The sequence below is a fragment of the Gopherus evgoodei genome, chromosome 8 (genome assembly GCF_007399415.2).
Source record: "Gopherus evgoodei ecotype Sinaloan lineage chromosome 8, rGopEvg1_v1.p, whole genome shotgun sequence".
NCBI lineage: Eukaryota > Metazoa > Chordata > Testudines > Testudinidae > Gopherus > Gopherus evgoodei.
Window position 1 is genome coordinate 46,283,938 of NC_044329.1, and position 282,684 is coordinate 46,566,621.

Below are 282,684 nucleotides of genomic sequence, written 5' to 3' on the forward strand. Positions count from 1 at the left end.
ATCCTTTCTATTTTCACAATATAATTCATTCTACTTTCACACTTACATGTGTAAAGTTACTCACATGCATAAGGCATTTGCAGGATCAGAGCCTGTGGCTTTGTTCACTGGGAAGTGACACTTTAGGAGTGGGGCCGGGGGAGCATCTGTAGGTTATTGATGGCTTTTAAAGTGAGCTCAAATCTGTCCACTGAATGGCTGCAATGTGTGTTTTTTACCCCATACAACTTCTAACAATCAGATCTGGACCCAACTTGTAAAACCCTCACTGTGTGTCTTTTTTTTAATGTATATTAATTGAAACATATTTAGATGGGATGCTCTGTGTTACCGACTTGTGAATCTGACTGCAAGTTTCACACAATAATTTGTGTTTGTCTTAAAGCTCACAGCCACGCGAGTGAATCTTGGCTTTTGTGTTTCAAAAAAGTTGCTGGCCCTGCTGGTTGCAGAGAGAAGCTTGAAAATTTGATGCCAGAGGCTCAAACATCAGAGGGCCAATATAGAAAGAACTCTAAATAGCTTTACTTTCAAATCTCATGATTTTCTAAGCCAATCTCATGATTCTTTTGAGCCTGGCTCACAATTTATTGACTGTTTGGGGTTGGCAACTCTGCTGCCCCATTTCCTTGTTGTAGGGTGAAGGAGGGTGAAGGGTTCCTATACTGCTGTTGTCACCATTTGTTTAGAGCAAACTGTGGCCCAGCTACAACCCCGTTCCCATCCTCTGTTTTCTTGCCATCAGCAGCTTGTGCATCTGTGCAAAGAATTTGCAATCTAACTTTTCATGCGGCTGCCAGGTACACAGGGACAACCCCTTGCCTCCAGTGGGGGTGTAGCTGTGTAACTGGAGGCAGGATTTGATGACAATGGGGTCACATAAGTGGCCTGAGTTAACAATTCTGTTGCTGATACAGGCCCTGTGAGGGGTCCTGTTTGCTCTCCCCGAGCTGTATAGGACTGCAGGGCTGACAGGAGTGCAAAACAAAGCCAGCATTGCCAGATGCAGGCGCCTAAAGCTCAGCTCATGAGTATTTGGGCACGTGGATGGGATTCCAGAAATGCTGAGTGCCGCATTTCTGCTTCTGTCACTGGCAGCCCCATGGAAGTTAGGCCACTAAGCCAGGTGTCTGCACATGGACTGACGAGCTGGACTTTGGATCGTTGAGTTTGGAAATGCTGGCCTGTCTCGGACACTGGTGTAACAGCGCTGCCCTGGAATGCTGCGAGGAGCAGAGCTGCCAAGCAAAGGGCAGGGTAGAATGGGCCAGCCACCCTCCACTGATCCCCGGGAACTAACCTGCCCACTGAGCAGGGGTGCTGTGCACTGGAGGAGATGGCTTCCCAGGCAAGCCCAGTAAATGTCTTGCTACCCTTTCAGCTCCACCTTCCCTTCCCAGAAAATGTGTCTTTACAACTACAGTTGCAGAATCGGCCTGGTCCATGTGTTGCTGACCAAAGACCCCATGGGATCCTACTGCTGTACTTGCCCTGCGCCCCCCTCCCTTCCCATGCTGTGTAACTACCTGCAAGCCTGGTGTGAGCTAGCCTTTAGTGCCTGCTAGAAAGTATGTAAAGGCAGGACCACGGCAGGGCTAGTCCTAAAGGGGTAATCCCTGGGGGCAGACTGACCTGCTTCTGCAGTGAGGGGTAATTGCTGAGTCTCCGCGGCTGTTAGGTCAGCTTTGGATAAAGACTCTTGCAGTGGCATTCTTCACCCAGCTATGGAGTGGGGCTGGTGAGCTACATGTGTTGTTGAGCAATGCCTGGTAGTTTATACACTTGGGCCATTATGGCAGAGGCCAAACAGGTCCCCCTGTCAGATTGTCAATGTAGCAGCCACTCCCAGTGACTAAATACATGAGGCCTGCCCGTGCTGCCTGAGAACTCACTGCAGGTTTCTCTTGTGACACCAACAGAAGCAGGATTGGACCTGGGATTATCTGGCTGTATCTTAGAATCATAGAAATGTTGGGCTGGAAGGGACCTCGAGAGATCATCAAGTCCAGCCCTCTGCGCTGAGGCAGGGCTGAGTAAACCTAGTTGTAGACCATCTCTGGCATCTGTTTGTTCTTAACTCCTCCCCATGATGGGGATTCCACAATCTCCTTTGGGAGCCTAGTCCAGAGTTTAACCATCCTGTGACGGGGTGAGGAATGGAATTGGGCAAGATGGGCCCAGCAGCTAATTAGGCTGTAAACAGGGGAGCTTTTGGCTGGAGGCAGCTACTTAGAGAACAGGCTCAGGTGTGCAGGGACAGGCAGGGTGTATAAAGCCAGGTAGTGGGCTGTAGAGAAAGGGCAGTCACTCCCTGGGAGGAGGGTTCTTGGAGCTGGTACACCCAGAGAGAAGGAGAACCAGTGTGGTAGGAAGCAGTCCAGGGGAGGAGCAGAGAGGGCAGAGCCCAGAACTGCTGAGCTGAGGGTCCCAGGGCCAGAACCTGGAAGGGGCAGGCCAGCCATGGAGGGAGTGGCACTGGGGCAGTGAATGGGCTGACTGCCTAGGACTGCTGATGGACTGAAACCTGGAAGGGGGAACCCTGACTGACCTAGCGAGAGGGCTAAATCACGAAGAGGATGCTGAGGGTTCTAAAGTGAGAGGAGCAACAGACCCAAGTCGGAGTGACAATGTGCAAACCACAGACAGGGGCGTCTGCCTCAAGAGCTAATCCCCAGAGCAACCAGGAGGAGGCACCAGACCAGCAGTGAGTGGAGCACCCCATGATGCATCCTTTAAGTCAGGAGTTTTTTCCTGATATCTATCCTGAAACTCCCTGGCTGCAGATTAAGCCCATCACTTCTTGTCCTTCCTTCAGTGGGCATGGAGAGCAGCTGATCACTGTCTTTTATAACATGTCGGCAGACTGTTATCAGGTCCCTCCACAGCCTTCTCTTGGATATGGTGCAGCGGTACAATTTGGGGCTGGACTGTCTCCCAGCTGGGAAGGAGAACAGGCTGAATGCAGAATGAATGGGATGAAGAATAATACTGAGACTAGAACAATGCCATTATATAAATCAATGGGACGTGCTCTCCTGGACACAAGTACAGTACAGTACTCCACTCCTGTTGTCCAAAAGAAGAGAGCAGAAATAGAGGGCTTCATAGGCAACTGGCAAAATGGTCAGAGGCCTGGAATGACTTCTGTGTGGAGAGTTGGAAAAGGCTAGCCCTGTGCAGTTTCCAGAGGAGATGGATGAGGGGGCCTCTGGAAAGGCTAGCCCTGTGCAGTTTCCAGAGGAGATGGATGAGGGGGCCTCTGGAAAGGCTAGCCCTGTGCAGTTTCCAGAGGAGATGGATGAGGGGGCCATGCTAGAGGTATGCTGAGCAACTCAGAGAAGATAAATGACATGCTCCTGATCACCCACTCTCACAATCCAGGAACTAGAAGAAAGTCAAAGAAATTGAAAGGCAACTGATACAAGGAAATACATTTTACATTGTCTGCGGAACTCATTGCCACTAGATCTCATTGAACCCAAGCGCTTAGGAGTATTCAAAATAGATGTAGACTTTTATAGGGCTAATGAGAACATCCACCGCTATGCTGACCAGGGGACAAAACCATCAGGGCCACAGACCCTCCCATGCAGGCTATAAACCAATCACTAGGTGATAGGGGTCAGGAGGAAACTGGCCCTTCGGGCAGGTTATTTCCTCCCTGACCTTGGAAGCAGCTGGGGCTGGCCACCCTCAGCTAGAGGAGGCTGGACCCCTGGGCTGATCCTACGTGAGGGAGGAAACTGCTCCTGAGGGAGGAGGAAACCAAACTAAACTGCTTGTGTCCGGCAATGATCAGAGATGGGGGAAGGGTGTTGAGGCCCAAGCCTCACCTGATCTATGTGGAAAGCAGGGCCTCTAACCCCAAAACCTGCCATGCCAGGGCAACGGGCACCAGGCATTAGATCTTTTCACTAGGTGGTGCAGGTTGATCCTATTGGCTCCCAACAACCCTGCCATGGGTCTGGCTAACTCTGAGTTCCAGTCCCTAGATCACTAGTCTCCTGGATGGGAGGCTCCACGTTTGTAAGACCTGCTAAAAGATGGTTTCCCCAAGGGATGGGCAAACTGCAGGGTCCCTTTCCCAGAGACATGCAGGCAGAGTGATCTGCTAAGGAAATCTTTGCCATTGTCAGGGCTAGCTGCGCTGACGTCAGAGAAGGGAGAAAGTCCAGGACAGCTGGAACCGAACAAGAAACCAGGTCAAGGACTCTATCTTGAGCAACCCTTTTCAACAGGTTCCATCTGGCAGCACATCTCCCCCTAGGGCAGGACTCTTTGGACTCTAGATCCCCTCAGACATACACCCTGTGGCCTGGTCCTACAACTGTGCTGTCAGATGGAGTGATCTGAGGCTCTGACTGCCCACTGTGCTGCTCCACTGGGGCAGGAAGTCCATGTGGGCCAGCTCAGAAACTCTGGGAAGCAGCTGGGCTGAGACTTGCATGACTGAAATTGCCCCAGCTCTGTCTTGCTGAATTCCCCCTGCCTTCCAGCCACGGGAGGGGAGGGAGCAAAGGGGCGAAGGAGCCTTTCCCTTGGTGCAATGGGCACGGCTCAGATGCACGCCCTGGCCTGCAGAACTCCAGACATGTTCCTTACACAGGTCCGAGCCTGAGTGACCCCACAGCTAGCACACAGCAGGTGACGCCTGAGGCCAGGAACTCAGACCCCTGGTGAGTTTGTACCTGGCATGTGCAGAGGGGACTCTCAGACTCTGCCGGCAGGGCCGGCTTTAGGAAGTGCGGGGCCCAATTCGAACAGTTTTGATGGGGCTCCGGCAGGGATGACCCAAAAAAAAAAAAAAAGTGAAAAAAACACATGGGGCTTGTGCTCACCGGGCAGTGCTCCGAGTCTTTGGTGGCACTTCGGGGGCGGGTCCTTCACTTGCACCAGGTCTTCCGAGGCACTGAAGGACCCACCGCCGAAGTGCCACCGAAGACCCAGAGCAAGCGAAGGACCCCCCCCCCCGCACCGAAGTGCTGCCAAAGACCCGGAGTGCTGCCAGGTGAGTAAAAATTAAAAAGGTTTCTCTAGCCAGGGAAGAGATTCTCACTGGGTGCGGGGCCCTCTTAGGCGCAGGGCCCGATTCAGGGGAATTGTGGAATTGGCCTAAAGCTGGCTCTGTCTGCCGTGGTCTTCGGTGTTATTGTTGCAAGCTGGCTGATGCTGGGCTCTAGCGAGGGGGCTGAATGGGGACTGAGGGAGGAATGGTGAGCTGGGGGGGTGAGAGCAGTGCTTGGGGAAGGGGCTTGTCACCTGGACAAGTCAGGAGTGCAGCTCCTTCTCTGCTGGCCTGGCTGGGTGGTTGTTTCTCGGTGTGGCAAAACGCCCGGAGTGGCTCACTTGGCAATGCCGGCCACTTGGTCACTGACATGTTTGTTGTGAAAGTGGATGGTCCCCAGTCCTACCCCTATCCACTCATCTGCTTCAGCTACCTGTAGGGCCCTGTCAGATAAACACGTGGTGAGCTCCGGTGGGCAGGGAGAGTCTGTGTGGTGCCTAGCCTAGGGGAGCTCTGAACCTTGGCTGGACTTCTGGGACCCTACAGTGTACAGATTCCAAATGAAGTCATCAAACCTTAGGTCCTGCTTTATGTACAGGATCCAATTATAGATTGTTTATAAAGGATTAATAAATGATGCCTAGTAGAGGTGCTAAGCCTGCCCCAGACACGAGCAGTGTATGTTACAGCTGGTGCTGTGCACATCAGTGGAAGGGGTTAGATAGGATAATCCACCCCCACAGTAGTTAGAGATCTGCCTAAGCCCTGACACAGGAGGTCTGAAGCAACCTAGTGATCTCCTGGGCTCCTTAATGGTACATAAGCAGGGATTCAATCATTTATTAAAACCATCAACCAATGCTTTATGTGAAAGCCCCATTGAGACATTGGTTATCAAGTGTGACCAATATGTTATTTTTCCTTATCACCCTGCAGGTGCATTTTAACTCCTAACATTGCTGCTTTTAAATGTCTTCTGTCCTAGCCCTTTCCCTGGGAACGCTGAAGACACAACAAGGAAGTACTCCTTTATCCAGGGAAGGTTTCACTTTAAAGCCCAAATGCAGATATCTTGCTGAGGAGACCCATCCCAGATTTGCCTGAAATCACCACAGTTCCTGCTCCAATCTATTGGCTGAGGGGTGGCCGGGGGCCGGGGGCCGGGGGGGAGGAGATGTGAAAATTGTGCTCTCCTGATGGTAGAAATCAGAGGAGTAACTGAAAGGAGAGTTTGGCACTTGTCTGTTGACTCCAAAGTTCAGTCACTTAGTGAAGAAAGGCTCCAGGAGTTTTAATCAACCACTGGAAGTGACTAGGTATAAAAAGACCATGCCAGCCACAGTTAGAACTGCAGAGCAGTTCCAGTGATAAATGCCTGTTTCCCCACATTTGTGCCATCCAAGAAATTCACCGTTTGAGGTGCAATTTCCCATGCTAGGACTCTGCCCCTAGAGGCTGGTTTTTAGAGTTTGACCAACTTTTGACGTAAGGAAGAGTGTAGGGGGTGGCAGGGGACAGGAATCTACTTTTATAAAGGTAAAAACAATTCTAACCAGCCCCTTTTCAACAGGACTCCTGCAAAAAGTGAAACTGTGTCTGGAATCCTTGCCTGGGCACAGACCTCACTAAAGACTATAGACCTGATCCAACTCCTGTTGAAGGCCGTGGGTGTCCTATAGGCTGAAGCAGGATGCTGGAGGTGCACATGCCTAATGTGATGTTTGCCTTTCTGATTTGGGTGCATTTTGCTCCAGTGCAGGTCATGGCACATGTCGTTCCTTTATCTGTCAATGTTTTTTAAGCAAAAGCAAGCAAAGTATGTTTAAAAAAGACTCTGTTAGGAGCATCCAGGTTGCGCACGGGGGGGGGGGGCTGCCAAGCCCGGAAATGCTGCAGTTAAGGTGGCACTTGCAGCTTTCACTCTGCCCCTTTCTTATAGGCATTAGGATCCAGTGCCCAGTTGGAGGGTCTCATGCCGTTGCTTCCACAGGTGCCTGCCTCCAGGGTGCCTTCCAGGGTGCAGGGTGCCTTCCAGGGTGCAGGCAGGACAGTGCTCAGTGAGTGGCCCAAGGGTCTGTAGTGAGAAAGCAGGGGCTGCAGTTCTATGCTTCCTGCTGGGTTCGATGCTGTTTGCAGTGCTCCAGGCTTGTGAATTCAGAGAAAACTTGCTGCAGGAGACAGCCTTGCACTGAATTCACACTGGTGCACCAGTGAGGCGAGCCAGCCCAGCTGTGCAAAGCATGGGCAGTGCATAGAGGGTGTGACTCTTGCCTCCTTCATGGGAAGGGGCCTTCCACATGGGATCCTCCCCCCTACTTGTCACCTACCTCCAGGGACCACTTTCCCCATCCCACAGGTAATAGCCCTGAGGGCTATGCATCTCCCTACCGTCTCCCCTTCTGCAGAGGGCACCCTGCAGGGCTGTGAGCTGAGGGTGGGGTGAGGGGGCCAGTATGCATGTTACCCTGCTCTGCTACCAGCCCCAGGATGGGGAAGTGAATGCCCCTTTAACAGGGCCATCCCTGGGGGCAGCAGCAGCAAGGGGGGACTCCAGGGAGCCTCTGTGCAAATGGCCCTGGTGATCCACACAGGGTTTGGGTGCTACCCTCTGGCCTGATCAATGGAGCAAGGGGGGGTCTGCTCCCCTCCCTTGCTGGAATGCCAGCAGCTGTGGGTCTCTAAATAGAATCTGTTGCTGCAGGAGATTCAGGTGGATCTGGTAGCACTGAGGCTGTAGTGACCTCACTGCTTTATGTTGTCTAGCCACTAGAGGGGGGCACAGACCAGGTTAACATGGGTTACAGCTCCCCGGGCGAGGGCATCTCAGCCTGAGTACCAGGATGTGCCTTCACATCATGGCCCAGGGACAGGGGAGTCTGTCTGCAGGATTGAACCCAAGACCACTGCTCTGTCTTAGGTATTTATCTGGCCTGCATCACCATAGTATCTGATTAGTATCTGTATTTATCCTTAACACAACCCCTCTGTGAGGCAGGGCAGTGGTATTAGCCCCATTGTACAGAGGGCAAACTGAAGCACAGACAGGCTAATTGACTTGCCCAAGGTCACCCGGAGAGTCTATGCCAGAGTCTACCCAGCACTCCAGTGTCCCAGGCTCATGTCCTAACCACTGGCCCGTGCTTCTCAAGCTAGCAGCTCCCTCTTGCCCAACCTTTGAACGAATACCCCAGCCTAACTACACAGCTCCTTGGACGCTCCTGCAGGAGCTGGCTGCAGTGGTTAATATTAACCTGCTCTTGTTGATTCTTCTGCTCAGCCCACAGGGGAATGTGTTTAGTGCAGGACTTTGAGACCAGCAGTCTCATGGGTGGGAGTTAGCAGGGTAAATAACTGGTTTAACCTTACGGCTGTAAAACCACTTTATTGTTACAGGTACCTCCTGGGCAGTTCCTGCTTTGGCCCTGCATGGCTGCCCAGACCCCTGGCTGCATTCACAGTCTAGTGCTTGTGGATTAAATGTCTGTCTATACCTCTGTCTGTCTGCCACGACATCCCTGCCCCCTATAGTAATGGACACTGCTCAAGCCTTGTAAACCAGAAATAACAATAGCAATCTCTTTCTGTGCCTTCCCCACCTCTAGCAGAAATAGCTAGATTCTTTTCATGGGCTTGTGTGTGTGTGTATTTGTGGTGCAGTGTGTGGAGAGCTAAGTCTCAGAGCTGACTGTTGCATTTAGTTCTGTATGCACTGAGGCATGTGGTCTCTTCTCTCTTGTGGCCGTGAGTTCCACAGTCCATGGCCAGCTCCTGTGACTGCTCTGTGTCCCACATGCGCCAGACTCTCCCACTGGCCATTAGTGGTATTGTTCTGGTGGAAGATTGCATTTGGGGGAGGTAATGCTCATGCAGGGAGAGTAGGGTGACCAGATGTCCTGATTTTATGAGGACAGTCCTGTTATTTGGGGCTTTTTTAATATATAGGCTCCTATTACCCCCACCCCCATCCTGATTTTTCACACTTTCTATCTGGTCACCCTAAGGGAGAGCAGTGCAACACTGGGGGGACCTCTGTGTAGCTAGGCAGATTGGCTGGGGGCATGTGGCTTCATTTCTAGGGCAGCTGAGTTGCCATAATGGGTGCCCAGAGTTCAGGTACGCAGTCATGGGTCACTGAGGCCAGGTCTGTGTCTGCTAACTGGGCACCATCTTCTGGCAGGTAGCAGAGGGACCTGGGGCCCTTGTTGCCATAGCTATGTGGGCAGTGGCACTGAAAAGCTTAGAAGGGAGATCGAGGGGCTGAGCTGAAGGCAGGTGCCCTCAATAGTGGGGCACATTATAGAGCAGGCACCTTCTTCCTCACTCTTCATTCCCTGTGCAGGGAGCGCTGGTGGGAGAGCTTCCCTCACTCTGGGGGACATGCGCGCTACTCAGTCCTGTTCCCTCCCCAGCTGCATCTGTGTTGGGTGCAAGGGAAAAGGCGGAAGAGGGGGGATACAGCTGAGAGTGGGTGGAGCTGGGTTTTCCTGGCCCTTGGGTTGTCTGGAGAACTCTCTCTGGCCAGGAATGTCAGATGTGCTGCAATCTAGCCTTAGATGTTACTGACAGGGCCGGCTCCAGGGGTTTTGCCGCCCCAAGCAGCCAGAAAAAAAAAAAAAAAGAAGCCGCGATCGCGATCTGTGGCAATTCAGCGGGAGGTCCTTTGCTCCGAGCGGGAGTGAGGGACCCTCCGCCAGCCAAATCTCTGAAAGTGCCGCCCCACTCCCGAGTTGCCGCCCCAAGCACCTGCTTGATAAGCTGGTGCCTGAAGCCGGCCCTGGTTACTGACCAGGGACTCATCAACTTGAGCGCTAGTCCCTGCTCTGTCACTGGCCTGCTGCATGGCCCTGGGCCAGCCACTGTCTGTAAAATGGAGTTAATGGTACTCCCCTACTCTGGGAAATGCTTGGAGATCTATGGCTGAAACGAGCGAGGGGATGTTATTATTAGAAGGATCTCCCTCAGACTCTGTGGGAATTAGCTGAAGTTTTACTGTCAAAATGTAACTGCAATGTACATTGGCGTTTCTCTGGAAATGTATCTTTTTTTGCAATAAAATTTCATTTTTATTATATTCTGTTTTTATTGATTTTTTTCAAATTGTAAGAAAATCATTTTCAACCCCCCCCCCCATTTTTCCTTTTTCATGGGAAATGTAGATTAACATGAATTTCCCATGGAAAAGGTTTGGCATTTCTTGACCAGGGCTAGATTCTAACCAGCGTTGGATGTTGGGGTCATGCTCCTAGAGCAAAAGATCAGCTCACTTTCACAGCAGTTAATGTCAATGTGGCTACAGCACCATAACCCTGCAGTCTGCTTTGCAGACCCATTACAGGCACAGGGCTCAGTCCCCAGCTGCGTCTGTCGCTGCATGATCGTCTGCCTGTCGCTACCAGGAGAAATGGCGCATCCCCACTCATCTCCTGCTGGAAGAACAGATGGGCTTTTAGGGGTAGCGGATAGTACTGGATTGATGGATGTGTGTTCTGAGTGGGGATTGTTATGTCACTGTGGGGTAGACTTCGTGCTGGGGAGCCACAGACTGAAATTGTGGCCGCATGGCACTGAGTAGGTACTAGCAAGTGGTCAGAGATTTATAGCTTGCTATGCTGTGTCTCTGTTGTTTAAATGCTGGGTTGGTCTGAAATGTCTTTGGCCCCTATAACAATGTACAATTCTCTTGGCATTTGGCCACGTTTGCGTCGTGTTAGGCTGCTGCTCTTAACCCAGCGTTAACAAAACACAATCGCATCCCTTATGCTTCAGCAAGCCTCCCCTCTCATTGTGAAGAAAAGGGTGCTCTCTCCATGTGGCGACCCTCTCCCTCAGGGCAGCCCTTGGCTGGACGGCAGGGAGCATGGCCAGACCCTCAGTCACCTCCGTGCAATTCAGCTGGAAGGCCAGTGCTCACAACAGAGGCCTCTAGGTGTGTGTGATTCTGTGCGGGACAGAAGAGGGGCAGTCAGAACTGCTGGAAAGTGGCCCTCAGGGAACTTGCACTAGGCACTCCAAAACCAGAGAACACATCTGAAAATGTTGTTTAATTGTCTGCTTTGCCAGGCTTTGGAGGCTGGGGGCTTGGATTTCAGTCCAGTAGATGGTAGAACCCAGAGGCCCTGGAAATATCAGAGAGAGAGAGAGAGAGAGAGAGAGAGAGAGAGAGAGAGAGAGAGAGAGAGAGAGATCACTAACACGCAGGGTGGGAATGCCATCACTGCTGCTTGTCCTGCTGCTGGGGATGGAAATCTCTGCTGGGATGGCCTGCGAGCAAAGGCCCTGACTCCACACCACCCTCCGTGGGCTGAGGGAATAGCAGGCCACTCTGGATGTCATCCCGATTCGCACTGCTGCAGAGCCTCTCCCCTTTCTGGCTTGGGGTGGAAAAGCATGAAGATCACAGAATTTGACTTCCCTTCACAGGAGAGGATGGGGATGGTGAGTCCGCAAACCTCTGCCCTTCCTGTTGCACAGCCTTCTGGGAGCATCTTGTCCAGGAGAAAGTGATGTGAGAGGATGAGGCCTCCCCATCCAGAGCATCCTCAGCATCCCTGAGCAAGGATCCTCGCTCTATAGCCAGGAGTTGACAGATGGCTGGGTTACTAGCAGCACTGTGGTTCCTGCAGGCTCAGCACTGCCCTTGGCTGGGCTGCCTGGGATGCATCACGGTGCAGACACCGCAGGACCCTGGGCAGCTTCCCATGCCCCTAGGGCATCTGGTGCCAGAAAGCCAGGTGTTCCCCTGAGCTGTCTCTTGTCATCCCTTCCAAGCCGTAAGACCAGGGAAGTGGTGTCCTCTGTGTGCCACAGTGCAGGGGCCTATAATGGTCTGGCCTGGGCCACGCATGGCCTAGTGTGCCTGGGAAGTGAGAGCCCAATGGGATGGGGACGGAGGATGGTAGGGAGAGGTATACTGGGCATGAGATGGAATGGGTGGAAGACATATTAGGAAGGGGGATGCTGTGGGAGCAGGATGTTCTGGGGGACTGGTAGAGTGGAATGCTGGATGGGGGTGGTAAGAGAAATGAGGATGCGGTGGGGGATGGTGGGGGAAGCCAGTAGGGACAGGATGATGGGGGAGGGAAAGGGGGTGGGAGGATGTTGGGACAGGGTGGGGGAAGGGAGTGAGGGGATGTAGGATGCCAAGGGAGGAAGGGGCATGTGCGCAGGCTGCTGGGGAGGGGAGGGGTGGGTGATGCCAGGGGAATGCGGGATTCTGGGGACGCCAGGGGAAGTGGGGATGTGAGATGCCTGGGTGCAGAGGAGAGGAGTGGGTGAAGGGGAGATGCTGGACTGGGGCAGGGAGAAGACTGGAGAAGATGCTGGGGACCGTGGGAGGGGGGATGTGGGGCTGGGGTGAGGGGAGGAGGGATGCTAGGTGGGAGGAGGGATGCTAGGTGGGAGGAGGGGATGCTGAGCCAGGGCAGGGGGATGTGGGATGCTGGGGGAAGGAACAAGGGGCTGCTGGAGAGTAGGAGGGATGCTGGGGGGGCAAGAGGGGGTGGGGGATGCTGGGTCAGGGTGGGGGATGCTGGAGGCTGGGAGGAGGGGGCAGAGGGATGCTTGGCCAGAGTGGGAAATGTGGGATGCTGTGAGGGCGGGGGAAGGGCTGAGGGATGCTGGGTGAGGGGAGAGGTGGGGGATGCTGGAGGCTGGGAGGAGGGATGCTGAGGAGTAGGAGGGATGTGGGTGGGATGCTGGGCCAGGGCGGGGGATGTGGGATGCTGTGGGGGGTGGGGGAAGGGCTGAGGGATGCTGGGGGGGTGAGGGGAGGGGTGGGGGATGCTGGGTCGGGGTGGGGGATGCGAGAGGCTAGGAGGAGGGGGTGGAGGGATGCTGAGGAGTAGGAAGGATGCATGGGGAGGGATGTTGGGCTGGGGCGGGGGATGCGGGACGCTGTGGGGGTGGGGGTAGGGCTGAGCGATGCTGGCGGAGGGGTGGGGGGGGATGTTGGGCCAGAGCGGGGGGATGCGGGATGCTGGGGCGGTGGGGGTAGGGCTGAGGGATGCTGGGGGAGGAGTTGGGAGGGGGGGTGCTGGGCCGGGGTGGGGGATGCGGGATGCTGGAGAGTAGGAGGGATGCTGTGGGGGCGGGGGAAGGGCTGAGGGATGGGGAGGGGGTGATGTTGGGCCGGGGTGGGGGATGCGGGATGCTGTGGGGTGGGGGAAGGGCTGAGGGATGCTGGGGGAGGGGTGGGGAGGGGGGGATGTTGGGCCGGGGTGAGGGATGCGGGATGCTGGGGGGGTGGGGGTAGGGCTGAGGGATGCTGGGGGAGGTGTGGGGAGGGGGGATGCTGGGCTGGGGTGGGGGAAGCGGGATGCTGTGGGGGCAGGGAAGGGCTGAGGGATGCTGGGGGAGAGGTGGGGAGGGGGGGATGATGGGCAGGGGTGGGGGATGCGGGATGCTGGAGAGTAGGAGGGATGCTGGGGGGTGGGGGTAGGGCTGAGGGATGAGGGATGCTGGGCCGGGGTGGGGGATGTGGGATGCTGTGGGAACGGGGAAGGGCTGAGGGATGCTGGGGGAGCGATGGGGAGGGGGGGATGCTGGGCCGGGGTGGGGGATGCGGGATGCTGTGGGGGTGGGGAAGGGCTGAGGGATGCTGGGGGAGGGGTGAGGAGGGGGGGATGCTGGGCCGGGGTGGGGGATGCGGGATGCTGTGGGGGCGGGGAAGGGCTGAGGGATGCTGGGGGAGGGATGGGGAGGGGGAGATGCTGGGCCAGGGCGGGGGATGCGGGATGCTGTGGGGGCGGGGAAGGGCTGAGGGATGCTGGGGGAGAGGTGGGGAGGGGGGGATGCTGGGCCGGGGTGGGGGATGCGGGATGCTGTGGGGGGGGGGGGAAGGGCTGAGGGATGCTGGGCCAGGGCGGGGGATGCGGGATGCTGTGGGGGCGGGGAAGGGCTGAGGGATGCTGGGGGAGGGGTGGGAGGGGGGATGCTGGGCCGGGGTGGGGGATGTGGGATGCTGTGGAGACAGGGAAGGGCTGAGGGATGCTGGGGGAGGGATGGGGAGGGGGGGATGCTGGGCCGGGGCGGGGGATGCGGGATGCTGTGGGGGCGGGGAAGGGCTGAGGGATGCTGGGCCAGGGTGGGGGATGCGGGATGCTGGAGAGTAGGAGGGATGCTGGGGGGGGTGGGGGTAGGGCTGAGGGTAGGGGAGGGGGGATGCTGGGCCAGGGCGGGGGATGCGGGATGCTGTGGGGGCGGGGGAAGGGCTGAGGGATGCTGGGGGAGAGGTGTGGAGGGGGGGATGCTGGGCCGGGGTGGGGGATGCGGGATGCTGTGGGGACGGGGAAGGGCTGAGGGATGCTGGGGGAGGGGTGGGAGGGGGGATGCTGGGCCGGGGCGGGGGATGCGGGATGCTGTGGGGACGGGGAAGGGCTGAGGGATGCTGGGGGAGGGGTGGGAGGGGGGATGCTGGGCCGGGGTGGGGGATGTGGGATGCTGTGGGGATAGGGAAGGGCTGAGGGATGCTGGGGGAGGGATGGGGAGGGGGGGATGCTGGGCCAGGGCGGGGGATGCGGGATGCTGTGGGGGCGGGGAAGGGCTGAGGGATGCTGGGGGAGAGGTGTGGAGAGGGGGATGCTGGGCTGGGGCGGGGGATGCGGGATGCTGTGGGGACGGGGAAGGGCTGAGGGATGCTGGGGGAGGGGTGAGGAGGGGGGGATGGTGGGCCGGGGCGGGGGATGCGGGATGCTGTGGGGGCGGGGAAGGGCTGAGGGATGCTGGGCCAGGGCGGGGGATGCGGGATGCTGTGGGGGCGGGGAAGGGCTGAGGGATGCTGGGGGAGGGATGGGGAGGGGGGGATGCGGGATGCTGTGGGGGCGGGGAAGGGCTGAGGGATGCTGGGAGAGGGATGGGGAGGGGGGGGATGCTGGGCCGGGGTGGGGGAAGCGGGATGCTGGAGAGTAGGAGGGATGCTGGGGGGGTGGGGGTAGGGCTGAGGGATGGGGAGGGGGGATGCTGGACCGGGGCGGGGGATGCGGGATGCTGTGGGGGCGGGGAAGGGCTGAGGGATGCTGGGGGAGGGGTGGGGAGGGGGGGATGCTGGGCCGGGGTGGGGGAAGCGGGATGCTGTGGGGGCGGGGAAGGGCTGAGGGATGCTGGGGGAGGGGTGGGAAGGGGGGATGTTGGGCCAGGGTGGGGGATGCGGGATGCTGTGGGGGCGGGGAAGGGCTGAGGGATGCTGGGCCGGGGCGGGGAAGGGCTGAGGGATGCGGGGGGAGGGGTGAGGAGGGGGGGATGCTGGGCCGGGGTGGGGGAAGCGGGATGCTGTGGGGGCGGGGAAGGGCTGAGGGATGCTGGGGGAGGAGTGGGGAGGGGGGGGATGCTGGGCCGGGGTGGGGGAAGCGGGATGCTGTGGGGGCGGGGGAAGGGCTGAGGGATGCTGGGGGAGGGGTGAGGAGGGGGGATGCTGGGCCAGGGTGGGGGATGCGGGATGCTGTGGGGGCGGGGAAGGGCTGAGGGATGCTGGGGGAGGGGTGGGGAGGGGGGGATGCTGGGCCGGGGTGGGGGAAGCGGGATGCTGTGGGGGCGGGGAAGGGCTGAGGGATGCTGGGGGAGGGGTGGGGAAGGGATGCTGGGCCGGGGTGCGGGAAGCGGGATGCTGTGGGGGCGGGGAAGGGCTGAGGGAGCTGGGGGAGGGGTGGGGAAGGGATGCTGGGCCGGGGCGGGGGATGCGGGATGCTGTGGGGGCGGGGAAGGGCTGAGGGATGCTGGGGGAGGGGTGGGGAAGGGGGGATGCTGGGCCGGGGTGGGGGAAGCGGGATGCTGTGGGGGCGGGGAAGGGCTGAGGGATGCTGGGGGAGGGGTGGGGAAGGGATGCTGGGCCGGGGTGGGGGAAGTGGGATGCTGTGGGGGCGGGGAAGGGCTGAGGGATGCAGGGGGAGGGGTGGGGAGGAGGGATGCTGGGCCGGGGCGGGGGATGCGGGATGCTGTGGGGGCGGGGAAGGGCTGAGGGATGCTGGGGGAGGGGGGGGGGGGGGGGGGTATGCTGGGCCGGGGTGGGGGAAGCGGGATGCTGTGGGGGCGGGGAAGGGCTGAGGGATGCTGGGGGAGGGGTGGGGAGGGGGGGATGCTGGGCCGGGGCGGGGGATGCGGGATGCTGTGGGGGCGGGGAAGGGCTGAGGGATGCTGGGGGAGAGGTGGGGAGGGGGGGGATGCTGGGCCGGGGTGGGGGAAGCGGGATGCTGGAGAGTAGGAGGGATGCTGGGGGGTGGGGGTAGGGCTGAGGGATGGGGAGGGGGGGATGCTGGCCCGGGGTGGGGGATGCGGGATGCTGGAGAGTAGGAGGGATGCTGTGGGGGCGGGGGAAGGGCTGAGGGATGGGGAGGGGGGGGATGTTGGGCCGGGGTGGGGAGGCGGGATGCTGTGGGGGCGGGGAAGGGCTGAGGGATGCTGGGGGAGGGGTGGGGAGGGGGGGATGCTGGGCCGGGGCGGGGGATGCGGGATGCTGTGGGGGCGAGGAAGGGCTGAGGGATGCTGGGGGAGGGGTGGGGAGGGGGGGATGCTGGGCCGGGGTGGGGGAAGCGGGATGCTGTGGGGGTGGGGAAGGGCTGAGGGATGCTGGGGGAGGGGTGAGGAGGGGGGGATGCTGGGCCGGGGTGGGGGAAGCGGGATGCTGTGGGGGCGGGGAAGGGCTGAGGGATGCTGGGGGAGGGGTGGGGAGGGGGGGATGCGGGGCGGGGGGGGGGATGCGGGATGCTGTGGGGGCGGGGTAAGGGCTGAGGGATGCTGGGGGAGAGGTGGGGAGGGGGGGATGCTGGGCCGGGGTGGGGGAAGCGGGATGCTGGAGAGTAGGAGGGATGCTGGGGGGGTGGGGGTAGGGCTGAGGGATGGGGAGGGGGGATGCTGGCCCGGGGTGGGGGATGCGGGATGCTGTGGGGGCGGGGAAGGGCTGAGGGATGCTGGGGGAGGGGTGCGGAGGGGGGGATGCTGGGCCGGGGTGGGGGAGGGGATGCCGGCGGAGGATGCCGGGCCGGGCCGGGGGGATGCTGGCGGATGCCGGGCTGGAGGATGCTGGGCCGAGCCGAGGTCGCTGGCTGCGGAGCCGCCTTCCCCGCCGACGCACAAGCGGAGCCCGGCTCCCGGAGCAGCCCATGAGGAGCCCAGTCGGGGCCGGCACAGTCCAGGCTCCTGCCTCGCATGGCCCCGGCTGCTGCTGCTGCTGCTGCTCCCGGGAAGCGCCTGGGCTGGATCCAGCGGAGATGTGCACTCCGGCCCGGGGGTGAGCGATGGGCTCGGGGAAGGAGCTGGGCAGGAGGGTGATCTGGATTGGGGATCAGTCAGTGTGATGGGGGCAGAGTGATCCAGTTTAGGGGGCAGTCAGTATGATGGGGGGCAAGTGATCCGGATTAGGGGGTAGTCAGTGTGATGGGGGGCAGAGTAATCTGGATTGGGGTGCAGCCAGTGCGATGGAGGCAGGGTGATCCAGATTGGGGGGGGGAGTCAATATGATGGGGGCAGGTGATCCGGATTAGGGGAGCAGTCAGTGTGATGGGGTGCAGTCACTGTGATGGGGCAGGGTGATCTGGATGGGGGGGGCAGTCAGTGGGATGGAGGCAGGTGATCCGGATTAGGGGAGCAGTCAGTGTGATGGGGTGCAGTCACTGTGATGGGGCAGGGTGATCTGGATGGGGGGGGCAGTCAGTGTGATGGAGGCAGGTGATCCAGATTAGGGCGGCAGTCAGTGTGATGGGGTGCAGTTAATGTGATGGGGCAGGGTGATCTGGATGGGGGGGCCGTCAGTGGGATGGAGGCAGGTGATCCAGATTAGGGCGGCAGTCAGTGTGATGGGGTGCAGTTAATGTGATGGGCGCAGAGTGATCTGGACTGGTGAGCAGTGTGATGGGGTGCAGTCAGTGTGATGGGGGGGTAGGCTGATCCAGATGGGGGGTGTCAGTATGATGGGGGGGCAGGTGATCCAGATTAGGGTGGCAGTCAGTGCGATGGGTGGCAGTGTGATGGAGTGCGTTTAGTGTGATGGGGGCAGAGTGATCTGGACTGGGGGGCAGTGTGATGGGGTGCAGTCAGTGTGATGGGGGCAGGGTATTCCGGATTGGGGGGAAGTCAGTGTGATGAGGGGCAGGGTGATCTGGATGGGGGCAGATGGGCAATTGGGAGCGCATTATCAGGATGATGTCTAGTTTGCAGGTGTCTGCTCCCCCCTACTCTCCCTATTAATAGGGGTGGGGCACTGCCCTCCAGGAGCTGGGGTGGGGGTAGTTCAGCAGGGGCATGAAGGCTGCCCCACACCAGCTAGGAGCAGGAAGGGTGGCCCAAGATGGGATGGTGACCAAGAGGCTGGCATCACTGGTGGGGGAGCAGGGCAGTGAGGCCCAGGGTCCAGAAATGAGGATGGGGCTGCGATGGGCCATAGTTTAAGGAGGGCTAGAGGGAACCAGCGGAGGGCCTGGTGAGCGGAAATTGGGGCCAAGGCCGGGGGTGACTGGGGCAGACAGGTGTCGCAGCAGACAGGAGAGTGCTGATGTGCTGGAGGAAACTGCAGCAGGACTGTTGGCTCCAAGTTGGGGTGTGATCTGAGGGGTGGAGGTGTTGTGGGAATCCCATGCTGCTGTAGCTCCTCCTGGGACAGCCCCTGAAGGCAGAGCCAGCCAGCCTTTCTGCATGTTGGCCCTTTCCTAGGCAGCTATGCTGGGAGGCTAGAGTCCCTGTGTCAGCTCTTACTGTCAGGGATGTGCTCTGTGCTGGGGGTGCACAAACTGGGTCCTCTGCTGCTGCCCTGCAAGCTGGGATGAGAGCAAAGTCCCTTTTTCCACGACTGAGGCTTCCTGCCCTGCAGGAGGCTAGTTCCTGCCGCAGCTGCTGACCCTTTACTCCTTGGGATCCCAACTCTGTCCTCGGCAGGGCTGGCGCCATGCTGACTCTAGCACAGCCTCTCTGCTCCCCTCTCGGTGCTAGCCCATGTCACTCCATTGGGCTGCAGCCTGCAAAGGCATGGGGACAGGGCTTGGTCTCAGCGGCACGGGCCAGACTGAGCCATGCGGCTGAGCAGGAAGGGACTGCTGGGTTGTAACCAAGTGCCCCAACATAGTGCCACTGTGGCACATCTCAGACCTCCCCACAGCTGGCCCCTGGAGCTCAGGAGCCGACCTCATTGATGCATGGTGTGCAGGCAGAGAAGCAAGCCCTTTGCTGCTGGGACCCACTGGTTGATTCTCCTCTCGGCCAGCTAGGGCAGCATGTTGTTCAGAGCACCCCATCTCCCTCCCTCATTGCTGCACCACCTCAGAGCCCTGCTCCACCTCACCCAGCTCCCAGGACTCCTCCACCTACCCTCCAGGAACTGCCAGCTGCATCTTCCTGATCCCAGTGGCCCACTGCCACTCACAGGGACCCTCCTCCTGCCTCCCTCCTTGTCAGTGCTGTCTCTGCTGTCGAGTCCCTCCTTCACCCTCTGGATGGGCTTTGGCTCAGACACTGTAAGGTTTTGCCAAGGAAGCAATATTGAAGAGTGTGTCTTCAAGTTCCTCAGACCGCTCTGCTTGTGAATGTGCCATGGGCATCTGCTCCAGTCCCCGGTGTGTTGGCTAGTTGAATGTGTGCAGGTATATTGAGGAAAGCATGAAGGCATCTGAAGGCCTGTGATGTGGTGTGCAAAGCTTGCTGTTGGGTTTAACAGGATGTAATGTGCCACTGGCAAGTTATGCTAGCCCAGAGCATCAGATCCTGCCTTTTGATTTGTGTATCAGTAGTATTTTGAAATGCCTTTGTCCTCTAAAAGGCAGCAGATTGCACCTGGCCTCTCAAAATGTTGCAGGGGAGAACACCGCAGCTCCCCATGATCTAGCTGATTGTCTCCTGTCCCCCCAGCACAGTTTCCATACTTGCTTGTCTAGCTATAATCCCACAAGGGACTACGGTAATGTAAGAGGAAGAATGAGCATTTCCACTGCACTCAGAGTCAGGAGGTGACAAACAGATAGCTCTGATTTCAGAGAGTGCTCAGTGGCCTTCGCTATAGCTAAGGCTGCAGAAGAGTTTTTGCTCTGTTTGATTCTTCCTGCTGTTACACGCTTTGTTTTTGGAGACATTCACCTTTTGGGCTGAAAATGATCATGCTCAATTTCTCACGAGAAGTGCTTCTTCTTTTCTTCCTGGACAGTTTGAGCAAAATTCCCCTTCAGCTGTTTTTAAGTTGACTGAGGAGGAGAATAAAACTTCTCTGTTTCAAAATAGTCTAGCCACACTTTAGGGAGGGGCACACTGAAAACAGCTGACATGTGATACTTTGTTGAAGACTAGCTTGGTTTAAAAAACATTGACTGAAGGTCTGCGTAACAGGGTGGCCTCCCCAGGGGCTGGAGAGCTTGAGGCTGAGCCAGCCTTGACAATGAGGATGAGCCCCATGTGGGGGGAATCAGGGATTCCAATGCAAAAGCAGCTAGAACTTGCACTGAAGGGGAAAAAGCTCCTGGCAGCTGTGGCAGAGCCTGTGCAGAGGGAGATATCTCTCTAGGCACAGTGGCCTGGGAGAGACCCTGACCAAGCAGAGCGGTGGCTGCACAAAGTCCTGGGAAGAGGAAGAGAAATCTTAAGTTGTGTGGATCTATGTGTGGACTTGGTTTTGGTGTTTTGAGTTTCAGAAGCCCAGTCCCTAAGGAAAGGTATTTTTTGACCAGGAAAAAGCCTCAGTTGAAGTTTATTTGAACAGTCCAAGAGGTGAAACTGTAGCATGACCCAGGGCCACAAGGAGGCGCACGGGAGATAGCTGGCCTGATTACAATCTGAAAGTTACTTATTGAGCATGAGGTGTACATTTTTCAATGTCAGTAGGTGTGTGCCTACAGAGAGGTCTGCAGTGTTTTCCTGGCCAGCATGACAACTGGCATGTCAATGTCAACCACTGCTGGCTTCAAAACTCCTGAGATCATTTCCTTCAGGCTTTGCGTGTTTTGTGACTGTCTCTCTGACAGCAGAGTCAAGCCCAGACTGAAGAAAATAGTTTCAGAGATTCATGGATGTTTAAAATCAACGTGTTGAAACGTCACTGGAATAAGGGAAACAAGCAGAGTACCTCACTCAGTGTTAGCAGTATAGCGTCTTTCTGTGACTCTCTGCTGTTGACACATGACGGAGCTGAGCCTAGAGAGGAGAGATCTATCTCTAGGAGTGGTGGGGTGAGCTTCTCAAAGCCTGGCTGTGTAGAATATCCATCTGGCTGCATTGCTTTATGGTTTGCTAGTGGATTTGATCTCTGACACGCACCCAGTTCCATGTCGCTGGCTTTTACCTGCACCTAGAAAGGCTGAAGCAGCCGCTGCAGCTCTGAGGCCGTTGGCAGATCACTCTCCCCGGCTGGGAAGCAGGGAGAGTGCTGGCACTAGGTCCTTGTTCTGTGGTGGACTGTTTCCTATGCACAGCTCGATGCATTAGCTGCCCCTTGCGGGGGTCAGAGTGGGAGTCCCCTCCCCCAGCACCCATGTACAGCACTGCAGGCAGGATACCAGGTAAGCTGGGCCAATAGCTGGAGCCGGTGCTGCGAGCCCGGTGTTCTTTCTGTACCGCTCCTGACTAAACTGCCTGCTTGATTACATGCCTCCTTGGCCAAGGTGCTCTCCTGGCGTGTGTGAAGGGTGAGTGAGCTCAGGCTGGGACTGGCAAGGTTTTCTCGTTCTGCCCTTGAGAACTCACCTCTGCAGTGGTTGATCTCCTTGGTCAGAGTTGTGCAGGCAGGTGGGGTTCCTTTCACAGCCTGCCTTTTCTTTCTCTGCTCCCACAGCTGCGCATGTGGCTTGATCCTTTGGCATGGAAGGCAATGGGAGCAGGACAGTGGTGAGTGCCAGTGTTCCTTACAGGCTCGGTGACGGTGACACCCCTGGCCTCATGGCGTAAGCTGCTCTCAGTGCTGTGATGTACACTCCCCTCTGGGAACCACCTCTGGGTACATGGTTCCTGCCACAGCTGGCATGATAACTAGGCAAGCCCTTGTACCAGTACCCATGCTCTTACAATGCAGGTGCCTTTCTTAGGGCAGGCTGCTAGGACAGTCTCTGAAAGTCTCTGGGTAAGGATAAAAGGGGTAAAAACAAGGGTGATGTCATGGTCAGGTGTCTGCTACAGACCACCTAACCAGGAAGAGAAGGTAGATGAGGCTCTTTTTAAACAACTAAAAATCATCCAAAGCACCGGACTTGGTGGAGATGGGGGACTTCAGCTACCCAGCCATCTCTTGGGGAAAATAATACAGCAAGGCACAGATTATCCAACAAGTTCTTGGAATGTGTTGGAGTCAATTTTTTAGTTCAGAAGATGTAGAAAGCAACTAGGGGAGAGGCTGTTCTAGACCTGATTTTGACAAACAGGGAGGAACTGGCTGAGAATTTGGAAGTGGAAGGTAGCTTGGGTGAAAGTGATCATGAAATGATTGAGTTCATGATTCTAAGGAATGGTAGAAGGGAGAACAGCACAATAAAGATAATGGATTTCAAGAAGGCAGACTTCTGCAAACTCAGGGGGTTGGTAGGTAAGATTCCATGGGAAGCAAGTCAAAGGGGAAAAAGAGCTCAAGAGAGTTGGCAGCTTTTCAAAGAGACTTTATTAAGGGCACAAGAGCAAACTAGCCCACTGTGTAGGAAAGATAGGAAGTATGGCAAGAGACCACCCTGACTTAACTAGGAGATCTCCAGTGATCTGAAACTCAAAAGAGATTTTTTTATAAGAAGTGGGAACTAGAGCAAATTTTTAAGGATGACAATAAACAAACAACACAATCATGTAGGAACAAAATTAGAACGCCTAAACACAACACGAGATTAAACTAGCTAGAGACATAAAGAGTAAGTCTATAAATACATTAGGAGCAAGAGGAAGACAAAGATCAGGGTAGGCCCATTATTCAATGAGGGGGGAAAGACATTAACAGAAAATGTGGAAATGGCAGAAGTGCTAAATGACTTTTTTTTTGTTTCAGTTTTCACCAAAAAGGTTAGAAGTGATTAACATAGTGAACATCAGTGAAAATTAGATATGATCTGAGGCTAAAATAGGGAAAGAACATGTTAAAAATTACTTAGATCAATTAGATGTTTTCAAGTCAGCAGGGCCTGATTAAATGCATCCTAGAATACTCAAGGATCTGACTGAGGAGATATCTGAGCCATTAGTGATTATCTTTGAAAAATCACAGAAAACGGGAGAGATTCCAGAGGACTGGGAGAGGGCAAATATAGTGCCCAAATATAAAAAAGGAAATAAGGACAACCTGGAGAATTACAGACCAGTCAGCTTAACTGCAATACCCGGAAAGATAATGGAGCAAATAATCAAGCAATCAGTTTGCAAACACCTAGAAGATAATAAGATAAGTAACAGTCTGCATGGATTAATCAAGAACAAATCATGTCAAACCAACCTAATGGCTTTCTTTGACATGGTAACAAGCCTTGTGGATGGAGGGGAAAGTTGTAGATATGGTATATCTTGACTTTTGATACTGTCTCATAAGAACATAAGAATGGCCGTACTGGGTCAGACCAAAGGTCCATCCAGCCAAGTAGCCTGTCTACTGACAGTGGCCAATGCCAGTTGCCCCAGAAGGAGTGAACCTAACAGGTAATGATCAAATGATCTCTCTCCTGCCATCCATCACCGCCCTCTGACAAACAGAGGCTAGGGACATCATTCCTTACCCATCCTGGCTAATAGCCACGAATGGACTTAACCTCTATAAATTTATCCAGTTCTCTTTTAAACCTTGTTATAGTCCTAGCCTTCACAACCTCCTCAGGCAAGGAGTTCCACGGGTTGACTGTGGAATGTGTGAAGAACTTCCTTTTATTTGTTTTAAACCTGGTGCCCATTAATTTAATTTGGTGGCCCCTAATTCTTATACTATGGGAACAAGTAAATAACTTTTCCTTATTCCTTACTCCACATCACTTATGATTTTATGTACCTCTATCATCTCCCCCCTTAGTCTCCTCTTTTCCAAGCTGAAAAGTCCTAGCCTCTTTAATCTCTCCTCATATGGGACCTGTTCCAAACCCCTAATCATTTTAGTTGCTCTTCTTCGAACCTTTTCTAATGCCAGTATATCTTTTTTGAGATGAGGAGACCACATCTGTACGCAGTATTCAAGATGGGGGCGTACCATGGATTTATATAAGGGCAATAAGATATTTTCCGTCTTATTCTCTATCTCCTTTTTAATAATTCCTAACATCCTGTTTGCTTTTTTGCCCGCCGCTGCACACTGCGTGGACATCTTCAGAGAACTATCCACGATGACTCCAAGATCTTTTTCCTGATTGGTTGTAGCTAAATTAGCCCCCATCATATTATATGTGTAGTTGGGGGTTATTTTTCTCAATGTACATTACTTTGCGTTTATCCACATTAAATTTCATCTGCCATTTTGTTGCCAAGTCACTTAGTTTTGTGAGATCTTTCTGAAGTTCTTCACAGTCTGCTTTGGTCTTAACTATCTTGAGCAGTTTAGTATCATCTGCAAACTTTTCCCCCTCACTTTTTACCCGTTTCTCCAGATCATTTATGAATTGGATTGGTCCTAGGACTGACCCTTGGGGAACACCACTAGTTACCCTTCTCCATTCTGAAAATTTACCATTTATTCTTACTCTTTGTTCCCTGTCTTTTAACCAGTTCTCAGTCCATGAAAGGATCTTCTTTCTTATCCCATGACAACTCTTGCATGACCTTCTCATGAACAAACTAGGGAATACAACCTAGATGGAGCTACTATGTGGTGGGTGCATAGCAGGTCTGAAAACCATTCCCAAAGAGTAGTTATCAGGAATTCAGTCAAACTGGAATGGCATAATGAGTGGGGTCTCACAGGGATCATTCCTGGGTGTGGTTCTGTTCAATATTTTCATAAATGATTTAAATAATGGCATAGAGAGGACACTTACAATAGAGCCCTACCACATTCATAGCTGTGAAAAATGCATCTTGGATTGTGAAATCTGGTCTCCCTGATGAAATCTGGCTATTGTAGGGAGGGCGAAATATTGCCACCCTTACTTCTGCCGGCAATGGCGCTACTTTCAGGGCCAGATGCCTGGCCAGCATCTGCTGCTCTCTAGCTGCCCAGCTCTGAAGGCAATGCAGAAGTAAGGATGGCAATGCCGCTCTCCACCCACCCCCCCCCACACACAATAGCCTTGCTACCTCCTTTTGGGTCGGGACCCCCCAGATTGAGAAGCACTGACTTAAGGGCTTCACATGTTTATATGTTTAACATATACATGCTTTGTGACAACACCATGAAATTTAAGATTTAAATATCTGAAGCCATGAAATTCAAGATTTTAAAAATGCTATGACCGTGAAAGATACCAAAATGGATCATGAATTTGGTCAGGCCCTACTTATAAAGCTGGGAGGGCTTGCAAGTGCCTTGGACGATAGGGTTAAAATTCAAAGTGATCAGGATAAACTGGAGAAATGGACTGATGTAAATAGGATGAATTTCAATAAGGACAAATGCAAAGTACTTCACTCAGGAAGGAACAATCAGTTGCACACATACAAAATGGGAAATGACTGCCTAGGAAGGAGTACTGTGGAAAGTGATCTAGGGGTCATAGTGGATCACAAGCTAAATATGAATCAACAGAGTAACACTATTGCAAAAAAAGCAAACATCATTCTGGAATGTATCAGTGGGAGCATTGTAAGCAAGACATGAGAAATAATTCTTTTGCTCTACTCCATGCTGATTAGGCCTCAGCTGGAGTATTGTGTCCAGATCTGCGTGCCACATTTTGGGAAAGATGTGGACAAATTGGAGAAAGTCTAGAGAAGAGCAACAAAAATTACTAAAGGCCTAGAAAACATGATCTGTGAGGGAAGATTGAAAAATATGGGTTTGTTTAGTCTGGAAAAGAGAAGACTGAGAGGGGGCACAATAACAGTTTTCAAGTACACAAAAGGTTGTTAAAAGGAGGAGGGAGAAAAATTGTTCTCCTTAACCTCTGAGGACAGGACAAGAAACAATGGGCTTACCTTGCAGCAAGGGTAGTTTAGGTTGGAGATTAGGAAAAACTTCCTAGCAGTCAGGGTGGTTAAGCACTGGAATAAATTGCCTAGAGAGGTTGTGGAATCTCCATCACTGGAGATTTTTAAGAACAGGTAGGACAAACACCTGTCAGAGATGGTCTAGAATGTGCTAATACTTAGTCCTGCCTTGAGTGCAAGGGACTGGGCTAGATGACCTCTCCAGGTCCCTTCCAGTCCTACACTTCTATGATTCTCTGACAACTATAACTGGCTCTGAACCAGAGTCACACACATGCCAGTCCGGTTAATGAGTAGAGGTTCAATGGTGGGTATAAGGCTGAACTTTCCCTACAGGCTGGCACTGTGCTGCCCCTATACAGACAGCATGGGCCTCTCTCTGAGGGCAGAAATCTTTTGGCTTGTGGGGCTAGTAGGGTTGTCTGGTATCCTGGACAGGTGGAGCTCAGCAGCTTGTCTGGCAGCCGTAAGTGATGATATCTGGCTTGTCCAGATGGGACTCTGGCTACCCTGGCCTGTTAGATGGGTTCTTCCAAGCTGCACTGACTCCATGACCAGCTCCTCTTATCCCTTCCCACCTTGAGGACATGAACCCAATTCTTCTTCTGGCCCCCACTGCTGCCCTCCCCCTGTGAAAAACTCAGACCAGCTGCACTGGGAATTTGATTGAAACTTGGCCCCTCAGTAGCTGCTCAGCTCCTTCTTCTGCTTCCCCCAAGGGTCCCCCTGCAGCTGCTAATGGCAGAGGCCACTGCTACCCTACCACTGACCTGACTCCTCCCCTGATTCTCCCAGAGGGGTCTGGGGGACCAGACTTCTCCTGCTGCAGCAGCTGGGCTGCTGCCTCCCTCAAGTCCTGCCCCTCCTGGTGATTTCTCCTGATTCCCTGAGCTACCACCCCATGGCTGCCCAGCTGCCTGCTGTGACCCATGTCTGGAGCTGCCCCTCAGAACCTGGGTGCTGCCCTTGGCCTGTCACAGAATAGCACGGTTCCCTGGTAGCCCCTCCCTGGGTTCCCTGCAGCTGTGACTCATCCACCCCTCCCGCTGCTTCCATTGCCAGACTGCCCTGCATTCCCACCTCCCGCCTGGACCTGAGTCTACCCCACACAGCTGCTGGCTGGGGTCCCCCAGCCTGGCCACTCTGCCTCCCTTCAGCAACATTGTTATGCCTCTCTGCTTGGCTCCCTGTTGGCGTTTGGCCTCTCTTGCCACCTCCTCAGGCCCAGCTGTGCTGGGGGAAGGGAGGTTAGTTTCTCCCCGGTCAGGGCCGGCTCCAGCTTTTTTGCTGCCCCAACTGGAGAAGCGAAAAAAAAAGATAAAGCTGATCGGCGGCACTTCGGCGGCACCTCGGCTCAACCATGCTGCTTCATTCTTTGGAGGCAATTCAGCAACGGGTCCTTTGCTCCCTCTCTTCCTCTTGAGCAGCACTTTGGCAGCAGCTCTAAGAGGAAGAGGGGGATTGAGGGATCTGCTGCTGAATTGTCGCCGAAGACCTGGACGTGCCGCCCCTTTCCATTGGCTGCCCTAAGCACCTACTTCCTTCGCTGGTGCCTGGAGCTGGCCCTGTCTCTGGCCATGATGCTCCAGGTGAGTGCAACTCTCTTGGGCCAGACCATGTTCAAAGGGTCCCAGGGTGCCTGCTCCCCAGGCCTCTATCTGGGCTCAGTCAGCCCTGTGGTTTCCTACACTTAGGTAAGCCAAGTCCAGGCCCTCGGGGTTTGCACCCAGTGACAGGCTGGTGGGATCAGTAGTGCAGGGGCACAGCGCTGTGTGGCCTGCCCCTGCCTCCTGGAGACAGCTTGGTGCTCTTGGGGCTGGAGGCCAGGAACCTGGGGGGGGGGAGGCTCCTCTGCCCTCTGATAGTGACCTAAGACAAGTCACTTCCCCCAGACCTTTTAAATGTGGGGGCTAAGCCTAGGCCCTTTGCCCTTCATTTAGGCACCAGAACAGAAGCAACCTGATCTCCGAGGTGCTGGGACCCACAGCTTCTGTCTGAGCCTGGGGAACTGCAGCTGCCTGCATCTCTGCCCACGAGCCCCTGATGCTGAGGTGCCAAACTCTGGAAACCCGAGTGTGCGGGCGTAGGCCTGCATCTCTCCCATGTGTACCACTTGTGGAGTTGGACTTGGTAGCCCTGGGCTAGGAACGTGCAGCTGCCACAGCCTGCTGATCAGTCCGGCTGACATGAAGTGTGAGATGCATTCGTTCAGGGGTGATGGCATCAGACAGACGCCTCTGTTGTTTGCAGCTAGTGACACACCAGCAGGGAGGCTGGGGATGCAGAGAAAGCGGCTGTGTAACAAAGGCAACGTCTGGCTGTCTTGCTCTCTGCGTCTCCACTGTTTGGAGTGCGTTTGCACTGTCCCTCCTCTGTGGGCGGCAGGATTTGTGGCCGTTCTTTGGATAATTCCAGACTCTGCTGCAGACCCAGTTTCTGTCCAGACCACAGGCTGAGACCAGACCAAGAATAGCCTGCCCGGAGTGCTGGAATGTGCAACATGGGGGTGGGGGGGTGGAGCCCACTTTGAGACACTGTGCTGCTGAGACGTGACCCCCCCCCCCACTGGAGACTGTTTCCATGGAGCTTTGACACAGGTATAATAATCAACTGGGCTTCTCCGGGTAATGCTGTCCATTTACCCCTGGAACCCAGTGTGCGCATGTCACAGGTGCATGGCATCTTCGGACAGGATCCTGCACGGGAAGGGGGGAACAAAGGCTGGGAGGGTGGCGGATCAAGCAGGAACCCACTGTGGGACCCAGAATTCTCCTTTCTGGGCATCTGATGTGTGTGGGCAGGGGGCTTAGAAAGCAGGCTGGCTATCTCGTTCGTCAGCATGGCAACATTCGCAGCTCTGCACTTGCAGAGCTGGAGGCTGTGCTTTCCACCCCAGGAGCTTGCATAATGGGTCCTGCTCCCCTTCAGTGGAATCCTTGTTGCTCTGCAGTGGTTGGGGGGTGGCTGTGTACAGCACACAGCATGCTAGTGCGATTGTTTGATGACTGTCCCGGGCTCCACCTCCAGCAGGGCTGACAGCTCAGCTAGTGCTGAGAAACCCGTGCCAGCCAGTCATCTGGGATTCTCTGTGAGTCCTCTGTGCTCAGCTGCTCTCCCGGCCTGCCTGCTCCAAGGTGTGCTGCGTTGGGACAGCCTGTGCTCTGTGATTTGGATAGAGACTCTCTGTGCCAAACAAAGCAGGAAGGAGGCTGGTTCCTCTGCAAGGAGACGTTGTGCTTTTAGCTAGAAACACCAGGGCCCTTCTCCTTCTCCCTACGCAGTTTCTGAGCATCAGTGAGGTGCTGTCCCCAGGAGCAAGCAGAGGGGCCTCAAGATGGAAGGGGCTGCAACAAGGAAAAGGTAAGTGCTGGGTCTGTGGGACCCAGGACCCTTCCAGTGATTGATCCCTCTCTGCCTCACCCTGCCATCCCAGGCTTTGCTGTCCTCCTGCAGCATGCCGTGTGGGAGGGAGCCCCATTGCTGGCTGCGGGAAGGCTGGGCACACACTCCTCGTGGCACCTCACATCCACCTTAGCTCCAGTCCATGTGCACTGGACAGAGGCTAGCACAGCAGGCCAGATAGAACCATTCGTATCACCAGCAAAGCTCTTCTGGCCATAACGCAGCATTTCTCCCCCAGGCCACTCCATAGACAAGTCAGATAAGGTGGTGCTTGGTGTCCTGAAGCCATACTTCAAGCTGTGAGGTTGCCAGATCTCACTGGCTACCTGGGTTGATTGGGATCAGTAGCTGGAAGGGGGCGCTGCTCAGATGGTGGATGGGTGACCGAAGGAACACCTAGATGCTTTGGGAAGTGCTGGGCTGGCCGACATCTGGCAGGTTCCATTTCAGAGCCTTGGCTGACAGGTGTAGCCGTCCTTATATAAAGTTTGTGGATCAGTTTCTAAGCACTGGCATACACTTGAGCATTGACTGGAATCATTGTTTCATTGTAAACCCTGTGTGGGTTTACCCTTATTCCAGCATAGCTATTTTGGGACCAGGGCCGTCTTTAGCCATAGGCAGAATAGGCAGCTGCCTAGGGCACCACTAGGTCTGGGGGCACCGCTCTGCCGGGAGCCTGGACAGATAGGAAGCAGCGGAGCATGTAAGAGCAGGACTGCTGGGTCCTAAAGAGAGCTGAATGCAGCACAGTCTGAGGTGGGGGATTGGCTGCTGGGGTCTCTGGGAAGGGATGGGGGAAGGAACTCACCTATAGGGTGACCAGATGTCCCAATTTTATAGGGCCAGTCCTGATATTTGGGTCTTTTTCTTATATAGGCTCCTATTCCCACCCACCCCGTCCCAATTTTTCACACTTAATGTATGGTCACTCTAGGTGGGGGTAATTGGTACCTATATAAGACAAAACCCCAAATATCGGGACTGGCCCTATAAAATCAGGACATCTGGATCTGGTCAGCCTAGCTGGGGAGCGCGTCTCTACCCCGGACTGGCAGTGATCCATCTCATCCGGGGGGAGCTACACAGGGCCAGATGAGCTGCTGTGGCTCCATGGGTGCCCCGTCCCTGAGATCAGATGCTGTGCTAACTTCACCATGGTCCGTTGGGCTGGCGGCTGTTGGACCAGCAGGCTAGGGGGTGAGCTAAGCATGGAAGCAGTACTGTGTTGCCATTTAGATTGTCAATTAACAAATGTGTTCGCCAAAAATGCTTGCTAACAATCTTGAATTCAATTTCAATATTAAAAAAAAACAGAAAAAACAAAATTAAGTTGTTGACAATTATTTGTGACAGGTTTAGTATTGGGAAGAGAGTGGTCTAGTTTTCATCAGAGAAACAAAAAGTGTTGACTGACTTTCCTATAGCCCTGTTACTGCTAAATAGAGCCCTCCAGCAACTGTAATATGCTCCTCTCCTTACTAGTGTATAGAGCAGGGGTCGGCAACCTACGACACACGTGCCAAAGGTGGCACGCAAGTTGATTTTTGATGGCATGTGGCGGTGGGCTGAGCGGCTCAGCCCGCCGCTGCTCTGAGGTTCTGGCTGCTGCCCCATTGCCACCTGGGGTCCCGGCCGCCAGCCCTCCTCAGCACCCGCTGCTGGCCTGGGGATCCCCAAGGAACCCCAGGCTGGCAGCGGGATGAGCAGGCTGGCGGCTGATACCCTGGCTGAGCCACTCAACCCGCTGTCGGCCTGGGGTTCCATTCACTCAGCTGGTAGCGGGCTGAGCAGGACTAAATTCAACGAAATAGGAAAACAAGAGCAACTAATGACAAAGTGCAAGAACACAGAGCAGTGGTCCCCAACCTTTTTCGTCTGGCAGGCACCAGACAAAGGACCGTGGTAGTGGACAAGCATCTACTGAAATGCCGCCGAAATTCGGCAGCATTTCAGTGGCGACGCCTCTGGATGACACTGCTTATCAGCAGCAAGCAGTGTCATCCAGAGGTGTCGCCGCCAAAATGCTGCCGAATTTCAATGCATTTCGGCGGATGCTTATCCGCCAGCCAGTACGCAGGTGCACTGAGAGGCCCCTGTGGGCGCCATGGCACCCTCGGGCACCGCATTGGGGACCCCTGATCTAGAGAGCCTCCTGAAGCACGGCGATCATTTTGATTTAAATGGACTTGAACTGTACGAAGAATTGAGTACACTGTCATCAATGTTGCCACATGCAAAATCAGTGATGGACATTGTACAGTTTACTCATACCAGCAAACTTGTTGACATATATCCTAATGTGTACATTGCCACTCGTATTCTACTGACAATTCCTGTAACAGCAGCATCAGGAGAATGGAGTTTCTCAAAACTAAAGCTCATTAAAATCTATCTCTGCTCTACAAGGAGTCAGGGACACTTGACTGGTCTTGGTATTCTTGCAATCAAACAAGACATCACTTTGTCTTTGTCATATGATGACATTACTGATTTTGCAGCCAAACAAGCCAGAAAGATTGCTTTTAATTAAAAACAAATCCTTGTTTCAATACCTCTTCATAGAAATTTCCAATAAAATGTTGACAAATAAAAAAATTGTATTATTTGCATAATTCTGTCAAATCAGAATTTTTTCTATAGTGCTACTTCTTTAGTGCTTGTCCATCAGCATTACAGTGTGCTTCATTAAGTTAAACTGGTTTTAATAACATGCATGTGGCAAGTTTTCCAATAGTGTAAGCTTATGATTGTGTTACTAAGAGCAAGACAGGCACAGGGGCATCAGTTTAATAATCCCGCCTAGGGCACCATAAATACTAAGGATGGCCCTGTTTGGGATCTTTCCAAGGCAGACAAGGTGGGCACAGGAAAGTTCCCAGGAAAGCATTAACTCTCTGTTTCAGTGAGACCCGTAGCATTGCACTGATGTAGTGTCCAAGCTTGGCATGAATCCGTTATATGCTCCCAGGAGGAGTGGGAGCATGAGAGCAGGCGTGAAAGTGGCTGCAGGGCAGAGGGCTTTTAAGAAGGTGGATTTGCGGGAGTGAAGGCGATGTGAGGAAATGAGATGAGACATGTTATATTTGGCTCTGGTTGTGTCTCAGTTTGAGTGCCACAGACAATTGCACTGCCAGTAAGCTAAGGATCGCCCATTTAATCCCCTGGTGCAGGGCATTCTTAGGGAGGGGTGCATGGCTCTGAAATGGGCTTCCCACCTGGCCTGGTTGGAGCCTCAATTGTAACCTTGAGACCATGCTTGTCCCAGCCCCCTCGTCTGCTAGCCTTTGCATGGGATGGAGAATGGGGGAGGAGTTGGGCTGGAGGCTTGCTTGCTGGAGCACTGGGGATGGAGTGGGAGGAAGCTGTTTTTGTGTGTCTCTCAGCTGCATCCTCTGTGTGTCCAATGCTCGGTATTGCACCTAGAGTGGAAGACGGGTGGAGACACTCCAGCCACATCAGTTGTGCTGACTAGCCTCTGCCCTCCTGGCTCCCGTGCCATGTGGTGTTCTTGCACTGGGGGAATTCTCCCCTACCCTGGTTGGGAATCTCTCCCTACCTTGTCTGACCCTGCTCAAAGCAGGTCTCCACCCTCCAGCCTCTGTTGCCTTGTCACTGCTGGAGCTCTCGCGATTGCGCCATTGGAGGGAGCTGAGCCCAAGGCAGCAATGGTGGGAAATGTTTGACCATAAGGCCCCATGTAGCAAAGACTGTGAGCTGAATGGGATCCTTCCTTCCTTTAGCATAGTCTCAGGTGAAGTGTAGCTTGGCAGGGCCATGCCAGCCCCTCAGGGACATCTGTGCAACCTGCTGTCTTTGAATGAGGCCGTCAGTTCCGTGCGGAGACCCAGTGCCTTCAGTGGGTTTGTCTGATGGAGACGTGGTGAACAGTTTGGCCGGGGCGCTAGGCGAGCTGGAATCCAGCCTGCCCAGGCTATGGATATGTCCACAGACACTGATTTTTGTTTTTGCTGATGGGTGCTCGCTTCTCTCCACCACCTCACCTGCAGAGGGTGGGTGTAGCCTCAGGGGGAGAGGCCAAGCAGGGGTGGGGTCTCGGGGCAGAGTGGTGGTGGGGGTTTTGGGGGAAAGAGGATGAGTGGGGGCAGGGCCTTGGGGTAGAGCGCGAGGGGTGGGGCCCACAAAAGATTAATCCATTTCTTATCAGAGGGGTAGCCGTGTTAGTCTGGATCTGTAAAAGCAGCAAAGAGTCCTGTGGCACCTTATAGACTAACAGACGTATTGGAGCATAAGCTTTCGTGAGTGAATACCCACTTTGTCAGATGAATGTAGTGATGCATGTAATCCGTCTCTGCGGGTGCTGAGCACCCCCTATTTTTTTCAATGGGTGCTTGAGTCTTGGAGCACCCATGGAGTTGGCACCTATGGATATACACTGTATCTACCCTTGAAGCTGGGTAGGCGATGGCCAGCAAGGAGACAGAATCATGCTAGTTCTCCTGGAGATCAGGTGGTAAAAATAGACTGTAGCTGTGGAGCACGAGCGGTGGGATGGCAAGTGTGTGCCCATCGGAGACACTAGGTACGTCCTCAGGGTAGCTATCCGCTCCCACCGCTTGCGCTGCAGTGGCTGCTCTGTATCTTTAGCACACTAGCTTGATGAGGGCGAGCTGAGTATGTCTCCTTGAGCTGGAAACAGGACTCTGAACTTGCAGTGTTCATGTACCCTGTGTCTCCTCTGCACTAAAAAAACGAACTGGTTTTTTATGGCACTGATATTGCTTACTTTGACATAGCTAGTTGAGATAAATGCCGCATGGAGGAAGGAGTTAGGCTGAGCTCAGCTAGCTACACTGAGATAAGAACTACTGGTGCTTTGTCTCCAGTAGGATTTCACAGCAACTGAGCTCTCCTCAGCTCTACATATTGCACCTTTTTTTGCAACAAAGACAGACCCTCGGTCTTAGCTGCATTGGCTCTGCAGGGCTAATAGGAATAAAAAGTACCCAAAATGGAATATTGCTATCACAGCTTAACTGTTGTAGTCCCTTGACTTGTGTGCTTCATTTCTTCCTGATGTTTTAATGACATAGCTGGATGCTTTGGTGAATGCAGGAGTGATCTAGGTCTAGGAGGCTCCTAAAGTCTGGAGCTTCCCCGAGGAGCTTCCCCGAGTGAAGAGGAATGTAGCTTTGGAAACATGCAAATGTCAGCATTTTGCCTAGTTCCAGTTATCCTCCCTTACAATGGAAGAGAACTGGTCTCAGCTACATATGCTCTCTACATCTGTGTAGGTTCTTGTGTTACAGTTTGGAGCATGTGATAAAACATTTCAAAACATGTGGGGGGGATGTGGTATTAATTTCTTGGTTCATCTAATATAGGGTGACCAGACGTCCCGATTTTATAGGGACAGTCCTGATTTTTGGGTCTTCTTCTTATGTAGGCTCCTGTTACCTCCTACTCCCATCCCGAGTTTTCACACTTGCTATCTGGTCACCCTAGTCTAATAGTTCATTAAGGGTGCAGTTTGTGATGTATTGAGAATGGGGTTAAAATGACTAGCTCTCACTTTAAGAGTAAGGGATTTCCTACACCTGCTTGCAGGCTAAGGGGCTTTGTAGAGAAGCATGTGATCTGGGCCTTCAGTAGGCAGTCTGCAAAGAGCAAAGTTGGTGAGTTGTGCCACACTGCCTTAGGGAGCAGCCTGCTTTGTCTCTCTCTGTTTTTGGTTCTTGCATGTTAAGTTTCTGGATGCTAAGCAGTGAAGTCATGGAAACCTTCCTGAAAGATAAAAATATAAAATATGCTAACTTCTTTTCATGTGCAGTGAATGAAAGACAGTTCACCCCAATGCAGGGGCCCCACTGTGTCAGCCCTGGCTTGAGTGGAGGTGCATGGATCAGCTGCTTAGACATGAGGGTGAATTTCATCCTAGTTTCATTTTGAATTTCTTCCTTCTGCAGCTGCCAGGCAAAAAGTTTTGCTCTTTTATTCACCTACTAATGTGCTTTAGCTTAATAAACTGTAATGCTGTTCCTCCTTTTGGGGGCTCATTTCCTATGTACTTGTCTAGTGCTATGTAAAGTAATGACCATTCCCATCTCTCTGTTGGGGTGTGTGTGTGAATGTGTAAATAATAGATTACATTGATTTCCTGTATATACCCTCGCTGTGGGATTTATAAGAGTTGCGCATGTGCAGTACCTCTGGCATGGAGCTTTCTTCCTCAGCTATTGAATTGTACATGAACTGGGGAAGGTCACACTGCATATGTGTGTGTGTCTGGCAGGTGACGCAGTGCCCTGAGTGAGCTCCTGCCTCATAGCTCCTAATTTCTGCAAAAGAGCTCTCCTGTGACTCCTGGAAGTACACAGGGCAGCTCCTATTGGGCCTCATTGCCCTGCATCTTGCAGAGTCACTTACAACTGTGCAAAGGGAAGTTAAGACACTACCAAGTCAGAGCCATGTCCCTTGTTGGCTTTGCATACTCATGGATGGTGACCCAATGGAAGAGCCTGTGTAGGGAAGGGCGCTCTGGGAGTGGCTGGGCCAATGAGTCCACATCAGGGCCACCCAGAGGATTCAGGGGGCCTGGGGCAAAGCAATTTTGGGGGCCCCTTCCATAAAAAAAATTGCAATAGTATATTCTCGTGAGGGCCCCTGCAGGGCCCAGGCAAATTGCCCCACTTGCTCCCTGCCAGAGGCAGCCCTGGGAAAAATAAACCTTCCGCATCTCGGCACAAATCCAGCTTTGAGAAGACTTCTTTACAAGGTATCGCTGGTTCTCAGCATCAGCTAGTGCTAAAAGGCACTAAAGCTCATTAAAAGGGCTGGACAAATATTTTCTGTCAAAACTTTTTTTGGATCGAAAACTAGGGGTTTTTAAAAAGCAAAAAAAAATCACGGACAATGTCTGCTTTCCTTCAAAATTTGTTGTGTTTTTTTTTAATTAAAAAGCTGAAATTAGTCTACCAAAACCTGAATATGGTTTGGGGTTTCAGAAGTGTGCGGCCAAATGTTTGCTGCTTGCTGTGTTTGATTGTTTAAAGAAACACTAAAAAATTCTGCTTAAAAAGATCCAAAACTTTTGAACCACCTCAGCTTGTGACCAAACGCCTGAGCCCATCCAGTCAGAGATTTTTCCAGGTTTCTCATACTCTGCTGGCTTTCTTGACTCATATCTGTCTCCATAACTTTGGGTTCATTTAGATTAGAACATAAGAACAGCCATACTGGGTCAAACCAAAGGTCCATCCAGCCCAGTATCCTGTCTACCGACAATGGCCAATGCCAAGTGCCCCAGAGGGAGTGAACCTACAGGTAATGATCAAGTGATCTCTCCCCTGCTATCCATCTCCACCATCTGACAAACAGAGGCTAGGGACACCATTCGTTACCCATCCTGGCTAATAGCCATTAATGGACTTAGCCTCCATGCATTTATCTGTTTCCTAGAGATTGGCTCCATGGGGTCCCTCACAAACTGGAGACGGTTACTGTGGGTTTGTCTTTAGTATAGCTTATGTACATACTCCACGAACTGAGCATTTGAGCTTGTTCCAGAATCTGGGATGAGCCTATGTTGTGAAAACTGACATGCTCAAAATAGCACATGCATGTGAATGGACACAGGGTGCTAAAATTAAATTAACCAGGGGTTCTCAAACTGGGGGTCGGGACCCCTCAGGGGGTCACAAGGTTATTACTGGGGGTCGCGAGCTGTCAACCTCCACCTCAAACCCCGCTTTGCCTCCAGCATTTATAATAGTGTTAAATATACAAAAAAGTGTTTTCAGTGTATGGAGGGGGAGTCGCACTCAGAGGTTTGCTATGTGAATGGGGTCACCAGGACAAAAAAGTTTGAGAACCACTGAATTAAATCCTTGGAAGCCTCAGGGAATGCCTGGGAGGGGAGGGGGGCGGGGAAGGTGTCTCCCTTGGTAGGGTCAGGAAGGAGGTAGGTGGTGTAGGATATTGCTCTTCTCATGTGATCCTTCCCCCAGTGGCTAATTTTAAATGAAGCTACTCTCCCCTGACATGAATCTCCCTATAGCACTGAAATTAAATATGGACTATAATTTGGCATTTGAGAAGTAAAACGGATGGTAGCCCTAATGGAAAAGCTAACAGCTTGGCTCTTCTGCAAGCCTCAAACTGCTGAATGAGCTTTAGAGTAGGGAAGGCTGTGCCTCCCAAACAGCCTGGCCCTGCCCCCTATCTGACCCCCCTACTTCCTGCCCCCCAACTGCCCACCCCCCTCAGAATCCCCGACCTATCCTGTTCCTTGCCCCCTCACCATACCCAAGAGACCCACCACCACCACCCCGGGACCCCACCCCTGCTCCCTGTCCCCTGACTGCCCTGACCCCTATCCAGCCCCCCACTGCGTCTTGACAAACCCCCGGAACACCCACAATCCAACCCCCCCATTCCCTATCCTCTGACTGCCCCCCCCCCACCTCTGCCCCCTTCCTGTGCCCTGACTGTCCCCAGGACTTCCTGCCCCTTAGCCAACCCCCCCCCCGGCCCCCGCCCCTTACCCCGGCGCCCTGCTCACCTGGAACCTTAGCGCATTGTATCCAGCAGTGTCCCTGCACAGTGGTACGGCATGGCTCCGGCATGGCTCCTGAGCTCCGCCCTGCTCAGAACCACATGGTAAAGGGGCGGGGCTGGGAGCTCAGGAGTCCCGCCGGAGCCACAGTGCACTGCTGTTCAGGGACACTGCTGGATCCGTTGAGGCTCCGGGTGAGGGGCAGAGGCAGGGTCGGGCTAGGGCAGGAGCCTCGCCCGTTCTCTTGGGGGCCCCTGCGGAGCCCGGGGCCTGGGGCAAATTGCCCCACTTGCCCCCCTCTCTGGGCTGCCCTGGTCCACATCATGGAATTTCCTTTCTTATCTCCAAAATCAACCTAGCCTAAGAGATGTGGCGACGCTGTGTTAGGAGACTGTGAGGGCTGCAAAGTTAAACCAGTCAAAGGTAGGGATGAGCCAGGAGTGGGGTGTGTCTGTGGCTGCGTGCAGGCATGGGCACTCTTTGACATCCTGCCAACTGGGCAATAGCATGAAAGGACTCCTTGTTTCTGAAATGAAACTGGCTCTTTATCAAGAGACCTATTTACAGAGGTGCTGCAGCTGCAGTCGGCTGGCCAACCATGTGCACGTGGACTGCCGACTGCTTCCTCCTAACCCTTCCCTCCTGCAACTTGGGCTCCGCTCTCCCAGTTCCATGCAGGTTGCTGCTGTCTCTAGTGCTGGGTCTCAGCTACTGCTCTGGGTAGCAGTCTGTCTTTCTGCTGTGGAGATGCAGAGTGAGGCTCCATGAAGGGGTGTGCCCTGTTCCTGTGGGGAGGCCAGTGGCTTTAGATTTATCTGTCCTGCACCCTGCAGTCTCCAGGGGGAGCGGCAGCCCCACTTCCCCAGCATCTGCTGACCTCTCTCTCCATTGGGGAGTAGGGCATGGCTGGGGGATCTCCTCAGCTCTTTCCATGGAGGAGGCAGCAGCTCTGTGTGTCCCTCTCCACCCATAAATTGGGGATGGGGGGTTCCCCTGTGTCCCCAACTGTCCAATCCTCACTGCCCCCAAGTAATCCATCCCCCAAGTGTATTCATTCTTCCCATCTCAGTAACTTACTACTTATTGGTGCAGTGACTGGCCTGTCCGAGGCAGGAAATCTGAGTGCCAGCAGGAGCTGCTGCCCTTCCAGCCATAATAGACCCCATCGCCTTCCACTGCCCACTCAGTGACCCCACCTAGCCCCGGGGGCACAGAGCTTGTTAAAGGAATACACAGACAGATGGGAAGTTAGTGAATCCTGCGTGTCTCCCTGTCCTGGGAGGGACATCAGGTCACTGGTAGCTCCGCCTGGAGCCTGCCGTGTTTTCCTTGGAGGATTCCTCCTGCAGAAAGGTTTTTCTGGTGCAGCGTTTGGTTCTGTACCAAAGCCGGGCCACAAGCCCAGCCTCACGCTGCCAGGTGCATGGACTCTGCTCACCAGGGCACATAGACCTCCACTAGGCTCTACAGCCTTGGGCATGCTCCCCGCTGTGGGGTTGGGCCAGCACCATGCTCTGTGTTAGTGCTTGCATAGCATCTGAGCAGGGCCTCTCAAATGAGGAAGCAGAGCTCACCATGCAGGTCTGCCATAAGGCGTGCTGCCAGAAGGGGTTAATGCAGTGGTGCAGAAAAGGCAGAAGGCTGAGTCCCATTGGTAGCAGCAGTTTCTCCTCAGGAGCACCTCTGTGCCCCCCTCCCTCCCCTCCCAAGGGGGGCTTGGATTTCTCTTCTCTTTGCCAGCAGCTCAGACAGACCAACTCAAGTCTGAGTGGAGGGAATCTGAGCTGCTAATGGGTCTAGAGTGACTCTGACCTGAGGACACCTCCATTTCCATCCCGACCTTGCCATCAACCCGCAATGGCTTCGCTGTCCTTACACTTATCTTCTGGCACCAATCAGGCCCCCTCTGGGATTAGGGACCACACACACAAACACACTTTTCTGTGGCTTGTAATTTGGCCAGGTCTGGACAGATTTTCCTGGAGCAGCAAAAGGCCAGGTGGCTCTGATCCCAGACCTGTCCTCCTACCTCTGCCAGGTTTCTAGCTTCCTGCTCCAAATCCCTGAGCTGCAAGAGGTGTCTGAAGAAAGGCTGCAGATAACCTTTGTAAACACTGACAGTGCTGCTTCCCGCCTGCTCCTCTATCTCAGTTCTCAAACTGGCAGAACCACTGCAAAATCAGATGTATCAGCAATAAATGGAAAGCTGCATTGCAGCTGAAACATGGCAAATTTCAGCTCCTAAGGTTACGGTTTAGCAAAGTTATAAGCAACTGAAAACAGATGGTTCTTGTAGTGCACAGGGCTAGGCAGGCTCTGAACTCACAGTGCTGGGTGTTCAGCCGGCTCGTGGAGGAGGAGTCTCCGTGAATTGCAGCCAGTCTATAATGTGTGACTCAGCCCCATGCGCCAAGGCCCTCATTTTGCAGTGAACATGCATGGGCTCAAGGGTGTGCCCGCACAGCACTCAGTGTGGGATCAGGACCTGAATTTCTTTCTCCTGCATGACAGCCTCAACTGCATGTCTGTTCAGCTCTTACCTTAACTGTAGTGCCTGTCCCGGTTATGGGTGGACTGCACCTCTGAGCCCTCCCGGTGTCTCTGAGAGCACCCCTTGGGGGCTCTGGCTGTCATCTCTCAGGGTGGGGTCAGGCGATCCTGCCACTCTCAGAGCAGGAGCTGGTTCAGCCCTCTGTGAGTACCTCAGCAGGCCTGGTGTATGCCCAGATCCTGCAATTCTGTCCCTCCAGGGCATGCCAGTGAGAATTAATGACCCAACAGCTTCCTTTAATTGGCATTTGTTTAGAACAAAAGCATTTGAGAGAGAACAGATCTTAAAATAATGGAGCAGGCTCAATGCAATGGGTATTTTTCCCTGATGCTTGCCATTCCTGGACTGGGAAAGCACCATTCCATGGGGCCTGGGTACGTCCACACTGCAGGGTGACTCCAGCTCAGGTAAGCACACCCCCACTAGCTGGTATCTAGCTAGCATGGCTAAAAGCAGCAGTGAAAATGGGGGTCCAGCCCACCACCACATAGGGCAACGTGAGTACGTACCCGGAGTTCCAGGGAGGCTTGTGCAGCCTCCACTGGGATCCAGGCTGCCATGTTTTCACTGCCATTTTTTGCCATGCTAGCTAGAGCAAAGTTAGCACAAGTGTGCCTAGGCTGCAGTCACCCTTCTGACTGCTGTGCAGACAGAACCTCTATATCCCTCTATGCCAGCTCGAACCCCTAAACAGCTGCTGACAATGCCTTCTCTGCAGGAATCAGAGCACTTCTAAACTGTTGGTAGCCTTGTGGGCTGGCGGGTTCCAGCATTGCGAAACAGGGTTTACAGCAAGAAAAGGAATCTTGGAAGCAAATGGCTTGGCCAATCCTAGCATGTACCTAGGTGTCCTTATCTCAGAAGCCCTTGTGTTGCTTTTCCCACTGCCTTTATCGCCTTCAATCAATAGATGCACAGAAAGTCTTAGAACCCCTGGTCAGGTGATGCAGTCTCCAAGTGTAAATATTCTGAGATTTGTACATTGCAGCTCCTACTGTATCCACAACATTGTGTATCACTTCATTTCTGTCACAGCACCTAAACCCTTAGGAGATGTCAGGCTTCTCTCCCTGGGGAGCCATCCTATTTATGCCATATGCTGGAGCTTCCCCAAGCCCCACATGGGAACAGGCCTAGAGAAGGTGGCTGATAAGTCTGTTGTCAGTGAACCCAGCCAGAGCTCCCAGCGTCGGTGAGACACAAAACCAAAGTCAGAAATAAATAATGGGGGGCGTGTTTCTAGCTGGACTATTTGAACGTGACGTGAGCAACTCTAGAATGAGCTGTGGGCACAGAACTGCTCTAATAGTGCTGTGGGATGGGGAATGCATTGAGTGCTTGGAACTCCCCTATTGAGATATGTGGGGAGGATGGTGTTGGGGTCACTCTGAATGGTGATGCTGGGGTTTTCTGTCAGGAGCTCTCTGGATCTGTGGCAGGTGGAGTGGTTTCTATGGATACAGGACAGTGCCAGGGGTCAGTATCCGGGTCTCTGTCAGTAAAAGAAGGGAAGCTTTCTGCCTTGGGAACCCAGCCCCGGTGTGCAGTGTTGTCTATTGACATTGCCCCATGTGTCCTTTTTCTGCAGGGATTACTGCGATGGTGACGGGAAGGAGATGCTGCCTGGAGCCAGTCACGTGACAGGTAAAGAGCCCTGCCCTTTATTGAAGAGCTGGCCTGCACCCAGGTCAGGCTATCTATTTGGATGCCTCTGATCTGTGTTCTTCGCTCCTCCCATTCTCGAGACCCTTGTAAATGTCAGGAGCATGCTGTGTGTCCCCCATCCCAGTTAGCACTGGAGGCCTAGCAGCAAACTCTGGTGTACCCCATCGGTCACCTCTCTCCAGCACAATTCATGGCCAGTTATAATGACCCTTCCTCTGTGGTCGTTGGGCAGCAGCCACCCCATCTGACAGCACATGAATTCCAGCTAATTCATGTTATTCTTTCGAGTGCTCTGTAGCCTTGATCCACTAACTTTGTAATTCCCTCAGCAAAGCAATCCAGTTGGTCTGGGATAACTAGTTATTTATTGACCACAGCACGTTACTCATGCTTCCATTACCCTCCAGCTGTTTTTAGATCTCTTTTCCTCTTAATGTGTTGTCACGTGATTGTGCATAGTGACCAATCTTCCATTATAACCCTTATGAGATGGGAGAGCAAGGGTGGTTCAGTGGTTTAGGGTGCTAGCAGGAGGTGTGAGAGACCCTGCTCCACCAAAGACTTCCTGAGTGACTTGGCAAGTCATTTAGTGTTCCTGTGCCTCGGTTGCCATCTGCACAATGGAGATTTTCACCCTGCCCCCCAGGGAAATAAATCCGAGTGTAAGATGCTCCAGTACATAAGAGAATTCTTGCCCGCGTTCTCTTTCGTTGGCGTGGGAACGAATGCACTTCTAGACCAGTCTCACAACCATTTACCCTGCTTCCCAGATCCCTGGTCCAGAACCTGATTCCAGGCCCAGGCCCAGATTTCCTTCCCTGTGGACACCTGAAAATCCTCACGAGCTGGCAGGGACCCTAGTACTGTCTGTGTTGTGTGTATGGTTCCTGCTGGCCCACTGAGGCCTTCAGGGATGCTGCAGAGGCAGGGGCCAGAGTCAAGGTATGGTGCCTGAGGAAGCAGGGACGGGTAATAAGAAGCTGGCTGAGCACCATGACAACCCCTGACGCTTCTAGGTGTCCGTGCTTCCTGGCTGTCTGGTACTAGTGACTTGCAGAGCAGCCTGGCTCAGCCAGTCCCATTGGATGGCAGAGCTCAGGGGCTCCCCAAGCTGACCTGTTTCCGGTACATGTCAGACAATTCAAACTGCCAAGGACATAAGGATGACTTCAGACAAAACACTTGACGCTTTGGGTAAGGCTGAGGGTTCCTGTCAGTGAGCTCAGGATAAAAAACCCTAAAAGAATGCTGTAATGTAATCACATCAGAATGGCCATACTGGGTCTGACCAATGGTCCAACTAGCCCAGTATCCTGCCTTCTGACAATGACCGGTGCCAGATGCTTCTGAGGCAATTAACAGAACAAGGCAATTTATGGGGTGATCCGTCCCATTGTCCAGTCCCAGCTTCTGACAGTCATAGGTTTAGGGACACCCAGAGCATGGGGTTCCATCCCTGGCCATCCCGGCTAATAGCCATTGATGGACCCATGCTCCATGAACTTATCCAGTTCTTTTTTGAACAAGTTATAGTTTTGGCCTTCACAACATCCATGACAAGTTCCAAAGGTTAACTGTATGTTCTGTGAAGAAATACTTCCTTATGTATGTTTTTAATTTACTGACTATTAATTTAATCGAGTGACCCCTAGTTCCTGTGTTGTGTGATATGCTAAATAACACTTTCCTATTCATTTTCTCCATAACATTTGTGATTTTTATAGATCTCTATCGTATCTCTCCCTTAGGCATCTCTTTTTTTCTAAAATGAACAGTTCCAGTCTTTTTAATCTCTTCTTAGATGGAAGCTGTTCCATATGCCTAATCAAATTTGTTGCCCTTCTCTGTACCTTTTCCAGTTCTAATATATCTTTTTTGAAATGGAGCGACCAGAACTGCGGGCAGTATGCAAGTGTGGGCGTACCAGGGATTTCGGTTTTGGCATTACGAATTTTCTGTTTTATTATCTATCCCTTTCTTAATGATTTCCAAAATTCTGTTCACTTTTTTGATTGCTGTTGCACATTGAGTGGATGTTTTCTGATAATTATTCACAATGACTCCAAGATCTTTCTCTTGAGTGGTAACAGCTAACTTAGACCCCATCATTTTGTATGTGTAATTGGGATTATTTTTTCCAAAGTGCATTACTTTGTACTTTTCAACATTGAATTGCATCTGCCATTTTGTCACTCAGTTTTGTAAGATCCCTTAATAACTCTTTGCGGTCAGGTTTGAACTTAACTGTTCTGAATAATTTTGTATCGTCAGCAATTTTGCCACCTCACTGTTCACCCCCTTTTCCAAATTTGAACAGCACTGGTCACAGTACAGATCCTATTTACCTCTCTCCATTTATTTCTACTCTTTGTTTCCTATCTTTTGACCAGTTATTGATCCATTAATGGACCTTCCCTCTTATTCCATGATTGCTTACTTTGTTTAGGAGGCTTTGGTGAAGGACCTTGTCAAAGGCTTTCAGAAAGTCCAAGTACACTATATCCTCCTGATCACCCTTGTCCATGTGCCTGTTTGACTATCTCAAAGAATTCTGATAGATTGGTGAGGCATGATTTCCCTTTATAAAAGCCATGCTGTCTCTTCCCCAACATATCGTGTTTATCTATGTGTCTGATAATTCTGTTCTTTACTGTAGTTATAAACAAAACAAGCCCCTGACATCCAGAGAGGGTCAAGCAAATAGCCTTAACTGACCCCGATAGTGATACCCTGAGAAACCACCCAGGAACTCCGAGACAACCTTATCCATCCATCACAAAGCATTTCAACTCCTGGGTGAGCACAAAGGCTAGATAATATTATCCCGTTTAGCTTGAGTAGTTAGCCAATATATGGGGTCTTGTCGGGTTGTTTCCCTTAGGAGGAGAAACTGATGATACAAATCCAATGTTTCTTTGGTGCAATCCTGTTTATTTACAAAGAATGTATGGTAGGAACAACCAACAGCAGGGACTTACTGGCTGACAATACTAAGCCTGCTGCCAGCCAGCGCTTTGTGCCAAAGAAGCTCTTTTGGCTTCCTTTCAGGGCCACACGACCTCTGATTCTCTGACTTTCTCCTGGCTTTTCTGACTTCTTTCTGCTTCTCACACCCACCTCTGCTATTCAATTAATGTCCTAGCCCAGGAGCAGATTTACCATGAAACAGACTGTCCGGTGGCATGGGGCCCCCAATGATAGGAGTCCCCACCAAAATGCAGGACAAATATCTGACAACCTGCCTCCGAGTCCCGGCTGGTGGCAGCAGGGTGCAGGCAGGCAGGTGGCTGGTGGTCCCATGCCACTCCCGGAAGCGGCAGGCTGCTGGCACGTTGCTGTGTTCCCCTGGTGGGGGATGGCTCCACGCACTGCCCCCCCCACCCCCGGGCAGCACATGGAGACATGCTGCTCCCCTCCCACCCAAGAGGCACACAGAGACATGCCAGCAGCAGCACAGCAGGGTTAAGGCGGCTCCTTGCCCACTCTGCCTCCCTCCTTCCATGCTGCTTTGTTCCCAAAAGCGGCCGGCATGACCCTGTGGCCCCTGAGGGGGGGGTGTCTCTGCGCGCTGCCACCGCCCCAAGTGCTGACTCCACAGCTCCCATTGGCCGAGAACTGTGCCCAATGGGAGCTGCGTGTGTGGTGCCTGTGGGCAGCAGCACATGGAGACCCCTTGGCCCCCCCTGCTTAGGAGCTGCTGCTAGAGGGGGTGGTATGCTGGTCATTTTGGGAGCTGTGCTGCCCAAGGTAAGCACTGCCCCCCTGCCCACCTCCCGCACCCCAGCCCCAGCTCGGAGCTTGCACCCCACATCCAAACTTCCTTCTAGAGTGCACACCTCCTCCCAAACCCCTGCCCAGAGCCCGCACCTCGCACCCAAACTTCCTTCCAGAGCCCTCACCCCCTCCTGCACCCCAACCCCCTGCCCCAATCAAGGTACCTCACTTTATTTTCATTTTCTTTCCATTACTTATAATATACGAGGAGAATGAAGAAAAAAAGAATGAAAAACGGGGGGTGGGGGTGAAGATAAGAGAGAATGTTCTTTTTCTTGGCTGGGTCTTTGGGGGTGGGATGGGGGCAGGCGAAAATGAAGCTGCACACTGGGCCCCACTAACTCTAAATCCGCCGCTGCCCCAGCCCTTGGCATTTGCCATCAGTTCCCAAGGAAACTTCTCCTATATTCCCTGAGTTAGTTCTTGCTCATGTCTTCCATGTGGCCAGTGCTTTGCATGGTGGTGTCTATTAGTTCAGTTATCTTTCTCCATAAAGAAGCTTAAATGCTTGCTCCATTTAGGCAGAATGGAGGACAGCTAGCATCTCCACCAACTTCAGTGAGGTCTGTGACTGTCCATAGATCAAAGTCCTGCTTTTTGGCAGCTACCAACATCCTCCAGCGTAACAATAAATTACTCTTAATTGTACAGCTTGCAAAATCTGGGTGCAGAAAAAACTGGACTTTCTAAATTCCTGATTAATCCTGCAGGCTGTAATTCCCTGTTCCTCACTAAGGCACCAGTTATACTCGGTAAATACTGTATCTACAAAGAATGTACTCCCAGACTGCAATCATGACATTATAGCACTTGGTATGATGAGAATAAAGGGATTAGTCGTGTGACAAAGATTGGAGGTGCCAGGACAGGGGCTACTCTGAAACCTCTAAATTTTAGGTGATACAGGAATCCCAAGGTGAGGTTCTCTGGCCTGGGTGATGGAGGAGGTCAGAGTGGATGAGCGCAATGGTCCTTTCTAATCTTAAAAGCTGTGGCTCATTCCAGGGAAGAATTAAGGTTGTTTGGGTGCCTTACTGGTGCATTTCTATAATTTCATATAATAGCCTCGCTTTGTAATTTAACCTTGACTCTGAATTTCCTGAGTTTCCAATGATTGTTAAGTGGGAAAATGTCAGCATTCCTGAAGGCCATGTTACCCTCAGATGATGACTATTTAGTCTTAAATTACTGATAGGTGCTTTAACTCCAGCTTGATGCTGTTTTTATCTGGAGGTATGATCCAGTTTTGCTTGTCAAGCATGTATATGAAACAGACACTTCACGCACTTGAACTGCATTTCCTCTGTGCTTCCTTTCCAGCTGTTCTCTGTGATGCTCCAGAGCAGAGGAACCTAGACATCTCTGATGAGGACTCCCTGAGGCAGACACCCACGTCGGGACTCTTTGAGACAGCCCATCACCCAGTGCCGGCTCAGACTCTGCCAGGCCTTGAGCAGAGCCCTCTAATGCAGACCCATGTCCTCAGTGACCTGGAGATGGGCCCTGTAGTGCAGACCCAAACCCTGCGAGACTTTGAGAAGGTAAGTCCCACCCTGGGGCCAAACTTGTCCTGATGTCAATAGGAACTTTGCTGGCGCGAGGGTTGGATAACATGAGTGCCTGAAGACCCAGTCTGTTATTCCTAATGCAAATAGAACAGTTCACATGATGTTCTACCTTGCTCTTTTGTCTGCTGGCTCAGGTTATTTGTTTAGGACCTTGTGTTAGTTCTCTTGTCAAGGACTGTCCCAATTCCCTTGCGTCTCTGTGAGCTCCTGTTGCTTTCTGGCATCATCCATTGCTGGAAGCATATAATAGTGGTTCTGAGGAGTCCCAGCTATGCTGAGCCCAGGGCTGGCTCCAGGCACCAGCAGGTGCTTGGGGTGGCCAAGGGGAAAGGGCGGCAGATCCGGCTCGTTGGTGGCAATTCGGCGGTGGGTCCCTCTCGAAGGGAACGACCTGCCGCCGAAGTGCCGCCGAAGAAGAAAGTGGCATGGTGGAGCTGCCGCCAAAGTGTCACCAATTGCGATCATGGCTTTTTTTTTTCCCTCACTGCTTGGGGCGGCAAAAACCCTGGAGCCGGTCCTGGCTGAGCCTCATCTTCATAGCTCTGTGCAGCTTGTGTGTGCACTGTAGTGCCTCCTGGACCCACATGAAGCTTGCCAGGTAGTCCTGGGGTAGAGAGTGATTTGATGGGCTGGTTGGGACTGAGGCTTCAACTCTCACCGCTCTTTGATCTTCTCTAGAGTCTGTAGCCTTTTTTGCCTTTGGCCTATGCCAGTTCAATGAGCAGTGTTGTGGTTTCCAAGTAATCGGAAGAGACTGGGTTACAGGAGTGGGTTATTTCCTTACTAGGGGAGAAGTGAGTTGAAATGGACATACTCCTCTTGGACAGAGGACATTCTCTAGCTTGCAGAAAGAGCATCCCTTTCAGAACTCCTACAAAACTGCTCTGTGCCCCAATCCTACCTGGACTAAAGGGGAAGTTGATAGAGACAGATATAAATAATAAACTAGGAATAGTAGAAAACTGATAAGGGAAACAAAGGGACACAAGGAGACCTTTATGGCCAGCAGAGTTAAGGACAATAAGGAGTTTTGCAAGCATATTGGGAACAAAAAGAATCCTGACAATGGTATTGGTCTATTACTAGATGGAAATGGTAGAATGATCAATAATGCAGAAAAGGCTGAAGTGTTCAATAAATATTTCTGTTCTTTTTTTTTTGAATGGGGAGAAGATGTAGTCCTATCATATGGTGGTAACATACTTTCCATTCCACTGGTTTAACATCCTCCTGAGATACAACTGTTACTAAAGTTAGACATTTTTAAATCAGCAGATAACTTGCATCCAAGAGTTTTAAAAGAGCTGGCTGAGGAGCTTGTTGGACTGTTACTGTTGATTTCAATAAGCTGTGAAACACTGGTGAAATTCTAGAAGCATAGAAAAAAGCTGATGTTGTGCCAGCATTTAAAAAGGGTAAATTATAGGCCTGTCAGTCTCACATTGATTCTGAGAAAGATAATGGAACAACTGATATGGGACACATTTAATAAAGAATTAAAGGAGGATAATATAATTAATGCCAATCAACATGGGCTCATGGAAAACAGATCCCGTCAAACTAACTTGATTTTTTTATGAGATGACAAGGCTGGTTGATGAAGGTAATAGTGCTGGTGTAATAAAAGCCTTTCTGTAAGGCATTTGACTTGGTACTGCACGACATTTCGATTAAAAAAACTAGAACAATATAGAATTAACACGGCACTCATTAAAAGCATCAAACACTAGCTAATTGATAGGTCTCAAAATGTAATTGTAAATGGGGAATCATCATTGAGCAGATCTGGTTCTAGTAGGGTCCCGCAGGGCTTGGTTCTTGGCCCTGCGCTATTTAACATTTTTATCAATGACTTGTAAGAAAATGTCAAATCATCACTGATAAAGTTTGCAGATGACACAAAAAGTGGGGGAGTGGTAAGTAGTGAATAGGACAGGTCACTGTTACAAGGTGATGTGGACCAGTTGGTAAGCTGGGTGCTAACAATGTGCATTTTAATACAGCTAAAAGTAAATGTGTACATCTGGGAACAAAGCATGTAGGCCATTCTTACAGGATGGGGGACTCTATCCTGCAAAGCAGCGACTCTGAAAAAGATTTGGGGTTGGTGTTGGAAAGTCAGCTGAACGTGAGCTCCCAGTGCCATGTTGTGGCCAAAAGAGGTAATGTGATTCTTGGATGCATAATTGGGAATCTTGAATAAGAACAGAGAGGTTATTTTACCTCTATATTTGGCATTGTTGTGACCACTGCTAGAATACTGTATCCAGTTCTGGTCTCCACAATTCAGGAAGAAAATGGATAAACTGGAGAGGGATCAGAGAAGAGCCATGAGAATGACTAAAGGATTAGAAACCCTGTAGTGATAGACTCCAGGAGCTCAGTCTGCTTATCTTAACAAAGAGAAGGTTAAGGGGTGACTTGATCACAGTCTGTAAGTACCTACGTGGGGAACAAATATTTGATAATGGGCTCTTCAGTCTAGCACAGAACGTTTAAATTCAGACTGGAAATAAGGGTTAAATTTTGAACAGTGAGCGTAATTAACCAATGGAACAACTTACTAAGGGTTGTGGTGGATTCTCCATTGCTGACAATTTTAAAATCAAGACTGGATGTTTTTCTAACAAATCTGCTCTAGGAATTATTTGGAAGCAGTTCTCTGGTGTGTATTATACAGGGGGTCAGACTAGGTGATCACAGTTGTCCACTATCTATTGAGATAGCTTCTGCTCCCAAGATGTGGTGTCCTCTGCCCTATGCCGGCCTCTGCCCCACCACAAAGGGTTTATCTACATTCAGTGCACTAGAGTGTAGCCGCAGCAGCAGGCTCTGCGGGAGGGTCTAGGTGCCCTGAATATGTGCCTAGGGCCTTTGACAGATGTGCCCTTGGCATGGCTAGCTCCTCCTGCTGGTCTCGTTGCAATGGCTACGGTCTGTCTTGAGCGCACCAGCTCAGTGAGAGCTAGCTCAGATACTTCTCCTGAAGCCGGGAACCACTGCCCTCCCCCAGCTCCAGGCACACCCAAACACAGTTACATCCTTTAACATCAGGTGGCATGGGCACCATATGAGAACCCAGACAGACAGACATACCTGGGCTGGCTTGACAAGTGTGTTTCTGCTGTTGATGTCTCTTTCTCCTGACTCCCCTGCCCCTGGTGGCTATGCTCCTCGCTCTTCCTCCCTGGGGAGCCTCTGCTCCCTCACTTCCACCTTTTCTCTCCTCCTGTTATAGCAGCAATGACCCTGGCCTCTCCGCTCCCTGCCTCCCCCTCTGCTTTGCCTGGGGGAGACCCCCACACGTGGGTTCAAAGCTGTGGAATTGTTGTGTCACCTTCATGGGGCGCCTGTGCTGGAGCCAGGGAAAGTAAAGAGCTTTGATGGATGGATCTGTCGAATCCCACCCCTAAGGGCTGGGCTCAGGAGTCACCAAGGGGGTTAGCTGCTGGCGTGTGACATAAAAGCAGTGCAGCCTGAGGGTAGCTGCCCAGCGTTCGACACAGCCGTAGATCAACAAGGGGCATTACTGCGTGGAGTGGAGAGGATTCCCACGCTGGCCTGCTGTGCACTAAGTCTCTGTGTCCGCCAGCCCCCTGTGCAGAGCAGGTCCCGTGCATAAGCACGATCTCATGGCTGGAGCGAGGGCATAAACGCGGCTCCTCTCAGTGGGCATTGCAAGGAGACCAGGAACGCAGACTCACGGGGTGCTGGCAAGAGCTGGCCACATCATGGGGCCTGAGCAAAGCAACGCACCACAGGTGGCTTTTGCAGGCGTCGTACCCCTACTTGCTATAGCATTGCCAAGGATCCTAACCCAGGAGAGGCAGGGATGGTTCCAAGGAGCTAGGGCCAAGCCTGTGGGATATTGCAGGCTTATTTACCTGGATGGTTACCTGGATTCTTCTCACAGATTCAAGGGGGCAGTTAGCTACACTGGGGGTTGGGGGACTTGAGAGGGAGCCATTAGCCTGTTTGCTTACTGAGAGCAGTATTACCAGCCCCTCATGATCAAAACTCACGAGTGAGGCCCCCCAACATGATGCGATGGAGGTATGAACTACTGGGAGTCTGTCTTTAGCCCCCCAAATCTATATTTTCTGGACCATTACTCAGCATCATTGGTTGAAGTATGTGTGTGGATGTGGGGTGTGTTGCAGTCGAGTGCTGGGGCCCAATCACCTGCACACACAGTCAGTGTCTCCAATGTCATTTAAACTACTCTGTCTTTGACATCATTATAAATGTGTGTTCAAAGAGACCAGGGCCTCAGTGTGCAGGGTTTACACTCTAAAGATTTTGCTACTTATTGATCTTTGCCTTGGATCTTCTTTGATTGCGGGAAGGGGGTGGCAGTACCCTCGCTCGGGCCCTGCCAGGCTGAGGCTCCAAAGGCTGAAGGAGCGCATGAAAATAGGTTAGATCTAATGCAGAGCTGCCTCACCAATCCATTACCCTCTAGTTCCATTTGCTGGAATATAAGGTTAACTAATCCAGATGACTTTTATCCAGTGCAATGCTGGACTATTCCGGAGATGGGGGGGTGGGGGACCAATCAACAATCTAGCCATGTGCACTACAGTTTCTAGCTATGGCAGAGTGGTGCACCAGCAGGATGACTTGGCTCCATGCATGTTATTTTCATTCAGTGAGAGAAGGCAAATTAATGTAAGCTAATGTAACACCAATATATAAAAAGGGCCCTAGAGGTGATCCTGGTAATTACAGACCGGTAACGTCAGTACCAGGCAAATGAGTTGAAATAATAGTAAAGAATAAAATTGTCAGATACATAGAAAAACATAAACTGTTGAGCAATAGTCAACATGGTTTCTGTAAAGGGAAATCATGTCTTACTAATCTATTAGAGTTCTTTGAAGGGGTCAACAAACGTGGACAAGGGGGATCCAGTGGACTTAGTGTACTTAGATTACCAGAAAGCCTTTGACAAGGTCCCTCGCCAAAGGCTCTTATGTATGTTCAGTTGTCATGGGATAAGAGGGAATGTCCTTTCATGGACTGAGAATTGGTTAAAGACAAGGAACAAAGGGTAGGAATAAATGGTAAATTCTCAGAATGGAGAGGAGTAACTAGTGGTGTTCCCCAAGGGTCAGTCCTAGGACCAATCCTATTCAATTTATTCATAAATGATCCGGAGAAAGGGGTAAAAAGTGAGGTGGCAAAGTCTGCAGATGATACTAAACTGCTCAAGATAGTTAGGACCAAAGGAGGTTCCTAGTGGAGTTCCTCAGGGATCAGTTTTGGGACCAATCTTATTTAACCTTTTTATTACTCACCTTGGCACAAAAAGCGGGAATGTGCTAATAAAGTTTGTGGATGACAGAAAGCTGGGAGGTATTGCTAACACAGAGAAGGACCAGGATATCATACAGGAAGATCTGGATGACCTTGTAAACTGGAATAATAGTAATAGGATGAAATTTAATAGTGCAAAGTGCAAAGTTATGCATTTAGGGATTAATAACAAAAATTTTAGTTATAAATTGGGGACACGTCAGTTGGAAGTAACAGAGGAGGAGAAGGACCTCGGAGTATTGGTTGATCACAGGATGTCTATGAGCCGCCAATATGATATGGCTGTTAAAAAAGCTAATGCAATTTTAGGATGCATCAGGTGAGGTATTTCCAGCAAAGATAAGGAGCTGTTAGTACCATTATACAAGGCACTGGTGAGACCTCATCTGGAATACTGTGTGCAGTTCTGGTCTCCCATGTTTAAGAAGGATGAATTCAAACTGGAACAGGGTCAGAGACGGGCTACTAGGATGATCCGAGGAATGGAAAACCTGTCTTATGAAAGGAGACTCAAAGAACTTGGCTTGTTTAGCCTGATCAAAAGAAGGTTGAGGGGGGATATGATGGCTCTTTATAAATATATCAGAGGGATTAATATCAGAGAGGGAGAGGAATTATTTAAGCTTATTACCAGTGTGGACACAAGAACAAATGGATATAAACTGGACACTATGAAGTTTAGACTTGAAATTAGACGAAGGTTTCTAACCATTAGAGGAGTGAAGTTCTGGAACAGGCTTCCAAGGGGAGTAGTGGGGGCAAAAGACATATCTGGCTTTAAGACTAAGCTTGATAAGTTTATGGAGGGGATGGTATGATGGGGTAGCCTAATTTTGGCAATTAATTGAGCAATTGATCTTTGACTATCAGCAGGTAAGTATGCCCAGTGGTCTGTGATGGGATGTTAGATGGGTTGGGATCTGAGTTACTATAGAGAATTCTTTCCTGGGTGCTGGCTGGTGAGTCTTGCCCACATGATCAGGGTTTAACTGATTGCCATATTTGGGGTCGGGAAGGAATTTTCCTCCAGAGCAGATTGGCAGAGGCCCTGGAGGTTTTTCGCCTTCCTCTGCAGCATGGGGCATGGGTCACTTGCTGGGGGATTCTCTGCAGCTTGAGGTCTTCAAACCACAATTTGAGGACTTCAATAACTCAACCATAGGTTAGGGGTTTGTTACAGGAGTGGGTGGGTGAGATTCTGTGGCCTGCATTGTGCAGCAGGTCAGACTAGATGATCATAATGGTCCCTTCTGACCTTAAAGTCTGTGAGTCTATGAGACTGTGAAGAACTTCAAAAAGATCTCACAAAACTAAGTGATTTTGCAACAAAATGGCAAATGAAATATAATGTGGATAAATGCAAAGTAATGCACATTGGAAAAAATAACCCCAACTACACATACAATATGATGGGGGCTAGTTTAGCTACAACTAATCAGGAAAAAGGGCTGAGGGAGCACATGAAAATAGTCATCATGGACAGTTCTCTGAAGACGTCCATGCAGAGTGCAGCAGCAATCAAAAAAGCAAACAGGATGTTAGGAATCATTAAAAAAGGGGATACAGAATAAGACAGAGAATATCTTATTGCCCTTATATAAATCCATGGTACGCCTCCATCTTGAATAGTGTGTACAGATGTGGTCTCCTCATCTCAAAAAAGATATACAGGCATTAGAAAAGGTTCAGAGAAGGGCAACTAAAATGATTAGGGGTTTGGAATGAGTCCCATATGAGGAGAGATTAAAGAGGCTAGGACTTTTCAGCTTGGAAAAGAGGAGACTAAGGGAGGATATGACAGAGTGAGTGTGTGTCATGAGTGGTGTGGAGAAAGTGAATAAGGAAAATTTATTTACTTGTTCCCATAATATAAGAACTAGGGGCCACCAAATGAAATTAATGGGCATCAGATTTAAAACAAATAAAAGGAAGTTCTTCTTCACACATTGCACATTCAACCTATGGAACTCCTTGCCTGAGGAAGTTGTGAAGGCTAGGAATATAACGCGGTTTAAAAGAGAACTAGATAAATTCATAGTGGTTAAGTCCATTCATGGCTATTAGCCAGGATGGGTAAGGAATGGTGTCCTTAGCCTCTCTGTTTGTTATAGGGTGGATGGCAGGAGAGAGATCACTTGATCATTACCTGTTAGATTCACTCCCTCTGGGCCACCTGGCATTGGCCACTGTCAGTAGACAGGATACTGGGTTCAACAGACCTTTGGTCTGACCCAGTATGGCCGTTCTAATGTTCTTATGCAAAGCTGAGTCCTCAGCCACATGCTTTCCAGACCTGGGGATCGGAATCTGGTTTAGGAAGCTGGTCATTTTCCTCCTGGAACTGAGTTAGATTTGAGCAAACATGGGCACAGAGCGCTTCTTGGTGAAAGAAAAGCCAGATTCCAGTGTGTGAGTAACTTGGAGATAGTGGAGCAGGCACATGTCATATTAGTGCCAACCTCAACTGCTGAAAAATGGAGTCTGTCCCCACTTCTGGACTGAGACTGTTTTTAAAAATTTATAAAATTAAAAAGAAAATGGAGTTTTCTTTATTTGCCTTCTGGCTTCTGTGCCTTCAGGGAGTACTCAGCTCATGTTGTCTCTGCAACAAGGAGCACTGGAAACTTACATTTAAAAAAAAAAGACAGCTGAGCGTCTCACTAAGTCACTTGGGCTCTGGGAGCTGGGGCTTGAAGGGAAACCCCAAATATTGTGAGACTCGTGATACAATAACAAAAGTTGGCAACATTGCGCGTGTGTGAAAACAGTCATAGAACCTTCAAAGGAAGGCTGCTGTTAACACACGAGATGGATTGCATCAGCTGTGTCTTTCTGAGGGTGCTATCACACTTCCGTTGTGTTTAGGGGAAATGCCCAATTTGTCCCCAAGGCAGCAATAAAACAAATCACTCTCTTTGCCACCTGCATTGGAGAAATAACCCCCAAATCATCTGCCCTCTTGGGCCAGCTTTCGCTTTTCTCTGAATAAAATACCATTGTATATGCACAGCGATGTCTCTGGGAGAGGGAGGGGCAAAGCGCAGCCCTGTCAGGGAGCGGATTCTGATTCTGTTCGGTGCCCCAGTGTGCCCTTACACTTCTCTGCAGCCCTGCACAGGGGTTTTTGCTGCAGTGTGACTACGCATAGTTACTTCATATCAGTGTTTAGGGGCCATTACAGACTGTAATATCAAAGCTTCGAACTTTAAACTCCTGCATTCCTCACTGGAGGCTCAAAATAGGACCTTTGATCTTCTGCCTTTCAGCTACGGGGCAGGTGGGTGGGGGGTGCTAAGGAGTAGGATGTTTCAGTATTTCCACACTGGAGAAAGGCCTTTTCTTTTTGCCTTCCTTCCTCAAAAATAACAGAGACACACACAGGCTCGGTGTTTAGGGACACCCCTGGGCAGCAGTTTTGCCTAGCTTGGCTGCAGCTCTGTGGGAGCCCTTGGTGCCCTTTCAGTGCTGCACTGTGAGATCTGTGTCTGCACAGACAGAGCGCGGGGGAAGGCAGTTCCCTAGGGGCTCTCACCAAGTGGGAATTAGCCTTGCTGCTATCCAGCAGCTTCGAGAGCTCTCTCTTGGCCAGGCCTATCGCGTGCCACACATCGTGGGGCCTTCTGGATGGCTGTCATCCTGCCTCTCACTGGCCCAGGTCCTGCAGTCAGGGAAATGGCTCTTTTCTCTTTCCTCTCCAGTCCCTTCCTTGCTTTATGCACCTTGCACAAGAGAGATCAGCAGGACACCAATTAGAACCTGCCCTGGGCCTTTACCTGTGTCTCCCGTGGGATCGGTTGAGGCCAGGCTCTGGGAGGGGAAAGACCCTTGGGAGATTTAGCTGCAGGACACTGGGATGTTGAGGGATCGGTGGGGAATCCTCTCCCTTCTCCATTTCCTGCTGCGTCCTCATCACGTTTCCTAGCTGCCCTCTCCCCTCCCATGTGGGTCTCTGCTGGCCAGGCCCCAGACTCCCATTAATGGCTTGCAGTTGGCTGGGAGGTGGACGTAGAGTCGCTAGGGCCGCTGTCTGGATCGGGTTACACCACTTGTGTCTGTTCATGCAGGATGTTCCCCTGCCAGGGATTCCACAGATATCTCCTGGAGGTAAAAAAGGAAAGCGAGCTGCACTCCTGCACCCAGTGGGAGCTGCGGAGCTGCGGGGAGGCTCCGACCAGGAGCGCTCTAGGCTCTCCACCATGACTCCATAGGCTGCTGTGGGCTGGGGCAGCTTCCCATGGGCTTGGCTCGCTCCCTTCCCTTGGCAATGTCCCCTGAGTGAGGGGGGGTGCAGAGATGCCCCCCTCCATGGGTCACCCGCCATGTCTAACGGCTACCGTACTCTGTCCCAGCACCTCAATGACCTGAAGAAGGAGAACTTCAGCCTCAAGCTGCGCATTTATTTCCTGGAGGAGCGCATGCAGCAGAAGTATGAGGCCAGCCGGGAGGATGTCTACAAGCGGGTGAGTGCAGCAGGCTGGGATGGATGGTGCAGCCACGGCATCTTCGGCCCCACAGGGGTTGGGGCCGGTATTTGGGCTCCGCAGGGGCTTGGGTGCCCTGGGGGAGGCCTTGTTGGGGGTGGTCAGCAGGATCTGGGTGCTGGCCAGGAGTACCATGGAGGGACTGAGGCTCCAGGGCATTGTGAGTGGGATGGGGTCTCACTGGAAGGGATTTGGGGTGAGGGTGGAGGGGAGGCGTCGTAGGAGCTGGGGCGAGGGTGTGTCAGCAGTGTGCTATGGAAGGAAGGGAGGAGTTACAGGGTTCTTGGTTAACAGGATCCAGACCCAGAGGGTGAACTGGTGTCTCCAAGGGACTGGGACCCAGTGGAGGTGGAGACAGGACTTCTCCGGTAAACAGATTTTGGGCTGGGCTCGGGTGAATCAGTCAGAGAGGTTCAGTCACCTGTTGGGGCAGTGTGTCACTTACAGGGGTAGGAGTGCAGGGGCCATGTCTTTAAGAGGATCAGAGGCTGGGAGTGTAGTTTAGGGGGATTCAGCACCTGCATCCTGCGAGGCTTCTGGTGCTAAGCAGAGTGGTGGGGGTGGCGCTGGTTGAGGGGTTTATTCTGCCAGTCCCTCAGATTAGTGCCAGGGTATGGTGTGTGTGTGCGCTGGGAGGGTAGGAGGGTGGTGTCAGGCTGTGTCTTGGCCTGGGCACTAGGGTGAGAATCAGAGATGTCAGGGACTCAGCACTGACACCCCCATTGGCCCTTTCTCAGCTTCTGCAGAAATCCCCGTAAACTAGCGATGGAGGAGCCACCAAATACAGGGCACAAGGCTGAGGGTTCAGGGAGTTGGGTGCTTCTGTGAGCCAGTGGAGGACCTCCCCCCGCACACACAAGGGCCTTCTCTCTCCTCCCAACAGCCCCTCTCCTTAGCTCAATCCACAGCTGTCTCTGGTGGGAGCCTGATGGGAGGAAAGCAGGCACAGACACACCCTCCCTCAACCTCTATCCAGAGCCCCCTTATTCCTCTCACTATGATCTGTCCCCATTTAGCCTCCAGCCCCACCCCACAGATTCTCTGCTCCATGTCTATCACCAGCCCATGCTGCCCCCCATCCTGAGCCATCCTCCACTGCTCCTCCCATGCAGTTCATGTTGCCAGTATTGCCCATCCCAAGGGTTTCCATGTCATGAGCCAGGCCCTGCAAAAAACTACCAGTGGCTTAATCCTGATATTTTTTAAAAATTAGGAATTGGGATTTTTTTTAAATGTGCCAACTCTTTGGGGCCCGTGTTTTTCCACAAGCACCAGAGCTAGAGACTTATTTCTAAGAGTGAAAGTTCAGAGTCTCACCTATTCCCATAACTCCAGGAGCTGGGGCTTGAAGAAGGCCACATATTGTGAGAGTCGGTGTCTCTCTGCTGGGCACCAGACCCCTGCGCTGGCCAGCCCTACCTTTGTCACTGATACTGTCCTTGCCCAGGATGTCCCCTCACTGCTCTCTCTAACAAGCAAAAATAAGGACAGCTGTTTGTGTAATTAAGCAGGGGAGGGTCAGTGTAACAGGAGCTGTTGGTGCAGGGAAGAGAAGTCTTTTGACTCTGCTCTGGCCCCAGGGATCAGAGTGGTCGGGTAATTGGAGATAGGGTCCTCGCCAGTCGGGAGACTCCCTCTGGCTGCTCCGATGCCATGGGGAGAAGCGTAGTAAAAGCCAGAAGTTGGTTTCTCTCATCCCCGCAGTGACCCCAGCTTTTATCTGGGATAAACATTCCTCAACTTCTTTCACTGCAGCCTTGGCTAGGTCCTGGGACAACATGGGTGTGTGAGGCAGGTACACACCCATACCCCAGTATGACACAGGGACTTTCCCAACTCTGGGCTCCCTTCCCCTCCTCTGGTGGCCCCTTGCGGCACAAAGACAAATCCCTGACTCGAATGGGAAGATAACCCAGATCTGGGTGTTACAGTATGGGTGACCACCCACCTTGGTAACCCTTCTGCAGCCCTACCAAGCCAGCCTGCTGTTTCATACTTAGTCTAATCCCTTGCTGTGATCTCCCCTCCTCTACCCCCCCATCACTTTTAAGTGACAAGAGCAGAAGGAAAGAAGAAAATGGAGCTTAATCACTACAGTTGAAAAATCAAGCTCCCTGAAGCTAAGACATTTAGGAAAGGAAGTTTTCTGCAGCAGCATGAACTTGGCCATGTTGTTATATTGGGTATTTCCTGGCATTAGGGAAAGATGCTAGTTTCTCCATGGTGAAGGTTAGAACACACTTTCATTTCAGAAGGCCAGTGTTGGTCATTCCCACAACCCCCACTTTTCCCCAGATAAAGACGTCATGATTGGGCGTTGTATGCACAAGCTCAAAGCCAGGTATAGTGATCAGGGGGTCTGAGATGGGGAAGGGGGATGTGTGGCAACATTCAGCTCACACACACACACACACACACACACACACACACACACACACACACACACACACCCCTGCTAACATGCTTACCTGTTGTGCATGTGCATTTGAGTATGTGCAGATGCATAAGTACTTTCAGACACACACAGGGCTACCTTCACACATGCATCCACATACTCCTGCCTGTGTGTATGCAGCCACACCCTGTGCACACAAACACTGCCGTAAGTCTTTGCATACTTGCACTGAGGTGTGTCAATGCCATCATTCTCACACCCTTGCACACTTATTTTCATGTGCATGCACATACATCCCTGCACATGAGCGGGTATGCACTGCACTGTGGGAGACCTAGGCAAAGTGCTGACAGCTGTCCTCTGCCTCCAGTGTGTGAAAAGCACAGTGAAGGCAAAATGGGCCAGGCGCTGCCAGCCAATGGCGAGGGAGCCGCTTGCTGTTCCCAGGTAGCTGGAGTTTATAAATAGATCGGTTACTGGGAGGATGTGTGGAACTAACTGGCTGGAGCTTTACCCACAGCCTGCAGCATGGCAGCGGGTAGAACTTGGTGTGATCTGGACTTTGAGTGCCAGCGCATTGCTCTGCCCAGAGGACAGGAAGATGGGTCCAAGTTCTCCAGTGCACAGTAGCTCATCTGGTGTTTGGAGCGTGCAGAACCTCACTGCACATCCAGGCACCTGGATAAGCACTCTCCAGAAGCAGGCTGCGCCCTTGTTCAGGTGGGATCCTGCCAGGAAGTCTCTTGAGTTGCCTCCTGTGCAATTACATTTTCTGACCTTTATTGTGATGTAGCAAATGTGGGACATTTAACGCTGCCTGGGACACCTCCAGCAGCAGTGCCCCAAACCTGCGCTAAATAGGTTTGGTGTTAGCCCAGCTCAGCTAGAGTGAGTCAAGAATTTATTAATGATGTGTTAGAAAATGGCAATTTGTCAAAACCTAAACTGTCCACAGGAATATACCAGTTTTGAGAAAACGTTCATGCGGAAAGGTTTCCCAGGGCCAGGAGAGATGAGGTGAGGTTTTCTTTTTTTTCTTTTTTTTTTCTGGAGGGGCGAGGAATAATCACCTCCCCTGGAATAGACAGTAACCCAGAGCTCAAAGCACGAACATGAGAGACCTAAATTCACATCCCTGTTCTGCCTAACTTGGAACAGGGACTTGAACCTAGGCTGTTCTGGTTTTTTCATCAAAAAACTTCAAAAGGTCCCAGGTTTGTCCTGTTACAGGATAGGAACGCTTTTGAAATCAATTTCCCACCCAGCTCTGGTCAGCCCACCTAGGCCCCCTCCCAACAGACCCCACTCAGCAGGTAGAAAATTGGCCTATGTAGCCAAAAACCAGGAGGAGGCCAAGGCTGGGTAGGAGACACCGGCTTTGTGCAGGGAACAGCTGATCTCTGCTGTGGCGGGCAGGCAGCTGGAGTCATACATTCTGTTCCCAAGGCAGTAAGTGTTGCTGGGGTGCGCAGCCAGGCAGCCCAGAGTATGCGAACTGCCACTCCTGGGCTTCACATTTCATGTAGAGAACTAGACAGTGGCTATGGGGAAAGAACACACTGCTGTTGTCCCTACTACAGCAACCATCAGGGACTCAGTGCCAAGAGAGCTGGTTTGTAGTAACCACAGGGTCTGCACAGCCTAGGACTGGCTTATGGTGTGTTGGAATTGCAAACTATCACTCTGTATGTGTGTGTGTGTGCGCTCGCGCAGATGGGAGTTGGGGCAAATTTTCAGTCCTGCTTGCAGGTTTGGATGCTCTGTAGGAAAGCATGTGATCTGAGCCTAGCCGCAGTTAGTGTGAAGCGTCTACTCCTGAGGAAATTCTGCGCCAAAAAAAAAAAAAATTCTGTGCACAGTATTTTAGAATTCTGCATATTTTATGTCATTAAATAAATATGGAGGCTCTAGCATGGTGGTGGGGAGCACAGGAAGGTGGGAGAGCCTTCTGAAGCCCCCACCTCCCGGGACACAGACTCAGTGGTGAGGCAGCATCCAACCCTGATACAGTGAAAGGGCCAGACCTGCTGCATATACACCCCTGGGCCCTGCCCCTCTGTGCCAAGAGCACCAGGATAGTGAGTGAGAAGGACAGTCTTGCATGCATGCCCAGTCCTGGCCCCTGAAGCAGGTGTGGGACAGGCATGCTCAGCCTGGCAGGATCCAAGTGTGGAGTGGCTTAGTGTGTGGGGGATCCAGGCATGGGGTGAGAGGGTTCTGCGTGGGGCAATCTGGGTGTGGGCGGCTCAGTGGGGGTTCCTGGTATGTAGGGGATCTGGATGCACAGGAGCTTATTGGGGGGTTCCAGGTGCAGGGGCAGAAGGACTCTGCAGGGGGGTCTAGGTGAAGGTGGTAGGGGTTCAGTGGGGAGGTCTATGGGGGATGGGGCTTGGCAGTGGGAATCTGGGTGTGGAGGGCTCGGGGGGGATTTGGATGCTGGGGGAATGGATCTTGGTGGAATGGGGATTCAGATGCAGCTGGTTGGGGCTTAGTGAGGTGGGGGTCTGGGTGCGGGGGGGCTCATTGGGATGGTCCAGATGTGGGAGAGACTCACTGGGGTGGGGGTTTGAGTGGGGGGCTCAGAGTGGTGGTCTGGGAGCAGGGGTGGGGGATTCAGATGAGGGGGTGGAGCTTGGTGGGGTTCTGGATGTAGGGGGTGGTGAGACTGAGCAGGAGGATCTGTGTGCAGGGATTGAGGCTCGGTGTGGTAGGGGTTTGGGTGTTTGGGGCTCAGTACGGGGGTTCTGGGTATGTGGGGGAGAGGCTCAGTGAGGGGAATCTGGATATAGGGTGGGTTCAGATGCATGGGGGTTGGGCAGATTAGGAAGCAGCTGCCTGTACAGTGACCCCTCCCCCACAGCTCAGGAGTGATAGGAGCAGGAAGCAGCGGCAGTGGGGAGGGGAATGGCCTGTGGAACTTCCTGCACCCGAGGGAGGTTTCTGTGGATGACTCTGACCTGGACCCAGCTACTCCTCCTTATCCTCCTCAGCCCACCCGGGACTACCAGCTGAGCCCGATGCAGGGTAGGAGCCAGGGCTGGGGCAACACCAACCCCCTTTCTTCCCTGCAGTGATTTACCTATTTGCCAGCTGCTCTGACCACCTGAAACACTGTACTGCATTGCCGGGGAGGAGCACTTGACCACTCTTGCGGTGTCCTTTTTCTTCCCTGTCAAAAGTAATTTTTCTGCAGGAAGAAAAGAAATCTGCGGGGAAACATGAATTCTGTGCATGCACAGTGGTGCAGAATTTCCCCAGGCGTAAGCTTTGAGCAAGGTGGGGTGAGTTGTGCCTCTCTGCTGTAGGGATCAGCCTGCTTTGTTGCTCTATGTTTTTGGGTTCTTGTGTGTTCTTGTTCTGAATTCTAAGAAATAAGGTCGTGTTGCATCATGACTTTCCAGGAAGAGGATTTGATAGTTTTATCTAGCTTCTGTGTGTGTATGATCTGAACATAATCCCAACTATACATATAAAATGATGGGGTCTACGTTAGCTGTTACCACTCAAGAACGAGATCTTGGAGTCACTGTGGATAGTTCTCTGAAAACATCCACTCTATGTACAGCAGCAGTCAAAAAGCAAACAGAATGCTGGGAATAATAGGGCAGAAAATATCACGTTGCCTCTATATGAATCCATGGTACTCCCACATCTTGAATACTGTGTGCATATGTGGTCACCCTATCTCAAAAAAGATATACTGGAATTGGAAAAGGTTCAGAAAAAGGCAACAAAAATGATTAGGGATATGGAACGGCTTCCGTATGAGGAGAGATTAATAAAACTGGAACTTTTCAGCTCGAAAAATAGCTATGGGGAGATATGATTGAGGTCTATAAAATCATGACTGGAGTAAAGAAAGTAGATACGGAAGTGTTGTTGTTTAGTACTTCTCATAACACAAGAACTAGGGGTCACCAAATGAAATTAATAGGCAGCAGGTTTAAAACAAATAAAAGGAAGTATTTCTTCACACAACACACAGCCAACCTGTGGAACTCCTTGCCAGAGGATGCTGTGAAGGCCAAGACTATAACAGGGTTCAAAAAAGAACTAGATAAATTCATGGAGGATAGGTCCATCAATGGCTATTAGCCAGGATGGGCAGGAATGGTGTCCCTAGCCTCTGTTTGCCAGAGGCTGAGAATGGGTGACGGAATGGATTACTTGATGATTACCTGTTCTATTCATTCTCTCTGGGGCACCTGGCACTGGCCACTGTCAGAAGACTGGATACTGGACTAGATGGACCTTTGCTCTGACTCAGTAGGGCCATTCATATATGCTTCACATAACGTGGCTCAGTCTGAGCAGGAGGGAATCCAAATTGTGATGTTGTTGGCAAGGTTAACCACTGAACTCTCTAAAAGTGTCTCCCATTGGGAGAGGTGGGGATGTGAATTGGACATCCTCATGCTCAAACTACATATGACCCCCGTAGTGCTGAATGTGCAAGGGAACCAGTCACTTACTCTCCACGGAGCCAGGAGGAAATGTACAGAGAGGCTGCACTGGGTGAGCTCACACATTCTTGTCCCCTCCTGTTAGTTGCTTTTCTTGCTACATTCCTCTCTGCTGGTGCCTTGGCACGTGAGTCACTAACAGAGGCTCCAGGCTGCTGCTTTATACCCAGTGGGCTAAATCCAGCAGTGATGCGTCAGGGCAGAGTGTAGGTTACACCCTACGACGTTTATGAGTTTAAGTCCAAGTGAGTGTTTAGGGGCCTTACATTGGTGAGGGGGGGCAGGTGAAGACGTGACACCCATTTAGACTCAGGGGCCTGCTGGGTGTAGTTTACACCCCGTTCCCCGTCACCCTGCATGTGGCCGCAGGCATCTGTGACAGTGATCGCTAATCTGTGGGCAGCAGGCCTCACTTCTTCACGGTAACTGTTAAATGCACAAGCGTGGCTGAGATTGTGCCCCTGAGAGCTGTAACCAGAGGGAGGCTGTGGGTATGATTGCCCCTGGCCCAGGAGATGTTGGGGTGTCACCCCATCTCCCTCCCCTCACAGCCCCACTGGAGAGCTCTTCGGGGGTGGACTGGGTGGGCCGCAGGCAGGAAGCAGATTGAGGATAAAGTCTGGTGTCTCCCTCCCACTGCCCTGGAGATCTTTTGTGTTTCCTGTCTCAGTGCCTTGGGACACAACCGAGGCCTCACAGCCCAGAGTGGGCCCTTAAGTCATTAGTTTGAACAGCGGTGACTAAATTTAGACACTTATATCAGTGACCTGACTGAATGTGGGGGTGGCTGGCCTCCTCTGTTAAGTCAGCCACTTAGATGCCTAAATTTAGGCATCCAGCTTTGATAATGCTGGCATGAGTCCTGTTCATGCTAGGACAATTTGGGGAGCACCCAGAGCTGTTGGGGTCTGTGCCCGCCTGCCCTGTAACCCTGGGTGCCTTAATGCTGTGCTGCTCTGGCTCAGAGCCTGATACAAGTAACTGGCTGCCAGGCATGAGGGTCTCACCACCAGCTCTTCCAGCAGCCTAGTTCCCCAGTCCCCCCAAATCTATGCACCCTGAGTTCTTAACTAGCAGACACATGGCCTTTTCTCCTCTGGATAGTCACCCCAGCAGGAGTGAAACTGACCCCCAGTTATCAGCTCACTTTGGCACACACCACACAGTTTGCACAGCAGAGACCTGCTTGGGTAAAAATAAACACCAGGAGTATTTAATAGAACAGCCCTGGATTCAGAGCAGAAATAGACAGGGAACAAGAACACAGACAGGCTCCACAGGAAACAACTGAAGCTGCAGCCTCAGGTGTTACTCTTTCACAGTAGATAAAACAGGCTGAGGGAACTGGGATTGTTTAATCTGCAGAAGAGAAGAATGAGGCGGGATTTGATAGCTGCTTTCAACTACCTGAAAGGGGGTTCCAAAGAGGATGGATCTAGACTGTTCTCAGTGGTACCCAATGACAGAACAAGGAGTAATGGTCTCGAGTTGCAGTGGGGGAGGTTTAAGTTGGATATTAGGAAACACTTTTTCACTCAGAGAGTGATGAAACACTGGAATGGGTTACCTAGGGAGGTGGTGGAATCTCCAGCCTTAAAGGTTTTTAAGGTCAGGCTTGACAAAGCCCTGGCTGGGATGATTTAGTTGGGAATTAGTCCTACTTTGAGCAGGGGATTGGACTAGATGACCTTCTGAGGTCCCTTCCAACCCTGATATTCTATGAAACTCTCTTTTCTAATACAAGTTACCTTTGCTTAGCTTCCCAGCATGCCCCTGAGTCCTAAGCGGGGAACCCACTGTTCACAGACAGCTCCTGCCTTCGAGCCTGGCCCTCCGTGCTGGCTACCTTTCACTTCCACCCTTTTCCTTTCAATAGAGTTTGCATGTCCCTTTCCCCCTGCAACCCTCCCGCCCCAGCCTTTCTCACACACTGTGTGGTGATTCATGGTGGGGGCAATTCCCTCCTGTCTTAGCTTTCCAAGACTTTCAGTGTCAGGTTTTGTCAGCATTTTCCCATCAGTTTTAATGGGCCATTACTTGTCTTTTCTTGGGTCGTACAATTCTTAGTTGTGATAAATGAAGGTGGGGGGTAGCTCCCTTTTATGGACACCCAGCCAGCCAGTTAGTAGCTGTTCTCTAATTGCTCTACTTGTAAAGGGTTAAAAGTCTCACTGCTCTGCATAGGGAAAAGGAAGTGAGTGGGCACCTGGCCAAAAGAGCTAATGGAAAGGCTAGAACTTCTTTAAAAATTGAAACAAGACTCCCCTTTTGTGTGTCTGTGGTTGTTCTCCCGGAGAGGGGGAATAACCTTTTGTTTTGCTTGTAACCTTTACGCTGGACCCCAATAAAGTTATTCTTGGTGCTGAATCCTTGTAGGTTCTCTCTTTTTTTTTTTAAATGTAGCAATAGCCTGAGTTTCCAGATGTATTTTCATTCTTTCTAAATAAAATTGACCTTTTTTTAAAGTTTAACCCAATGGCCTCTGGTGACTCACCCCCTCTTGCCAGTAGCGTGACTAAGACACCTAGGGAGGGTGAGCTTGAGAAAGGGTCCTGCCCTACAACAGAGTCTGGGATTTATTCCCAGCCTTGCTACAGGGCTGTGACTGCGGGCAAGTCACCCATCTCTCTGCCTCCCATCTTTGGAGTGGGGATAATAACCCTTTCCTAGCCTCTGGAAGATTAGCTCACTAAGCCTGAGGTGGCTCGATACCATGCTGATGAGCATCCTAGATAAGCCAATAACTCATGGCAAGCATGAGTGGTTCCCTGCATTTGTCCCAAGCTGGATAACAAGGAGGTGCCAGACTGGCTCAGACCCAAGGCCCAGCTAGCTCTCTTTCTGACAGTGGCCAGCACCAGCTTTGGAGCATGGTGGGATGTGGTGAAATGCATCTGCCCCGATCTGTTTTGGGGCACATGGGGCCCAATCCTGCTCGGCTTCAGTGGCTCATGAGCCAGCTTTGCGTGTTACTATGCTCCCCTGACAGCATCTCAGATCCAGACTTTCCACATGGTCTGCTGATGTGTTTCACTGCTTTGTCAGACACCAGATGGCAGAAAGGAACCAAGGGCAGCCAGTCTCTTCTTAGCAAAATGGCAGTGGTGTCTAGGGGCCGGGCTCCTCATGTGCTGGCTTTGTACAAAGAGACAGGGCCACCCCAGAGAGCTCTCTGGTGGATGTGACAAACAGATTTGGGGGGGAAGCACATAAGGGAACAGTGATGGAACTCATGTAGTAGGTTCCCGCTGAACATTCAAATGCACATGGCTGATGGCTGTGGCTAGACGAGACCAAGGATGTAATACTGTTGCGTAAGGTGGGGTTATTGCACAGCATTGGCCTACCTAGATGCTTCTAGCCGTGGCAGAGAGCTGCCTGGTACAAAACTGGACTCCTAATATAGCTATTGATGCTCCTTGAAGCATGGTGTCAGGTCTGGCATCCCCTGTCAGTCACCCAGAGGCTTGTAGCAGCTGTGGAGATCTGAGGGGGAGGTGCATAGCTCTAACTAGCACCATGGTGTCCCAGCCAAGGCAGAGCTCACCCCTTAGGCGTGAACAAAGGGAATCTAGTCCTAGCACAAACACGCTTTTCAGGAACAGCCCATCTTCCTGGGTCTGCCCTCTTCCATGACAGCCTGGGGCAGGGCCGGCTCTAACTTTTTTGCTGCCTGAAGCAAAAAACAAGAAAAAAAAAAGTGCCACCCCGCTGAACCAAAAACCACCCCCACCCCAAGCGCCATCCCACCAAACCAGAAAGAAAATCAACAACCCCCCTGGCCCCCGGAGCGCCGCTTCGCTGAACCAAAAAAAAAACAAAAACAAAAAACCCCCCAAAACCTGAGCGCTGCCCCGCCGAACCAAGATTGGCCACCTCTTATAAGATGCTGCCCCAAGCACATGCCTGGTCGGCGGTGCCTGGAGCCGGCCCTGGCCTGGGGCCCTTCTACTGGGGTAAGCTTTGGACTCCCATCAGCTCCTCCTGCCCCTCATTGGTAGAGGTGTCTGCCCTACTTTACGGGGTGGCAGCATCAGGAGACTCCTCCCTCTGCTGTGGTGCCTGCAATGGCATCCTAAACCATTGGGCTGTCCACTCTAGAACCCAAATCATCCTGTTCCCCTTTCTTAGGGCTTCTGCCTTCCTGGCCAGCCTGGGCCTCTCTCTGGCCCATTTGCAGCAGCTCCCCCTGCTTTTTGGTAGCTCTCCTAAATCTGCTGTCTCCCCTGCCCCCGCAAGCTGTCCTTCTATCTCCCATGGCAGCCCTGGTCTCAGCCACATGCCCCCACGTCATGTGACCCCTGTACTCTCATCCCCTTCACCTGGGGAGGTGAGCAAAACCAGAGCCACACCCTTCCCCGCTATAAAAGGCCAGCTCACCCTGGCAGCAGTGCACTCCGAGTGATATGTTCCACTCTAATGCCATGTAAAGTCTAAGGGGCTCGGAGAAGAGCCACCAAAAGGATGCTGGGGTCTGCAGAGCTTGGCTTATGTTGGCTGAGGGAGAACTAGACAGCTGTGCGTCACAGAGGCTTGCCATGGCCATGTGCTGTGCATGGAGGTGGAGTGAGAAATGTATCTTTTCCACAGCTGTAGGCACCCTGGCTGGGCAGCAGACTGGTGGCTTAATAACATGCCTTGGCATCTACTTGTGTTCAGACCTTTTCCTGCCGGCCTGCCCCAGAGCATTCAGCTCAGCGGGGACTCACCGCTGAAGGGCACTGCAGTGGGTTTGCATTGCCCAACAGCTCCCCCGCGGCCCAAGCTGTCCATAGTGTAGCTGGCGGGATTCAGTGGAAACAGCTGCTTCCCCTCAGGCCAGCAGGCGCGGAAGCAGTGCCTGCCGGCCGGTGCTGCCAGCCACAGGAGCCGCAGGGCGGCAGAGGCTGGCAGGTGCGGAACCGGCGCCTGCCGGCCGGCGCTACCCACCACACAGCTGGAGGAGCCGTGGGGCAGCAGGCCAGCGTGGAAGCTGTGCCTTCCGGCCGGTGCAGGCACAGCCAAGCGCTGGGACAGGAGCCAGGGACAGGCGGCAGCACAGGAGGGAAGGTGAGCAGGGGTGGGAGAGTCTGGTCTGGGGGCGTGGCCAGAGGGGGAGCCAAGAGGGGGATGCCTTTTTTATGTTTTTTGCTCCCCCTATGCTGAAAACGTGGCTATGCCACTGTGTCTGTCCCTGTTTGTGGTGGGGCATTACAGCCTGTGTTTATCCCCCTTTGTGATTTAAAACATGTTCTAGGCTTCAGTCCTCTCCCTGGGCAGAGCCAGCTCATCTCCTCTGAGGGATAGCAGCTCTGGATTGCTCTCGCTCTTGCCTGATGTAGTATGGCACCACCATGTCTGTGAGCTGGAGGCTGAGATAAAGAGCCAATACCCCTCCTTAGCTCTGTCTGCCGGAGTCTCCCGCTGCAGCCTGGGATAGCACCCATTCCTACTGAGATGAATTGCCTAGCCCCAGCTGCAGGGGGGAAGAAAGAAACGACTGGTCCACTGCAGCACGCAGGGTTTCCCTCGGACAGACTAGCCACTCTAAATTATTCTTACCAGGGGCGGCATACGACAAAGTGCTTGTGTCGAGGCTGATTCCCCACTCTGGCACTTCGAGTGCAGAAGGTGGGGGCTCACAAGGACTCTAAAAGTTAATACTGACCTATCCAGGCTTGTATTATACTCCCAAAGTTACAGCTTTAATCTGACCTTGGATTGGTAGATGCTGCCACCACCCAAGAGCAAAACCCCGTTGAGAACCCAGGAAGGCGAACTTGGGAATTCCTTCCTGTGGGCTACCCTCAAGCCCTTTTGCGCCCCCCTGGGGGAAGAGCTGAGAAAGAGAAAAAAAAATCAGCTGTTGCCACCAGCTAATTAAACAACATGTGCACAAACCGTTTAAGACACAAAAATCCAATCCTGTTCTTAAAAAAGATAAATTTTATTAATAAAAAAAGAGAAGAAAATACATCTGGGAATTTAGGCTTTTGCTAGATTTTAAAAAAAAACAAAAACAAAAAACACAACTACATGGATTAAGCATCAAGAATAGCTTTCTTGTGGTCCAGCTTAAAGGTTACAAGCAAAACAAAAGCTCCTGGGGTTAGCACCGAAGAATCCACAAGCCATAAAGAAATAAAAGGGATAAATCTAATCACATCTTCCTAGACATTTCCGGATCTACTTAGATATCTGGGGTTTTAGATGATTAGTTTCTAGATATGATACTGATGATTTTTCATACCTAGCCCAAGTTTCTCACAGCATAACTGCTCCCTGTCTGCCTCTCCCTAAGAGCAACAACAGACAGACAAAAGGGGAGTCTCGTTTCAATTTTAAAAAGTTATAGCCTTCCCATTGGCTCTTTTGGCCAGGTGGCCCTTCGCAGCTGGAGAGACTGAGTGAGGCCTGGGCATTGGAAGTACTGAGTGACAGCATGCTGCCAGGCTGCAGCATAACACCCTGGCCTAGGAAAACAGGGAGGAAGGTGATTCCTTCCTACAAGGTCACTGCATCTCAGGGGAGCCTGCTAAGATTGCATGTGGTTGCTGACACTGTCCCCTGATATTACCTCAGGGGCACCAAATCATAGCAGCTCCTGTACCAGATGAGATGGGAGGAAAGGTGGGCAGGGGGAGGAAGCAGTCCCTAGGCACTGGGTTAGGCCAGGTGTCTCTGGGCAAGGGGCTGCTCTGCAGTGTGTGGATAGCCTCACACCCTGCAGCACTGCCACGCAGCGAGCAGACCTCACTGATGGGAACTGCAGGGATTTCCAAGTTATAATGGGATCGATTAGGGGCCTGACCCTCTTCTCCCAGGTTTACACTGGGTAGCTGCACTGTCTTTAATGGAGCTGCTCCCAATTTACACTGGTGTAAAAAGGGAGAGGAGAATCGGTGTGCAATCCTTTGGCCCCTCCAGGAGGGGAGCCTCCCAGACCGCCTCTTTCTCCAGCAGTGTGCCGGGAGGAGGCCCTGCTGCACCAGACAATAGCCTGGGCTCAAAGGCTGCTCTGGAGTTCTGGGAGCTGACCCACTACAGCTGAGCACCGCCTAGGGAGAGCTACAGGGCCTGGTGCTGCTCAGAGAGCCCAGGGAGGGGCTGTCACAAAATCCTCTGGGGCTTGTAGTCTTTGTTCTTATGGCTGTAAGGCTGCTGCCTGCAAAGCTGCTGGGCCAGAGCGTGTAGCTAGACATTATTGCCCAGGTGGGTTAAAGCAGCCTCATAGACGCTAAGCCCTGCCCAGAAGGGGTGACTTGGAGCTAAACCATGTGTTTGTCTCTTTGTGATTGTCTGTTTAGCTAACGGTCAGGACTAGAGAGTGTATGCCCTGCCTTGGCACTCCATCATGGGTGGTAATAGTCCACTCTGGATGTTGGCTGTCAAAGGGGGATAATTTTCATTAGCACTGACTTGGGTTGGCTCTGAGACAGTGATCTGGCAGTGGAAGCATCTTTGTTGCCGTGCTAGTTCCCTGCGTTCCCTGGTCATTGGATTACTAAACCACTTGAGAGCCTGTATCTCTTTGATCACTTGTCTGGTTCCTGGGCCCAGCTGGTGCCTGCTGGATAAGTGGGGATGCTGCGAGTCTAGGACTGGGCAGAGGATGCCACACACTAGAGGAGTGGGGTCAGCTAGTATTATAGTGGCATCATTCATCGATGTGATGTAGGGTTCAGATACCACTGGGTGGCCAAAAGTTTTTGTGCCTGGCTGCTACTTTTGGCGTTGTTAGATGAGGAAAGAAAAGCGTCTTGACTGGAATTCCCAGGAAGCAAGGTAGGGTGTAAACAAGGGACAGAGACAAACATTTCCTCTCCCGCCTTTTGTTAGCTAGCTGCACACTGTAGCCTGGGGGCTTCTTGGCAAGGGAAGCAGGTAGCAAACCCCCAGCAACCACTAATCCAGTGCCCTGGCCCCCTCGGGGCTGTTGCAGTGTTTGTGGGGTCTGGGAGAAGTGGGGGAGCTCTGGCCCTAACACAGGCACCCCCTGTGGGAAGACAGAGCCCCATATAGGAGGGCTGAGTCATTCTCCCTGACCCGCCCTTACAGAGCAAGTGAGGGCATAGTGTGGGAGCACTGGAGCCCTATGACAGCTGATCGCTCTGGCTCAATGTGTGTTCCCAGCGTGGTGCGAGAGGGTGGGCCATGGTGCAGGTAGCGAGGATAGTGCTGTGGAGGTGATGGGAACCAGAGCGCTGGGCTAGAAGATCCCTGCACTGCTCACACCTAGCTGCCAGGGCAGAGGCCCTTTGTGTTGCTGTAAATGCTAGTCTACAGCCAAACCTGCCTTACTCTGAACTTGGGGATAGGCCGAGTGTTTTCTACTGGCACCATGAATACTCACTCATGCTCTCTGTGAGGGGCGGGGCCTGTCATCACCCACCTGTGGGCCAAACCCAGGCCCAGCTGCCCCTATCTGTGCTGCTCCCCTCCCCCAGACCAGTGACTCAAAAACAATTGGGTCACATAGCACCTTGAAAAAACTTGTTGTGGTGTGAATGGGTGGAAAGTCAGGCTGATAGCACAGTCTGGGCCCCCTGCTCCGAACTCCCCCAGTCACCGGAGGGGTGTGGATGCGTTGCATGCATTCATCCATGCAAAACACTTATCAAAACCTCTCCTGACTCCCTCTTCTCTCCCTGGTTCAAGACCAAGTAGCATGGCTTCATGCCAGCTAATGCACTGCACCTAGGGTGACCAGATGTCCTGATTTTTATAGGGACAGTCTGGATTTTGGGGGCTATTTCTTATATAGGCACCTATTACCTCCCCACCCCATCCCAATTTTTTAGACTTGCTATCTGGTCACCCTAACTGCATCCCCATGTTCTCCCCCAGCTATGCCTAGAATCCATAAGAACGTCAAGCGTTTTGCTGTATACACTAAACCAGCTCAAAGACGCAGGGCCTGGGGTGCAGCTGCAGGGAACAGGTGGGAGCAGGGTGGGACGAGGAGGGTTAGTGAACCCAATGAGAGCCGAACTAAACTGCGCAGGGACTGGAGAGAACAGAGCAGCAGGAATTGCAGGTAATAAGGGGAGCTTCACTCCCAGGAAATGTAGGGACCTGCCCCTGTGGGAGGAAATTAACTAAACAGCACAGACACCCAATGGGGCAGGCTGCTCCCAGCGCACTGCAGGGGCCTTTTTCTGTACTGCACTTCTGTCTCTTGTAACCAACCTGTCCAGCTCATCTGGGACTGGCATGGGGAGGGGAGGTGTCTAGGGCCAGCTCTAGGCACCAGAAAACCAAGCACATGCTTGGGACGGCACAATTTTTGCTTCGGCAGTTGTGTTCCTGGAAGTTGGTTGTTTTTTGTTTTGTTTTTTGCTTGGGGTGAGGCACTGGGGTGTCCAGTGCAGCATTTCTCAAATGCGGCCACCAGAGGCTTATCTTGTGGTCACAGTCTCCTGGGTTGTGATTGGGGGTGGGGGGAAAGCAGTGGCCACTCCCCTTCCTGTTGAATGAACCACCTTGGTGTTAGCTGCTGGGGCTGCAAGCAGTGATTGGGCCCTGCCCCCTCTCTGGAGACAGGTGGGCACAACGTTGGAGGTGGTGGGGCTCAGGCTCTGGGCTTCACCCCTGGAGTGGCATGGCAGCAGGCCCTGGCTGTGTGGCTTAGGGCTTTGTCCCCATCCCCCAGCCACAGAGCTTCATGCTCTGGCCCTCCAATCCCCGCCCCCCCAATTCCATCACTCTTGGCCCCTGCTGCCTACTCCAACTCCCCATCCAGGGCTTAATTTGTCCCTAGGCTTGCTGGGGCTGAGTAAGTCTGATGTGAAAAGTGATATTAACAAACATACAAGTATCACTTTTTAGAGCCAACATACTAGCTAGCAATAAATCAGTTACGAAAACGTGAGAGCTGCCAGCAGCAAGAGTTGGTGGCTGCCCTCTTGAGGCCACCAAAATTTGTTCTGAGGACCCCTGAGCTAGTGAGAATTGCTGGGTGGACTGAGGGAAGCAGGACATAATGGTCCCTAAAGGAGACTAGCCAAGATGCTGGGGTTCACCCCTTCCCCTGGCTGAAAGAAAAACAACCAACCCCTCCAGGAGCTTTGATGACCATAAATGGAAAGAGTTTTGTGTGCTGTCTCTCATTAAAGCCAGCCCCTCCGGCTGCACAGAGCCCCCTAGTGCCGTGCTACAGGACACTCTGACTCAGGAAAAGAGTGCTGCCTAGTGAGTTGCCTACACCGGCTGTACAGGTCTCCTGTCCAACCCCTGAAGAGGTGTGACCCACTCACAAGGAGAGGGGGTGTGGACAGAGCTCCTTCCAGGGGTGGGCAGGAGAGCGACAGCAGCTGTCTACCCTCCTTGCAGAGGATCCAGGTGCAGTCAGTGTAGCTAGGCACAGCAGAAACTGCTCACTTGATGTTTAGACCACAGGTTTTGCTGCTTTGTAGTAAATGTGAAACTTACTCCTTCAGCTTCCACTTCTGGAGACAGCTGTGCTGGGGACAACAGCTCAGCTGCTAGGGATGGGGAGATACTAGGCCCTATTTTACCTAGGTGGGGCCTGATCCAGGCCTCTCTAAGTCAGTGGGCATAGTTGTTTGGATCAGGTCCATGCGATAGTGGGGTTAGCTGCTCAGCAGAGGTAGCAAGGAGCCTGGTATAAATGCTTGCAGAGGGGTTTTGGTCTTGAAGAGCCAACTGGGGTACTGGGAAAGTCAATGTCTGGGGATTGCTGGATTTGGAAAAACCCCAAAGCAGCCTCTTTGGGACCAGCTAGGGAAAAAGGTGAAAGATTTGTTACAGGCTCCCAGCGGCTGTGTCTGGCAGACAGAAGACTTGCAGGGCAGAACCTCCCCTCCAGGCAACCAGCTTCTGTGAGCTGAGAGACAAAAGGCTGAGAGGAGATGCTTAACCCATGCCCTTTGCTCTGCGGGTGACCTGGCTGTCCAGGACCGGAGTGATGGAGCATCTCTGACAGGAACTACTTACAGCGGGGACCAAGTGAATGGCTCAGCAGACGTGCCGGAAGGGATGGGAGCTAGGCCCTGGGCAGAGTTGGCGGTTAAGTGGCAGGGCCACAGAGCACCAGTGGTGTGAGGGTAACTGCCTGTCTGTTCCTCCTCCCAGAACATTGAGCTGAAGGTGGAAGTGGAGAGTCTGAAGCAAGAGCTCCAGGAGAGGCAGCAGACCCTAGATAAGGCTTGGTAAGTGACACTGTCCATAGGCAGCCAGCGAGGCCTTGTAGCCCTGCAAAGGAGCCCATCCTCAGGGCGTGATACTGAGAGGGGGAACCGAGAAAACCCAGTGTGACGGTTTCAGTCACAGAGACCCCCTTGGGACTGACACCTGATGTGCTGAGACTACCTCTGAGCCCCTTTTCCCTATCAGCTTGGGACTTTAGAACCCTGCCTTGTTGAGCCAGACATGCTAGCCTGCTGCAAACACAGACCCAGGTCTGAACCACATCCCCCAAAAGCTGTAGACTTAACTGAAAAAATCTTTAGAAGTGCTCCTGTTTCTAGCACCCAGACACCCAGCTCCCAATGGTATCCAAACACCAAATAAATCCATTTTACTCTGTATAAAGATTATACAGGGTAAACTCATAAATTGTCCACTCTCTATAATACTGATAGAGAGATAGGCACAGCTCTCCCAGGAATTAAATTACTTACTCTGGGTTAATTTATAAGCAAAGGGGTTTTTTTAAATATAAAAAGTAGGATTTAAGTGGTTCTAAGTAATAGAATGAAGTAAGTTTACCAAGAAAAATAAAACAAAAACACGCAAGTCCAAGCCTAATACATTAAGAAGCTGATTACAGATAAGTCTCACCCTCAGAGATGTTCCAATAAGTTTCTTTCACAGACCAGACCAGTCTGGGTGCAATCCTTTCCCCTTGTACAGTCCTTGTTCCAGCTCAGGTGATTTCTCATGACTGCAGCCAGCTTCTGTTCTGATCTATCCACTTTTACAGCTTTGGCACAAGGCGGGAATCTTTTGTCTCTGGGTCCCCACTCCTCCTTCTAAATGGAAAAGCACCAGGTTTAAGATGGATACCAGTACCAGGTGACATGGTCACATGTCCTGTGAGACCCCAAGCCTTCATTCTTCCTGGCCTGACTCATAGGAAGGCTTGCAAATAAACTGAGCTATCTACAGTCAATTGTCCTGGTTAATGGGAGCCATCAAGATTCCAAACCACCATTAAAGGCCCACACTTTGCATGATTACAATAGGGCCTCAGAGTTACATTTCATATTTCTAGTTTCAGATAGAAGAATAGAAATAGGATGAACACACTCAGTGGATTATAAGCTTTGTAATAATACCTTACAAGAGACCTTTTGCATGAAGCATATTCCAGTTATGTTATATTCACACTTAATAGCATATTTTCATAAAATCATATGGAGTGCAACGTCACACCCAGCTCCAACCCGCCCTCCTTCTCTGCAGCAGCCAGACCACTTCATCATCCTGTGCCCAGAGTGGCTGCTGGAGCTGTCTAAGGCTGCGGGGCCCAGTGGTCACCCTACGTCTTGGGAGGTACGGCAGTGCCGGGGCAGGCAGGCTACACTGTACTACGGGCTCTGCCTACTGTGGTTCCATCTGTGTGATAGGAGAACATAAATAAAGCTGTTGTGCAGCCCGAATGCTCATTCTTTGCATGAAGCAACAGCAGCCCACCCAGCACGGTTCCTGCCTACGGGGACAGAGCCTCACATTCCCTGCTGCTCAGCAAACTCTCAGCAGAGCACTCCCTTGGGCTCTGCACTGGGTCACCAGCCCACCACCATTGGGGGAGCAGGGCACAGGGGAAGGGAAAGGGATCCTGGGGGACAGCCCGATGCCCTGCTGACCTGGCTCTGCCTCCCAGCTGACAAAAGCCCTTTTCATTGTCCTGGGGTGTAAAGCTCTACGCAGTGAGAGCCAGGCCTGTGGCACTCAAGGGGAGAGTTAATGGCAACTCAGATTGGCAGCTGGAGTGGTACGTGTGAGACTAGGGGTGGATGGAGCTAAGTGTGCACAGTGGGCAAAGCAGAGAAGTGGGGAAGGGGGGAAAAGGGGGTTGTAGAATCACTGTCCAGGCAGGAACATCAAGGAGATTTTTCACAGAATCTGATTAGCAGCAATTACTTTGTTTTGAAATGGAAATACTCTGACTGGATGGCAGAAGGTGCTGAGCAGCAGATCTCAGCCATTTCAGTAAGCAAGCCAGCTAGGCCGGCCAGCTGCCAGTTCAGAGATGTTCCCCACTCTGCTCTCTCCAGTCCAGCTGGTAATGGGGCTCCTGCCAGCTGTTAGCACTAACATTCAGATCATCATCAGGTAATGCCCCTTGGGGCCAGCCTTAGCAGCCTCTCACTGCTGGAGATTGACCCCCCCGTAGGGTAGGTCTGCACAGCGGCTGGAGGTGTGATGCCCCCACCCCCAGCTCTGTTTGAAGTAGTGTCTGGAAAGTGGTGTGGCTGTGAGGGGAGACCTGAGAGACATCATAGGCGGCTAGCCCGAGCCGGGAATCCCACCTCCTAGTCACTGTGTAGACATACCCTGAGTGGCTGCTCAGCCAGTCCCTCCAGCTCCCTAATCCCCTCAAATTCCCCCAATGTGTCCCTCTCTGTCAGGTGCTGAGGGGCCCAGAGGTGGTGTGCTCTTCTGGGTGTGGTGGTGCCAGAGTCCTGATTGACAGGCTGTCTACAGCACTAGCTTTTTGGAGCCATATTGCATTGCAACCTCAGTCTCCCTTGTGGCCTTCTCCCCTGCTCTCTGTGCTCAGCCCCAGTCTCTTCCCTTTGAGTATCTGTCTCCAGTTCCAGTCATTTCCCTTACGTGCATTAGCTGCCTTGTGCCAGCCAAATCTGTGCTTTGATTGTCAGCTCATGTTTCTAGCCTCTCTGCATTAGCCCTGCCTCGGCACAACTCCATTCAGTGCCATCTGGGTGGGTCTCCAGTGTCAAATTGCGCAGGACTGATCGCTGGGGCTGGGGCACCTCCATAAACCCCCCCCCTTTCACTTGAGCCATCGCTCTTCATCTTAACCCCTTGTTCACTGCGTATGGGGGCCAGTTCTCAGTCTGTAACCTTTACTGGTTTGACCAGATGCCTGCTAGCCAAAGGACTACAGTCACTAGAGAAGACAGGGAGCCAAGAGGTCCAAGGGTAGCTGCCTGGTGGGAAGCCCAGGGTGCACACTCCTGACTTTTCCCACTAGTTGCTGGGAGGATTGGGGGCTTTTCCTCAGCCTCTAGGAGCGAAGGGGGAATGTCTCTGGCTCCTGCAGAGGGAGACGTGCTGCTGTTTGAGAGCCCTGCTCAATCAGTCTAGGGCAGGGGTCTCAAACACGTAGACTGCAAGGTTATTTTCTCCCCCCCACCCGTGTTTACCTAGAGCAGCTCTGGCCCGGTGCGCACCGGCAGGGCAGGCTCCCTCCCTGCCTGCCCTGCCCCTGCGCCACTCTGGGAAGTGGACAGAACCTGCGGAGGAGAGGCACAGGGGTGTGTGTGTTGATATTGATTCAGGCACCGCCCCCAGCAGTTCCCATTGGCTGCAGTTCCCCATTCATGGCCAATGGGAACTGCTGGGGGCGGTGCCTGTAGCAACAGCAACACAACACCTCTCCACCCCGGTGCTCCCCCACCTTCCAGCCGCTTCCCTGAGCAGCGTGGGGGCAGGCAGACAGGCAAGGAGCCTACCCTGCCCCTGGTGCGTGCCGGGCCAGATCCTGCCCCTGAAACCCTCCTAAAGTTGAACCCCCTGTCCTGAGCCCCTTGTTGCACCCTGACCCTCTGCCACACCCCTCCTGCACCCCAAACCACTGCCCTGAGCCCCCTGCTGCACCCTGACCCCCCTGCCATACCCTGCACCCTGACCTGAGCCCCCTGCTGTACCTTGCACTCCTCCTGCACCCCAACCCCCTTCCCTGAGCCACCTGCCGCACCCTGCACCCAACCCCCTGCCACACCCCACACCCCTCCTGGGGGCAGGGAGGGGACGGAGTTGGGCTGGGGATTTCGGGGAAGGGGTTGGAATGGGGGCAGGGAAGCAGTGGGAAGAGGAGGGGCGGGGTGAGACTTCATGGAAGGGGGGGAGTGGGGGCGGGGCCGAGGGCAGTGAGGGGGAGGTGTCAGTAATGCAGCCCTTGGGCCAATGCAGTAGTCCTCATGTGGCCCTCGTGGCCATTTGAGTTTGAGACCCCAGTCTAGGGTCAGGCAGGGTATGGTGGTGCTGTGAGAGCAGCACACTCTTGCTGCCTGGAAGGGCTATCCAGGGAGACCTGGCTGGTGCTTCTTGGGCCCTGCTCACACTCCAGCCAGTTTCCTGGATCTTGTTCTCTGAAATGGAGGCCTTGCTTTCCAGGAGCTTCTGCTCTGTTGTACAGACAGGGAGATTCGCTGATGTCAGTAGCTCAGTCTGAAGAGCGCAGGCATCCATGTGGAATTAAAAATACCAGTCAGGTCACATGCGGGGAGGGATGACGCATGCCAGTGAGAGGCCTGTTGATCTGGGAAGCTATCCCAGGGGTGTTCAGCTGCAGGAGAGCTGCTCTTGTGCACCTGTTAGAGGTTTTTCTGCATGATGTGTGCAGAGAGGTCTTTTACATTCAAGTCTAGTTTTCCCTGCATGACTGGACGTAATCTTTGAATAAAGCAGGCAAAGGACCCTTAGGCACCCAGGAATAATGTCCAGGTTTAGATCCTGTAAGAGCAGCTCCGCGGGCTTGTGTTCCAAGTGGTTTGTATAACAGAGATTTCCTTTTCAGTGCATCAGACATCCCTGCCTTGTGTAAGCGGGGCCTTTGTCCCTGGAAGAGTGTTGTTTCCCAGGCTCCCTGCAGACCCCTTTCTCAGCCTATCCCCAGCCAGGAAGGACTAGGAGAACAGGCAGAGTGAGGCAGTAGTGCCAGCTCCAAGCACTGAAAAATCACAGTTGGCTCAGAAATCATGATATTTTCACAATAATAAATATTGGGTTGGGTTTCTTTGTCTTCTAGTTTCTGAGCCTTCAGGGTTGAGTCAGGCCACATTTTTGTGTTTTTTTTCTCTGCAACCAGGAGGACACACAACTTACCTAGTTTTCGTCATGAAAGTTGAGGGTCTCATGTAATCATCTGACTCCAGGAGCTGTGACTTGAAGATCCTCTCCCCATTCTCATTCCAAAATCCCAAGAGTTGTCAGCACTGGAGAGGGTTTGAACATGTGCTGTGCATCTCAATGAAGGCAGGGAGATGCGGGCTTAGAGGCTGATATTGTTTAACATTCTAGATGCAGCATGAGCAAGCACAGCTGTTTGTAGACTAAAAATAATCGGGCACCACCTGTTTCCCAGAGGGCAGGGAGATTCCTGTGCTGGCTGGGGGTGCATCATTGACTGCGCATAGGACAGGAACACAGTCTGTTTGCAAACAGGATGGAATCCCATGGGCTTTTCAGCACGTGAATCTCTCCCCCACCCCTGCTACTTTGCAAAGCTTTTGTATTTAAAAATAAAAGTCCATGTCACAGAAGTCCCCAAAGCAGGAATAGAACCCACGGATGAAGAGCTGCTCACATGACAGTCACCTTCCCAGTTTAAAATATGCCCTTTCCCTTTATGACCTGCCATGTCCTGAGTGCTGTGTCCCTTGGGAGAACGGCTGATGTCCCAGTTGCTGTGAGCAGGATGGGAAGGGGTGACTCAGTCTGGTGATGGAAGTGACAGGGAACAACAAGAAATTCTGAATTCAGATCTAGGCAGGTAAAGAGAAGGAAACGTTTTATTCCCATTGAATATTCCTATTACAGTGGAGTCCAGAGACACCAATCTGGATGCGAGGCCCTGTCGTGCTAGGTGCTGCACATATGAAGACACAGCTCTGAACAGTGCGGAAAGACAACTGATCTAGGCAGAGTATGGGAAAAGGGAGGCAATCAGATGGATCCAGTATTTGCGCCCATTCTATCCCAGCCTGGCAGGCAACTGAATGGAAACCTAATAGCATCCCAGAGCTGTAGTCAGGGACCAAAGCCCCATGGTGCTGGGCAATCACAGAATGGAAAGACAGCCCCTGCTTACACTGGATTTCCTTGTAAGCTTGCAGCTGGCCATGCACTTGGGAGGGGAGAGCACAGGCTGTACTGCTGCTCCTGGAGGAAGGATGCTGCAGCCATGGGGGAACCTCGCTAGAACGGCAGGGAAGAGGGATGGAGCGACAGCCTGGTAGCATGCAGTACCTGGGATGCCAGGAGCATTGCACAGTGAGGGGAGGCTCCCCCCTATGATCGGCAGCAGCAGCACAGCCAGGGAAAGTGTGTCCCCTCTGGTTCACAGGCGCCTTTCCAAAATGCTAGGGTCCTTTCCCTGTGCCTCTTCTTCTTTGCCCCACCCCGGCCAGGGCTAGCTAGTGTGATGCTCAGGAGGCTCATCTGCTCTGCTTGGGGCTACAGTGTTCCACTTCCTCACATCTTCTGTGACGGTGCTGCCTGTAGAAGCCAGCTGAGGTCACTCAATTAGGGTGAACTGCAAACAAAACAGGGTAGACAAACCCCAAACGCTGGTGGATATTCCAATACTTAGGTTACCAAGCCAGCACAAAACAGCTTCTATAGTACCTCACTGGTTACTTAGAAGTCCAAACAACACAGTTCTCTTAAAGTACCCAGTCTTAGGCCTCCCATCCAGACACACATGTCAGATATGATGATGATTACTGAAAATCTTATCATATAAAAGAAAAAGTTCTTCCAATTCCAAAGGATCAGTCACATACCCAGGTCCAATTATAACTTAGATCGTACCCAAAATACAGGCTTCTAGCCAATTCTTATTAACTAAACTAAAATTTATTAAAAAAAGAAAAGAGAGTGAGTGTTGGTTAAAAGATCAATACACATACAGACTTGAATTCAATTCTTGAGGTTCAGATACATAGCAGAGGTGAGTTTGTAGTTGCCAAAAGTCCTTTTAGAAATAGTCCATAGGTTCTAGTCCAATGTTCATATTCAAGGTGGCTCCAGTTGATGACTGGGGATCTTAATCCTTATGGCTTAAGGTTTCCCCCTCTTGAAACCCACAGCAGATCTGAGATGAAGAAGGATTGTGTCCCAGGGTTTTTATACATTTCCAGCAGCCTTTTGACCTGAGAAAACAATAGGGAATAGGTTTAACTCTCCTTCTCCCAAACATCCTGGCAATTAGCACAGGGTAATGTATCCATTAAACAGTTCAGATATAGGTTACACTGCTCTACAGCCAAAATGCTTCTGAAATAAATGTAGTCCAACTTTACTAATTCTGGGTCACTGAGAATGAAAATGATGCTTAGAATTGTTGATTGGCTCTAGTTTTCACGATATGCTATTGGGTCAGTATATACGACCCTTGACTTGGGAATGGCGGAGGATAAGTGAGTTGTAAAGGGAAGAGATCTCAATTTAAACCAGAAATGACTAAAATACATCTTTGACTGGATCTATGAATAAATCTATGACTGGGTTTGGACAGTACTTGCTTTTTAGGCAAAACAATGAATGATGCAATCTGAAGCTGGTATTGCATCATACATGATATAAATTGCATCATGTTATTCCTAGAAGTCATGGATGACGCAATCATAATGAAGCTTACATCACTCAGCTGAACAAATTGCCCTATATCAGCTCTAGAAATCATACAGTGTCGTGCTCTCTTATTTGTCAGTGTTTGATTTTGCAAAGGGACACATTTCTGTTTAGCCAAAGTGAGCAGAGATGCCTCGTACTTGTGTGAACAGTGCAGATAACTTCTGCTATGTTTGTGGTGAAGTGACTTTTGCATCACAAAAGCGCAGTATAACCACTATGGTTAAGAAAGCCTATCACCTTTATTTTGGCTGCAAAATTGGAGATCAGGACAAGAGGTGGGCCCCACACATATGCTGCAACACTTGTGCAACAAATCTTCGCCTGTGGTTGAACAGGAAAAGGAGATCTATGCCTTTTGCAGTGCCAATGATTTGAAGAGAGCCAACAGATCATACCAGCAATTGTTACTTCTGCATGGTGCCTCCAGTTGGGAAAGGTGTGTCAAAGAAGAAAAAGTGGACTCTGCATTATCCAAACATTCCATCAGCTATACGCCCAGTACCCCACGGAGAAGGACTGCCAGTTCCTGATGCACCAGAATCATTCTCACTTGAGTCAGACGAGGAAGAGGAAGAGGATGAAACTTCTGGTCCTGAACCATCAATGTCACAGGACCCACATTTTCTCCCATCCTCCTCCTCTGAACCACATCTCATAACACAAGGTGAACTGAATGACCTTGTCAGGGATTTGGAACTACCTAAGAGTAAGGCAGAGCTGTTGGGCTCCAGACTACAGTAGTGGAATCTCCTGGCAGGCTGTCAGGGCAAATGGAGCCCATCAATGCTTGCAGACTATTGCTGGACAGTGACAAGAGATGCTCCATTTAATGAATACAAGAGACAAGCCAGGAAGCGCCAAGTAGACATGGAATAGGACTAAACTATGTACATAATAGTTTTTTGCCTTTTGTTTCATAATAAATTTTATTTATATAACCCTTTTGCTGATTTTTAAAGTGTTACATAAACAGGACAGGTGAAATATTATCATGTAAAGCAACCATAAACACATGAAAAGACCTAGGTTTACAATTTATGATTAAAACTCTACTACCTACACAATATAGACATAAAATGTAAAAACTTAAATATCTTAGAAACAGTAGCCAATCAGTTGGTTTAATTGTCATATTTGAATTCAGCACATCAAAATACATAATAAATATCACATTTTATCTCTGAAGCAGACGACTTCTCAAAAATTGTAGACTAGTGTTACCACAACCTTCAAAGAGACACAGACAATAATACTATTTCACTCAAGTATTGTCATAAATGTTAATATTCCTTTTTTGATCTTTGAATTAAAACTATAGCAATAGACAGAACTTGTTTGCTTACATCACAAGACCTGAGCAAACACCTACCCTTCTACCTCTAACAATGCAGGCTGCATTTCAAACCTCTATTCATTTACATATCTTCCTAACCAGTCTCTAAAGTTTGGCCATGAGTCAGGTCAGTCTGTGAGTTAATTAACTTTTTCTGGCCCTGTCACCTTTCAATGAAATATTATATTACACTCATAACATCACACCTTCCTTGTTCCAACTGCCTGCGCTGGTGTGGGGCAGAGTGGAACAGGTCAGAGGGGTTGGTACATCGCCTGGTGTCTGTGTAGCATGCCCTGGCCTTGACTGCCTGAAGCTGGAGACCAGGCTCAAATCTGGATGCGGCTTTCCACCTGGGGAGAGGTGAGCATATGGGGCCTGATTCTATGCCATCAAACTGATGCAGTGGGGAATCAGGCCCAGATCCTTTGGGAGCTGGCTCAGTGCCCCATCCTCGCCTGCAGTCCCTCTCTGGGTGCTGGGGACTAGCAGGCCACGCTCATGTCTCTGCAGTCTGCAGCTGTTGCTGTGGGCCTGGTGCAGCGATGGAGTAAAGCAGCCGCTGCTATTCCTCCCATGCTCACCCCACTCAGTGCAACAGTGGGTGTGTGGCTGTACATGCCCGTCTGTGCTAGCTCTCCCTGTGCTGCTAGCCCCAGGTGGGGCCTCCCAGAGCTGTGCTGGGGGTGGAGCCACGTCTGGGCCCCGTTTGTGACACTGACAGAGTGGAGCGAGCCACGGTGGCTGTGGGGGGACAGCCTGACTTGCAGCCCAGCCCCCGCCGGGCAGTACCAGGCTGCCCTTTGCTCTGACAGGCAGGTGCCATGTCTTGCAGGGCAGCTGCGGAGAACCTGACCAGTTGCAATGAAGCAGAGTTCCAGCGCAGGTACGAGGAGCGGCAGCAGGAGAAGGAGCATGTGTCGGAGCTCCTGGAGAACAAGATCCAGCTCCTGCAGGAGGTGAGTGGGATGGGGCACGTGCCCCTGCCAGGTGGTGTCAGCCATGGAAGAGGAGCACAGAGCCACCTGAGACCAAGTGGGGCCCAGCTCTCTCTCTTTGCCAGCCCCCTCTGCCCATTCTGGAGTCCCAGTTTCTTCCCCAAATCCCAGAGGGCTCAGCTCTTCTGGGCCTGCCATGCAGGATGAGCTTTGGGCCCTACGGCAAGGCCCCCATGGGACACAGGGAGCAGGATTCTTGGCCCCTGTGACTTTTCTTTGCTTATGGAGAATGGAGCTCGGGGTCCCTTGGGACTCCCCTTAACCCATGGGAAACTGGGAAAAAATCTGAGGCCCCAGCTGCTCTCCTCCACCCCAATGGGCTAGGGAACTGCTGTTATTCCCTCTGTATCTCCAGCAGACAGAGCTCTGAGCCCTCCAGCCGCCTCTCTTTACCCACAGCACATGGATGAGGGAGCCAGGCCTGCAAGGTGGTTACCTGCAGGGTATTAGGAACCAGTTGCAGGACTCCATGGCCCCTGACTCCCACCTCCTGTTCTTTCCATTGGAAGGGCAGCTCTGCCGTCATGGTACGAGAGAGCCCGTCAGCATAGCCTCCCCCTCAGGGCCAGTGCATGGATGTTTCGCGCCCTAGGCGAAACTTTCACCTTGTGCCCTCCCCCCCCGCACCTCCACTCCGAGGCACTGCCCCTGCGGCAGCTCCCTCCCGCTGCCCTGAGGCGCCCCCCTTGTGGCAGCTCCCCACCCTCCGCTCTGAGGCACCCCTCCCCCCACCCTAGCTCCATGCACAAGCACCCCAAGCATGCTGTGGCCGCTTCACTTCTCCCACCTCCCAGGCTTGCGGCACCTAAGCTAATTGGCGCTGCAAGCCTGGGAGGCAGGAGAAGTGAAGTGGCCACGGCGTGCTCAGGGAGGAGGCGGGGCAGGGGTGAGCTGGGGCTGTGTGCTGCCCCCCCCCCTTACTTGCTGCAGGCAGTCCTCCCCATGCTCCCCTGCCCCAGCTCTCTCCTCCTAAATGCCAGCAGCGACCGGGGCGGCTGAAGATCCAGCCGCCATGGTCGCTGCTGAAGAAAATGGCGCCCCTCAAATGCCAGCGCCATACGCAACCGCCTAGGTCGCCTAAATGGTTGCACTGGCCTTGCTCCCCCTCCCAGCCTGGTGTTGTCCTTGCTCTTGTCTCCTTCGACAGGTGCAGAGATTGGCATCTCTGAGAGACTCCCTTGGACCATTGACACAGACTTGTGATGACCCAATCTGTTCTAGTAAAGATACGCAGCTTCCTCCTTCATATACTAATTACACAGATGCATCTGAAGTCCATGGGAGCTGCTGACCACTTGGCACTTCTGCAAATTAGGCCACCTCTTTAGGAGCCTACATCTAGATTTAGGAGCCACCCTATATTTGAACATCTTGGCCAGGATGTAATCCATACCGTGGGAGCGCAACTGGCTGTAGGAGAACCTTCCTTGTTGCTGTTATGGCACTGTTTGTGTTTAACCTTCCCATTGCAGTCATAGAGCTTTTTATTTTTCACTTAATTTCCTTGGGTTTTAAAATAAAGAACTGGAGAGAAGAGGTTTTGTAAATGAAGGCAGGGGGTCATGGCTGCAGTGAAAAGGATAGAGGCACCTGAAATCACAGTGGAGGGATTTTAAACATTTTTTGTATTCTTGTGATATTTCTCCTCTCTTGGATTTAAGGCAGTGAGTGTCCTGGGAGGACTTGACAGTGTTTTGCAGGGAGGAATTTGCACTTGTCTTACCAACAGCCCGCGCTCAGTATCCCCCTGCTCTTCTCCATGTGGCCCCATAGGGATTGTACATTGTAAGCGAGGCTTCATTATTCCTTTAGAATGAAATAACAGTAAGAAGCTGCCCAGTCCCAGCTCTGGGCACCCTAACATGTTATTAGCAACACAGTTGTATCCCAGCAGCATTACAGCCACCTCCAGAAAGCCCTCCATCATTGTGGGAAGCACTCGTACCCCAGCCCTGAGCTCACGTCCTCTCTAAGAGCTGTCATTTGCAGCATGTCATCTAATTCAGGCAGCTCAGAGGGGAGGTGGGGAGCGAGCTGCAGAGCCCTGGAACCCTAGCAGATGCTCAGTGAGCTTGCTCCAAGTGAGCTCTCCAGGGCATGCAGCTGTTGGGTTTTAGTCCCAATTCAGCAGAGACAGGCTGAAGCGAGTTTGAAGAGGACGGGCTGTAGTGCAGCTCCTGGTGGGACTTGAACTTGAATGTCAGTGGCAGGTCCCACAAATGTTAGCACTGATGCATCACTTGCTAGTGACTGTAGCGTGGCCCTAATTCAGTCATCTCTTGCAGCAGCTCAGGTCAATAGGCCCAGCCCTTCATCCTCTGCTCAAACCCTGCAGCCTACAGGAGGGAGCACGTTTGGTCTCGCTGGATGCAGCAGTCACCCACTGGTATTGCTGCTTCTCCTTTCCTCACAAGCCAGCAGGGTTGTGGCTTTCTGCCTGGGTGGCGTGAGTAGCCTGGCTCATGTCACATTCCATCTCCAGGAGGCCAGATTAGCCAAGAGCGAGGCAGAGAGGACGGCAGCCCTGGTGGAGGCTGAGAAGGGACGCTGCCTGGAGCTAACCAAAAAGCTTAAGGAGCTCACCAAGGAGGAGGAGAAGAGAGGAGCCCAGGTTCTACGTGATGATCACTGTGCTGCACTGGCCCAGAAAGACAAGTAGGTAGCCGTGGTCACTCCAGTGACTTGCCTCTGCTGCTTCCTGGCTGGTGGCCCTTTGCGCACAGAGCAGGTAGCCCAGCTGGGGGGTTCAGAAGACGGATCCTTGTTTCGGAGATCCCAGAGTGGAGCTTGCTGTGCCACACTGGGCCGCATGACAGCAGGACCAATCACTGCCTGGGTGAGCAGGGTTGCAAGATAGGGTGGAGGTTGGCATCCAGCAAAGCCAGGGCTCAGTGAGCCCTTGGGGAGGATCCTGCTAGGGGCCAGTGTCTGGCTGATTCAGGTGGTACTGGCTGGCTGGGATGAGTTAAGCCACATAAGGGGACTCCCTGGGTCTGTACAGATAACATAGTGATTGTGCACTCCCTGGCTCCTTGCAGCACCTCCAGCACAGGGGCATGGGTGGGGGGTGGCCAGCAGGTCACTACCCTCTGGACTGTTCCAGAAGCAGCCTCTTGGTCTAGGTGCTGTCGGTCATAAACCCTAAGGCTGCTCTAATTTACTCTGGGGACTGATCCATGCCTTGGCTGGCCCCAAAATCAGTTCTGCAAATGTGATGTGAAACTGCCTTGGGTCCTGCGCTGAACACAGAGCCCTTTAGCGGAGATCCTCCTCTTCTTGCCAAAGTAACTAAGCCATTTTCTCCTTGGCAGACACATTGAAGAGCTGATCCAGGAGCTAAGTGCCAGAGAGCAGCTCATTGAGCTGCTGGCCACAGAGAAGCAGAACCTGCTGCAGCGTCTGGAGGAGCCCAGAGAAATGGAGGTGCAGGTGAGATGGGAGCTGTGCAGGGGATAGTGTGAGGCATCGCAGCGTGTCCCTCCTACACATGTAGCTGGGCCATTTCCTGGGATCTAGTCCCAGCTCTGCCATCGGCCTGCTGGGTGACCTGGGGCAAGTCATTTCTCTGCCCTGTACCTTAGGTTCCTCATTGATAAAATGGTGGTAATGGTGTTGACCTTCTTTGTAAAGGGCTTTGCAATCTTGGGTTGATAAGAGCCGAGTGGCACTGTGTTCTTTATTGTTATTCTCAGCCCATCTGAGCCAAATCTATCTTCTGTGAGTGGAAACCTGGCACTGGGGCCCCTGCTCACACTTCATGCACCAATTAGCAAATCACTCAGTAGGTTGGGTTTAACTCATAAGGCTCTGTGTGTGCATGTGTGTGTGCGTGTGGTGGGGTGAGCGAGGGGAGAGCAGCCATGATTTGGGGGCCTTTTCTCTCAGTCCCTCCCTGTCCACAAGCTTTAAAACCAGTTCTGCTGACCTGGGTGGAGGCACTGGGCCAGGTGTCCCTCTGTTACCTCAGTGGAGTGGCACCAGAAGTGAACTGGCACAGTTTGTCTGGTAAGTGTGGACCAGGCAGCGGGGTAGAATTGTTTTCTAACTCTCTTACAACGGATTTGCCCTGGGCAGGATTCTGTGGTGATTTAATGCCTAGCACTCATCTATTTCTTTATATGTCTCCAAGTACATTAGGCAAGGCCTTGTGCCCTGTGCAGATAGGACAATGAGGTTTTGCCAGAGGGACTTGCCTTGCCTCCTAGGGTAGGGGCTCAGATTGGAGTTGGGCATTGCAATAGGGTGTACTGGCCCTTTAAAACTGGTGCGGGAAACCTTCGGAGCTAGCACTAGCCCCTCCCAGATTAGTGTGTGGAGGATGATGTCATGGGATGGTAGCTGGAAGCCAACCCAACTGGCTGCCTTTGTTCAGGGCCTGTGATGGGAACTTGGGAGTGAAGCTCCCTGCTTTCCTCATTGCTGGGGGAATGCTGGGAATCACAAGGGAAATTGTGGGCCTCTGCAGCAGTGCATACAGGGAAGGGGGAGGGTGAATGACTGGAAGTGATGAGTGCAGGGCAGGGGCGGCTCTAGACATTTTGCCGCCCCAAGCATGGCGGCATGCCGCGAGGGGTGCTCTGCCGGTTGCCGGTCCCACGGCTCCGGTGGACCTCCCACAGGCGTGCCAGCGGACCCTCTGCAGGCATGCCGTCAAAGGCAGCCTGCCTGCCACCCTCCCAGCAACTGGCAGAGCGCCCCCGCAGCATGCCACCCCAAGCACACGCTTGGCATGCTGGGGCCTGGAGCTGCCCCTGGTGCAGGGGAAGGAGAGAAACCCAGGCTCTCAGGGAAGGTAAGTGGCATGCCTATTTACCTCTTGCAATACAAGGCTGAAGGGCATTCAGGGAAACAAAGGCAGCAAATTAAACCTACCTGAGGACACACTGTTTTACAGACTGCACAGTTAACCTGTGCAACTCACTGCCACAAGATCTCACTGAGGCCAAGAGCTAAGTGTGCTTAAACAACATCCCACTGGGGAGGTTCTTGCAGCTCATCTCAGCATCCAGGCCTTTCTTGAAATGCACTGTACAAAGGATACAAACCCTCCTGCTTCGGAACATAAACCTCTAACTGACACAGCTAGGAACTTCCCCTGTGGTGAGTGAGTCCATAATTCTCCTCCTCATGGTTCTCTGCACCTTCTGCTGAAGCATCTGCTCTGGCTACTGTCAGGGACTGAACTAGTTGGAGTCTGGGGCTGGCAGTTCTGCCTTGCATTTTGATGAACACACAGTCCAAGCTGTAATTCCTGCTGCCTGGAACCAGCAGTAGCAAAGGCCACAGCACTGATTCTCCTATAGCTGAACCTTAGGCAGACCTGGTGCACGTTCTAGGGTAGCAACACTCGGAGACTTCCTGGCTTTCGGGGTGTGTGTGTGTGGGGGGGGCATATTTAGGCAACAAGTGACTCACCCACCCAAAAACAACCCTGCCGAAACTGACAAGTGGAAGGAAAAACAAGACAATTTGATAAATATGTCACACCTAACCAACCCTCATCTCTCCACTGCTGAAGTGAAATGCATGTAATTGTCTGCTTTGGAAGCTGCCTCCTGACCCCCTCAAAGGAAATCTTTAGATTCCCCTGCTTGGCAGCAAATGGTGCCTTTCCCTAAAAGATGGGAATTCAGTCTGAGGCCAGCTGTGCCTTCTGTCCTTGGATGCTCTCAGTCTAACATTGCTCAGGTGTCACTGAGGGAAGGATTCAGTCTTTAAACTGCTGAGCTTCAATCAGACCTTGATAATAACTTTAGCCAGTAAACTGCTAATGAGCCTATAATAACTTTGCATTTTCCAATCCCTGGTACATCTGAGCTTGTCTTGCTGCCTAGTGGCTTGTTTACAATTATGAAAAGCAAAAGAAAAAAGAGAAAAAATATAGAATTAGGCCATAATATATAGGGAATTATGGTCTAATCCTGTAATGTTTCTTGCTCTTCCTAATTATTGCCTGCATGTACAGTTTTAAACTGAGGTCTTAAAAACCCTTTGAAAAGCTAGCTCCAAGCATCAGTAAGGCTTTGAGTGCCATGAAGGGATCAAACTAGATTACTAACCAGCTGCTGGTGGAGTTCTCTGAATATATTGCCTCCTCAAAGCCACATTCTTGGAGGCTTATGCTCGGCAGTTATGCCTAGACAAGCTTCACTGCTTGCATCCTAAGGTACAGAGGCTGTGGGAAGGGCAATAGAGAATGAGCCCCAATAGCAATGAAGAGGACCCAGGCTCTCTCTCGAGGATACAGAGACACCAAAGCAGCAAGGATGGAGTGGGAAGATGAACCTGGGTTTGTGGATCATAGAATCTCAGGGTTGGAAGGGACCTCAGGAGGTCATCTAGTCCAACCCTCTGCTCAAAGCAGGACCAATTCCCAGACAGATTTTTGCCCCAAATTGCCCCCTCAAGGATTGAGCTCACAACCCTGGGTTTAGCAGGCCAATGCTCAAACCACTGTGTGACATATGCACAGAACTATTACTGATCAGTGATGTTGATTTCTGTTGGTGGTGCCTGGGGGAAAGGGATATGTTTATATTTTATATCAGTCTTGGAGCTGAACTTAGATTTAACAACCTTGGACATATGGAACACCTGGGAGAGCTGCACATTCTCTGTCCTGATTGGCCTGTGTTCCTGGAAAGGGTTTGACAGTGGTACTCACAAATCTTTTGGCAAATGCACAAATGCAAGACTCTGATATTAGGAATTAACTCACCTGTGGTTCTTCGGTTTGAGGTATTCCTGCTGATGTCAAAATACCAGGAGGTGCAGCCCTTTAATAATGGCAACTGAAATGCTGCTTGTAAGGAAAGGGACATATTCTTTAGAGATCCTAATTGCAACAGATCCTTGGGCCTGGGCTCTTGCACATGGCTGGTGCAGGTCGCCCACACTGTGTTTCTGGGGTGGGATGGGGTGATTGGCAGCTGGGGGGTGTGTGTCTCACACCAGTTCTTGCCGTGGAACATTGGCGCCCCCTGTTGCTTCAGCAGCCTGTCCTTGTCAGGGAAATTGCTTCCCCAGGATCTCTTTATTGGCTACCACTGGCCCCAGGGATATGGGGCTCAGTTTGAACCATGTAGTTTCTTCTTATCTCTTATTAACAAAATTGTTCTTCACTAATCTGGCACTTCCAGTTTCTAAGCTGAGCCTGTGAGTGTTTGGTGCTGGTGGTGGTGCGCTCACTAGGATGGTGTTGGGTGCTGTAGAAAACGCTATAGATAGGTAGGAGTCCATGCCTCAAGGCCTTTCTTGCATTGAGAGCTTTGGTTCCAGTTGGCCCAGGATCTGACACCATCTGCAGGCCTGAAAGCTCAGCTCCCTGAGTTGTGGGCTCCTGCTGCATGGCTAAATCTGGCTCAGTTCAGCAGCTCTGCTTTGCTCTGTTTACATGTGGAGTGTTTCTTTGCAAACAAAAGGGCTATGAAATCTTTGAGCCTGGAGCACAGTCATGAGCTGGAGAGCTACAGCAGGACGCAGGCTGCACCTCCTCTGCCAGCCCCCAGTCAGCCAATGCCTCTGCCTGCTAAAAACACAGCATGAAAAAGCCTCCCCTTTGTAGCTCCGCTTCCATGCTCTGCAGTGAGGTGCCACCCGCTCTGCCAGGTCATACAGTGTGGGAGCAGGTTGATGCCCCAGGCCACAAGTTGTGCCTTGGCAGCTGGCACACCGATCTGCTAACTCCATGGGTCTTCCTCGTAGATTACAAGTTCTCTAACCCGTTCATGGGTCCCCAGGGGAAATCCTGCCTGCCTCAAGGGAACTCTCCACCTAAGTGGTCCATTACCCCACCTCCTGTGGAAGGGCAACCAATCAGGGTCCCTGTGCTTGCCTCTTCCTTCAGCAGATGAGGCAATCCATTACCCCTCCTCCTCCTCCTCTCTGTACACAAAGGACTGGAGGCACTGGGCCCCCATTTGGATTCCTGTCTCCTCCATGGCTGCGTACTCGGTTTGTGGGGTTGCCGATTTGTTACTCTGCCGTTAATTGTTTTTTATCAAACTTTTTTTTCTAATTTTCATGAATTTGTTCAATCCGAACCCTGCCTGCATCAGCCAGTGTGTGCTCTACAGTGGCCTTCTCAGTGTGAGTCTGGAAGTGCAAATCCAGGCTCCACATTGCAACACCCCCATCTTACACAGAACTGAGAGACCAATTCCCAGCCTTTGTGCCAGGAGCAGGGCCCATCTCCATTGCCCATTTCAAACATTTTCAACAGGCTCCTCTGTGACCCTTCTGCTTGGAAGGCACATCCCACTTACCGTCCTTCAAACCCCTCCATCAAACTCCACTCTACCATGGCCTCTGAGAAACCCAACAGGGGTTAGGCAGCCAGTGTGCTGAGATCTTTGTATCACATGCTGACCAGTATTGTCTCCTTGTTTCCTTGTGCTCCCTATCATGCTTCCTGAGGAGTATCCAGGGCTTTGAGATACCTGGCCACCACCTACCATTAGCGTGAGTAGGTCATAGGCCAGCTCCCCAACTCCACATGCCACAGCAACATAGGTAATGCCTTCTAGGTCTAAACGGGCCCTGCTCTCTCTCTACGGGTTAGCGGTGGGCACACTCCAACTCCTGAGCATCTCCCTGGAATGTCCAGCCCCTGATCCACTGGCCCCTCGCAGGATTCACCAGTGTCACTAACTGGCTGACCCCAGGCAAGCACATATGGTCCACAAGACCCCCAAAATGGTGAGTAGCCACAGGGGCAGAGTAAATCAGTCTTCCCGGACCCTGCTGTACACTGGGCATGTGGCTCTTGGGGAGAGCCAGCACTGTAGTGGTGGCCTGATAATCATTCCTATCCCCACACTTTCCACAGGATGTGATCATTATGGAAGATGTCTCACTGCTGAGGTTCAGCAGAGAATCAAGGGAGGGTCTTCTCCAAGACTGCGGCTTCCGCCCTGGCCCCTATGCGGCTTGCCTGTGTGCAGCAGTGGTCCCTCCCCCTCCCCCCCAAGCCTCTTCACCGCCCCCGTGACGGCACAGTGGTGCAGGAAAGTTACCGTTAATGGAGCAAGAAACAAAGCAGCTCTGCCGAAGGACCTGTGGCAGTGGATTGCTCAGTATCATCACTCTCAGAACCCAGAGAGAACCACCACCAAAAAACTAACAGCACACAGAAACTTCCCTCCCTCAAGATTTGAAAGTATCCTGTCCCCTGATTGGTCCTCTGGTCAGGTGACAGCCAGGCTCACTGATCTTGTTAACCCTTTCCAGGCAAAAGAGATATGAAGTACTTCTGTTCTATTAACTCTTACTTATCTGTTTATGACAGCAGGGGTGGGGTCGAGCAACCACCGGGAACAGTGGAAGCCGGCGCATATGCATGGCAGCTGGATCTAGATGCTGCAGGGTGTTAGATGTGTTGGCTGGAGCCCTGGGAGGCAGGAGCTGGTGCTGGTTGGGCTTGGTTAGCAGGTAGTGGTCAGCAGCACATATGATTGAGCGTTGGGCCACTGCTGGCTGCATGTGATGCTGGGTAGTGTGAGGAGCCCATTGGTAAATATGGCTGTGCTGGGGGTGTGTGCAATGGTGGAACATGTGTCTGGTACTGTGTGGATCGAGTGGTACCAGGGCCTGCTGGTAGCAGGAGGCTAGTGATGTGTGCGTACCAGGTTCTGGGCGACAGGTGGGAAGTGGCACACAGTGGCTGGTGGCTGCCAGTGGCTGAGGACACGAAGTGAATTTTGGGTGCCTGGCACACCAGCTGGTGAGAGGCCCTGGCTGCAGGGAGATAGGGCAGGGGGTGCAGTAAGGTCACTGTTTGCAGACGGCATTGCCTAGGCAGGGGGAACACGGGGAGGTTGGGCTCTGTGTGGCACTGGGAATCCTCTTCGGCTGCTGGGTTTTGTGCTGAATCTCCCATGAGAACTGGGACTGGAAGAGAGGGAGAAACTGTACAGTCCTTTGGCCCGCTTTGCAGCTCGGCTCCCTTTGCGCACGCGCTACTAGGCTGTGGGCGGAGGATGGAAACTACAACTCCCAGAAATCCCGGCCGGGGGCGCATGCGTGGCGGAGCCATCTTGAAATCTGAGCCGTAATCAAAGAGCCCCAGTGGCAGGAGGCGGCTCGCGGGCGGCGGGACGTGTCGTGGCGGGTTGCTGCCGCCTCACGGCCGGTCGCACTCTGCCCTCGGGCCGCGCGCAGCTTGGGCGGGGCCCCGAGACCGAAGCGGGGAGCGGGTGGGGTCACAGGGAGGGGCTGTAGGGTCAGGGGGACTCTGGGGGAAGTTTGGGGGGTCCCTGGGACAGACTGAGGCGTCAGGGGTGTTTCCCAAGGGGGTCAGCCTGTGCGGTCAGGGGGACCCTAAGGTGGCATCAGGGATCCCTAGTGGCAGTTTGTGAGATTGGGGATCCCCAGGGTGGGGGGCAGCCTGTGGGGTAAGGGGGATCCTCCATGTGGGGAGGGGAGCCTGTGAGGGGGCCCCAGTGAACTCCCCCAGGAAATATACTGAGTGAGCAGGGAGGAGTTCCCCAGCACACCTGGGTGTGGGTCTCAGTGCTAGAGAGGAAGATGAGGGAAATCTGCCGGATTTGCGCCCGGGAGCTCTGTGGCAACCAGAGACGCTGGATATTCCACACGGCTGCCAAGCTCAACTTGCAGGTGCTTCTCTCCCATGTCCTGGGCAAGGAGCTCTGCCGAGATGGCAAAGCTGAATTTGCTTGTAGCAAGTGTGCGTTCATGCTGGACCGCATCTACAGGTTTGACACGGTCATCGCTCGCATTGAAGCCCTCTCCATCGAGCGTTTGCAGAAGCTGCTGCTGGAGAAGGATCGCCTCAAGTTTTGCATTGCCAGCATGTATAGGAGGAATAATGAAGACTCTGGTATTGATGACAAAGTTGTTGGGGATGTGACTGTTGACATTTCTGGCCTGCCTGATGTCAGATACACGGCTCTTCTTCAGGAGGACTTTGCCTATTCTGGATTTGAGTGCTGGACAGAGCATGAGGAACATATCCCAGAACTGCACAGCTGCCACACCTCGGAGAGCGTGGGTAACCGCCCAAGGCGATGCCATGGCTGCGCTACATTACGTGTTGCAGATGCTGACTACGAAGCAATTTGCAGAGTCCCACGAAAGGTGGCCAGGAGTATCTCTTGTGGTCTTTCCACCAGGTGGCCAGCTAGTGTATGCAATGAGGAATCCTCTGTATGTGAACCTATAACTGCTGACTTGGCAAGTGCCAAGGTGCCTGTGGAAGAAGAAAGCATGGAGGAGGGGACTCCTGGGTCCTCTGTTGAATCCTTGGACACAGCGGTTAAGGTCAGCCCTCCACGACAGAAGGATGAGGAAGCAGACAAAGGTGTGAAAGGGAGTGAGAAGTGTGATGATTGCTTGGATGCCCATACTACTCCAAACTCCTCATTGTATGGGAATAGGTTGGAGCTAGCCCTTAGCCTGATCAAAGCTTTTGACTACAAGCCTGTTCAGAGTCCCAGAGGAAGCAGGTTACCTATTCCAGTGAAATCCATCCTGCTATATTCCAAGCCTAGCCGTAACCTGGTAGATGGAAGTACTCTTCTTGGCTCAGTGAATGCTGGTTCTGGTTTCCCCAGTGCAACCACAAAAACCTTTCCCTTGGAGCTTTCTGACCTGCAGGAGCTGTGGGACGATCTTGGTGAAGATTATATGCCGCTTCGGGTACAGGTAGAGGTCAATGTGCAACATTTAGTTTAAGAAAATACTGACCCTGAGCCCACTGTGTATTCAGATGTGTTGAGATCAAATGGATAGCTAAATGTAGCCAAACTCAGGCTAGGAATAGGTAGCTGCCTTTTTAACTCTTTTAACTGTACCCCCTCTATGCAATCAGTTCGTTTTCCATTACCAGGTATTGTCTTCCTGCTGTGTTTTGAATAAGTGAGCCCCTCGGGTTTGGTGCCTTCACCACGCTTGCGCTCTCTCTCTCTTTCTGCTGCTCCTTCCTAAGACAGTATACTAGTGTGGGTTTGCGTTTTAGTTTGCCTCTAGTTTCCTACCAAACAAATGCTGCTATTTTATTTTTCCTTGGTCCTCTCTATAACTTGGTTTAAATTTATACGTTCCACTAAAGGAAATATTGTAATCTGCCAGAGACCTCTTCTAAGTGCTGATTTCTTTTGGCCTTTATAACTGCTTTGTTCTGATATATCAGGAATTTTCCTCTTCTCAGACAGAGCCCTAAACTATAATCCTTCTTCTCAGGATCTGTCCTTAAATGTACACAGCACACAGGGATACACACTGGTATGTTACCTACAGAGACTGTCATCTTTGATATGGATTTGCTTCAGTGGATGATTTTAGGGCTAGCATTCTAGACACTTGGTTTGTCTCCTGATCCTTTAAAAAGTTCAAGTGATTAGTGGCAGATGCCACCAAAGCATCTGTGTATTGAAGACTCTGCTCTGAGAGGAATTTCAGGTGTCTTGCCTGCTGTGTAGATTCCAGGCCACTTATAGCTCTGGATTTTCTGTTTTGCCAGGCTTTAAAATCCTGATTAGCACGTGGCCAGAAAACTACACCTGTAACTACTTTACCCCTTTTGGTAATGAATAGAGAGCCCCAGTCAGCTTCAATTAAGGAATACCCATGTCAGTATAATTGTATTCACATTAGCAGTCTTGCTGTCTAATGTGCCTGCTTGCCTTAGGGACTAGAAAGATGCTTGTTTATTACTATGGCAACTGTAGCTAGTGGAGATATTTCCTATTCAGTGGCTGATTCTTTTCCTAGTCTGGCATTTTCCAGAGACCTGTACTCTTCCACATCGGCTATGACATGGCTTTATTGACAGACTAGAAATTGTGCTATGGAGGAACACAAACTGACAAAAGCAACAAATGGAAGATCTAACACAGCCTGAAAAACCTTCTAGTGAGGGACAGTGCTGCAGCTTCTGCCCTGTCCTACAGTCTCTATATCCCTGACTGCTCATTTTTCATTACTGGGGACATATGTACAGTATTAAGAATAGGATTTTTTTTTCTTAATGCACATCTTTCAAGAGTGGAACAAACATTAATTTGTATATGGATTTAAATGGCTTGGCTTTCTCTCATGTCTTACTATCTTTGTTACATCTCAGAGTTACTTACAAAGGGTTTTCTAAACTCCAGCCTTTGTCACACATCTGTTTCTGCAGTGATTCATCATGTTGAATTTGTAACTTCCCATTTCTTACCATGGCAACAAAATGTTATCACCAGCACTCCACAGATTTTAGGGCTGGATCTGGCAGAAAGAGAAAGCTCTTACTCACACTCTAGGTGGCTTTAATGCTAGAAATGGAAAGTCCGACAGTTGCCAGCAAATAGTTTTTGTATAAATGTTTTTTTCCTTCTTTTCCCCAGTAGGAAAACGATTCTTCAAGAGCCAAATATTGCGCTCATTCCATTAACGTGAAAATCCGCCAATCATAGATGCTGCGTTTCTCTAAGAAGCTGATATGCTTCTTGTCTTTGTTCCTTTCCTGGAATTTTAGGTTCAATCATCACAATTACCATGTCTCAGAGCATTAAGATCTGATAGGCAGATGACTTCTTAGGCCTGGTTGTCACTGGCATTTTCTGCAAAACAATACAACTGCTTTCAGTCTTACAGCTCCAGAGGCAGCAGCAAGAATGCTAGCGTAAACTGGCTGCCAGTGTTTTCGCCACTGTTCTGTGCAAATCTGCTCTCGGCAGGGTTAGACAACATGGTGGTTATGAAAGACAGGTGGGCAGTCTATGCTAATGCTGCGATTGCTGGTGCAGGGGCACTGTTGGGGAGAACTTAGAAAATGCCAATGTAGAAAAAATTCTGGGGTGCAAGATTCTATTTTTGGTACAGTTGTGTCCCAGTAATGAAGAATTAAGGATAATAGATCCCAAGTGCCAGGACTTGGCTCTTCTAAGTTGGTCATGGCTCTCTCTCTCTCTCTTTTTTTTTTTAAATTTTCTTGTGTGTCAATTATTCAAATATTTCAATTTTTTAAAAGAATGTAATTGGGGAGGAGGGAGAATTTATGCTTTTCCTTGTGCCTTTTCAGCTGCCTAACTAAAGAGTTACAGTCTGCCTCCTGTAAGATGTGCTAGCAGCAGCCTCTGTCTGTGCTCAAGGGCCCCTAGTCAGGCCAGGGAGAACAATGTGCAGGGATGTCAGAGTGCAGAGCTTTTTTAAAACCTTACCCGCTGTCCATGGCACTTGTTCAGAAGTGATTGCTCGCCCCATCACTTACAGCATTAAATATGCTGTCAACCAAGCAAAGGCTCTTGTCCCTGCTGAGAACTAGATCTAGACAAAATTTCTAAGCTCAGCCAAAATGATCTATTTTAAATGTTTCGGCTCATTTATTTGGGGCAGCATGTTAGGCTTTTAAAAATTACAAAGGCAGAAGGACTGAACAACAAGTGGCCAGTAGTTCTTGATTTTCTAACCACTAACTGTAGCTGTGACACAGCAGCTAGCTGATCTCATCTAGCTATGACTGCAGTCAGTGCTTTGAGCCACTTTTAGGTTTTTATTGTTCAGATGCAGAGAGCTCCTTGTATTGCTTTCCCAGCAGCCTGACTCTTGTTAACAGCCTCCTCGTAGGATATGGGTCGTTTCTGGCTGTCCGAGTTGCCTTAAGGTTCCTTCCCCCTTTTTCTCCTCTTCAGCCCACAGCCCTTGCTGTTCCATCCTTCAGAGGCCATGTGCACTCTCATCAACCTTCCAGAGATGTTGGTGCTTAGTATCGCACTGTAACCCAGAGACAGAATGCAGCACTGCCTCTGCAGCTCTTGCTATTTGGTTTATATCTATTACTGTATATCAGGATCATTGTCCCACTGTGCTGTTTGCTGTACAGACACGGTCCGGCCTCCCAGCCCTGAAGAGCTTACATCTGAAACTGGAAAAAATTCAAGGCTTGGCAGGGGAAGGAATATCGCTTCCAAGCAAAGTGGTTGCTGGTGCTGGTCATAGGCTTATTGGTTCAGGTTTTGTCCCCTTTAGCTTATAGAAGAACAGAGGGAGAGCAAATGAGAGGAGAGGGTGAGGAAACAGGAGCAGAAAAGTGGAAGGGGGGATAAAAGAAGGGGAAGAGGGTCATTGAGGAGGGCAAGAAGATGAGGAGGGGAGTGAGGAATAAAGGAGGAAGATGAAGAAGAATATCAGACGGAACCAGGAAGGTGAGAATGAACGGGGGTGGGGAGGAGCAGGAGCAGGTTGGAACCAAAAATCAGTCTGCAGAAAGAAAACAATACCCAGCATTCAAAGGCTGAAGAGCAGTGTGCTGCCCTCAGGCATTCAGGGTTTCTCTCTGCTTGCTGTTGCTGGGGAAGTACCTGCTCCTTTGAGGGACCCATTTCCTATGATCATCGGAGAGGAAAACTCAGTGAGATAGAGCTAGTCAAAGTGAGCTGCCATGTGAGCTGTGCGTAGGGATGCCTGGAGCTGGCTTTGTTGTCTCAAGAAAGTCTGGCCGAGGAATTCTCAAATCTTCTTAGTGTGTCCTCAGCAGGAAAGCAATAGTGAATTTGGGTGGTGGCTGCATTTTCCCCGATAACCGCTGTTTGCTACTGCTGCTGCTACCTGAAAAAGTGCCTCTCACCTTCCAGGCAGAGTGGGTCTGAACTCAGCCCCAAAGAGCTTACAGGCTTAATTAAATGTGAAGGAGCGAGACAGTAAGGAGGGCTGATGACAGACGCGTCAATCAAATTATTATGTGATTACCCAGCGATTGCTGGCACACAGCATGCTGCGCTAAGGAAGGTGTGATTCTTTTTCTTTGCTTTCCAAGTAAATTGATGTCTGTCTTGGCTAACTTTTTCAGGCCTAGTGGCAGGAGCAAGTGGGGGGACCTGAATGAGAAGTATTGGCCTCACAAATCATCTGAGAAAGGGCATTCCATGCGTGTTGCGGGAGCAGGCAACGATATTTGTGGATAAAGTAGGGTATTGAGGTTGGCATCACTGAGAGTGGAAGGGGCAGCGCAGAAGGAGGTCAGTTAAGTTATGGAGAACTGTGAAGGGTGATTACAAGAATCTTGGGCAGGGCTGGCTCCAGGCACCAGCTCAGTAAGCAGGTGCTTGGGGTGGCCAAGGGGAAGGGGTGGCACATTGGGCTCTTCGGCGGCAATTCAGCGGTGGGTCCCTTGGTCCCTCTCGGAGGGAAGGATCTGCCACCGAATTGCCGCCAAAGAACAGTGCGGTGGAGCTGCCACCGATCGCAATCGTGGCTTTTTTTTTTTCTCCCTGCTGCTTGTGGCGACAAAAACTCTGGAGCCGGTCCTGATCTTGGGCTGGACATTGTGTAGACGGGAACCAGTTGAGTGATTCAAAGAGGGTGAGGAGTAGGTTCCAGTCCTGTGGTGAGGAAGGTGATCTTAGCAGCAGCATTTTGGATGGACTGAAGGGGGTGATGTGAGTGCCAGGGAGGCCCCTCAGAAGGAGGTTACAATAATAGAAACAGGAGGTAAGGACCTGAACAAGAGTGTTTGCTGTCAGGTTGGACAGAAAAGGTCAGATCCTGGTAATGAAGTGTCAGGACTGGCTGGGTGTGACGGCAGGGGGAGAGGCAGCGATTATCCTGCGTTATGGGCTGAGGAACTGGTGCTGGTCTAAAGTGAATGGCATTTCAGAAGGAAGCTAAGTTCAGCTCTGGCCATGTTAAGCTGACCACAAGGCATGCGGGAGGGACAGGATTGGAGTGGAGGAAGTAGATAGGTGAGTCGCTGGCTGGAGGTGGTAGTTGAAGCTGTATGAACAGATGAGATCACCCAATGAGAGGGTGTAAAGGGAGAACACTGGACCAAGAACAGACCCTTGGGAGGGGAGGAGGAACTGCCAGAAGGTCCCTGAAGGATCAGCCAGACACGTAGCAAGAGAGGGTGGAGGTGCACATGGCAGGATGTTGAGAAGGCAGCTATAAGGAGCAAACATTTTGGAATCCATATTAAGAGAGCCACCACCACTCTGAATAGAAACCAAGCAAGGACTCAGGCCACCCACTTCTCTTTTCTCTCTCCAGAATCTGCCTGAGGACCATCAGCAGCTGACTCAGTGTGACCCTGTGGCGAGTGGTCGTGTGTCTGAATCGCATGCTGCTGAGCTGCAGGACAAAATCCAGCAGTACGATGCCACCAACAAGGTATTTGTTTACTGGCTGCATGTTCAGCTCCTTGAGGATTCTCGTTTACCTTAATTAGCAATAGCCATGAAGTATCATTGCAGGCACTGGAAGTTGCCCAAACTGAGGTGGTGCTACTGGCCTTCAACCAGGCTAGGAATTGCTTCCTTTCCTATAGCTGCGCTGTGCAGCTTCCTTCTTTATGCCAGTTCTAAAGCCGTGTTTGAAAGACCTTCCCCTGTGCCGGGGGCCTCCATTGAGCCATTGGAGGAAAGATGCCTACATCCTCTAGCTCCAACCACTGCCTGCCCCTCCCACTCTGGCTTCTTGGCTGCTGCTTCCCTATGGCAGGGGTGGCCAGCCTGAGCCTGAGAAGGAGCCAGAATTTACCAATGTGCATTGCCAAAGAGCGGCAGTAACATGTCAGCAGCCACCCATCAGTTTCGCTGCCCCCAGTGTCTCCCATCTGCCAGCTGCACCACTGATCAACACCTAACCCTCCATCACTGCGCCTCCTGCCTGCCGTGATCAGCTGTTTTGTAGTGTGCAGGAGGCTTGGAGGCGGGGAGAGCAAGGGCATGGCAGACTCGGGAAGGAGTGGAAAGGCCTTGGGGGAAGAAGTGGAGTGGGGCCAGGGGCTGGGGCAGAGCCAGGAGTTGAGCAGTGAGCACCCTGTAGCACACTGGAAAATTGGCACCTGTAGCTCCAGCGCCAGAGTTGGCGCCTATGCAAGAAGCCGCATATTAACCTCTGAAGAGCCGCATGTGGCTCCGGAGCCACAGGTTGGCCACCCCTGCTCTATGGTGAGCCTTCTGCAGGCAGAGACGGAAACTGCCATGGAGGCAGCCAGCCTCCTTTTGGTGTGGGGTGAAGGAGGTCAGCCTGCACAGGGGCCCACCCTGGCATGCTTTTAAAGGGCATGAATTAAAAATTAGCTGAACGAGAAGATGGCCAGCCTAGTGGCAAGTTAAATGAATACACATGGGAAGGCATAGCTGCTTTTATATATGCCCATTGTGGTGCTGTAAATTAACTCTAACCGATCAGGAAAACACCACAGAGGTCTTTGTGAACAGCTCCATGCAAACTTCTGCTCAGCATGCAGCAGCAGGCAAAATTGCAGAGAGTTTAGCAGTGTTAAGAAAGGGATGATAAAACCTAGTCTGTTACAGTGCCCTCATATACATCAGTTGTTGTCCATAGCTGGAACACTTGAGTTCAGTTTGGCCAGCCATGCTCCGGAAGCATAACTCTGAAATAGAGAAGATCCAGAGAGCAGGAATGAAAATGATTAGGGATGTGGAATAAAAAAGATAAGGGCAATTTATTTTCAAAAGAAGCCAAATAAGAGGTAACGTGCCAATATATAAATTAATGAGTAGTGTAGAGACGGTCATGTGGGAGTATTTGAGGACCACTGTGGTATCAAGGTCATTATAGATATTTACCTTCTCATAACAGAAGATGTTTAAAAGGCGACATTTAAAACTGATTAAAATAAACACTTTTATTAAGCAACTTAATCTGTGTAAGTCACTTCCACATGCCATTATGGAAGCAATGGCTCAGCGGGATTGAGAAATGTTTTATCTTCTATTACACTAGTGAGGATGAAAACGAGGTGCTTTGGCACTCATGTTTCAGGCCATAAACCAGCCTTCCCCTCCAGCCATGATGTTGCAAAACTTCTGTGTGGCGGGGGAAGCCCTAATCAGCACGTGCCACTCCAGCCCCCATCAGGGAAATGGATTGGGGCTGGGCAACTAGCTAGGACTGGCCTCAGCCTTGTTAACTGGGGCTAAACGCCTGTGAGACAGAGAATCTGGAGGGTGGGTCAGAGACCAGGAGGGGAGAGTAGGCTCAGAAGGAGCCAGGAGCCTGCTACTTTGTTGCCACTGAGGTGGTGGGGACCAGACACAAGAATTAAAGCATGGTTGTTGTGGTCCTGACTCATTGGGGAGCGGGCCCAGGAGGCTGAAGGTAGCAGGGTGCGGTGAACACCCCGTTACATTCCGTTATGTGGATATCACTGTGTTGAAGCCAGGATACTGGGCTGGATGGACCATGCATTTGCTTGAGTATGGTGTTAACTAAATCCGGGCAGCTACTGCAAGAGTGAGTGGCTGGCTGGATAGTGCTACCTGGAGAAAGGGAGGAAGAGTGTAAATATGTAACTATAATGCTCTAGCTGTAGTGCGTGAGTTGGAGGGAAAGGAAGTGGTCTCTGGAATATGTAGGTTCCGTTTTGGAGCTTCCAGATCTCCAGGAGTACCATGGGCTGGAGCCTCTCTTCCTCTTTCGAAGGAGTTGGGGAAATGAGTAATAGAAACTGGGAATGGCACTAGGCAGCAGAGTGTTGGAGACAGTATCAGACAGAGTAAGCAGGGCTCTCCTGGTGGATGCGCAAGGTGTTGTGATGCATGGGGTCGGAGGCCAGGATTCCAGCCCATCCCTCAGACTGGATCACTGGGGGCTGGAAGCACAGGTGCTGACTTTCCAAAGTGCTGAGGGGGGTGCTCGACCCCCAGCTCTGCCCCAGGCCCTGCCCCCACTCCACCCTTCCCCAAGGCTCCACCCCCACCCTACTTCTTCCCACCCCTGCTCCACCCTGCCCCGCCTCTTCCTGCCCAGTTCTGTCCCCTCCCCGAAGTGCACCACATCCTCACTTCTCCCCCGCTCTCCCAGCCTCATGCATGCTGCGAAACAGCTGATTGCAGCAGGCAGGAGGCGCATGGAGAGAGGGGGAGATACTGATCCATGGGACCTGCCAGTGTCGGGAGACGCTGGGGTGGTGGGAGTGAGCTGATGAGGGGGCTGCTAGTGGGAGCTCAGCACCCACCACTTTTTCCCCATAGGTGCTCCAGCCCCAGAGCACTCTGAGTCAGTGCCTATGGCTGGAAGTTGGCCTCAGCGCCTGTGAAAGAAGGGAAGGCCTTGCATTGCCTTGTCACTACTCTCTCCACCCAGCTCAGAGCAACAGAGCCAGACTTCAGAGGGAGTCACATTGGTCTTGATCTGGGGAAATAAAGAGGAACCTCTGGGTGCTGTGGACCCAGTATAGTGTGGAGGGATTCTTAGGGACAATTTGAAGTTTTGGGCTTGGTAACTAAACCGTTGTGTTCCTTGTGTTCAGTTGCTGCAGGAAAAGCTAAATGAGATGAATTTTGAATTAAAATCTATCCAGGAAGCATCTCAGAGACAAGATCGTACAATCCAGAGTCTGAATGAGGCCCTGAAGAGCAAAGAAAGTGAGGTAACTAGCACTGTTGAGGAGGGCTGGTGCTGCGCCCTTGTATAGGAAATGTGGATGCAGGGAAGCATGCTTTTCTAGCAGCAAGTCAGAGGGAACCCTTCAGCCATCCTTGAACCTTGCTCATTTCTCCTGTGACTTGTTTCTGTCAAAGCACTTACAACAGGCAGAGGCAATCTGTGTCAAAGACTCCTGGGGGGGTGGGGCTTGCTAACAGTTGGGTGTCCTATCTTGCAGACAGAGGAGCTGTACCATGTGATTGAAGGGCAGAATGAGACCATGGGCAAACTACGAGACATGTTACATAGAAGCCAGCTTGGACACTTGCAGGTACGTCCCTGTGGGCCTCTCCATCCCCTTAGAAGTGAGGGCCCTTTGCCTTTAAAAGAAAATTGAAAGGCCTTTAGTATTTCATTGTCACGTGCTCCTTCATTGTTCTGAACGGCTCTTGTGAGCTCATGCTTAAACACTCTCACATTTCTGTTCTCCTCTCTTGTCAGACCTCGGAGGGTCCATCCCCTTCCCAGCAGCAGCAGCACATGGCACTGCTAGATCTGCAGAACACACTCTTCTGCACCCAGCTGGAGATGCAGAAGCTGAAGAGGGCTCAGTGGCAGAAAGAACACCAACTGGCTGAAGCAAGGAGAACTACCCAGCTTCTAGAGGCTACTGTGCAGGAGGAACAGCAGCTGAAAGAGGTGTCGTGGAAACACAATCAGGTACAGCATGCTTGAGCAGTTGGGCATGGCCTGATGCCACATGCAGATGACAGTAAAGTGTTTTTGCATATGAAGAAAGCAAACCACTGGCCTTCATAATGCTTATATTAGCTGAATGCCTTAAGTGGGTACTGTGCTGTGCATTTTCTTTGTCTCTTTCCTGTTAGCTTACATTCAGCAGTCAGTGCAGAGACTGAGTACAGTGGATCAGTAGTGTCACTTACTGGTATGCTTTAATGGGTGCAAATGTCCTGTTTCTTCTTGTGATGCTATACTCCTATTTCCCCAGTGGATTAGCCAGGATGGACTTGAAAACTTTAAACATCACCTCTGGCTAGAAGAGGGGATTTAAAAAAAGGTTCCTACATACACAGGAAAACTTGTATCAGTTTTAAAGTTGTACAGTCACCAACAAATTTTCACTTTGCGGAAGTGCAGTTAGTGAATTGAGTGCAGAACAGGGGGAGGGATAGCTCAGTGGTTTGAGCATTGGCCTGCTAAACCCAAGGTTGTGAGTTCAGTCCTTGAGGGGTCCATTTTGGGATCTGGGGCAAAAATCTGTCTGGGGGTTGGTCCTGCTTTGAGCAGGGGATTGGACTAGATGGCCTCCTGAGGTCCTGTCCAACCCTGATATTTTATGATTTTTTTTTTCTAACCCTAACTCCAGTTGCTTGTCAGTTTCACTACCAAACTTCATGTGATTGGACCTACTCTGAATTGACTTTCTGAAGAAGTTAAGAGTTAGTTGCGCTGTTCTTGCGCTGGGCACAAAATAATGCATAGAACTAAAGAAAGAGGCATGTGGCTGGTATTCCGTGTCAAGTGGTCACTTTGGTGAGATGGGTGGGTTTAGAGTTTAAAAATCACTAAATGTCTCTGTGTAATTTCAAAGAAGAAGTAATAAATGTTTGGAAGTTTGCTTTGGTGGCTGTGCTGTATAAAACTCGTACTCGGTAAGTAATCAGATATGTGGAGATGTATTAAACTCCATAGCAATGGAGATAGGGAATAGGAACTCCCCACTTAAGACATACTCAGCCACGGTCCTCACTGACATCTGTCCATGCAGCTGTGAAAACCCTATCTCCATTTACATGTGTGCTATACGTGTACTGAACCCAGCTTCCATAAGCTGAACCATGTGGAGATGTTCTTCATCGGTGCTCCATCCATATGCTTGCTGAAGGGTTAGCATCCCCTTCTCCTGCGGAAGGAGGTCAGACTCTCTCAGTTTTCTGATCTGAAAAACAGCAGCCTATAACATCTGAACCCCTGTTGTCCTCTCCTGCAGCCCTGCCTGCCCTTTACCTTGTGAGATTCAACAGGATAACATGCATCTGAAGAAGTGGGGTTTTTACCCACGAAAGCTTATGCCCAAATAAATCTGTTAGTCTCTAAGGTGCCACCGGACTCCTCATTGTTTTTAACAGGATAACAGCGGCTCCTGAGGGTGTCTCCATCTCTGGAGTGACAGACTAACAGGGCTTCCTGTTAAGGGGGCATCTTATAGCAAAGAAGTGAGAAGTGTGTTTCCTTTCAGGAGCTGCGTGGTGTTGTGCAGCAGGTACAAGCAGAGCTGCAGGGCAAGGTTCAGGAGCTGTGGGCCCTGGAGGGGGAGAAATGCTGTGAGATCCGGGCCCAGGAGCAGCGTGTTCAGCGTTTGAGCCAGAGGCTGGCTCACAAAGAACAGCTTCTGCAGGTGAGGGGAAACGATGTGAATTGAGGATTAGCCTCACCTTGGTATTTGGGTGCCAGCACCCACATGACCATGTGCAGCTTTCCAGGGCCTGCCCTCAGAGAGAGTGGAGTCTGAGGACAATCCTCTGGCTACAGCCACACAGAGGGATCTGTAGGTGTAGCTGATGCCAGTACAACTCAGCCTGAGGTGAGCCCTGACTGGGGAGGGAATCAGACAGAATAATATTGATCTGACCTGTGGATTCTGCCATCCTTTTGAGTGTGGGGAGAGGAGAGTGAGCTCGGAGAGAGGTGCTCTGACCTCAGAACCCTGCACTGGCTCAGTAATGTTGGTGTCTGTGCTGATGTGTGCTTATGGGGCACGTTCAGGAATCCTGGGAACTTCTGCAACGTAGGCAGAGCTTGGAGAAGAACCCTGTGGTGACTGATACTATGCTGGAGAAGTTGCAGCAGCGAATCAAACATCGAGATGCTGCTCTGGAGGTAAGGACAGGACATTCCAGCACAGTCTTCCCCCATCCTTTCCCTGAGCACAGTCCCTGGACTCCTAGGGGGGTGCACAGCATCCCCTGTGCTTTGCTCTCCCTTGCCTGGGTCTGGTATCCCCTGCTCTCCCTTTCGCTGGGGCTGTCCCCACTTTCCCATCCCCATGGAGTGAGCCGAGTTCTCCCACGTAGTGTGAAGTAGGCTGCATGGCAAAAGAATTCAGGATGCTGTCCCTGCATGAGGGATTCTTTCTCTATGATCTCTCTCACCTTTTCTCTCCCTGTAGCGAGCAATAGATGAGAAATTTTGTGCTGTGGAAGAGAAGGAGCAAGAGCTGCGACAGCTCCATATCTCTGTGAGAGAGCGGGAGCATGACCTGGAGAGACTGCGCAGCGTCCTGTCCAGCAATGAGGCCACCATTCATGTAAGTGTGAGCCCCTCCTCGGTATATTGTCCCTTGTGCAATGCACTTCTGTGTAGGTGATCACCAGAACTCCTGGCTCAGCTTGGCACAGCATTCATTCCATTGGTGTGGCCAGCCCTTACGTTGGTGCTTTGGCTGTCTCATTGATTCCATGGCCTGACGAGACCTCTGTGATCAGTTAGTCTGATCTGCATAAAACAGGCCAGAGACCTGCCCCACAATAATTTTAGGATCTTGATTTTAAAATTGTCAGTGGTGGAGAATCTACCATGACCTTTGGGAAGTCATTCCAATGGTTAATTAGCTTCAGTTAAAGATTTCCACCTTATTTCCAGGCTGAATTTGTTTAGCTTCAGTTTTCAGCCATTGGATAGTGTTAGACCTTTCTCGGCTAGGTTGAAAGGCCCATTATTAAATATTTGTTCCCCATGTAGATACTTATAGACTGTGGTCAAGTCACCCCTTAACCTTCTCTTTGTTAAACTAAATAGATCTCCTTGAGTCTATCACTATAAGGCATGTTTGCTAATCCTTTACTCATTCTTGTGGCACTTCTCTGGTGAGTGCTTGTTTAGCATACTACCTGCATACATCCTCATCCCCCCTCACCAGGCAGTTTTCTGATGGCCTCCTGCACTTGGGGAAGGAAGGGGTTAAACTAGTAGTTCCATATGGCATTTCTCAGCTGGATGCTGAGGTGGAAGCTTTCCTTAGGGAGTGAATGTAATGACTGTTTGGGGTTGCACAAAAGGGTACAAGAGACTGAATAGTTTCAATCCTGTTTACTTAAGTGCACAAGAAACTACTTGGGCCTCATTGTGTTCCTGTTTTTCTCTGTGGTCCCTAGAGCATGGAGAGCCTACTGAAAGCCAAGACGCTGGAACTAGAGCAGGTGACAGCAACCTGCCAGAACCTCCAGTGGCTGAAAGAGGAAGTCGAGGCGAAATCAAACTGTTGGCAGAAGGAGCAGGAGGGGATAATACAGCAACTGCAGGCCTCTCTGCACGACAGGAACAAGGAAGTGGAAGTAAGGCCCATGCTCCTTGCTGCAGTGCCTCCAGCCATTTTCTCTTGGATGGGATCTCTGAGCGCTACTGCCAGGCTCTGGGCCACTCACTCAGTGCCACTGTGACATCCTGCTCCCCTTGGAGGGGGTGTCAGATGCATTACCCTGATTTGGTGGAGTGTATGGGAGGGGGTGGGGGGCAAACTCATAACCCTGCTCCTCTTGGTGATCCCCCAGTGTGTCACCTTTTAAAATCTCTGTGCTCTTGGTCGCAGTGCAGAGGAGGGAGCACATCTGAGGCAATGTAAAAATATCTAAACTAGCATAGTCCTCCATTTGAGAGCACCAACAATTGCCAGTTCTGTGGAAGCAAAGGCTCTCTCTACAGAATGGAAGCACAGAGGCACGTCAGCCTCTGAGTGACATGCATGGTCCAACCCCTTCCATATGTGCTGCGGAAAGAGGGGAGCGAGCCAGGAAAGCTGCTCCCTGGAATCCTGGCAGGACCTCGAATGCTGCATTGGCATAAATGCTCACTGTGCGTTGATTCTCTGCTGGCGACTGCATGTGATCAGAGAGGTGCTCCCAGGCTGCACAGCCTTCATCCCAAAGTGCCAGGCTTCTCTGAGCATAGAGATGGAACATCTCAACTCCTTTCTCCCTCCTTTTCCCCTAGGAGCTCACAGCAACCTTGCTCTGCAAGCTGGGCCCAGGGCAGAGTGAGATTGCGGAGGAGCTGTGCTTGCGTCTCCAGCGGAAGGAGAGGATGCTGCAGGATCTCCTGAGTGACAGGAACAGACAGGCTGGAGAACATGAGACCGAACTTCGGGAGCTGCTTCAAGCCATGAGCATCCGGGAGCAGCGAAGCCGAGTGAGTTGCGCTCAGAGCAGCCGCTGTCGAGCGTGGCTCCAATGGGTCTGCTGTGTGGAAAGTGGTCTCCAGTCTCTGATGCTATGGGGGGAATTGCAGGAAGTGACTCATGTTTCAGAACCACATAACAGTGAGAATACCCCTGTCAAGGTTTTTTTCCCCACTTTGAACTTTAGCTTCCAAAGAGTGGGGACCTGCACGATCACCTTTTAAGCTTAATTACTAGCTTAAATTTGGTATGCTGCTACCAGCCAAAAATATAGTGTTTGGCACACTTCTGTTCCCCCAAACCCCTTGGGTCTTAAAACAAGGAGAAATAAACCATCCCCTCCTTTTCCCCCCAGACTTTCCCCTCCCTGGGTTGCCTTGGGAAGCTTCACACAGATCCAAACTCCTTGGACTGATACAGAAATATTGGAGAAAACCTGGGTGTACATCTGGTCCCTCTTAGCCCCAGGAGTGAACAAGGAACAAAACAAACAGCACAGACAAAGACTTCCCTCCACCAAGATTTGAAAGTATCTTGTCCCTCCCATTGGTCCTCTGGTCAGGTGTCAGCTAGGTTCACTGAGCTTCTTAACCCTTTACAGGTAAAAGAGACATTAACCCTTAACTATCTGTTTATGACAACCCCCCTCACCCATGTTAATGCAGAGTAAGGTTACAAATATCAACTCGTCGTGTTGGATGGGATTCTGCTGTAATAATCCTGAGCGTGCCATTCGCTTGTCCACATGCGCCAAGGGCCTACATTGTGAAACCTGAGAGCACTTCTTGTGCACCCAGATCAGGGTTTGCATGTGCATATTGTGGGGTTGGGGAGAGGAAAGTGTGCAGCTCTCGGCTTGTGCACATTCATGGAGCATTCTGTGCACATGTCTACGACTGCCTGGCCAGCAGTCATGGGAAAGGTGAACCCTGGACCCCTCCCCCACGCCAGTGACATCAGGTGACCAGAGGGAAGCCCCATAGCCTGGTGGAGCCATCTCCCCTGCATAGAATCAGAAGGGTGGAGGGACAGCATGGAGAGTGTTCTGTCCATTGTATGTTAGCTATATTTAACAGTCAAACTAGTACTTGGGACTATTGTGTGCACTACCAAGGGGAGGGATAGCTCAGTGGTTTGAGCATTGGCCTGCTAAACCCAGGGTTGTGAGTTCAGTCCTTGATAGGGCCACTTAGGGATCTGGGGCAAAAATCAGTACTTGGTCCTGCTAGTGAAGGCGGGGCTGGACTCAGCGACCTTTCAGCATCCCTTCCAGTTCTATGAGATAAGTGTATCACCATATATTAATATTTCCACAAGAATCTTACCCTCAGAATTTGCCTGCATTCTGTGCATTAAAATTAGTCAGTTTTAAATGTCACTGGAGTTTTGCATTGAATTTTCCTTTTTAACAACAGGATTAAAAAGCCAAGCTTCCAGCTATCTCCTCACAGCATTTGCCTCCCTTCTTTCCTCCAGCTCCTGTCCTCTATCCTCATCCCCTCTGTCCTTCCAGGCCTCCTCCCATATTGCTGCACTCCGCAGCCCCCATGCCATAGGCGAGTTTTCACCATTCCAGTCAAAGGTTTGGTAGCATTGCTGAAGAGTTACTCAGTAAAGGCTGGGTAAGTGAAAGCAGGGGGCTGTGAAGGCAGTGCTGTAGCATTGACTGTTGTGTATGCTGCCACAAAGCCCATAGTAAAGTCCCTGGTTAGGGTTGGAAAGGAAAGCTCCTGATCTCTGCTCCAGCAGCAAGTGATTGGTAAATCTGTCCTTGTGGTGCCAGAGCAAGGAGTTGGGGCCAGCGTTTGTGCCAGTAGCCAACTGAGACCCAACTCTTGGTCACCTCTGCTTCTCTCCTCTCGCTGTGCTTTCCTGCTGTGACAGGTGGCTGCTGAGAAGATGGTGCAGGCTCTGGCAGAAAAGAGTGATGAAGTACAATTCCTGCGCCAGCGGCTGGTGGGGAACGAGCCGGGGAAGAACCCAGTGGCTGATGGCAGGCTTCTCCTCCAGAAAGACAAGCAGCCCTTTCAAGTAGGAATTGTGCACTGGATTGTTCTGTCCTTTGCATGCTGCCTCAGGACGGGGGAGAGAAGTGATTGCTGTAGCAGCAGAGGGGGGAGAGGGAGAGAGAGAGAGGGGCCTGTGGGAAGAAAGCAAATGCAGAGAGCTAACAGAAAGGGGGTGATGAGACATACTGCGGGGAAGGAGTGATTGAGCACTGAGTGTATCACATGGAGGCCCTTGGCAGCTGTTAATCTTTGCTATTTGTATTGCTGTAGTGCCTAGGAGCCCACTCACAGATCTGGACACTGTTGTGCTAGGGACAAACCAAAAAGACCCTCCCTGCTAATGGGAGTCTAGGTGAGATCAGAACATCCTGATCTGAACCCCACAGTTTTTTCTCAGTCACTCTGCAGCTCCTTCCCCACAGATCAGCTGAGAGCAGAAGCTGCTTGTGTGGGCAATATGGAGTATTCATCCTCAATTGTCAAGTGTTTTTAAATCGGCTTTACTAGGAACCCCTTTGTGATGGATTCTCTCACAGAGACCCCCTTGGGACTGTCACTTGACTTGCTGAAGTTACCTTTGAGCCCATTTTCCCTGCCAGCTTGGGACTCCAGAACCCTGCCTTGTTGAGCCAGACATGCTAGCCTGGTGCAATACAGACCCAGGTCTGGTGCATGCCCCCAAAGCTGCAGGCTTTAACCAAAAACTGCTCAGCAGATCACCTGCCTCCAGCACTCCAGACCCACCCCAATGGGATCCAAACCCCAAATAAATCAGTTTTACTCTGTATAAAGCTTATACGGGGTAAAATCCTAAATCATTTGCCCTCTATAACACTGATAGAGATGTACAGCTGTTTGCTCCCCCAGGTATTAATCGCTTACTCTCGGTTAATAAAATCACTTTTGTTTTATTAAGTATTAAAAGTAGGATTAAAGTGGTTTCAAGTAATAACAGACAGAGCAAAGTAAGTCACCAAACCAAGATAAAGCAAAAACACTTAAGTCTAAGACTAATACATTAAGAAACTGTTTACAGGTAAAATCTTGCCCTCAGATAAGCTTCTTTCACAGACTAGGTACCTGCCTAGTCTGGGCCAATCCTTTCCCCGGTACAGTCCTTGTTAGTTCCAGCTCAGGTGGTAACTAGGGGGTTTTCATGGCTGGCCCCCTGCTTTGTTCTCTTCCACTCCCTTTTATAGCTACGACACAAAGCGGGAATCTTTTGTCTGTCTGAATCCCCATTCCTCCTCCTAAATTGAAAAGCATCAGGTTTAAGATGGATTTTACCATTCTTCCTGGGCTGGTTTATAGGAAGGAATGCTTGCAAGTAAACAAACCCATTCACAGGTCATTGATTCTGAAGCACCCTTAAAGGCTTCCACTAAATGTGTTTACATTAGCAATACAAGTTTATGTCTTATTCTCCTAACTCCAGACATAGAAGTAATACATGCAAACAAATAGGATGAACACACTAAGTAGATTATAACCTTTGTAATGATGCCTTACAAGAAACCTTTTTACAGAAAGCATATTCCAGTTACATCATATTTACACTTATAAGCATATTTCCATAAAACATTATGGAGTGTAATGTCACACCGTTTGTCACTAAGCATAAGCCAGGCTGCTTTTGTTTGAACCATTTCAATTATATGTTGATGAACAAATGTCTAACTTTTGTTTAAAGTTGTAAAACATGTCATAGAGTTTAGAATCATGGAGTTTAGGCTGGAAGGAGTTAATAGGCCATTGGTGGTTTGTCTCCGCTCCGGAGTATCTCAAGCTGAAGAGACTTTCCTTAACCTTTCCAAAATCGTGCATTTGGGCTGATCTCCACTGTTAACCTCTGAATTCTCAATGCTGATTTGCACAGAGAAATATCTCTGCTACGTAGTTAGCTGTATGGCTCAGCCCAGAAAAGTTCTTCAGAGGGCTCTGAGGGAGTGTAAACAGGGCTGACTTGAGAGTGGCTTTGTACCTTTACTGTTGTGCTCATTGCCAGCACCCCCAGGGTGTCCAATTTAGCAGGTGTTTGGAAGAAGGCAAGTCTCTGATGGAAGATTGGTACCCATCATGGAAAATCCCCTGGCCTGTCACTGTTGTCCATACATACAGCCTGTGGGCATATTTGATTCTTCTGTGTGCTTCCTGCATCCAGACCATTGCTAAATCCTGCTGCTTTTTCATAACAGCAGCTTCGGTTCGTCCTTTCCTCTTCATTCTAGCTATTAAAGCCCTAGACCATTCTCTGATCATCTCTTGCACTGTTGCTGCAGCCTCTTCTCTGGTGTCCCTGCTACTTATCCCACTTGGTGCAACCCAAACACAGTGTCTAAGAACCTCTTTTCCTGCTTTGGGCACCTCTCTCTTTGGAGTCCCTTTCCTGACTTCTGAAGCTTGTTTCTCACACCAGATTTAAGCTCTCAGCCCATTTGCGCTCGTCTCCCTCCATTCCTTTGGGTTCTGAGATCCCCAAAAACTTGCAGTCCTCTGGTCAGCTCCCCCATAACTGAAAACCCCATTTGGCCAATGGTCTGTGTGACACCAGTACAGGAGCATGTATCGTGTTTGGTCTCAGTGCTGGGCGGTGAGGCCTGGAGGTGTGCAGAGGGATCTAAACTGTGCAGGATGCACAGCGTGATGTTTAAGGGGGGAAAACCAGCGATCACTTTGTGTTTTCAGGAATTACTGCCAGGAGGTTGTGGGAACTCTACTGCCACCAGAATCTCCAAGGGAGAGGACAGCAAATACAGGATGGAGAGAGGTCAGTACAGCAACAGCTTCTCTCCAGTTGGTACAAAGGTGACCCAAGGCTTTTGCCATGGGGAGAACTGTCTCATGTGACAAACAGCCTGCAAAGACCCCAAAGAACTTTAACCAGGAGTATTGACTGGAGCCATCCTTCCCCAAGGTTGTGAGGCTGGGGATAAAACTTGGGGCACTCAATGACTGTGGCTTGGATTTGGGTTGGGAGACTGGTGCTTGGAAATCACTGACAGATTTTGAACTCCAATGCTGAGTGGAGGAAATTGATGTGGGAGGGGGAGCTGGTGTTTGCTGATCACTGTGACTGGGCTAATCAGAGTGTCCTGCCCTCCTGGATTGGGAGGAGTGCGGTTAATGTGGGAGGGCAGGTGGGGATACTTGGAACTCCTTCTCAGGGCTGGGGCCACTGGACTCTGGAGGGGAGGGCATTGGGAATGGGAATGGACTCTAGCTGGGGCAGCTGGTAGTTGAGGATCACTATGGGATCAGGAGCATTAGAAAAGGCCTTGAAAATTCATCTCCACGGTAGGGGTGCAAATGCCATCAACTTCTTGAGGATTTGAGCTCTAATTTGGAAAAGATTCTGTTTCTGATGCTTGCAGTTAAAAAACCAGGGTGTGTGTGGTAGATGATTCAAACCCTGCGTTAGTGTAACTCTTTGGGCTGTGGTTTCCTCTCCAGGCCTGTTGGAGACGGCTGCTGAGCTGGAGAAGGAGCTTATTAATGCCAGAGAGGAACTGGAGCTAATGGCAAGAAAGGAAAGAGAAAGCAGGGTGAGTTTTTGTGGAGAGACCCTGAGCGTCTGCAGTCTGAGGCTTGTTTCACTTGAGACCAAATCCTGCCTGGTCTGCCTTCAATCAGCCATGCTATGTTCATACTCCCACCCTGTGGGGAATGGGCTGTCTCTTGCTCGGTGTTTGTATAGTGCCCAGCACGATGGCGCTTGGAAGCACTGAGTGTTAATTATTATTTGGTTTCTGGTAAGGACCCTGCATGGGAATGGAAGTGCTAGCCCTGGTGTCCTGGTCAGATTTTCAGCTCTGGCGATTACATTCAGCCTCTTTGTATCCAACAAAAAATGCAAGAGGAATAGTTTTTTTCACATCGTGTCACGAGCAGTGCACTGTTTAAATTGCTGCTGTGTTCCACCCCAGGGGTAGCTTATTTCCTAACTGGAAACCATCTAGATCATTACATTTGTGAGTAGCTGGCTTATACTTTATCCCAGGGACGCTCCGGTTTCCGGTATAGCGACCTTTGTGCTCACTACTGACTAGGGCAGCAATTCTCAGGCCGTTGGGCCACATGGGGTTCAGGTTCCTGGCTGCCTGGCTACCCAGCACTGTGGGGTCTGGATGGTCCAGCCAGCCTGGTGGGGCCCGGGGCTGTTGGCTGGCCCCGGGAGAGCTGGGGTTGGTGTTGAAGCTGCCGACCAGCCCCACAGGGTTGGGGTCCGGGCTGCCGCTCTACAACCCGGCCCTGCACGGCTGAGTCCAGAGTCGGACAGCTCCCCGATCCTGCACAGTGGAGTCCGGGGTCACTGCCATCCTGCCCAGGGCTCCACTCCTGGCCCCACTCTGTGAAGGGGTCTCTGGGCAGGAGGCGCTGGGCATAGAGATCTGTGAGGGGAGATTTAAGGGGGAGGTATGATGTGGAACTCAACCTGCAGCCCAGCACAGTGCACAATGATAAATAGGTTGAGGACCACTGGACTAGGGATTGTCCCCACGTGGTGTCATAGTCATGAAGCTGACAGATTGATGTGGGTCCTTCAACTCCATGGCAATGGGGACCATCAACTCCACAGGCACCTCTCTTGACGGAGGGGTGAACAAAGGGTCTGGTTATGGGGTTGCAGTGCTGACTTGATGAGAATGAAGGAAAGTTTCCTTCCTAGGCCCAGTTTGGCCCTCCTCCCCCTTTCTCAGAAATGTTGTCTTTCACTTCAGATAGGCATCGTACAGTATGTAGTAGTGTTCCACTGAGTGAAGGAGGCCACTCGTGACTCTGGCCAGCACCACAGCTTAGGGGTATGGGGGTGGAATGATTGAGGCAGTGGCATGGAGGGTTTATGGCATGTGTCTGGGTTGCGGAGCTTTCACTGATCCCGTGGTGTCTGCTCTGTAGTTGGAGCTCTCTTCTCTTCAGTCTGTGGTGACGGCACAGGAGGAGGAGCTGCAGGTGCAGGCCTCAGATATTGAGTCCCTGACCAGGAACATCCAGAGCAAGGAGGACCTTATTAAGGTGGGATCTCTACAGCTCTCCTGACATACTGTCTGATCATCTCTGTCCAGGGATGCTAGTGAAGAACCTCCAGTTCCCCCCACCTTGCGGCCTCTAGCTGTCTTCCCAGCGTACTGTAAAATGTCAGAACCAGGAAGCCAGGTTTCCCTGGAGATTAGCAACAAGGTGGATGCATGAGGAGACTCCTGAACTGTGTTTGAGGGCTCATGCATGGATCTTGTAACATCTCGGGCTTGGCATCCTGGGCCTCACTCCATGGTTCTTGTAAAACATGAAGAGCTGGGAGCCCAGGGCTCCATCTGACATCTCATTATGTAGGAGTCTCCCATCATTCTGCTCAGATGCTCATTTGGGGATCTCGTTATTCCTGGACTGCCCTTGCAGTGCATCCTGGACCTTGTTTAGGAGTTCTGGAGCGTGCAGGGTGCCTTGCATCCTGTCTGGAGTCTTGAGCCAGGCTCCTGTTAGCACAGAGCAACAGTAAGGCTTGCTCTGGGATGTTGGTGCTGCACACGCTTGAGTGTGGTTTTCTTCTGAATTCTCTGGCTCTCCTTTGGAAGGAATAAGACTTCCCCTTGTTAGTGACCCTAATCTGCGATGTCTCTAGGGACCTTTGTAATTCCAGCTCGCATTGATTTGTATGAAGTTCAAGGGGTGTCTCCTGTTGCTGATCTCCAGCCAACTCTGCTCTCCTTGGCTTTCAGGACCTGCAGATGCAGCTGGTTGACCCCGAAGAAATCCCAGCTGTGGAACGACTGACCCAAGAAGTCCTGGTGCTTCGGGAGAAAGTAGCCACAGCAGAGTCACGAGGACAGGAGGTTACAGGGAACAGACAGCAACAGGTAGTGCATGCTCTGATGAAATCTCCTGCAGAAGGGATATCTCATGGTCTGCAGGCTCAGGCCCATTTCCAGGTCCTGCACTTAGTTAATTCTCTATTGTGAGTTCTGCACTGTAATGCTATTGCCTGGGAGGGAGTGTGCCAGTGTACATGCAGGTGTAAGAGGGGCTCAGGCCTCTTTATGGCACAGAGAGGTGGTTTGGATCCCCCTCACAAGCGGAGGTCAGCCCCTCTTGTCCATGTCCCTGACATGACCAATCCAGTCTCTTGGCTGGACTCTGCCTCTCATGTGTATCTAGGTGGGGGTGAAGGCCTTGCTCAGCTCCTACCTCTGCCTGTTGCTTTTTGCCTCCGCTCTCCCCAGCTGTTGCTGATGCTGGAAGGGCTGGTGGCGGAGAAGAGTCGCCTGAATGAAGCTCTGCAAGCAGAAAGGCAGCTGTACAGCAGTCTAGTGAAGTTCCATGCTCACCCAGACAGGTAGGGGACCCTCGTGCTGTCACTGCCATGTGGTCCTGTGAGGTGGAGGAGCTGCACTCCCTCTGGGGGACTTGTTCAAAGGGAAAAGTTGAAGCACTAGCATGTCCGTGAACCTGTGTGAGCAGGGAACTGTTCAGTGGGCTGCTGCTGGGGCATGGCTGATTAAAGGCAGCATCCTTCCCATGGCAGAGGAGATAGCAGGAGTTAATCACACCCCAGAGCTCTAATGCTCCTTTTCAGATTCTCTCTCCTCTCCCCTTGATTTCTCCCTGCCCCTTTGGCTTCCCGTCCCTTGCCTCCTGACATCTCAGAGAGGCTGCATGTCCCTTTGTTACATCACTGATCTGAAAATTGCTTGGGGCTTCTAGTGGTTTGTCCAGATAGTTCCCCTCCACGACAGCATGACTGATGTTGCTACCCTCTGCCACGCGAACCCTGGTAGTGACGGGGAGCTGAGCAGTCTGCGGGGCTGAAGGAGCCACACGCACATGGAGTTTCTCTTGGTGCTTGGTTCAGTGGTGATAACTAGTGACAGCCAGGAAGCCACTGTCCCTGCCTTGACTTCCCAGGGGATTGGGGGTGAGTCTGGGGGAACTGCTCTGTGGGTGTACGAGTCTGTGCCTGACCCATGTGGGAGGCGGGTGCTGGGGCCCGGTGCCTGCAGCTGGTTCTGGTCAAAGTTAGAAGTGGAAGGGGCCAATGCTGGATCTACCTTTTTGGAGCACTGATGAGCAGTGCTCTGAGTAAGGGCTTGTCTACATCAGAAAGTTGCAGCGCTGGTGAGGGAGTTACAGCGCTGCAACTTTGAAGGTGTACACATCTGCAGGGCACCACCAGCGCTGCAACTCCCTGTTTGCAGCGCTGGCCATACTCCCGTTTTGTCTCGGGTGTAGAGGATCCAGCGCTGGTGATCCAGCGCTGGTAATCCAATGTAGACAGTTACCAGCGCTTTTCTTGACCTCCGTGGAAGGAGGAAGCCTCTGGTAATCAAGCTGGTTTCCTTTCCCGGTTTGCTCTCTCGGTCCCGGAGCCACCCAGCAAACCGCAGGGAAGGAGACCTGCTTGCTCGGGGTTCCGGGACCGAGAGAGCAAACCGGGAAAGGAGACCAGCTTCGCCGCGGTTTGCTCTCGCGTTCCCGGAGCCACCCAGCAAACCGCAGGGAAGGAGACCTGCTTGCTCGGGGTTCCGGGAACGAGAGAGCAAACCGGGAAAGGAAACCAGCTTCGCCGCGGTTTGCTCTCTCGGTCCCGGAACCCCGAGCAAGCAGGTCTCCTTCCCTGCGGTTTGCTGGCTGGCTCCGGGACCGAGAGAGCAAACTGCGGCGTTCCCGGTTTGCTCTCTCGGTCCCGGAACCCCGAGCAAGCAGGTCTCCTTCCCTGCGGTTTGCTGGCTGGCTCCGGGACCGAGAGAGCAAACCGCGGCGTTCCCGGTTTGCTCTCTCGGTCCCGGAACCCCGAGCAAGCAGGTCTCCTTCCCTGCGGTTTGCTGGGTGGCTCCGGGACCGAGAGAGCAAACCGCGGGGAAGCTGGTTTCCTTTCCCGGTTTGCTCTCTCGTCCCGGAACCCCCCTTGAAGCCGCCCAACAGCGCTGCAGTGTGGCCACATCTAACACCACTTGCAGCGCTGGTTGCTGTAAGTGTGGCCACTCTGCAGCGCTGGCCCTATACAGCTGTACTAATACAGCTGTAACAACCAGCGCTGCAAAATTTTAGATGTAGACATGGCCTAAGTGGTGGTTAGACGTGAGCTGGCACCGTTCTGTGTCCTTACTAGTGTGGACATTCCGTGAAGCCTGTCTAACCCTCTTCCCTTTCTGTATGATGTGTCTAACTAGCCCTGAGAGAGGCCAGACTCTGCAGGCGGAGCTGGAGGGGGCCCAGGCGCTCCGTGGACGACTGGAAGAGTCTCTTGGCAGAAGCATGGAGCATTTGCGCAGGCTGGAGACCCTGGGCGCCTTTGGAGGTGGGGAACAGCAGAGTGTGAGAGTCCTACCCCAGCATGCCTTCTGAGCTCTGGCCTTCACCCTGCCACCTGCTCTGGATGGAAACTGGTCACTAACTGAGCAAGCCTGGCTAACTGACTCTGGGAGGGTTGACTTGTTACTAATGATATGATAGGAGTGGTGCATTTAGAGCTGCCCTGGAAATGGCGATCCGTGCAACCCATGTGTGTCTCATATATGTACCTGTCTCTGGCCTTCAGAGGAGGTTATGAAATGTATTTGCACATTTGAGTCATTCCATTTTAGTTGATCCACCTCCATCTTTCTCCTACTCCTCACTTCGTTCTTCTCCCAATGGGCCAAATAAAGATTCCCTCCCTGTGAAAGCGATTTTAAATGTTCTGTGCCATCTCACAAGTGCATGGGTGTGTATTTTTATTTTCCTCCAAATCTTTCCCAGTCAGTTAAGGGCTGCTTCTAGGATAACGGCTGCCTCCGCAACCACATGACACAGTAAAGAGAGAGCAAAGTGTCTGGGGAGAAGCAAGTTCTCACTTGCAGACAGAGCTAGGCCATTTGACAAAGAGAGAGGCAGCCAGAGAGGAGGGCCTCTTTTGGTAGTTGCTGTATCACTGTTGTTGAATTCTTGGCCTAACAAAGAAACGACCCATTTTAGGTTACAGCTAGCTCCAGTTCCTGTGGAAGCCTTGATTGGAATCTCTTCCGTTTCTGTGGTTGAGGCAGTCTTTCTGCCAGCCTTGGAACGTGACTCATTCCTCCTGGGCTAAGCTTTGTCCTGATGGGTTGTAATCATCAGCAAGCTCCTCTGTGCAGCAAAAGGAAAGAGTTTCCAGCCTCTCAGGACAAAAGGCTGAGGCTAAGAGTGGTTGGGGGGTGACAAAGCCCAGTCTGACCTGGCAGGGCGTGTTCCTCTTAGGGTGGCATGGGCCATGATGAGTCTGCTTCATGTTCTCAGCTTGTGCATGCCCCTCCACTCCGTTACCAGTAGACCCTCATTCCTTGCACTGCTTTGAACACTTGAGGTCAGACTGCAGGACCCCTCTGGGCATATGTGGCTCTATGCTGTTTTGCAAGTGGGCATTTCCATTCATGAGTGCAATGGCTATTCCAGGGCCTCCGTTTCTCATTCATAATGGTATTCCTACTGCTGTAAACCAGGCGAGCCAATCTAGCAGGGATTTCCCACACCAGCTTTTCAGCGGCCGTCCTTTGAGTAGCAGAGGGGAAGTCTACCACTTCTTACGTTCTCTGTGTACATGGGTGGGACTAGATCCAGTACATCGCTTAGCCACCCACTCTGTCTCTTACATGTGCTTATGTGGACCATCTTCTCAACAGCGAGCAATAAAATGAGGCCTCAAGCTGGGATGGCAGAGCAACCTGGGCTGAGGAGCTGCAGTTCCCTTTGGTGTCCTCGTTCCCTGCACACTGCCATGTAGAAGGGATGGAGCAGCTCTCACGCTTCTGTCAGGAGGAGACCAAACCATTCATGTGTTTTAACCCTCTTCCCGCCTGTGTGCTTTCCACCCTTGAGTACTAGGCAGGGATGGAAAAGCCCTGGCTAGATGTGACCAGGCCATCTCCCCCTGGCCGATTTCGGACTTTTCCAATGCGTCTTTGCTACTGTTTGAATGTGCTGATTGATAGCCATTCCACTACTACTGTGGGGGCTGCTTTCGCAGCCTAATAGATTTCATTGCAAGGAAGTTTCTCTTAATATTTAATCTAGATTTCCCCTTTCTTAATTTCATCCCACCACTCCTAGTTATATCTGTATATCACGCACGCTCTCTCTGTGCTGCTTACACCCTGCGGATATTAATGTTGTGTTGCCCCTGGGCCATCCCAGGCAGATTTAGCTCTTTTAATCTTTCCTCATTAGTCCATTACCCTGCTAACTCTGTCACCCCTCTCTGAACTGACTCTCTCGCCACTTCATCAATATCTGGTGAAGTGCCCAGAACAGAATGAAGTCGTATTGGCATGGCCTAATGGACAGGTGATGTGATGATGCTTTTACATATGCAGCCCTGAGCCGTCACTGCATTTTCTTTTTCCGGTTTTGTCATGCTGCAGCTTTGTGTATGATTTGCTCCTTTCAGCATCGTGGCCTCCCAGCACGCGCTGGAGCTGGGGTTTGGACCGTTTCCCTGACATGTTAGCTTAGTTCTTTTCAAGTTCTATGTAAAGGATTTTTTACAAACGCTTTTAGCAGTTGTCCTCATAACTCCCTGGCACGTCGGGCAGTGCTGTTAGCCCTATTCTGCAGCTGGGGAATTGACAGAGATTAAGTGACTTGCCCAAGGTCGTGCAGGAAGTCTGTTGCAGAGCAAGGGACTGGACTAGGGTTTTCTCAGTCCTGGGCTAATCCCATGGCCACTAGGTCATCAATCCTCTGAACCTTGTATTTTCTGCCTGGAGTACGTCTCCCTCTTGACCCGCCCCCATTTTAGTTTCATCTGAATTTCATTCCTGTTGCTCCCATTCCCAGCATCAATAAAGAGAGGCTGTAGCTAAGACTAGTCCCTGCAGCACCCCATTGCACTCTCCGTCCTGCACTGCTATTATGTGGGTTAGCATAACCTGTGTCATTAGCCTTTCTGGCTGCCCCTTCTGAGTACTTTCTGTCCACATACTAGTATTTATAGCAAAGCTGACTTCCTTTCTAAGAGTATGGTGATGTGAGAGCATTGCATGCTTTATAAAGTCCAAATATAGCTCATCTGCTGCATCCCCTTCAGCCACTGAGCCAAGTGAAAAAAGCACTCAGCTGTGTGTGGCAAAATCTTGGTTCCTGCTTGTTCATGATTCTGATAGCAGTGGGATGTGTAATGGTTTCCCCCATGCTCCATTATTTTACTGTCAGGGTGCAGAAGGAGAATGGCCAGATCCCTTTTCTTTCCTTGGGGGCACATGGTGGAGCGTTTGCTTTTCTCCAATCTTCTGATCCTTCCCCATTTTTTGGATCAAAAATTGAATTGCCGGCCACCAACAGTGGCCTCCTGAGGGTAGCAGGGAGCAGAGTATGCAGGCCTGTAGCTGTGCCGAGGGGCAATGCTTGTGCTAGGCCTGGTTCCCAGGTTATCCCAAAAGCCATTGCAAAGATAGACAGTGGAGTCTAAACAATCCTTTGTAGCTGCAAATGAATGGCCAGTCCATTGACTAGCTGACCCACAGTCAGAGAGAGGTCTCTCCTTGTTAAGGGAGTCTGTGTGTGTTACCTGTAGCCACCCCTAGCAGTACAGACTGCTCTTAGAGTCTCTTGTGGCAGCCAAAGTGGGGGTACTATGCTTCCCACTCAGAATAGCAGCGTTTACACTTGCTACACTGGTGCAAGGCAGAGGGAATTAGGCCCAGATATGGAGAAATTCATAGATTCCAAGGCCAGAAGGGTCCAAATAATGTGATCTAACAGTTACCTGGTAGGTTATTTTTAGCCCATCCACTTCCACGTTCTCTCTGGAGTTCTTCCCTGTGATGTAGCATCAGTGCTTTGGCCAGGCCACTGTAAATCCTAACAGCTGCTGTCCCAGTAAGTCTGTTCCACAGTCTAAGGACAGATTGCCCTGGCAGGCCTGTTTTTCTGACTGTTTCAGTTTTCCTTTTTTAAAAACTGTTGCTCCTTCCCTTCCCCTAGCCTGGATAATTCCCCTCTCTGCAGGGTGTTTGCACCTTACAGGTGTTGGTAGAGTCCTGCCAAGTTCCCTCTTTTTTGTCACCTAAAGAGAAGCGGTGCATATTCGGCTCTTCTGCTACAAAGAATCTTTTATGGCAGGCTCAGGCCCAGTTATGCTGGGCATTAGGCAGTCCCAGCTGCAGTGACATCCCCAGCACACTGCTCAACTGCATTCCTTTTCTCCTTGCTCCACTTCTCAGTAGCTCTGTCTGATGATTGCCTGTTAATGACTCACCACTTCCTGTCAAATTCAATAGGCTAGTTTCACACACACCAGGGTCCCATACTTCCCTGCTCTGCACATGCAGCTCCCAATCCCATTGGGTTTTCCTTTCCCATCCCATTGCACACTCATCCTGTCTCAGCCTTGTGTTCTTTCTTATTGGATACTTTTCTCCTTTCCAGCTGTCTTTTTGTTTTTCATTTTTCAGAGCTGACTCTCCTTGTGTTATTGCCTGACCATGTTTCTAACCTTGGAAGGGAGCTTTTGAGTGATTTCTGTTTTCCTCTGGAGGGTAGGCCACATCCCCGCTAGTTGCTGTCATCTGAGGGAGTCTATCACAGCTCTGTTTGCTCTCCCCTCATCATTCATGGATGAGCTAAATAAGAGCAGAGTCCCAACCAAGCAGCACTCCCTGGAGTTTGTGTGGTTCTCAGCATGTGTGTCAGAGAGTGTGAATCTGAAGGATGTTCTGAGACAAGCATTGGTGTTCCCAGCCGTCCGCTCCCCCAAAAGCAGGGTTGCAACTCAATGGGGCTCAGACTAAGGCGGTGGCAATATTCGGTAGGAAGTGCCTTTATGCTAGTGCTGGAAGCTGAAAACTTCAACTGAGCCAGCTGAAATACTTGGCTTGGTAAGAGGAGGTCAGTGTTGTGAGTATCTCATGCCGTCAGGTGACCCTGTCTCCTAGCTGTGTGAGAGAGCTAGGTTAGGCTGCTGGAGAGGACAAGCTGTGCTGTATAAAAAGGAGCCTTACATGCTATGGAAAGATCACTCCATGTGGGAGATGACCAAGGGCTGGGGTCTATTGCTTTAAAAATCCCAGGGGCCAGAACATAAGAACAGCCATATTGCATCAGACCAAAGGTCCATCTATCCCAGTATTCTGTCTTCCACCAGTGGCCAATGCCAGGTGCCCCAGAGGGAATGAATAGAACAGGTAATCATCAAGTGATCCATCCCCTGTGCCCATTCCCAGCTTCTGGCAAACAGAGGCTAGAGACACCATCCCTGCCCATCCTGGCTAATAGCTATTGATAGACCTACCCTCCATTAACTTATCTAGTTCTTTTTTGAACCCTGTTATAGTCTTGGCCTTCACAGCATCTTCTGGCAAAGGTCCACAGGTTGACTGTGTGCTGTGTGGGAAAAAATACTTCCTTTTGTTTGTTTTAAACCTGCTGCCTATTTATTTCAGAAGGACACAACTAGTGCACTGCAGGCTTCCCACGTGCGGTAGCAACAAGGGGCCAGCTTGGCTGGTGTGCCCCATGCAGCCCTATTGCTCTCAGGGGAGCTGCGTTGCTGTGCACCAGCTGAAACTGCTCCAAGGGTCCGAATATGTTAAGAGATGAGGGAAATCACAAAACGGGGACTGCTCCTGCTGCCTTTGACACTGATAGGAGCAGAACAGGCCTTTTGCTGCTATCGCTCTAAGTCCTCTTCTGTCAGGTGCTACAAGTGTAGTCTCAGCGGGGCAAAGTTTTGCAAAGCAATTTGATACCCTGTCTGCTGGCTTTTTAGTTCCCCATATTGGTCCCTGCTAGACAGGTGGTGAGCTTTGCAGGGAGGCTAGCTAAGACATTGTAGCAGAGGTGCAGGAGTTTGTGGAAACACAGGAAAGCCAGTAAAAGTGAGGGGCCTGACTCGGTGCTGTGTGCTCATAAAGCTGGTTTAGTTGTCTACCTAGGCATTCCCTTCTGGGCAGGAGGAAAACCCAATGTGCAGAGAACCCATGTAGCAGCTCAGCCAGGTGCCTTCTTGCAGCCCCCCTCCCGTGTGACATGCTAAAGGGGGTGTGACCAAAGCAGTGCATTCATAGAATCTCAGGGTTGGAAGGGACCTCAGGAGGTCATCTAATCCAACCCCCTGCTCAAAGCGGGACCAATCCCCAGACAGATTTTTGCCCCAGATCCCTAAATGGCCTCCTCAAGGATTGAGCTCACAACTCTGGGTTTAGCAGGCCAATGTTCAAACCACTGAGCTATCCCTCTCCTCCAGCTACTCCTGGCTACTGAGTGGTCCCAGGAGGCTGTGGACAGTGGGGAGCAGCTTAGGAGAGCCTTGAGGTTGCTCTAAGAGTGTGGCCAAATTAGCACTTCGCTAACCCAAGCAGCAGGATACTGCCCCTTTGCTCTTCTCCAGAAACAGCTGTCCTAGTAGTAGGAAACCAGCAGGCTGCCTGGGTGCAGGATCCCATGTTCCCAAGGGCTGTAGAAATGGGGGAAGCATCGCAATTAGATGGATTTACTGGCATGACTCTTCAGACAATGATGGTGAAAATCATCCCAGTGCGGCCTTGCCAAAGACTGAAGCCTCTAAAGAGGAGTTTCTGGAGCAGCCAGGGGAAGCTTCGATGCAGTAAATCATCAGGGCTGGCTGGTATTGGCTGAGGGGCAGAAGGGAATGATGTGTGAAGATATGAATATTCACAGTGAGGCTTGATCCTGAAATGTGTTGAGGTGGGGAGAGCGTTCACCTTTTCCTAAGGCCCAGGAGCCAGGGAGAGTACACCAAGGGCCTTGTATGCTCCCCACCTGCTGGGGGGGTCCCAGAGCAAATTATTGGGGAGACCTTGATAATGCAGCTGCCTCACAGCCATTCACCTAGGGATTGGGAACTGGGAACAGGGCTCCCAGTGGGTCATCTGGGATCTGCCAAGGTGGGAGACATGCCCAGCTGGCTCATCCCACAGAGGGAGTCCTGCCACCTGATGGAGCAGTGGGAGGGGAACGGTGAGAGGCTCTTTCTCACAGATTTGGCTGGAGGAGGGCCCTGGGGAGGATCAGGCTCCCTGAGTGCGGCCAGGTAGGGGAGCAAACATGGGGAAACTGCAGCATCCAGCAAGCCCAGCACAATGGCAGGAGTCGTAACTTACCTGTGCTGAAGGGGAACCTGGCAGAGCTCACACCGAGTGCAAACGATGCTCTACCCCGCGCAGGAGAGTGCAAGGAACATGACATGCCTCCACAGCTTTGCAAGGGGCTGCTCCAGGATGTGAAGTTCAAAGAGACTCTGGGTGGGGCTTGTTCACGGCTTGCAGAGGGGCAGAGCAATGCCAGGCTAGCCAAAAGAGGTCTTTGCTAGTACACTAGTGGGGCAAATAAATTAGAGTAAGTATTGAGAAGGGGTAGGAAAATGTTGGGGCTAGGAAACTGCTTTTTAAAATCTCACTATGTAAAGTGGTTTGGCCCGTTAGGTGGTAAAGGAAACCCTTCTGATAATTAGTGATCACTGCAGAATATGCCAGCGAGTCCAAGTCACCTGCATCCTAGACTAATAGGCAAATTAACAAGTTTACTGAATCACGGCTAACTCTTTGAACAAGCATGGGGAAAAACTAGTATGGGTCCAATCTTCAAGTCAGGAAAGGAGAGCAGCCCTGCCAATTACCAGCTGGTAAGTTCAACTTCTTTCCTTAGCAAAATGTTGGACCAAATATTAAGAGGAAAAAGATATGTAAAGATGGAAGGGATATTGGAACCAAGAGCAATAAGCAGCAGGGGGAATTTCAAGCAATGAATCCTCAGAATGCCGGTATAACGCTTTGTTTTGAGATGTCCAATATCCCAGGTAGACTGCAGCAGGCTGTACTTGTATGGGTATGAGAGGGAGAGAGAGAGTTCTCACTGCTCAGAGAAACTGCAGCATAGTCCTGCTGGTAACAACCACGTCAAAATGAGTAGCTGGCATGAGTTGGACCCTAACACCGAGAGAACCAAAAGGTAGAAACAGCAGCAGCTGGGGCTGGGACGTGGTTCCTAGTAGGGTGCTGCAGGGATCAGTGTTAAGGCTGGTTTTATGAATGAGCTGGACTAGCAGGAAATGACCCTGAAATTTGCAGTGGTTCTCTACTGGCAGGCCATGTGCAAATCAGCTGCTCTTAGAGCTGTTAGAATGGCACACAGACCATTTTAAACAAAGACTTGATCTGGAGAATGCAGCTCTAATGCATCTTGGGCAAACTAACCAGAGACCCACCTATTTCATGGGAGTGAGCCATGGGGAAAGTGTAATGCCAGAAAAGAGAGGGGGACTCGAGTGGGCAGACAGACAGGTTTGAATCTGAAATGGCTGGAAAGCACCAGTGAGAATAGGTGCTGCCTATATGACTGTGATGGAACAGAATGGAGCCATGAGGGACCATCTCCTCTTAGACAGCAGCAGGAATCCTGGGACAAGGTTCAGGGCCCTGGCTGCTACAGCTTCTGTGTGCCACTCCAGTGGGACATGGGGATCTGAAGGTGGTGGTGGGGAGCCCCCAGGGCCAGCGTATGGACCTTTGCTGTCCCCTTTCATCCTCCAGCCTAGGGGTATGCAAGGAGCTAGAGGGGGTGTGGTGGTCAGAATGCTCTGAGCTCAGGCAAATTTGATCTGTACAGCAGCCCACAGCCAGCTGAGAGAGACTGCATAAGTCAAAGGTGGGGGGAGACAGCTTAAACTCACTGGCACCCACATGCCCCTTCCTGGGTGTCTGTCCTGCTGTGTATGGGCCCCTCCAAACAAGAAGTATATAGGCTGGTTAGTGCAGAGGGCAGCAGGCCTGAGTCAAGCACCTTAGCATGGAAGGATAAAAATAGCATTGAGTATTTTGTAATAAAGCCTCTCTACCATTTCTAAATTAGGCTGTCTGTGAAATATTTGGCCTATCCAGAATACATGGCAAGTCCATCCTCAATTGGACAGTGCTCAGCACTGGCTGCTGAAGCCCTGCTTCAAACAAGAGCCATCCCAATTTCCCCTAAATAATCCCTAAACCTGCCTACCAGAAACTGGGACTGGATGACTGGGCATGGATCACTTGATAAATTGCCCTGTTCTGTTCACTCCCTCTGTAGCATCTGGCACTGGGCAGCACTGGAAGACAGGTTACTGGGCTAGATGGACCTGTGGTCTGAGCTGCTACGGCTGTTCTTATGTTTGCCTTGAAGTCCAAAAAGTGTATTTTACTTACACTCATACATGGAAAAACTCCCTAAAGGGGCTCTACCCACATTAAAAAATGAGGGAGAGGATAGCCCAGTGCTGAGACCAATGGTGCAATGCAATCATGACACTGTTGAAGTAAGTTTTGAGTTCAGCGGAGGCAGGATTTTTCCGTCAGCATGGAGAATGGCTGCTGCAGAAAGTTCTGGGCATGTGAAAACAGGGAGATGGGTGGAAAATTTAACTCTAGTAAGAGCAAAGGAGTGCAAGTCGTTGAAATAGACTGATTGGAGAAGGCAGCAGAGCGGTTAAGTTTGGGGAGTTTGCTAATGACAGTAGAAGGCAGAAGGGAAGTGCCTGGCAAGGCATGTTAGCAACAATAGACTGGATTTTTCAGCTCTATTGATGATCTCTGAATTGGTGGGATCCTCTGAGGACAGTGATGGAGAAGCTGTTGGAGGTGGCTCCAGATAGCACCTGGCCAGTGTATAGTTAGCTAGGATGCACGAGTACCTTGAAAGAGGGACAGAACTGGGCTTATCTTTGATAGACTTGTAAGAAGAAATTAACTGAAATGGTGCCCGTCCCAAGATGGGCTGCAAAGAAGGTTCGATGGAGAGAAAAGGGAGGCTTGGAGGAGACTCAGTTGAGATACTGAACCTCGTGAAGGGAAGTTTAGAAGCTCGACTGGTCCCTCTGCTCATTCTGCCTCACACTGCAAGAACCAGGGAGTTTTCCTGCTTAAGTGGCGTTAAATTCAGAGCAAAGAAAAGCTCTGTTCACACAGTTTCTGGATTCACTGCCTGTAGGTCAGAGTCTAGAATCTGAGTTTATGGACAAGGAGCTAAAATAAATGTAATCAAATCTCATGCTTCAGGGCATCAGTTTTTCTGCCGAGGCCAGGCAGCAGTTCTCACCATGTGTGGCACTGACAATTAGCCAGGTACTGTGTGAGAGGCGTTGCCTTCCCCTGAATCCCTGGTATTGCTTTAATGGCAGAGGGTGGATCCCAGACTTGGCAGCCCACTGGCCAGCTCTGGTCCTGTGGAAGTGGGAAGGGCTGGAGAGCACTTGGCATGTCGTGGTCAGCAGAGGTAACTGTGTTCCATCCTGGTCTAGCAACGGGGGTATCTCTGCCCTGCTGCCCAACAGGCCACTCCCCATAGCTGCAGTGCTTCACGCGCAGAGGGCAGAGCAGTCAACCTTCGCCCAGGCCACAGGGTCTCCTTTCCCATTAACATATCCCCCAACTGGGTTCAGATAAAGCCCTGGTCCCCCACTATTTGACAGACCAGGGGTTTTCCCCCAGCACCCTCTCTGGTGCGGGGCTGAGCACTGCCCCATGTCTGACCTCACGGTTCTGGAGCTGGAAGCGGCTGTTGCCCTCGCCTCACAATCCATAGGAGAATCTGGGGCCACCTCCCTGCAACCATGCCGAGAGCCAAGGGGATCAGAGCCTGGGGACTACCCTGTGTGTTCGGCCCTTGAACCAGCTCTTGTGTGTGACCCCCTGAGAAGCCGGGGACTCTGCTGGGTGGGCAGGAGGGGCTAAGAAGGGCAGGTGAGTGAGGGGCACAACCGTCTCCAGCCAACTTTGGAGCAGCTGCACCCCCCTCTCCAAAAGCAAGGACACCGGGAGCAGCCGGGAGTGAGCCCTGCTGAGTGAGAGTCTGGTATAAGAAACTGAGGCTCCCCACCTTGTAACTTGAGAAACAGTCAGGGACTGGGGGAGACTGAGGATCCTGCCAGAGGCAGCCTGGCTCTGGCCGAGCCAACAGGACTAAAGCAGAGCAACCATACCATGCTCTGCTGCCAGCACTTCGCTCTGCCAGCCTGTGAAGGGAGGAGAGACCTGCCACCACATGGCAAGGACAGCCTTCCCCTCCAGCACTCTGCCCTCAGCGCTGTTGACACTAAACATGGGCGATCCAGCCTGGGGACAATGGACAGTGTGCAATGCTGATGCTCAGGTGGTTGGGTATCTGCTGGGGTTGCTAGCCAGCCATGACCGGTGTTTGAGAATGGCTTCCTGTGAGGTTCACTCTGCCCTGTAACTTCCCACTTTGCTGCTGATATTGGAGGAGGCAGAGCTAGGTCCATGGCACATGGGAGTCGGTGTTGATCTGTCAAAGGCAGTGGAGTCGTGCTGATCTGCACGATTGAGGATCAGGCCCAGTGCTGCTGTTTCCTGTGGCTGACTCCAAACCTCCCTAAGACGTTCACTCCCAACAATGGCCTGTTGCTGGGCTCCTTGCAGCCCTGGAATCAGCCGGTGACCTGTCAGTTCCTGGCTTTTCCCTTCCTGTCCTGATGGGTCTTGCCAAGCTCTAGGCAGCTGGTGTCAGGAACCACAATTGACAGGCAGAGCAGAGTCTGCTGGAGCCTTGGTGGTTGTGAGGCTTGGTGCTGTTGGGCAGAAGAGTACCCAGAGGCTGAGAGAAGCCCTTGGCTGTGCGGTGAGCTGTTAGGGGTGAGGGCATCAAGGAGCGAGAGCTTGTAACACGACTATAATCCATCAGTTCTGCAGTAGCACCTGACAGTTCCAGTCCTGACCCAGAGGGTTATTGCAAAGGTCGTTTGGTTGGGTTCCCATTGGGTCCCCTATTCATCACTTCCCTTCTCCCTTTTGGACCAGACCCCTCTTGGCCGATTGGTGGAATCTGCAGTTTTATTCTGCTTGTCGTTGCACAGTGACGAAGCCATGCAGTGTCCCTGGGTCTGCAGCACATGCTACACTGGAGTCCTTGCCTGTCTAGCACCCTTCCCAGGGCCTTGGGAGCAGAGTTCCCTCTAATTTTTCCCACCCATGTGTAGAACAAATTTTGTTATGTGCACCAATATGGAGGTGATGTGCGACTCCATAACAGAATTCATGTGGTGGGGGTGAGGCTGAGGGATTCGGAGTGTGGGAGGGGCTCAGGGCTGGGGCAGAGGGTTGGGTGCAGGGGTGTGAGGTCTCCAGTTGGGGGTAAGGGCTCTGGAGTGGGGCCGGGGATGAGGAGTTTGAGGTGCAGGAGGGTGCTCTGGGGCTACTGCAGGGAGAGAGGACTCTCCCTAGCCCTGTCTCCCCTCAACAGCACCTGGGCTGGGGAGAGGAGGGGGAGGGGAGGCACCTCTCCCCGCTGCAGCAGCTTTGGGACTGGGGCTGCAGAATAGGCACCCCTCCCCCAATCCCCGCAGGTCCGGCCGGGGCTAGGTTCAGGGAGGGGTGCCCTGCGACAGGTCTGCTCTGGGCCATTGCGGCTGGATCTGAGCATGGTCACCTAGGTTCGCACTGCGCTGTCCCAGCTGCAGTGGGGTCCGGGCTGCAACACACTGCCCCAGTCATGGATGGATCTGGGCCATGCTGCCCCAGCTGCGTTCAGGCTAGGGTAGGAGGCTACCGGCTGCGGCAGGTCCAGGCTGTGGCGTAATTGGGGTTGGAGAGCTGCCCCGGCCATGGCAGGTTGGGGGTTGGGCTAGGTTGGGGCCAGGGGAAGGGCGCCCCTCCCCCAGCCAGGTTCCCCGAGTGCCTGCATGATGCAAAATAGGCTGCTGTGTGGTGTCGTGGCCACACAGCTTACAGGGAACCCAGCTTGGGAGCTGCATGTTTTCCCTCTCAGGCTTCCTGCAGCAAGGAGAGGCCATCCAGGCATGGGGGGAACTGCAGGGAGCTGGGTAGGAATGGGCCTCGTATATGGCATTGTGTGTGGGTGGGGCGGGGGGGTGCTTGCAGCTTTTGCTTGCTGGGAAAGGGCAGGAATGTGCACAGGGCATCTTCTGCAGAAAGGCCCATGGCCCTGAGTCTCTGGGAAGCCAGGAATTGGGCCTAGCTTGCCAGTGACTGGCAGTTTCAGAGGGCACCATGGGGCACAGATTGCTGGGGAGTGCAGGTAGACTTCCCTGCAGCGTGTGCAGCCCCTGCTCAGAGGGCTTCCCCAGTGGCCTCCAGAGCCGTATGGGGGTGCCTGGCGCAGGGAGGGAGTGGGGCCATGTCACAGAACAGGAGCAGCTGGCCTGGCTCAGTTCTCTGTTTCTAGCCACTGTGGGGCCTTAGCAGCATTCCCCACACTGGGTGCCTGCGGAGTGGCTGGGCTAGTGGGATCTCTGATGAGGCTGGAAGAGCCTGGGTTGTTCTCACTCTGAATGCTTCATGGCCTGGTGTCTCTGCTAGGTCAGCCTGGACGGGACGATGCCAAGGACGGCAGCACTGATAGCATTGAGGGGGAGGCGCCACCCCGCACCGTGAACCAGCAGGTGAGTCCAAGAGCTGCACTGCTCTGCTGAGGTGCTGCTGGAGCTTGTCCAGAGTGGGATGGCCAGGGGAGCTCCTGGAAGGACCCAGGGCAGATTGCCTTGGAGCTGTGCAACTGACCTGAGACTTGCTCATTGCTAAACAGCTGGGAGTCAGGTTGGCTGCTTTGACCAGCTGAGAACTGGGGCCTGGTGTCTGGTGAAGAAATCCAGCAGGAATCAAAGGCCTTTGAGTGTGGCTTGCAGGGTTGGTGCTTTAAAGGCCTCCATGGGCACCATCCAGCCCTGCCCCAGGCAGCTCAGTGACCATTGCATTAGCCCTTCACAATAACCTCTCCTATGGCACCACACTTCCCCCTCCAGACCAGCCAAGGGCTCCCTGCGAACAGCCCGGAGGCCAAGGCAGCACAGCCTGATCTCCTCACTCTGGCTCCCTTGGAGAGGGACAGCAGCCTGCAGGCAGAGCTGCTCCACGTCAGAGCCAAGAACCAGCAGCTCCTGGAGCAGAAGGCGAAGGTGGAAGGGGAGCTGTGGGAACTGAAGGCTCTGATGGAGGAAGCCGGCTTCTCGTCTCTCTCTTCCATCAGGTAGGACAGGCCGATGCAATTCGGGCATGAGAGCCTGGGGTCATGAGTGTGTGTGAGGGCATCAGGCTGCAGGGCAAGGAGGGAGCACAGACTCTTTAGGGCCCTTCACCATTACCCTTCCGTGGGCTCAAAGCATAACTCGGTTAATGTAGGGACCCCCACCCTTACCCAGTTCCTATGGCTCCGGGTGAAAGGCACCTGACGATAACCAGTTCCTAGGACTCGGGGCCTCATCTTCTGTGGATTTGTGGGGCCTTTTGCCAGTGAAAGAGCCTTAACACAGTAATAGCCTTAACTTCTATTTATTAACAGTCACCAAAACAGACTGCACATGCTAAGCATACAGTGCTCACCACTCCTAATAAGGCAGATTCCTGGTGGCCAGTCAGGATCAAGTCATCTGGGGACTCCAGCCTCGGCACGGTGTGATTGGCAGGATTGGAGTCTGGCAGCTCTGATCTTGGGCTGTGTCCTGGGGTTAGGTTCCAGGGAACTTCTGTTTGGACCCCAGTTTATATAGTTACATTTGAGTCCTGTTTAGCTCTACCTTAACCAATCATTTTAAACTAAAGTCCTACAAAAGTGTTTTTCACCCTTCCTTGCCCATTACAAAACAGTTCTTTACCCAGTCAGACCCCACCACCTTAGTTGATTTATATCTTGCAAAATTAGTTCTGCAACGGACAGAAACAATCAAAGAACCAAGCAGAGACTCTACAGATAAACGATAGAGAAGTGGGGACTGTAAAGGCAAACAATAAAGAAATAGAGATTTCACAATCACGGCTGTTGATACATGATTCCTTGCCAGACAGAATGCGTCAAAGAAAGTTTTCTTAAGATCTGTTTCATCATCTGGTGATGGTTGATAGGACAGGAGCCTCCTTAACAGCCCTTTACATTGTTTTTATGTAATTTAGATAGAATGTGAGGATGTGACTCTCTGCTTCTTAGCTTATGGCTGCTGCTCTCCTAATGTGACTGATGCTGCTTACTGTAGAAAAAGGCGTCTGACCTTACAATCCTCTTCTTAATGATGCTTTTACCAAAGCCGTCATTACTGTTACCAGAGTCCAATACTCAGACCTGCTGAGCTTGGACTTGCCTCCTGGGTATAATTAACAAGGTCCTTATTTGACTTTGTACGCCAGCTTCCTGTATTCTCTGAACAGTTCTCTGCATGCAGCAAGCCAAAGCTACTATGCTCACTATTAGAGCCAGTTGGATTCCAGTGATCACCACAAGGGGGTGAACCATTATATTTAGCATACCAGTTGCAGAAGGCTACCACCCTAATGATGTTTTCCACCAAGAGTGATCTCCTGCATTTGCAATAGTTTTCAGCCCAGAATGATTTTTGCATTATCATGTGGTTCTTCAATGTATTTGCTTTCCTGTCTGTGCAACATATTGTAAATGTGCATATAACATAAGATGGGCCAACGATTTCCTTATCGTGGTCTTATTCATGCCTAAGGTTACAGGCGTTGCATTGTGATACAACTGTGGTTTAAACTTTAAGTAGTTTACAGTCCATAAGGGAACATAGTATTCAAAATCACAATTTATAATTTTTGTAATATTGCAAAAACATGTATTAACTAAATACATCATAAAATACAACTCCTTATAGTATACTGCCACCATTGGACAGTGATTCCGAACACAAACACATCCCCTTCCTGCATATATATAATAGCTGACTTTTGTTCAGTGAATATATCAAACATACATCTTTGGGTTCCTTAGGTCTGAGCACAAAAACATTTATCTCTTTTTTTGTAAATTTTGATCCGCACACACACATGCACACCCCAAAGTTTCATGGGCCACACACTGAAACATGCCAGTGGTTTTCCATTGTTGATGTTCTTTATATGCCCAGGAACGATGATCAGCGGAATACATAACCAAATTTTTTTGTTAGCTGGATTCCCAGAGGTACCTCTGGATATGTATCAATAGTTAGACCGGGGTGTTCTTTTACTACATATGCTTGTAGAACCATTTCTTCTTTATTCAGTGTAAAGTTTATCAATATGCACCGTGCCATTAATTGTCTCTCCCATCCTGTAACATTTTTCCAACAACTTTTTTATTTCCAAAAGCAAATTTCCTTGCATGCCTTCCCAAATCATTTGGACAACCAATTGCTGACTTATTTCTTGGGCATGTGTACAGGCCAATGCTAATGACATATTTTCTTGGATTGTTCCTGTCAAGGCTGATTCCCCACTCTGGCACTTCGAGTGCAGAAGGTGGGGGCCTGTAAGGATTCGAAAAATTAATACTGGTCACTCTAGGCTTGTATTAAACTCCCAAGGTTACAGCTTTTCTCTGACCTTGGATTGGTAGATGCTGCCACCACCCAAGTGCAAAACCCCTTTGAGAACCCAGGAAGGCGCACTTGGGAATTCCTTCCTGTGGGGTACCTTCAAGCCCTTTCACCCTCCCCTGCTTTTTGGGGAAGATCTGAGAAAGAAAACAAAGGAAATCAGCTGTTGCCACCAGCTAATTAAACAACATTTGCACAAACCTCTTAGAGATACAAAAATCCAGTCCTGTTCTTAAAAAAGGTAAATTTTATTAAAAACAAAAAGGAAGAAAATACATCTGTAACTTAGGCTTTTTGCTAGGTTTAAAAAAAAACCAATTACAAGGATTAAGCATCAAGATAGCTTCTTGAGGTCCAGCTTAAGGGTTACAAGCAAAACAAAAGCACCTGGGGTTAGCACAGAGAAATCCACAAGCCATAAAACCTAATCACGTCTTCCTAGACATTTCCGGATCTACTTACATATCTGGGGCTTTAGATGAATAGTTTCTAGGTATGATACTGATGATTTTTCATACCTAGCCCAAGTTTCTCACAGCATAACTGCTCCCTGTCTGCCTCTCTCCAAGAACAACAACAGACAGACAAAAGGAGAGTCTTGTTTCAATTTTAAAAAGTCCTGGCCTTCCGATTGGCTCTTTTGGCCAGGTGCCCACTCATTTCCTTTTACCCATGCATAGTAGTGAGATTTTTTAACCCTTTATAGGTAGAGCAATTAGAGAACAGCTACTAAGAGGGATTTTATAGCTACTGACTGGCTTGGTGTCCATAAAAGAGACCTACCCTTCCCTCCAGCTTCATTTGTCACAGTTCCCATAGCCCCTGCTAAAAGTAATAAACCCTTTTCACCTTGCTGTTGCCGTACTGGCCATACTTTAGAAAATAATTGTTGCCCCATTCCTCATTTTGATAAGGATGTACTGATGGGATTTCTAAATTCTTGTATTTCAGCTGTAACATAACTCAGTTTGTTTGCCAATACCTCTATGTTAGTAGCATCCAGTATTCCAACTCCTAATCCAGTTCCACCCAAAGCAGTTTCCAACACAACCCTTAGGAACCTTTTCTTTAGGCTTCCCATCTGTAATGATGCTGGTTCCAATGGGACCCAACTGAGAGTGCCAATTCAGGACAAATTGCTTAAAGCAGGGCAGTTACAGCCCAAGGCTGGGGTTTTTCCACCCCTAAAGCAAACCAAACCAGCCAGCCAGAGAGGACTTTGGTTTTACCCCACTGGCTAACCACAGATCACACATGCAATTCCCTCAGACACTCCAGTTTCCCAGTATCACCACCAGAGCCACTCCTTATGAGGACAAATGGTTATGAAAACCAATGCCCTAGTAAAAGAAAAAAGGTTCTCTCAAAGGACCCCAAAGGACCAAGCCCCAGACCCAGGTCAATATACAGATCAGATCTTACCCACAAATCATGTTGTTGCCAGTCCTTTAGAATCTAAAATCTAAAGGTTTATTCATAAAAGGAAAAAAATATAGATGAGAGCTAGAATTGGTTAAATGGAATCAATTACATACAGTAATGGCAAAGTTCTTGGTTCAGGCTTGTAGCAGTGATGGAATAAGTCACAGGTTCAAATCAAGTCTCTGGAGTACATCCACAGCTGGGATGGGTCATTCAGTCCTTTGTGTCAAGCATCCGTTTGTAGCAAAGTCCCTCCAGAGGTATAAAGCAGGACTGAAGACAAGATGAAGGAGCTGCAGCAGTCTTTTATAGTCTCCTGTCATGTGGCCTCTCTTTCTTTGTTCCAAGGACAAGCATTCGGACACATGGCAAGAAACCGCCCCCCCCCCCAGAGTTCTGTCCATAGGCATGTTCCTGCATACCCTGTTGAGTCACAAGGTGTATCTGTCTTCTCTCAATGGGTCAGTTGAATAGTTGATGGTCCTTAATGGGCCATCAAGCAGGCTAGGCAGAGCTGACACCAACTTGTCTGGGGTGTCACTCAGAAGCATAGCACAAGTTTGAAATACAGACAGTACAGAGCCGATACTTATAACTTTAAATACAAAAATGATACCTGCATACAGATAGCATAATTATAACCAGCCAACCATAACCTTGTCTTAGACACTTTATTTGATCCCCTTTCTACAAGATTTGGTGCCATTACAGGACCTTGGTTGCAACAATGAACTGTATGGTTCCAGTTCATATTAATAATGTCACACCACCCCTCCTGGCTGCCAAACAAATCCAATAACCTTCAGTAGTTCACACTGAGATAGTGTTAGGGCACCTATACTTTCACTGGGCCTTTACTGTACTGCTCCTTGTAGTAATCAGGGAAGATGTTGTAATTCGCTCTTCTTGTTCAGCATGGCCGCAGTTATCCCGTGCTCACACAGTGAAATAAGCTGAACAGCCTCTTATCCTTGGATAACTGCACCCATGTTAGAGGGTTTCACTGCTTTAACTAGGGCAGCAGTTCTCAAACTGGGGGTCAGGATCCATCAGAGGGTTGCGAGCTGTCAGCCTCCACCCCAAACCCTGCTTGGCCTCCAGCATTTATAATGGTGTTAAATATATAAAAAAGTGTTTCTAATGTATAAGGGAGGGGGTCACAACAGAGGCTTGCTGTAAAATAGGGGTCACCGGTACAAAAGTCTGAGAAACCCTGAACTAGGAGATGTCTACACTGCAATTAAACACCCCAAGCTGGCCCATGCCAACTGATGCAGGCGAAGGGACTGTTTAATTGCAGTATAGACATTCGGGCTTGGGCTGGAGCCTGGGCTGTAGGACCCAGAGAGGTGGGATGGTCTAGGAGCTCGGGCTGCAGCCTGAGCGTCTACACTGCGATTAAACTGCCCCTTAGCCTGAGTCAGTGGGCATGGGCCAGCCTGGGGTGTTTAAGTGTGTAGACTTCCCCTATGTCAGCGAAACCTCCCCCGACTTAGCTATGGGATAAACTTTTCCAAACATGGCGTGGACTGGATCACAGAACCCCTGAGGGCCTGGCAGAGGGCATCCTGGGTCACAGAACCCCCCGGAGGCCTGGCAGAGGGTGTTCTGGGTCACAGAACCCCCAGGGGCCTGGCAGAGGGCGTCCTGAGTCACAACCCACCCCACCCCTGGGGGCCTGGCAGAGGGTGTCCTGGATCACAGAACCCCTGGGGGCCTGGAAGAGGGTGTCCTGGGTCACAAAACCCCCGAGGGCCTGGCAGGAGGTGTCCTGGGTCACAGAACCCCCGAGGGCCTGGCAGGGGGTGTCCTGGGTCACAGAACCCCCAGGGGCCTGGCAGGGGGTGTCCTGGGTCACAGGACCCCCAGGGGCCTGGCAGGGGGTGTCCTGGGTCACAGAACCCCCAGGGGCCTGGCAGGGGGTGTCCTGGGTCACAGGACCCCCAGGGGCCTGGCAGGGGGTTTCCTGGGTCACAGGACCCCTGGGGCCTGGCAATGTCCAGTTGACAGCTGTAGAGCCCTGGTCAGCTGGGGAGGGAGGTGGGGATGAATCACAATTAAACGGGAGGGCCTGGGGGCAGGGGAGACACAGGGTGGGGGCAGGGCAATATGGGCTACTGCCCAGGGCAGTGGCTGCAGAGAAGAGGGTGATGTGGATGTCTGCACAATACATCTCTCTTCCGTTGCCTGCGGGCCTGGGCCATAGGTTGCATTACAGCCTCCTGATCCTGGAGAAGTTTCGAAATGGCACCGGCCTCTGTCCTGGCTCCAGCCTGGTTGTGCTCCACCCTGGGCTGCTAGTGGGGAAGGGAAGTGGTTCCATGCACTGTGCCACCCCTCTGCATGGCAGCCTCACTCTCCTGCCTAGCACATCCCCATGGCAAATGGCACGTAGGGGCAGAGGGTGGGCTGGCTGGGGGAGAGGCCGGTCTGCATCCAGGAGCCAGCGGTGCTGCTTGGAGGAGGGTGGGCCCTCAGTGGAGTGCAGAGGGGCCAGAGTCTGTGCCTTGGGGAGCATCCAGGGGAGGGATTCCAGCTGCTCCCTGTCGGACACCACGTGGTGCCCCACGTTACTATCTGTATTGTGCTAGCATCTGGGAGCTCAGTGGTAGCCCAGGCTCCCGAGGCGCTAGGCGCTGTCCAGACACAGACAGATCAGTGCCTGCCCCTAGGAGTGGCCAAGCTACGTATCAGACAGGAGACAACAACTGGACACAGATTGGGGAGAACTAGGAGCCAGCGAGACAAAACTGGGCAGTGGACTCCGCTCGTCTCTGACCTGGCTGGTCGGCTCTTCGCAGGGGTCACAGCACTACGGAGCCTGAAGGCAGGGTTTGAAAGAGGCTGGGGAGGATTTTGCAGATGGTCAGGCGGGGAGCGTCTCCCAGGCAGTGGGCTGCACGTCCCAGGCACAGCAGAGCTGAGAGGCAACTGTTCCCTGCTGACTGGGATGATGGGGTGGCTGCGAAAGGGAGGACCATGGTTTGTGTGTGATGGAGACGGGGGAGCCAACGGAGAGATGCGAAGAGAGATAGCGTGACCAGACAACAAATGTGAAAAATCAGGACAGTGTAGGGGGTAATAGGAGCCTATATAAGAAAAAGACCCAAAAATCAGGACTGTCCCTATAAAATCGGGACATCTGGTCACCCTAAAGAGAGAGGGGATGCGGTCAGGTGCCAGGCCAGGCAATGATCATTGCGGGGCATTGAGAATGGCCGCTTGGCCTGGCATGCAGCTGCCCAGGGCCCCTCCCAAAGCATCATGGAGGGCGATCGATGGCCTAGGGAGAACAGGGCAAGAGGAACTCTCCAGCCCTCTCTGGGCTAGGGGAATCTGTGGAGATGGGGAGTAGAGGTGGGGAGCTGTTCTGGGGTTGGGTCGTTTCAGACTCCCCACGCTGACGGTAGCCCCGGTGTCCCCTGCAGGAAAGTCCTGCTGAGTCTGTGCCTGGAGACCGCTGAGCTGAAGGAGCAGCTGGGGGGATCCCCGTTGTCAGAGGGTTGGGAGGATAAGGCAGAGGCCAGGGCTGCCCTGTGCACCCAGAACAGCAAGCTGCAGAGCTCGGAGACTGTCGTCACCCTCCTCAAGGAGCAGCTGGTGCTGAACTGCCCGGAGGGCGAGAGCAAGTTCCCGCCCCAGCTCGTCACCGGCATGGCCACGGAGATCGACCGTCTCTGGACAGAGATGGGGGTGGCATCTGGGAAGCGCCCGGCCCTGGAGGGACAGCTCCAGGAGGACCCAGCAAAGCGGCCCTGCCCTCGGTCCCAGGCAGTGGAGTTGGGACCAGCCCAAGCCCCCAGGGGCATGAGCCAGGTAACTCCCTTGGCTTAGGAGACTGGGAGAGGTTCAGCCCTCTGCTAGGAGCCCGCTCTGGCCAGCAGGGGGCAGCCTTGCCTGGTTGCCTGTTGGCTTACCATGCCAGGAGAGGGATGGAGCCAGCCCGGGTGCCCCTGAACTAGAAGCCATTGCAGTAGATGGGAACCTGATGCCACCTTCCCTGGCCAGCCGAGCTGGGGGAAAGGGAGGGCAAGAAGGGCACTTGGGGCACCCCAGGCTCCTTCCCAGTGATCAGAATGACGCAGCAGAACTGCCTAGACTCCCCCTGGCTCAGAGAGCTCAGACTTGTCACAGAGCCTGCTCTCCGTCTGCATCTACCAGGGCAGCCGGCTTTTCAGGAGGGGCTGCCCCCGTGGGCCACCTCTGTGCCCTTCCCTGTCCTGTCTGTCTGTCTGTCTGCTGCCTCTGTGCCCCATCCTGTCTACCTGTCTGTTTATTGCCTTGGTGCCCCTTCTCCCATCTGTCTGTCTGCCACTACTGTGCCCCTTCCCTGTCTGTGTATGTGTGTCTGCCACTTCTGTGCCCTGTCCCATCTGCCACCTCTGTGCCCTGTCCCATCTGTGTGTCTGTGTGATGCCTATGTGCCCCGTCTCCTGTCTGTCTGCCGCCTCTGTGCCTTATCCCCTGTCCATGTGTCTGTGTGCTTCCTCTGTGCCCCTTCCCTGTCCTTGTGTCTGTCTGCCGCCTCTGTGCCCCATCTTCTGTCTGTCTGCTGCCTCTCTGCCCCTTCCCGTCCATGTGTCTGTGTGCTGCCTCTGTGCCCTGTCTCCTGTCTGTCTGCTGCCTCTGTGCCCTTCCCTGTCTGTGTGTCTGCCACTTATATGCCCTGTCCCCTGTCTACCGCTTCTGTGCCATGTCCCGTCTGTGTGTCTGTCTGCTGCCTCTGTGCCCTATCCCTTGTCCATGTGTCTGTGTGCTTCCTCTGTGTCCCTTCCCCTGTCCGTTTGTCTGTCTGCTGCCTCTGTGCCCTGTCTCCTGTCTGTCTGCCACCTCTGTGCCCTTCCCTGTTTGTGTGTGTGTCTGCCACTTCTATGCCCTGTCTCCTGTCTACCGCCTCTGTGCCATGTTCCGTCTGTGTGTCTGTCTGCTGCCCATGTGCTCCGTCTCCTCTCTGTCTGCCGCCTCTGTGCCCTATCCCCTGTCCATGTGTCTGTGTGCTTCCTCTGTGCCCTTTCCTCTGTCCTTGTGTCTGTCTGCCGCCTCTGTGCCCTGTCTCCTGTCTGCCGCCTCTCTGCCCCTTCCCCTGTCCATGTGTATGTCTGCCGCCTCTGTACCCTATCCCCTGTCTGTGTGCTTCCTCTGTGCCCCTTCCCCTGTCCGTGTGTCTGTGTGTTTCCTCTGTGCCCCTTCCCCTGTCTGTGTGTCTGTGTGTTTCCTCTGTGCCCTTTCCTTTGTCCTTGTGTCTGTCTGCCGCCTCTGTGCCCTGTCTCCTGTCTGCCGCCTCTGTGCCATGTTCCGTCTGTGTGTCTGTCTGCTGCCCATGTGCTCCGTCTCCTCTCTGCCGCCTCTGTGCCCTATCCCCTGTCTGTGTGTCTGTGTGCTTCCTCTGTGCCCTTTCCTCTGTCCTTGTCTCTGTCTGCCGCCTCTGTGCCCTGTCTCCAGTCTATCTGTGCACACTGTTCCTCTGTCATTTTCAGTGACTTTGCCTCCAGCTTTGGCTCTGGACCCCAAGCTCTCTCCCTGCCCCTGACATTTCTCCCCCTTGCTGTTGGTGCCGGTGCCCTGTGGCTGGCAAAGAGCCACCCTCCCAGGCAGGTAAGGGAAGGCAATGGGCCTAGGTGCCTGTACTGTGTTTGGGGCTGCCCCTTACCCCATTGCAGCCTGAGGGAGAGGGTGGGGCAGGCAATCGAAGGAGGGAAAGGCCGGGGGTTGGTTAGGTGACTCACACACTCATTATTCCAGCTGCATCAGCTGAGGGGGCTGGCTAGTGGCTGTGTCACTGCTTGCTTCCTTCCTTCCCAGCAGATGGAGGCCTGCCCTGCGGGCAGCTGGCAGCAGTTGGTGGAGCCCAGGGTAGGGCCCTCAGGGCAGCTGGTTCAGTGCCGGCAGCGCAATCAAGAGCTGCAGGACAAGCTGGCCGTGTCAGAGGCCACAGTGCGGGCTCAGGCGGAGCAGCTGGAGCAGTACAGGACCCTGCTCAGTGAGTCGGCCTCGTGCCTGGTGCTGGTGGGGGTGGGGGGAGAGCTGCACTGAGGTTCCCTCTCCCTCTGCACTGGGAAATGGAGACAGCCAGGGTCCTGTTCCTCCCGCATCCCAGGGAGCTGGGCTGATGCCAGGCGGGTGAGAGAATCCAGAATCACAGACACGGTCTGGAATGGAGCCGTTCTGTGCGGAGCTGCAGTCGCCTGTCTGGGGCCAAGGGAGAACAAGTGGGGCCTTTGGTCTGTGGGACTCCGCTATAGTTATCTGTCCCTGTGCTGGAGCCCCAGCGCACCAAATAGACGCAGCCCCTGCCCCAGGTAGGAGGCAGCATGTTCCCAGCAGATAGCAGAGCCCCTCTGGGGTCCCAGGCCCATGGGACCCACACGCCAGAGGCCCAGGCTGCCATGTTGGCTCTTTGCCCCAGCAGGCGAGCCCTTGGTGCAACAGGACAACAAGCAGGTGCAAGTGGACCTCCAGGATCTGGGCTACGAGACGTGCGGGAGGAGTGAAAATGAGGCCGACCGGGAGGAGACCCCTAGCCCTGGTAAGGAGCAAGTGGGGAGGGGGCAGGGCTGGAGGGAGATGGCAGCCTTTGGGCCCAGCCCTTGGGGCTCTTACCCCGGTGCTGTCCCATGCCCAGCAGCCGACTGGCATGGGCACTCTCACCATTTGGTTACCGGCAGTTTGCTTTGAAACAAGCTGCTCATCTGCTACAGGAAATCTCTCTGGGTTTCTCTCTGGTGCTCTGCAGTGGCAGTGACGCTACCCAGCCCTAGGCCCAGCCTGGTCAGAGGCCTGTATGTGGTTCTCCTATTCTTCTAGGAGCTGACTGGGAGTCCCACGACCAAAGCTGCTCCCCCGAATCCCTCCTGCCCATCTCCCCATGGGGCTTAGTCCCCCAGCAGCAGGGGCTGGGCACCCCAAGACCTCAGGCCTTCCTTTCCCTCTCCAGAGTGTGAGGAGCCAGATGTGTTCAGCAAGGCTGGCCTGATGGAGGAGCTGAGCCGGCCGGGGCCATGGGGGGGCCTGTGCTGGGGCCAGTCAGAAGACGTTGCTGTTCTGCAACAGCATGTGCGGGAGCTCCAGTTGCAGCTGCAGAACTCGAACAAGGCTCTCCAGAGGCTGCAGCGCCGCACCCGCTCCTTCTCCAGCACCAGTGACTATGCCTCAGGCGCTGAGCGGCTCCACAAGCCGGTGCCCAGCGCCACCGATGAGGACGAGGGCTGGCAGTCTGATGGCGTTGGGGCCTTCTGCCCCCCTGCGCTCCAGGCCAGCAGAGACCTCGAGTGGCTCGTCCACAGGGTGTCCCTGCTGGAGGCCCAGCTGCATGGGCGCTGGGCAGGAGGGGTGCTGCCTGAGGAACTGCGCTCTGCTGTTTGGCCAGGGTAAGGAACAGGTAGGCTCCAGAGCAGGTGGAGTGGGACAGGCCTGCTGAGCCAGACCCTCAGCTGGAGGGAGCTGGCCATGGCTTCCAGGCAGCGATGCTGAGTTACAGCAGCTGAGTCTCTCACCATGTGGGCCATGCACCCAAGGCAGGTGCCAGTTAACTCTGGCATCCTCCCCTCCAGCAGGCAGCAGGTGAAAGGGCCAGAAAGTGGAGGCACAACCCGGCACGGACTTGGCATAGCTAGAACCACTGGGGCGGTGAGAGAGTCTCCAGGCAATGGGCTCTGCTCTCCAGAGCCACACAGGCCCCAATGCCCAGAGAAAGCGCTGTCTGGCAGCTGCTGAGGGATCCTTCAGATCCTCCCCTCCTCCTCCTGGGCCTGTGTCTCAGGGTTGGGGACCTCAGGGCCTGGCCCTTTGCCAACAGGAGGCCAAGGGTCTTGGTGGGCAGGCCACTGGGCTCGGCCTCGCTTTGCCTGCCTTTGCTGCACAGGCCAGAGGCTGTGGAGGCTCCAGCTGTCTGGAGGTGAAGCTGGTGCCTCTTTGGCAGCTCACTCGCCCCGGGGAGGGATGGTCTGAGAGCAGCCAGGCTGGGGTGCCGCCCCTCCTCCCGCCCTCCTTGCCCAGCTAACTTCCCCCTCTGACTGGCTAACCCTCCTGCCCTCTGCCCTGGCAGGAAATATGACTCACTGATCCAGGCCCAAGCACGGGAGCTCTCTCACCTGCGCCAGAAGATGCGGGAAGGGCGCAGTGTGTGCCACCTGCTCACTCAGCACCTTAGGGACACTGTCAAATCCTTCGAGGAGCTTCTCCGAGGCACCGACATCGACTACTACATGGGCCAGAGCTTTCGGGAGCACCTGGCCCAGGGTGGCCAGCTGGCCGAGAGGCTGAGCAGCAAGCTGAGCAGCAGTGCGTGGCTGAGTAACATGCCGATCTGGGGGCACCAGTGGCTGATGGAGCTCACCGCCACTAGATCTCATTGAGGCTAGGGGCTTAGGAGGATTCCCCAAAGGAAGAATGTTTATATGGAGAGAGAACAGCTGCAGTTACAGGGCTAATCTTAATACTACATGAGAGGGGACATAGGCTTGCCTACCTTGGGGAATGACCGTGGTTGGAAGGAAAGTCCCTTAAGGGCCGGTTATTCCATAATTGCCCACTGCAGCAGCTAGTGTGTCTCATGGTCAGAGACTGCGCTAGCCCCATCTGCCATCCTCCAGCAATTGCTGTCTTTGCTGGTTGGCTGACAACAGTATTTCCCTGCACATGCTAGGGACGGTCCCTTTGTATCTCTCCAGCGCCCCACGCGTATCAGGATGTTGCTGGGCAGAGCTGGAGGGTGAGGCCCTGAGACGGCTCCACCTTGCGCTGAGAGCTGGCTGGGGGCCAGGGTCCCACAGAGAGAGAGTTTACCCCAGGCATGACAAGTGCTGCTCTGTCCTAGCGTAGCTGCATGGCTACTCCTCCCAGGATGGCTTTCCCCTCTGGAGTAGGTGGGAACAGCTTGGGGACGGAGGCTGGAGCAGGGGCAATTTAGTCTGGGGGTACTGTGCAGGAGAGGGGACCCAGGGTCTGTCAGTGGTCTCTCGGTGACAGGGGACCTGTGCTCTCAGTGGTCTCTTGGTGAGGGGAGAGGGGGCATGGTCTCTTGGTGACAGGGGAAGGCTGTTTCTCGACAATGGGGGGTGATGGGGGAAGGGGACGTGGTCTCTCGGTGTCACAGAAGGGAGGGTGCTGTGCTCTGACATGGGTGCCCAAGGGGAGCTGGTGCTGTGCCGCCCTGCACCCCTGAGAAGAATCCTCTGGCTTTGCTTTCAGGGGATCGCTCTGACGTAGAGGATAAAACGGGACACGAATTCGTGGCGCTCAGGTAACCACACGGGTGATTCCAGGGAGTCCCAGAATGTCTGCTCTGGCAGGGTGCCTGTCATACTGCACAGGGCTCAGGCTGCCTTGCAGAGCAAAGGGCACTGGCCTCTCCTTCGCTGACCAGCTGCTGGCAAAGGGGAGTCCGAGGCCCTTACGGGGCTTTCCAGCTGCGATATGGCTACCTCTCCTCTACTAGCCCCATAAGACTAAGCAAAGAGGCCAGTGGAGCCCGTTCCCAGCCCAAGGGAGACATTGGCTAGTGACATGTAGGCTAATACCTGCAAAGCTGTCTCCTTTGTGCCCCTGCATGTGGAGGCCTGGCCATGCCCAGGAGCCTGGAACAGGGCATCTGAAGAATTTCATATCAGCGTGTGGGGGTCTCTGTAGTGAGGAACACCCTCATGAGAGCAGGAAGGGGCCCATGTGGGCGGATGGCCTGGATACTTGAAAGTGAGTGGGAAGCTGGGTGTGCCAAGGACAAGGCCATCAGACCCTGTAGAGAGTGGGCAGGGAAATGCATGGATCAGTGCACCATGTGAGGCTATCAGGGAGAGGAGGCAGGGGAACGCATGGTCTCAGTGCACCATGTGAGGCCACCCCTACCACAGTGCACATGTAGATGTGGGGCCGACACATGCTCCCTCCTAGGCTGAGTAAGGAGCTCCGGGAGAAGGAGAGGATGATCGAGACCCTTCAGGCCAAGCTCCAGGAGCGCTGCGAGACCCCTTCCAGCAGCCGTGCGCTCTCCGAGTCACCCCGCTCCAACAGCAGCGCCTCCTTCCTGTCTGATGGCCCGGAGGCCTGCTCCGACGGGGATGCCACCAGTGAGTACAGCCAGCTCCAGGGGGATCGCAGTGAGCAGCCATCCCGGCGCCTCACAGGTAAAGCTGGGCGCTTCTGTGTCGCATGGACTGTGCCCAGGCAGGGGCTGGCAGAATGGGGAGGCACCCTGAGCCCTCTGTGCGCTCTCAGGGCTGACCATGGCACACAACAGGAACTGGTCTCTAGTATCCCGAGCCTGGCCCCTTCCCCACAGTGTCTCAGGGCTCACCTCCAGCCCACAGGAGATGAGTCTTTGACTCTGGCAGCCACATGATACTTCCATCCCAGCCAGTCCGTCTGCCACTGGCCTCTGCAAAATAACACTCTGCAGCACAATTAGCCCTTCCTCCCCACGACCAGTGAGTCCCAAAGGATTCAGGCATGTGCAGGGCCACTAAGAGCAACGGGGGTACCTGGAGTATCCCACAGCTGCCTCCTAATTGGCTGGGCCTCTTGGATAATGTCACAGCCACGCCCCATTGGACACAGCTAAGCCCTCTTCACTCCTTCTCCCCCCCCAAGGGACTGATCCTGGGGAAGGAACTAGATCCCTTCCTGAGGCTGTATGTACGTAGCAGGAGTGCACGGGCGTTGTCTTGCTGCCAGCCCAAGGGAGCCATGTGCAGGTGCATGGCCCTTGAGTGCTGATGGCACTTACTGGGGGTTTTCCCTCACTCTGCCCCAATCCCTGCACGTTGTTCTCTGGGTTCTCTGTTACTTACGCTCTCCGTTGTTCCCTCTAGGGGGTTTCTGTGCTTATGGACAGGGCTGACACTTGGCTCAGGTCAGGTCTACGCTACAGACACTGTTGGTATAAATACATGAATTATTTCATGCCTCTGAGCAATGTTGTTATACTGACCGTAGCCTCCCGTGTAGACAGCACAGTGTCTCCTACTAACACAGCTACTGCCTCTCGGAGAGGTGGATTAGCTATGCCGACGGGAGAGCGCTCTCTCACGTAAGCACGACAGCTGCACCGATGCAGTGTGTGAAGTGTAGACCTGCCTTCTGAATCGGGGGTACCCGCCTCACTCATAATGATCCTTCCAGCTCCTCCCACTGAAGTACCTTAAGGTGCTGTCAGACATCTGTGAATTCTCGAGATGCTGCCAGCTTTGAATTGAGACTGTGTGAAGCTGTTCCCTGGCGGCCTCCTGTCCCAGAGTCCCCTGCCACTCAAGCATGTTATCTTATAAAATAATATTATTTTTCTCCCCTGGGTGGTTGTGTGAAGAGCCCCCAAACACCAGGGAAGCTGGCTGGGAGGGGTGGGAGATGGCACTTGTCTTCAGTGGCTTCTGGACTTGGCAATGATTAATTGACTGCCAATTAACCCAAGGTACTTAACACCTTGAGGAAGCCACCAAACTTTGCAGGCTGGCTAGAGCTGTAGGAGGAACCCCAGTAGCCTTTACAACCGTGCTAAATATCTTTAGTGAACTGATTGCCAGTGCGCTCCTGCTCTGAGAGCCCAGCCTGGCCTCCATCGTGTGGCAAGACGCAGAGTGAACAGAGAGCGGGACCCAGAAAGGCCGGAGAGCTGGCTCTCTCCCTGCTAGTTTTGTCTGGATCTCAGAATTTCAGGGGTTACTTTATCTCTAGGAGAGGGAGCACGCTGGACAGGGTGGGATGTCAGCGGTTGCAAAGCCAGCAAGGGGGATCGAGAAGTTCTTGGGGTTTGTCTACGTGGTATGGCAAAGCAGCCCAGAGGAGTGTGACTTTTAAAAGGTGTTTAGCACTCTGACGGCCCTGCCTAGACCCTGCTGGTGTGCTCCAAAAGGTGCCTATTGCATGCAGCGAGAGACCCCTTTAACTTGCACTAGGCACCTTTTGGAGTGCACCAGCAGGGGCTATGCAGGACAGCTAGAGGGCTTCACAAGCCACATCCCGCTGGTGCACTTGACTGGTAGCCCCTAGACAGGCCAATCCCCTTGCAGGAGCTGCTGGGACACTGATTACCCACAGCTGCCTCCCAATTGCCTGGGCCTCTTGGATGATGTCACAGCCGCACCCCATTGGGCATAGCGGAGCCCTCTTCATTCCTTCCCCCCCACCCCCCCGAAAGGGACTGATCCTGCACTGCCCATGCAGGCTATTACAGCAGTGTCTCAGGGCCCCCTTGGGCTTTGCTCTGTGTACTAGTGAGGATGTCCAGGCTGCAGACACACACAGCTGGCCCACGGGGCTCAGGCTGTGGGGCTGTATTGAAACCCCACAAGTGGGGAGGGGCCTGGGGCCCACTCTACCCACACTCAGACATCTACACCGCAGTGTTAGAGCTAGGGTGACTAGACAGCAAGTGTGAAAAAATTGGGATAAGAGGTGGGGGGTAATAGGAGCCCATATAAGAAAAAGACCCAAAAATCGGGACTGTCCCTACTAAATCGAGACATCTGGTCACCCTAGTTAGGGCCCTGGAGCCTGAGTCGATTGATGGGAGCCAGCTGTGGGAGTTTCATAGCTGAAACACCGGCCCCTGTCCCATAGCCAGGCTCGGCCCCTGTCCCATAGCTAGGGAAGGCCCAGAGATCAAAGATACATGCTGCAGAGAGGTGTACTGCTATGTAGCTTCCTTTTTGCATATTATGAAACTGAGGCACGGCGGGCTTGATTTGGATTCTGGTGCGACTCCGAAGTGGCTCTGCTGGAGCTAGGGGGATTGCTGTAGGTTTACACTAGTGTAACTGGGATCAGGATCCAGCCCAGAGATTCCAAGGAGCTTGCCCAGTGTCACCAGGAAGCTGCTGCAGGGTTCCACACAGAACCTCTTTCGGTGCGGTGCCCAGGCTTCCCAATGTGACCAGCAAGCGGGTGTCTGTGAGGCAGGCTCTGGCCATGCGTGTGCATTTCCCTTCTGTGCTGGGGTGCTGTAGGAATTTGGGGAAACACCCCACTTCCCCAGCCCGTTCAGATTCAGGTCAGCAAGGGGCTGTTCTATGGAGAATGCCTAGATGCCGGTCTCCTCTCTCTGCATCTGCTTTAGAGAGCTCGGGTCACTCACTTCCTCCCCAGGGCAAGGGTCCCATTGAGGTGCTACATTTGCCTGGGCTGCAGTGGCTATTGCCCCGGTCGCCAGGGATGCAGCTGGGTGCTGGTGCTTGAGCCCGCACTGTCTTCGGCTCTCTGACGTGATCCTTTCTCTCTCACCTCTGGGTCTCTAGACGTCACTCACCCTGCTGCTCTGGCTTCCAACCCATCCCCTGCCGCTGCACCCCACCAGGCTTCGGCAGAGTCCATCAGAGGCTATTCCACTGGGCCATCTTCACAGCACCCTCCCATGGACAGCGGCCAGACACGCACAGGTATAGGCCCTCTCCGGGCTGCAGCAGAGACAATGGCTTTGCAGGCAGGGTTAGCAGAGCTCAGAGGCCAGTCCTGGAGGGGCTGTGCCCAGGGGTGGAAGCTGCTCCACAGCTGCCTTCCTCCAACCCTCCATCGTTTGCAGAGGGGTGGAAGCTGGCTCCACTGTGGCTGGCTCCTTGGCTCACTTCGAGCAGGGCTTGGCTCGCCATGCATGGAGAATTTTACCTTGTTGGCATCTTTCTGGGGGTTCTCTCACTGCTGTGTCCTTCCCAGGGCTGGGGTGTAACAGCACTGGAAGACATGGGGGAGGTGGGAGGGGAGCCAGAATGTGGGAGTGTCGGAGTGGGGTTGGGGGGGAGAACGATGGTGGGGGCATGGACAGCATGGATGGGGGCTGGTCACCCTGAGGGGGTGATCATGCCTCTATCCCAGTCTGGCTCTAACGGGTGCCTTGGCAGGGCTCTGCCTGGAGCCTGGCACAGGTGGGGCTTGGTGGTCTGTTCGCGAGCAGGCTGCCGTCTGCGGCAGGAGCTGGGGCAAGGGTTGAGCTGGAGCCCGCGGCAGGAGCAGATACTGGCTGGGGTTTGCACCTCGGCTGGACAAGCAGGAGTTTGTGTCTCTGGTATTTCTGTGCGGCTGTTCGGAAGCAACGTCCCCACCCTAGATGGACTGGGCCTGGCCTGTTGCTGAAGAAAGACACTAGGGGATTGTTAGGTGGGCGCAGAGCGTGTGAGCGCTGCAAGTCTCTGTCGGAGCTGGCGTCCCTGCCAGGCTGCCCGTGCCAAGGTGTGCACCTGCTGGAGTGTGGGAGGCAGCGTGGGGCCAATGGGAGATATGGGATAAGGGACGGCTTTGGTTTAGCTCAGGGACGTATTCCCTCTGAGGCAGGAGTCACAGCCAGTGGGCCAGGCTCCTGGTATATGTCAGTTGTGGGGAACTGCATTTCCTCAGGTTCACCCCTGTGGCGGAGCCAGCCCTGATGGCAGCAGGCCGTAGGGGCAGGGACAACTGCTAGAGGTGCAGTGCAGCTGTCCCCTGGTTGTCACAGGGTTGAGGAGGTCAAGGGAGATGCAGCATGGGGTGGCGTGGCCTCCCCTGGTTGCGGGGCGGGAGGGGGAGGCACTGAGATGGCCATGGGATGTGTGGAGTGTTCTTTCCCTGTTGGAGGGCTGTGATGTTCACGGGATGCATGGCCTGGCCTGGCCTCCCCTCAGTTGTCAGGATGGCCACAAGAAGCACGGTGCGGCCTCACCCCAGTTGTCAGGGGCCTGGTATGGCTGTGGGTGAATGGCATGGCCTGACCCTAGTTGTTGGGGAGATGGTATGGCCCTGAGAGGTATGGTGTGGCCAGCCCCCATAGTCGAGGGGCCGGTATGGCCAAGGGGGCATGGCATGGCCTTTCCTCAGGTGTCAGGGGCCAGTACAGCCCTAAGAGCATAGTGTGGCCTGCTCCTGTAGTCAGGGGGCCAGTCCAACTGCAGTGGACACAGTGTGGCCAGGCCCTAGTTGTTGAGGGGCTGGGCCGGCTGTGGTGGGCAGGGTGCAGCGCAGCCCTAGTTGTCAGGGAGCAAGTAGGGCCTTTGGGAACGTGGTGTGTTCTGGCCCCAGTTGTCAGGGAGGCAGGTAGGGTCCTGCAGGGTGTGGTGCGACCTGGCCCGAGTTGTTGGGGGGGCTGGGTATGGTGCGGCATCACCCCTGTCATCAGGGGAGCGGTACAGCCCTGATGGGCGCGGTGTGGCCTGGCCCTAATCATCAGGGTGCTGGTACGGTCCTTGGGGGTGCAGTGCAGCCTGGCCCCAGTTGTCGGGCGCCAGTATGGCTCTAGGGGTGGGTGCGGCATCACCCAGTCGTCAGGGTGCTGGTACGGCCCTTGTGGGCATGGTGTGGCCTGGCCCCAGTTGTCAGGGGGCTGGTAGGGCCCTGGGGGGTGCAGTGCAGCCTGTCCCCAGTTGTCGGGGGGCGGTAGGGCCCTAGTGGGTGCAGTGCTGCCTGGCTAGGGTGACCAGGTGTCTGGTTTTCGACACTCAGTCGAAAAGGGACCCTGGCAGCTCCAGTCAGCACCACTGACCAGGCTGCTAAAAGTCCCACTGACGGTGCTGCCTGGCTAAGGCAGGCTAGTTCCTAACTGTTCTGACACCACACTTGCCCCTGAAGCAGCCAGCAGCAGGTTAGGCTCCTAGGTGGGGGACCATGGGGCTCTGTGCCCTGCTCCCGCCCCAAGCACTGGCTCCGCACTCCCATTGGCTGGTTCCCGGCTAATGGGAGCTCGGGGAGCAGTGCCCGCGGACGAGAGCAGCACGCAGAGCCGCCTGCGCACCTCTGCCTAGGAGCCAGACCTGCTGCTGGCCACTTCCAGGGCACAGCGCAGTCCACAGTGCCTGGACCAGCAGTAAGCCTGCCTTAGCGCCCCACTGACTGAGCACCACTGGAGGTAAGCCTATGCCCTAGTACCCGGCCCCAACCCAGAGCCCATACTCCCTCCCACACCCAACCCCCTGCCCCAGCCCAGAGCCCTCTCCCACACCCTGAACCCTTCATCCCTGGCCCCAACTCAGAGCCCACACCCCCAGCCCAGAGCCCATACTCCCTCCCACACCCCAACCCCCTGCCTCAACCTGCAGTCCCCTCCCACATTCTGAATCCCTTGGCCCCACCCCCAGAATGGAGCTGCCTCCTGTACCCCAAATGCCTCATCCTCAGCCTCACCTCAGAGCCTGCACCTCCAGCTGGAGCCCTCACCCTCTTCCATGCCCTGAGTCCCTCATTTCTGGTCCCACTCCCAGAGCCCTCACTCCCTCCTGCATCCCAACCTCTTGCCCCAGCCCAGTGAAAGTGAGTGAGGGTTGGGGAGAGCAAGCCACCGAGGGAGGGGGAATGTAGTGAGTGGGCGGGGAAGGAGGCGAGGTTAGGGTGTTCGGTTTTGTGCTATTAGAAAGTTGGCAACCCTAGGCCTTGTCCCAGTTGTTGTTGGGCTGGTAGGGCCCTGGTGGGCGTGACAGGCCTGGCTCTGGTTGTTGCGAGGCTGGTATGGTCCTGAGGAACGCAGTGCAGCCTGGTCCCCATTGCCAGGGGGCTGGTACTGCCCCAGTTGTCAGGGGGCTGGTATGGCTGTGCAGGGTGCAGTGCTTTTTCATCCAAGTGGCTGGATTTTCCGGGCTGCCCCAGTGCCAACTGCACCCTGAGCCCAGCTAATCTCTCTCCCCATCTCTGCTCTCTCTCCCATTTCCAGGGTTGCATTTTGACTCCTTGTCCAAGCCACTGAGCGTCCCTCTGACGCCTGCCCCTGGGCCATCTGCCTTCCTGCCCTTCGGCCCTCCTCCTCCCACCCCCTCTGCTCTCCTGGGCTGCTGCGGGACGCCTGTCTTCTCCTTGGCCGAGGTGCAGCAGGAACTGCACATGCTGCAGAAGCAGCTGGGAGAAAGTGAGCGCCTCTGGCTTGATTCTTCTGCCTCCCCCGGCACGTGGTTCTGCATGGCTTTCGCAGCCCCCATGCCTGCTCTGTCTGTCTGTCCTGGGCACACGCTGTCCTCACCCAACCAGCTGCTCCTGCTGCAGCCTCATTCCAAAGTGGGGAGGCAGGAGAGAGGCATCAGCTGGCCTGGGCCCACTAGCACCAGCAAGGCTGAGGTGGGAGGGGGCAGGTGGCTGGGGGGTGGGCGCAGCAAGGGAAGGAAACTGGAGAAATAGTCATTCCCAGTTTCAGGACAGGTGGGGAGAAGCTGCTTATGCAGACTGACTGAGGGAGCAGGGCTGGGAACTTGGAGGGGGGGATCCCTCCTGCCTACTGTGGAGACTGGGGGGGATAGGAGCTGAGAGAGGGACCTCCCCCCCTTGCATATCCATAGTGTAGAGACTGGGGGCGGGGTAGGAGCTGAGAGAGGGATCCTCCAGCCCCATAGTGCGTAGAGGGATCATGCCAGGCCCCAACGTGGCTGGGCAGAGTGGGTTTCAGGCTACAGAGTGGCAGGACCTGAGAAACTCTCCTGATGCTAGAGCCCAGGTATGCCTGTCGTCTGCCAAGGAGCCCCAGCCCATATGCCCAGCCTGGCTCTGGTAGGGCTCAACTCAGCATCTGGGTCCTCTGCCGAGATGGCCAGTGGTGGGGCTAGGTGATGCTGGCTGAGGTGGGGCGACTGTCTGGGGTCACTATGATCTGTGCTGAGACCCCCTAACTCATTTCACCTCACAGGCACTGGAAGGGCATATCCCAGCTGAGCGGGGCTGGACTGGACTGACCATGGGTGTCTCCCTTTCCCCAATTCCTCTGAGCTGCCCAGCCCCATTGCTGATGCGTTTGGTGCTGGGCTGGCTGGCTGGGAAGGAGCCGGGCTCCCCACGTGCTCTTGGCTTGTTGGCCCAGTATCCCGGCCTCTGTCTCTTGCAGCTTGTCCCCAGTCCTCGCCAATGCATGGCAGCATGTTGGCTCAGATTGGTACCTGCCAGTGGGTCAGTGCCATGGCGTGGTCCAGCTTGCAGTGCTTTGCAACGTGTGTCACGGGCATTGTACTTCGCAGCGGGGACATCAGCTGCCCCACCTGGTGTAACGTGGGAGCTGCCCTTGGGTGCGAGTGGGCTGTACTGGGAGTGGGGCGTAGCGGGCACAGCACTCCTACGGGTTCTTGGCTGGATGGAGGAGTGGCACGGGGGCTCTCTGGCCTGGCCATGGAGCAGGGCAGAATGAACAGTCGCAATCGTATCTGTGAGTGTGCCCTGGTCTGCAAACAGGCCTCTGGGCAGAGGCACTGACCATCTGGGCTGCTGAGGTTGCCTCTGGAATTATGGCCAGTGGGCCAACAAAGAGCCTGCAAGAAGAGCAAGACCTCTCCCCCAGCCTGGGAGTCCAGGCCCCATCTGGCAGCACAGGGGCAATGGATGCACTGCTCTGACCCACACTTTTCTGCCTGGGGCCTTGCATCAGTGGGGAGCCTGTGAGCACTGGGAGACTTCCTGGGGTGTCTTGTTGGGAGTGTTTTGAGCTGCCAGGGTGAGCCAGGGCCCCACGGCAAGTGGGGAAGGTGTCCCTGAGCGGCTCTCAGCAGAGCTGTGAGTGGCTCTGAGCTGAGCACATGCACTCAGGGCCTTCTTGTCCAGGCACCTCCTCTGGGCAGTCTCTCTGGGACAGGTCCTGCCTTCATCCCTAGGGTGGCACCCAGCCCTGCCCTCCTGTGGGCCCCGGACCCACTTCTGTCCACGTCTATCTAGGGGGACCTCTTGCTGCACCACCAGTCAAACCATTGCCACTGACCAGCGACTTCGGGGAAGCCAGCACCTCCCGCTGTCTCCACGTTCCCCATCTCACCCCACAGTCTTGCCCGCTGCAGAGCTCCACCCAGCTGGACAGGAAAGCAGGGGCTGCCTTCCTGGAGAGCAACCCGCTCTGGGCCCAGCCTCCCATGGGGGCCCTCTATGGGCACTTACCCTCTGGGTATCCGGCCAGTCACAAGCTGATGGGTAAGAGCCGCATTGCGGGGAGGGGAGGAGCCGTGGGCTGGGAGAGGGCAGAACTGTGCCGTTGTAGGGAGCGCGGTCTGGTGGGTGTCCCGGGGGAGGTGTGAAAGGGGCCATGTGCCCTCTGTCCTGTAGCAGCCCTAGCCTGTCTGTAACCAGCTCCCTTTTCTCTCGTCCTGCTCGTCGGGCCACGGGGGACAGGGGCCAGCCCATGCAGGGAAGTGGCCATCATGCTCAGGAAGCATCGTGCCCTCCTGGCATGCTCCCGGCTGAGCCCTGGTGTCCCACTCAGCTCTTTGTTCACCCGGTGGATGCAGGTGCTGACTTGCTGGAAGGACACCTGGCGGAGATCCGCAGCCTGCGCCAGCGCCTGGAGGAATCCATCTGCATCAACGACCGGCTGCGGGAGCAGCTGGAGAAACGCCTCGCCACCACCGCCAAGGGCAATGGTACGGGATGGGACTTCAGGGTGCTCCATGGCCCCAGCACACAGGGCACAGCACACTCTGTGCCCAGAGGGTGTGGGGGAGTGACTGGGGGTAACCCAGAACCCCCTGTGCCCAGAGGGTGTGGGGGAATGAGCGGGTGTGTGTGTGTGTGTGGAGCCCAGAACTCCCTGTGCCCAGAAGGTATGGGGGAATGAGCGGGGGGGGGGGGGTGGAACCCAGAACCCCCTGTGCCCAGAGGGTGTGGGGGAATGAGCGGGGGTGGAACCTAGAACCCCCTGTTCCCAGAGGTGTGGGTGAGTGACTGGGGGGAGTCCAGAACCCCCTGTGCCCAGAGGGTGTGGGGGAGTGAGGAGCGGGTGGAACCCAGAACCCCCTGTGCCCAGAGGGTGTGGGGCAGGGATTCAGGGTGGGGGAAACCCAGCACCCCATGGGCCCAGAGGGTGTGGGCCAGGGATTCAGGGTGGGGGAAACCCAGCACCCCATGGGCCCAGAGAGTTTGGGGCAGGGATCCGGGGGGAGAGGGGGAGGAGGTACCCAAGAAGCCCTGTACCCAAAAATCACAGGGTCCAGATCTGGGCGAGTACCTGGTAACCTCAGTACCCAAAGGGTGTGGGGCAGAGAGGTGCACTGGGGGCTCAGAGAGGAATTGCTGTTGTCTGCTCAAGTCCCTAGAGTGAAGCTCCTGAGGTGGGTGGGCACATCTCCTCCTTCCCTGGGAGGGAGGGGTATGGCTGGGGCTCAGCTCTCTGCACCCTGCTCCCTGCCCCCATTTCCCAGGGCCTGATCCTGTCGGGGGACTCCTTATGGGGCTGAGCCGTTTCTTTTCCACAGCCATTCCATCCTCTCTGCTCCTATCAGTGTGGGCTCAGCGGGGGTGGGTGGGTGGCCAGCCTGGGGGTGGAGTGCCCAGGGCTTCCTTTGGGCACAGCAGTGGGCAGTTGGCGCAGACTCTGGGTGAGGCCCAGGGGCTCCTGCAGGGAGCATTGGCAGCTTTGCCCTGGACGTCACGGCTGCTACTGTTTCAGGGTATCCCACCAACATCTACATCCAGGGGCTGGAGTCCGCATCCTCACTGAGCAGCGAGACCCAAGCCCTGCGGGAGGAGAACCAGAGCCTGCAGCTCCACTTTGCTCACCTCTCCAGAGGTAGGGGGCAGAGGGTGGCCAGCCACACACTGCCTGGCACGAGCCCCTCTGCAGGGGGTGCAGCCCAAGAGCAGCTGCTCAGTGCCAGCCCCGGCTCTAGATCTGGGCTCTCTCTCAGTGTGGGGCAGCCCCACTCCTGGGGGCCCAGAATCACAGCTAGGGCGACTCAGACAGCAAGTATGAAAAATCGGGATGGGGGTAGGGGGTAATAGGAGCCTATATAAGAAAAAGACCCAAAAATCGGGACTGTCCCTGTAAAATTGGGACATCTGGTCACCCTAATCACAGGAGACCCCCAGACCCAGCTGGGCCTTGCTCCTTTATTAGGGTCCACCCCGATCCACTTCCCAACGGGGCATGTTGGTGGCTGTGGCTCCTACAGCTCCCCGGTCTGTGGATGCGGATTGGAGAGCAGGGCTGGTGCATGGGAAGGTGCTATCCCCTTGGGCACAGTCCTATCTCTGTGGGCATCAAGTGTCCTACAGGTGCCGCCATGTGGCACTGGGCCCTGCGCACCCCAGGCACGTGACCCCTCCCCTAGCCCCATTCACCACCGTGGCCATTACTGTTGGGCTTTGCACCCGCCTCCCCCCCCACTGCCAGGTAATGGGGCTCTCCCCTCCTCCACCTTCCCTGGGTAACGGGGCTGCAGGTAACGGGGCTTGGTGGTAATGGGGCTCTCCCTTCCCCGGGGCAGCAGGTAACGGGGCTTGATGGTAACAGGGGTCTCCCCTTCCCCAGGGTGGCGGGTAACAGGGTCTCCCCTCCCCTCTGCGGCATCAGGTAATGGGGCTCTCCCCCCAGAGCTGGAGCAGCTGCGTGAGACCACGCGCTGTAGGCTGCAGAAGGCCGAGACGGAGAACCGGACGCTGGCACAGGAGCTGGCAGAGCAGCGGCAGAGTGGCCGTCAGCTGCGGGAGGAGCGACTGGCTCTCCAGGAGAACAACCACAGGTGGGAGTTGGGGTGCCAGGCACAGGGGACGGGTATGTGTCTCAGAGCCCTGAGGCGTGGCACTGGGGGGGGTGTGGCCACAATCACACAGCGCGCAGGCTGGCCCTCTGGCCAGCTGAGCAGCGTCCCAGGGGCACGGGGTCCCGGCCCACTCGGGTGTGTCATGGCACCGCCACCGAGGGGCTGTGACGTCACTGCCCTTGTCTGTAACATCACGGGGGGTGGTCAGCATGCCCCTCTGACCCCGGCTGCTCTGTCTCTGCAGGCTGGAGTGCACAGTGCCGCTCCTTCAGCAGCAGTGCCAGGAGAACCAGCGGCTCTGCCAGGCCCTCTGTGCTGAGCTGCGCATCCACGAGACCCTTTCCAGCTCCTCCCAGGCTGCTCTCTCAGGTACGTGCCAGCCCGGTCTGCCGCGCTGGGGCCAGCTCTGCCCTCTCAAGTGCCCCAGCGCCCTGGCTCTGGATGGCCCTGCTGTTCCCCTTGCCGCCCAGGCTCCCCTCTGACCTGGGGAGCCCATCTGAGGAAGCTCAGTGCAGCCCTTGACTCTGGAGCAGGGGCAGTGCCTCCTACTGGTTACAGCGTGGCCCCACGTCTCAGTGTGCTTGAATTGACCAACTGTCCTACTCCCAAACAAGCCCAGCAGTGCCATCCCAGACCCACCCTGTGGCACTGATGGCAGAGGGCGCACATCCAGCCTTGCCCCAGCAGCAGAGTGGCATGCCTGGTGGCGCTGCAGGGCCGGGAATCCCCGGGCCTGTCCACCCAGGCCTTCGCTGTATCTGGCCATCAGAGCAACCCCCTGGATTTATAACCAACTCTGTCCATGGATCTGTCTGTCCTGCCCGCTGTCCCCTTGTGGGAGGCACCGTGTTTGGTGCTGGGGTGGGTGTCCTGGCTGCCCTCCTGAGGTGCCGGGCTCTGGGCGGGGGCACCCCCCCGTGCCAGCCAGCTGCCAGGCTCTGGGTAGGGACAGAGACCTGGGATGGGGTCAGGCCATGGTGGGTGTAGCCAGTTCCAGCCCTGTCCCCTGAGCTCCCTAGAGCCCCATGCTGTGTCCACCCCCATGGTGAGGTCCCACCTGCCTGTAGTGGGGAGCCCCCAGAGATGGTCCCCCAGGTAGGGTGCAGAATGCCCCTGTCAAGATTCTCTCCCCGCTCTGAACTCTAGGGTACAGATGTGGGGACCCACATGAAAGACCCCCTAAGTGTATCTCTACTAGCTTAGATTAAAAACTTCCCCAAGGCACAAATTCTTCCTTGTTCTTGGAACGGTACCGTTGCCACCACCAAGTGAGTTAGACAAAGATTTAGGAAAAGAACCACATAGAGTTCCTGTTTTCCCCAAAATATTCTCCAAGCCCCTTCACCCCCTTTCTTGGGGAGGCTTGAGAATAATATACCAACCAAATAGGTTAACAAGATGGGCACAGACCAGCCCTTGGGTTTTTAGGATACTAAAAACCAGTCAGGTTCTTAAAAGCAGAACTTTATAATAAAGAAAAAGTAAAAGAAGCACCTCTGTAAAATCAGGATGGAAGGTAATTTTACAGGGTAGTCAGATTCAAAACACAGAGGATTCCCCTCTAGGCAGAACTTTAAAGTTACAAAAAAACCCAGGAATAAACCTCCCTCTTAACCTAGGGAAAATTCACAAATGAAAACAAAAGATAATCTAACTCATTTCCTTCCTATTACTTACAATTTGTAATCTTAGATGCTTAGTTCAGATATGGCTTAGGGAGATGTATTTTCCCTGCCCTGGTTCCTCGCTGACCCAGAGAGAATAACAAAGAGAACAAAACAAAAAACCTTCCCCCACAGATTTGAAAGTATCTTCTCCCCTTATTGGTCCTTTTGGTCAGGTCCCAACCAGGTTATTTGACCTTCTTAACTCTTTACAGGTAAAGGAGGGATTTTGTGCTACACCCTAGCTGTATGTTTGACAGCCCTGTACCAGATGCAGAAGGTGTGGGGAAGGAAGCTGCTTCCTGCATTGCCTGGGCCTGAGCTCAGCCCCCACCCCCACAGGGGTTTTCCCCTACCCCATGCCTCCCACCCAGATCATCTGTGAGCCAGGGACTCCCCACCCTCCCCATCCTACCTAGTCCAAGATCTGCCCTGACCTCCCCTCCCCTCCCCTCCCCCAACCTGTCCAGGATCCGTGCTACCTCTCCCATCAGGGCAAACAGCCTCTGCGCCTACCAGACGTTACAGCAGCTGCTGGCCTGTGGGTTGATGCCCAGACAGCTACAATGGAGCTGAGGTTGAGTGTCCCGATAGCTGACATCACTCACTTGCTGGCTGGTGTCGGTGTCCCCAAGCCCATGAGGGGTCCCAGCACAGGCCCTACGCTGGGGACCCTGCCAGGGCCAGGATCATGGCCCACAGCTGATTTCCAGACCCGTGGGGTTTTGTGCCCCGCCCATGTGGTGTCACTACAGGACAGAGCTGAGGTTTCTGCTGGGAACTTTGTGGTTGGGGGGATGGTCATTAACACCTTGAACTCTTGAGATGCAAGCCGGGTCCTGTGGGAGCTGCTGGGCAGAGCTCGGGCCCTTTCGGGGCCTGGCTGTGCATCTCCAGACCATAGTGTATTGAGATTTCTGTCCCTGTGACCTCGCCAGTGGCTGGGCTGGGTTGGGCTAGTGACCTCATGTCATAAACAGGTAGTTAAGGGTTAATGTCTCTTTTACCTGTAAAGGGTAACAAACAGTGAACCTGAAACACCTGACCAGAAGACCAATCAGGAGACAAGATACTTTCAAATCTCGGTGGAGGGAAGCTTTTGTTTGTGTTTTTTGGGTTTTGCTTTGTTCTCCATCCCTGCATATTTCTCACTGCCTTGGCGCTCCGCACCCTGCTCCTCAACCCCGCAGTGACGTGGCTGGGCACCAAGCACACCGAGCAGCCTTTTTGTGCCCCAACATGTTGCCATGCTAAGCCAGGGCTGGTTGAGGGCTACCCTTCACTGCCCATGGTGGCTGGGGTTGGGAGGATCCATGGGACTTGCAAGTGCAGTGGGGGGCAGCACACCAGCGTGTAGGGGGTGGAAGACGCGGCTGGCGACAGAGCAGCTGTGTGTGTTGGCAGCCTGCAGCGGAGATGTGCATCGCAGACCACCATCCAGCAGCGAGCTGGGTGCCCTCCTGGCAGAGGTGCGAACTCTGCGCAGGAAGCTGCTGCGCGGCATCCAGGTGAACAGCGCCCTGAGGCAGCAGCTGGCACGGCAGCAGCCAGAGGGAAACGCTGCCCCCCTCTTTGCTGCCCACCAGGCTACGCCCAACTGGCAGCCCTTCCAAGGTAAGAGAGGCTGCGCCTGAACAGGGCACTGTGTGGACCGTGCTGGCCCCTCGGGTACCCTGATGCCTGGCAGAAGTGCCATTAACCTGGTAAATGGATCCTTTGTTGTCTCGCCTTTGCAGACTCCAGCCCTTCTCCTCCAGTTCGGGATGTTGGCATGAGCTCCCCAGCTCCCCTCTCCCCGCCTGCCCTGCTCAGCGGTCCGGCCCCACTTGCCCACCAGCTGAAAGGTAATGGATGCGCCCCGTTCCCCAGGGAAGAGAGGGGCCACTGCTGTGGGGGGTCCTGGAGTGTGGGTGGCACAAGTGCTCCGGGGCTGGGAGCCCAAAAGAGGGAGTCAGTTTCTTGAGGTGTTAAGGCCGGGAGAGACCATCTCGTCCCATCTCCTGCATAGCATGGGCTGGAGACCCTTCCCCAGGAATTCCTGCTTGAGCTAGCCCAGGGGTTTTCACCCTTTGTGGACTCCTAAAATGTTCTGAATGGTGATACAGACCTCTTTGGAAATCTTAGCCATAGTCTGCAGCCCTCAGGGGTCTGTGGGCCACAGGTTGAAACCCACTGAGCTAGAGAGACCCTCCAGGCCTGAGGCAGAGACTCCGCAGGGAGCAGAGAGAGGCCAGCATCTTCTGGGGAGATGGTTCTGGGAGCCTTGGCTTTGAAGCCCATTTTGCAAGGGGCATCCCAGCCCCGCATTCCCTGGGTCTGGGTTTCACACTCCCCTTGTCACGAGGCCAAGGCACGAGAGCGTTTCCCTTTGTCTCTTGCTCTGGGTGAGTGCTGCATTTTGTCCATGTCTTGTGGGGCATCTCAAGCTGTGCCTTCCTGCTGGGATGCCAGCAGGGAACCAGAGGAGTGCAAAGCCACAGCGGGCACCCCCTCCTCCCCCCAGAGAGGCTGAGTCTGCAGGTGACAGGTTCTCAGTGGGAGCCATACAGCATGGCGTTCTGGTGGCCCATCAGAGCTGGACGTGCAGCAGGATCGGAGCAGGGGTGCTGAGCTCAGAGGAGGACAATGCGAAGTGTGGAGGCTAGGAGAGCTGGCCTTGTGCCGCCTGGAGAAGTAGCAGTGTGAGGGCTGGGGCGATGTAGAGCTGCAGGTTGCATGCTAGGGAAAGGTCATGGCCGAGAGCTTCAGAGATGGCTAATGACTGCAGGAGTCCAGCCTGAGCCACGTTGAGGGGCCTGGGTTTGGCAGGGCAGGGGCCCAGCACTATCTGAAATCAGCCCACCTACGGTGGCTCAGGGGTTTCCAAAACTGGGGGTGCCCAGCCTCCCTTGTAATGTCTGGAAATCGTGGCCTGCTGCTCCTAGGACAGTCTGCACAAATAGAACAAGCTGCTTGGGGACACATGGGCAGTGAGGGGCTAGGGAAGTGCCAGGCCATGGCATGTACACGCTGGCGCTAACCCCATCCTCCCCTTGGCGCTGGGCCTGGCACTGGGATAATGCAGCCCTGATGGGCTCTCATGGACACCAGCAGTGCTGACCCCTCTTTGCTCCAGAGCCACCCGTGGACGACGCCCTGGTGAGGAGGAGTGCCCCTGCACCAGCGGGAGATGCCCCAAGCAGTTCGTCTGCCAGCAAAGGCGGGTGCCAGGTCATTGGCCACGTGGATGACTATTATACCCTGAAGCAGCTGATCCTGGAGGGCAAAACGCTGGTCCACCAGATGGCCTCTCTCCTGCGGCCAGCCCTAGCCATGCCCAGCTTGGAGCCCCGTGGCACCAAGGTAATTCTCCCTGGGCATCGGGAAGGGCCAAGCTGCTCTGACCCCTCTGTCGAGAAGGGAAGGATCAGGGGAGAAACGGGCAGAGCCCTGCATAACGCCACTCACATGGTCCCAGCCAGAGAGCTAGCATTTCAGGCTGGCCCCTCCAGCTCTCCTGGGGAATGCTGGCTCTGGGGAGCCCTGGAAAGGATCATGGGGGTCTGTCCCGACCTGGGTGCATGGGAGACCATCACCTGCCCGATGGACTCAGCTGGGTGCCCTGAGATGGACTGCTAGGCTGGCCAGAGCACGAAGGCAGTGGAGGTGCTGGCCCCAGGGAAGGGGGCCAGATGGGACATGTCTCCATCACTTCTGGGACTGATTTCAGAGCTATTTTGACTGCAGAGGAGGCCAGCCTGGCAACAGGCTATTGGGAACCTGGGCCATTGTGCTGGGCAGTGCCCTCCCGTGAAAGCCAGGAGCGTCGGGGCTCTGAGTTTGCTGTGACCACTGAGCCAAAGGGCAGCGTCTGCAACAAGTCTTCTCTCCTCCGCCAGGCCCTGGACCGGGGCAGTGTCCAGCAGCTCCTGAGCACCGCAAGTGCCCTGCATCAGCTCCTGGAGCAGTGCTCCTCCCTGCTCACCACCTTCTGGAGAGGAGCCCTGCCAGCAGCCCCCAGCCCAGCCCAGCCCCAGACTGCAGTGAGTGGCACCCTCCCAGCACCCCTCCCAGATCATGCCAATGTTGCCCCCAGTCGCCCACGCAGCCCCCAAGAGTCAGGGGCTCCCACGGATGGGAGGGCAGGGCTCATCTAGGCAGCTTGTGAACCAATGGGGATTAAGAGCCCGTCTGGGTAACAGGGCAGTCCTGGGTGCAGGGAGCCCTCCGCTGGGTGCTCCTGTGGGAAGGCTGGACGGTGTTTCTCCTCACCCAGGAGGTATCATCCCAATCACACATCAGATAGGGTGTAGGGCCTGCTGCTGCCAGCAGCTGGGGGACTGCTCCATCCATGCAGTACGGGAGGCTTGCGCATTGTGGGTGTGTGGGAGCAAGGCGCTAGCCCCAGCTCCCTGCGTGTGGCCCCTAGAGTGGAGTCTGTCCTCCAGCAGAGGCTGCGGTAGTTCACAGTAACCCATCTTGTTTGGGATGCTGAGACACGGCCCTGGACAGCACGGGAGGGGGTGAGTGCCTGCCCTGGGGTGCCTGAGAGCCAGGCTGTGGTTTGCAGAGACACATGGCCCCTGCTGACTGTGCCCCCATCTCTGCCCAGGAGCAGGCAATGAAGGATGAGCTCCTGGCGCTCAGGGCAAGGTTAGCTGAGCAGGAGAATCTGCTCCAAAGGGCAGCTGAGCGTCTGCAGGACACCTGCCGCCTGAAGGACAACATGGAGCACTTCATCGTCAGCCACTGTAGGTGCCCCGCTGTGGTGGGAGGTGGGCATAGCCATTGCAATGGTGGGCACATTGTGTGTCCCCACTCCCCTTGCCATCTGTCATTACACAGCAGCACCTGCCACCGATGGGGCTCAGAACTTGGCTCCCCATGGTGTCTGCGACTGGGGGGCTGGGAGCATCCTGCCTTCACCCAGCTGTCTGGCATAGGTCAGTCATACCAGGCTGGCATCCCCATCCTGTGGCAGGGGCCATGGCTCCACCGCCATCTAAATATAATGAACAGACCCTGCAGAGTGGCCCCACCAGTGCCTGGTAGCCAGCTGTCTCCATCCTCCCTCTCTCCCCGCCTGCTGTAATCATCATCAGGCATAGCCAGCTTGGTGGGCTCTGCCTACTGGCCTGCTCTGAGCAGGGCAAGGCCTGGCATTGCTGGAGTCCTGTCTGCGCTGGACCCCCAGCCATGGGCTGGAGTAGGGTGGCACAGTAAGCAGACGGGCCTAGGATGGGCCTGGCCTGGCTATGCTGCTCTCTGCTCATGTAGCTGGAGCCAGCTGGGGTTTGCTGCTCCGGGGGATCCTGCAATGCCCCTGCCTCTGCCCCCTGTAGTTTGGTTCATGGGGAGCGACACCAATTCTGATACCCCCTCCCTGGGGTCGGGAGGGAGTGGTGCCCACTCTGATCCCCTCCCCCGCATCTGTTGCAGTGACCCAAACTCATGCCGTGCTGAGGAAAGCAAGGACAAACCTGGAGGTGAGTTAGGACCAGGGCTCGGCAGGGAGCCCGCCCCTGCCCCCCCCACCCGCCCGCTCCTCAGGGGAGAAGCAACACCAAGGCAAGGCAGAGGGAGGCTGAGGCTGGCAGGGGGATTCCTGACTGTGGGGGGAAGGGTCCTAGCTCTGAGCTGACTCTGGGCAGGGCAATAGGGCTAAGCTTGGGCTGAGGGGGAGGAGAGAGGTAGGAGGGAGCAGAGCCAATGGGGGAGGAATGAGAGCTCTCTCTCTGGTGGGGATGGAGAGTCGGGGTGGGGTCTAGACCAAAGGGTTGGAGCCTGAGGGGGGTGCAGGGGCCCTGTCTTTCTGTCCCATCCTTTCCCCCGAACCATGCAGTGGGTCCTTCCCCCTCCCCCATCCCCGGGGTGTCTCTCTCTCTCACCCCATCCCCAGGTGGGCTCGCTCTCTTGCCCTGTCCCTGGGGGGGGGAGTGACTCATCCTGTCCCTCGGGGGGTCTCTCACCCCATTTCTCTCTTTCTCCTGAGTCTCTCCAGAAGAGCAAGCCCCAAGGCTCCTCTGTCAAATCTCCTCCCTTCATCGGTGCAGGTAATGGCCCAGGCTGGTGCCCCCGTGAGTGACAGGGCTGCTCTGCAGAGTGCCGGAGGGCCCTGTCCCCCTTGCATGGCACACAGGCAGGGAGCGGGGTCTGGCAGGTGCCATCCCGGGCTGTGGGGTTGGCAGGGCTGAGGCAGTGGAGTGAGAAGCACTGTCAGCGCAGCGCTGAACTGCCCTGGTTGGGCAGAGCCCAGTGTTTTCCACAGGAATTGAAATGGGGGATGGGTTAGGGCCGATGAGGGGTGAGACCATGAGGGCGAAGGTGGGCTGTATGGCACCATAGTAAAAACTGGAAAATGTTTCATGACCATTTTATTAGATTTAACTCATGTTTTAAAATCATCACACAAATTAAAGTTGGCTACTCAAGCCTTCTATGAAGCACGATATTTACATTCTTCTTGGTTTCTTGTTATAATTTTGCACAACTCTGTTAATGACCTTCTTGAATGCAACGCATTCATCTTTGGTGGCTTCTCGTGTGTCCAGTACTTCCATTCCTTCAATTGATATGTTCATTAGTTCATTCACCTGAACAGTCGCAGAAGGTGACTTCTTTCAGAACACAAAATTCTATTGAATGGTGAAAAAGAACACTCAACTGTAGCTGTTGTGACTGGTAGTAGCAAGAGATGAATTCCTAGTTCTTTCATCCCAGGAAATATAGCATAAAGATCAGGTCGAGCGACTAGTGATGATGAAAAAGAAGCTGAAGTCAAATCTTCATTCATTCTTTGTATGATATTTCACTCTGTGTTCAAATTCTCTATTCTGTCCTGAGCACATGGCAGCCCCATTGCTGGTAGTGCCTCACTCCACTCAACTGCTGGTGTTTTATAGGACAGGGAACTATAAAAGCTACGCAGAGGTTGAGTAGAATCTAGAAGTCGCAGTTATAGATTTTTAAGAATCAGGTCTGTGTACTTTTTGAGTTGTCTTAACAAACACTTCTTGTCCTCTTCACTTAAGGATTAAATATAAATGTCTTCATTAGTCAACTTCTGGACTGAAGTCTTTGCTTCTTCCAGTACTTTTTCAATGGATAGCTCTCTGATTGAGCCAAATGTAACTTCTATCGCTGGACAAAGATCTACTACTGTTGTAGCAGATGCCTGGATGGCATTTTTTAATGACCCAAGTGGTTTCAACAGTAGACTTACAAGAGAGAGACTGGCAATAGTCTTCTCTGAATGTAGTAGCAAAAGTAATCCACCAGCCTCACTATTTAGATCCATCCCATCTTGGTAGATACTTTCCAAAGCCAGTAGTAACAACTGGAGTAATTTTAAGACAACAGCCAAGGATCGCTCATGAGAAAGCCAGACAGTTTTCCCAGGTGGGACTAATTTGAACTTCAGTCCCAGTGTATCTTCTATATTTTCCAAGATATTCAGACTTTTTGGACTCTTGCTGAAGAAAGAATATAATGAAGAAATTCAATGAATAGCTTTTTTTAATGTCTTTTGAAGAGTCTGGAGCTCATACTTGTGCCAGTTGGAGTAGATGGCCTCTTCAGTGTGTATAGGAGAGATTAGGGTTACACTTTTTTCTGAGCAAAGCTTGTACTCCATCATGTCTTCCAATGAAGTTTGTGCATTTGATGGAGCTGCAAGCAGCCATCTGTTTGGGGTCCAACTGACAAGCATTTAACTCTTCTAAGATGTGGGTTGTCACAGATGCAGCTGATGGGTCTTCTAAAACTTGAACATCTAGAAATGCATCTACTGGCTACCACTGGCATCAAAATAATGTACACGGTGACTTAATACTTGATGCCCATCTGCATCGGTGCATTCATCAGCCATGTATGCAATTTTTTTGAACGTGGTGAGAGGTGTTCTTCACTTTTTCAACTGAGTCTTTCATGGTTGCACCATATCCTTCTAGCCAGTCAGTTCAGTTTCTTGCAGAAAGATAGCGAGTATATGCTGCTCTTGTTTAGAACTAGTGTTCAACTTCAGGATGAACAAGTGCCAATGCACTTAACATTGGACTCCAGTTTGTAGTGTGTGGTGTCTCTTGCTTAAATAGAAAGTATGATGCCACAACCACGTGTGTTCACATGAAGTGTGTTGTGTCTCCAGCATTCTTAACAGCCTCATTAACACTCACCGATGTTGTCCTTGGTCAGTGGAGACGCAGAGTTCAAAGGTGCTTTCACATGAGTTCACCTCCCAGGTTGGGGGCAAGAAGGCACCTTGCTCGTTCCTCCAGCTGCTCACTGTTTGCTCTGGCCTCTGTTGCTCATTGTGCCACCATTCACTCCATCACTCTGTTGCCAATGGCCCTGCACTGTCACGTTCTGTGCCACCTGCCACTGTGACCTCTGCGAGTTGCTCTCTTGAGGTTCCACCAGCTCTCAGTGATTTCAGCTGAGCTCTCACTGGGGGAACCTTGCTGCTAGTGCAGGCTGGGCCATCTCTTCCACAGAAACACTGTCCCACAGCAGGTCTAAGCACTTAGATCAGTGATTTCAGCTCTGCTGGTCACTTAACAAACCAAAAGACTCTCTATGAAGCCTAATCACCTCTGTCTTTAAACAGGGGAGAGGGGCAGGTCAAATACTACATGTGACTCAGGCAGACCATCAAGCAAAACACCTGTCCCCACCCTCTCTCTTGATGCCCTCAATCAGCAGAGGCTAAGTACAGTTCTACTGCCCTTTACTCATACAATAATAACATCATTTCATTACCACCCCCTTCCGCATTCAAATGATTTGTAACTCAACCCAGGCCAAAATCTATCACATGGGCAACACAGCTCTGTTTGCTGGATACCTAGGTAGATGAGGTATGAATGTAAATACATCTTGTCCTGAAGCCTTTCCCCCAGCCCCCCAGCTCATCACTAGCTGTCAGGGAGAGCTCATTTAGACTTAGCTTACAAATCATCATTTGAAATTATTAGGTTGGCCAACATCACTGAAATGAATGCATTGACATTGTCATAAAAACAACAGCTGTATAAGGAACATAGTCTATGTTCATACTTTTCAAATCTATTCTTTTTCAGATACACGTATTTTATCATACACTGTATATGCTTTTAAAGTCTGTGTTACTGTTTCAATTCAAATGTCCAAACAATCACTAAATTGGCAACACTGCATGTAACTTGTTCACAAAACTGGGGGAGGGAAATCCCTGGCAGAGCCTCTGTCCTTGCCCAGCTCCAATGGTGGGGATGCCTGCAGCCCTAGGCCAGCTCTGCCAGGGGAAGGGCCCAGAGCCTAGCAGCTGCTGGATGCTCTAGAGGAAGCCTTGTTCTCCTGGCAGCCCCCGCTGGTGATGTCTCTCTGGGCTGGGGAAGGGCTGGATTGAGGTGCCCTGTGACAAGTGGGCGGGGGCTGTTAGGGCTTCCCCTCAACCTCCCTTGGTTCTGCTCATGCAGACAGAAAGCAGAAGGCAAGTCCGAAGTGCAGGCACTACGATGTTTATTGGGGTTACCAAGCAAGCATACCCACAGCTGTGTACACCTTTTTCCTTGTTCCTCTTCCCATAGCAGGCTTAATTATACCTGTAGTGTGCACCCCAGTCCCCCCTCCTCCCTTAACAGTTTATTGTCATGTTCCGTTTTGGAGAGTTGTGAGTCTGGGGCCTTCAGTACCACCTCCTGGGTAGGGAGTGAGGTGGTGCTCTGGCCAAGGGCACCATTTCTTTGGATTCTAATGTTTCTTACACCTTCTTCCCCACCCCCTCCTCCTGCCTGGTTGTTTGACCTTGGCTTGGAAGAGGAGTGGGCTGCCTTCAGTTGTACCCTCCTATATTAAACTCTCACCAATACTTTACTTCTAGTCCTTATCTTTGCCCTATAAACTCTATCTGGCTGTGGGCAGAGGCAACACACAGTGGCTTTGTTCGCATATGTTAGTAAGGATATAAGAGTAACAGTCAAACAGAACCCAAAATTCCTTCTCAGGCACATATACAGGGCCTGAATGCTATACTGCCATCACTGATAGGGATGTGTGTGGCCTGGCTTGGCATGACGCATGGAGCACCTACTGCCCACCTCGAGCCTCTGATTGTGGAGCTCCTAGTGGGAAGGGTCCTGCCCCTCTTGTGTGCAGGCTGTGTCTGGAGGTGGGCACCCCTGCCTCACATATGCACCCATGTTCCTGCAGAGAACTGGGGGGAGGGGCATCTGACTGCTGGGCAAATAGCTGAGTGGCTGGCCAGGGAATTGGAGGCAGCTCAGCCTGACGCTGGTGCTGCTGCTCCTCTGTGGCCACCGGGTGCAGAGCTGCCCCGTCCCAAAATGGCAGCACTTGCAGGGGTGTGGGGAGTGCTGGCTGCAGCAGGGTGAGTGGCTGGATGAAGGGGAGAGCTGGCAGCACATTAACGGCTGGGGGTTACTGGGGGAAGCACAGTCAGCCTGTGGGAGTGTCCCAGGCGCTGCTCTAGAGGCTCTCCTTTTCCCTGCCCTCTGTCCAGTCTGGTGCCCCTTACTCTTGTGCCCATGATGCACAGCAGGCCCAGTGCTGCCAGCTGCTACAGTGGTGCTGGTTTGCCATGCCAGCCTGTCTGGGCTCCCAGCCCCCAGTGGCATGGGGGTGGGGGTTAGTGGCTGATGGCTGACTGCGCCCCATTCTCAGCCTGGCTCGTGCTTTCTCTCCAGGGGAAATCTCAGTGGGCTTGTCCCAGCACCCGAGCCACGTGATCCCGACCAACCAGGAGCACAGAAGGAAGAGGAGCTGCCCAGACACCCTAAAGTGGCAGGAGGACCAGAGCTGGCCCTGCTTTGTCCACCTTCCCAGCTCCTGAGCACCAACCCTGGCTGAAACAGCTGCTGGGCAGGGCTCAGCAAGAACTGGGTGTGTGGCTCTGGTGCTGAACTCCTCTGCATGGAAGCTACCCATAGACTGTTTTAGGCTTGACCCCTGGGCTAGCACCAGCCCTGTCTGGTACTACACTGCCAGGGAGCCATGCTCATTTGATTAATCACTGTTAAACTATAGGAAATGTAGCCAGGGTAACTGGTGAAGCTGCTTTCCCAGTGATCTCACCATCCCCTAGCATGGCCCATCATCCTGCTGCCACGCTCTCTGCTGTGGAACTTCACAGCCATGCATGTGCGTTAGACTGGTACTCTGCCACTGCCCATGGGCAAGTGGCCTCCAGCCAGCTGCTGAGTCCATGCAAGTGGCAGACGGTGCAGGTGGCTGCTCTAGTGGCCTGCAGCATCCTGCTTGTGAGCTGGTTTCCTCCCAAACAGGGCTATTGATGCAGCTGTAATTTAGGGGTGGTAGGTTCCATCCCTGCTCTGGGGAAAACAAGCCCTAGAGAGGAGCACTTGTTTCTGTTGCTTGCCAATACAGCATGGCTTTGCCTGCAAGTCCTTCATGCTGGAACTGGTGCATTGCAGGGCGGTCAGGCTGCTTTCACCCTTCTCCGCTGGGACCTTCACCCATTTGTTTGGTGATAAGCAATTTCTGAGGCAATATAACCAAAGTGTCAAATCCTTGTAAGCCAGAGCTGAACTGTTGCTCCCCCCCAGGGGCACTGATGAGCGACACACTCAGCTTAGGCCTGCTTTGGGGGGAACCATTTATAAAGCAGCATTGGAAAGGCCCTCAGCTTGGCCAGCTTTGACTGGGGTGAGGCTCTGCTGTAGGCTATGTATATAGTGACTGAGTGTAACCCGGGGGGAGTGATGGGGCCCTGGACCAAGGCAGGCCTCCCATGGGGCCAACATGGCTCTAACTTTGGGAAGAAATGAAGTTGTAAGAAATGCAGGGCTCCCTCTCGGAGGGGGTCCCCAATAAACTTTTTTTGGCCATTGCCTACTGTATCCTTTGGCTCTAAGGACCTTAATGAATAGTGGCAGGTCAGCGCTGCTTCCCTTCCACTAGGACCCAGGCTGCTCCCACAGCTCTGTCAGTGTAGGCTGCTGAGAGGCTGGCAGCCTCACCTAGCCATTCCCATGGGGAGGGGGTGCACTACCATCACTGTGACAAGGACACCAGTGGGAAGAGCTTGGCACCCTGCCCCACAGGCCTGGCTGGCTGGCTTTCCCTTGCAGTGACCTGCCCTCCCATGAGCCTGGCCTCCCTGCAGCACCTTAGTAAGGCCATGCTGGCAGGAAGGGGGGAGTGTGGGCCACATGTGTCACAGGGGCAGCCACAGCCCTGATACTGGACACACCCAGGGCCAACCATCTCAAACCACACAAATGGCTGGCCTGGGTCCACAGTGCAGCCCCTCTTCCTTGGCATGCAGACAGGGCCGCACAGTTGAGGTCCTACCACCTCGGTAACAAACTTTATTAGTCACATTGCTTGGGCCAAAGCCTTAGCCTGGCTTTATGAGTTACATCAAATCAGCAAGGGAGCCTGGCACCGGTGGTGCCCCTCCTACCCCCAAGTCCAGGCCTCTACCCCCACACCAGGGACAGCAGCAAGAAGCTGCCCTTGCCTCAGTGCTGACTGCCTGAGCAGTAGGCCAAACCCTGGGCACAAGAGCCCCTAGTTCCAAGAACCCCCTCACCACAGACGTGTTCAGCAGTAAACAGCTGTGCAGGCTGTTATCTGAAAGGGCTGGCTGAGGCTGACCTCACACCCTCCAGCATTACTAGCCCTATGCATCTGCTGCAGCTCCCATGGGAGAGCACAGCTGTGAGCTACAGCACAGGCACCCACAGCAGAATCAGCAGGGCTTCCTGGGGCTTTTGCACCTGCTGCTTCTGCAGGGCAGGACAGGGGCCAGTGGGTGCCTTCAGCTTGATGCTGGGGATTCCACCATCCCTGCACAGCAGGCAGGGAACTGAAGTGCAGCCCCCAGCTGTGCAGTACGGTGTGATCCACTCACTGCCTTCCTTTGCTGGGCTACAGCCCTGGGCCAGGACAAGGGGCTCAGCTGCTTCCCCCTCACAGCAGGCTGAGCTCTCCTGGGTGGGTGACCCAAGCACCAGGAGACCTGCCCCTCTTCACCCCCCTGCCTCCAGGACTGGGGACTGTGAGGGGCTGGCAAAGGGAGCCAGTGCCCAGCATGTCCTGGTCCAAGCCCTTTCCTTTAGCTGAGCCCTCACGCCTCGCCGCAGAGCCACACTCACCTGGCAGGCAGGCAAGTGGCCACAGCACCAACTCTGGGCTTTCCACCTTAGGAGGCAGCATTGCCTCAGCTTGGCCCTCTGCTCCTCACAGGGGGCTGTTAGCAGGGAGCAAGCTGACCCTCTGGCTCCAGGCATGGTCTGAGGCACGCGGCATCTCTCCTACATGCTAGAGGCACCAGCCCTAACAATGGCAGGAGCCTGTGCTGTGCGAGTCATGCTAACAGCTCTAGCCAGGCCCCCCAGCACAGACAACAGTAATTAATCCACAGCCTAGAGCCAGTGCCTGCCCTTCCCAGCGCTGGAGCAGTGCCAAGCTCACCTGTCAGCGAGCACTTAGGGCCGAGTCCTCCCCACGCCAATGGGGAAGATGACAGGGAAGAGGCAGCTGCCCCAGAAGGACTGGCTTAGTCCTGCCTCCTTTTCACCTCTGAGCAGAAGTTTCCCTCATGGTCAGTAAGCACCATGGTCATACTGGTTTCACTGGGCTGGGCAGAAGCTGCTGCTGCTTGTCTAGCTTGGCCTCCCACCCAGGCAGCCGGCTGCTCAGCTCCAGGCATCTGCAGCCCTTCCAGGTCACAGCCGTGTTCACCTTGCCATCGCACAGAGCAATCCCTGCCCCAGGAGGCACTCCGGCAGGAGGGGGAGCCAGTGTTCTCCTTGTGCCTGGTAAAGTGCAATTCCATACAATGGCAATGCCCCCTCCCCACCCGCAAGCTAAGAGCTGAATCTGGCAGAGGCTTAGCCCAAAGGGCTTGTGACAGTGGCACTTACTAAACATTCCTCAGGACAAGTGACCCAGGAAGGCTGAGCTCAGCCACTAGTGCTCCCCCCACAGAGAAGGGCTGCAGAGCCAGTGAGCTCTGCAAAGCCCAGCCTGAGGCAATGGCAAAACCTTGCACTGAGACCTTGAGAAAGCTCTTAGCCAAGACAGAATCAGCTACTTCAGTGCAATGGGGCAGGACACTTTGTCATCCCAACAGTGAGATCAGCCACCAGGCCAAGAACTCCAGTGCATGTGAGAGCCCCCTGCCCAGATAGAGCAGCCCTGGCAGCTGCTGGGCAAGCTGAGAGACCAGGCACTAGCACTGCAGTTCTTCCCACAGAATACCCAGACTGGCGCGAGCCAGTGCAAAGGCCAGTGACGCAGCAGGAGCCTTTCCCCTGCCCCACACAGGCGCTGGAGCAGGCCCGCAGCAGGACAGAGAGCACCCAGGCTCTAAGTGACAGACATCTCAGCAGGTCAGGCTCTTCCTCTCAGACGGAAGGGGCGCTAATTGCTCCATCACAGCAGCAGTTCCTATGCAGCACTGGCCAGGGGAGGGCAGCACAGAGCCATTTTGCTGTGGCCTAAACCTGGGAAATTCTCACCTCTTGGCCCCACAGAAGTCCAAACTCAGCATGCTGGGGCCTAGGCCCACAGCTCGAGACCTGAATGCTGGGGGTGGTGATGCCTGAGGTGGGGGTGGTGGTTGGGACCAACCCTCCAATGCAATGAGTGTGTGGTGGTGGTGGCAGGGAGGGACAGGCGGGGGTGTGTGTGTGTGTGTTTGGGACTAACCCTGGTCTCTGCTCAGAGGAGCCATGTGCACATTCCAGTCTCGTCAGCTGAGCGCAGGGGGTAAGAAGCCAGCCCAGGCCTGCAGAGCTCAGGTGCAGACACCCCCTGCACTCTGCCCTGAAGCAGGCCATTCTAGAGAGCCTTGGCGTGGGGTACACAGGGAGAGTGACATGGCTCTGCCCCACCGCAGGCACTGGCCAAAGCCCTTACAGGCAGAGGGGCTGGGGAAGAGCTTCCCTGCTGTGACTCCCCCATGGGGAGCCAGACTGGCAGGCAGTAGACCAAGCCAGGGAATTCAGCAAAGCCAGAGGCCCCCCCACAGAGGGAGGCTATGAAAGGGTCAAATCAAATCTCACCAACAGAATACAGAGGGAATAGCTCAGACTCCCAGCAGGGCTGGGCTCATCCCCTTCCACCCCGCCACATTCAGCTAGAGCCAACCAGCAGTTCTTCATAGGCTTGTCGCCCAGTGCGTGCAGACAACACGGCATTCCTCGTGTGCTACGCAGCGAGACACACGATCAGATGGGCTTGTACAGCAGAGTGGTGACATACTTCTTCTTGTAGCGGTGAGTGGCACTGAGCACCATCACGCCGTCCTGCAAGAGAACGCAGTAGAATGTTAGTGGTGCGGATCATAGATGCACCACAGCCCCAGGAGACTTCACAGTGTCAGGACAGTTACACTGATGTAGTAAGGGGAAAGGGAGGAAGACAGAGCTCCTAGCCAAGACCTGAGATGAGGAGAGTCACTGAGACAGAACACGGAGCTGTTGCTAACACCAGCAGTTATAGAGACTGCTCTTGTGCTGGCTGGACTGCGGGAAGGCAGAGAGAAAGGTCAGTACTAGAGGAGCAGAGAATTCGAGAGCAGCACAGGAAGACAAGCAGAGACAAGTCCCTGGAGATAAATTCCGAGCTAGATCCTGACGGCCATGCAAGGAAGCTGTGGATGACAAGAGGGTCTGGTAGCAGTGCTCTGGGCGAGATGGAAGGCAGCAGCAGCATCTGGCACTAGAGCTGTCCGAAGTTTTCCAACAAAAACTCCATAGTCTGGGAAAATGCCGATCAGCACAGTGAACCTGGCTGAATCTGTTACAGGCAGGTCTCCCTACCTCCCCACAGGGGGTGCAAAGGCAGAGCGCCAGGCTGCTCTGCCTCCCCTGCAAGCTCTGGTGAGGGTGGGACAGACAAGACTCTCCCCTGAGAGCTGCCCAAAACATTCTGTATCTGTTCACCCCAAATGGAGTCTCCAGAAATACCTTTTCTGACTGGCTCTGTTCGGCACATCCTGCACTTTGCAACAGGGACTACAGGGTATCAATGGAAGTAACAGCGAAGCACAGCACCTGCAGACTGCAATGAGCAAGGGCCAATGGGCAACTGGGACCAGTGGGAGCAGCTGGGGAGTTCAGGAAGACAGCAGAGCCCATGTGAGTCTGAGCTGGGCAGGCAGACAAAGCAGTGTTTGAAGCTGCTGCTCTTGACCCAGAGAAACGCTGTTCTCAGAGACATTAGTGAAAACATTCCCCAAGGCGAGCAGGGAGCAGCCAGGGCCTTCCAGCCCTTCTACCCCCAGTGACGGCAGAGCCCCCGGCCCAGCTGCCTCGCCTCCTGCTATGGAGCAGCAACAGCAGCTAGGCCAGTCCACGGGGACAGACTTTGGGAAGCCAAAGCCGCATGCACCTCACCATCAATCCCAGAGGGAGCCTGGCAGCTTCGTGCTCTGTCTCAGTCACTTGGCTCTGGGCTGGCACTCTGCCTGTTTGCCAATGTCTGTACTGCCACGGGGAAGGGGAAGTGTCTGCTCATTAAACACACCCATTAAATTAACCCGTAATTGACATCACATTCCCTTTGGCTGGTGGGCAGATGCCAGCTACCCCAGAAGCGCCATAACTCAGGCTGCGATGAGATTTGTATGTAAGCGGGATTCAGTCACACACACTGAAAAGTGGATTTTAATAGGAAGGACAGAGTAGAACAAGGTTAGAGGCCAATGTGGAATGAGGGAGCCAGGCTGGAACTGGACTAGGCAGTAGGCTAGGGAGCCCCAGTGCCTCTCCAGTTCCCACAGTCCTATACCCTGGTCCATCTTGAACCACTAAAGTTTGCCAGTGCCAACTGCTTCAGGTGCCCCCTTCGCTCCCTCAACCAGGGGGCTTTTTACCACAATCTGTAGCCCACTTAACCCCCTCTTTTTGTCCTATGACTGCAGAATTAATAGGCCACTCTACCTGGCACGGTCCCTTACAATATGTGCTACCTATGCTAAACCATCTGTTCCACCTTGCATTTAGTGGTGACGCTCAGAGTACCTTTCCCAGCCCTGAAGAACAACTCTGGAGCAGAGGTAGGCAACCTATGGCACGCGTGCCAAAGGTGGCACACAAGCTGATTTTCAGTGGCACTCACACTGCCCGGATCCTGGCCACCGGTCTGGGGGCTCTGCATTTTAATTTAATTTTAAATGAAGCTTCTTAAACATTTTAAACATTTTAAAAACCTTATTTACTTTACATACAACAATAGTTTAGTTATATATTATAGACTTCTAGAAAGAGACCTAAAAATGTTAAGTGTATTACTGGTACGTGAAACCTTAAATCAGAGTGAATAAATGAAGACTCGGCACACCACTTCTGAAAGGTTGCTGATCCCTGCTCTGGAGTATGTCTACACAGCAAAGACAAACCCATGGCCAGTCCTGTTGTAGCTGGCTCAGGCTGCGCATCTGTTTCTTTGCCACATAGACTTCCAGGCCACACATCACAACACCCCGTAGCAGCAAGGGAAGATCATAAAGGCAGTAGCCTCTCCTAGGCCCTCAGAGGTGAAGCAGGTAACTCATCGTGTGACCATCACTTACCTTAATGGAGAGTGCATAGAGGTGGTTGAGCATGACATGGTTGGGCTCCGGTAGAAGAGCTGGGTCACACTGGAACAAGGAGAAGGGTCAGTCTACAGAGGCAAGTGGGAACTGGGAGCAGCAGCCACAGACAGGCTCTCCATGCAGAAACAACTCACAATTACCACCCCCAGGCCATTCTAGGGTGTGCGCGGATCAGTCATTTCAGTGGACGTTAGACTTATGCTCTGGATTTTAGCCATGCTCTATTGACTAGAGCAAGAATGGAGCCCAGGCTTTGCACCAGGGAGAGCAAGGCGCCAACAGAGAGCAGAGGTACAGCCTGCTTTGACCAGCACACAGCGAGGGCTATCTGCTTGGATCGAGATGGGAGTATTGCAGCAGTTCTCAAACTGTGGGTCAGGACCCCAAAGTGGGTCGCAACCCCATTTTGATGCAGTCACCAGGGCTGGCATTAGACTTACTGGGGCCAAAGCCCGAGCCCAAGCCCCACCACCCTATGTGGCGGGGCTCAGTTTATGGGCCCCCCACCTGGGGCTGAAGACCTTGGGCTTTGCACCACCCCACCCCCCTGGGTAGCAGGCCTCTGGCCTGGGCCCCCCTCCCGACTGGGGCAGCAGGACGCAGGCAGGCTCAGCTTCGGTCCCTGCTCCTGGGGTCGTGTAGTAATTTTTGTTGTCAGAAGGTGGTTGCGGTGCAATGAAGTCTGAGAACCCCTGGAGTACTGCATGCTGAGATCCATGATGCTCTCAGGCCATACAGGTAGGAGGAGTGCAGCAGGACATGTTGTAGAACTCTGCGGGGCACCCTCTGGGCACCTTCGCTCTTACTGCAAAGCCTGTTAGCACTCAGCCCAAACTTCCCTGCTTGCTTCACACCCACCTACGTGTCCACTCAGTGGGAGAGGCTGCTACTCACAGAGATGTTGGTGTCCTTGTTGAGAATGACTTGGAGGAGGTGAGGAGGGAGGATGGGTGGAGATTTGAAGCGCTCCTCCGGTCGATATACATACATTTCCTGACCGTAGAGTCCTGGCGGGGAGCTAGACAGGTCTACAAAATACCAAGGAGATGTGAAGGAAAGTGTCAATTAGAGGGACTCAGCAGGGTCTTTCTAGCACTGGATTCTTTAATTAACCCTGGATTGGCACTGGGCTGCAAGTGCAAGAGAGCAGATGTGTGCAACAGAATATCTCAGCTACACAGCCTTGGCAACACCTTCTGTAAGCATTGATACATCTAGGTGCCACGACCACACTAAGGGGTTATTTGAGAGTCACACTGCACAGTCTTATTTCCCACTCTAGCACAATCCTCTGTATATAACAGTGTTTTTCAAATTGTGGGTCGCAGCATATAAGGCACTGGGTTGCTTGCTCGGGTCAGCACCACCGACCGGGACATTAAAAGTCCCATCGGCAGTGCTGCCCAGCTGAGGCAGGCTAGTCCCTAGCTGTTCTGACACTGTGCTGTGCCCCCGAAGCAGCCAGCAGTGGGTCCGGCTTCTAGGCAGGGGGGCTATGGGGCTCTGCACGCTACTCCTGCCCTGAGCACTGGCTCAGCACTCCCATTGACCAGGGTATGTGGCGGAGGGGCCGTGCCTGTGGGCGAAAGTCAGGTCTGCTGGCTGCTTCCAGGGTGCAGCGCAGTCCACAGTGCCAGGACAGGCGGGAAGCCTGCCTTAGCCCCCCACTGCGCCACTGACTGGGACCCGCCAGCGGCAAGTCTGTGCCCCAACACTGCACCTCAATTCCCTGCCCCAGCCCTGAGCCCTCCCAAATCCGGAGCCCTCCCTGCACCTCAACCACCTGCCCCAGCCCAGAGCCCTGACCCCCCTCCCACACCTCAACTCCCTGCCCCAGCCCTGAGTCCCCCCAAACCCAGAACCCCTTCCTGCACCCCAAGCCCTTCATCTCTGGCCCCACCCCAGAGCCCTGAGCCTCTCCTACATCCCAAACACCACTGGGTCACAGGCATCAACAGTTTTCTTCAACTGAGTCCCCAGAAAAAAAGTTTGAAAACCATTGCTGTATAAGATGTATCAGCAGCAGCAGAGGGGCTTCTCAAATGATCTACATGATTTGCTGCCACTGGATTCCCTGACGCATGACTGAACTACCGGTCAGCGATTCCAGGTCAACCTAGTACAGCTGGCATCTGGGGAGGTAACCTAGTCATATTTGCTGCAACGTGAGCAGAAAGGAAGTGGAAGGTTTTCTACACAGCTTACTACTAGAACAATTAACCCTGATACTAAACGAGCCAGTTGCTTGCACAATAGAAGCTTCTGGTCCCAGCTGTCAAACATGCCTTGAATATATATTGATAATAGGTTATTACAGCCCTCTCTCTGCTTGCCTAACTAGGAAGCAATCACCCTTTTCTCCCTTGTCTCCACAGCAATCACGATTACTACCATGCACCCCAATGCACATCCCAAACTGGAGCCTCTTCATGGAGCAATAGAGCATGGGAATCAATATGCACATCACCACAGGGGGACATCTTGTTGGGAGCGTCAATCAAACTAAAGGTTGAATTGCACAATTCCCAGGAAAGAAGAGTTCCCAGACAGGAAATTCTCATGATTTGCATGTGGTGAGAATTCCCATCTAATTGGAAATTAAGAACCGGAGATGAGTGTAGAACACAAATTGAAATCAGCTAGGAAGCTTGTGACCAAAAAAGTAGATAGCAACTCACCAAGGCGTAACTTTGGAATATTAAATGAAATCGCTTAAAGACGGAGAAATTCCATTTAATAGTCTGGGTTAGTACAGAAATGCACTATTTGAAATGAATCAAAGAGCCTCGGACAAGAAAGAAATTGAAGATATTTGTTATGCACAGACACCACCTACTGGATACCAACAGAGGCAGAGAAACCAAGAGCTGAAATCTGAGCACAAAGACTGGCCCGTATAGCTAAGTACCAGTGACGGACCCTCCTTCAAAGTCATTCTAATTACCAAAAAAAGAACGGGAGTACTTGTGGCACCTTAGAGACTAAAAGTTATTTCAGCATGAGCTTTCATGAGCTACAGCTCACTTTTTCGGCTGTAGCCCACAAAAGCTTATGCTGAAATAAATTTGTTAGTCTCTGAGGTGCCACAAGTACTCCCATTCTTTTTGTGGATACAGACTAACGCAGCTGCTACTCTGAAACCATTCTAATTACCTTTTGTTCCCCAAGAAAATCCCAATTTGTCAAAGAGGACATGAAATTGCATAAAAGATCCTTGGGTCCTGATTCTGTCATCTCAGATCTGCTTAGGTTTCATCAGGAGACGATCCAGTCACAAGACTGAGGTCCCAGTTATGCTGGTACGCCCTGAGTATGAGATTTGGACATAGAACTATAACTTATTAACTATTTCTAAAAACTCTTTGCAACTACGAAGCTCACCATCTCTGCTATGAATCTGCACCTCAATGAATTGAAGTCATGTCTGTATGTATGTTGATCTTTTAACCATACTCTCTTTTGTTTTTTAATCAATTTTAGTTTAGTTAATAAGAATTGGCTGCAGTGTGTATTTGGGTAAGATCTGAAACATTCATTAACCTGGGAGGTAATGTGTCCAATCCTTTGAGATTGGTAGAACCTTTTCTTTTATATGATGAAATAAGATTTACAGAAATTTTCATCATATTTGATGTGGGTACCTGGATGGAGGCCTCAGGCTGGATCACTTTAAGGGAACTGCGTTGTCTGGACTTCTGAGTAACCAGTAAGGTAATAAAGAAGCTGTTCTATGCTGGCTTGGTGAATCTAAGTATTGGAATATCCACCGGCTTTTGGGGGTTTGGCTGCCCCATTTTTTGCAGTTCACCCTAATTGAGTGATGATAGCTGGCCCCCACTAGGACCCCGGTCGTAGTACCCAAAACTCGCTGCACCCTGTAGACAGTTTCCCCCATCCCCCTCTCCAGGGTTACAGGACAAAGCAAAGCAGTTGACTAAACCCACAAAGAAGCTGCAGAATCCAGAAGCGCTATGGACACTCAGACCAGCAGCACAGAAAAGTCTCCGCCTGATCCCAGGATTACGGACTGAGAAGTCATGAGGTTGTATTTCAGGGACTGTATTTCTTTCTGCTCATTAGCATAAATAACAGAGTTACCTTGTTGGGGCCACATTCTTTTTAGTGAGACCTCAAGTAACTATATTTTGGTATTTAACTAACTAATGTTTTATGTATATTCTCCTTTGTCAACTCCACAAATTGGCCCAAGACACTTAAAACTACTTTAAGCAATTGTTCTTGATATTTTAAACTAGTACCCCTCATACCAAACAATTCCTATAGCAGTGACCACGGTGTGCCCTAGGACTAGCGCACCCTTATTCCTTGGAGAAGCCCCAGAAGCAAGATCATGTATTACAAGGACTAAAGAATTGATAACTGATGATTGTCAGTAAAAGTAAGAAGAAATCTTGGTGATTTGTATTGTTCCTTGGTATAGCTGCAGGCCCTCGCATTGGTTTATGTTAATTACATGACTGCATTCGTATTTTGTGTTTAATACATGCCTGCATTATTGCTTGTATCTACAGTTGGTCGATAAACTATTGATTGTCCATTTATGTGGTTCTGGGTGAATTAGTAAGCTGTCCAAGGTAAAAGTGATAAAATTAGTAAACCAGTGCTCCCTGGACTCACTAAAAAGGGGTTATCCTAATTAAATTCCATTCCAACACTGGCTAGAATGCTTCAAATTGGCAAATCTAGTGTGTTAGATTTCAGTTTTTAAAATCTCTGGCACCTCAGCACCTTCACACAACTGACCCCCATTCACACTTACAAGGCTCAGATCAGACAACTAAATCACTCTCACAAGACACTTAGACAGCAAGCTCTTCAGAGAGGGGACATTAGTGTGTGCATTGCACAACATTGGCTCCTTGGGCAATGGTGCAATATAACAACAAACACTACTCCTCACAGCTGTGTGTCAGGCACCCACCCAGCTGTCAGCTGGAGTTCCAACTCAAGGGGCTCAATCCCCTTCAGTGCAATCAGTGTCGTAGGAGCTTTGAGCAAGTCTCGAAGGAGGAAAGGGGCATGTGTCACAGTCAATATCAGCACGCACTGAGAGCCATGAGAAATGTACCTCGACATGAAGTCTCTGAGCTCTCCAGAGAATCCACCTTTAATGCATCAAATACCTCGAAGTCAGACTTCTTAACGTGAATCAGATTGTTAATGGTGCCCATTTGGCTGGTGACCACAGGCTGAAATGAAAAGTGAAGACAGTGATCTACTTACATCCTCTTCCCACTGACACAATCACACTCCCAGGGCTTGGCTACACTTGCAAGTTAGAGCGCATTAAAGCAGTCCCAGGCACCCTAACTCCTGAGGTGTCCACACTGGCAGGGCACGCAGAGCACCTGAACACTGCAGCTGGAGCACTCCTGGTAATCCACTTCCAGAAGCATACAGCTTGCTACGCCCCAGCTGAAATGCCCAGGGGTCAGTGTGGACGAAGTGTTGCATTATTGCGCTGTGACTGGCCTCCAGAAGTGTCCCATAATCCCACGAAGTCAAGTGGCCACTCTTCTCACTGTTTTGAAATTGGCTGCAGGCATGCAGATATCCCCTTTCAAAGCTCCGTTTCTGACAACCTGCATGCTTATCTGCTCTGGGACAAAGCAAACTATTAAGTGGAATGCTGCTGTTGTTGGGGGCGGGGGGGGAGACGAAGGGGGGAAGGTCTGCTGCTGTCTGAATTTACAAGATAGCATGCTGACATGCTCTCTGCCCCCTAAAATACACTGTCTCTCCCCCCACATATACACAACACACTCCCTGTCACACTCCACCCTCCCACATTTGAAAAGCACGTTTCAGCCACTTGCAATGCCACAAACAGCAGTGCATTGTGGTAGCTATCCCAGAGTGTAAGAGCTGCTAATGTGGCCACACCAGTGCGCTTGCAGCTGACAGTGTAAACACAATCACACATCTCCATTTATTTATCCCCCTGCGACAGCAGCACATACGCCACCCATCCGTGTCAAACCAAGAGGCAGAGGTAGAGCAGATAAACCACAAGAGCTGCCCAAGGCTCAAGAGACACTATGGGCTTGGCTACACTGGAGAGTTGCAGCGCTCGTGGTGGGTTTACAACGCGGCAACTTGCTCACCGTCCACACTTGCAAGGCACATACAGCGCTGCATCTCCCTGGCTGCAGCGCTGGCTGTACTCCTGCTCTGCCTGGGATATAACGATTGCAGCGCTGGTGATGCAGCGCTGCTCGTCAAGTGTGGCCACCAAAAGTGCTGTAATTGGCCTCTAGGGTATTAGGAGGTATCCCAGAATACCTGTTCAGCCACTCTGCTCATCAGTTCGCACTCTACTGCCCTGGCCTCAGGTGACCCGCCCTTTAAATGCCCCGGGAATTTTAAAAATCCCCTTCCTGTTTGCTCAGCCAGGTGTGGAGTGCAATCAATCAGTGACCATGCCTTCATGCTCCAAACGAGCCCCAGCATGGAGCAATGGTGAGTTGATGGACCTCATCAGTGTTTGGGGTGAGGAAGCTGTGCAGTCACAGCTGCACTCCAGCCGTAGGAATTACGATACCTATGGGCAGATATCGAAGGCCATGATGGAAAGGGGCCATGACCGGGACGCGGTGCAGTGTAGGGTTAAAGTAAAGGAGCTGCACAGTGCCTATTGCAAAGCCCGCGAGGGAAACTGCCGCTCAGGTGCTGCCCCCACGACCTGCCATTTTTACAAGGAGCTGGATGCGATACCTGGGGGTGACCTCACTGCCAGTCCGAGGACAACACTGGACAGTTCAGAGCAGGGAGAGGAGAGGGAGGTGGGAGGGGGAGGAAACCGAGAGTAAGGGTACTGGGGTGGAGGGAGACACCCCGGAGTCCCAGGAGGCATGCAGCCAGGAGCTCTTCTCAAGCCAAGAGGAAGCTAGCCAGTCGCAGCAGCCGGTACTTGGTGAAGGACAAGCAGAGGAGCGGGTTCCCGGTAAGCGGCTTTTATTTTCAGGATGGAAATGTTTCGGGAGAGGAGGGAGGGTTAGGGCTGCATCCCTGCATGCCTAGATGTGGAATAGCCCATTGATTTGGTCTATCATGTCGCGGTAATCGGCCTTGGTAATCTCTTCAAAAGTTTTAGCCAGAGCGTGGGCAATGCGCTTGCACATATTTATCGGGAGAGCCACCATGGTCCTTGTCCCAGTCAGGCTAACACGTCCACGCCACTGTGCCGCAAGGGGTGGGGGGACCATTGCTGCACACAGGCAAGCTGCATAGGGGCCAGGGCAGAAACCGCATTGCTATAGAAGATCCTCCTTTGCTTCCCAGGTAACCCGCAGCAGTGAGATCTCTTCCAGCATTAACTCCTGTGGAAAATGTAGGGATAGTGTTCAGTGCAGGTCCCCCTGCAACTCTCTGCTTTCTCCAACGCACAGAAACCCCAGTGCAGCCTTGAACCAATCAGTTCCCCTTCCCAGGTGAGCCGCAGCAGCGACATGGCTTCCAGGATTAATTAACAGCTGCACTCATTTCCCCTTACTCACCATGTCTTCGCTGCTGTGGGCTCTCTGTGCTGTGTTTGGTATGTGGAAAGTATGCTAAAATGAGACTGTAAACTCCTTCACTGTGATTATACACAATGCTGCCTCTCTGTTAAATGTTTCAATTTTTGTCTTTTTTCTAACAACAGTGTCCTTGACTACTACTACTACTCGACTGGCCGAGTAGTTTCTCCAAAACTTGAGGAGAAAGCCACGAAAAAGCAAAGAAGATATAGTGAAAGCAGTTATGAATCAGTCTGCCAGAGAGAGTAAGAAGCTGCAGGACTGGAGAGAAAAAATGCAGCACTGGAGGGAAAGAGAAAGCAGGACAAAGGAATTGGCTAAGAAGAAAAGCACGGAGCAGCTGATAAGCCTCTTGGCGCACCAAACGGACTGTATCCAGTCACTCGTAGCCATGCAGGCAGAGCACTACCGTGCTCCCCCCACCCCGTCCCAAAGCTCTCTCCCTTGTGCCCCAATGTCAGCTCAAAACCCCCTTCTCCAGCATCCAGGTTCTTACCACCACCAGCTGCCCCCAACACCTGTACGTTCACCTACCAGCCCTGAGAACTATGACCCTCACCCTCTGCACTCAACCCCCATTACCATGCAGCATTTTCATCCTGAAGCGCAGCAGGCATTGCACAGCACTCCAGGCAGGACATATTCAAACCTCTGACTGTACAGTTCACCACCACACCACCCTGCCCTTTCACTTACTTTCTTTTCAATAAATGATTTCTTAGCTTTTAAAACAGTTTTTATTATTGCAGAAAGTAAAAGATACCGTACCCCAAGGAAAAAACAGGCACTGCAAATCATTGTAACCACTGCACTTCACACCCGTGCAAGTAACCAAACATTACTGTTGGCTTTCAGCCTCAAACTCCTCCCTCAAGGCATCCCTAATCCTTGTAGCCCTGTGCTGGGCCTTTCTAGTAGCCCAGCTCTCTGGCTGGGCAAATTCAGCCTCCAGGCGTTGAACCTCGGAGGTCCATTCCTGACTGAATGTTTCACCCTTCCCTTCACAAAGATTATGGAGGGTACAGCACGCGGATATAACCGCAGGGATGCTGCTTTCCCCCAAGTCTAGCCTTCCATAAAGAGATCTCCAGCGGCCCTTTAAACGGCCGAAAGCACACTCCACAGTCATTCGGTACCGGCTCAGCCTGTAGTGAACCGGTCCTTGCTCCTGTCAAGCTTCCCTGTATACGGTTTCATGAGCCAAGGCATTAACGGGTAAGTGGGGTCTCCAAGGATCACAATGGGCATTTCAACGTCCCCTACTGTGATCTTCCGGTCTGGGAAAAAAGTCCCTGCCTGCAGCTTCCTGAACAGGCCACTGTTCTGAAAGATGCGTGCATCATGCACCTTTCCAGGCCAGCCTGTGTAAATGTCAATGAAACGCCCACGGTGATCCACAAGCACCTGGAGAACCACAGAGAAATACTCTTTCCGATTAATGTACTCGGATGCTAGGTGGGGTGGTGCCAGAATAGGAATATGCGTCCCATCTATCGCTCCTCCACAGTTAGGGAAACCCACTTGTGCAAAGCCATCCACAATGTCCAGCATGTTCCTCAGAGTCACGGTTCTTCTTAGCAGGATGCGATTAATGGCCCTGCAAACTTGCATCAACACGATTCCAACGGTCGACTTTCCCACTTCAAAATCGTTTGCAACCGATCGGTAGCTGTCTGGAGTTGCCAGCTTCCAGATTGCAACAGCCACCCGCTTCTCCACTGGCAGGGCAGCTCTCAATCTTGTGTCCTTGCGCCGCAGGGTGGGGGCGAGCTCCTCACACAGTCCCATGAAAGTAGCTTTTCTCATCTGAAAGTTCTGCAGCCACTGCTTGTCATCCCAGACTTCCATGACTCATAGACTCTAGGACTGGAAGGACCTCGAGAGGTCATCGAGTCCAGTCCCCTGCCCTCATGGCAGGATCAAATACTGTCTAGACCATCCCTAATAGACATTTATCTAACCTACTCTTAAATATCTCCAGAGATGGAGATTCCACAACTTCCCTAGGCAATCTATTCCAGTGTTTAACTACCCTGACAGTTAGGAACTTTTTCCTAATGTCCAACCTAAATCTCCCTTGCTGCAGTTCAAGCCCATTGCTTCTTGTTCTATCATTGGAGGCTAAGGTGAACAAGTTTTCTCCCTCCTCCTGATGACACCCTTTTAGATACCTGAAAACTGCTATCATGTCCCCTCTCAGTCTTCTCTTTTCCAAACTAAACAAACCCAATTCCTTCAGCCTTCCTTCATAGGTCATGTTCTCAAGACCTTTCATCATTCTTGTTGCTCTTCTCTGGACCCTCTCCAATTTCTCCATATCTTTCTTGAAATGCGGTGCCCAGAACTGGACACAATACTCCAGTTGAGGCCTAACCAGCGCAGAGTAAAGCGGAAGAATGACTTCTCGTGTCTTGTTTACAACACACCTGTTAATGCATCCCAGAATCATGTTTGCTTTTTTTGCAACAGTATCACACTGTTGACTCATATTAAGCTTGTGGTCTACTATGACCCCTAGATCTCTTTCTGCCATACTCCTTCCTAGACAGTCTCTTCCCATTCTGTATGTGTGAAACTGATTGTTCCTTCCTAGGTGGAGCACTTTGCATTTATCTTTATTGAACTTCATCCCGTTTACCTCAGATCATTTCTCCAATTTCTCCAGATCGTTTTGAATTTTGACCCTGTCCTCCAAAGCAGTTGCAATCCCTCCCAGTTTGGTATCGTCCGCAAACTTAATAAGCGTACTTCCTAGGCCAACATCTAAATCGTTGATGAAGATATTGAACAGAACCGGTCCCAAAACAGACCCCTGCGGAACCCCACTTGTTATACCTTTCCAGCAGCATTGGGAGCCATTAACCACTACTCTCTGAGTACGGTTATCCAGCCAGTTATGCACCCACCTTATAGTAGCCCCATCTAAATTGTACTTTCCTAGTTTATCTATAAGAATATCATGCGAGACCGTGACGATGTGATCCCACCACTCAGTGCTTGTTTCCCGAGCCCAAAAGCGGCGTTCCACGGTGCTGAGCATTTCCGTTACTGCCACAAGCAATTTAGTGTCACACGCGTCAGGCGACTCGATATCGGCGACTCGATATCAACGTCGGACTCCTCACTGTCACTGTGGAGCTGAAGGAATAGCTCAACTGCCAAACGTGATGTGCTGGTGACACTCATCAGCAAAGTCCTCAGCAGCTCGGGCTCCATTTCCCACAGAAATCGCGCTGCACAGAAACCGCTGGGAGACTCGCAATGGCGCCAAACGCGGATGGAAAAACAGTGACTGATGAGATGTGAAGCGTTGCACCACGGGGCGCTGGGACAGGAAGCGGAATGACCCGCACCCTTCTGTCCCCTTCCCACAACCCACGGCGCCAAAATGGGACGAGGTGCTCTGTGGAATAGCTGCCCACAATGCACCACTCCCAACAGCACTGCAAATGCTGCAAATGTGGCCACACTGCAGCACTGGTAGGTGTCAGTGTGGCCACACTGCAGTGCTGTCCCTACACAGCTGTACGAAGACAGCTGTAACTCTCAGCGCTGCACACCTCCAAGTGTAGCCAAGCTCTATGTTGAAGAATGCCCTGCTAAACTCTGGGATATGGAAGTTTTAGACTCGTATCTGAACACAGGCTCAAAGGCACGCCTCATTAGCATTTTCTCACTGTTCACGCCCATTCGCTTCCGATGACTCTCAGGGTATGGCTACACTTGCAGCTGTACAGTGCTGGGAGTTACAGCTGTCTTCGTACAGCTGTGTAGGGAAAGCGCTGCAGTGTGGCCACATTTGCAGCATTTGCAGCGCTGTTGGGAGTGGCTGAACAGGCATTCTGGGATACCTCCAAATACATCTGGAGGCCAATTACAGTGCTTTTGGTGGCCACACTGGCGGAGCAACGCTGCATCACCAGCACTGCAATCGTTATATCCCAGGCAGAGCAGGAGTACAGCCGGCGCTGCAGCCAGGGAGATGCAGTGCTGTATGTGCCTTGCAAGTGTGGACAGTGAGTAAGTTGCAGCATTGTAAACCCACCACCAGCGCTGCAACTCTCCAGTGTAGCCAAGCCCTCAATTTTGGGCAATCTATGCAACTCCACTCCCACACTTTGCTTTAATAATCCTCTTCTGTAGGCCCATCCTCCTACCAACAGGCAACTAGATTACTATGATTGTCACGTTGCCCCTTTATCAGCTGCAGGCATCACCTCTGAGCGAGGAAATTATGGGAACCAGATGCCCCAGTCTGGCTGGTTATACTGAAACTGGCTTAAAGGAATTCTGGTCCCCAGCTGCCCCTTTTAACACTGTTGAGGGTCACCAGATAATGTTCTAAGTAGGATTACATGGTCTGTTTGAGCATAGAGCTAGGCCCCAGAAGGAATAAGTCAGTGGAACTGGTATCTTATTTCCCATCCCTACCCCTCCTCACCCCACAATGCCCACCAATCCCTTCCTGCTCTCTGTACCTCCACCCAGGTAATGCTAAAGAAAAATGCCTTAATTTTCATTTCAAACCTAGACCGTTGCATGAGGGAGTCAGGGCCATGGGGAGGAATCTGCTGTAATGCTAGTCCTGGGAAGCAAGGGCCTGGGACATGGAATCAAGCGATAGAGGCAGAGGCTCACAAAGCTATTCCATTAGCTACATGCACAGAAATGCTTATGGGGTGAAACAGCCTCAACATGTTATCAGAGTATAGAGAGGGGCAATCAGTGCCGCACCAACCAAAGCAGGGGGAGGGCTGCTGGTGCAGTACAATCCTAGCCAAGGGGAGAAAATGTTACAGGGGAAGCAGGGAGGACAGGCTGAACCAGGCCAGGGCATGGGGTGCACACTGCATATCCACAGTGCTGAGGCAGCACACTAAGCGTGAGAGGGGCACTCACTGAGTCTCTGGGGAGAGAAAACAGATGAGAGTTACCTCGGAAGGGTCATGAACCCACTGGCCATCCACAAAAAACTTGTATTGGTGCTCGCCCTCGGGCAGGTCCAGAATAGCAACAAAGTCATTGTGGCTGAAAGGAGAGAGAACAGGACACAGTGTTGTTACAGAAACAGCATCGCAGAGGTTGCTCTTCCACAGGATCACCAGAAACAGCACCAGTCCTAGATAGCTCAAGCCTGAGCTCATCTCACATCACACTGCTTTGGAGAGCACAGATAGAATTTCTGCAGTGCAAAGACAGTGGCTCTCAACCTTCCCAGTCTACTGCACCCCTTTCAGGAGTCTGATTTTCCTTGAGAACCCCCAAGTTTCCCCTCACTTAAAAATGACTTGCTTACAAAAATCAGATATAAAAATATACAAGTGTCACAGCACACTGTTACTGAAAAATTGCTTACATTCTCAGTTTTACATAAAATTATAAAATAAATCAATTGGAATATAAATATTGTACATTTCTTTGTACAGTATATAGCAGTAGAAACAAGTCATTGTCTGTATGAAATTTTAGTTTGCACTGACTTCACTAGTGCTTTTTATTTAGTCTGTTGTGAAACTAGACAAATACCTACATGAGTTAATGCACCCCCTGGAAGACCTCTGAATACCCTCAGGGGTATGTGTACCCCTGGTTGAGAACCACTGTGCTAAGAGACACACTGCATCGAGAGACATCTCAACACATCACAGACCAGTCCTACCCCACTCACACCCACATCTGTCCCATGCTATCCCTCTACATTCACACACAACCTGAACCAACACCACATACTGGATCGCCACAAGCAGTCCCATAATTCCACTGGCAGGTATGCTTGGAAGGATCCATATTTAAGGATCTGTAGTTCCATGTTGACACCAAAATCACCTGCCCAAATTAGTACAGAACTGGGAAAGTTAGTCTTGGTAACAAAAACATGCTAAGCCCTTGAACTAACTGAACTGATTTATTACTTCTTGAAGATAGCAACGTCTCAGGAGGAGTTCAGTTTTTGACACTGTAGATGTTATTATCAACTTTATTTCACTTGCTGTAATTTTGTTGTTTTTCAAAGCTATTTTGGCTAATAAAGCCATAATAATTCGCGAGTCCGTACTTCAGCTAAGGAACACGGAACCAAAGAATAGTGAGAAATCTAATAGAGGGAACTTGTTAAATAAATTATTTAACCAAGGTGTTTTATATCACCCCTCTTCCTCAAGTTATTGTGACTTGCGCAAAGGCTTCCCAGAGAGAGGAAATACCTTTTGATGAGTGGGATCTTGGCACTCCAGTTGTTGAAGGACCCAGATATGAAGACCTCCTTGCCTCCATCAGCCCAACGAATGACAGTGGGACGAGCCTGCTGTGAAGGCTTTACTGACTCTTCCAGATCATGCTGCCATGACATAAATTCCTTCTCACCAGCAAGCTGCATGAAGAAAACAAGAGCCATCCTACCACCTAGCCAAGGTGCACATACAGCAGGGATCAGGGCTGCCTCTCCAGTCACATTGTTCTCCCATAGCCCTTCAGCACACATCAGAGCAGGAGCAGCATGGATTTTCCAGCTCCACAATGCACCACAGATTATCCAATTGTTGTCCACCCACTCCTCGCACTTGACATCTACTCCAGTGCTTTGACTTCCTCTCTGCTTCGCTCCTCCTCTCCATTGCCCTCACCAACAATGTCTGTGTACAAATCACAAGACCCCTTTGCGACATCATGGAGCTAGGCAATTACACAGCTCTCCTTGCTGTAGTATCCAAATGCCTCTATTCTCACCTTCCTTGATCTATGCACCACCTTCAATATAAGGATGACTCCCTTCTCCCCTAGACTCTGGAGTCTAAGATGCAGAACTGCAGCTGGCATTACATTATTATTGCTCCACTTCAGACAACGGAGCTAAGCGATTTACCCCAGCTTAGGACGTGCCCAAGTCATTTCCTGGTTTCTCTGTCCAAGCCAAATGACAGCCTTTGTGTTGTGTCCTCTTCTCACTCCATTCTCTGGACTTTCTTCTAAATGGGCCCTTTTTCCCGATACCCTTTGACTAGGGGCGTTCTGCACACACTGTATCACCCCTAGGCACTGACTATAGTGAGGTTTATTGTACACACCGTAGGGTAATTAGGCACTTCCAAATAAAAAAAACAAAACCCTACAAATGTCATTGACTCAGACCTGCTAGAAAGTGAACTCAGCAGAGCTGCCAATATGGTGACCTGCATCATTGGTTATGATTCTGTAAGGATGGGGAAATGGGACAGAGAGGCCAGCCCATACCTTGGAGTCAAGGGTGCTGAAAACATTGGGGTCATCAGTGCTGCCCACCATGATCTTGTGGGGATGATCCTTCGTGGAATGGGTGCTACTGGCTCCATCGGAGCGGTGAAATTTGGAGCCATGGCGTTCCCCAGACAATCGATCGCTGGTGGTGTTTCCCATGGCAGCTCTGCAACTGCCTGAAGGAGAGGGAAGAAAACACAATGCTCCAGTGCCCACTACACACCCACGGGTGGGAAGGGAGAGCTCTTGGTTTTCCAACCCCCCTATGTCAGCGTAGATTGATTTCAATCCATCGTTTAAGTTTTTCAAGCAACAAGACACCTCTGCCTAATTAATTATTTGTATGATGGTTAGTGGAATTTCCAGCCAGCATGCAAGAACAGTTTTGCATTAATTGAAAATAATTATGTACCACACCCAACAGAGATGTATTTTTAGGTCATCTTTCACCCTGAAGGATTTCAAAGGGCTTTGCAGAGCATGCAAGAAACCCTACACCCAGCAAGAAAACACAGCCACCCAGAGTGAAGGTGGCAGCTGTTTGAGAGCCCCTAGCAACACTTCTCATTATAAACTGTTGTGCAGGGAAGAAGAATCCTGTGCCTAATTGAAATGACAGGGAGACTTTAAGGAGACAGAATGGAATTACCCAGGGTGGAATTTGGCCAGGGCACTGAAGTGAACACCATGGTTCCTATGAGAACCTGAATGAAATTGTGAAAAGGATGGGGATGCTGCTACAGCATGGACATTTACTAATCATTTACCAGTCACACCAACCTCAGTTTCAGGACAGCAGCTGACCATGCTGTGGTCATAATAAATGTAGCTGAAGCACTGAATGGTCAGAAGTCTCTAGCTAGCCATCTAGATACAATTTGTTAAAGTGGGAAACCTGATTCTGGCTGCAACAGCCTCTTCTGCAGGTGGATATTGGCCTGTGTTATTCACTGAGGTGAGTTAATTCAAATGTGAGACACCTACTTAGAAGAAATAAAATAGAAATGACTGGCTATATTGTACCAGACCAAAAAAAAAAACAACCCCCACCCACATTGTGATGCTCCGTACCTCAGAGGAACACTGCACCCCCATGTTTATCCTTATAATATGATGGCCTGGTATCCAATGCAAAGTTTGTCATGTCGCGTGTCTTTGGAAGGCTCACGATGCACTAAGCATTGCTGTTATAGTAATCTTATAGGCTGTAATTTCACGTATGTAGTTATGAGGCTGAAAATGTATCCTCAGGGCTTAAAATAAACCCAGGCAAAACTCTCCAGGTGCAGAGGGGCAGTTCACACCTCATCAAAGCACTTATGAGTCAAATCCAGCCCAGCCTCACAAGAACAAAAGACACTGGCCTAGGCAAAGACAAAGGATCTGTTGGACTCTCGAGTGAGTTGCCCTCCTTCCCTTGGTCAGTTTGGAACTACAATTAGGTAATGCTCACCTGCCCCTGAAAGGGAGCGCAAAGTCAAGAGGGGAAAGAAAGAACATGATAAAAAGGGAGAGATGCTCACCGTGCTCTCTCTCTTCCACCTCCATCTACAGACACAACCACCAAGCAACTGAAACGCTTACCAAAGGGACAGCCAAGCTTGAGAGTACCCCACTGGAAGGAATTCCCATTGGCGCCTTCCTGGGATTTCAAAGGGGTTCTGCACTTGGGTGGTGGCAGCATTTACCAATCCAAGGTCAGAGAGAAGCTGTAACCTTAGGAGTTTAATACAAGCCTGGAGTGGTCAGTATTAAATTTTAGAATCCTTGTGAGTCCGCACCTTCTGCACTCGAAGTGCCAGAGTGGGGAATCAGCCTTGACAGTAGTTAATAAATTTGTTTGTTTATTCTACCTGAAGCAGTGCATTGGGTTGAAGCAGGTCAGAGATGACCCTTGCGATAACAAGCCTTTGTTAAATTGATGAACTCGTATAAGCTTGCAGCGTCCAGCAGACATAACTGGACACTGCAAGATGGAGGTTCCTAGGGTTGTGTCTGGTACCAGAGATTTTGGCTAGTGTCATTCGGTTGCACAATCCAAGCAGCAGCTGGCCGAAAGTGCTCACTTACGTAGCTGGGAGAGCTTACATGCTAGAGGCTGTGCATGAGCAGCCTGGGAATGGGGGTTCTCACAGCGGAGCAGGGTAAGGCTCGCTCTGAGTCGAGGACTGGAGTGACTTAGCAGATCACCGGTCCAGATAACACCAGGGGAATGTCTCACACATCTTCTTGTAAGAAGCACAGCAGGCTCAGCAAGTTGCACAGATCTCTTCTGTTCTCTCACATTTATCATACAGATTCCCAACAGCCAATTACTACAGAATTTTGTTTTACCTAGTTAATTTTACAGTGCCATTCACATGCCTTGAATTCTACTATGCTGACAATCACAGACCTGCAGAACAAGTCATGGGGACAGCAAGCAAGGATTATTATTATTGGTGTTACTGTAGTGAATAGCTGCTTTCCCCCCCAAAATTAAAATATTCACTATTTGGAGAGAGCTTTGCATAAAAGACAAAGTTACACACTGACACTGGAGTTTGAGGAGAGGCTACATTTATCTTTTTTTTTTTTTAAATCTTTTAATTTCTTTACAAAGCAAAACACTCCCAGCCAACTTACTATTTAGTGTTATAGAAAGTGACAAGTTACAGATGAACACTGATATTATTATCATCATCTTTAAGAGACTTAGCTGAGTCATTGTACATAGCAAGTGGATTTTGTTACCTACATAGCTGGTAAACAACAATTACATGACTCGATGTAACAAACAATAACCTATAAACACTCAGCAGTGAGAGAACAAAGATTTGTAGTCAAACAGGTCAAGACAATTCAGGGACAAGCAACTGTAATAGGATATTGTACACAGAAACAATATGCACTGGCCATGTTCCAGCACCCTAGGAGCATGCCGCTCGGACATTAACTCTCACTTTGATATTACAAAGCTTTTGAAGGGGGGAGGTAAACAAACCAAAAAGTCAATCAATTAATTAATTGCAATTTAGGGAGAAATTCTAGTCTCTCCAGAATTAAGACTGAAGCAAGACTTCCACCAAACTAGATTTTGACAGTAACTTTGCCAAATCTATTTAATCTACTTGAAATTCTACAGGAATTAATTTATAGGAAGGCAGAATTTTTCAGGAGATACAGGGTCCAAGATGGAAATGTTTTGGAGTTATGCGGAGTAAAAAAAATAATAAAACCATTCAGATTAGTAAAGCCACACTTGTTCTAATAGTCTGTCCAACCCTTCTTTGTTATTAATAGTCTCTACAATAACTGCCTCCAGCCTGTTTTGGTGAGGACTATTTAGTTCTCGAGTGCTGTTTTCAGGTATTTACAGTATAAGGATATTTCTTGGTGTTCTGAACACATACCAACTTCAGGGATCTAGGAAGCATACGTAGCCCTGTCTTGCACTTTATAAAGCTCAAACAGAGGACAAGCCTGTGCAGAGTTCCTATGTCCTGAATTCTATTTCCACCTCTTCCCCTGACTAATCCTAATACTATTTACCCTTATGTACCACTTTACAAACACTATTTACTTAAAAAGGAGTACATGTGGCACCTTAGAGACTAACAAATTTATTTCAGCATGTGTTCACATTTTGGGACAATATATACCTTCAAGTCAGCGGCACTGCTATGGGTACCCGCATGGCCCCACAGTATGCCAACATCTTTATAGCTGACTTAGAACGCTTCCTTAGCTCTCGTTCCCTAACGCTCCTACTCTACTTGTGCTACACTGATGACATCATCATCTGGACTCATGGAAAAGAATCCCTCGAGGAATTCCACCGTGATTTTAACAATTTCCATCCCATCATCAATCTCAGCCTAGACCAATCCACACAAGCGGTCCTAGACACTACTGTGCTAATAAGCGATGGTCACATAAACACCACCCTATACCAGAAACCCAGTGACCGCTATACTTACGTACATGCCTCCAGCTTCCATCCAGGACACACCACACGATCTATTGTCTACAGCCAAGCTCTAAGATACAACCGTATTTGCTCCAATCCCTCAGACAGAGATAAACACCTACAAGATCTCTATCAAGCATTCTTAAAACAACAATACCCACCTGCTGAAGTGAAAAAACAGATTGACAGAGCCAGAAGGGTACCCAGAAGCCACCTACTACAGGACAGGCCCAACAAAGAAAATAACAGAATGCCACTAGCTATCACCTACAGCCCCCAACTAAAACCTCTCCAGCACATCATCACAGATCTACAACCTATCCTTAAAGATGATCCCTCATTCTCACAGATCTTGGGAGACAGGCCAGTCCTTGCTTATAGACAGCCTCCCAACCTGAAGCAAATATTCACCACCAACCACACACCACACAACATAAGCACTAACCCAGGAACCTATCTCTGCAACAAAGACCGATGCCAGCTCTGTCCACATATCTATTCAGGTGACACCATCATAGGACCTAATCATATCAGCCATGCCATCAGGGGCTCGTTCACCTGCACATCTACCAATGTGATATATGCCATCATGTGCCAGCAATGCCCCTCTGCCATGTACATTGGCCAAACTGGATAGTCTCTACGCAAAAGAATAAACGGACACAAATCTGACATCAGGAATTATAACACTCAAAAACCAGTGGGAGAACACTTCAACCTCTCTAACCACTCAGGCCATGTCTACATCTAAAATTTTGCAGCGCTGGTTGTTACAGCTGTATTAGTACAGCTGTATAGGGCCAGCGCTGCAGAGTGGCCACACTTACAGCAACCAGCGCTGCAAGTGGTGTTAGATGTGGCCACACTGCAGCGCTGTTGGGCGGCTTCAAGGGGGGTTCCGGGACGAGAGAGCAAACCGGGAAAGGAAACCAGCTTCGCCGCGGTTTGCTCTCTCGGTCCCGGAGCCAGCCAGCAAACCGCAGGGAAGGAGACCTGCTTGCTCGGGGTTCCGGGACCGAGAGAGCAAACCGGGAACGCCGCGGTTTGCTCTCTCGGTCCCGGAGCCAGCCAGCAAACCGCAGGGAAGGAGACCTGCTTGCTCGGGGTTCCGGGACCGAGAGAGCAAACCGGGAACGCCGCGGTTTGCTCTCTCGGTCCCGGAGCCAGCCAGCAAACCGCAGGGAAGACCTGCTTGCTCGGGGTTCCGGGACCGAGAGAGCAAACCGGGAACGCCGCGGTTTGCTCTCTCGGTCCCGGAGCCAGCCAGCAAACCGCAGGGAAGGAGACCTGCTTGCTCGGGGTTCCGGGACCGAGAGAGCAAACCGCGGCGAAGCTGGTTTCCTTTCCCGGTTTGCTCTCTCGGTCCCGGAACCCCGAGCAAGCAGGTCTCCTTCCCTGCGGTTTGCTGGCTGGCTCCGGGACCGAGAGAGCAAACCGCGGCGTTCCCTGTTTGCTCTCTCGGTCCCGGAACCCCGAGCAAGCAGGTCTCCTTCCCTGCGGTTTGCTGGCTGGCTCCGGGACCGAGAGAGCAAACCGCGGCGGTCCCGGTTTGCTCTCTCGGTCCCGGAACCCCGAGCAAGCAGGTCTCCTTCCCTGCGGTTTGCTGGCTGGCTCCGGGACCGAGAGAGCAAACCGCGGCGTTCCCGGTTTGCTCTCTCGGTCCCGGAACCCCGAGCAAGCAGGTCTCCTTCCCTGCGGTTTGCTGGCTGGCTCCGGGACCGAGAGAGCAAACCGGGAAAGGAAACCAGCTTGATTACCAGAGGCTTCCTCCTTCCACGGAGGTCAAGAAAAGCGCTGGTAACTGTCTACATTGGATTACCAGCGCTGGATCACCAGCGCTGGATCCTCTACACCCGAGACAAAACGGGAGTACGGCCAGCGCTGCAAACAGGGAGTTGCAGCGCTGGTGGTGCCCTGCAGATGTGTACACCTTCAAAGTTGCAGCGCTGTAACTCCCTCACCAGCGCTGCAACTTTCTGATGTAGACAAGCCCTCAGTGACAGACTTGAAGGTGGCAATTTTGCAACAAAAACCTTCAAAAACAGACTCCAAAGAGAGACTGCTGAACTCGAATTAATATGTAAATTAGAGACAATTAACTCAGGCTTAAACAGAGACTGGGAATGGTTCGGTCATTACACTAATTGAATCTATTTCCCTATGTTAAGTTCTCCTCACACCTTCTATGGGTCATCTTAATTATCACTTCAAAAGTTTTTTTTTTCTCCTGCTGATAGCAGCTCATCTCAATTGATTAGACTCTTCCTGTTGGTATGCATACTTCCACCTTTTCATGTTCTCTGTATGTATAAATATCTCCTGTCTGTGTGTTTCATTTATGCATCCGAAGAAGTGAGCTATAGCTCACGAAAGCTCATGCTGAAATAAATTTGTTAGTCTCTAAGGTGCCACAAGTACTCCTGTTCTTTTTGCGAATACAGACTAACACAGCTGTTACTCTGAAAACTATTTACTTAGGACTCACAATAGTGCCCAGAAGTAGATAAATGAATCTTTTATAGAGCACCAGTTGCTGTGTTAAATATAAAGGTTCACTATCATGACTCACAATTACCAGAAAGGGATGACTCAGAAAGCTTAAGGCCAACATTTCCAGACATACCAACTGTGGACTTGTCTACACTACAAAGGGTTTGTTAGTATAACTATACAAGTACAGTTATACTGGCCAGCCCTCCTAGGGCAGCTTATCCTAGCAAGAGTTCTTTTGTTGCTATAGATTATAGTGATTCCTCAAATGAAACGTTACACTTTCAACAGGACTTTTTGGCCTCTATAACTGCATCTACTCAAGGCTTTTGCCAGCATAACTATATCAGCAAAACAAACCAAAACCACCACACCTCTGACTGACACAGCTATGCCAACAAAACTTTGAAGGCCTACGTTTGGGTTCCTAATCTGAAACATGGCTGGATTCTCAGATACTGAGCACCTGCAGCTCCCAGAGGCACCTGTGCAAGCGCAGCACTTCTGAAAGTCAGGCTGAAGGTATCTCAGTCAGAGCACCCAAAAGTAACAGGAGGTGGTTGCAGCACCGTCCCACCCCACGCACACACTCACTTGCTCTTTTACCCTCTATAGATGGAGGAGCTTCCTTCTATTTACCTACTTATATGACCCCCATCACACTGGTATCTAAGCAGCACAAGCACTCAGGAGACCTGGGTTCAAGTCCCAGTTCTGCCAAAGAGCTGCCGGGTGACCTAGGGCAAGTCGCTTCGCCACTCTCTGCCTCAGTTTCCCCATCCATAAAAGCTACTGGTCACTTTTGTAAAGTGCTTTGAGATGATGAAGAACGTTACATAAAGGCTCGGGATTGTTATTAATGAGCGTATCCCCCTGTGAGGTGAGGAAAGGTAATTCCAGGGGCGGCATGGAGGCCCAGAGAGACTGAAGGACGCCCCAGATCATACGCCCAGTCTGTAGTAGAGCAGAGAATTGATTATCTCAAGCCAACCTCACCAGGGAGGTGAGGGGCGGCTGGAATGTGACACCCCGGGGGCCTGTTCCCACCCCACCAACATGGGGAGCGGGGGGGGGGGGGGGGCAGGGCGCTTCCACCTACCCCCGGGCACAGCAGCTTCACAGCCGCCCGCTAACGCCAACGGGGCGCCGGCCCGGCCCGGCCCGGGGCTCCGCGGCCGCCGAGGACACCCCCATTGGCCCTGTTCCCCCAGTACCTGGCCTCAGCTCGGCCTCCGCCCGCTCTCCTCTAAAATGGCGAGATGCTCCCGAACCGGCGACGGCCGGCAGCTACTCTATGGCCGGCTGGGAGACGCTCTGTCCGACTCCGCCGGCTGCTCTATGGCCAGGGAGGAAGTGCGGCTTGGCTCTGCGCCGATAGAGTGTCCGTTCCAAGAAGCGGCGCGCGCGGGGCGTCTCTATGGCTCTATGAGGGCGGGGAGAGCAGGGAACGAGGGTGCTAGGGCGGCGCTGGAGGGGAGACTTTCGTAGTCCGCCCTCGGGGCAGCCGCCATCTCCTTGGAGGCTTCAGTCACATTGCAAACCCTGGCAGATGGCAGCCATCTTTACTAGGGCGGGGGCGGCCGCCCTGTACTTTGGAGGCGCTCGCGGGAAAGGGCGGCCATCTTAACCGAGGGCAATTTGGCTTCACCCCTCTTGAAAATAATGGGTGAGGTGACTAACGGGCAATGGCGGCCATTGCGGTTAAGGGAAGAGACTCTGCATTGAGGTCAGGGCTCTGTGGACCAGGTGTGAGGGGACAGAGCCCCTGTCCACACCCGCACTGACCCACTCCCTCAGGGCTGCCCTGGAATCACCCGCCCGGCTGTCTGTACAGTGTTTCTCTGGCTGATTGGTGCGAGCCATTGCCTTGGGAACGCTCTCTGACCTGTGCCGTACAGGTCGGACTAGATGGTGGGCATCATCCCTCTGGGCCCTAGACGCTGTGCGCTGCTACAGCTCACATTCTCCAGTACCACTGAGCACTTCGGGACATCATCCCCACGGCCGAGCATTCCTCTCTCTTCCACCCCCGGCCCCCACCGGGAAGACGGTGAGAAAACAGGTTTGGTAGTGTGCCCTGTAGGTCAACAGTGTCACCCTCTGCCACTCCCAGCAGGGAGCCTTGTGTTCTAACACGGAGGGAACATGCCTGAGAACGGCACCCCATCAGCTCCAGGTCCTCAGACTCACACTCTGAGGCAGTCAGCCGCCCAAAAAGGAGCTCTGTTTTGAGCTGTGAACACCTTGATGTACACTTGGAAATCAATCATAATCTGTGGCCTGTGAGAAGTTCCACTAAATGGACTGTTCTGGAAGAGGTGAAGTATGAGTGGTTTTCAAGTGCAATCCCCAAGAAAAGTTCATGGCAGTAACCAGTTCTGGAGGAAGAAGTGTGTTGCAAGGTTTGCATGTAACACTTATGGTCTCAACCTCCAGGACAGTCACAGATAGAAGAGTGCTCCTGGCCACTGCTGCTATGTGTGTATCTAGATGGATGAACCTATGTAACAATATAGGGAAAGTCACTCATTCTGGCATCTCCGCTTGTTGTTTCCCCATGGCCTACTCACATTAAACTCTTGGATCTGGATCAAGCCTCTGCCTGCCAGATAGTGCTTACCACAGATGGGCACTGACATAGGCACTGACTCCGTGGGTGCTCCGGGGATGGAGCACCCATGGAAAAAAATTGGTGGGTGCTCAGGACCCAACAGCTCCCTACCCCATCTGCTCCAGCTTACGTCCACCTCTGCCTCCTCCACAAGTGCATCGCCACGTCCTGCTTCTCCCTCCTCCCTCCCCGAACTTGTACCGCGAAATAGCTAATTTGCAGGACAGGGAGGGAGGGGGAACGCGGCACACTGGGAGAAGAGGCGGGGCCAGGGTGGGGATTTGGGGAAGGGATCCAATAGGGGCAGGAAGGGGGTGGAGTTAGGGCAGGGACTTTGGGGATGGGGAAAGGGTGGAGTCGGTGCAGGGAAAGGGGTGGGGGGGGCGCGGGCACCCACCGGTGCTGGAGAAAGTTGACACCTACTGGCACTGACAAAGCTGATTAACTAACCATCCAATTCTGAGGAAAAGGAGATACAGAGCTGGAACATCAACAATAGCTGGTTCAACATGGCATCTTACAAACACTCCCCACTCAGACATGCACACACACTTTCTATCACATTGTCCTGAATTCTTTTCAGACTCAGGCTGTCTACACTTAACCACTACAGTGGCATAGTTATAGCTGGGCTGCTATAGAACTTCAGTGTAGCCACTCACCACAGCATTGGGAGTGGTTCTTCCATCACTGTGGTTAGTCCTTCTCCCTGACAGGTGGTGTCTACATCAGGGTTTAGAGCAGCATAGCTGCATTGCTCAGGGGGGTGGATTTTTCACACCCTAAGAGATATAGCTATGCCGATGTATACTTTTTACTGTAGACCTGGCTTAAGACCCTTTCTGGCAGATTTTTTTTTTATCAGGTCTCTGACAGGGATGTTACCTCATCCTTGAGGCCTGGCCTAGTTTATAGTCATGGGTTTACAGGGGATTCGATGTCTCAGCTGTTATACAGTCTCTGTGGGAGTATCCCTATTATTCACTAGGCCCTAGCCACAGCTTTTTACAAGGACTTTAGGCTATAGCATTCTTGTTTCTCACCCTGGCTCTCTAGTCAGTCCAAAAGAGTTCAGACACTTGTTAGAGATGTTACACCTTCAGGCAGCAATATAGCTAGTAAGTATCTGCACGGCCACCTTTTACCAAAACCAAGAAAGCATTTATTAGTCAACTGGAGAACATCAAGGAAGAGTCCACATTAGAATGGTAAAGAAAAGTTTAAGTCCAAGTATGTATTGGCCAAAGCAATTGCCCTACTCTTCCAGGGCCTCCTGGAGTCTCTTTCAGCCCCTCTGTGTCGTGAGTCTGTCCTGGGCAGCAGCAAACAGAGTGTGTCTTAAGTTAACACTTGGCCCTTGTGGCTCCAGAAGCAGCTCTGCTGTGGTCATATGTTCAGCTTCCTTGGCAGCCAGCCATTGAAAGTTGATGTTCAGTTGTTGGGGCTTCTGTTGACTCTCCAGGGACCTCCATTCACCTGTGTTGATTCCAATCAGTTCTAGGCAGGCTTATGTGATCTACAACCAACTCACTCCCTTGTCCCCAGGGAGAAATTAACCCCTTCATACTCAGGGGGAAGCAATGCAAAATGATTGGGTAAATTGAGTCACACCTATTGTTCATAAGAATATTCCCACAATTCCCACACTTGTACTTTGTATCAATCTGGGACAAGATAGTTGAAGAGGAATGAAACCGGGAACTTCAAAGGCTTGGGCTTCTAAGTGGGTTTCAAGGTGTCTTTGTGAAGATCATTTATCAAAAAGGTTGAAAAACACAGATGTTCTTATTTGAGCCTCAGTCTGAGCATAAAGTGGTTTGACTTTGTGGGAAATGGCACAATCTCACAAAGACCTGTCTTTTCTTTAGTTGCTCATTATATTCAAAAGCAGCATTGCATGTATCATGCTGCCAGGATGGACAAAAGCTTCCCTTGCTCTCCACTGCTGTGCCAAGGGATGCATGCCCTGTCCCTAACTGGTGCCGCCCGTGGGGCAGCCCCAGCAATTGACAGGATTGTGCCTGAGCTGGGAACCTCGCAACACCTGGTATGACACCATCTACTGAGATCACTCTGGCTGGCAATGATCCTTAGTAGACTAAGCATGTTTTATGATGTCGATGAGCCACTTTGTTTCCTCAAAAAATCTCAGATTCTTATCATCCCTCCTTTGTCCCAAATAGGCGTGAACGAGGGTGGGCATAAGCCATCACACACAAAGTATATGGTTGGTAGCTGTGAGCACCACATGACAAGCATTGCAGGCACACCAACTATTAGAGACCGACACTTTATGGGCTTCGCTAGGAAGGACACATGCAAAGATCACACATTAACAGAGAGGTTTACTTGGTCAGGCTGAAGTAATGGGAGTGCGTTCAGAAAAGCAGACCAACCAAATTAAACACAGTTAACAGATCTAGATAACAGTAGCAGTGAGACTTTTGCTTTAGCTTTGCTTGAACTGCTGTGTGCTGCTGAGACAAACCTACTCTGAGCCAAAGTCCTTCCTAGACAGAGATTCTGTGGTCTATAGAGCTCAGACCCTTCCCTCTACTCAGGGCTCCATCTCTTCCGCGTGAGAGGCGCCGAGTTCTTACCCAGCCCTAACTCAGGCCAGGCTCCAAGAGCTTCCCCTGCTCCCCCAGGGCCCGAGAGATGCTGCCTTCCATGACACCCTTGTCCCTAATTCCACCCTAAAGTGACTTGCAACCCCTGCCAGTGTGGGACTGTAGATGCACCTCCCCTACGGAGAAGCACAGCATAGCGACTGAGCCTGCCTGCCTGCTGGAGAGTGCACACACAACAGTGATGGACAGACTGGGCCCTGGGTTGCTCAGTGGCGGGACCATGGGACCCAAGAGATCACCTGAGGGGGAGTTGTTTTTCTCAGCTACATGGAGAAGAAGCCATTTTCTGGCTCTCTCAGTCGGAGGTTTGAAATTGACTTGGAGCCCTGCTCTGATCCAGGACACTTAAGCACCCAGAAGCTGCGGCAAGCATAAGAGTTAGAAGACAACAGAGCCCACAAGCCCCTCCTGCACTTGAGGCTGGGGATCGGCAATGGCAATGGCTCGATTCACCAGGGACACCAATCAGCTAACCATGAAGTTGTCAGCAGTGATGCCAGCCTGCCCCTTAATCTCCAGTCACACTGCCTGAACCAGGCCAGTGGAGACTTTGGAAATGGTTGGGGATTTCTCTTATATCATTTGTTGTGGGGTTCAAAAACAGGGCTTGAATGGGACTTAACAGGCCTTGTACATCCTTACTGCAGACTTTGCATCTGCATTAGAGCAAGTTTACCCTACATCAGGCCTGCACAACATGCGGCCCGCAGGCTGCAGAAGGCTCACTGTGCGGCCCGCGGCTGGGAATCAAAGGGCTCTGGGCTGCTTGCAGCAGCAGGGAGCCCAGAACTCTTTAAATCTCAGCCACGGCCGGGATTCAAAAGCCTCTGAGCTGCCCGCAGTGGCAGGGAACTCAGAGCTCTTTAAATCTCAGCTGCGACCAGTATTCATAGGGCTCTGGGCTGCCCGCAGTGGCGGGGAGCTCAGAGCTCTTTAAATCTCAGGCGCGGCCAGGATTCATAGGGCTCTGGCCTGCCCGCAGCGGCGGGGAGCCCAGAGCTCTTTAAATCTCAGCTGCGGCCGGGATTCATAGGGCTCTGGGCTGCCCGTAGCGGCGGGGAGCTCGGAGCTCTTTAAATCTCAGCCGCGGCCAGGATTCAAAAGGCTCTGCACTGCCCGCAGCCGCGGGGAGCCCAGAACTCTTTAAATCTCAGCCGGGGCCAGAATTCAAAAGGCTCTGGGCTCCCCGCAGTGCGGGAGAGCTCAGAGCTCTTTAAATCTCAGCCGCGGCCAGGATTCAAAGGGCTCTGCACTGCCCGCTGCAGCTGGGAAACCAGAGCCCTTTAAATCCCAGCCACCAGGGTCGGCTTTAGGCCAATTCAACCAATTCCCCTGAACTGGGCCCGCCCCTAAGGGGGCCCCACACCCAAGCCCCAGTATGGTGTACTGGCAAAAGCCAGTGCGCTGTACTGGGGTGGCCCAGCTTCCCCAGGGGGCAATTTCAAAGGCCTGGGGCTCCCAGCAGCGGCTGGAGCCCCAGGCCCTTTAAATTGTCACCAGAGCCCCACTGCTGGAGCCCTGGGGTAGGGCTGTGGGGCTCTGGGGGCTATTTAAAAAGTCTAGGACTTCCATTGCTTCTATCATCCTGGCCCTTTAAATAGCCACGGGAGCCCCACCGCTTCCCCAGGGTTCCCATGGCTATTTAAAGAGCTGGGACGGTAGAAGAAGGGGACCCCCGGGCCCTTTAAATACCCCCAGAGCCCTGGGGTAGCGGAGGGCTCTGGGGGCTATTTAAAGGGCCGGGGCCCCAGCTGCCTCTGCCGCCCCAGTCCTTTAAATAGCCGCCAAAGCCACACCGCTTCCCCAGGGCTTCCTCAGCTATTTAAAGGGCTGGGGCGGTAGAAGCAGGAGAGCCCTGGGCCCTTTAAATAGCCCCTGAGCCCCGGGCTGCTGCTGCTACCCTGGTGGGGGAGGAAGGAGGAGAGGGCACTCACCATACAGGAGTGGGCTGTACCCCCTGTCCTACACCAGGTGCCCGCAGCCAACCCCTGCTGCACCCCCTGCCCGCACCAGCCCTGAACCCCCTGCCCTGCCTGCACCAGTTCCTGTCTGCAGCCAGCCCGTCTCCAGCCAGCCCCGCATCCCCTGCCTTGCCTCCAGCCCTGCACCAGCCCGTCTCCAGCCAGCCCTGCACCCCCTGCCATCTCCTGCAAGACTCCGCTGCACCGCCTGCCCTGCCCGCACCAGCCCTGCACCCCCTGCCCTGTCTCCAGCCAACCCCTGCCGCACCCCCCTGCCTGAAGCCAGCCAGTCCCGCACTCCTTTGTCTCCAGCCCTGCCAACCCATGCCACACCCCTCCTGTGGCCCTGCCTGAAGCCAGCCAGCCCATCCCACACCCCCTGTCTCCAGCCTGCCCCACACCCCTTGCCCAGCCTGCAGCCAGACCCTACCTCCAACCCCCTCCCCCCACCACCTTCAGCCAGCCCCATGTCCATTGGTGCCCTGCAGTTCCCAGGGAAGTAACCCTGCACACCTGCTTCAATGAGGTGGGCAGGGAGCAGCTGGGACCCACACATGTGCACCCTAGCACACCCTCAGGGAGTGGCGGAGCTCATTTCTAGTTCAGACCCCTCTTTTTAAAAAAGAAATTTAGGTAGGGTTAACATACATCTGTATTTTCCCAGACGTGTCAGGCTTTTTGGTTCTTAAATCACCATCCAGGAGGAAAATACGGATGTATGGTAACCCTATTGGTAAAAAAAATACATACTGTGGCAGAACTTTTTATAGGGAACCGGTTGCTAAGAAATGAAAGGCTTTTTTTTACACTTTTTTTTCAGTCATCCCTGCCGGGGCCCCGCCGAAAATGTTCGAATTGGACCCTGCACTTCCTAAAGCTGGCCCTGCCAGCCGCGGCCGGGATTCAAAGGCTCTGGGCTCCCCACAGCCGCGGGGAGCCCAGAGCCCTTTAAATCTCAGCCATAGCCGGGAATCAAGGGGCTCTGGGCTGCCGGCAGCAGCAGGGAGCCCAGAGCCCTTTAAATCCCAGCCGTGGCAGGGATTCATAGGGCTCTGGGCTGCCCTCAGCAGCGGGGAGCCCAGAGCCCTTTTAATCCCAGCTGCGGCCGGGATTCAAAGGGCTCTGGGCTGCCCTCAGAGATTCCCAGCTGCAGCTGAGATTTAAAGGGCTCAGGGCTCCCCGCCGCCACGGGCAGCCCAGAGCCCTTTGAATCTCGGCCGCGGCTGAGATTTAAAGGGATCAGGGCTCCCCGCGGCTGCAGGCAGCCCAGAGCCCTTTGAATCCCGGCCGCGGCTCCAGCGGATGGGCTGGGGCTGGGATTTCAAGGGCTCGGGCTCCCCTAAGGAGCAGGAGCTCTGAGCCCTTTAAATCCCTTCCCCAGCCCAGCAAAGCTCCGGGTTCCCCCAGTCGCTGGAGCCCCAGGCCCTTTAAGTTGACCCTGAAGGCTCCCAGCCACCTCTTCAGCTAGGAGCCCCTGGTTGATTTAAAATCAAGTATCACCTCCCCACCTCCAACCTTCCTTTTTGGCCCACAGCTGTTTTGGTGGGGTGGTGCTGGGGAAGGACGGTTTGTTTCTGCAGGACTGGGTGGTGCTGGGGCGGGGTGTTTCCGCCGGGCCGGGAGGTCCTGGGGGTGGGGAGGTGTTTCTGCGGGGCCGGGGGGTTTCGGCCCTCAGCTGTTTCCTTCGGAGTAATGTGGCCCTCGCTGCTTTACGAGTTGTGCGGGCCTGGCCTACATAGAAGACAGGCTCTCACCTTGTTGAGGTAGCTGAAAACAGAGGTGCCCACTATAGTCCAGTCAGCCCATATGAATGCAAAGGAAAGAAGCGAAACCATGAACTGGTCTCACAGCTTGAAAAATGACACTTGTCAGAGGGGAAAAAAGGACCAAGGAAAATAAACAAAAGTTACAGCAATTAAAGCAACAATGAGAAAAATCTGAAGGTAGTAAGGCACCAAGGCACCTGTATAATCATCTAGGACTCTAGTTTTCAGAGGTTTAATGATCCGTTCTCTCTGGGTCAGGATGGCTTTCCTGGCTCCATCCCACTTCCCTGGCCCTCTCAGGCGGTACTGGTACGGCGTGCAGGGGCCAAAGAAAACCTCCACGGCAAGCTTTGGATCCATGAGGAAGAGAGACAAGATTTTGGGCTTGACCCCTGCCAGGCAGGCCACTTCATCCATGTATGGGATGTAATCTGCCTGGATGGTATAGCGCTGGCTTTTCACATACCTGAAATGAGAAAGAAGTGCAGGTGTCTCTGGAGTGTTGTCAAATGGAGACTGCACTGACCAGGAAATGACATTCCTGAGGGATAAGGAGCTTCTCTCCCTCTCTGAAATGTGAGGAGAAGGAGATGCTGATGTACTCTTGCACCTTTGGAGGCTGGATTACTCTCACTCATTACAAAGATTCGAGCTGCTTTCTGTTCACTGACTGAGAGAAATTCACCCCTGCACAGACATCCCTTGGGCCATAACTGGGACACAAGTGGCACGTTGATCTTGTGTGTGGGATGGGGATGAGTTTCACTTCATTCTCCTGAGGAGCTGGATACATTCTCTAAAGCAACTTTGGCCTCAGACCTTACTCTGTCTTCTACTTAAAATCTTAATCTGGAGCTTCCCCAAATTATTCAACCCTCTGTGTTTAGGTAGAATTGAAGGGCCAACGCTCCTGAAAGTTAACTTGCTACACAATACTGAGGAGTGCTTAACAGCAAAGTAAAAGGGCTGGAAATTAACACCCAGCCATCCAGAGTTGTCAACACTTGTAAAGTTAGCATGAGTTGTGTGATATTCTTAGGATTTGGGGTTTAAAACTTTTTATGACTTCATGATTGAGAGTTTGATGTGAGCAATTTTTGCTATTATTCAATATATCTGCCTTCTCCCATTATTTTCAGTGTGACTGAAGCCAAAGAATGCCCTCAGCCAAGATGGCCACTGTAGCAGGGTGGTCCCCTGCTCCTGCCCCTCGGGGCTTAAAACAGCCCAGGAGAGGGCTGTAGCTGGGGCAAGAAGCCTGGGCTGATTGGGAGAAAGCAGGCCCAGCTGTGGCCAGGTCCCAATCAGGCCTAGCCGGCCCCTATAAGAAGCAGTGAGCCAGGAGCCTTGTCAGTCTCTCTCTGGCTGTAGAGGGAAAAGGGGCTGACTGCAGGGAGCTAGACAGCATACTTTGAGTGGAGCAGGGCTGGGGAAAGGCAGAGGAGCTGGGGAGACCCTGCCTGGAAAGCCCCAGGCTGTGGCCTAGCATTAGGCCAAGAGGTACTGGGGGTTGCAGGGGGCAACCCAGGGGTAGGCAAAGGCAGCAGGTCCAAACCCCTTGGCCTATGATGAGTGGCTGATACTGCAGTCTGCCTCAGGGAATGGGGGCTAGATGGAGACTGGGCAGTAGCCAATACTGAGGCAAAGTAGGGATAGTGGAGTGGGGGGTTCCCCTGAGAGGGAGAGACCCAGCTGAAAGAGGCACCGGGGTCCTGGGAGGAACATGAGGCCAGAGGACAGGAGAATCAGTGGCCTGCAGAGGGTGCTCCAGGCTGGAAATTGAGCTAATTCCAGAAGTCACCAGCAGGAGGCGCTGCAGGGGTGAGTTCAACTCCTCTACAGCCACTGTTCCCCTTACAGATTTCTCAAGTGGTACAGGCTGCTCCTAGTAAAGAGGTTCAGCATCTAATCCCACTCCTAGTGAAGGCAGCTGCCTCTGTGCTGAAAGGGCAGCAAATAGACAGGAAAACTATAGGGAGGCAGGGGAATGTGGGATGCAAGAGGGAGAGAGAGGGGAATAGGTGGTGGCAGCAAGGCAGAATGTGAGGGATAGAATTCTGTAACAAGAAAAAGGGAACAATATATGGGGCAGACGGATAAACCTACTCACACAGATCATTTCCCCTTGTCTGGGGTTCAGTAGGACCCTGCTTCTTACATGCTTTGTATTAACACATACTTCCCTGGGAGACCTAGAGGATGGGTGCATGAAATGCAAAGTTTGTTGGCTAAAGGTCCCCATGAGGATAAAGGGAGGAAAAAAGTGAAGCAGGGAAATAGGCAGAAGTGGGTGGGGAGCTGATTGCCCTGCTGCCTTCCCAGCATGCCCAGTGGTTACCGATTCACATAATAGTTCCTACTGTTTTGCCATTTCCTCTCTCTTCTGTGCAATATCGGCCATCATGTTGCTTGCTGAAGGCAATCTGTTCAGCCCTAGGAAAGAGAAGCCCAAGTCAGAAGGGAGATCCATGAGGTGCTCGCAGACACAGGGCTTGTCTACATCAGAAAGTTGCAGCGCTGGTGAGGGAGTTACAGCGCTGCAACTTTGAAGGTGTACACATCTGCAGGGCATCACCAGCGCTGCAACTCCCTGTTTGCAGCGCTGGCCGTACTCCCGTTTTGTCTCGGGTGTAGAGGATCCAGCGCTGGTGATCCAGCGCTGGTAATCCAATGTAGACACTTACCAGCGCTTTTCTTGACCTCCGTGGAAGGAGGAAGCCTCTGGTAATCAAGCTGGTCTCCTTTCCCGGTTTGCTCTCTCGTTCCCGGAACCCCGAGCAAGCAGGTCTCCTTCCCTGCGGTTTGCTGGGTGGCTCCGGGAACGCGAGAGCAAACCGCGGCGAAGCTGGTCTCCTTTCCCGGTTTGCTCTCTCGTTCCCGGAACCCCGAGCAAGCAGGTCTCCTTCCCTGCGGTTTGCTGGGTGGCTCCGGGAACGCGAGAGCAAACCGCGGCGAAGCTGGTCTCCTTTCCCGGTTTGCGCTCTCGTTCCCGGAACCCCGAGCAAGCAGGTCTCCTTCCCTGCGGTTTGCTGGGTGGCTCCGGGACGCGAGAGCAAACCGCGGCGAAGCTGGTCTCCTTTCCCGGTTTGCTCTCTCGTTCCCGGAACCCCGAGCAAGCAGGTCTCCTTCCCTGCGGTTTGCAGGGTGGTTCGGGGAACGCGAGAGCAAACCGCAGCGAAGCTGGTCTCCTTTCCCGGTTTGCGCTCTCGTTCCCGGAACCCCGAGCAAGCAGGTCTCCTTCCCTGCGGTTTGCTGGGTGGCTCCGGGAACATGAGAGCAAACCGCGGCGAAGCTGGTCTCCTTTCCCGGTTTGCTCTCTCGTTCCCGGAACCCCGAGCAAGCAGGTCTCCTTCCCTGCGGTTTGCTGGGTGGCTCCGGGAACGCGAGAGCAAACCGCGGCGAAGCTGGTCTCCTTTCCCGGTTTGCTCTCTCGTTCCCGGAACCCCGAGCAAGCAGGTCTCCTTCCCTGCGGTTTGCTGGGTGGCTCCGGGAACGCGAGAGCAAACCGCGGCGAAGCTGGTCTCCTTTCCCGGTTTGCTCTCGCGTTCCCGGAAGCCCCCTTGAAGCCGCCCAACAGCGCTGCAGTGTGGCCACATCTAACACCACTTGCAGCGCTGGTTGCTGTAAGTGTGGCCACTCTGCAGCGCTGGCCCTATACAGCTGTACTAATACAGCTGTAACAACCAGCGCTGCAAAATTTTAGATGTAGACATGGCCACAGAGGCAACAGCTCCTGGGCAATAAGAGGAACAAAGAAAAGATAAAGAGCCTCAGAGAAAAGAGCATTGTTTGTGCCTCCTCTCTCTTCCTCTGCCCCCAAATAAACCCTAGAGAGTAACAGCTCTTGAACTCTCAGCAACACCTCCTGCCCCCAGGAAGGCTCAACATTCAGGGGGGCGCTGGAATTCGAAAGGCAGGGAGCTGGGAGTGGGTGAGCAAAGGAGAGGGCATGAGCAAAAGTGCAAACTAACTGCAGCCAAAGGGTAAGAGAAAGCTAGCCAGACTCCAGCACCAACAAAGAGGGAGGGTGCTGGAGTACACAGAGAGCAGAGCTGGAAATGATCTTTTTGGGGGAAGTGACAGTTTTCACAGAAAGCTTCCAAAATAAAACAACCAGGCCTCACATGCATCACAAAGAAGCAAAGAACATAACCAGGTCACCTTTCAGTAGGAAGACAGCAGACGAAAGACAGAGAGCAGCGGAAATGTTGCAAGATGGCAGCTTGTGCACCTGAACAGCACTGGCTTAGGATTTCCTTGGAAATGTCTGCGCTTTCTCTGCCCAGCAGGCACTAGACTATTTCCTGCATTTTGGTTCACATACCTGTGAACACACGTGTTGCCCAGCGACCCTGGAGTTCAGCAATGGGCATGATGGCCCCCAGTGGCTGGATGAGGCCAATGAAAGCCAGAGTTGGTTTCTCCAGCTGAGGAGGGAAGACAAATTTATACAGGGAGACCTGGTTTTTGATCACTTTGGCACAGTCCCCAAGGAAGGGGAAAGAGAAGCTGTATCCCGTAGCGAAGACAACCACATCAATGTCCTCCTCTCTGGTGCCATCTTCAAAGATGGCGCTGGTTTCAGTGAATGCCCTGATGTTTGATTTTACCAGCACCTTGCCCGAGATGATGCAGTTTGGCAGGTCGTCGTTGATGGTTGGGTGCTGGCTCAAAAGCCTGAATGGCAGAAAAGAAATACAAGAAATGTGAAGATCTCTTTGGGCAGGAGGTGACCTTCCTCAGGGCAGGAGGCTGCCAGGAGAAAAGAGAACTATTTCCTCCCACACAATGTGCTAGCACTGCAACTGGAAGCCATGGGAAGGACACATCAGGTTATTCAGTCCATTCTGCTGCATAAGCAGGATCACTCCATGTAAGGAATTCTATTGCTTTGTCCAGTCTATACATCCACCACTTCCTCTGATAAACTGTTTTTGTTCTGTGTTTGTCCAGCATCTTGCACCATGGGATCCTGGTCCTTGAGTAGGCCTCCTAGGTGCCACCACAAATCAATGAATAAATAACAACAAACAATTCCCTGGCCTAACAGCTTGCTATTTGCAAGTTCTTTCAGGTACTCAGCTTAAAATTATCTCTTTTTTTTATGCCCTGTCTATACTAACAGCTATATCAGCACTTTTGTCACTTAGGGGTGTGAAAAAACACTCCCAGCAACGTAAGTCTTGCCAGCATAAGCGCTCATGTGCACAGCGCTATGTCGCAGGAAAGCATCTCCTGCCAACATAGTGATGGCTACTCGTTGAGCTCGTTTTACTGTATCAATGGGACAGCTCGCTCCCATCGGCATAATGTGATTACATGAGTGATCTTACAGCGGCACAGCTGTAGAGGTACATCTGTGCCAATGTAAGTTTGTCAGTGTAGACATGCCTTAATGATGTCATCCAGTACCATTCTGTTTACTCCCATATATCACACAAAATAACTCCTCCTCTTCCTTGGCATTTACGTCCCTCAAAGATATTTTTAACTTGAGGGATAGGCATGTTTTAGAGGGCAGGAATGGGAATAAGAGCTAGGCCCCAGGTGAAGCAAATGCTGACCGATTTGGCAGAGCAGCAGCAGCAGTGAAAGCTGGGCCCCAGGTGACGGACCGAGATTGGCTGGGGGGAATCTGGCACAGCAAGCGATTCAACCCAGGCCCTAGAGACTGTAGCTGCAAGTTTGCCTGAGATCTTACATTCTGTCATGGGGCCTGAGGCTCTGCCCCTCTCTCCAGTGCTTGACAGGCCCCAGCTCTCCACTCTCCTGTGGTGGTGGGTGGGGGGAGCGGAATGAACATGACCCTTCCCCTCCTGGCTCCACAGCCTGGAGAAACTCTCCTGATCTCCCCAGCTCACCTGTGTGCAGGCTGCAGACCATAGATTGCATGGTTGAATTTTGCATTCAATTTCTTCTCTGCAAAGTAGTTAAGCAGGGATAGAGGCACAATGCGCCTGAGGAATTCCACATAGCGAGTGGTATAAATTGTGTCTATGGGGTACCCTTCTTCTCCAATCCGACCAAGTATCCATGCACCTCGCCTGGTGCTAAGGAAAACCTGAAAGGGAGAGAAACAGGAGCGGTTGGAAACCACAGGCCTTTGAGTGACTTGCCAAGAGCTTCTTTGACTGAGAGCCATTCTCATGAGAGTGAATGGTTTACATCTAGTTGTGTTTCTTTGATTTCCTAATAAGAGCTTTGCCACACACCTGTCCATGGTGCAGCACCCCCTTTTGGGGCTATATGGGGAGTGCACACACATAAATCCAATACTCCTACCCTAGCGGGTGCTGCAGGGTGTGTCTTTCTAGCGGGCCAGTACTTAACCTTCTGGCTGAGGTCTTTTGGTTGTTTCTTCCCCTCTCAGGCAAAACAACAACTCCGTCAGCAGTCATCAAACTAGGTTCAACACAAGAAAGGGAAAGGAAAGTCTGTAAGCAGCTTTCTCCAAGGTATGGGCCTCTGACTTCAGAACCCCCTCAAATGTCACTGTATATGTCAGAGGTCACTGGGTTCCAGTGCAAGTCTCAGTCTTTCCCCCCATTTTAGCTCAGGGATCTGCACCCTCATTCTGCGAGGGCAGGGGCTCTGCAGGCTATCAGCTTCCTCTCCAGGGCCAGAGAAACTCAGCCCGTTCCCTTCCGAGGGTTGCCCCATCTGAGTGGAGTTCTTTCCTTTTAACTCCTCTTCCTGACCCAATTTGCAGATGCGGTGGGGCAGGGCCACCCTAGCCCAAAGCAGCTCCTTAACCCCTTCCATGCTAGTGCAGGGTTTCTATACCATGTCACAAGCTTCAGTAGTAACTTACTATTATTAGAAATGAGGTATTTAAGCGTATTAATTATTTTAAACAAAAAGATGTTCCCTGCCCCCAATGGAACAACAGATGGAGACAGGCTGACAGACAGGGGAGCAGAAAGAAATGATGAGACAATGCTAGCCATCCTGCTAGGAGGTGGTCTCAGCACCCTGGCTGCCTAACCATTTGAACTATCTTAGCGATGAGCACAGCGGCTGATCATTGGAGATGAATGCTTGGCTGCCCAGATGGTGGTGATGGGAGAGCTTTGCTTCCTCAGCGATGGAAGGCTGCTCTGGAAAGAAGGCTGCTGGGAAGAGATGGGGTCCACCTGATTAGAAAGGGGAAGAGCATCTTCACACACCAACTCACACAACCTAGTGAGGAAGGCTTTAAAGTAGGTTCAAAGAGGCCAGGTGACAAAAGCACAGATACACATAAAGGAAGGTGGCCTTAACAGAGAGCTAGATGTTGGGGGAGGGACATGGAAAGTTACAATAGGGTCATACAAACAATAAGAGGAAAATCAGTGGGTTAATCTACTCAATATCTTAGATGTCTATATACAAGGGGTATGAGGAATAAACAGGAGGAACTGGAATTATTAGCACATAAGCTAAGTTTTGACAATTGGATTCACGGAAACTTGGTGGGATAAATCTCATGACTGCAAAGTTGGTATAGAGGAGGATAGTTGTTCAGGAAGGATAGGCAGGGGGGAAAAGGGAGGAATTTCGTTTGAGATCCAGAAGGAGGTGAGAGGCAGATCATTTGAAAGTATCTGGGCAAAGATAAAAGGGGGAAAAATAGGGATGACATCATGGTAGGGGTCTACTCCAGACCACCAAATTAGGAAGGGGAGGTGAATGAGGCATTTCTAGAACAAATAGCAGAAATATCCAAAACGCAAGACCTGGTAGTAATGGGGAACTTTATCTTCCCAGAAATCTGTTGGAAAAGTAATGCGACAAAACACAAAACATCCAATAACTTACTGGGGACCTATGTTCCCTCTAAGCTGTGCGGCCGCCCAAGAGCCAATCAAGCACCATGCACTTGATTAGCAGAGCCCTGCACATCCAGCAATGTGTGTTCAGGAGCCCCTGCTCCTGCAGCTGCATTGCTCCTGCCCTCTGCCTTGGAGTCCCGGACTGCAGCTCTCGGGACCTTCCTGCTTGCTGTGCAGAGTGGAGGAGGGACCAGGGGGCACTGATGTCAGGGTGTCCCCTTCCTCACCCAAGTACCTCATCTCTGAAGAGCAGGGTTGGGGGACAGGGCTCAGGAGTGGAAGGGAGCTGGTGGTAGCTGCTGCAGTCTGAGCAAGCCTGCCAGTGAGTGCCTGTGTCCTTAAAGAGACAGCGCATGGTCTCTCATATACTTTCCCAGCAGCCAGCACACATACACACTGTCTGTGTCTCACACCCACCATCACACACACACACACAGTATGTGTTTCCCGCACACACAGTCTCTGTGTTTCTCTCTCACGCACACACAGTCTCCGTCTGACACACATACTCTCTGTCTCTTTTACACTCACCTCCCAACACATACTTGTGTTGCTATTGTTACTTCTGGGTACTTCCTGCAATGCACATATATTCTCTATAATTTTATTCTTTCAAAGTGCTGTTATTTTACTTTTTGACTGGTCTGTGCATTTCAGAATTTTATTTCTCTCTCATGTTTAAATTCAATTCTTTTAAGTAGTGAGTTCTAAAATGCCTAATCTGTCCTGGCTGCAGTAATTATCCTTATGGTAACTTTTAAAAAATATTATATTTATGCTTTTTTGTTTCTACTGGTGACGCACATCATCTCAATATTGATACACATAACAAAATTCGTTCCTCACATGGAGGAAAAAAATTAGAGGGAACATTGTTGGGGACACCTTTTTGTTTCAGAAAGTGGAGGAAGTAATGGGGGAGGTGGGGCAGCCATTTTAGACTTGATTCAGACCAACGGGGAGGAATTGGTTGAGAATCTAAAGGTGAAAGGCAATTTGGGTGAAAGTGATCATGAAGTGATATACTTCATGGTTCTAAGCAAAGGAACGAGTGAGAGCAGCGGAATAAGGACAATGAACTTCAGAAGAGCAGACTTTTAACAAACTTAGAGAACTGGTAGCTAGGTACTCATTAAAAACATAAAACCCATTATGTTATTTGCACTTGTTTGTTAATTAGTACTCTTTGCCTGCAAAGTACTCCCAAATACAGTCCTTGAAGGACAGCTGCTTTTTACTTTGGATTTATGCAAATAGACGACAGATGCAGCAGGGTCAGGGTCCCCACGCAGTGGAGTTCGGGGTTGGGGTCCCTGCCGCTCACCTCACACCCGGCACTCTGCTCCTGGCCCCACTCTGTGGAGAGGTCTATGGGTGGAGAGCACTGGGCATAGGGGTTTGTGGGGGGAGTTAGGTGGGGGGCACTGTGGTTCTCAACCTGCGGCCCACTTAACACTTTGTGGGCTGCACACGCAGCCCACAATGATAAATAGGTTGAGAATAACTGATATAAACACATTTTTAATATATGGCACAAGAACACACCTTTGTAAAGATAAGGAGGGGATGATAGGATAATGGATGAGGATGTTTTGTTTGAACTAGCAGGTACAAGGATAAGGATGGAAACTAACAACACCTGGAGTCAGGGCCAGTGCAAGGATGTTTCGCGCCCAAGGCGAAACTTCCACCTTGCGCCCTTCCCCGTCCCTGAGCTCCTGCCCTGAGGCGCCGCCCCTGCAGCAGCTCACCACCCTCCGCACTGAGGCACTCCCCTCGCCCCAGCTCACCCCTGCTCCGCCTCCTCCCCGAGCACTCCGTCGTTGCTTCACTTCTCCTGCCTCCCAGGCTTGCGGCGCCAATCACGGCGTGCTCGGGGAGAAGGCAGGGCAGGGGTGACCTGGGGCAGGGAGTTCCCCTGCGTGCTGCCCCCCCCTCACTTGCTGCAGGCGGCCCTCCCCGCACTCCCTTGCCCCAGCTCCCTCCGCCTAAATGCCGGCAGTGACCGGGGCAGCCCAAGATCCAGCCGCTGCAGTCGCTGCCGAAGAAAATGCCGCCTCCCAAATTCAAGCGCCCTAGGCGACCGCCTAGATCACCTAAATGGTTTCACCGGCCCTGCCTGGAGTGTAATACATAACTTGTTTGTATCACTGTATAAAAGGAGAACTCATAGGAGGGACATCTTTGTGCTGTCCTAGGGGCAGCATCCTGGTGTGCTGATTGAACTGGTACCATTGTCACAGGCAATTCATTCCTTTAGTGGAAATATAACAGTGTGCAGTGCTGATTTTTTCCTCCTTTACTTCTTGTACCACTGTTTGCGGCATTTAGTCTTTAGCTGAATTCACATGAATGTTTATTCCTTGTTCCAGATCATCAGCCTGTGAACTGACAGATGGAGCATTTGCAGGTGGAAGCCCACTGCTAAAGGACTTCCCCCAGCCTAAGGGGAGAATCCACAGAGTCCAGGATCTCAATTAATTACAGGGGACAACTAAAGATATAACAGGTCCCAGGCCTAAATCATAGAATATCAGGTTGGAAGGAACCTCAGGATGTCATCTAGTCCAATCCCCTCTTCAAGGCAAGACAAATCCCCAGACAGATTTTTACCCCAGTTCCCTAAATGGCCCCCTCAAGGATTGAACTCACAACCCTAGGTTTGGCAGGCCAATGCTCAACCCACTGAGCAATCCCTCCCCCCTTATCTGAAGGGAACCTGATGGGAACACTGAGCAGAGAACCCGGACAGCGCCCACTGCTCCTCGAAAGTGTCAAGGGAGCCAGCGGACACCGCCCAGAAGAACTCCACCTGGATGCGTGAACAGACAGAGGATCAGAAATAGGCCCTGGAATCGCAGGAAACCCTGTCAGTCAGTCAGTCTCCTCTCTCTGGTCTTGCAGATGGCCATTTTGGCCAGTGCTAGGAGGAGGCTGACAAGGAGGTCCTGCGGGCTTGGTGGGGCCACAGATGGGGAGTGCATAGATAAGGAGGTGAGGGGAAAAGTGCAGCCAAAAATGTAACAGGATGTTTAAGAGAAGCCAGAATAGGGGCTGCAACCTGGCACACTCCAGATACACGTGCGTCAGGGTCTCCCTCATGCTGCAGAAGGGGCAGGTGTCTGGCACCGGTGAACTGCGCCAAAAAGACGCCCGTGCTCACGGCTCTGTGAAGGAGCTCCCAACTAATATCCCCAGCGGGCTTTGGGATCAGGGTGGAATATAGGCTGGTCCACCGGGGTTCCTCACCCTCCAGAGGTGGCAGAAGGTCCCACCACTTCATGACAGGATGGGACATGAGGTGAGGACATGAAGGGTGTGGAGCACAAGCATATACAGATATTTCCTTGGTGTGGTCTGGAAATGAGCTGACTGCACTTCATTCAGCCGGATCACGGTGAAGGGGTGGGATGGCTGAGTGGGGCCATGGGGGCCCAATGAAAAGATCCGGGGGGCCTGGGGTGGAGGGTGGGTGGGGCATGTCCTCTCGCAGGATCCGGTCAAAGAAGACCCAAGCAATGGGCGGTAAAGCGGCCCTCACCTCTGAAGTACACGCTGGGGAGTACGAGGTCTGGAGAGTCCCATGCGCCGAGCGAGTGTCAGGGGGTCCAGCCAGTCTCCCCAGTCGTAGTCCAGGAGGTCTCCAACTCTGGTGACTTCTGCCAGGGCCAACCTTTGGTGCACCGAGGGGGACTCCGCCACCTGCACACAGAGCTGGGGGTTGTGTAGCAGGAGCTCTGTGAGGAGATCCACCCCTTTGGCGGCCGCCACGGACCTGGTGGCCGAAATCAGTTTCCAGATCCGGAGGAGGTCCTGGAAGAAGGCTATCAGTCCGGAGAGGTCTCGCAGAAGACTGCTCCAATGGAGATAAAGGAACTGCCAGTTGTATTGGAGCCCTCGGAGGTGGCGGAGGAAGGCGTGCTCCAGCATGCTCCACGCTGGACTACCTGCACCATACAGGAGCCTCTGCAGGGCCTGGAGGTGGAAGACATGGACTTGAGTGCGTAGGCACTTCAGGCCCTGCCCCGCTCCTCCAGGGGCAGATGGAGGACCCCTGCAGAGTCCCAGTGCATTCCTGGCCAAAAGAACTCTAGAATCACTGTCCGGAGGTTGGCCAGGAAATTCAGGGCTGGGACCAGGGTGTTGAGCCGGTACCAGAGCATGGACAGGACCAGTTGATTAAGCACCAGTGCCCTCCCTCGAAGGGACAGACACCGGAGTAGTCCTGTCCATTTCTGGAGCTGCTCTGTCACCCTTCCCTCTAAACCGTGCCAGTTCTCTGGCGGAGATGGATGTGTGGCAGAAAGGTAAATGCTAAGATAGAGCAGCGGACCCGCGCTCCACCAGATGGCTTGAAGTGCGGGTGCAGGAGTCTGGTCCTATTGGCATCCAGCAGGGGTGGGTGGGCAAAGCCCGCCCACTTCTAATGGACCTCCCCCCAGCCTAAGGGGAGGACCCACAGGTCTGGGACACCAAGTAATTATGGGGGACAACTAATGAAAAAACAGGATCGGGAGTGAGGTCATAGGGCTAAACGAAGGAACCTGATGGGGACACTGAGCAGAGAACCCCGGACAATGCCCACTGCTCCTCGAAGGGGTCAAGGGAGCCAGTGGACGCTGCCCAGAGGAACTCTGCCCGGATGCGTGAGCAGACGGAGGAACGGAAATAGGCCCTACAGTCGCAGGAAACCCCATCGGCTAACCTCCTCTCCCTGGTGTTGTAGATGGCCAGTTTGGCCAGGACCAAGAGGAGGTTGAGAAGGAGATCCCGTGACTTTGTGGGGCCATGGATGGGGAGCGTGTAGATAAAAAGGTGAGGGGAAAAGTGCAACCAAAACCGCAAGAAAATATTCAGGAGGAGCCGGAACAGGGGCTGCAACCTGGCGCACTCCAAATAAATGTGTGCCAAGGTCTCCTTCTCACCACAGAAAGGGCAGGTGCTAGGGACAGACGTGAACAGCGCCAAGTACACACCCGTGCTCACCGCCCCGTGTAGGAGCCGCCAACTGATATCCCCGGCAGGCCTCGGGACCAGGGTAGAGTACAAGCTGGCCCACCGGGGCTTCTCACCCTCGAGAGGTGGCAGGAGGTCCCGCCATTCGGTATCGGGGCAGGACGCGAGGGTGAGGTAGTGAAGGGTATGGAGCACGAGCGTGTACAGATGTTTCCGTGGCACGGTCTGGAACAGAACCAGCTGCAGATCATGCAGCCGGCTGGCAGTGAAAGGGTGAGGAGGCCGATTGGGTCCACGGGGCAAGGGCCCGATAAAAATGTCCATGGGGCCCGGGGTGGAGCGTGGGCGGGGCATGCCCTCTCGCAGGACCCGGTCGAGGTGAGCCCGAGTAGCAGGCAGTAAAGCGGCCTTCACCTCCTGAAGTACGCGCTGGGGAGTACGAGGTCTGGAGAGCCCCATGTGCTGAGCGAGCGTCAGGGGATCCAGCCAGTCTCCCTGGTCGTAGTCCAGGAGGTCTCCGACCCTGGTGACTCCCGCCGAGACCAGCCTCTGGCGCACCGTGGGGGACTCCGCCACCTGCACACGAAGCTGGGGATTGTGTAGCAGGGGCTCCGCGAGGAGGTCAACCCCCATGGTGGCCGCCACGGACCTGGTCGTTGAAAAGAGCTTCCAGGTCCGGAGGAGGTCTTGGTAGAAGACTGGCAGCCCGGAGAGGTCTCGTGGAAGACCTCTCGGATGGAGGTAAAAGAGCTGCCGGTCGTATCGGAGCCCTCGGAAGCGGCGGAGGAAGGCGTGCGCCAACACACTCCACGCCGGACTACCCGCACCAAACAGGAGCCTCTGCAGGGCCTGGAGGCGGAAGACATGGACCTGAGTGCGTAAGCACTTCAGGCCCTGCCCCCCCTCCTCCAGGGGCAGGTGGAGGACCCCTGCAGAGACCCAGTGCGTCCCTGGCCAAAAGAACTCCAGAATCGCCGTCCGGAGGTTGGCCAGGAAATATGGGGCCGGGACTAGGGTGTTGAGCCGGTACCAGAGCATGGACAGGACCAGTTGATTAAGCACCAGTGCCCTCCCCCGAAGGGAGAGGCACCAGAGTAGTCCTGTCCATTTCCGGAGCTGCTCTGTCACCCTTCCCTCTAAACCGTGCCAGTTCTCTGGCGGAGATGGATGCGTGGCAGAAAGGTAAATGCTAAGATAGAGCAGCGGACCTGCGCTCCACTAGATGGCTTGAAGCGCGGGTGCAGGAGTCTGGTAGAAGGAAAACACACTAGATGAACAGTTTTCTGTTTCCTGAGTGACCAGGGCAGAGGCTACCCCAGAGCAGTCAGGAAGGTGCTAGAAGCAATTAAGTCAGGCAGACTCCATAAGATACCTGGAACCAATTAAGAACTGATTAGAAGCAATCAAAGGAAACAGGCTAATCAGATCACTTGAAGCCCATTTAGAACTGGCTGGGACTAGTAGCAGGGCTTGCTGGTAGGAGCTGGGAGTAAGAAGGTGTGTTGTGGGAAGACTGGGAGAAAGAAGGTGTGCAGTAAAAGACCTGGGAGAACAAGCGTGGTCAGGTACCAAGGAAGGTGCTAGGAGGGGTCGTTTGGGGAAGTAGCTCATGTAGAAGGAAAACTACCTGTTTCCACTGCCAATTAGGGTCCCTAGGCTGGAACCTGGAGAAGAGGGCAGGCCTGGGTTCCCCTGCCCCACACAAATGCTCCCTGAGAAGGAAGATAGGGACTAAAGAGGGTTCTTAAACCAAACCTGGTGACTCGCCAATGATGAAGGTGACTCAGTAAGCTGTAACCCTTATCTCTATGAGAGGAGAGAGGCTACACTGAGGGTCACGGCAAACCCTTACTGCCCAGAAGTGCAGGATGGTACACATGCCACACATGATAATTCTGTATTTTCGAAAGCAGCCTGTCTCGGTGGTTCTTTGCAGAGTTCCTTTTTGTGAATTGTAATCAGTAGTTTCAGAGGGGTAGTCATGTTTATGATCAGTTTCTGCTTTGAAGCACTGAGAAAATCACTGCAGCTGTCATATCCCTTGAGACACAGGAGACACAACCAGCTATTTCTATGACACTGTAATAGTACTGCTCCCATCCTCTTTTCAAGGCATCTGTGGAGAGTTTGATACTGTCAATGGATCAAAAAACTGCAGCACTGGAGCTGATATCAGAATGGGCTTTCATGTTCTGGCATCCATGCTCATTCAGTGACCTTGTGGCGGAGGTGTCGTAGATGAGTTGTGGAAGCTACATAATTAGGCATGAACTTGTTGGCATAGTTCCTAGCAGCCTTTGAATTCCCTTTTTTATCTTCAGGTCTTGACATGTTCAGTATTGCCCAAATCTTTGTTTCATTGGGCAACACTTCCATTGAGGTCAGTCTGTCCTCCCAGGTATGTTATCGCCAAGATTTGAAATTGACATTTGCCTTAATTCAGTTTAAGGTTATTTGCTCTCACAATTTCCAATACTCTCTTCACTTGTTCCTGATATTCAACAGCAGTGCTGCCCAAATTATTGTGCCCTCAGGCTACACTTTCACGCCTGCTAGGGCCTCTCACATCTGGCTCATGTTCTGCAGGCAAACATATTCAGAAAGGAAATCTTAGGAAGCAGTATTATCAAATGGTGTGTTGAAAGTATAAGTCAGTAAGGTCGCAGATGACACTAAGCTGGGGGGGAGAGGCAGATACACTAGAGGACAGGGATAGGGTCCAGAGTGACCTAGACAAATTGGAGGATTGGACCAAAAGATATCTGATGAGATTCAACAAGGACACATGCAGACTCCTGCACTTAGGACGGAAGAATCTCATTCACTGCTACAGGCTGGGAACTGACTCACTAAGCAGCAGTTCTGCAGAAAAGGATCTGAGGATTACAGTGGATGAGAAGCTGAATGAGTCAGCAGTGTGCCCTTGTTGCCAAGAAAGCTAACGGCATATTGGGATGTATTAGTAGAAGCACTGACAGCAGATCGAGGGAAGTGATTATTCCCCTCAATTCAGCACTGGTGAAGCCACACCTAGAAGATTGCATCCAGTTTTGGTTCCCCGCTACAGAAGGGATGTGGACAAATTGGAGAGAGTCCAGCAGAGTGCAACGAAAATGATTAGGGGGCTGTGGCACATGACTTACGAGGAGAGACTGAGGGAACTGGGGTTATTTAGTCTGCAGAAGAGAAGAGTGAGGGGGGATTTGATAGCAGCCTTCAACTACCTGAAGGGGGATTCCATAGAGGATGGAGCTAGGCTGTTCTCAGAGGTGGCAGATGACAGAACAAGAAGCAGTAGTCACAAGTTCCAGGGCAGGAGGTCTAGGTTGGATATTAGGAAACACTATTTCACTAGGAGGGTGGTGAAGCACTGGAATGAGTTACCTGGGGAGGTGGTGGAATTTCCATCCTTAGAGGTTTTTAAGGCCCGGCTTGACAAAGCCTTGGCTGGGATGATTTAGTTGGGGATTGGTCCTGCTTTGAGCAGGAGGTTGGACTAGATTACCTCCCGAGGTCTCTTCTAACCCTAATATTCTATGATCTTAGAGCTCTCAGTGTCCAAGGGGATCTGCCAAAATCATGATGATGCATCTAATTTGCTGAAGAATTTGGCTCCTGTCATCTCAGACAATATTTTACTTCTTGTGGGCAGGTAGAAATGTTCTCTTTTTATGTTTTTGTTCAGCTCCTTAAGGTCCATGCACAGCTGTGGTCCCTCTCCTTTTTTCTCTATGATTTCTAAGGACTCATCCCAATCTGATGGTCTTCTATTCTCCAAATAATACCATCTGCCATGAGATGCAGAGATGCAGAAAAGGGCTGCTAGGATGATCCAAGGAATGGAAAACCTGCCTTATGACAGGAGACCCAAGGAGCTTGGCTTATTTAGCCTAACCAAACGAAGGCTGATGGGGGATAGGTTTGCCATCTAAAAATACAACAGAGGGATAAACACCTGAGAGGGAGAGGAATTATTTAAGTTCAATGTCAGTGCTGACACAAGAACAAATGGATATAAACTGCCCATCAACAAGTTTAGGCTTAAAATTAGATGACGTTCTCTAGCTATCAGAGGAGTGAAGTTCTGGAACAGCCTCTCAAGGGGAGCGGTGCGGGGGAGAAGGAGAGTAAAAAAAAATACTGAGCCTGATAAGTTTATGAAGGGGATCGTATGATGGGACTGCCTATAATGGCAGGTAAACAATCAGCAACTGCTAGTAGCAAAAATCCCCAACGGCTGGAGATGGAACACTAGATATGGAGGGCTCTGAGTTACTACAGAGAATTCTTTCCCAGGTGTCTGGCTGGTGGATCTCATCAACATGCTCAGGATCTACCTGATCACCATATTTGGGGTAAGGAAGGAATTTTCCCCCCAGGTCAGATTGGCAGAGATCCTGAGGGTCTTTCACATTCCTCTGGAGCATGGGGCAAAGGTCACTTGCTAGTTTGAACTAGAGTAAATGGTGAATTCTCTATGACTTGAAGTCTTTAAATCCTTATTTGAGAATTTCAGTAACTCAGCCAGAGGTTAGGGGTCTATTACAGGAGTGGGTGGGAGAGGCTCTCTGGCCTGGAATGTGCAAGAGGTCCAACTAGACCATGATAGTCCCTTCTGGCCTTAAAGTCTATGATCTCTTCTTCTAGTATCTTTCTTAAAATTGTGGAACTTTTCATGTTGCATATACCACTGTCTCTGTATCTTCTCTTAACCTTATCTTGTATGTTAGTGGGGGTGGGGGGGAGTGGCCCGGGGTGCCATGGGTGCTGGGGAGGGGGATGGCCCAGGGACACCACAGGTGCTGGGGAGTGGGGGAGTTGGACTCTGAGGAGGGGCTGCTGGGTGAGGAAAGTGGACGGTGGAAGCATGTGACTAGGAGAACCAGGCAGAGGAAAAGACGGGCCAGCGATGGAGAAATAGAACTCAGGAACAGGTTTGCTGATTTGGGAAATGAAGATGGAGCACAGCAGGCTGCTAAAGGACAAAGGGCGAGGAAGAAGAGGCGAGCAGCTATTCCTGCAGAAGGAGGGGAGGAGTCGATGGAGGCAACACCAAGTATGAGCCCTAGGAGGACTGTAAGGGCAAATACAAATCGAAAGGAATTGCGACCACCTGCTGTGGGGGATAGACCACAGAATCGCACTATCGCCAGGACAAGGCAAGTCTACGTGATTGGAGACTCTTTACTGAGAAGAGTAGATAGGCCTGTAACTAGACCTGATCGGGAGAACAGAAGGGTGTGCTGTCTGCCAGGGGCTAAGATACAGGATGTGGACCTGAGGCTGAATACGATCTTAGCGGGAGCGGGAAAGAATCCATTGATTATCCTTCATGTGGGAACGAATGATACGGCTAGTTACTCGCTGGACTGTATCAAGGAGGACTATGCCAGACTGGGGAAGAGGCTCAAAGACATCGAGGCTCAGGTGATCTTCAGTGGGATTCTGCCGGTTCCTAGAGCGGGGCGACGAAGGAGTGACAAGATTATGGCGATCAACAGATGGCTTAGGGAGTGGTGTTATAAGGAGGGCTTTGGGATGTACGGTCACTGGGAAGCGTTTATGGATAGACGACTGTTCACTCAGGATGGACTTCATCTAAGCAAGGAGGGAAATAGAATTCTAGGATGGAGGCTCGCCGACCTCATCAAGAGAGCTTTAAACTAGGAAGTTGGGGGAGATGGTTGGGAGATGTTCGGGAGATCTCCACGCCGGAATATAACCTGGAGAGGGAGGTAAACAAAGGGAGAGGGGATACCCTTGCGGTCCCAAGATTTGATCCAAGGAGGAATAGTGGAGTAGAAACCAGAGTAACGGGTGATGCTGGTGGTAAAAGGTCTCTGCACGACGGGGGAAAGAATGTCACTGACGCCAAACGCCGAAAATTAAAAGGTCTGTACACTAATGCGAGGAGCCTAGGTAACAAGATGGAGGAACTGGAGTTACTGGTGCAGGAAGTGAAACCGGATATTATAGGGATAACTGAAACCTGGTGGAATAGTAGTCATGACTGGAGCACGGGTATTGAAGGCTATGTGCTGTTTAGAAAGGACAGGAAGAAAGGCAAAGGTGGTGGAGTAGCCTTGTACATCAATGATGAAATTAACTGTAGCGAAATAAGAAGCGATGGAATGGATAAGACAGAGTCTGTCTGGGCAAAAATCACACTGGGTAAAAAAGCGACTAGAGCTTCCCCTGAGATAGTGCTTGGCGTGTGCTACAGACCGCCGGGATCTAATTGGGATATGGATAGAGACCTCTTTAATGTCTTTAATGAAGTAAACACAAAGGGGAAATGTGTGATTATGGGGGACTTCAACTTCCCGGATATAGACTGGAGGACGAGTACTTGCAAGAATAATAGGGGTCAGATTTTTCTGGATGTGATAGCGGATGGATTTCTTCATCAAGTAGTTGAAGTACCTACGAGAGGAGATGCCATTTTAGATTTGGTGTTGGTGAGCAGTGAGGACCTCATAGAAGAAATGGTGGTAGGGGACAACCTTGGCTTGAGTGATCATGAGCTGATTCAGTTCAAACTAGATGGAAGGATAAACAAATGTAGATCTGGGATTAGGGTTTTTGACTTCTCGAGGGCTAATTTTAAAGAGTTAAGGAAATTAGTTAGGGAAGTGGATTGGACGGAGGAATTAGTGGATTTAAATGCGGAGGAGGCCTGGAATTACTTTAAGTCGCAGCTGCGGAGACTGTCGGAAGCCTGCATCCCGAGAAAGGGGGAAAAAACCATGGGCAGGAGTTGTAGGTCAAACTGGATGAGCAAGCAACTCAGAGAGGGGATTAGACAAAAGCAGAAAGCTTACAGGGAGTGGAAGAAAGGCAGGATCAGTAAGGAAAGCTACCTTGGGGAGGTCAGAACATGTAGGGATAAAGTGAGGAAGGCTAAAAGCCGCATTGAACTGGACCTTGCAAAGGGAATCAAAACCAATAGTAAAAGGTTCTACAGCCACATAAATAAGAAGAAAACAAAGAAAGAAGAAGTGGGGCCGCTATACACTGAGGATGGAATGGAGGTTAAGGATAACCTAAGCATGGCCCAACATCTAAACAAGTACTTTGCTTCAGTTTTTAATAAGACTAGTGAGGAACCTTGCGATGATGGAGGGATGATAAACGGGAATGTGGATATGGAATTGGATATTACCGCAACTGAGGTAGAGGCCGTACTTGAACAGCTCGATGGGACGAAGTCGGAGGGCCCGGACAATCTCCATCCGAGAATATTCAAGGAACTGGCGCGTGAAATTGCGAGCCTGTTAGCGAGAATTTTTAAGCAATCAATAAACTCGGGGGTTGTGCCGTATGACTGGAGGATTGCTAATGTAGTTCCTATTTTTAAGAAAGGGAATAAAAGTGATCCGGGTAATTATAGGCCTGTTAGCTTGACGTCTGTAGTATGCAAGGTCTTGGAAAAAATTTTAAGGGAGAAAGTAGTTAAGGACATAGAGGCCAATGGTAATTGGGACGAATTGCAACACGGATTTAGTAAAGGTAGATCGTGTCAAACCAATCTGATCTCCTTCTTTGAGAAGATGACGGATTACTTAGATAAAGGAAATGCGGTAGATATAATTTATCTAGATTTCAGTAAGGCGTTCGACACGGTTCCGCACGGGGAACTGTTAGTCAAATTGGAAAAGATGGGAATGAATATGAAAGTTGTAAGGTGGATAAGGAACTGGTTTAAGGGGAGACTCCAGAGGGTCGTATTGAAAGGTGAATTGTCAGGCTGGAAGGAGGTCACTAGCGGAGTCCCTCAAGGATCGGTTTTGGGACCGATCTTATTTAAACTTTTTATTACTGACCTTGGCACAAACAGCGGGAATGTGCTAATAAAGTTTGCGGATGACACGAAGCTGGGGGGTATTGCTAACACGGAGAAGGACAGGGATACTATTCAGGAAGATCTGAACCACCTTGTAAACTGGAGTAATAGAAATAGGATGAAATACAATAGTGAAAAGTGCAAGGTTATGCATTTAGGAATTAATAATAAGAATTTTGGATATACGTTGGGGGCGCATCAGTTGGAAGCGACGGAGGAGGAAAAGGACCTTGGGGTACTGGTTGATAGCAGGATGACTATGAGTCGCCAATGTGATACTGCTGTTAAAAAAGCAAATGCGATTTTGGGATGCATCAGGCGGGGTATTTCCTGCAAGGATAAGGAGGTGTTAGTACCATTATACAAGGCGTTGGTGAGACCCCATTTGGAATACTGTGTGCAGTTCTGGTGTCCCATGTTCAAGAAGGATGAATTCAAACTGGAACAGGTTCAGAGACAGGCTACAAGGATGATCCGAGGAATGGAAAAACTGCCTTATGAAAGGAGACTCAAAGAGCTTGGCTTGTTTAGCCTGGCCAAAAGAAGGCTGCCGGGGGATATGCTTGCTCTATATAAATATATCGGGGGGTTAACGTTAGGGAGGGAGAGGAATTATTTAAGTTTAGTACTAATGTAGGCACGAGGACAAATGGGTATAAACTGGATATTAGGAAGTTTAGACTTGAAATTAGACGAAGGTTTCTAACCATTAGGGGAGTGAAGTTCTGGAACAGCCTTCCGAGGGAAGTAGTGGGGGCAAAAGACTTTCCTGGCTTTAAGACCAAGCTTGATAAGTACATGGAGGGGATGTTATGATAGGATCATTAATTTGGGCAATTGATCTTGGATTACCACCAGATAGGTCTGGTCAATGGTCTGCAGGGAGATGTTGGATGGAATGGGAACTGAGTTACTGCAGAGAATTCCTTCTTCGGTGCTGGCTGGTGACTCTTGCTCACATGCTCAGGGTTTAGCTGATCGCCATATTTGGGGTCGGGAAGGAATTTTCCTCCAGGGTGGATTGGCAGGGGCCCTGGACGTTTTTCGCCTCCCCTGCAGCGTGGGACACGGGTCGCTTGCTGGTGGTTTCTCTGCAGCTTGAGGTCTTCAAACCAATTTTGAGGATTTCAATAACTCGGTCCTGGGATAGGGGTTGTTATAAAATTGGATGGGTGGGGTTCTGTGGCCTGCCTTGTGCAGGAGGTCAGACTAGATGATCAGATTGGTCCCTTCTGACCTATGAGTCTATGAGTGGGAGACACCCATTTCCTGTGGATACATTATTATATGATGCTATTAATACTTACATATCTGGTTCTCATTGCCTTTCTGTCTTTCTGTGGCATACATCCTCATAATAAGACCAAGCCCCTTACACATGTGTAGGCCGAAGATGTTTGCTTGCCTCTATGTACCACCACAAACTCTTGTTTTATCATCTTCCCTTTCTATTTAAGTGTCAGCATGCACTCTCCCAACACTGGAATTGTTCCTCCATCATAGTTTTTCACAGACACTTTTGACTCTTCCACTTTTATGGTCTGCTTACGTCTTTCTATTTCAGTTTCTGTTACTACATTTACTTATGCCCCAGTATCTATTCTGTATGTCCTATAAGTAAGGCTATATTTTAGTCATGGGTATTTTTAGTAAGAGTCATGGATAGGTTGTGTGCAGTAAACAAACATTCATGACCTGTTTCTCACTTGTATTATATACCCCTAATTAAATCTTGGGGGGGGGGGAGTGGCCCGGGGTGCCATGGGTGCTGGGGAGGGGGATGGCCCAGGGACACCACAGGTGCTGGGGAGTGGGGGAGTTGGCAGGGCTGGCAGGCTCCCTACCTGGCTCTGTGCCTCCCCAGAAGCAGTGACATCCTCCTCTCTCAGGTCCTAGGCAGAGGTATGGCCAGGCAGCTCTGCACACTGCCTCTGCCCAGCTCTGCAGGGACAGTGCTGACAGGCCAGAAGCAGTGCACAGAGCTGCCTGGCTGTGCCTCTGCCTAATAGCTGAGGGAGGAGGATGTTGCTGCTTCCAGGGGACCCCCCCCGCCAGGTAAGTGCCATCCAGAACCCTTACCCCCTCCCACACCCCAACCCCGAGCCCCCTCCTACACCCAACTCCCGCTGCTGCTGGGAGAGAGGGGTGCAGTGGCCTGAGACTGCCCCAGCAGCAGCTAGTGCAACTGACCCAGGGGTTGCCTGAGCTGTTCAGGCAGCCTCTGGGCCAGCTGCACCAACCACTGCCGAAGTCATGGAGGTCCCAGAAAGTCACAGAATCTGTGACCTCCATGACAAACTTGCAGTCTTACATATAAGTGGCTAACTAAAATGTGCACAAATGGCAATCTTTTGAGTTTTCAGCCTTTTCCATTACTGTACCTAAGAACAGATCTTCTTCTTCAGATGATATAGTCTCATTATATAATGATTATAACATTCTTTACATTCCACTAGTACAGGGCTAAGCAACCTATGGCATGCGTGCGGAAGGCGGCACAGGAGCTGATTTTCAGTGGCACTCACACTTAACAGGTCCTGGCCACCGGTCTGGGAGCTCTGCGTTTTAATTTAATTTTAAATGAAGCTTCTTAAACATTTTAAAAACCTTATTTACTTTATATACAACAATAGTTTAGTTATATATTATAGACTTATAGAAAGAGACCTTCTAAAAACATTAAAATGTATTACTGGCACACAAAACCTTAAATCAGAGTGAATAAATGAAGACTCGGCACACCACTTCTGAAAGGTTGCCGACCCCTGCACTAGTATATCTGGACAATGTTAACAAAAGCCATGAAAGTTAGACATTTTTAAATCAGCAGGTCCAGGTAACTTGCATCTAAGAGGTTGTACAAGTCCATCTAGGACCCCGGGTATGTACTCAAGCAGCTAGACAACTGTGCTGCTGCGGCTCCACTGGTATAGTTATTCTAGCTAGATCAAAGGTAGCTGAGGTATGTCTACTGTGCTGCAGTCACACCTCTGATTGCAGGGCAGGTATAACCTTAGAGGCAGGCATTTGCCCTGACAAACCATGTCATAAGCATAAGCATGTACTTGTGAGTAAATGCCTATATCTGTGGCGAAATGCCTATGCCTTCTCCCTAGTTGCCATTAAGTGCCTGCAGATCACAAAGAGAGTGGGTGGTATGAACTGTGTCCGGGGCACACGTTCCATCCCCAGTAGAACTGGAATTCAATGGTCATTTTGTTGGGAGCAACACTGACTCAGAGGCTTGCTGGCCTTGCTCACTCAGGTTGCGGGGTATTTTAGCAGATGATAACCACTGTAACACAGCAGGTGTCGGTTCTCAATTCAGCATTCCCCCAGGGTGGTCTGTAGGCCTGATGTCCCTTGCAGGGTCCCTAGGCAAAGCAGAACGAGTACGAACTTTGATGCATAGCAGATTGAGCAAGTCTGCATGGATGGGCCTTCCAGATCTGCTCCCCATTCCTCACTGCCCTCTCTATTGCCCAGTCTCCTGGCACACCACTGAAATCAATGGGAATTCCACATGAGGGTCAAACGCAGGAATTGTAAGATTCCCCCAGTGTGGATTGGAGAGGGAATGGGGCCCCGAGTGTGGTTGCACCCTGGAGGGGAAGTATAGCCATGGGGGGGAACAGCACTCAGCTGCTGAGTCAGCAGAAGTCACACAGTGATCAGCCACAACATTCTGACCATTCAGTGGTGTAAAATAATTCTCTAAACCAAACCTGATCTGCGGTGTGGCTGAGCTCCACTGCCAGGTCTGTTCCTGAATTGCCAGTGCCGATCACAATGACTCTCTTCCCCGAGAACTCCTGGGGCGTCTTGTAATCCCGGCTGTGGAAGTAGCGGCCTTTGAACTTTTCGATCCCTGCAAAGAAGAAGCGGAGCAGCTGTAGGTGTGCCCCATGCCTCCTGCATTGTCCTGGGGGTCTGAGATTCAAGGAAATAGCAGGACTGCAAGGGTCTGCAGCATTCTTTGGGCAGAAGTGACACACAGCAGTTAGACAATCCATGAGTGTGTAAAACTGAGTCAAGATCCCTCCTTGGTATATGTGATATCATCATCCTGCTTGTTCTCCAGCCAAGCACAGAGTGCCCCAGGAGTAGACAGGGACCCCTCGATTTCCAATGCAAGTGACAAGGAGAAAAAAAAATCTTTTAAAACTCTTTCAGGACTTTAAATGAAATGAAGCAAATGAGGGCAGAAGCCAAGAGTTTCCCCCTCCCACTTTGTAGGTCACCTTTAAAGCTGGACTGCACAAGGAAACTGGGCTGCGGATGACACTCCCCTGGGGATCTAATATGCAGCTGGATTTGGCTCTGGATTTGCTTCTCTTTGCTCATAACCTCTGCAAGCGCCATCTTCATTTTAACCCTTGTGACCACATGTACAAGGAACTTTGGTTTGAGAATTTGGAATTTTCATTTCAAATTTTTAACTTATTTTTCATTTATTCATTTTATTATTTTTACCTTACTTCATAAATTCCCAATAGTAATATTGCATAATAGGACATCATGGTTAAAATATTCCATTTTCATTTAATCTGTTATTTTTAAAATTGGTAAGGACAGGTACTATTTAATAATGATTGAAATACTTTATTTCCTTGATCATAGGGCCTTTGGTTTGTGTCACAATTGAAATGTGAAACTATTAATTTTCAAAATCTCCTGTGAAATGGAAATTCTGAGTTTTGACCAGCTCTAATACTGCCTCCAGGGTCCAGGCCTCCAGGACACAACAGGGCTTCCACTAGGAGCCTCTGCAGAACTGCCACTGTCTCCATCAGGAAACCCCTCTGGTCCCAGGCCACATGAGAGGATGGAGGGACTGGAACTAGAACATAACATATGGAGATGCAGAGAGACATAAAGGGTTTAGTTTCAGAGGGGTAGCCGTGTTAGTTGGTATCAGCAAAAACAACAAGGAGTCCTTTTGGCACCTTAGAAACTAACATATTTATTTGGGCATAAAGTTTGGTAGGCTAGAGCCCACTTCATCATATGCATGGAATGGAAAATACAGGAGCAAGTATAAATACATGAAAGGACGGGCGTTGCCTTACCAAGTGTAAGGTCATTCTAAAGAGACAAATCAATTAACAGCAGGATACCAAGGCAGGAAAAATAACTTTTAAAGTGGTAATGAGCATGGCCCATTTCAGACAGTTGACAAGAAGGTGTGTGAGGTGGAAATCAGTATTGGGGAAATTAGGTTTAGGTTTTGTAATGACTCAACCACTCCAAGTCTTTATTCAGGCATAATCTTATGGTGTCCAGTTTGCAAATTAATTCCAATTAGTGTTGCACTCCGCATCCTACCTGGGAAGGAGTCCAGTGGCAGATGGGCGTTGGTGTGATGGCCGGTGCAAACCATGACCCCATCAAAGATGGCTGACTCCTGCTTCCCTGCTGTCTCTGTGACAATGTCCCACTGGCCTGTGGTGGAGAAATCTGGGTGTTTTGTCACACTGACCACGATGGTCTGGAAGGAAAAGGGCACTCAAAGTTGGCACCAGGGAATTTCATCTGTTCCCTCGGAATGGAGCCCCTGACACTAACTTCCTCCCCGTGCCTGAGTCAGCAACCCAGCCAGGAAGCACAAGGCCAGTGCACAGCTGGGATCAGCAGCAGGAGGCCAACTGGGCTCTGCTGGGTTTTGCCTCATGGCCTCTGTGGGCTCACTGGCTCCCACAGGGAATGGGGCTGCAGCGACTCCTGGGAGCTGGGCTGTAACTTCCGCCAGGCAGCCCCCAGATGAAAGGAGGTCCCAGAACAGCTCCTCTGGTTCTCCTTGTTCCATGAGTGTGAGATGTTTCCTCATGGGGGAGGTGCAGGGGGGAATTCTTTCACCTAGATCTTACACATCTGTGCATGCACTCTCTCTCTCTCTCCCCTACCCCTGCACACTGGGACAGCTCTCCTCACCTTGAAGCAAATGTATTTCAGAAGGTCGAAATGGTCGGCATACATGCGGAAATACTCCATGATTTTGGAGTTGTGCATGTAGTTGGGGAAATTGGCTGGGATGGGGAAGTCACTGAAGCACATCATCTCCTTGGAGGTGTTGATAATGACAGATTTGTAGATGCTGGCCCTGCCCTCTTCGGGATTCTCCTGCAGGGAGCAGGAGAACATTATGAGTTGTAACATTAACCATGTGAACTCCCAAAAAACTAAAGTTCTACAAGTTAAATAGCCAGAATTACTGACTCCGTCTGCAGCAGCTGAGGTGACAGTCATCTTTCGAGTGTGTCTTTGTCATGTGATGTTAGCCTGGGGTGCAGTGGGTACACACTGACCTTTCTTTAAATGTTCTTTAAATCCCCTTTGGGGATGACAAATAAAACCAGCAGGAACAAGGAGATCATATGATCACCTTGAACTTGCAAGAATCCTAGGAAAACCTAAAGCACAGTGAATTTAGGAAGGGATAATAAAAAATAGATGGCTGGCTGGAGTCATTTCTAGCGTACAGAATTACTGGCACTGGTTTATAGTCCTTCCTGAGATAAACCACATCTTCCTCAATGTGACTTATATTTTCTGAACTATTTGACTTTTATGCCAGGTGCCTAAATCACAAGCAAGACCAAGAGACTGTAGAAAGAATCAAAGGTGAATTTTTTACCTCATGAAGATTAATGTAGCTGAGTTTTTTCTCTAGGTAAATGCCTAGTGAAGACCAGGCATGTTATTTTGGCCATGAGTTTAACTCAATCCCTGGAGGGCCAGAGAGCTGTTTAACTCCTAGGAAAACTTAAGTTCCTGGTCTTCACTGTTTTATTACCTCAAGTTTGTGCTGTTTACCTCAGAGTAACTCTTTTTCCAGCAGTGAAGACAAGGCCTAACTTGGTGAAGTGTATACCTTGCCCCAACGAGCTTAACAGGTTCACCTCCCCAACAGGAACATGTAGAGTTGCCAGTTTTGGTTGGATGTGTTCCTGCAGGTTTCATCACAAGACATAATCTTTAATTAAAGATTAATCTTTAATTTCTGGAGACTCCAGGACAATCCTGGGGGGTAACCCTGGGGACACTGCCTGAACTGAGATTCCATTAGGTTATTTGCTAGTAGGGAAAACTCACCATAAACATCACTGTGGGCAAAGCTCAGAGGAAACTGGGCATCAGAGAGTCTAAGCTGAAGTAAACTTCTCTGAGCAGGGAGGGGGGCAGCAGAAGCAGGGTAGACTGTGTATGTTAAAGCCAGAGGGCATCTCTTTCAACTTGCACCTTCTTCCAAGTCTGGCGCACATTAGTTACACCTCTGCAGGCTCCCTCACACATTGGTAAGGGCCTGATCCAAAGCCTCTAGGGTCAGTGGAAAGATTCCCGTTGACTTCACTGGCCTCTGGGTCAGGCCCGTAGCAGGTGCACACAGGCTTAAGGGAGCCTGAAGCCTGGTCTCTATGACAGTGTTTATACAAACTCTTCCCCCCGTGGCTAGAACCGGCTCAGCAGCACCTGGTGCAGATGGAGCTCTGGCTGCAACAGCCATTTTCAGTGCTGGAGCTCCTGTGGGGGGTAAGTGCAGCGCAGCTGAACTGGGGTTAGCAGCGCTGGGGATATTTGTACAGCTCCCTAGCACGGTAAGGCTGTGGTGGAGTCTGACACATGGCTACTGGCCCTTCATTGTTTTGCTCCTAAGCAGAGGTTGGAGCATACAGAGAAATGCTCGTAGAGAACATTCCCCCAGGGGAAAGGCTGGAAACACTTTCATTTCCACCCCACCAAGCGAGTCAGGACTGAGAGAAACTCTGACCCACCTCAAATCTCCAGAGCCCTCCAATGTCGCTGCTTCTCTCGAAGCAGGTGGGCTCCAGCCCCTCGTCCAAGCAGCATTTAATGGAGCTCAGTCCACAAATGCCAGCTCCAATAACTGCAACCCTCTTCTGTGCCATGCCGTCTGGCTTCAGAGTGCTTTGCCAGCCACCTGGGAGAGGGGGAACCTCGGCCGTATTCCCCATTGGTGCAGTTCAGAGCTGGAGGAGTTGCAATTACTTGCCGACTCCGAATGAAGGAGCAGCTTGAGTCAGGGCTGCTCTCTGATTGGGCTGTCTAAGGCACTGAATTCCTGGGCAGGGAGGATCAGAGGAGGGGCGGGACCACTTCAGGGACCACTTCTCTCTTGCTGGAAATGCAGCTTGGCTTAGTTTCATAACAAAGTAATTTGCTACACTAGCAGCCAGAATTTACAGGGCTCCTGCAGCCACCCTCCCCAGAAAGGGCTCATTTCCCCGATCTAACCATGCTTAAAGTACTCTGAAAAAAATGGGGGCTTTGTCACCGCCACCCTATTTACCCATCTCCTCACCCTGCAATTAATTCTTCACCCGTTCCCCAAATAAATCCTGTCTCCTCTAAGTCCCCTATCAATTCTGCCCCCACATCTGTTCCGCCTCTCTGACTCCCCATCAATTGTGCTCCCAGCCTGCAAGCAAGTCTGTCCTACCAATTCTGCTCCCCAGCCACACCTCTGCTCCGCATGCTGCTCCAGGGGCTCTTTATCCCGCCTGCCCAGACCAGGTGCTGAAGTGGGGAGGGGTGGGGTACAGAGGCACTGTCCTATCCCTATTGCTCACAGGATAGGGAGTAGGGGGCAGAGCAGCTGCATCCCTCTGCTCCTCCTCCCCACCTGCAAGTGCAGTGTGGGCTCCTAAGGGGAAGTGTGAGAGCTCTGTCTGCCTCCTGCAGCAGCTTTGATTGGCTGCTGTCCCCCAGGAGGCGGGCAGTGGGAAAAGCAGCCAATCAGAAGGGGGTCTCCTGCTGGGAAGTATAGCAGGATGTGCAGCTCAGCCCTAGACTGCTCTGTAGAGGATGGAGGACTATTAGCCAGGATGGGCAGGGATGGTGTCACTAGCATCTGTTTGCCAGAAGCTGGGAATGGGTGACAGAGGATGAATCACTTGATGATTAGCTGTTCTGTTCATTCCCTCTGAAGCACCTGGCATGGGCCACTGTCAGCATAGCCATTTTTATGTTCTTATGTAGAGGTTAGGGTGACCAGATGTCCCAACAGTCCTTATTTTAGGGGACTTGTCCCATGTCCTGACCTTACATTGGTCGGGATGCACTTCGTCCCGATATCGGGGGGACTGTGGCAAGCCGGCGCCGCCGGCGCCACTCACCTCTCCTCCTGGGGGCCCTGGGGCAGTGCAGCTGAGCTCCTGGCATGGAGGCGCCAGTCCGCAGGCCGGCAGGAGCCTGCAGAGTGCAGCCCTGCCCCAGGCACACAGAGGCAGCAGGAGGTCTCCGCTCCGCTGCGTGCTATGGCGAGGTGGGGCTTGTAGACGCGGGTAGTGGGCGCCGAGGGGATAGAGCCCCTCGCTCCCCTGCCCCCTCCTCACATGCCCGACTTGATCCGCGCAACCCTAGCAGCCAGAGGGACCTGCCTTCTGGATGCTTCCTGGGAGCTGCTTCAGGTAAGCACCGCTGGGACTCACCTGGCCCCCTCTGGCAGGTCCCTCTGGGGGGGCTCCTGGCCAAGCAGGGGTGAAACCTGGCAGCCAAAGGGGGGGGACTTTCGGGGGGGAGGGCTTGGGGCAAAGCTGTCGAGAAGGGAGCGGGTCGGGGAGACCAGTACCAAGCCACTTGCCTTTTTCCCTGTCTGCAACAGATTTGGCTTTATCTTTATATTAAGGAGCAAGTCACACTCCACCTCAATCTGCAGTGAGCACAACTCCTGAGTGAGAACATGAAAAATTTTATATCATCACCTCTTGGAGTAGTACTATGCTATGAAGTTTTACTGTGACTTTATGAAAATGTCTATTTGAATCTGTCTCTTTAACTGAAATATTGCACTACTGTGTATGCTACATTTCTGAGCTTGAAATAAAACCATGATAAATTTGCCCTTTTAAAGGAAAACTACAGTGATTAGTTCCAACACCTTGGATAGTTGTATAAATATTTATTAGACAAGAATATATCAAAATTACTTTTCTTCAGAAATAACTACCATTCTTTCCTTGGCTTTATAGCGCTGATATTAATGACATCTAAAAAGATGGAATAAAACTTTTCTTCCTGACTGGTTTTGAAGAATTCTGAATGCAAAATTTGGTCACTTTGTGGCTAGGTGGATTCTTACAGGTTTCAGGAATCCTCTCAAATACCCCATGGCCAAAAAGTCACCCAAGTAGTAGTATGTTGATGCAGTCTCTGGATTCTAGCAATATTTTTGTTTCACCTCAGAAATAAAATACAAAAATACATTAGATTTTTACAGTAAACATTTTGTAAAAGATTTCACATAGATATTTTTTAAAATATTTATAAAAAGTTGTGGCATAAAATTCATCAAATTGTATTTGAGTAAATATTTTTAAGATCACCTAACCATTTTAGTGCAATACTTTCCATTTTGTTTTTCCTAGGTTAAGAATCATCCTTCACATACATAGTTAGTGTAAGCAGTCAGGATGAGCGCTACCCTGACATCTGGTGGTGAATTTGTAGGGAGTGTGGAAAGAATTTCAAGAATTTCAAAGTGTGGAAAGATTTGCATTGGCATCCACCCCCACTTAGCATAAGCCCACAGCAGACTGGGATGGTTATTTTAACAGCTCTGGGATCCCCAATTTCTTTGTTATTGGGGCAGGAGGAAAAAAAAGTTTGTCACCCTGATTGTGTGAATGGGGAGCTGTGGGACTGCTTTGTGCCAGAGATGACTCAACCTCAGTTGGGTGGTACTTGCTAAACATGGCACATGGGTTCCAACTCCCCATGAATGGAGAGAGGTTGGAGATTGGTGTGTGTACCTGATGGTATGGGCCCCTTTTAAGGGCCTGGAACACCAATTGCATATGTTCCTTTCTCCACTGTTAAAGAGTAGAGCTAATTTTGATTCCATTAGGAGTCCATCTAGAAATTGTTGAGCTGAATTCATGTTGAGCCAATGGTGCACCAACACCAGGGCTCCCCTACTAAAACCTGAAATCACTGAAGGAGCTGAGCTGAGATCACTGAGTGCTGTGTTAACCTGTGGGGGAGCCTGAAGACCTATTGTTAAGCAGCTAGCAGAGCAGAGCACTTTGCAGTGTGTTGGAGCAGCCTGTAGAACAGTGAACAGAGTGAAGTGGTTTGCAGGGACAGCTGGAGGAGTGGCACAGCTGATGTGGTGAAGCGGGTCATGGTGAAGGCTGCAGTAGAACTTCATGGAGAGGTGGAGCAGTTGGCCCTGGCCCACATAAGGTGCCCCTTAACACCCTGTGTGGACTCTCCCCTCCCCTTTCCACCCAGGCTGGGGGGATAAAACTCTGCAGATAAACTCTTGAATTCTGGGGTGGCACTGACCAGAGACTTTTGGGTTGTTGGACTTTGGGGTAACTGGACTTAAGACCCTAAAAGAGAAAGGACATTGCCAAATGTACTTGAAGGTGGGTTTTGTTTATGGTTTGTGTTATAATCCTGTTTGTGGTGTTTCTCCAATGGGATGCCGCATTGTTTCCTTCCTTTATTAAAAGGATTTTGCTACACTCAGACTCCGTGCTTGCGAGAGGGGAAGTATTGCCTTCTAGAGGCGCCCAGGAGGGTGTGGTATGTAAGTGTCCCAGGTCACTGGGTGGGGGCTCGAGCCAGTTATGCATGGTGTCATTAAAATGGAACCCCTGGATACTGAACCCGGCCCTTGTTGCTGCCAACTCAGAGGGGCAGAAGGGTTACATTAGCTTTATAAATACATTTAAAAACACTTGGATTATAGGAGAGAGAATAAAATCCCTCACTCAGTGCTCTTTGATTAAACCTTAATTTTCAAACCATTTCCCTTATGTATTGGAACAGTAATAATGGTTTGCACCACTATATGTCCAGACAGTTACATCACACTCATCACTATATCTTTAAACATGTATAGCATTTTTCTTCAAAGAATCTCAAAACATTTTACAAGCTTTATATCTTCACAATACACCTGAGAAGTAGCTAAGCATTATTAGATCCAGTATCCCAAACACAAAGGGTAGTGGGCGCCGAGGGGATAGAGCCCCCCGCACCCCTGCCCCCGCCTCCGTCCCCTCCCCACATGCCTGACCTGACCCGCGCAACCCTAGGAGCCAGAGGGACCTGCCTGCTGGATGCTTCCTGGGAGCTGCTTCAGGTAAGCACTGCTGGGACTCACCTGGCCCCATCTGGCAGGTCCCTCTGGGGTGGCTCCTGGCCAAGCAGGGGTGAAACCTGGCGGTTAGTTAGAGGCTCTGTATTACTGCTGTATTACAAAGAATAAATCATAATTATACAGATGGAGAAAGGTAAAGTACTTTCTCCAAGACCACATAATAAATCAATGGCTAAGCCAGAAATGGATTTGAGGAGCCCTGATTCAAATTTCCCTTTTCTAACCACAACAGCCACTATTGGGGGTGAGGGTTTGCCTTATGCTTTCGCTTAGAGCTTGTGAAAACAAAACAAACCATTTCTCAAGTTTGAAACCGAATGCAGGAATCAGAATATGAAGATCCTAGTATTAAAATTTATATTAGAAATAGTCAAATCTCACTGGTTTAAGTTGTCCGAATAGCACAGGAGATGCAGTTTTATCATAAATCTTGTGATATTTGGTATTTTGCTTAAATTCTGATTTGTTGAGGGTCCTCCTTGGACTACAGGATGTTTCCAGTCTTTATGTTTGTTGGATAAAAGACAAGAAACAAACAAACAAAACCTTTAAGATCTAATCCCTAAAGACTCCAAAACCAGAAGGCAAATAAAAATATTTTTTTCTGTTCTAACACAGGTCAGCACAGAATCTGAACTGGCAACAGAAAATGGGGCTCCAAGTAGGACAATAGTTCTTTACTCTTGCTAGGAACCCATCAGTGGATTTGGGAGAATAATGTTACTCAGTCAGTTTGTCTTTCCTGGCGTACTGCATGTGCTGGTGATGTCTAACTAATAATAATTAAGAGCCGAGTTTATTTCATACAAATTGTGTCCAGCGCCATAGATTCACTGGTCAGAGTAAACACGCACTGTATAATATTAAAGTATCTTTCCTAAAGAAATAGGAGGAGGAGAGAGAAACCAAAAACATCTGTGTATCACAATAGGGAACTGAGCAGTTTCTTTGTTACTGACTGCACCAAGATGTGACTGTTCAGGGAGCATGGGAGAGGAATGTATCTGAATAATTAAAACAAATAGTTTAGCTGTGATGTAAATAGGTGTGAATGACGACAGATGCACTGCACTTCAGGCTCAAAAAAATGCTGATAGATCTGAGCCTTAAGTGGCTTACCCAAGGTCTGTGATGGAGTAGGGAAGCTGGGTCTCCCAAATCCTATGCTAGCACTGCACCCTCGTCTCTCTTTTATGTTTCATCCTAGTCTGTGACTCTCTATACTTTCACTGTCTGTCATGAATGTAATAGTCTTCTAAATGAGATTATAGTAGCGCAGTGCACTGAAGTAACTGCCACCTCTTTTTTTAACAACACACTCTCCACTAATGATTTCTACAGGCGCCATGTCACTGTTCTTCTCGAATGAAATGTTGCTCAGATTGATGAAAGGGCAACAGATATGTAATGTATTAATTTACAATACTTGGCTATGAAGGGCTAGATTGTGCCTTTATAACTCAGTCCTGAGTAGATACATAGAGCTGAAACACCCCATGGGAGCTCAGCAAGGGGAGACACAATCCTTCTGTGAACTTCCAGATAAACCTGCTACCCCTAGTCCTGTGCTTAGCCTGCTCTAGTCCTTTGAGGAGATTTATCTTCCTGGGGTGTGCACAGAGGGATCAGTCTCTGTGGTCCCTCAAATGCAGTGACTATGCTGGCCATTTGGCAGGGCTTCACTGAGGAAAGTTTTTGTGCCTCCACCAGCATCCCCCTCCAAGGGCAAGTTGCAATGTGGTTTTAAGCAAAGCTGTTAATTGGACAAACTTGTGTTCAGTTACTGGTAATAGTTGAAGGCCTGATCCTGCAAATGCACGTGAGTAACTTTACTCCTGTGAGTAGTCCCACTGAAGGTCAGTGGACCCACTGACAGTACTAAGCACTCTGCCCCTAGGCTTTAGTCACTATAATGTCCTAAGTGGGCCATAAGCCTGAGCCTTCCAGAAAGTCACTCTAGGCTTTAGTGGTGAAAGGACTAGCTAGTCTGTCTGTTTTTAGAACTAGAGGTCACCAAATGAAATTAATAAGCAGCAGGTTTAAAACAAACAAAAGGAAGTATTTCTTCACACAATCAATCTGTGGAACTCTTTGCCATGGGATGCGGTGAAGGTGAACACTAAAGAAAGGAAAGAATGAGACTGGCAGAATAAGGACAGTGCTAATGTAACGCCAATATTTAAAAAGGGCTCTAGAGGTGATCCCGGCAATTACAGACCGGTAAGCCTAACGTCGGTACCGGGCAAATTAGTCGAAACAATAGTTAAAAATAAAATTGTCAGACACATAGAAAAACATGTACTGTTGAGCAATAGTCAACATGGTTTCTGTAAAGGGAAATAGTGTCTTACTAATCTATTAGAGTTCTTTGAAGGGGTCAACAAACATGTGGACAAGGAGAATCCAGTGGACATAGTGTACTTAGATTTCCAGAAAGCCTTTGACAAGGTCCCTCATCAAAGGCTCTTATGTAAATTATGTTGTCATGGGATAAAAGGGAAGGTCCTTTCATGGATTGAGAACTGGTTAAAAGACAGGGAACAAAGGGTAGGAATTAATGGTAAATTCTCAGAATGGAGAGGGGTCACTAGTGGTGTTCCCCAAGGGTCAGTCCTAGGACCAATCCTATTCAATTTATTTATAAATGATGTGGAGAAAGGGGTAAACAGTGAGGTGGCCAAGTTTGCAGATGATACTAAACTACTCAAGATAGTTAAGACCAAAGCAGATTGTGAAGAACTTCAAAAAGATCTCACAAAACTAAGTGATTGGGTAACAAAATGGCAAATGAAATTTAATGTGGATAAATGTAAAGTAATGCACATTGGAAAAAATAACCCCAACTATACATACAATATGATGGGGGCTAATTTAGCTACAATGAATCAGGAAAAAGATCTTGGCATCATCGTGGATAGTTCTCTGAAGACGTGCATGCAGTGTGCAGAGGCGGTCAAAAAAGCAAACAGGATGTTAGGAATCATTAAAAAGGGGATAGAGAATAAGACTGAGAATATATTATTGCCCTTATATAAATCCATGGTATGCCTACATCTCGAATACTGCGTACAGAGATGGTCTCCTCACCTCAGAAAAGATATTCTAGCACTAGAAAAGGTTCAGAAAAGGGCAACTAAAATGATTAGGGGTTTGGAGAGGGTCCTATATGAGGAAAGATTAAAGAGGCTAGGCCTCTTCAGCTTGCAAAAGTGGAGACTAAGGGGGGATATGATAGAGGTATATAAAATCATGGGTGATGTTGAGAAAGTGGATAAGGAAAAGTTATTTACTTATTCCCATAATACAAGAACTAGGGGTCACCAAATGAAATTAATAGGTAGCAGGTTTAAAACAAATAAAAGGAAGTTCTTCTTCACACAGCACACAGTCAACTTGTGGAACTCCTTACCTGAGGAGGTTGTGAAGGCTGGGACTATAACAATGTTTAAAAGGGAACTGGATAAATTCATGGTGGCTAAGTCCATAAATGGCTATTAGCCAGGAAGGGTAAAGAATGGTGTCCCTAGCCTCTGTTCATCAGAGGATGGAGATGGATGGCAGGAGAGAGATCACTTGATCATTGCCTGTTAGCTTCACTCCCTCTGGGGCACCTGGCATTGGCCACTGTCGGTAGACAGATACTGGGCTAGATGAACCTTTGGTCTGACCCGGTACGGCCGTTCTTACGTTCTTATGTTCACTTCAAAAAAAGCAGATTTCAACAAACTCAGAATGTGTAGGGAAGAAAATGGGGTGGGAGGAAACCTTAAGAGAAGTAGGAGTTCAGGAGAGCTGAGGGTTTCACAAGGAGACAGTATTAAAGGCACAGTGGCAAACTATCCTGATGCACACAATGCACAACCTGTGGAACTCTTTGCCAGAGGATTTTGTGAAGGCCAAGACTATAACTGGGTTCAAATAGGAACTAGACAAGTTCATGGAGGATAGGTCCATCAATGGCTGTTAGCCGGGATGAGCAGGGATGGTGTCCTTAGCTTCTGTTTGCCAGAAGCTGGGAATGGGCGACAGGGGATGGATCACTTGATGATTACCTGTTCTGTTCATTCCCTCTGAAGCACCTGGCGTTGGCCACTGTTGGAAGACAGAATACTGGGCTAGATGGACCTTTGGTCTGACCCAGTATGGCTGTTCTTATGTTCTTTTCTCTGGCATAGCCCTGGTCTACATTTAAAATTTTGCTTGACTTAGATCTCTTAGAGGTGTGAATTTTTCACACCACACAGTGCTGTAATTAAGCCAGCCCAGACCCTGGTGTAGACACAGCTAGGTCGACAGAAGAATTCTTCCAGTAACCTAGCTGCCACCACATTGGGAGGTCGTTTACTAGAGTGATTGAAAGCCCCCTTCTATTGATGTAGAAAGTGTATACACTATGGTGCTGCAGCAGCAGAGCTGCAGCTATGTAACTGTAGCACCACTCCTGGCAGTGCTTACTTGAGGTGGCTCCCAGGAAACTGCTGGCAGGTCCCTGAGTTAAGTGTCAGAGGCTGCATCCTCCTCCTCAGCAGAGTGTATGTAGACCGGTCCACTTTGCTCATGGCAGAGCCAAGGAAAGGAGGCACCTGCCTCTGCACATGCTGATTCTACCCAGGCCAGTCTGGGGCTGAGCACTGTTAGGCTGCTGCCCAGTTCACTTACCCACATTAGCAACAAGGGATTGCACCTGGCAGCATACATCTGCTTAATGTACAATTGGGACACCATTGTCCCGATATTCAGGTAAAATTTTGCATTTGGTAGTGAAATAGAAAATTAGTTGATTGGGAATGTCCCCTTAAATCTGACTGTGATCGGTTATCTACTGGCATTTTTGTTTTTTCAGGTTGTTTTCCAGTGTAACGCATATTTACGGTAGTTTACAGTTCTGAACCACAGTGCATACTGTAGGACAAACTACAGTGGGCACGTAATAACACGTAAGAAGCACAGAGACTTTCAGTGGCTAGCTATCTAGCTAACAGTTTTCAGCTGAAAACCTCACTTGAAATGGCAACGGCAAGGGAGGAGTCAACTACCTAAAACCAAAAAAGACAGTGCAGATACAGGACAGAATGGGAAGCCACTTACACCTGGATTTGGAAATCCTATGAGTGTGATTCAAAAGCTTTTTTGTAAAGCATGCAGGAAGGAATTTAGCATTTGCCATTGCAGTGAGTCTGATGTTAAGCATCATGCTAAATCAAAAAATCATGGACAAAACACCCAGACTCACATGAGCAACACTCTGGTCTTACATTTTTTCAGCAGGCCAAATCAATCCTTCAATAACAAAGTTATCGCTACTGAGCTAACTCAAGTTTAGCACACAGTAGTCCATCAACACTCCTATTGCTCATGTGACTGTGAACTTAAACTGGCACCTACCTTGTATCCAAATTCAACGATTGCAAAGCACGTCAGCTGTGGCCAGACTGAAGCGGAGGCATTGACCAAAAATGTGCTGTCACTATTCTCAACAGAATTTTTAAAAGACCTCAGCAAGCTAGATGGTCCCTATTTCTTAGCTGCCACAGGTGCATCTAACAAGGGCAATGTGAAAACTTTCCCCTTATCACTGAAATACTGGACACCTGAACATAGGGTCCAAGATAAACTGTTAGACTTCTATGAGCAAAGTGAAGAGACTGCAGAGGCAATAAGCAACACATTACGTGAAAAACTTGCGACACACAAACTAGACCTAAACAAAGTGTCTTCCTACTGTGCTGATAATGCAAACGTGAATTATGGAAAGCGACAAGCAGTGTACCAGAATTTAAAAAACCAAAATAAAAAATCTTACCAGCAAGCAGCCCTTCCCTTGTTATGCACAATGCCTTGAAACATGGTAGCAGTACCCTACAAGTTGACATTGAGAGTCTGGTGATTAAGATGTTCAATCATTTCAGCAGTTCTGCTAAGAGAATAGCAGCATTGAAGGATCTGTTTGACTTTGAGGATATGGAGTATGCCACTTTACTGCGCCATGTTCTGACACGCTGGTTGAGTCTTTTCCCAGCTGTAAACAGGCTTGTAAATATGTGGCAGGCTGTTAAGTGCTCCTTTGTTTCTCTGGGCAGTAAGACGTGTCCAACATTTCTATGGATGCTGTTCTCAGACAGGGAAAACGGTGAAAAGGCCTAGCAAAGTTGAAGTTCATCTGTTTTTCCTCCAGAATGTCCTGAAAATCTTCAATGATACTGTGCTCTGATTGGAAAATGAGAGTATGACAGTATGTGAAGTGTATGCCATAATGAATACTCTGAGAATTAAACTTCAGCAACGGAAAAATGGCATATTCTTTGGCGCCAAAGTTGAAAGTGCGTTAACTGAGATGCTGCCTGTCACTGCTGCATGTCTCCAGAAAGACTTCATGAAATTTTACAATGTGTCAATCCTATATTTGGAGAAATGGTTTGATTTTTCAACAGCTGGCTACTTTTTCAATACCCAGTGCCTGAACATCAAAGTTAATAGGGTATTCGAATTCAAGGATCTGTCTGCAGCCGTGACAGCTGTAAACTTTCTGAAAACAGTGGATCCTGATCAGCTGTATAATGAGTACTGTATCATCAAAGACATCAACTCCAAGTTGGAGAGCCTGGAAACTATTCAGTTGGGGAACTCTGGTCTCAAGTGCTGAGAAACAAGGACAGTAGCACTGAATTCCTGAACATGGCAAAGCTGGTGTCATACCTGCTCAGTATACCCGTAAGCAATGCATACTTAGAACGTGTATTTTCAGTCATGAAAGGTGCATGGACTGATATCCGGAATCGAAACAGCATAGACTTGGTGCAGAGTGAAACCCTTGTCAAAATGAATTTCCAGATGAGTTGCAAGGACTTCTACAGCTTTGTGATTGCTCAGAAGCAAGTTATGACTATGGCAAAGTCAGCCAAACAGTACTAGACTTCTGGCATATCTGAGAGATATGCAAATTGGGAAGTTGATTTATTGACTGAATAAAAAACCCAGCCCTTTTACCCCTGTTGTTTGTTTAGTGTACAAATAAATCTGTATGTTTAAATATGTATTACGACTAAGTTGTTGGCATTTGGTGGTTCCCAGTGAGTCTGATGCTGGGTAGAAATCATGGGACTTCAATCCAATGCGATTCAATTCAATTCAATAAAGCTTTATTCAACATGTGCACAAAGAGAGCCCCTGGTACAAAGAATCAGGCAGAGTCCCTCCAGCAAGGAGCCCCTCCCCTCGCTACTTTATAGCACATGGTGCTTATATAACAAGTTATATAACAACTTACATAACATGAACCTTAACCAATCAGCGTTAAACAAACCCATATATGGGTTTGTGTATCACATGCTCATTGTGCTCCAGTCCACATGCCAAGCTCACACCCCTCCCCATGGCCTTCTCCAGAATGTTGCTAGGCCGGTGAGCCACAGCATGCTTCCCTATGCATAAGCACCCTGTAAACCACATTTTATTTAAAATAAACACAACCATACCCTTGAAAGTCTATAATTTAGACTCACTGATTCCAGACCTCTGTGATGTAGTTTGCTTCAGCTGTCAGTGGCTGAAGCTGAGGTTGAAGGCAGGCCTGGGGGCCTCCTCTCTGTGACTGCGGCTGGAGCCAGAGTTAGAACCGGGAAATTCACTCCCCTGCCTGCAACTGGATCTGACTTTGCAACCAGAATCCTGCGCCCATGTCCTGCAGCTTCAGCTGGGGGCTGGAGCTGGAGCCCTATGCCCCCGGCCCTGTGGCTTCTACTGGGGGCTGGAGCTGGGGCCATGAATCCTTGCCCTGTGGCTTGTGGCGCAGGCTGCAGCAGGGGCCATACAACCCCTCTCACAACTTCCTAGGGCCCCCTCTCATGGCTCTGTTCACCCGTGTCGTGGTCCTCTCTCCCCCTGTCAAGGTATTTTCCCCACTTTGAACTTTAGCGTCCAAACAGTGGGGACCTACATGAACCCTTCTAAGCTTAATTCCTAGCTTAGATCTGATAGCGCTGCCACAAACCAGAAATTCCAGTGTCTAGTACACTCCCTGGCCCCCCAAATCTTCCCTGGGGAACCCAAGATCCAAACCCCTTGGGTCTTAAAACAAGGAGAAATAAACCATTCCCCCTCCTTCCCCCTCCCAGACTTTCTCCTTCCTGGGTTACCCTGAGAGGCTACACTGATCCAAACTCCTTGGATCTTAAAACAGAGAGGAATTAACCCTCCCCCCACCTCCTTTCCCCCCACCAATCCCCTGGTGAGTTCAGACCCAATCCCCTTGGGTCTTGAACAAGGAAAAAAAATCAACCAGGTTCTTAAAAAAGAAAGCTTTTAATTAAAGAAAGAAAAAGTAAAAATTATCTCTGTAAAACCAGGATGGAAAATGTTTACAGGGTCTTCAGCTTATATAGACTAGCCTAAAATACAAGTTACAGCAAACAGAGGTAAAAATTCTTACAGCAAAATACACATTCACAAATTAAGAAAACAACCATAAGACTATTCTGCCTTTTCTAGCTAGTACTTACTATTTTGAACATGAGAGACTGTTTCAGAAAGATTGGAGAAAGACCTGGTTGCACGTCTGACCCCTCTTAGCCCCAAGAGCGAACAACGAACACCACAAACTGCACAAACAAAAACTTCCCTCCACTGAGATTTGAAAGAATCTTGTCCCCTGATTGGTCCTCTGGTCAGGTGTCAGCCAGGTTATTGAGCTTTTTAACCCTTTATAGGTAAAAGGGACATTAACTCTTAACTATCTGTTTATGACACCACCTCCCCCCAACCGCTCGCCCAATGTATCCTGATATTTCACGCTTGCGATCTGGTCACCCTAGTAGAGATGTCACCCCTGGGTGTGCACTTGTTGAGAGCCTCCTCTTGCATGAGACAGGCAAGGAGCAGCACAGATGCCCTCCTGGCAGGGCCAGGTGTGGAGAGTTGCCCCAGCATCATTGGCAGCAGCTGGTGCCTGCCACTTGCCTCCTACAGTGACTGCACTTAGCAGGGCTCTCCCTGAACTTCCCCATGTTGCTAGGATTGGCTAGGGCTGAAGCTGTCTGGCCATGATGCAGAGGAATCCTCCTCTGATTGGCTGCCTGCCCCCCTTGCCTGCATCTCGAGGTAGAATGACCAACCAGCCCTGCGCTGCCAGTGTGCCCCTTCCACGCTGCCAGTGTGCCCCTTCCACACTGCCCCCCTGCCCAGTGCCCTGCCCTTATGCCAGCGCCCCCTTACCCTGAGACTTCCCCCACAGATCCCTATGCCCAGCACCCCATGCCTAGAGACCCCTCCCACTGACCTCCCACCACAACTGCACAGCATCCTGCACATCATACCCCCTGCCCAGCTCCCCCACCCACAGATTCCCTACTGTCCAGCACCCCCTTCCGCTTGGGAAATTCAGGACTGGGAGTGTGTTTGGGCCACCTTGCTGGTTGTAATGAAGGCTGGTGGAAGCCGGAGAGGGACTGTAGACAGGCTTCTGGGGTCAGAGCTGCTGAACCAGGGCTGTCTAGCACAAGACACAAAGGATGAGATCTGCATGCTTGTCGGGTGGCAATGAGCATCCCAGGCTGTGAGCTACAACAACAAAGCATTGTGAGGTACGCAGGGCTACAGGGCAAGTGGTGGAATAACCCCTGATTGTTCTGGATTGAACCCCACACTCCGTTACATTTACATCCATTCATTAAGGCTGTGTCCAGTCCCTCAATCCCAATGTTTCTGCAGTTTAAGGGCTTTCCCTGTGCTCCTGCCTCAATTCCCCTGGCAGCACCACCTCAGTGTGCAGTAGATCCAAGGCAGAAGTGCCATTTCAGGCACTGGTGCCCAAACTAGCAAGGGGCCAAGCAACTAATAAAAGAGCAGTGAGAGTTTGGCCCAGTAGCCTACCACAGAGAACTCTTGCCATATGTGTCCAGTCTCCCTCCTACTGCTGAGACATTACAATCAATGGAATTATTGCATGCAGATTACCTATAGAGGAAGGGTGGTGACTGGTTATGTCTCATGTCACAATGGCCCCACTTAAACTTCTGAGCTATTACCACCTGTGCCTGTCTGTGGCCTTTATAATCATAACAGCTAGCAGCCTAAGGAATATATTTAATGAAATCAAAGATCTCTAACACAACAGCAGACACTGACAGCAGATAACATAATCAGCAGCCATAGTTGAGAGGGAGGAAATTCTCCACACACAAGTGGTAACGGATGGTTGCACTGGATGTGTGGTAAAGTTGCAGGGAGAAAATTAGAAACCAACAGAAACCAGATAATCACATTTTACATAATCCCCTTTTCCTATGTAGAGAACAAGCATTTAAAAGTAAGCAAAAATTATAGCAAAGAGAGCAACAGCACCAACTATCTTAAATAAATAGGGCACTGAGGTGTGGTGGGTGTAATCTCCCACTGGCCTGGTTTTCAGAGGTTTAATGATCCGTTCTCTCTGAGTCAGGATGGCTTTCCTGGCTCCACTCCATTTCCCTGGCCCTCTCAGGCGGTACTGGTACGGCGTGCAGGGGCCAAAGAAAACCTCCATGGCAAGCTTTGGATCCGTGAGGAAGAGAGACAGCAGGTTGGGCTTGACTCCTGCCAGGCAGGCAAGTTCATCCATGTATTCAACATAATCCACTTGGATAGTGTGGCGCGGGCTTTTCACATACCTGAAATAAGAGAGAGAAGTGTGGGTGCCTTGTAGCGTGATAGAATGGAGACTGCACTGACCAGAACATGACGTTCCTTAGGGGCACCAAATTTGAAGAATCTCCTCCTCTGGAATTAATTCCCACTATAACTGGAATTAAAGGAAAAGCTGGGTCACGATTCCATGTGCAGTCGTAACTCATGCCAGGTGGGTATAAGTGTCTTTGTCCCCTTCTAATGGCAGGTCACCAGAAGAGATTTATAAGGCTGCTAATGGAGTTTGCTCAATTGGTAAGCTATGTGCATGTAGCACTGAAAGCCCTGTCTTCAAACTCCACTGTCAGTCCCATATATCAGAGGGGTAGCTTGGTTAGTCTGGATCTGCAAAAGCAGCAAAGAGTCCTGTGGCACCTTATAGACTAACAGACGTTTTGGAGCATGAGCTTTCGTGGACTCTTTGCTGCTTTTGCAGTCCCATATATGTTGGTTTTAAAAGTAGTGCCTAATGTGGGGCTCGAATGCCAGAAGATCTGACATGCTTATCTCCAGGTGGGGGATATCTATAGAGAGAATGAGTCCTTATCTCTTTCTTTTGGCTGAAACAGGATTTTCTCCCCTATTCACTGCTAGATTCAGCCACGATCTGGGGGATAGGGATGAGGATCGAATTGCTTAGTTTTCTACAGTTATAATTTTAATATTTAACCTTGTTCTTTTTTGTCACGTTTATGTGTAGAAGGAAGATAGAGATGGGAGAACAATTCCACATCAAGTAAATGTTTCCAGATAAATTTTAATGAAGAGAGCTAAGACTGGAAATACCAGACTCTTTACAACAAATTGGTGACACATTGGAGGTATTTTAGAGAATGATAGAAACTTAAGACATCCTCAGAGAAAGACTCCTTCCAAACATGCCCAGTAATTATTACTTCACATAAAGGTTCCTACCGTTTTGACATTTCATCTTTCTTCTGTGTAATATCGGCCATCATGTCGCTTTCTGTGGGCAACCTGATCAGCCCTAGAAGAGAAAAGCCAGAGTATGAGCAGAGATGTGTCTGGCTCCTTCAGAAGGGAATCAGCCATGTCCAGAGAGAGCTCTGTGTGTGAGGAATGGGGGAAGTTGTTGTTTCCTACAGGAAGCACTGCACCCTGGGCTGGGAACGCCGCGATTACTTTGTGTCCCCAAAGTTCCAGAGCTTGGAGCTTGTGGAGCCCAGTGGACAGCCTGAGTCTGTGAGAGACATGGCAGTTAGACAGTCTATCTTCAGGCCTGCTGACAGGGGAGAGAGCAAAGGGAGCAACTTCCCAGGGGTACCAGCAGCAGAGCTAGCAGCAGCTCGCTGGGCACCAGCCAGCAGAGGCACAGCATAGTTCAAATATCAGGTGGACCGTGTCTGCATGGGTGTGGCTTGTGCGCGTGTGCACCAGCCGCTGCGCGCGGTCTAGCTCTGCACCCATGTGGCGACACCATGCCAGGCCTGTGGGCCCATTGACTGTTCTGCCCTGGGGCCTGGAATTGCTGTCAACAAGCCTGTCTATCTTTATCAGGACCTGCCTAGATCTAGAGTTGAGATTCCTTCTCCACAGTTTCGATACTTCCTGTGACTCCTCTCCCCCTTTTCCTGGGATCACAACATTTCCATACTTCCAAAACAGAACAAGTGAAGGCCCAACCTCCTGGAGAGCAGCCATCCTGGAATACTTGGGATTGAAACAGCACTATGGTGGAGAGGGATATGGGCTGGCTCATCATCATGGCACTCATGCGGCTATTGTCTGCCACCCAACCCCAGCCCAGGGACTTCACAGCTCTGCTGAACTCGGCTAGTACTATGCCAATCCAGAAAGGCCCTCTACTAACACAGGCTTAGGATTTCAGAGAGCTCTGTAACCCAGATACCCCAGGCTATTTCCTGCATTTTGGTTCACATACCCTTGAACACTTGTGTGGCCAAGCGACTCTGGAGTTCTGCAATGGGCATGATGGCCCCCAGTGGCTGGACGAGACCAATGAAAGCCAGAGTTGGCTTCTCTAGGTGAGGAGGGAAGATGAATTTATACAGGGAGACCTGGTTTTCGACCACTTTGACACAGTCCTGGAGGAAGGGGAAAGAGAAGCTGTATCCTGTAGCGAAGAAAACTGCATCAATGTCCTCCTCTCTGGTGCCATCTTCGAAGATGGCGCCAGTTTCAGTGAACTCCCTGATGTTCGGTTTCACCAGCACTTTGCCAGAGATGATGCGGTTTGGCAGGTCATCGTTGATGGTTGGGTGCTGGCTCATAATCCTGCATGGCAAAGAGAAGGTATGTCAAGATCTGTTTGGACAAATGGCATACCTCTGAAAGCAGGGCAGGATGAATGTGATGATCAGGTCTCCTCTCCTCTGTTACGAGAATTTGGCCCAGACAGCACAGCCATGTTACTAGCAGCATGAGTGCAAAAGGCTGTTTGAAGTTGCTTGGTGTCTGTTATGGCTCCAGTAGCGTAACAGGCCCTTAAAGGGGGTAGAAACAGCCCCCTGAGATTATCCCCAGGCAGGAGGTGCCGCACTACGGCCATTCTTCCCAATTGTCACAGGAAGGAGGGCATAAGCTCTGAGGGTGCTCTAACATACACTGACAGCTGGGTCGGGTCCTGCATGGTGCCAGAACACAGGAAACACAAAATCACCCTCCCACACCTTCCCCAAATCCCGTGATGGTGGAAGGGAAAAGTCAGGACCTAGGTCTTTTATATCTAACTCCCATGATTTGCCATCCTGCCCCAGCAGGCTGAGGGGAATATTCCATGTGTTTGAAAGCACCTGTGCTGAGGCCTTAGACCGTAGTGTGCGTGGTTGAATCTTGCATTTAGTCTGTTCTCTGCCCATTGGTTAACCATGGATGTAGTCAACACCTGCTTGAAAAAGGCTTTTAACCTGGTGGTGAGCACTATGTCCACAGGGTACCCTTGCTCCTCAACACGATTCAGCACCCATGCCCCACGCCTGGTGCTGAGGAAGACCTAGACAGTGGAGAAAGACAGCTCTCTTGCACATTGATACATACTGTCCTGAGTTGTGCTACTTGGCACTTCATGGCACTGGCAGGGATTGTTACTGTCATAAGTTATCTGCAATAGGGTGAGTAATATAGGCCATAGTTAAGATCAGAGCTCCAGTATGCTGGCCACTTGTACAGCCACATTGTGAGGGATGTTCCTGCCCCAAAGAGCTGACAGTTTCAATCTTTATCCCTGCCCACTCGGCCCTGGTTCCCACTGGCATCCCCCCCATGCACGATCTCCACTGACATCCCCCCCACTGCCTCCGACTCCCAGCTGTAGTCTCACTGGAGGTTATGGGGATCTCAGAGAGAGGAGCCTGGCTGGGACTGTGAGGAACCTCACTGAGCTGTGACCTTGGTCCCTGGCTGTGTAACAGAGCAGGCTGCACATAGGAGTTGTCTGCTTCCTGCCCAGCAGGGTGCAGCCAGTTCTCAGGGTCGACACCGCACTACTATCTGTGGGCTCGTGGTGTCACTGCCTATGCTACCCCATTGCTGGACATCTGCCACACACCCAGAGAAGGGAGTGACCATCCTTAGTCCAGGGCCTGTGACAGCTTTGGAAAGGACTGGCAGATGCTTCCATGTCAGTACCCTTATCTCAGACATACTTGTACATTCTCATAGGGGGCGACATGTCTCTTCACAGGGACCTTCCCTGACCCTCCACCTCTGCTGTGCATCCTGTCACTGCTAGACATACAGATCCTCTGGGATGCCCTGAGGAACGCTGGGCTGCAAGTGGGCAGGTGGCTGGGCCAGCTATGAAATGGCTCTGGGTACTGGAGACCCTGTTCTCCTTGTTAAACTTTGCCACCTTTTTCTTCCTCAGCCCATAGTTCTGTTTCCTTCCTCTGCATTTATTTTCCCTGCAACTTGTGCCCAAACCCTCTTGTGTTGAAGCAACTGCGCCAATCTTCAAACCCATGGAGGCTCCTGTCATCTTTCAACACACTACCCAGCTATTCCCTGGCCACATCTGATTTCCTGCCACCTCTGGTGCCCTGCACGGCTGGTAGGGATGTCGCTGTGGGTGCCTTCCTCTGACTTTATGCAAGGTACAGGTAGGCAGGGGCAGATGAGCGAATGAGGAAGTGGGACATGGTACTCTGAGGGCAGGGCACAGCATTGTGGGTAATGTGCTGGTCAGTGTGCATTGTATCCAACCTTGTACCCAGTCTACAGTGGCTAGGATTCTGCTACAGTTCCTAGCTGTAGCACTGGTCTCTCTAGCTCCTGGTGGAGTGTAGATCTTGAAGGGCCCAGTTCCATCCCTGCTCTAGGGCAAGACAGCAGCTGCCATACAACTAACAGCTGTAGGCAATTCCCTATTTCCATTACATCCACTTGGTAAGTGCAGATTGCCCATGATGATGCTTTGATACCAACTCTGATGAACCATATAAACCTCTGTATCTCCTCTCTGCAGTTAGGGGCTGCTTCAAATGGGAGTCTTCCCATTGACTTCAGCAGAGGTTGGGTCAGGCATTTAGTTTGGGAGTTTCTGGGGTTTGTGTGGTGGTGCAGTGTATTGGCTGGGGCTGCTGCCATTAGCCCATTGAGGTGCAGGGTGCTGCACTGTGCCATGAACGTAGAGCCATGCCTCTGGAGCCAAACCTGATCAGCTTCATGGCTGAGCTCCACGGCCAGGTCCCCTCCCGAATTGCCGATGCCGATCACAATGACTCTCTTCTCCGAGAACTCCTGAGGACTCTTGTAATCCCGGCTGTGGTAGTAGCGGCCTTTGAACTTTTCAATCCCTGCCAGGAGAGAGTGGACCAGCTCAGGCTTTTGGTGCTAGAGGTGAGGTAGTGTGTTTGGCCTGTGTCTTTGCCCACTTGAACATTGTGGTTCTGGAGCTCAACACAAACAGTGAGGGGGAATCCTCTGTTTAGAGGAGACTGTGTGGGTGGGGACCAGAATGGCATTCTGGGCTGCACCTCTAAAAGGTGCACCACAGACCCATCATCCCAGAGGAAGAGTGGAGCAAAGATAGGTTGAAGTCATTGTTTCACCTTCCTGACCCTGAGCAGCTCTGTGGGGCTGGAGATGCCCCGATCTATCTGAGTCATGGCAGTTCCCCAGTTCCCCTATTAGCCACAGTGCTGCAAGCTACATCTCCACCCTGAGGCTAACCCCACTGTCAGCCTGACCTCTGGCAGGCCTCCCCTCCCCAGCTCCCAAGCCAGGGATTATACAAGCCTCTTTGTTGGAGGGCAGCCTATAGCCATCTTCTGCAGTGCCTGCACCAGGGGAACTGTCCCCCAGCTGGGACTGGGCCTTTTGGAGCACTCTACACTGCTCTGGCCATGTACCCGGTGTAAACGAGCTGGTGTGTAGGTTGGAGCCTTGCCTCAGAGTAATAAGGGAGTGTGAGGCTGTGGGGACAAGGCGCAAAGTAGAGAAGGGGCAAAACGAATACAAGAGACTCTGTTGTAGCAGTCAAGCTTTCAGGGAAGTCTTCCCTCCTCCCCCAGCTTAGATTCATAGACTTCAAGGCCAGAAGGGACCATGATGATCATATAATCTGACCTCCTGCACACTGAAGGCCACAGAACCTCACCCAGCAGCTCCTGTAATAGACCCATAACCTCTGGCTGAGTTACTGAAGTCCTCAAATCATGATTTAAAGGCTTAAGTTACACAGAATCCACCATTTACACTAGTTTAAACCTGCAAGTGACACATGGCCCGTGCTGCACAGGAAGGTGAAAAAACTGCCAGGGTCTCTGCCAATCTGATCTGCAGGGAAATTCCTTTCCAACCCCAAATATGGTGATCAGTTAAACCCTGAGCATGTGGGCAAGACCTACCAGCTAGACAACTGGGAAATAATTCTCTATTCATAACTTCTCCAATCTAGTGTCCCATCACCAGCCACTGGAGATGTTTGCTGCTAGCAGTCATGTAGCAGCTATATGCCATTGTAGGCAGTCTCATCATACCAGCTCCTCTATAAGCTTATCAAGTGCTGTCCTGAGGTCAATTAGGTTTTTTGCCCCCACTGCTCCCCTTGGTAGGCTCTTCCAGAAGTTCACTCCTCGGAGGGTTACAAACCTTTGTCTAATTTCAAGCCTAAACCTGCTGATGGCCAGTTTATATGCATTTGTTCTTGTGTCCACACTGGCACTTAACGTAAGAACATAAGAACGGCCGTACCGGGTCAGACCGAAGGTCCATCTAGCCCAGTATCCATCTACCGACAGTGTCCAATGCCAGGTGCCCCAGAGGGAGTGAAGCTAACAGGCAATGATCAAGTGATCTCTCTCCTGCCATCCATCTCCATCCTCTGACAAACAGAGGCTAGGGACACCATTCCTTACCCATCCTGGCTAATAGCCATTTATGGACTTCACCACCATGAATTTATCCAGTTCTCTTTTAAACGCTGTTATAGTACAAGCCTTCACAACCTCCTCAGGTAAGCAGTTCCACAAGTTGACTGTGTGCTGTGTGAAAAAGAACTTCCTTTTATTTGTTTTAAACCTGTTTTAAACTTAAATAACTCCTCTTCTCCCGCCCTAGTATTAATCCTTCTGATGTATTTATAGAAAGCAATTGTATGTCCTCTCAGCCTTCTTTTGGTTCAGCAAAAAAAGCCAAGCTCTTTGAATCTTCTCTCATAAGATTCCTCTGATCATCCTAGCAGGCCTTCTCTGCACCTGTTCCAGTTTGAATACATCTTCCTTAAAGACTGGGGACCAGAATTGCACACAGTATTCCAGATGAGGTTTCACCAGTGCCTTGTATAATGGCACTAACATTCCCTGGTCTCTACTGGAAGTATCTTGCATACATCCTAGGACTGCATTAGCCTTTTTCACAACCACATCACATTGGCAGCTCAGTCATCCCATGATCAACCAATATTAGATCTTTCTCCTCCTCCTGTCTCTTCCAACTGATAGCAAAAATTCTTGTTGTTAGCCCCTAAGTGCATGACTTGCACTTTGCAGTATTAAATTTCACACAGCACAGGTTGGTCTGGGGCTGTAACACCAGAGGTTCTGAATAGCTGGAGTGAAAGATGGGAAGGGGCATAAGGTCACCAATACAGAAGTTTGAGAACCACTGCCATAGATCTACGTGACTGCTGTATGTGCTCTTCTCCCCCCTCTGGCATGCTCCTGAGTGGCTCTCTGTATCTGCTGTGCTGCCTATGGCTTTGGAAGCTACGTAACCATTTGGGCTTTGTGTGCTCTGAATTGCACCTTTCAGTGTCTCAGGGGGCTGTTGGGCTGCCATCTGGTGCAGCTCCTTTGCTGCTGTCGTGCACTGGCATATTCCTGAAATGGGAGAAGCACCAGGTAGTGGCTGACAAGCTTGGCAGCAGTTCCGTGGTTACAGTGGATAATCATAGAACCCTAGGATTGTAGGGCTGGAAGGGACTGCTAGAGGCCCATGAGTCCAGCCCAGGACTCGTGTGTGTCCCAGGACCAGCCCAGGAGCACGTGCTCATTGCTTTCCCTCTACTTATCCCTTTGGAAAGTCACTGCTCAGCTAAGGCCTTTTCCCTTCCTGCTCTGCGACGTACCTGGGAAGGAGTCCAGTGGCAGATGGGCATTGGTGTGATGGCCGCTGCACACCATGACCCCATCAAAGACGGCCGACTCCTGCTTCCCTTCGGACTCCGTGACAACATCCCATTGGCCCGTGGAGGAGAAATCCGGGCGCTTTGTCACACTGACCACAGTCGTCTGGAAGGAAAAAGGCACTCACAGAGCTGGCACCAGGGAATTTCATCCTTGACACTAACCTCCTCCCCGTGCTTGAGTCAGCAACCCAGCCAGGAGGCACAAGGCCAGCGCACAGCTGGGACCAGCAGCAGGAGGTCAGTTGGGCTCTGCTGGGTTTTGCCTCATGGCCTCTGCGGATTCACTGGCTCCCACCGGGAATGGGGCTGCAGCAGCTCCTTGGACCTGGGCTGTAACTTCATCCAGGCAGCCCCCAGACAAAAGGAGGTCCCAGAACAGCCCCTCCAGCTCTCCCTGTTCCATGACTGTGAGATGTTTCCTCATTGGGGGGGATTCTTTCACCCAGGTCTTGCACACCCGTGCGTGCACATGCACACTCACACACTAACATACACACACAGAATCCTACCCCTGCTCGCTGGGCCAGCTCTCCTCACCTTGAAGCGGATATATTTCAGAAGGTCGAAGTGGTCGGCGTACATGCGGAAATACTCCATGATTTTGGAGTTGTGCATGTAGTTGGGGAACTCATCCGGGATGGGGAAATCACTGAAGCACATCATCTCCTTGGAGGTGTTGATGATGACAGATTTGTAGATGCTGGCTCTGCCCTCTTCGGGATTCTTCTGCAGGAGTGAGAGAACATAGACATTACTTTTGAATATTGACTCTGGAAAGTAAAGCTGTAGCAATGAAGGTGGAATGAAGCCACAGGTGGTGTGATCTTCCCTAATACAGATGTTGCCCTAGCAGCCTCCCTACTCTGCAGAAATACACCTTGAGCATCCTATACATTTTCCTTCACCCTGCCAACACACGACATGCCTTTCCCTTTACCCCATCCCCATCGCATGCACAGCCTCAGCCCCCATCACCCCATTCTCACCTCTTGGCCACACACACACACCCTCCATGCCCTGTGTTGACACCACACCCTCTGGACCACCACTTCTGGTGGCATTTGCCAGGATGTCCCTGTCTCCCCGTGACGGTGCGAATGATCCAAACCAAGGGTGTGTGTAGTGGGCTGGCGTGGCTCCCCTCCTCCCCGGAGAGGGTCGAGCCCTGCCGGAGGCCAGAGTGGGCGGAGCTACGGAGCTCTGAGCCCACCCCTCAAAGAGTCAGGCGGCGACCCGGAACTTTAAAAGCCGGCCCTCAGAGCTCAGTCAGGCCCCAACAGCCAGAGAGATCAGACGTACCTCAGGGAGCTCGAGACTGGGAGACTCTGGCAACCCAGCGGAGCCGCCCAGACTGGCTCTCCCGCTCTCGATACCGGGAGGAGCTGCCTGACCTTCCCTGTGCTCGCTATTTGGAGGAGCTGCCGGAGCCTCCCTGCGCTCACTATCTGAAAGAGCTGCCGGAGCTTCCCCGCGCTCGCTACCCAGAGGAGCTGCCGGAGCTTCCCCGCCCCTGCTACCCGGATTTGCCGACGGGGCTTCCCCGCACCTGCTGCTGCCCGGAAGAGCCACCGGCGCTACCCTGGCCCGACCATCCCGAGGAATTCCCGGACCTACCATCCAGCCCTGGTCGTGATGAGCCTATGCTCATGGACCCTTCAGAGGCCGATGCTAGGACCCAGGTAGGTCCCAAGGGGGAGTACAGAAGCAGCCCGGGGGTAGCTGACCCCCGTCAGGCTGCGGAGCTGTCGGAGCCTATGTCAGTGTGTTGCGGCCAGGATCCCCACTGACTGACCAGCGGAGTGACAGCAGCTGTTAGGGCCCCGGGCTGGGATGCAGTGGAGTGGGAGGGCCTGCGTCCCCCCTGCCACCCCACTCTGGGGTGGCAGACTCCCCCTCTCCCTGGCCTGAGCTTACTGACTCAGCGTTTGCTGCCCTGCCCTGACCTAGAGCTGGACCTTTAAAACTGTTACTGTTGCTCAGCCCTGACCAAAGGCCTTGTCATAAACAGATGGTTACGGGTTAATGTCTCTTTTACCTATAAAGAGTTAAGAAGCTCAGTGAACCTGGCTGACACCTGACCAGAGGACCAATCGAGGGACAAGATACTTTCAAATCTTGGTGGAGGGAAGTCTTTGTTTGTGCTGTTTGTTTTGTTCATTGTTCACTTTTGGGGCTAAGAGGGACCAGACGTGCACCCCAGGTTTCTCCAATCTTTCTGAATCAGTGTCTCATGTTTCAAAATAGTAAGTACTAGCTAGAAAAGGCGGATTAGTCTTATGTTTGTTGTCTTAACTTGCAAATGTGCATTTTGCTGGAAGGAGTTTTACCTCTGTTTTCTGTAACTTTGAATCTCAGGCTAGAGGGGAGGGAGTCCCTCTAGGCTATATAAATCTGACTACCCTGTAAACATTTTCCATCCTAATTTTATAGAGATAATTTTTACTTTTTCTTTCTTTAATTAAAAGCTTTCTTTTTTAAGAACCTGATTGATTTTTTCCCCTTGTTTAAGACCCAAGGGGACTGGGTCTGAACTCACCAGGGACTGGTGGGGGGAAAAGCGGGGGGTAAGGTTAATTCCTCTTTGTTTTAAGATCCAAGGAGTTTGGATCAGTGTAGCCTCTCAGGGTAACCCAAGGAGGGGAAAGTCTGGGAGGGGGAAAGGAGGGGGGATGGTTTAATTCTCCTGGTTTTAAGACCCAAGGGATTTGGGTCTTGGGTTCCCCAGGGAAGGTTTTGGGGGAACAGAAAGTATGCCAAACACTATATTTTGGCTGGTGGCAGCGTTATCAGATCTAAGCTAGGAATTAAGCTTAGAAGGGTACACGCAGGCCCCCACTTTTTGGACGCTAAAGTTCAAAGTGGGGAAAATACCTTGACAGGCCTGAGCTTACTGACTCAGTGTTTGTTACCCGCCCTGACCTAGGGCTAGGCCTTTAAAACTGTTACTGTTGCTCAGCCCTGAGAAAAGGCCTGAGCTTAGTGACTCAGCATTTGTTACCCGCCCTGACCCAGGGCTGGGCCTTGAGAACTGTTACCCTTGCTCAGCCCTGACCAAAGGCCTGAGCTTACTGACTCAGTGTTTGTTACCCACTCTGACCTAGGGCTGGGCCTTTAAAACTGTTACTGTTGCTCAACCTTGACCAAAGGCCTGAGCTTATTGACTCAGTGTTTGTTACCTGCCCTGACCTAGGGCTGGGCCTTTAAAACTGTTACTGTTGCTCAGCCCTGACGAAAGGCCTGAGCTTACTGACTCCGCGTTTGTTACCCGCCCTGACCCAGGGCTGGACCTTAATCTATTACTGGTACTACTCAGTCCTGATCCAGGCCTGAGCTTACTGATTCTGTGCTTGCTGTCCGCCTTGGCGTAGGGTCCGGCGCCTCGTGGCTGGTACGGCAGCCCTGCCGGAGGGCCTGAGCCCCTTGCCCGCCGGACAGACAAGCACCGCAAGGACCGCTGGGCTAGTTTCCCGGACCAACTGGAGTGGAGTGGGCCGGCGTGGCTCCTCTCCTCCTGGAGAGGGTCGAGTCCCGGCCGCCCACGTTTACAGTGTGGCAGGGAGAGAGATTTGCAATCGGCGCGTGCAGGCAGGCAGCCCTGCAATGGCCTGGTGAGGGTGAGCCATGCAGCAGAAGTTCACTGGGGCAGAGGAAGCTGGAGAGGAAGCCTGTCACTGCTGTGGACTCCCACCTGCTTGTGCCTTGTTGGACATCAGTCAATGTTTTGCCACTGAATTCAGTGGGAGCAGGACAGGGCCCCCTGTCTGAAGGGAGCCTGCCAATTCTGGCACCAGCTCAGTGGGGAGAAGCCATCACTTGCCTGTGAAAGGAACATTGTCCCATTTCTGGATAAGTCTAGTTTGTTCTTCTCCAACCTAAAGGATTCGCTATGAGCTGAAACCCCTCTGTGCTGGCCCTTCCCCTCCAGCCTCCTGGCATCCCGATCGTCAGAAGCAAGGGCCTGATCCAAAGCCCATTGAAATCAACAGGAGTCTTTCCACTGACTTCAATGTGCCTTGGATCAGGCCCTAAACCAGAGCCATAATTGCACTCTGGGTGAGGTGACTGCATGCTCCAGATGGGTGGAAAAGACCCTCGCCAGCAACTACATTACCCTGCAGCCTCCTCTGGGCGCAGACCTTGTTAATACCTGCACACGCCCGAGGGACTCTGTATATAATAAGATTCCAGGATTGTCACTGTGAACCCTAGAATGTCTGCTGTGTCCGTGTGAAGTAATGGGAACAGCTGCAACCATGGCAGAGAGCTCTTCTTGTTCACACTATCATCAGGTTCAGACATCGCTGTGACTGACAGTCCGTTACTGTCCTGCTTTTAAATTTCTCAGTCATTTTTGTCTTTTTACACACATGGGGATTTCAGGAATTACACCTGTGTGACCATATGGGCTTTCATCTGGTAGAAATAATGATACAGTTTGATACTTAGATTGCAGTCTCTTTGGAGCAGGGACTGTCCTTTTGTTCTGGGTTTGTACAGCACCTGGTACAAGAGGGTCCTGATGCTTGACCGTAGCTGCTTGGTGCTGTTGCAATACAAATAATAAATAATAGCCAGAATTCAGAAAAGCACCCACACTCATGATGAACTCAAACCTACCTTGAATCTCCAGAGCCCGCCAATATCTTCACTTCTCTCAAAGCAGGTGGGCTCCAGCCCATCATCCAAACAGCATTTAATGGTGCACAGTCCACTGGATCCACCACCGATGACTGCAATCTTCTTCTTGGCCATGGCCATCTGTCTCAGGAGGAGGTGCCGAGAGTTGTGGAGGTATCCTGGGAAGGGAAAATGTGCATCTTCTTTTCACATGACTTACAGCTTTACCTCGGGAAGAATCCCTACAGTGTCTTCATGAGCCAAGCAGACCAGCAAAGGAATCCTTCCCAGAAATGGCTTTGTTCTTTGTATTCTCTAACCCCTAGGCACTGGATCAGCCAGAGATACTAAACTGCTGTAAGCGCTTGTCTCCATGGGGAAGTTATTCTGGAATAAGGTTGGGGTGACTATAAAGGGCTATAGCTATTCCGCAGTAACTCTCTGTGTGGACGATTGTATCTCGGAATAAATGTGTCCCCATGGGGAGTCATTCCAGAAGAGTTATAGTGGGATCGTTATTCCAGGACACCTAGTCTGGTCAGTTTTCTTGTGCAGACAATCCTAAGGCTCTTTGATCTGGAATGGTCATGGCAGACTGTAAACTGTTCCTAGCAGGGACTGTCTCTTCTTTTATGTTTGGATAGCCCCTAGCACAGCAGGATGGAGGGGGGATATCCTGGTCGTGTCTGGGGTCCCTAGGTGCTATTGCACAGGTCTAAGAACAAAGTAACCTACACTTCACCCCCTTGTGCAAACTGACACTCAGTTTATTAGGAGAACTGCCCTTGGCAAAATATGTCACAGGTTAGTGTCCATGGTTTTCAGTGCAAGATGGCAACAAATGAAAGCTACCACAGAGTTATGGAACAGAAAATAGAATCTCTCTCTATGCAGCTCTTTTAAATCCTAACTAATGCAAGTCTCCATACAAAATGTTCAGTCCTCTTTGGAATCTTGCTAAAGAAAGATTAAAACAGCTAAATGTGGATTAAGTAAGGCTGGGGTGAGGAATATGATAATACAAGATTAAGCACAAAGGGGACATCTATATTGCAATCATGGGGTGTGATTGCAGATAGGGTTTTACCCAGGCTACCAGGCAGGCCACAGTTTCACTGCTCCAGTACCTGAGCTAGCTAGAGTAAAGCTAACCCTAATATGTCTGATTGCAGTAGAGACATACACAGTGATGGAGAAGATTTATTTAGTGGAATCCAAGTGGGTAAAATGGGCAGAAACTGAGGAAAAGACAAATAAGGTTAAATATAAGCTTTCTGGCAGTGAGAACTACAAAACCACAGAGCAGGGGAAATGATACAAGTCCCATTTAAAACTGGGCTGGAGAATGCAATTTTAAAAAAGCACCATAGGAAAAAAATCTGACTCTGGTCAGAGGAGAGCATGGGAGTCTGGGCAAACTGACCTCCTAGGTCTTATTTCTGTCATTCTAAAGGAAGAAATTGTGCAGGAAAAGGCTGCTGATCAGTGCTCGCTCTGAACAGAATGAGTGCCAGTGACAGATACAACATAGACACATTTGGCAGGATACACCTTGCCATAAATCTCCCACTGGCTTCAACCTAGCACCAAGAAGGACAGCAGAAACCCTGGTAGGTGCATCTTCTCCATGCCTAAGGGCAAGATTCCACAGGCAATGTTGGGTGTGGGCTGGGGACAGGCAGTGCAGTCCATAACTGTGCAGAATGCAATGATTGCGGCACCTTGCCTAATTGGCACCTTGTTGATGTCTCAGTGAGTGCCTCTGTCCTCCCGTCCAAGGCAGGATTTGTTTAGAAAGCTCATTTTGCCTGAGTAAGATGGATGTCAGGGTCCGGTCCCAAAGCTGTCTGCTTGTGTGCAAACAAGGGCTAATGTCATCTCTTACAGGCAAGAGTCATGGGCCAAGATTTTCAGAGGAGACCAGTGATTTGGGAGGACGAGCTGGAGTCACCTTAAAAGAACATGATGTTGAGAGAGTGTTGTGCACTCACCCTCTGAAATCCAGCCCCTTTAAGGTGTCTCTTGTCTGATTCCAAAATGAATAGTCACGTCTAAAACTCTTGGCCATACTGTAAAGCACTCACTATCCCAACAGACATTGAAGACCCACAGATGCAAGGATTCTACAATCCCTCTGCACAGTTCCTCAAAACTCACGGCCAAACCCATAATTCGACACTTCTGTGCTATTCCAAACGACACTGTACCTACTACAGAAATAGCACCTAGGTAAATCAGTCCAGCACAGACACTACCACGTACCTGCTCTCCCAAATAGCTGCTGGGTCAGCAGTGCTGCCAGAGTCCACACAGTCAATTTCTGCCTTCTATCCTTTGTTCACCCTGTTATAGGAAGGAGCTGTACTCTTGGTACTGTATAAGTAACACATTAACTTGGCATCTGTTAATTGCTAACCCAAGATTTACCTCCATGAGTTAAAAAATAATTTCCTATCTTGCAAACACCAGACACTTGTCAGACTAAATCAAATGTTTCACTAACTCATGGTCAATGAACATAGGTGTTGGATGATTTTACTCAGAGCAAACTATGGGGGCATTTGGGGAAGGAGATGCTAGACATTTAGTGAGTCAGCTGTGGGGTGCTGCTTGTGGTATACGGACAGTGGGCCATGGCAAGGGTGTGCCTCTGTGTGGAGGAGCAGGAGGTGTGGTGATGGATGGATTCATTTTTCATTCCCATGCGTGTACTGTTATGCTGGAATGTGCAATGACTACCATCAATCACAGACCTGGTTAAAGAACAGGTGTCCTTGTGTACCAATATGCACTGGCATATGAGTCAAAGTTTCTCCCTAAGAATGTGTGCTAATCAAACCTGGTTGCACAAATATTCATGGAAAAATGACCAACAAACAGGAATCAAACAAGGAGTCAGAGTTCCCCAGAAATAGTGATGTCAAGATCACGGCTTCCTCTGGTGGGAGGGAATGAAGGAAATCTCTGCCCTTCTCATGCACGTGCCATGGCCTAGAACAGGGGCAAAGATGGCATGCAAGCTGTTTTTTAAATGGCACGCTGCTGCCTGCTGGGACTCCATGTGCCATTAAAAATCCTGCCGACGTGCAAGCCGCAGGGTCCGTGCTCCTGGGCCGGACAGTCCGCCGAGCGCAGCAAGCTGCCGACCCCTCCGCCGGCTTCCCCTGGAGCCTTGCCGCTGCGCACGCAGCGCTCTGGGGGCCGGGGCTGCGCGCTTCCACGGGGCAGTGTTTGGGTCCGTGGGGAGGGAAAGATGCTCCCCGCTCATCTGGAGCCCTGCCACTGTGAGTGTGGTGGCTGGGCTCCGGATGAGCGGGGAAACTCATAGTAAGGGATCGGGGGTTGGGTAAGGGGTGGGGGCAGTCAAGGGACAGGGAGCAAGGTGGGTGAGATCCCAGGGGGTGGTTAGGCGTGGTGATATCTGGAGGGGGCAGTCAGGGAGCAAGGGCGGTTGGATGGGGCATGGTAGTCCCAGGGTCTATTAGGGGGTGGGGGGGTGGATAGGGTCAGGGGAGTCAGGGGACAAGGAGCAATGAGGGTCCTAGGGGGGCAGTTAGGGTGGGGGGGTCTCTGGAGGGAGTGGTCAGGAGACAAGGATCTGGGGGGGGTTGGATGAGTCCGGAGTTCTGGGGGGCTGTCAGGAGGCAGGGGTGTGGAGAAAGGTTGGGGCAGGCATGGAGCCGGGGGGGGGGTTGTATGGGTCCAGAGTTCTGGGTGTCCTGTCAGGGGATGGGGAGCGGTTAGATAGGCATGGAAGTCCAGGGCATTCTGTCTGGGTGCGGGGGTGTGGATAAGGGTTGGGGCAGTCAGGGGACAAGTACGGTCCTAGGGGGGCAGTCAGGGGACAAGGGGCAGGGAGGCTTAGATAGGAGATGGGGTCCGAGGAAGGGGTAGTCGGGACAAGGAGCGGGGGGGGGTTGGGGGTTCTGGGGGGAGGGCAGTCACCCAGCCCTCTGCCCTGAGCTCTGACGCCCTCCTCCCACAGCCCTCTGCCTTGAGCCCTGCACCCCCACACACACCCCAGGCCCCTGCCCTGAGCCCTGTACCACCCAGCCCTCTGTTGACTCCTTCACACACACCCCATGACCCCACGCCTGACTCTGGCACCCCCACACATACCCAGCCCTTCTACCCTGACACCTGAACCCCCCTCACATGCCTCCAGCCCTTTGCCCTGACTCTTGCACCCCCCACATCCCATGCACCCCGCACATCCCCACCCCCACTCTGAGCACCAAACGGGAGCTCCTGCACCCCCACTCACATTCCCACCTGCACCCCTCACACCAAATGGGAGCTGCCCAGGTAAGTGCCCCCATATCCAAAACCTCCTGCCCCAACCCTGAGTCCTCTCCCACATTGCTCCTGGCCAGACCCTTCACCCCCAGCCCTGTGCTCGGTCCACTCCCACCCTCAGCTCAGTGCAGAGAGAGGAAGAGAACGGGCCAGAACCAGGGAGAAGGTAGGTACCCACTGTATGTGGGCAGGGCCAGGATCCCAGGCCGGCAGCAGGCTGAGCGGGTCCGGCAGCTGGGATCCCGCCTGGCAGGAGCTGGCGGATAGAAGCCCTGAGCAGCAGTTGGCTGCGCCACTCAGCCCATTGCCAGTCTGGGGTTCTGGCTGCCGGACCACAGGCCCCACTCAGCCCACTGCTGACCTAGGTGAACAGAACCCCAGACCAGCAGCGGGCTGAGCGAGCCGGTGGCGTAAGTTCAACATTTATTTTAAATTAAGCTTTTTAAACATTTTGAAAATCTCGTTTATTTTACAATACAACACTAGTTTAGTTATATAATATATAGACTTGTAGAGAGAGACCTTCTAAAAAACATTAAAATGTATTACCGGCACGCGAAACCTTAAATTAGAGTAAATAAATGAAGACTCGGCACACCACTTCTGAAAGGTTGCTGACCTCTGGCCTAGAAGGAAACACCTCCCTTCTCCCCCTGAGTAGGGATACAACAGCAGCAGCAGAGACCTGCTAGCTCCACACAACAGTGAAAAAATCCCTATCAAACCCAAATACTCCAGTGCACAGACAGTTACCCCCAGTGGGAGAGAGAGCAAACCCACATGTTAGTCACATCATTTAATGCACGCTGGGACAGTGCTCAGACACTATGGTGCTATAGGAACCTATAGTGAACAGAATGGAGTTTTCGGGAGCAGGACTTTTTCTGTCAGGTTGCCAGAGTTTCTGTGTTTTTGGTTCATCATAGAGGTTCATTTGTCTTTTATTCAAATGCATCGTCTTGGATAATGAGTTCCTCTAAAGACTTGCCTCCCCTCAGTAACTTTTTCAAGAGTGCCTTAGTGACTTTAGGAGCCCAAGTCCCATTTACCAAGAGTTATCTAGCCATCTAGGGGCCAAATCTCACCGCAAGTCAATCTCGCTGCACATCCCATGTGCCTCATCACTTGAGAACAAGACTTAGGCTCCTAAGGCACTTAAGTGCTTTGGAAAATGTATATATTGTATATACTGCTCTACCACTCGCTCCTAGACAACCAACTACATGGGAGGCATCAGCACCTGTGTGAACAGCAGCTAGTCCCACTCAAGACTGAGGTGAAGTTGGAGGGGACAGTGAACTTCTAGAACTTCCAGTCCCCAGGACAATGCTCTCTGTGAAGGGTGTCTGCCTTCAGATTATCAAATTGGCCTGCAACGTTGGGGTCCCCCTGGACTCTGCTGCCAGACAGCTACAGCATGGGAAAGGCTGCTCTGGCCAGGCAATATAATCTGTTCCTCTGGGACTTGGTCCTGGGGATTTACAGAATTTTGAGCTCCTGGTTTAATTATTGCAATGCAGCATCCCAAGGGGTGAAACTGCTCCAAATGCAGCAGCCCACTTAGTTAGCAGCCCAGGCTGCTGAAATCGCATGACCCCAATGCTTCATTCCCTGTGCAGGGTTCCAGTTGAATACTGAGTCCAGTTTGAGGCTGCTGCCCTGATGTTCAATGCCCTCCATGAAAGTGGCCCAAGTTACGTAAGGGCCTAGCTCAGTCTCCACGACTGCTACATTTCACTGTCCATTGCCACCCACATGGGTGAGACCGTGGAGTGTTGGAGATGGAGCTCTCATGGCAGCTGGTCCATGAGTCTGGAACAGGGACTAAACTGGCCAGAAGCCTGTCTTCCTCAGAACAGCTGGAAGGACTCTGCTTCAAGCTATCATTCCCATGCTACCTATATGCCAGAAGAGCGTGGTGGGGGGCCGCATGCAGCACTTCCACAGTGTGGGGAGTATCCCACTGTGTGCTAACCAAGAGAATAGCTCTGTTGGTCCCATGTGCAAGCGTGCCAAGGGGGAAGAGCAGACAGGGTTGTGGGCACAGTGGGGCAATGGCTTGCCTGGCCGTGCTTAAGTATGATCCAGCAGCCTGTGCCTCTGCCTTGGCTGTGGATTTCCCATCCCCTTGCGCCTAGGGGGTACAGCCAGCATTCCCGTGGCGTGCGCATCACAGGGACTGATATGATTCCTGATCCAAAATCAGTAAGGCCACTAGCAACACTTACAGGCATCCAAAACCTCAGTGATTACCCCAGGGCAGGGTTAGGTCACAGACGAACCACAACTGGAGGGAGAACTGAAATGGGGCACAGGGACACTGGGTGATGTCTGCCCACTTAGCCTAGGGACACACACAGTGGCCCACTTTTGGCACAGCTCTTCCAATACACACAAGATGTTTCATGATACAAACATGCCACATTCCATTCCTCCGGCTGCAGCCCATGTCAGTACAGCTGCGGTTAGAGCTGCTCCAATCATTTGTTGCGGACAATTGTTTCACAGCAGTTGGCCCATTTTTTCTGTGCTCCAGCATATCCTTCAACATGTCATGGATTGAGGAACAGTCTTTATGGACTATGCCAGCCCACAGAGGGAGGCACCACACTTCCCATGCCTTTGTGGTGGCTCGGCTGCTGAGCCCCTCCAAGAGAGACACATTAAAATTCCTTTTGCCGTCTCCAGTGGCATGCGCCGTGCCCACATAGCAATGCAGAATGCTCGGTACCCTGCAGACCTGATCCCCACTTCCACTCCTGCAGCTCCCCACGCCTGCTCATGGGACTAAGCTCTGACATGCTGTGACCCATCGTCCACACAAGCCACCACTGCAAAGCGCACTGGCCCTGCCCATCTGCATGATCATGTAACTCCTCTTTAGGAATCTCCCCACTGGATTCCCATCCAGTATTGTATCACATTTACGCTTCCTGTCACCACCTCCAAGGCTCAGTAAAACTGCTGCTCCTGACTTACCATCCCTTGTCAAGCTTTGCATTGCCTTGTCCCCACCAATGCCCCTGTCCGCACATCTGTGGATCCTTCACAATCCCCTTCGCATCTTCTACCCTGCAACACTCAGACATGGTCTGACCTCCCTGAGCTCATCCACAGGCTCCTCCCATGTCCACAGCTAAGTCCCTCTCACAGAGCCACATTGCATCTTGTGCTCCTTGCACAACAGGAGCAATAGGAAGAGATACACGCTCGCTCTCCCCCAGCCCAGGCACAGCTGGGTCCCAGAGAGCCAGGCTTACTAAATCTACACAAACACACTGAGGGGGAAGGGCAAATGGTGGTTGTGACTGATGCATGGGAAGTTTGTTCCTGTACAATGGCATGCAGGGCAGTCCGCCGACAACCTGACTCCTGGTGGCCCTGAGTCATGCGCTGTGTGAGCGAGAGTGGCTGGGGGAAAGCCGGGGTTCCTGCAGGACAGCAGGACGAGCAAGGACTGGAACAGGGTCCCTCCTGTAGGGGGGAGAACTGGAATTTCACACACACAAGAAATATCTACATTGGCACCCCTGGCAGGGACTACCACTAGCAGATTCACAAACTATTTAAAGGGAAACTACCCTATTACTACACACCACTGCCATGCTGTCCATAGTGAACCTCATTGGTTTATATAAAAGTTGCCTGCTGTTGTTCCCCTTTCCCTGACCTCTGCCTTTAGATTGTGAGCTCCTCAGAGCAGGGGCTGCATGGAAAGCATCTAGCCCATGCAGATATGGGCATCTAGCCCATAATTTTTATGCCCTCCTATTTTTAGGCCATACTGTAGGTCCTCCATTCCATATTGAAGTAATAGCTGAGCGACAGTAGTGGGGCCACCGGAAATTTTTTGTCTCATTAGTTATTGCTTTGTACAAATTAATCCATCAAGATTATCAATTCAATTTCTGGTGGTATCATAAACCTAGTCCCAGATTTGGACCTTAGCGTCCAAAATATGGGGGTTAGCATGAAAACCTCCAAGCTTAGTTACCAGCTTGGACCTGGTAAAGCTGCCACCACCCAAAAAATTAGAGTGTTTTGGGGCACTCCGGTCCCCCCAAAAACCTTCCCCGGGGACCCCAAGACCCAAATCCCTTGAGTCTCACAACAAAGGGAAATAAACCTTTTCCCTCCCCCCCTCCAGGTGTTCCTGGAGAGATACACAGAAGCAAACTCCGTGAATCTAAACAGAGGGAGTCCACCCTCTCTATTTCCAGTCCTGGAAACACAAGCACTTCCCTCTTCACCCAGAGGGAATGTAAAGTCAGGCTAGTAAATCTAACACACACAGATTTCCCCCTGACTTCTTCCTCCCACCAGTTCCCTGGTGAGCTGCAGACTCAATTCCCTGGAGTTCCCCACTAAAGAAAAACTCCAACAGGTCTTAAAAGAAAGCTTTATATAAAAAGAAAGAAAAATACATAAAAATGGTCTCTCTGTATGAAGGTGACAAATACAGGGTCATTTGCTTAAAAGAATATTGAATAAACAGCCTTATTCAAAAAGAATACAATTCAAAGCACTCCAGCAACTATAGACATGTAAATACAAAAGAAAAAAAAACCAATAACTCCTATTGTTTTTATGATCTCTGTACTCACAACTTGGAAACAGAAGATTAGAAAGCAGGAAATAGAAATCCCCTCATAGCCGAGAGAGTACAGGCAGAAGACAAAGGACTCACACCCAAAACTTCCCTCCACCCAGATCTGAAAAAAGTCTGGTTTCCTGATCGGTCCTCTGGTCAGGTGTTTCAGGAACTTCTTTCTAGGTGTAAGAGACATTAACCCTTAGCTATCTGTTTATGACAGGTGGTTGTGATTTTGTCTTTGTGGGCTAAAGAAGTGTTTGTGGGCCCAAGCAATATTGAACTTTGTACACAGTAGGCCTACACTGGACAACAGAACCATGTTGAAGAAAGGAGGATGGCAAAAACTGAAGGAGGCCACAGAAAGATGGCAAAGAGAAGATGTAGTGCTGAAAGGTACTCCTTCTCACCTAACGATTTTTCCTCCTACTAAGGCTGGTGATGAGGAAGTCCAGGCCATACCAGCCCAAGTGAACCCGCTGCGCCTGCACCTGATGAAAAGGAGCAAGCGTGTGCCTGGGGTGGCAAGCCATTAGGGGTGGCAGGCAGGCAGGCTTCGGCAGCATGCCTGCGCGAGGTCTGCCGGTCCCATGGCTTCGGCGGCAATTCAGCGGCAGGGGACTGGCAGATCACCTGCAGAAGCGCTGCCAAATCCGCGTGATCAGCGGACCGTCTGCAGGCGTGCCTCCAAAAGCCACCTGACTGCCGTGCTTGAGGCGGCAAAAAACATAGAGCTGCCCCTGATCCTGTGACTTCTCTACCTGCAGTCTCACCCCACTCTTCTGAAGACTTTCCCAATGACAGTAATACAAAGATATCCTTCTCCAACTATCCAGGCGAGTGGGACATGACGTCTCAAGATCTCAGTGCATGTTGGACTGGAAAGAGCCCACAGAAATGCCAGAATCTAGATGCTGACTTTTCATTGACAAAGCAAGAGTATACCTATCAGAATCCTTATCTGACCAAATCAATGTTTGACTCTATGAAGCCTAACGGATTGGCAAGTGAGAATGGCTCATCTATTCACCTTCTAAGAAGAAAGTGTTCTGTTTTTATTACCTGTTTCCTGATACCAAAAAGTGGGGAATGTTCTGTGAAGGCTTCAATGATTCAAAGAATACTGCATACATTACCAATCATGCAATGAGTGAGCAGCATACATTGTCAGTTAACAGCTAGCATGCCTGAAATAAAGTTAGTGGCAGAATTGATACCCAAATGGAAAACCAGTCTTTGGAAGCTCATGCTTATTGGAAGAATGGTCTAAATGCATAGTTGAAACCATAGTATTTCTTGCTGAGAATGGTCTGCCATTCTGTGGCTCAGATGACACTCTTGGATTGAAATATAATGGCAATTCCTTGGCATTCTATAGCTGTCACGGAGTGTGGGGGAGTCTGGCCCTGCACCCCTCTTCCCGGGACCCACAGTGACTCTCAGCCAGCCAGTAAAACAGAAGGTTTATTGGACAACAGGAACACAGGTTACAGCAGAGCTTGCAGGCACAGTCAGGACCCCTCCACCGAGTCCATCTGGGCTTTCAGGGTGCTTGGATCCTAGCTAGGATACCCTGAATTCCGCCCACACAGCCCCAAGCCCAAACTCAAACTGCTTCCCTCCTGCCACTCTCTTCCTTTGTCCCCTTCCCGGGCAAAGGTGTTGATCTTTTCCCTCCCTTACCTAGCTCAGGTTACAGGCTCTGGCATCGTCCATCCCCTAAAGTCCTCCCCTGCTCTCCCACTTCCCACACAGACAGTACCTACTGCATCACATCTCTCCCCCCTTCGAGACTGAACTGAGCAGGGTCACTCTGCCCAGTGACCTGGGGAAGTTCAGGGTCCCCTCTCCGGGACAACGCATCCGCTGTCAGGTTGGCACTTCCCTTCACATGGACCACGTCCATGTCATAGTCCTGCAGGAGCAGGCTCCACCTCAGGAGCTTGGCGTTGGCTCCTTTTATCTGGTGCAGCCAGGTCAGGGGAGAGTGGTCGGTGTACACGGTGAAGTGTCGCCCAAAGAGATATGGCTCTAGCTTCTTAAGGGCCCATACCATGGCCAGGCATTTCTTCTCGATGGCCGCGTAGCTTTGTTCCCGGGGTAGCAGCTTCTTACTTAAGTACACGATGGGGTGTCTCTCCCCCTTTTCATCCTCTTGCATTAACACCGCCCCCAGTCCCGTGTCTGAGGCATCGGTGAACACCATAAAGGGTTTGTCAAAATCTGGGTTTGCCAGAACTGGGCCACTAACCAGAGCCTCCTTCAGCGCCCGGAAAGCCTCCTGGCACTGCTTAGTTCAGATCACCTTGTTTGGCTTTTCCTTTTTGCACAGTTCAGTGATGGGGCTGGCTATGGCACTAAAGTGGGGCACGAACCTTCGATAGTACCCCGCCATCCCAATAAAGGCCTGGACCTGCTTTTTGGTTTGGGGGGAAGGCCAGTCTCTGATTACCTCCACCTTGGCTGGTTCCGGCTTCAGGCAGCCGCTCCCCACCCGATGGCCCAGGTAAGATACTTCAGCCATCCCCACCTTGCACTTCTCAGCCTTTACTGTTAACCCAGCCTTTCGGAGTTGGTTCAGGACTTGTTTAACCTGGGACATGTGGTCCTCCCAGGTCTGGCTGAAGACGCAGATGTCGTCAATATACGCCACGGCGAAACTCTCCATCCCCCTCAGTAGCTGATCCACCAGGCGCTGGAAGGTGGCCGGTGCTCCCTTGAGGCCGAAGGGCAGGGTCAGAAACTCATAGAGCCCCAGAGGGGTGATAAAGGCCGATTTCAGCCTGGCATCTGCGTCCAGCGGCACTTGCCAGTAGCCTTTGGTAAGATCCATGGTGGTGAGGTACCGAGCACCTCCCAGCTTGTCTAGGAGCTCGTCAGGCCTGGGCATAGGGTAGGCATCAGATACGGTGATGGCATTGAGCTTTCGATAGTCCACACAGAACCGGATTGACCCATCCTTCTTGGGAACCAGCACCACTGGCGAGGCCCAAGGGCTGGAAGACGGCTGGATCACCCCCAAAGCCAGCATGTCCCTGACCTCTCTTTTAAGATCCTGGGCAGTTTTACCAGTGACCCGAAAAGGGGGGCATCTTATAGGGGGATGTGACCCGGTCTCCACCCGGTGGACAGTCAAATTAGTGCGTCCAGGCTGGTTGGAAAACAGCTGTCGGTATAGATGCAGCACCCCCCTGATCTCAGCGTGCTGGCCCGGGGTCAGCTGATCAGAGAGGGGAATCGCCTCCAGGGGGGAACCCGCTTTGGTCCCAGGGAATAGATCTACTAAGGGGTCATCTCCCTGCCCCTCCCAATGTCCACACACGGCCAACACCACATTCCCCCTGTCATAGTATGGTTTCATCATGTTCACATGGTACACCCGACGGTGATGTGCCCGGTTTGACAGCTCCACCACATAGTTTACCTCATTTAGTTGCTTGATAACCTTGAAGGGCCCTTCCCAGGCAGCCTGGAGTTTGTTTCTCCTCACGGGGATAAGAACCATCACCTGATCTCCGGTGGCGAAGGCACGGGCCCGTGCCGTGCGGTCATACCAGATCTTCTGCCTCCTTTGGGCTCGGGCCAGATTCTCCCTGGCCAGGCCCATGAGCTCGGCCAGTCTTTCCCGGAAGGTCAGGACATACTCCACCACTGACTCTCCCTCGGGAGAGGCCTTCCCCTCCCATTCGTCCCTCATCAGGTCTAGGGGCCCCCTTACCCGCCTTCCATACAACAGTTCGAAAGGTGAAAACCCGGTAGATTCCTGGGGCACCTCCCTGTATGCGAACAGCAGGTGAGGTAAGTACTTGTCCCAATCCTGCGGGTGCTGGTTCATAAATGTTTTTAGCATCATCTTCAGCATCCCGTTGAACCTTTCTACCAGCCCGTTGGACTGGGGGTGATACGCTGAGGCCCAGTTGTGCTGGACCCCACATTTCTGCCATAAGGACCGGAGCAGGGCCGACATGAAGTTGGACCTCTGGTCCGTTAAGACCTCCTTGGGGAACCCCACCCGGCTGAAAATTGTCAGCAGCGCATCTGCCACTGTGTCTGCTTCGATAGAGGACAAGGCCACCACCTCGGGGTAGCGAGTGGCAAAATCCACCACCACCAGGATGTATTTCTTTCCTGACCGGGTCGTCTTGCTGAGGGGTCCCACTATGTCCATGGCCACCTTCTGGAAAGGTTCTTTTATGATGGGTAAAGGCCTCAAAGCCGCTTTCCCCTTGTCCCGGGCCTTCCCCACCCTCTGGCAGGGGTCACAGGATTGACAGTACTGTCGGACATGGGTAAAGACCCCCAGCCAGTAAAAGTTCTGTAGCAGCCTCTGCCTGGTGCGTCGGATTCCCTGGTGCCCTACGAGAGGGATGTCATGGGCCAGGTACAGCAGCTTGTGACGAAACTTTTGGGGAACCACCAGCTGCCTCCTGATCCCCCATGACTCTACTTCCCCTGGGGGAGCCCATTCTCGGTACAGGAACCCTTTCTCCCACAGGAACCTCTCCTTGCAACCTCTCCTCATGGTCTGTACCGCACTAAGGTCAGCCCGGTCCCGGTGCTTCCGCAGGGAGGGATCTTTCTGCAACTCGGCCTGGAACTCAGCAGCTGGGACAGGGATGGGGACCGGCTCTTTCTTGCTGGCTGGGTCTGAGGCCGCAGCCTCTCTGCACTGTGCCCCTGGGCATTCCCCACTCCCTGGGTTAGGGTCCTGCACCTCGGGTCGAGTATCTTCCCCGTTGTCGGGGTGCAGTGCCCTTTGCCGACTCTGACTACGAGTCACGACCAGGGCACTCTGGGTGTTACTAGGCCAGTCCTTGAGGTCCCCTCCCATTAACACGTCAGTGGGCAAATATCGGTGTACCCCCACATCCTTGGGGCCCTCCTTGGCCCCCCATTTCAGGTGTACCCTTGCCACGGGCACCTTGAATGGGGTCCCGCCCACGCCCATCAGGGTCAGGTAGGTGTCAGGCACCATCCGATCTGAGGCCACTACCTCGGGTCGGGCCAGCGTCACTTCTGCGCCCGTGTCCCAGTACCCAGTGACCTTCCTCCCATCTACCTCCAGGGAAACAATGCACTCCTTCCGGAAGGGCAGCCCCGCGCCCACCCGGTAAACCAAAAACCCGGAGCCTGGAGCATCCACAGGTGGTACGTTGCCAGCCCCCCTTTCCTGGGAATGTAGCCCCTCCTCCGATTGGGTTTTTACCCAGTCCACCCTCTGCGGGTTGGGTCTGCTTGGTCTGTCCCTGAGCTTGGGGCACTGGGCCCGTATGTGACCTCGTTGGCCACAGCAATAGCAGCCCATGTCTTGTGGGTCCCCTTGAGTGGGTCGGAGGGACCTGCCGCTGGATGTTCCCCTTTTGGGGGGGTTCTCCATAGGACCCCGCTGGGAGGTCCCATGATGACTCTCTCTCTGCGTTGAGGCAGGCTTGCTCCTTCGAGACTCCTTCCTGCCATCCCCTGCCCGACTGTCCACAAATTGGTCGGCCAGCTGGCCTGCGTGCTGTGGGTTCTCCGGCTTCTGGTCCATCAACCACAGCCTCAAGTCGGACGGGCACTGCTCGTACAGGTGCTCCAGTATGAATAGGTCAAGCAGGTCCTCTTTAGTTTGGGCCCCAGCTGTCCACTTGCGGGCATACCCCTGCGCCCAGTTGACCAGTTGTAGGTATGTGACCTCACGGGTTTTACGCTGGCTCCGGAACTTTTTCCGGTACATCTCAGGAGTCAGCCCAAACTCGCGGAGCAGGGCCTGTTTGAACAGTTCGTAGTCCCCTGCCTCCGCCCCTTTCAGTCGGCTGTACACCTCTACGGCTGTGGAGTCCAGTAAGGGGGTGAGAACTGCAATCCTGTCTTCAGGGTCAACCCGGTGCAGCTCGCAGGCATTCTCAAAGGCCGTCAGAAAGGTATCTATGTCCTCCCCCTCCTTACGCCGGGGCAGCAAGTGCTTATCAAAGCTCTTTGTAGGCTTGGGTCCCCCCTCACTCACCGCAGCCAGGGCCCCACTGCTCGCCAGCCGGGCCAGCTCCAGCTCATGTTTACGCTGGTTCTCCTTTTCCTTCCACTCACGCTGGCGCTGGTTCTCCTCATGTTTACGCTGGTTCTCCTCATGTTTACGCTGTTCTCCTTCTCCTCCCGCTCATGTTCACGCTGTTTCGCCTTCTCCTCCAGCTCTTTCCTCTTTAACTCGAATTCCTCCCGTTTCAGCTCCCTTTCATATTCCAGCCACGTCCGCTCCACAGATGCCGAGCGTTGCCGGGAGGATCCCCTGCTGGGGGGTGAGCTTCGCTGGGCAGATCCCCTGCTGGCCGGGGGTGTCACGGTGCCCTCGGTATACGCTGGGCTCCTCCCCGCCCTTCCCCTAGGCCTAGGAAGGGGGGGTCTCGGGAAGCCCTCGTCCGCCGGCTGACCACTCCCAGCGGGGACAGACACTGGTGCCTGCGCTGCATCTGCCCGGCTGCTTCCCTCAGAGACAGGGCTCCGTTCATTCATGCGGTCTCCCTGCTCCAGCTGGGCAATCAGCTGGTCCTTGCTGAGCCTCCCTGGGTGCAGCCCCCTCTGCTTGCACAGCTCCACCAGGTCACACTTGCGCCGCTTGGCATACATCTTCCTGCTGGCCACTCACAGGCCGGGTGCTCGCCGCTCCCCACGGTTTCCAGGGGGACCCCTAGTGCACCAGCCCTTCTTGAGGTCACCACCTCTCTGCCAGGGTCGAGCTGCAGACTCCTCCGCCCCTGGGACCGCTCGCTGCAATCCCCCGGGGGACCCTGTTACTGCAAAGTCCTTCTCACTGGGCACACACTCCCAGGGGTTAACCACCCCTTCGTTTTACTGCTCCCCAGTCACTTACTGCAGGAAGCGCCGTCCACGGGATGCAGTATGTCCCGCCGCTGCCACCAGTTGTCACGGAGTGTGGGGGAGTCCGGCCCTGCACCCCTCTTCCCGGGACCCACAGTGACTCTCAGCCAGCCAGTAAAACAGAAGGTTTATTGGACAACAGGAACACAGGTTACAGCAGAGCTTGCAGGCACAGTCAGGACCCCTCCACCGAGTCCATCTGGGCTTTCAGGGTGCTTGGATCCTAGCTAGGATACCCTGAATTCCGCCCACACAGCCCCAAGCCCAAACTCAAACTGCTTCCCTCCTGCCACTCTCTTCCTTTGTCCCCTTCCCGGGCAAAGGTGTTGACCTTTCCCCTCCCTTACCTAGCTCAGGTTACAGGCTCTGGCATCGTCCATCCCCTAAAGTCCTCCCCTGCTTTCCCACTCCCCACACAGACAGTACCTACTGCATCACAATAGCTAATCACTAAGTTTGACCCTTTCTTAGCTCAGCACATCAAAGAACACGCAAATCATGGAAAAGGCCATACATCATATTTATCAAAGACTATTAATAATGAATTAATTGCACTGCTGGCAAAGATGACCCTATCAGTCAGTGTAGAGGAGATCAAAGATGTGGGATATTTTTCAGTGTCCGTCGACTTGGATGTGGCACATGCAGATTAGTTGACTGTTATCTTGCGTTATGTGCTACCCAGTGAACGAGTTGAGCATTTCATGAACTTCATAAACATCACCAGCCACATATAGGAGAAACTTTTCTCTTACCTACTTGGTTTCCTCACCAAAAGTGGGATTGACAACAGCCTTTGTCATGGCCAAAGCTATGACAATGCAAGTAATATGAGTGGCAAATATTCAGGAATGTAGGCAAAGATAAAAGAGAGGAACGCTTTGGTTGATTACATACCATGTTCTGTACACTCACTCAACCTTGTTGGCCAGTCTGCCATGGATTGTTGTGTTGAAGCAGTTTATTTTTTTGGATATGTCCAAGAATTGTATACTTTTTTCTCTGCATCAACAAGTGGTTGGATGATTATTAGCGATTCACTATCAAAGGGATGCCTAGTGCCCAAGTCACTCTCAGGAACACAGTGGAGTGCCAATGCTGAAGCTGTGAATGCAGTTGTTCTGGGATACCCCAACATCCTTGAAGTGCTAGATAGCAAAAATCAGCAACAAGAAAAGATGCAACGATCCTGAGTGATGCAATGAGCATTTTGGAAAATTGTATTTTGTGTGAAGTCTGGAATGATGTACTTCAGTCATTCAGCGGGTGCAGTCTAAGCTTGCAAAGTGCTCAAATTGACCTTTCCACTGCTGTAAACCTAATGAGGAGTCTTGAAACTGTTCTTCAACAAATGCTGGATAGTTTGGATGAGTATGAAATTCAGGGGGCTGCAAGGACTGCTAACCATGAGTATAAGACAGCCAAATGCCGCAAAAGAGAGAAGACATGCAATGATGCAACTGCCCACTCATTCAGTGATAAGGAGACCTTCAGAGGAAATATCTTCATTGCAATCATTGACAAACTGAAGAGTTCATTAGAACATTGGATCCAGGCTTACGAAAATATTGACAAAACCTTTAGTATACTGACAGTTTTTTCGCCTACCATTTCAAGTTCTGAAATCAATAAAGGTATCAAACATCTGTGTCAGAAGTACCCAGATGATCTTCCAGTAGATTTTACTAAAGAATTTTTTTAATTTGTTAAATTCACATCACTCTCAGATATATAGAGAAAAGATGACAAAAGCAAATCTATTTGGATGTACCGAATTATCACTGAATCCCATGTGATAGAATATTTCCCAAATGTTGAAACTGCATTAAGGACTCCTTAGGTATTCCAAAAATACACATTATAAGCCCCTCTGGCTTCTCTCCATCGATGAAATCAGTGCAGTTAAACCAGGGATGAATTTGTCCTTCCAAAACATACAAGATGTTTCATGATACAAACATGCAGCATTGCATTCCCCAGCTGCAGCCTACGTCACCACAGCTGTGATTAAAGCTGCTCCAATCATTTGTTGCAGACAGTTGTTTCATTGCAGTTGGCCCATTTTCCCCAAGTCCAGGATCATCTGGAAAGAGCCCTCCAATGTGCTAACTTTTTCACTGGTTGAGAAACACTCTTTATAAACTCATTCCATCTGGGAGGAGTGGGAGGGCTGTTTGTCCATAGCGAGGCCTCCTGTAAAGATTGGCTATTGAGATTGTGCAAGCAGTTGCCTCAGTCACATGGTATGCTCCTCTTCCCTGCTTGGATAAGCTAACATTTATAAGCAGGAACAGGTCAGTTTACAGGGGGA

The 282,684-nt window shown here is 51.8% G+C and overlaps 5 protein-coding genes across 22 annotated transcripts; 1 reads left to right on the forward strand and 4 right to left on the reverse strand.

Annotated features, from left to right (window-relative positions):
- Window positions 1-14,851: 14,851 nt before the first annotated feature.
- LOC115656218 (tumor necrosis factor ligand superfamily member 6-like) lies at window positions 14,852-15,349 on the reverse strand (the record flags this gene model as incomplete). Its single annotated transcript, XM_030572642.1, has 2 exons — window positions 14,852-14,893; window positions 15,308-15,349. Coding segments are annotated over 2 exons (84 nt in total), but the record flags the coding sequence as incomplete, so codon positions are not given.
- Window positions 15,350-16,998: 1,649 nt separating this feature from the next.
- On the forward strand, window positions 16,999-173,120 carry LOC115656568 (myomegalin-like). Of its 15 annotated transcripts, none has more exons than XM_030573426.1 (48): window positions 16,999-17,225; window positions 42,056-42,111; window positions 47,227-47,447; window positions 57,140-57,250; window positions 75,203-75,279; window positions 84,847-84,970; window positions 87,492-87,664; window positions 88,321-88,438; window positions 101,996-102,115; window positions 105,228-105,347; window positions 105,582-105,674; window positions 105,845-106,063; window positions 107,604-107,762; window positions 108,131-108,244; window positions 108,534-108,671; window positions 109,519-109,698; window positions 110,354-110,548; window positions 112,422-112,568; window positions 115,232-115,313; window positions 115,997-116,088; window positions 117,443-117,559; window positions 118,264-118,401; window positions 118,765-118,877; window positions 120,712-120,839; window positions 133,816-133,898; window positions 134,259-134,482; window positions 141,668-142,055; window positions 144,042-144,219; window positions 144,649-144,765; window positions 145,174-145,606; window positions 146,284-146,519; window positions 147,429-147,480; window positions 148,128-148,360; window positions 151,466-151,606; window positions 154,837-155,028; window positions 156,810-157,058; window positions 157,373-157,504; window positions 158,530-158,649; window positions 159,433-159,601; window positions 159,867-159,991; window positions 162,691-162,900; window positions 163,023-163,130; window positions 164,402-164,628; window positions 165,165-165,308; window positions 165,878-166,016; window positions 166,705-166,751; window positions 167,258-167,318; window positions 171,948-173,120. In XM_030573426.1, exons 1-48 carry the CDS (start codon window positions 17,098-17,100, stop codon window positions 172,091-172,093), a joined length of 7,317 nt encoding a protein of 2,438 aa, XP_030429286.1. In that variant the 5' UTR covers window positions 16,999-17,097; the 3' UTR covers window positions 172,094-173,120. The 15 variants fall into 15 exon arrangements, with proteins under 15 accessions (XP_030429286.1, XP_030429292.1, XP_030429294.1 ...); XM_030573432.1 differs by lacking the exon at window positions 16,999-17,225 and adding an exon at window positions 29,091-29,359; XM_030573434.1 differs by lacking the exons at window positions 16,999-17,225; window positions 42,056-42,111; window positions 47,227-47,447 and having other exon boundaries at window positions 56,914-57,250.
- A 448-nt stretch (window positions 173,121-173,568) lies between these two features.
- PRKAB2 (protein kinase AMP-activated non-catalytic subunit beta 2) lies at window positions 173,569-201,382 on the reverse strand. 2 transcript variants are annotated; one of them, XM_030573436.1, is made up of 8 exons: window positions 201,256-201,382; window positions 193,600-193,766; window positions 192,573-192,739; window positions 191,304-191,397; window positions 183,921-184,041; window positions 179,726-179,859; window positions 178,808-178,876; window positions 173,569-176,537 (listed from the first exon to the last, which is right to left on the reverse strand). In XM_030573436.1, the coding sequence occupies exons 2-8, from the start codon at window positions 193,759-193,761 to the stop codon at window positions 176,460-176,462; spliced, it is 825 nt and encodes a 274-aa protein (XP_030429296.1). In that variant the 5' UTR covers window positions 193,762-193,766; window positions 201,256-201,382; the 3' UTR covers window positions 173,569-176,459. The 2 variants fall into 2 exon arrangements, with proteins under 2 accessions (XP_030429296.1, XP_030429295.1); XM_030573435.1 differs by having other exon boundaries at window positions 193,600-193,778; window positions 201,256-201,376.
- A 7,517-nt stretch (window positions 201,383-208,899) lies between these two features.
- On the reverse strand, window positions 208,900-237,691 carry LOC115656663 (dimethylaniline monooxygenase [N-oxide-forming] 5-like). 3 transcript variants are annotated; one of them, XM_030573697.1, is made up of 8 exons: window positions 237,392-237,691; window positions 235,551-235,739; window positions 234,945-235,107; window positions 233,345-233,487; window positions 214,871-215,070; window positions 213,334-213,686; window positions 211,370-211,442; window positions 208,900-209,475 (listed from the first exon to the last, which is right to left on the reverse strand). In XM_030573697.1, exons 1-8 carry the CDS (start codon window positions 237,590-237,592, stop codon window positions 209,112-209,114), a joined length of 1,686 nt encoding a protein of 561 aa, XP_030429557.1. In that variant the 5' UTR covers window positions 237,593-237,691; the 3' UTR covers window positions 208,900-209,111. The 3 variants fall into 3 exon arrangements, with proteins under 3 accessions (XP_030429557.1, XP_030429559.1, XP_030429558.1); XM_030573698.1 differs by having other exon boundaries at window positions 209,426-209,578; window positions 237,392-237,690; XM_030573699.1 differs by lacking the exon at window positions 211,370-211,442 and having other exon boundaries at window positions 209,400-209,475; window positions 237,392-237,689.
- Window positions 237,692-251,090: 13,399 nt separating this feature from the next.
- On the reverse strand, window positions 251,091-264,806 carry LOC115656707 (dimethylaniline monooxygenase [N-oxide-forming] 5-like). The gene is made up of 8 exons (XM_030573796.1): window positions 264,632-264,806; window positions 260,552-260,740; window positions 259,955-260,117; window positions 257,038-257,180; window positions 255,180-255,379; window positions 254,309-254,661; window positions 253,321-253,393; window positions 251,091-252,389 (listed from the first exon to the last, which is right to left on the reverse strand). Exons 1-8 carry the CDS (start codon window positions 264,770-264,772, stop codon window positions 252,044-252,046), a joined length of 1,608 nt encoding a protein of 535 aa, XP_030429656.1. The 5' UTR covers window positions 264,773-264,806; the 3' UTR covers window positions 251,091-252,043.
- Window positions 264,807-282,684: the final 17,878 nt, after the last annotated feature.

Excerpts from the sequence above, each read along its gene's own strand:
- LOC115656568 (XM_030573419.1), top strand. The coding sequence starts at position 95,534 with ATGAGGGAAATCTGCCGGATTTGCGCCCGGGAGCTCTGTGGCAACCAG. Across the intron at positions 151,607-154,836 it reads CAGCGGCCAGACACGCACAG|GGTTGCATTTTGACTCCTTG; the intron begins GTATAGGCCCTC and ends TCCCATTTCCAG. Across the intron at positions 155,029-156,809 it reads GCAGAAGCAGCTGGGAGAAA|GGGGACCTCTTGCTGCACCA; the intron begins GTGAGCGCCTCT and ends ACGTCTATCTAG.
- PRKAB2 (XM_030573436.1), bottom strand. The coding sequence starts at position 193,761 with ATGGGAAACACCACCAGCGATCGATTGTCTGGGGAACGCCATGGCTCC. Across the intron at positions 191,398-192,572 it reads AAGATCCCACTCATCAAAAG|CCACAATGACTTTGTTGCTA; the intron begins GTATTTCCTCTC and ends CTCTCCTTTCAG. Across the intron at positions 179,860-183,920 it reads CTCAGAGACTTCATGTCGAG|ACCTGTCTAGCTCCCCGCCA; the intron begins GTACATTTCTCA and ends GGTATTTTGTAG.
- LOC115656663 (XM_030573697.1), bottom strand. The coding sequence starts at position 237,592 with ATGGGGAATACGGCCGAGGTTCCCCCTCTCCCAGGTGGCTGGCAAAGC. Across the intron at positions 235,108-235,550 it reads TGAAATACATTTGCTTCAAG|ACCATCGTGGTCAGTGTGAC; the intron begins GTGAGGAGAGCT and ends TTTTCCTTCCAG. Across the intron at positions 233,488-234,944 it reads GCCACTGGACTCCTTCCCAG|GGATCGAAAAGTTCAAAGGC; the intron begins GTAGGATGCGGA and ends TCTTCTTTGCAG.
- LOC115656707 (XM_030573796.1), bottom strand. The coding sequence starts at position 264,772 with ATGGCCATGGCCAAGAAGAAGATTGCAGTCATCGGTGGTGGATCCAGT. Across the intron at positions 260,741-264,631 it reads GCGGGCTCTGGAGATTCAAG|AAGAATCCCGAAGAGGGCAG; the intron begins GTAGGTTTGAGT and ends TCACTCCTGCAG. Across the intron at positions 255,380-257,037 it reads TCAGCCATGAAGCTGATCAG|GTCTTCCTCAGCACCAGGCG; the intron begins GTTTGGCTCCAG and ends TCCACTGTCTAG.